General features: G+C 42.0%; 6 protein-coding genes and 1 long non-coding RNA gene across 17 annotated transcripts; 4 read left to right on the top strand and 3 right to left on the bottom strand.

The window, feature by feature from the left end:
* Positions 1–41,693: 41,693 nt before the first annotated feature.
* On the bottom strand, positions 41,694–45,271 carry LOC133343593 (uncharacterized). The gene is made up of 3 exons (XR_009755268.1): positions 45,065–45,271; positions 44,760–44,879; positions 41,694–44,066 (listed from the first exon to the last, which is right to left on the bottom strand). It is a non-coding gene; the product is annotated as an uncharacterized LOC133343593 (long non-coding RNA).
* Positions 45,272–68,098: 22,827 nt separating this feature from the next.
* On the top strand, positions 68,099–138,481 carry LOC133343833 (DNA mismatch repair protein Msh3-like). Its single transcript, XM_061553734.1, is given in 27 exon segments — positions 68,099–68,344; positions 70,541–70,673; positions 74,831–75,030; positions 75,032–75,064; positions 75,066–75,188; positions 75,190–75,252; positions 76,809–76,925; positions 77,507–77,626; positions 78,890–79,036; positions 83,922–84,088; positions 92,056–92,180; positions 95,516–95,630; positions 97,490–97,574; positions 98,164–98,273; positions 101,252–101,384; positions 102,119–102,306; positions 105,190–105,358; positions 108,015–108,079; positions 112,949–113,065; positions 116,662–116,769; positions 121,101–121,215; positions 121,657–121,814; positions 130,637–130,823; positions 132,581–132,661; positions 132,663–132,702; positions 134,073–134,250; positions 135,360–138,481. Coding segments are annotated over 27 exon segments (3,309 nt in total). The 5' UTR covers positions 68,099–68,194; the 3' UTR covers positions 135,442–138,481.
* Positions 138,482–152,318: 13,837 nt separating this feature from the next.
* Positions 152,319–227,021, top strand: LOC133343832 (ras-specific guanine nucleotide-releasing factor 2-like). Of its 3 annotated transcripts, none has more exons than XM_061553731.1 (27): positions 152,319–153,184; positions 168,294–168,400; positions 185,070–185,217; positions 186,747–186,839; positions 193,028–193,281; positions 194,035–194,114; positions 194,504–194,697; positions 195,244–195,353; positions 196,743–196,861; positions 200,499–200,659; positions 203,316–203,382; positions 206,538–206,677; positions 207,461–207,543; positions 208,247–208,495; positions 209,464–209,837; positions 210,971–211,087; positions 214,095–214,304; positions 215,741–215,835; positions 217,113–217,225; positions 217,363–217,423; positions 218,646–218,749; positions 220,066–220,150; positions 220,676–220,873; positions 221,104–221,183; positions 221,567–221,684; positions 224,244–224,312; positions 225,605–227,021. In XM_061553731.1, the coding sequence occupies exons 1-27, from the start codon at positions 152,912–152,914 to the stop codon at positions 225,695–225,697; spliced, it is 3,795 nt and encodes a 1,264-aa protein (XP_061409715.1). In that variant the 5' UTR covers positions 152,319–152,911; the 3' UTR covers positions 225,698–227,021. The 3 variants fall into 3 exon arrangements, with proteins under 3 accessions (XP_061409715.1, XP_061409714.1, XP_061409717.1); XM_061553730.1 differs by having other exon boundaries at positions 218,622–218,749; XM_061553733.1 differs by lacking the exon at positions 214,095–214,304 and having other exon boundaries at positions 218,622–218,749.
* A 9,899-nt stretch (positions 227,022–236,920) lies between these two features.
* On the top strand, positions 236,921–244,947 carry ARL14EPL (ADP ribosylation factor like GTPase 14 effector protein like). The gene is made up of 3 exons (XM_061553729.1): positions 236,921–237,034; positions 242,564–242,691; positions 243,479–244,947. The coding sequence occupies exons 1-3, from the start codon at positions 236,984–236,986 to the stop codon at positions 243,708–243,710; spliced, it is 411 nt and encodes a 136-aa protein (XP_061409713.1). The 5' UTR covers positions 236,921–236,983; the 3' UTR covers positions 243,711–244,947.
* A 1,292-nt stretch (positions 244,948–246,239) lies between these two features.
* On the bottom strand, positions 246,240–262,689 carry KIF27 (kinesin family member 27). Of its 2 annotated transcripts, none has more exons than XM_061553728.1 (20): positions 262,486–262,689; positions 261,118–261,422; positions 260,664–260,864; positions 259,662–260,386; positions 259,103–259,207; positions 258,793–258,945; positions 258,330–258,473; positions 257,790–258,014; positions 256,945–257,111; positions 256,543–256,670; positions 256,224–256,400; positions 255,650–255,855; positions 254,102–254,299; positions 253,645–253,758; positions 251,432–251,608; positions 249,944–250,159; positions 249,611–249,814; positions 248,875–249,073; positions 248,108–248,269; positions 246,240–247,770 (listed from the first exon to the last, which is right to left on the bottom strand). In XM_061553728.1, exons 2-20 carry the CDS (start codon positions 261,413–261,415, stop codon positions 247,295–247,297), a joined length of 4,275 nt encoding a protein of 1,424 aa, XP_061409712.1. In that variant the 5' UTR covers positions 261,416–261,422; positions 262,486–262,689; the 3' UTR covers positions 246,240–247,294. The 2 variants fall into 2 exon arrangements, with proteins under 2 accessions (XP_061409712.1, XP_061409711.1); XM_061553727.1 differs by having other exon boundaries at positions 262,548–262,689.
* Positions 262,690–268,625: 5,936 nt separating this feature from the next.
* On the top strand, positions 268,626–274,519 carry LOC133343829 (chymotrypsinogen A-like). Its single transcript, XM_061553726.1, has 7 exons — positions 268,626–268,752; positions 269,410–269,519; positions 270,076–270,155; positions 270,982–271,063; positions 271,486–271,666; positions 272,881–273,014; positions 274,301–274,519. The coding sequence occupies exons 1-7, from the start codon at positions 268,707–268,709 to the stop codon at positions 274,460–274,462; spliced, it is 795 nt and encodes a 264-aa protein (XP_061409710.1). The 5' UTR covers positions 268,626–268,706; the 3' UTR covers positions 274,463–274,519.
* Positions 274,520–274,557: 38 nt separating this feature from the next.
* QNG1 (Q-nucleotide N-glycosylase 1) lies at positions 274,558–288,149 on the bottom strand. 8 transcript variants are annotated; one of them, XM_061553724.1, is made up of 5 exons: positions 288,065–288,149; positions 283,076–283,420; positions 281,445–281,704; positions 280,145–280,340; positions 274,558–276,844 (listed from the first exon to the last, which is right to left on the bottom strand). In XM_061553724.1, the coding sequence occupies exons 2-5, from the start codon at positions 283,410–283,412 to the stop codon at positions 276,612–276,614; spliced, it is 1,026 nt and encodes a 341-aa protein (XP_061409708.1). In that variant the 5' UTR covers positions 283,413–283,420; positions 288,065–288,149; the 3' UTR covers positions 274,558–276,611. The 8 variants fall into 8 exon arrangements, with proteins under 8 accessions (XP_061409708.1, XP_061409705.1, XP_061409706.1 ...); XM_061553721.1 differs by having other exon boundaries at positions 288,048–288,073; XM_061553722.1 differs by lacking the exon at positions 288,065–288,149 and adding an exon at positions 288,019–288,056.
* Between the last annotated feature and the right edge of the window lie 209 nt (positions 288,150–288,358).

Below are 288,358 nucleotides of genomic sequence, written 5' to 3'. Positions count from 1 at the left end.
CTCTCCGATCTTACATTTACATGCAAATTCCATCTCTAGCCCCACCCACTTACCCTTGGGCTAAACCTATCTCAAACCTATATAACATCCTGCTTCAGCAGCTCTAGATTTGAAGCTTTCGTGACTGCAAGGATTCATATTCTTAGGTTTTTTCGGTAAAGTCACGTAGGTAAAACATTAAAATTAATAAAAGTAAAATAAAATAAAAATCACGACGTTTCGGAGGCAACACAAGCTTCCGTCTTCAGGTGGAACCGTCACAGCCCGTAAAAAACATTAAAATGTTATTAATTTTAATGTTTTACCTACGTGACTTTACCGAAAAAACCTAAGAATATTCAGCAGCTCTCCCACTATATATTTTTCACCTGATGACGATCGCTTGTGTTGCGATCGAAACGTCGTGATATTTTTATAATTTTTCTATCTACGTGGCTTTCCCGAAAGACCCCAAGAATATGAATTCTTGCAGTCACGGAAGCTTTTAGTCAAGAATTAGGTGTGTTGAGAACATGTGGACGAAGAATATAGGGATACATATATGTAATGCACCACCAAATATATAGCTATCTCCATATGGGAGAAACTAAAAAGAGAAGTTCCGTTAAAATATTGTTACATGGCCAAGGGAAAAAAAAGCTCCATTGTCTCTGCTGACAACAAATGGGCTGAATTCCAATGTCATACAACCTGCAGCAGGTTTCAGAAACCAAAGTAATTCCCAGGGGAATAGCCATCTCTACAAGCTTTTGTTCTTAAGATGAGTTAAATTACATTCAATTAGTGGCAGATTTCCCCCAGGATGTAACATTTAAATTGCAAACATAGAAGCTACCAGAGCACTGGCTTCTTATAGACTTCTTAATCACCTACACGAGGCTTAGAATACATTGTAAACAGTATAGTACTAATGACTAAAGTGGTACAATGTACAAGGCCAGAAAATGGTGTGAACACATCGTTTATAGCACCTCCAGTCATAGATTAAACAATTCGTTTTTGTTTCATTCACCGTCTGTGCTGTGTTTCCCAAATTTCCTACCCATGGTTGCCTCTATGTCACAAAATGTGTTTTGTATTAGATACTGTTAAATAAACGAATATATTGTGGCACCTATTACATTTTGGTACCATTGAACACTCGCAAGCAATAATTGTTATGCACATCGGGTTTTCTTTATCCCTTATCATTTTCAAATCTTCTTTATAGTTTCCAACATGGACAATTGTTTGTTCGTGTTCAGGGAACACTTAAAAGAACACAGAATGTTTGACATTTTATCATTGCAAGGTGCAAGCTTCAGTGGTTTTGTAACCAAAAATTACTCCTCGCCCACATCTGAGAGCAAGCCAATCACTGTGATACACGTGTACTACTGGCATAGCCGTGGCTGAGCGTAGGCACTTGCCGGTTTCTTTTGGCATTCATGCTTGACACTACTGCTTGCTGAATGTGTGATGGTCAGCACCTGTCATCACATGAGTGATGATGGCCGACGTCCAGCCAACTGCAAGAATTCTAAAGGATTTCACGTATATAAATATAACAAATGCATTAAAAAAATATCCACTGTGGCCTACGTCATGCGCTTGAGGTTTTGAAAAGAAGCATGACTAAAATCACATTTGAAGTGAGAATGGAAATGTTTGGACACATTATAATTTGTAGAGCTAAATTTCGATTTAAAGATTTCGTGACTGCAGGGATTCATCTGCTTGGTTCTTTCGGTAAAGTCACGTAGAATGGAAATAATAAAATAATAAAAATAAAACATAATAAAATAATTCTCACGACGTTTCGGCCACAACGCAAGCAGCCGTCCTCAGGTGAAGAATGAAACACGACCAAGCTTGGAGCGTATATTTAAGCTGGTTTGGAGGGGCGGAGGTGGGAAGAAGAAAAGCTTGGTCGTGTTTCATTCTTCACCTGAGGACGGCTGCTTGCGTTGTGGCCGAAACGTCGTGAGAATTATTTTATTATGTTTTATTATTTTATTACTTCCCTTTTACGTGACTTTACCGAAAGAACCAAGAAGATTTGTAGAGCTGTGAAATGATTGAACATGAAGTATGACACGCATCATTGAGAGTTCGTAATATTTCATTGTTTGTAAATTTTACAGTTTAACTCATCATTATTAACACCAGTGTAAATAAAAATCTAAATTTTTATCAATGTATTTTTTATATCTTCAGCTTAAACATCCAAAATGTATTGACTGAACATGCAACATCATACAAGTAAATATTCTTTGTTGCTGAATATCATAAATATAACAATGTAGATAGCTTGTGAGAATAATGTTCAGAATTATAACGCAGCCAATGAAGCAATAGTAAAACACTACACGCATACATATGTAAGCAAATCCTCAATTCTGCACTCTGTGCTGTGTGGTGATATCATTATGTTCTGGACTACACGGAGCACATTAAATATATTTGCATAATGTATTTTGCCTCACTGCCTCATTTTTATATTGGTTGCTTGTTAAAGCTCGGTGGTGTATAATGTTTTGTTGGAATTGTCACCCTTCTCTGGCAGTATGACATCTGTGCTCGTGTGACAAAGCTACTTTAGAATATTCACACTATCATACGTACTTGACACAATTACTTTGAAACAAACTTCAAACGCATTTACAAAAAACTGGGTTTACATATATTGCATATTGACAAAATGGTAAATACAAATATTGTATTCTAATTATAATCTACAGCCCTGCATGAAGGCGTTCCTACAGTGTGTCGGTCGTGAGTGTTGTTTGACCATGCAGGAAAATGCCGGCTGGTGAGCTGGGGTGAAGGAGGTGGAGTAGGAACAATCCAGATGTTAGTCTGCATCGATGTTAGCCATGGCCGGTAATCGAGCTCAGCTTGTGCGAACCACTGTGCCACCGTTTCCCCAAATGGTCTATTTAATTATTCGCATGAGATGCTATCGTCTTAGAAACAAGGGTTTGTCCACTATAAAAATGGGCTTGTAGGAGATGTCTCAATTTATACGTTGTCATTATCAATTTAGGACAAACCAGATATTCCTAAAAAATATATTAAGTAAACATTCGTAAAGATGTTATAATTGTCATACAGCGTTCTGAAGTCAAATAAAAATTTATTTTGTAGAATTAATCTTGTTCAGTGAATCTGAATTTTTTTTATTGAATCCTCTGAAATGTGTCTCTAGAAAATGTAGGTTGCAAATCGGAACTGTAATTACTGCAGATTATGAACTAATACATAAGTATGATTGCTCTCCCTCAAAAAAATACTGAATGTGTGGTTAGTTCAAACATGAATTCAGTATTTTGCATACATATTAAAATAATATACATGGAAATGTTGCTTTTCATCTTACATGCAAATATATTGGTCTTCCTTTAGCCTAATAAGCATAAAGAAGCATAATTCTTCACAAACCAAACTAAAATCCATTATACATGCAAAGGAGGGTATACTGTAATAAAACTGAAAAATATTTCAAGGTCAGAGCAGTGAAAAGATAAAGGCAAAAGTGAAATTCCAAGCATTGTACTATTATTTCTATTTCTACTTCAACACAAAAGTTTAAATTGAATTCAGAGTAATCTGAAAAAGTTTCAGAATAGCTGCGATGAAAGAGCTTATGTGTTTCTGTGTTTTAATGCACTGAATATCCTGCTGTTTCTGACAGAAATAAGCTTCTCCGTGGACATTTTTTAAACATTTTGTACTGGGGAAAAAGCATTATAATCTTTTTTAGAAGCTTCCATACATTCGTTATTTACCAACTGTGCTCTCCACGATATTGTAGATACCGTGAAATCGGAAAGACCTAGATATCTCCCAGGTGGGAAAAGGTGGAAAATGAGACTCCGTTTGTCGGTTTCAGTGGTAGTTAACTAAAATGAAATATATATTTGGTCCAAGCTCTTGGCACCCACCTATATCTGTATTCTAGACATTAAGGATGTTACTTTACTGCCAATTTTCCCTGCAAATTTTTACAGAAGCCTAGAAAACTTGCTGAATACAAATTGAGGGCTGAAATAAAAATGGTTTACATAATGTGACAACGGCTGTGAAAATGAATTTTTTAAGGATCCTTATGTATCTGCAGCATAAAAAATATTACACATTTCGTCAAGATCATTATACGTCTTTAACCATACCAATATTGGTGGGGGTCTGGGAGAAGTGGTGGGCAGTGGTTTGTAAACTACACTATGACCCCGGTGACCTAAGTTTGATTCCCAGCTACAGCTAACATCAGTGGTTGGTGAATGATTTAAGAACCGGTCCTGACAAAGGTTATATATTCTGATTACCGATGGTTCAAAGTTATGCAGGGATTATCTCTCTAGCTTGGAATCTGTAGAAATACGTAATACAAGTAATGCATATTCATTGGCTTTAATAATTGATATATCCCGGCAGAGTTCAAGAGACAAAATGCCATTTAATGGGTTAAAGGGTTATTCCTTCTCAGCGTGCCTTTGTTATTCCTGTCCTGATGCATAAAGCCGAAATACTGGGGAAGCCTCATGATAGCCATTCAAGACGGATGACCAACTCGCTAAGTTGTGATTTCGCAATGTGAATTACAGCCCCGAGTAAACTTGCATCGTATAAATGTTTTTGATTTCTTTTTTTTTACATTTAGTAAAGTATACCTCAAATAAAAAGTATTCAGTGATTATGTGGATGCAATTTGTCTATCCAACGAAGCCTCACTGGGTCTTAAGATGATTTCCAGTTGCACCATGGGTAAGCCAGGTCTGAGTATTGCCTGAATGCCATGCCAGACTCCACGTGAAATGGAGCCAATTCTGTGCATCAGCTATCGACCTCGTTTCAATGGTGATTTTGGTGAATACTGGCCGGCTGGCATCAGCATCGACAACTGGAACCACCACTTGGATCACCGGGACTACCATTCGGACCATCACAGCCACCAGGAATAAAACACTCGCATGGATATTTCAGATAATTGAATATGGATAATTAATATAATGTACCTGCTTAATGGTCATACATGAATGATGTAGACAAAAGAATACAGCTTTGGTGTGAGTTCCAGTGTGGGCCTTATTTTCTTCGGTTAACCTGATGCCTGCTCTAATATTTGTATTTGATTTGTAATTACCCTAAACTCAACGTGCAATGGCTTATGCACAAGGTTACACTTTCATGCTAAAATAATTGATCAGCAAGGATTATAGCTTGATCTAGTTCCTCAAGCATTATATGTAACTAAATTTTGTCATTCGATGATGATATAGATTGCATTCATCAAGCGTTTAAATTCGACAGAAGCTCAATGCACCTGACAAAACGAATATATAAAATGTCCAGGGCAAAACATTGGGAGAAGAGGAGAAAAACGGGAAAATAACAAATATTCGTAATGTAACAACGAGTGAATAGCACGAGTTAAGGCCATCACGGATGCAGAGATAAGCAATGAACTGCGCAGTGCACATTAGGGCAATAGATTGCCCACTGAGAATCCCAGAATCGGCAATGTTCAAGGAAAAGTCTGGCAACACGAAGGTTGGGTCAAAATAGTCATCCCATGCTACAATTCTGACACCACTGCCAATCACCACTGTCCACCCGCAGCAACATCCACCCCATGCTGCCACTTTAAAGTTGTGGCAAGGCTCCAAGACAGGCCCCATACCATGATGCAATCGTTATATATTAACGTTTCTTACAATGGCAATTGATATACATCAACAAAATAAATAATGCTACCTTCCAATATTGGTCTCTGCACGTACAAAAACAAGTATCTTTTCACACAACCCATTGGCCACATGGCCTTCAGGTAATGTATCTTATCAGCAGCGTTGGTTCAATACAAACAAACTCTGGATTGTTTATTTTACATACTTGTCTCATGAGCAGAGTCAGGCTTGCTTGAACAAATGCTGGTGAACTGCCGGATGTTCATCGGCAATGACCCATTCTGTAAGAAAATTATCATAAACTGACAAAGAGTGTTGATTTAAAGCTTTAGTGACTGCAGGGATTCATATTCTTGGTTCTTTCGGTAAAGTCACGTAGAAGGGAAATAAGGACGGCTGCTTGTGTTGTGGCCGAAACGTCGTGAGAATTATTTTATGTTTTATTTTTATTATTTTAGTATTTCCCTTCTTTTTATTATTATTTTATTATTTCCCTTCTACGTGACTTTACCGAAAGAACCAAGAAGATGACAAAGAGTGGTTGTGATTAGTTGGTAAGATAGAGCATTTTCCACATCATTTTTAATAACTCCAAGATAAACAACTATATCCCTCAACCCCTCCACTAACCCAACACTCACCGGACACTCGTAATGATTCAATATCGAATTGCGCATGATGGCGGACTGATTTTATAAAGACAGCACACTATACCCCTCCAGAGGCTGTTGTTTCTATCTGACTGCTGCCGAAGTTGGAATACAGCGGTCTTTGAAAATGTGTGCAATCGTGTGAAATATATATACTGCATTGTAGTCATAGCTCGAGCAAGATCAAGGGCACAGCTCGAAACACCGTGAGCACTAAAACAGTGGATGTCGTTCTCTCTCAACCTTGCACGGAGCATTCAGCACAGTATTTATAGCGAGAGACGTGCAGCGGCCATACATTTTAGACACAACCACTTCATGTTACTGAGTTGGAAGTACATGGAAAAAAACGTAGTTTCTGTACACGGAAAAATGCTTATTAGATATGTACGTGATAATTGTTTTTTTACCTTCTATCTGGCAACAAAACTGACACCTTTTTACAAGGAGTCATGTTTGCATAGACCGCAATACCTGCAGTCATAATACAAATAAAAGACATAACTCTGATAATGTGCACTGTCCTTGAAGTTGATTGGCTCTAAGGAAAGCTGTCTCGGGTGTGGACCAATCAACTTCAAGGACAGTGCACATTATCAGAGTTATGTCTTTTGATTGTATTATGACTGCAGGTGTTGCGTCTATGCAAACATGACTCCTTATAAAAAGGTGTCAGTTTTGTTGCCAGATAGAAGGGTAAAAAAACAATTATCATATTTTTACTGGAAAATGAGGTTCCCATAGTGTAGATATGTGCGTGTGTAGAACTTCTTTCGCAACGTACGTAGCCAACCGAGCGAGCAATTTGTAATTTTGTGCCACAAATACAAAGGCATTGTTTTTGGAGCGTGTGATAAGGCAATGCGCCCGCGCCTCGTGATGTGCTTCGTGCCAGTTGCTCACCCCACAACTCTCCTCGTGGGAGTCGCTGCCTCGCCAGCACGAGTCACGAGGCATGCTGCTTGTCAGTATGGAGAGACAAAAAACGCATCACGGTCGACACCGACGTATATCTGCAGAGAAACGCCTGGCAATTTGCGAGCAGAGATGTAGGGTCCTTTCTCCCTTAGGGTACCGGAGGAATAGGAGCGAGTGGGGTCGAAGGTCGATATGTACTGCTTTGAGCATCTGTCTAGATCGGTGGTTCTTAACCTTTACCGAAGCCTTGCACCCCCGTTGATTCTCAATCGTTAAAAAGGGCTGTATCATATTAATAAATACACAGGGTTTGATGAAACAAAGTAAAGTTGTACTTACGTGCCCGTGCTCAATGTGTGTTTCAATGATTATTTACCTTCTAATAACATCTGGCCATGTCTCGCACCCCCAGAAAGGGCATCTCGCACCCCCAGGGTGTGCGTGCACCCCCAGAAAGGGTATCTCGTACCCCCAGGGTATGCGTGCACCCCAGGTTAAGAATGACTGCTCTAGAGAGTTAGCATGGACACGTTTTAAAAGTTCGCTTTCTGAAACACAAATCCCAGGATTTTAAGGGCACTCTCTATTCTCTCCTGCGATTCTACCATCATCATGTTTTGATGTGATTCGTTACTTCATGCGAAAATGTGTACCTTTGTTTTATCTTATTGTAGTGGGTCCAACTAAGTCGCAGACGTTGTTCCTTTTAGAGGCAACATTTTATTTGTAACATCGTAACACAAAGGGGTAACTGCTCCTTTGCCAGACTACAGCGAGTTACTGCTACGAAGGGTCAATCCCTCACTCGGGTCTCCGACCACGTGGTTGCCTCGTAAGACGGAGAGCTTCAGCTTGAGACGTAGAGCTTCCTACTTGTAGATGTTGAGCTTCCAGCTTGTAGATGTTGAGCTTCCAGCTTGTAGAATTCAGCGATCCCGGTCCCTCTCAGGGACCCGCCTTATATCCCTCTCCGGTCGGGGCCGATCCGCCCTCGGCCCTGCCCGCCTTCTCGAGCATTCTTGTTCCCTCTCGATCCTTCTCAAGAGCTCTCTCCGGACACGCGGTCACCCCCGAGTCCCCCTACCCCCTGTATGGACATTCCGGATCACGTGTCTACGAGGTCAACCAGAGTGCCATGGCCCGGGGCAACCCTGCCTCTGGGCTGACGCTCACCCCCTCCCCCTCGGGGGAGCGCCCACCACACGCTGTGCGTGGTGCCCGCACTATCCCAGTGCTCGCCAAGCCCCGCTAGGGCTTCTACTACACACAGCCACCCACACGGTGCTGTCGACGATGGAGGGACATCGAATAGCACGGCCCTTCCGGGCTGGCACCATACAGTGTCATCCCCGATGTCACTGCATCTATAATATGCACCATTCATTGTCTAGGTTAATTCGCAAAATTCAGTGATGTTGGTCTGTAATATGAATTATTGTTGTTTTACTTCATAATTACCATTTACTCTAAAATGCCTATTAATACAATATTAAATGTAATTTGAGACTAATATCATTGGTGCTATATTATAAGGTGAATTAGTGAAATATACCCGGCGCACGTTATGTTTTATGAGTGTGCAGTTCCTTTAAAGGTATGACTTAAATAAGAACAATGGTATCATCGTATAGAAGAGGTTTTTTTTATTGTCAACGATGGAACTGTGTGCTTCACAGACGGAACATATTGTGCATTCCTTCTGATGGCTATTTATTTCGTCCTCCAAAAAGATACATCTACGAGCGATACACGTGTCTTGAGTATTAAGTTGTGAAAGTATGCACAGACGACTCGTTTCGGTAAAACATTTTAAGTAACACATTGACACTGACCTCATTCCTAGAAGTAACACATATCATCAATATCAACAGTTATTTTCTAAGCGTATTTATAAATTCCACTGCTCTATTTCAATTGCATTTTTCATTCTATGAACACGTTATAATTACTTGTAATAAATCTGAATATTTTGAATGGCATTAAGACTGTTAGTACTCGCTAGTATGTTGTCTCCGAGGTCGCTAAAGCACCAAAAGAAAAGAGAAATATCACAGAAAGCCCTTGACTTCTTACAGGTGTCATATTCTTAGGTGTTTTCGGTAAAGTCACGTAGGTAAAACATCAAAATTAATAAAAGTAATAAAATAAAAATAAAGATCACGACGTTTCGGAGGCAACACACGTCGTGATCTTTATTTTTATTTTATTACTTTTATTAATTTTGATGTTTTACCTACGTGACTTTACCGAAAACACCTAAGAATATGATTCCTTGCAGTCACGAAAGCTTCAAGTCTAGAATTCTTACAGGTGACGTATTTGATATGCAGCACACGCGCCATTACAATGTTCTGTACCCCACAACTGGTTACCTTCCATTGTGTCTGTGTGCCCTTTAAACATAGCTCATTGACCATGATCGTAATTTGCGATGCTTAATGTTTCATGATGGATGAAAGGGGGATGGATGATTGGCTGGTGCCCGGCGATGAACTCTGGAATATGTTTTAAGACTTTATAAACACGCACCATTGTGTTTTGACATTCAATATGCGTTGAATCATCTGCAGTGCTTAAAGGATATCCATTCCATATTTCCATAACGATGATAATGTGTGTGTGTAGGGTGGGGGGTGCTAAGATAGTATACGTGTTTATTTCAGGCTTTATTGGCATACTATAAAAAAAACTATTAATAAACGAAACAACAATCAGAATGTCTTGGCATAAAAGCACGTCTCACATCAGCCATTGCCACCTGCATTGCCAGGCTCCCCAGTGACTGTGACCGGCAGTGTGGAATGACAGACAGCCCCTTTCTCGTGAGTGAAACCCCTCATGACAATAAAGGTTCCAATTTAAAATTGCGATGAAATAAACCTCACTTAACTATGAAAACGTGGAACATTTTCATCTCAGAAGAAATAATTACAATGCTAATGATAATTGTAATAATAATGCTGTGAAATTCAATATATTGATCATGATTATTGTAGAAATTTTTGAATATTTTGTCACTACAATATGTATAATAATTAATCAATTGTAATTATATATTCTTGGAATTAAATTAAAAAGCTAAACAAAAACAACATACGATGTAACTGGTATTGCCCACACATCACGATACTGAAAAATTACCTGTAAATTACTAAATTGGGATGACTCACAGCAACATCGACCCCTAACTGAAACAAAAAACACTTGGCAAGACCCTGCTGAAAAATAGTCTTGAGGCTCAGTTAGACCTTCCTGGGTCAACATGCATAATAACTATAAATATGATAATGATGACGTCAATGTATTGTCATCATCGCGGTGACTATAAAACAATGCACGCTGAAACTATGTAATAAAAAATAACCTATCCAACTGTCGATACAAAGATCGTACTGACAAATATCGTCTTTCTTTTGTAGAAGTGAAAATTAAAAAATGATTGGTGTGAAATCTCTTTGCAAATTTAGCCAAAGCCTCACCCGCTAGTGTTAAAGTAATGTTCCCATTTCAAGTGTTTATTTTTACACACTCTCATGTTTGTTCGAGCACGGGGCAGCAAATGTAGAACAGTTGAGCGAACACTTTTCCGGCAGCTTATTGAGACAGCTACTCTTTCCACATTGAAGGATTTGAATTGTTTCCTCCAAGACGTGACCGTTTACAAACTCGAACGCTTTGGAGGCAAGGTTAGGACGCGTGTACGTTTCTGAAACTCCCAAAGCTCCTCTGGGCTGTGAGTTGGACAGGAGTCGGAAGTAAAATTTGATGACCCCCATCTGTGTGGATTTTATTCACGTACTCTGTTTTCTGTGCACGTGCAAAAAAACACTCCGTAAATGTTTCAATTAGTTACAAAATATCCCAACGCAGAACACTCTTGAAAAAAGGTCAGGCTTCAGTGCATAAATGAATTCGATTGGAATTGTATTATTATTATTATTGTGAATAACATTGCATGCACCCAGAGAGATGAGTCAAACGGCAGTATTTTTGAATAGTTTATGTCATAATTTGATTTAATAGCACAGGTTACCAAGAACAATTAAACTTATTACGCCCTGGGTTTGATCATTTTAAGTCTCCCAACATACAAATATAATTACCATATGTTTATTATTACATCGACGACTTGAATTTTATCATGGGACCTTTTTTGACAATATAAATGTATGAACAATAATAGGTTTTACATTTTCTGGCAATAAAACAGGTGTGTTAAAATGTACAAACACCAAATAGAAACGTTTTGCAAGGAATCATGTCTGCATTTACCACACGTTCTCTGGTCTGACACTGGTGAGACTGCAATAAAAAGGCCGTCTTTGGTGTGGGCCAATCAGCTTCAAAGACACTGCGTATATTATTAGAGCATGTCTGTTTGCGTGTTCACCACAAGGACGTGTGGTTCATGCAGACTTGAATCCTTGTGTAGTGTTGTAGGTCTCTTCTCCTTCTCTCTCCCTTCTCGAGGCGTGTGCGTGCGGGTGGCGTGCGGCGCACACACTCAGTCGGGGACGAGGTAGTCGCAGGAGGCACCGTCCTTCCTTTATTATGTTCACGCCACCAACTCCGGCCTCCTCTCTCACGGCCACGCTGCCGTACGACCCGGCCCAGACACGACCCTGTCCGCGTTGCACCGACGGCGTCAACCGAGACAAGCCAACCACTGTCAGGCCACGCAATGATCGGGCGAAGGAGGCGGCGACGACGGCGACGACGAGACGAGTCCACTCCCAGAACCGGCAGCCCAGAGCTCCCTGCTCTCCGCTGCTTTTATTCCCCTCGGCGGGGCTTGGCTCCGCCCTAGCCACGCCTCCCTTCTCAAACCCACCAGAGTGTTCCAGGGGCCTCCCAACGAGGTCTACCGTGACCCTTGCCTTTGTTCCTCCGCCCTGCCGGCACACCCGCACACCCGCGTATATACTCGACAGCGTGTGCGCTAAGTGTCCACCGCAGTTGCTGCTGCTGTACAGCAGTCGGTGCTATGTCACTACACTTGTAAAAGGTTTCCATTTTGTGCTTGGACTACAATTTTGCACAGTCTAGATAAGTAAATGTACGTCTTATATAATGAGTACTGTACATGTATTTCGTATGAATTTAGTTAAACATCAGGAAAGTGCAAAATTAATTCACTTGCCAGTTTAAAATTTTCATTTTATACGGAGCACCATATACATCTTTACACTTTTTTATCACGTAATAGAAGTTTTTTTGTTTATAAATTTGTACTTTTTGATTAATTGTGCTCTTGGATTAATTGCTAGTCATCAGATAAACATAAAACTACGGACTCATGGGGTATACCAGTGAGGAATATTTAATGACCGAACGCAATTTAAATTTAATTCCCTATTATCAAAATGCAGGGTCGAGCAGTAGCTCAGTGGTTACCGCACCATGAACCCAGCGATCCGAGTAAAACATTTTTGCCACGGCTCAGTGGTAAGTTATACCTGAACCGGTCCTTACAAACACCCTCCACCATCCTGCATTGACCAGCATGGTGAAGTATGGCCAAAAAAACCTCCACGACTGAGACAATATGGGTGAAGCTTTAATCCAGTATTGGATTGACAAAAAGCCGTAACATATTATTATAAAAATGTACCTTGAACGTGCATATGTAATGAAATTTTTTTTTATGTTTTATATTTGTATGAAGTCATGTAAAACACACCTGTTATTATCCAAAATCCATTTGAAATCAACGCTTTTATTTCATCACAATGCTGTGGTTATACACACAGGTCATTTCATTGTCGCAAAGATGTGCTACGAATGAATTCCTTTCGTATTTTTTGAGTCACGTTCATATCCTCATCCATTGCTATCAGTCATGAATGTGATTCGGCAGTTAAGGTCATGGATTGCAAGTCATTAAAGGTGTGAGTCAGATGCTCTGTGATGAAGAATAATTGGTTAATAAGGGTCAGTAGCCTGGATCATATGGAACTCTGCAGAGTAACTCCTGTGAGCTTGTACTTCACAATTAGCTGCTGCATGTTGAAACTGTGCTGCATGTCTATTGACATGCTCGCTGCGTTCTCATTTAGTAACAAAGAATGGATACAGAAGATACATTCGCACAATAAGATGAGTTAAATGAATAAAACTTCTCGCAAATGAATGAGCAAATGTTAGAGAAAATGTATGTGAAATGTGAACAATTTTGCATAGGAGAAAAAAAAAACCTATTTTGTTCTTTAAAAAAAATATATTTTTAAAGTCTTCATAGGCATTCTCCTCCCGGTGATTAACCACAACAGTGAGCCTGTTCATTGCTTCATTTGCCATGCCCTTTGCCGCGCTACCTAATCTGCAAGCTATTGGCATGAAGCACACATTTTCCAAATGCACGATTTCTACTTTCGTGTCTAACTTTCTAACGCCGCTCTTGTGGCGCGATGTCCCAAGACGCCAACTCTGCATTTGACACGAAGCAGGCGGCTGTCAAAATGGAAATGAACTGCAAGGCTTAAGCCGGCGTTGATGGCGAGCGGTGCTGAAAGCTGTTGCCATTTCGGTGAAATCATTGAGGATTATGCGGGCCGGCAAGCACCTAGAACACATTAGCTTGGAGCAGTGTGAGGTTTGCATTGTGCTCACACAGTCCCATAGGCAATATGCTTTTCGGGCACGTTTTCAACGGATTACACCAGTCACCGTCAACTCCATGTTAAATTCATTCTCCGCTGCTTCTCCCTAAGATGCTCAGATTACACAATCCGTGTTGTCTCCTCTAACAGTAAATACCTTCATTGTCTTCCGCTGAGCGCGTGCGATAAATGCACAATCTCCTGCGTGCCTGTCAGAGTGCGTGTGTGGTTAAACCTGTAACCTAAAAATACTGTCGGATGCCTATCAACTCCACCGGTGTTGCAAAATTAAATTGAAATCAACTGTAGACTCGAGGTATAACGTTGAAAAAGAAGAAAATTATTCCCAAAGCGTGCCTTTTAATACCATTAAAAGAAGGTAATTAACATAAGGTCATACGATTTTTTGTTCAATGCATTTTTTTATATTCTCCTAACAATAATTTTCAATCTGTACGTTGTGCTTGAAATCACTATCGTATGTTAATTAACATCACATTGCGAATATAATTCACATCACACACACAAGTAATATGATTAAAAAATAATACGTGTGTGCTAATTGTGACCTTCTCTGACTGGTGAAGGCACACTCTCGGTCTCTGTTATTCGGTACCAGATGGCCACATTTTTGGCAAAATTTCACTCGCTGTGCGTACGCGTGTTCCCTGGTGTATATCTCTGCTTGTCAGAATGAATCTCATAATTTGTCATGTTTGTTTAGCTCACGAGAAAACCCGTATAAATAAATATGTCCCTACATGCAATTTAATCGTTATTTATTTGTTGATGTTGAAATATGTTTTTTGAAGAAGGGCATTTCTGGACATGCCCCTTTTAAACGTGTCTTTAAGCTGACATTTAAACAGCAACTAGTGGTGAGTGATACCTTAACTTCAATTTAAATGAAGAAAAATAACCCAACAAGGTCTCCTTCATATATCCATAAGAAAAGGTTTTTCTTACGCAAGAAACGCGTAAACTAATTTTAAGTGATTTTATATTTTAACATGGAGAGACGGATACACGAAGGAGACATGCTGATTTGAACTTAAATGCATCGATTGCAAAAATCTATACATTAGCATTAACATTGCGATAAGTTAATTACCTCCCTCGCCTGATATTAACGAGGTCGTGGGGTCGCTCCAGACAATGACGCCTGTATATTTGCATCTTCTCCTCGTGGTCGTGTCACTTTGTTTTCTCTGGATCTTCCGCTTTTTCCCTCCACATTTATATTTTTAAAATATGCCTTTAGAGTATTTGGCTCATATTCTTGGTTCTTTCAGTAAAGTCACGTAGAAGGGACTTTACCGAAAGAACCAAGAATATTAGTCCCTGCAGTCACGAAAGCTTTAAATCAAAAGTATTTGGCTCCTATAATTTCCATGTGATAAGCTACTTAGTTGAGCGATCATTTGTGAGCTGGTCGCTTCTGAAAAGGAGCAACACAGCTCTGTGGGCTTTACCTGGTAAAATAAAAATAAATGTTTTTAATAGTTTGAATCAATATAAAGCAATGGTGACATCTAAATACATATGTGTAATGTCAATTGGACATTTCTGTCTTTGCAGTGTTATGGCAATGCAATCAATAAGTTAGCACGTTGGTGGTGGATAACACTCAATCAGCATGTCTAGGATTGACGCTTAATTACAAAGTGTAATTTGCTGCCACCATCCGGATGTAGCCAAGTCCAATCATGTGGTTGCCTAAACACTTAAGTGTTGGGAATTGAGGCGATGATACGGGCCCTGTGATGAAGTGATTGTGATATGCTCTTGGGGTTTGCGCATTGCCCTCATCCAAGCGTGCAAAACATAGGCAATTGAATTATGCTCACATATTCGTGTGAGAATTCCCCAATTACCTCGATTCATTCAGTTACTTCACGTTGAGCCCACTTGTGTCTAAAGAGCGTTAAAAGCAGTATTAATTTAATATTTGGCAAATATGTGAAAAAATATGTATAGCCTTATGTTACAAGCACTTACCACAATTCTCACATACTGGCACGGCATGGGGAGGCCTCGGTAAATGGCTGCATATTACTTCAGTATTATAATTTCAATATACAGATATTGTTTCCTGCATTATCATTTGATGTTATAATAAGTGAATCATGAGCGAATCTGAGATGGGTCATGTTTAGTCGTGAAAAATTACATGTTTACATTTAATATTCCTGTAGATAAATGATGTAAAAGAGTGCCACTTTGTCTGATTCCTCTTAAAAACGTTATTTTTTGTTCCTTTCTTCATGCCATTTCAGTCCGGGTTGTGGTCGACAAACATGGGGGGGACTCCGGGGGAAGAAAAGGCTGGTCGACAACCACCGAGTTCCTGCCCTACACCAGCGGTTCCCACCCTTTTTGACCCCTTGCCAACCTCCAAACATTTTGGCGGTCAACCACATGCCACTGCTTATTTGAAATTATCCATTTCCTAGGTGAGGATGTTATTGTGTTTCATCTTGATCTTCTCCTCCGCGGACCCCCTGTAAGTAGCCTCGCGGACCACAGGCTGTGAGCCGCTGCCCTTTGACACGTGTTGGTGGTGTTGTCGGTGTCGATCGCAACAATAAAGTTCCTTCGTGAGACCACTCGCGTTGACTGCCTTTCGCGTGCAAAACGATGCGCGCAGAATTCGACGAATGTATCACAAGCATAGTTACTTTTCAGGATAAATCAATAGTGTTATTACTACTACTACATATGACTCTTCCTCTGACCTTTGTGGAACCCATTCTTTTTATGATCGTCGACATTCCTGGGAGATTTCAAAACACACTGCGCGCAGTTGACATTGAAATGAAACGCGCGGTCAATGCGTTTGGTATGTTAAGAGTTTGGAAAACAAATTTGGATTTATTTTTAATTGGGGCAGGAGGAACTGGGGAGTACCATTGTACATAATTAGGACTATTGGATAATTCGGCAAGGCCAGAGCCCCATGTGTGTCGAATTAACAATGGTTTACTGTATAGTGCATACACGTGCTTTGTATGGTTTTATGGCATTTTCAATAGGAAGAATGCCTTTATGCTGAATTTCATGTTATCACAAGCACATTCGTTTTATTTGAGTGAAAGGAGGTGTTTGGCATACAACGAAGAGCGGTGGCGCAATGGTTAACACGCTGCGCTACAAACACCAGTTCGATTCCCACTCACGGCCAACACCATTGACGATTATCTGAACCGGTCCTGGGCCTCCCCGAGGTCAACTCAGCCTCAAATGAATACCTGGTGCAATGTGTAAACATCTCTACTCATGAGACAAAGGCTGCCGGGCGTCGTGAGCCGTTCTGGCCCTCGTAGGTGCTACTCGCTAATGGCACTTGCCCCAACAGTCTGTTTAGGCTATACGGGAGGGGAGGGGGTCTTTGTCTTTGTTTGCCATACAGTACAGTATGTGTAATGCTCTTTCATGATTCCCCAAAAGGTGAAACAAATGTCAAGGTGAATACAGAAGGAAAACGCAAACAATGCATTGCAAACATGTGAAGTGTGTTTTATGTCCATGTTAGAATTCGCCTGAACGTTACATTCATAGGTTTTATTTGTTGAAATTGCATTTGAATTCACAACATGCAATGATTTTGTGTATGTTAAAAATATATATTGTTCTAAACATTTTGTTATGCTTTCCAACTTAGGTCGTTTTCCCTTCTAACGTTGGGTCATGATAACTCACAAAAAGATGATCCAATGTAAATGAAAAGTTATTACAAAATTTTGCTGCTACTCTATTAGGCAATTCCCTTAACAAAAATTATTCCTGACGCCAACATGGGACATCACATTATGCGCCACGTGATGTAATCTCATGCTGCTTGGAAGGTAACGTTATATACATCATCATCATCATCAGGCATGACGAATCCACTGCTGGATGAAGGCCTCCACAGCCACTATCATCCCCCAAGGTCGTGCAATATAACAATCCACCTCGCACCTGTACATGAGGTTTAATCGCTCCGTCACCACGGTCGATGTCCTCTCATGCGCATTATCTCCGTGGCTTACACTCCATTATAATTCTCCTGCCCAAGCCCTGCTTGCTTTTCTCAGCAGTCAATACGATGTCTCTAACTTGCACATGTATCCCAAATCCAGGTGGCTCCTCATTCCGTTTATCGGTGTAATTATACAACCGTGCACCAAGGTCACAACCAGGGTGTGTTCTAAATAGCGTGTGCAATATATTTCGTTTGAATGCCTAAATAATGTAAGTACAATGTAATTGGCTTGCGGAGCCTACAGCCGAAACCATTTAAGACATTTCAGGTTAGTGGTTAATTGCCAGTATATGAATAAAAGAGGCAGCTGAATGATGCGTCTGTTTTGAAGTTGTACAGATTCAGTCGATCTTGTCGGGACAAATAGGCAAAGGAGGTGTATTGTTATTTAGTGACTTTATATCTCAACAACAGCACTAATGATTATTTATTTTGTATTATGTACAAACAATGGTGTAATATTACACAGTTGAGTCACAAACATAAATAATTTATCCCAGTCGATTGCCACACCAAGGAGCAATATCTGTTTTTTCTTCCTGTGATGGGATAAAGTACAGCACTGTAATTCTGCCAATGCAAAGTTCCAGAGGGATATTTGTGCCATTGACTATATATATATACATACACGTATAGCATGATAATAAAATTGCTGAGATAATCCTTTTTTTTCTGGCTGCTCCCATTTCTACATGAACCAAATATGAATCAAGGGTTTCAGAAATACAAGCTTAGTGTTCTGATGAAGGTTAAGCCCCCTGATCCACTCAGCCACTGAAATACGTGATATATATTTTAAGTGTGCACACTGCAGACAGAAGTTGTATTTTGGCAGTTGTGCATTGCGATTATTATAGACTCCATAATTACTATGTGAAAAAAGATGTCAGTATGTTAATAATTAAACCCCACTTAACAGTTTTCTAATGTGCTGCGGTTATAGCAGAGTAATTTTTGTGCAGTTTTGATATTATCATACTCAGCAGTAATGATCAATCCACTGCTTGATGAAGACCTCTCCAAGCCACTGCCATTTCTCAAGATGTTGCAATCCAACAACCCACTGAGACATATTCATTTAGATATTTTTCAGAAGCGACCTGGCCATAAATGATAGCTCAACGAATTCGCTTATCGTGTGGAGATTTATTGAGATTTATTGAACCCAAATACTCTTAATCTCTTAAAAATATCATGAATTATTTATTTGGGATTCCATTTTCAGTGCTCAGGTGCAATTAATTGTCTACAAGATAACACATCAGTGTCTACAAAATAATACTTTAAGCCTGCAGTTGGATGTACATGTGGATATTAAAAATCTGCACAACGTGAACTTAACAATGAGGCTATTGTGTGCAGTGCCATCTCAAACATTGATAAACCGCACCAAACACATGTGCCCATAGAGGCGTCTTTATAAGTTATCTATGGTGCTTAACACCTACCCTACACAACAGGATAAAAGCTATTGTGCCATTTCAGCTGAAAGTATATCTCGTATCTTTTCAATCACTGCGCAGGGTGGTAATATAAAAGTTTTTTGTGCTCTTTTGATTGTAAAAGTTATTTAATCCCGCACTTGATTTACCTCATGTTGAAATTATTTGCACGTCAACATGAAATAAATAATTATCAATTCCTGATTCATCATTTGCTCAAACCCGTGAGAAATATCTATAACAACATTACTCCATCGTATTACACTAAAACTCAGCACATATGTATTCAATGATAGCCAAAACACACGTGCTATGAAAAGGTTATCTTTGTTAGTGGTCATATTTATGGTCATTTCATTGTATATTCAATTGACTGTACGTTGTTTATTTATTTATAGCCGTAAAATAAATGTAATTTTATTATTTTGGAACATAGTTGTTGTTTCCATCGCACTACCATCAACGAATGACCGATGTACAAATGTAACTTTGAAGGGAACACATTGTAAACAGATATTCACCACTTTAAGAAGTTAACTGTAACAACGTTTGCCACATTCTATCTATCAGAAGTAATGCAATTTACCTGCCAAGCTTGTTTGTTCCCTGTTAGATTATTAGATGTTATTTTAAAATCAATGCACGTGTGCCCATGTAGCTTTCGGACGTACAGTAGTACACTCTTGAAATCCAGTGCTTGATTAGGTGGGTCGGTGGACCACCTCTAGATTGTGACAACTCACGTGCACACATGTTACCAGCAGATACAGCAAATAGGTTTTGGTGACTGATATGTTAAGATTCTTGACTATTCTCCCCTCCCAGTCTTTTAAGCAAGTTTTTGGTCAAAAATCTTAAGCAGGGCTTTCTCGACAAAGTCTCCACATTTGAGTCGAGATTAGGGCTGTCTGTGCACACAGTGTATGTGCACACTCTAAACCATGTCATTTATGAAGATCAGTGTGGTATGTTTTGCCACATTATATCTCAAGGAGCCAAACCCACTCCCTGGGCTATAATGCATAATGCATTAAGAAGGTCTGGATAACACCAAGTAGCTTACTCGTCTTCGTGAAGCAGCATTATGACTTTAAATGTCATTTTCTTCCCTCTGCTAAATGTCAGATGTGTATTTTTGTTGTGAAACGAAAAGTAAGTCGCGTGGTTACATAACACGAGCCGTGAATCTCGTGGTAGGAAGGTTTAGCGGTCGTGTAGCCCACAAAATACGTGAAATATTCATACAGCGCAACGTATGTGTCTTCTTCCACTTGAAGAATGTGGGGAAATGCGTAAATGAACGATGGATGAACGATGAGTGTCACTTAAATGTATTATGTGCAAGCATTGTAATTTATTAATTCCTTTTTCTACCGGACAAGAAACCAGTCGGGTATGTATTGCACGTGTGCTTTCACAATGTGTGAGTACAAATGAAAGTACAACCATGGAATTAAAAGCGCTATGAAGATACACACACAAGCATTTGCACGCCATGTAACTCTAACTGATGGGAATGTATTACACACTCTAAAAATACGGGATGTGTATGAGACTTGACCCTACCGTTATAGTGGCCTCAGATGAGTACTGCAAGCCACAAGCATCAATCTGTGTGATTTACAGTCGTACATTTTATTTTCAGAATGGGTATTATTATATTCTGAATCAGCACTATTATTGATTCCAACATCTTCGAGTGCATATGGCTAATACAGTATAATCTGTTCCAGTTTTAAGATCTCAAATGCATGTGTAGAGAATATATTGCTTACCCAGTGTTCAGACCGTGTGTTGTCATCTGCTTTATATTCAGTGGCCTTTGTCATGCAATAATTATCGTGCTGTCAGATGTGCTATCTCTACTCTGGAACCTCTTTTCGCTTAGAGGATATTAATTGCTTTGTTATTGGTTTGGTTGTTTGAAAGTTGATGGATGCCATTGCTGGATGTCGGATTACTGTATAAGCAGGCACAACAGAACTGGGTTGAAACGGGTCACGCCTTCAGTTTATTATGCTTCAAAAGGTAAGATAACACTTTTTTTTTTATTTTAAACCCGATTAACCATCTGATAAATGCAAATATGACACGTGTCAGCCTCACTGCCTGCTGCTGCCGCGCTGTTAAACTTGGTTTATGGGGCAATGAATGTCGTTTAATTGGTCACAAATTAAGCAATGGGTTCTAGCCTCACAGTGCTTGTGATTAAAAAAAAACCGGACAGAATTGATAAGCAGAGATATTTCCAAACATGGCACACCGTTTATAATCCATCAGATGGCTCAACAGGCAGCTTTGAGTGTCTTGCTTAATTCCCACTGGCCTCGGCTGTCCCTGGAAAACCAGGCTCATTTTGCAATGGGTCAATTTTCACACGGCAAGGTGCCTTGGGTGAGTCACTGATTGGGAAATCTGCCAACAGCAGATGGAGAGGGTGGCGATATTTAGGTATTCTCGGGAGATGTCCACCACACCACGTGTTTGTTTGTGGTGTGGAAGATGTGACTGTGTTGTTAAAAGGCACGTGTTAACATGCTTATGGAGGAAACCCAGAAGAATCCAATGATATGTCTGGATACTCTCGTATATGTAAGAAAATGCTTTTTTTAAAAGCAATAAATTTAATTTATACAAGTTGCAAAACAATGTGAACCTGGTTCTGTTACAGCAATCATGTCTCGTTTTGTATTCGCTATAATTTAAACAATATATATTTGCCACCTTTCGATGTGATTTTAATAGCCTTGCTGCAAAAGGCAGAACGACTCTGCGGCATTGCACGACGATGTACATGGTGTTCCCAATTGCACAATAGCAGCAAAAAAAAGACACCCAGATATGGACAATAAATAATCGATGTCCAACACTTACAACCAGTGTGTAGAGGCGATCGGCGATTAGTCATTCCTGGAACAAGTAAGTTTGTAGCTGGAGGGGGGGGGGGGGCTCTGAATACTACAAGGCCTTTGAGATGAGGGGGGCTAATGTATCGGGAACTGTGTGTGCTGCAGTGGAGGAGGTTGGAATGCGGTACGATGTATAACTGCGTGCGTGTGCATGCGGTTCGTGTGTTTGTGTGCTCGTATACGAACACCTCCCACGTGAACTGCTACGTGGGTGTTCGTGTCAGTGCATACATTAAAGTTTTTTTTTTTATATATATAATTCCTCACTTAAAGCTTTCGTGGCTGCAGGAATTCACACTTTTTGGGTCTTTCGGAAAAGTCACGTAGATATAATTTTTTTAAATCTACGTGACTTTACCCAAAGACCCAACGAGTATAATTCTTCAGTTTTGAGAGGGTTCCAAAAAAAACCACGCTCAATCTCCCAGTCTCTAACGAAGGCTGCGCTATAATTCAAAATTAATAAAAATGTAAATGACCTACACGCGCACAAAAAGACAAAGATGCCCCTCATATAGCCTCCACAGGCTGTTGGGACAAGTGCTGTTAGCGAGCACCCATGAAGGCCGGCACTACACAACGAGTGGGTGCTTTTGTCTGTACCATGGGGAGCCACATTTGTCTTTCCCGGTGCTGGTGCGTACGCAAACACACACACACACACTTCGTATGTGTGTGCTAATTTACCTGGAACCTGGGGTGGTTTTCCATGAACAAAATTATTGAATGTTACAGGTTTCAGAAAGCAGCAGGGATTCGTGTGTGATGGTGTCCATGGGTTCACACCCCCCACCCCCCTGCAGTTACTGAAAGTGTTACCGTTCACAGCGATGTCAAAGCAACGAATGTTGCTTTAATCGAATCATGACAGGGCTGGTGTGAATTGTTGTACCGCTAATTAAAACCGTAACCGATGATTCCAGTAATATTTATGACGAATCACTGTAGTCGTTAATCCGGATAAATGAAAAGAATAAAATATGTCCGGGCAATCTTCTTAAAAAATGTAATGTACCCCTCAAATGTAATTAACTTACATTTATAAATAATGTATCACCCTCAAAAGCTTTCATAAAGTGGCATTCAGAAGAGTTGCACATCACGGGCTGGTTATCTGACTCAAATTCCTCGTTCACCATGAGAAGGAATTCCAGTCGGAAAATTAATGCAGACATGATAGCAAAGTTTGTCACAGCTGTCAATGATTTTCACATTTTAAATAACACATTTCTGCGGAGGGAGCTGGTAGGAACGTTGGGTTGCTCGGTCAATGGCCAGGGTCAACGGCGGCGTCGTGTATTCGCAAATATGCCCGACTGTGAGGGCGGGCACAAGCCGGCGTGAGTAGGTTAAACGTTGAGTTGTATAAGGGCACCACGGGGTGACCAGCCCCTCCCCACCCTGCCCCACCCTCCCCACCCAGCCCCTCCCCACCCTCCCCTCCTCACCCAGCCCCTCCCTCCCCACCCAGCCCCTCCCTGCACGACGGACGGACGGACACAATAATCCCCTGTGGGCTGGTGTAACCAGGAGGTTCCTACCAGTAAAAGATGTGTTACATCCTATGTTTGATGTATTTTAATACTCACGTTGTATTTGTTTGATTTTTTTGATGAACAAAATGTTTCCAATATATTGGCACAATTTGCAGTATATGTAATGTGGTTCTTTTTAAACAGTTTAAAAGGCTTTAAATTTGTTCAAATTATCCATTATTACATCAATATCGTCTAGTAGCTTTCATATGCCGTGTACAGCAATGCAATTAGTGCTGCAGAATAAGTACTTTTTGAAACCTTTCAGATGTATGTTAGTGTATTTATTATTATCACATTTAGCAAAATATTCAGCTGTGATTGGTGTCAAATTCGACGTCCTGTAGTTGCATATCAGAAAGGTGCTGTACAAGAACTCGAAGATACATTTCGTTGACAGCCCGTGAGTATAAAATGGATTTAGCGAATGCCATTTCACGCGACTTCCCACAGTCAAAACACCAGACACATTTAGAACAAAAATATAGATAGATAAATAAATTGTATTTGAGTGAACGTCAGCCCACGTAGCCACAGAAGCCACTTTGCAGCCTCCTCCTCCAGCACTTGCAGGGAGCAACCGGTCCCCCCGGCGCGCCCTGACGCACTGCACCGCCGTAGAGAACGGTGCGCTACGGCCCCCTGGCTCCCCGCATTCACGCAGCGGTGGGTGCCGCCACGGAGGACCGCGCCCCGTCGATGTTCGAAAGCAGCGCCACGCTGCCTGGTCACAAACGGAAGCGTTTTACGCACATTTTGTTTGTGCGCGCCGGACTGGGAGATCGGCGCGACGTCTCCGGGGTTCATCTTCTTGATTCTTTCGGTAATGTCACGCAAGGACGGCTGCTTGCGTTGTGGCCGAAACGTCGTGAGAATTATTTTATTGTGTTTTATTTTTATTATTTTATTATTTCCATTCTACGTGACTTTACCGAAAGAACCATGAAGATGAATCCCTGCAGTCACGAAAGCTTTAAATCGAAAAGTGTCCGGGGTTGTTTCACCAAGAGGGGCGCACAACGGGTGGTCCGCTTCATTTGGAAAGGACACACAACCCTGTCAACCCACACGGCTCGACCCCGTATTTTTGTACAGGGAAATTGCGTTTTCAGGTCCGTACGGCGTACAGCCGTTTCAACACGGGCAACAACCAAAAAAGTTGTTGTCTATTTGTTCTCTCGTGATGAGACTTTGTAGGATGAACGTGGAGATTTGTAATGGCACGGGGTGACCAATAAGGTCTGAACTGGTCTGTAATAAGGTAGGCACTGATAAGGGGTTGACAGTTATCCTATACGCTACACTATACACTCCTATACACTACAATACGATACACTACACTACTACACTATATACTACACTATATACTACACTATATACTACACTACTATACACTACACCATACACTATCGCATACCATACCTGTCAATCCAAACGGTTTACCCGTATTCTTGTTCAGGGAAATTGACTTTTACAGCGTACAGCCGTTTCAATACGGACAACAAAGAAGTACTGTCGATGTATTTGTGTTTCTCTCCTTGTGCTGGGACTTTGCATGATGAACGTTGAGATGTATAAGGGGGCACGTGGTGACCAACAAGGTGTGAATGGGTCTGTAATAAGGTAGGGCACTGATAAGGGGTTGACAGGCATGAGGACACTATAATCAATTTTAGCAGTTGGGCTTCGTCATCGTCGTTGTGCACGCTTGCAAAGGGGGGAGGGATGCAAAAGGTGTTACGGGGGCGGAGGGGCACCTGCCCCAGTCAAATTGTGCACGTGGACGTGGCAGATGTAGCCCATTGTCACTAAACCATCGTCCCATCCATTCATTTTTTTCCAGTGGCACATGAATGAGCGTATAGAGCAGGCGATTCGCGGTGGATGGAAGGCACTGGTCGGTAAGACGAGGCAGAAAGGTCACTGGGATATTAGCGAGAGGGCATCCACAAATATATTTAAGAAATATAAAAGTGTTAAGGTATTATAAGTGTTTGAACTGAACGAATGCCATCAAAGATGGGCAAAAGTGAAACTTCGGTCAGATTGAATTCTGTTTGTTATAAGTCTTCTGTCTCAATGCAAAACGTTGTTTCATTACGATTTATTATTAATTAGGATAATGACAATTAAATAGTGTAGTCTTTTTGACAATGTGGTGTTTCCAGGATACACATAGTTAATGTTTACACCGAACACATCAGTTGTGTATAGCAGTGGTGCAGTGATCAGCACACTGATGTGTGAACCCGGCAACCTGAGTCCAATTCCCAGTCACAGCTAACGTCAATATCGTGTGTTATCTGAACCGGTCCTTACAAATTAGCTCCTCCAGCTTGCACTGGCCACCATGGTGATGTACGTTCAAACAACCGCTGTCACTAACATGGCTTTGAGAAACCTGTGTCTGGAACTGGATAGACTAAGGGCTATGAAGGATTATAATATATTTTTGTATTATGTTCTTTTGGCACTGATGTGTAAATCATTTTACAATGTGGGCTTTAAAGTATATTTAACAAATTATATTTTGCAAAAATGTTACAGTGAAAGTGTGTATGATAATTGATGTTTAATTCATGATTGCTCATTTACACTTAAATTAATTTTGCAAGAATGCAGGAGAACATTATCAAATGTTAATGTGCTTTTCTTGATGGTAGTGGTGCAAGCAAGTGTAAGGATTGTAGCTTATATAAAAATACAAGTATACATCTGAATGTATAAATGTTGTGCAAAAATATTAAATGCAAGGGAAACCTGAATCTTGCATGAAAAAAAAACATACATCGGACATAAAATGACTAACACGGCCACTCACACTGCCACATATTTCACTTTGCATATCCTGTGGGTCTCAGCAGCATATTGCACGTGAAAAGTCAAAATCATGAGTCACCAAATTGTATTGTTTTCCTGAATATTGCAAAAAATTAACTGATGTTTCCGTCATCAACAATGAGGAAAATTACCAAGGCTATATTTTAGTTCTCGGCTATTTTGTCGCGATGTGAATCTGGACCAAAATATAAGTATGCTTAGTTTGTCATTGAGTCCTCCTAACCTCCCCACCAAATTTATTTCGTTATTTTTGGATACCACTTACACGACATTCAGAAACGATGGTATACCCACACAGTGCTCGTGGTTGTTTTCACGTATATTGCTGAATTATGACCATGGATCCTGCGACGGTATAATGGTTCATATACTGGACTTGAAATCCAGAATTTTTTGCCAGTCCAATTCCGTCTTGCAGTGCAGTGGTTTAATAAGTATAACCCGTAAAAACAAAGTTTTTTACTCTAAATCCTTTATATGCGTGGCGGCTAGAGTCCTCTCATCCTCTGGCTTGAGATGGCTGCCACCTATGGGTCAGATGATTGTCTGCAGTATTAAACAATTGGTAATTAAATATTTAATTTGTTTTCCTTAAACAGTGTACAATTTTGGAATTTTTTTCACGAACATTAATTGTCTCGCACAACGAGTCTGTGTGCAAAATGCCAGCTCGATTGGATCACGGGAAGTGGGTAAAAAAACGACCGAAAGGTTTGCACAGTCGTAAGCAAGCAAGCAAGCACGCAAGCACGCAAGCAAGCGAACTTAATATAAAGGATTTTTAAAAAATGGCCATTTTTTTTCTCAAATCCCCCTGCCTCTGTCCAGCGAGCACTATAAATGGGTGCACCACAGTTAGTCGAGAGGGCTTGTATTGAGCTCACTGGTAGAGATCCTTCCACAAGCAGTGGCGTGATTTTAGGGCTGCATCTTTATCCTTTACCGGGGTTTATGTAGTGTAACTAATTTCACACTTGTGTCATTACGAATTGCTCTTGTGCAAAAAAAAACAATATTTCCCATTGCCTAGACTCCTGTTACAAAATATGAATACTGCACATGCTGACTGGATGCATGAATTGTTTTGTGAGCAGTCCGCAAGCACTATATCGGGGATCCGTGGTGGGGGGTATTTTCTCCATGCTCGCTGCTCACGCCATTACGTCTCACAGTGACCTTTATGAGGCCACGCAAATGTTGGCAATAAATTGAACACCATGTGGTGTTTTTCAGTGGTGGTGGTATTTTTGTATTGTACATTCCCTCGCCCATCTACCGAATTTGCATCTGCCAAATGTGCAATATGCTTTAATACAATTCTCAGTTAAACAAGGTATCCTTTTGCCAGGTTCCCTTATGTATCACTTCCACCATAGATCGGTAAACAGCAGATCACAAAAAGGCATCAGCTCATGTGCCGTTGTTCGGTAGTGTTAGGCGGATTGTTACATTGCAGGATGCCGAGAGATGATGGAGGCTTATGGAAGCCTTCATCCAGCAGTGGATTAACCAATGCCGTTGAAGATGATGACTGAATGACATGCCGCATATGATGGGTGAAAGTGTGAGCACACACACTTTTTCCATCCTATCTGGCTATTTTGGAAGGGTTGACTCTGAATAGACATCGATAGAATGAGGCCATCTGCATTGAAGTGACGTGAAGCAGTATTTGATGGGCATATGTTAAAAATGTATACTGTGCTGTAAGTATGGCATTTTTAAATCCTTTATATTAAGTTCGCTTGCTTGCGTGCTTGCTTGCTTGCTTGCGTGCTTGCTTGCTTACGACCGTGCAAACCTTTCGGTCGTTTTTTAACCCACTTCCCGTGATCCAATCGAGCTGACATTTTGCACACAGACTCGTTGTGCGAGACAATTAATGTTCGTGAAAACTTTTTTTCCAAAAGTGTACACTGTTTAGGGAAAACAAATTAAATATTTAATTACCAATTGTTTAATACTGCAGACAATCATCTGACCCATAGGTGGCAGCCATCTCAAGCCAGAGGACGAGAGGACTCTAGCCGCCACGCATATAAAGGATTTAGAGTGAAAAACTTTGTTTTTACGGGTTATACTTATTTAAATCCTTTATATTAAGTTCACTTGCTTGCTTGCTTGCTTACGACCGTGCAAATCTTTTGGTCGTTTTTTTAACCCACTTCCCGTGATCCAATCGAGCTGACATTTTGCACACAGACTCGTTGTGCGTGACAATGTATTTTCGTGAAAATTTTTTTCCAAAATGTTACACTTTTAGGAAAAAATAAATTATATATAATTACCAATTGCTTAATGGTGGCAGCCATTCATCTGACCCATAGGTGGCAGCCATCTCAAGCCAGAGGACGAGAGGACTCTAGCCGCCACGCATATAAAGGATTTAGAGTGAAAAACTTTGTTTTAACGGGTTAATTTTTTACACTCTCTCATGATAACTGGTTATGCAGCGCCATATCGGCGGTGGCTATGCGCGTGGGCAGTAATCGAGCTCTGTGGAAGCGAGGGTTGATGGATCACACACAAGCGTCCTGAAACTTCGTGGGCGTGAACGTTGCCATAGCCTCGCTTGCCGGGAGAATGCGGTAAAGCAAGTGCGGACTAATTCCCATCTGTCTCATCGAAAGGAGATCGAGTGATTGCCCTCTCGCTCGTGTTGTTTTCCTCACATATGTCTACACTCATATAATTAATTTAATTTTAAATTTTTTTTTATTTTCTTCTTCCCTCTTCTTCCCCCCTCCAACCCAGCTTAAATATACGCTCCAAGCTTGGTGGTCTTTCATTCTTCACCTGAGGACGGCTGCTTGCGTTGTGGCCGAAACGTCGTGATAATTATTTTATTATGTTTCATTTCTATTATTTTATTACTTCCCTTCTACGTGACTTTACCGAAAGAACTAAGAAGACTCATATAATTGGTTGATAAAACCGTGATATATACATGGCCACCGGCTCACCGTGTGGCTGCCTTTCCAGCTTGTCTGCGATTCTGAGTCAATCTCTCTTTTCGAGAGCGAGCGCATGTGTGCTGCATTACGAGTTCAAATTATTAGTAGATGGGTCATGATTCCCTCCGAGTAACTCTATTAATTGGCACGATTTGTGGTGATGGTTTGAATAACAAAAACATTTAATGACATTTTATGTTGTGGTGATTGCAGCGGCTAAAAGTGGTGGCAGGAGTCACGTGAATTCATTAAATACAATTCATATGAATTGACAAATATCGATTTTTACACACCCAATGTATTGTGTGTATAGTGGTCTGAAGAATTTATAACTATTCTATACATTTACTCCTCTCGAGTATATATAAATATACGAGGACAAATAACTGGTTTGGAACATTTCATTCCAACATCTCAATCAAAAGTGTTATTATTTTGTTCTTGTATAGCCTTTGGTGAATCAAGTTATTATTGTGTTTCTCAGAATGGAAATAATATAGAGTTAGAAATTACGTACTTTAATGTACCTACAAAAAATATAAATCTTTCCATTCATACTGAGGCACAAATACACGATTTACAACTAATTGAAGATATTAAATTCACTGACTCTTCAAGAGCTAGTTCAATAACTGTATTATTATTATTTAATGCGGGTGACCACTGTGGATTTCACACCTGATGATGATTGCTTGTGTTGCAGTCGAAACGTCGTGATAATTTTTTTAAATAGTTTTATATATTTTTTATTTTATTATTTCCATTTTACGTGACTTTACCGAAAGAACCAAGAATATATATGCGTACTACTCTAAGTTAGATGGCTGAAAAACTTTCAATTGATGCTTATTTTTTGTACATTTTACGATTTTTCTGCCTGCGATTGCCATATCTGGTGAGGAACACCCATGGCTTGCCTTTGAGTGAAATCACCGCATGTGATGGTGACACAAAAAAGTCAAAAGTGATTTTAGCTCAAATGAGCATCTGAAGCGTTGCTCCTCTCCTGTTTATCCCCTGGAGCCAGCCGTGTAAATTCCACATTCCTATGGCCATTAGTGGAGTGGGGGGCTGCTTGCTACCGGGCTTCTATGTGCCATTTCCCTCGTGTTCAATCACCGGCAGGCACATAGCAGGAGTCCAATTGGCCCAGCAATCAACTGAAACGCGGAAGAAGCTCTGACCAGACCTTTGTTTTGACGCTTCAAGCGTATGATTTCCCCACAGTTTGCTCTTGTTAACGAAATTCCTTATCACCTGGAGCCTGGCTGTCATGCCCAGTTTAGACAAGGGAGATTGGGGGGGGGGGAGAAGCTGTGGTTGGCCCATTGTTGTTGAGCTTAGCTCCAATTCTGTGGCTTGCTATTTAAGATTCCTTCTATGTTCTGATATTAATGCATTGTGGGAAATGCTGCGGAAAGGTGTGCCATCCTTCAGAGGGGAATTTACACCTGTAAATAAAGTGTGCAGTCAACAACCAACAATTTTACATCACCCACAACGATTTTATCGATTGTCACCTATCCAGCTAAAATATTTATGATTAAATGTAAAAGTTATATTTAGAAAAAAATAAGTCCAGTATTTACACAATTGGTGGGGTGGAAGGGGTTGGGGGTAATTAATTGCAGATGTTGAGGATATGCATGTATATAAATATGTTGAACTTCTTTCACACCGTGCATAGCCAACCGTGCTAATAGGAGGTGCAGGCATCTGCAAGCACTATGCTCCTTCATGTGTGGTCAGTATTACATTTTATGTTTTATTACTTTATCTTAAAATTATCATTTGTATATCTCACCTGAAAAAAGTTGTGGAAGATTTTGGGGCTGAAACATTGCTCAGCTTTTCACACGGGAGGGAGTCAATGGGAAGACGACGATCGTTTAACGAGCAATTTTCATGGAACGTTTCTCGCTCGTTAAGTGAGACCCACCCAGAGGACTGTTTTTTTGTTATATAACTAATATGAACAAAACATGGATGAATGACTGTACTTCTAACTTATTTCTTCCTAAGTGAGATTGAACGCAAAGGTAATTACCCTAAAAGCATTTGCATTACGGATGACATTTTTTTTTTACAATCAGTTTGACCTGATGTCTGCTGTTAAAAATGGATCGTATCCAAAAAGAGCACGATAAAGGACATTCGTCAAGGGGACTTGTAAAGCACTTTATATAATGAATTGGGTCATTTCTCAGTACAGAACTACAATCCTTTATTAAAAGCTCTTGTTGATCCTTTAAATCCTCTACTCGCAAGACTTGGCCAACTAAAAAAAAATCACACAATACAATAAAATAGTTTAAGAGCTACCCCTGAGACCGTTCTCAAAATGTACACAGTGATAACATCTCGTCCACAAATGTTAAAATAACAAAGGGTGTTTCACAAGTTGCATGCTGGGTCCAAATCTGTTCTCCGTATATTTAAACAATTTTGGACTAAACTTATATCACTCAGAATTAAATGTATTTGTTGATGACCCTGACATGCTAGTATTAGGTAAGTCTTCAAAGGAAGTGTGCCTTACCTGGTAAAATAAACATAGTTTAGTTTAAAATAAACATAGAATATCTTAAGTCAAACAGAATCTCCAAAACGATTACGACTCATGTCAATATAAATTATCATCACTAAAATTGCTCATAAATCCCCCCACAATTAAGATCATGCTCTTTTCTTCAAAATAAAAATCCAGTTTCATTCTCTTCACCTATTACGGATATCAAAAACAACATCATTTAGCAAACGGAGTGCATCAAAAACTTGGATTTGCTGATATATTAAAAACTTACATTCCAACGCCATATTGATAAAATCTCAAAGAAAATCAAACGTATATATGTTTTAACATACATACGAAGAAATATGGTTTTTCCATTCGATTGCACCTGCAAATTGGTGAAGCTATAATTATACCACTTTTTGATTACTGTGACTCTGCTTACAGATCAGCTACTAATGAATCCCTAAACAGAATATATCAATATTATTTTATTATTTCTCTTGTACGTGACTTTACCGAAAGAACCAAGAATATGAATCCTTGCAGTCACAAAAGCTTTAAATCAAGAATAAAGCCACTTTATCATTCTGCTCTTCGATTTGCACTGGATGTACCATACAGGACCCACCATTGTGATCTCTACTCAAAATCCAATCTCACATCACTTTATGCAACATGGAATCTACATTAGGCCCTGTTCATCCATAAATCTTTATTAGCAAATCTGCGTTATACTTAGCTAATTCTTTAACCCCTTTTTCAAAGCCAAGAAACCTATGACGTCCATCTAATTCCCTTTAACTATCCCTAGAATAAGAATTGGAATAGGTGACAACGCCTTTGCCGTTGCAGGACCAACATTTTGTAACAACAGCCTTGTTTCCTCCCTTAACATCATACATCTTCCTTCAAAAAATATTCAAAAGAAATATATAAGCTCTGGATACAACCACATTTGCAAATGTGATTTGTAACTTTGATCCTGACCGATCTATTGATAGTTCAACTGAATGTGCAATTTTATTGAGGGACTGGTTGTTGTCTTTGGTGTGGTCTGGGGCTGTCTTTGTTTTTGTTTTGCTGCCTTGCCAAATATTGCATCCGGTATTGAAAAATCGGCAGGAATTTATGTATGCAATTTGTACTTATATCTTTTATTTATTTATATTTAGTGACTTTCTTAGCTTTCCTGCACTTTGCACTCCTATCGCTTTCTGTATTGCTTGTTGTCGTAGCTTTCTGAGACTCCCCGACTGGACATCTGCGAAAAAGAGCTTTACAGCTCATCGGATTTTTCCAGTTTAAATAAAGATTCTGATTCTGAGAGTTGTAATATAGGAAATAAATAACTTCAGTGCAAAGCATAGTGGTGACAAGGGAGCTTTACGTCTCTCTCCAGTGGACTACTTTACCGAATACTGCACGTTTCCCTAATAAGTATCGATTATCGGCAGCTGTGTGTAGGTCGTGATCATCCTTTACAAATCACAATCGTTCTTAGCAAGAAGTGTAAGGTGGTGCATTCTGTGTGCAGAGGGACGTTGATTGTTGGGTCTCTTCCTTCTCACACCGATAGTGTCTGAGCACACTGAAATTAGAAACACAGTTCTTGGATTCAGCCATCCTCGATCTGAGGGTTGGCCGCGCCATGGGCAATCCTTCCCTACTGACTTCTGCCTTCTGCTATCCTCATTGTCTGTTCCAGCGTGAGCTCGTCCATGCTTTAATTGTATCTATCCATGTCATCCTTGGTCTTCCTTGCGCACGTGAACAGGGTATTGTGTCTTGCATAATTTGCAGTTGCCGGGATGGAAATATTTGTTTCTTGTACCCGATCATTGCAGCTTAGATGCTGGCAGTGACAGATACAATTCATTTGTGGGGCACCCCTGTTGTCCACACGTCTTGAACACTGCAAAAAAACCAGTACAATTTATAACATATCAGTTCTTGCTCAGACTCTAAAATTGTCGAATGGACTTTTAAAATAAACTCTAGTTTTGCAGTAGTGCATTATATAGCTACGTAACTCTATAGTGGAGCCTTGTCGTGAAGATATATATAGATAGAGCACCGCAGCTGCTACTGACGTCTTGTTCAGACACGGACACCATTAAAAATAATACGATGATTTATTTTTTACAGAAAATTACATAGATGTAATGTTTATGATGCGTGTATTCTGCCGTGGTGCTATGGTTACCACTCTGGACTTGTAATCCAGAGGTTGGCAGTTGAAACGATGGACACGGTTCTGTCCACCTCGCATTATTAAACTATTAACTAAACAATTATTTATTTAGCCCGGTAAGGCCCACTGAGCTGTATAGCTCTTTTTCAGAAGCGGCCTGGACACAAATGAAAGCTTAACGGAGTGGCTCATTGTGTGGACATTTAGAGCAGCCAATTACTTTCAACGCATGTTTCTCAATGTGGAGGGGAAAACCGGAGGACTCCGAGAAAAATCCACGCGACCACGGGGAAAAAGCCATGCAAACTCCAAATATACAGGCGTCAAGGTCGGGATGGAACCCACGACCTCCTACATACCAGGCGAGGTACTTAACATCTCGCCACCGTGGCACGCATTGTCAATGTGAGTCCTCCCACCTCTTCCGAGACATCTGACCATCATGTAGAGGTGCTCTCCGAGTAGAGGCGCTCTCCTCTGGTGGTCTTCACGAGCGGAGACCCGAGAAGAGACCATTCCACCATCAGTGGCTGAACCTGTGTATGATTGAATCAAGCTTAATGAAGATTCATATTCTATGCAAATCGCAGCTCACAGCCAATATAAGACTAATATATGAAACTAATTTACTGTATTGCATTTCATTTCAACGTGTATTATATAACATGGCATCTTAAGAGTAATTGAAACTGGTTGCAGGTACGCATTTTCAATAAACGTTAAATGAATGTGCAACAATTCCCTCCTGCTGCTAATGGAATGATTATGCAGTCAGGAGATGAACATGATTTAAATGACGTTATCTCCTTCAAATCAGACTTGTGCGCGGGATATAATAGCCTGCTGATGATTATGTTATTAGTATGCACAAAGTCACGCGTCGTTACGTTGTGTAAATGCATTAATTTCACTACACGTGTGTTGAACAATGGGACAAACATTATTGTGGATCAGTGAGGTTTTCCCTTGCTTGTAATGTTCCAAGCATAATTCGATGGTAACCATCTAAAAGCACGCTCTTTTTGGATCTAGACGACATTTTGGTTACAATGACGAGCATTAAAATTGTGATGATGTAGCGTCGGTAGTTTGCTCGCGTTTTAAACGCTTCGAACACGTCGTTTCAAACGTTACTGACACCAATGGCCTAAGTTACGACACAGCAGCGCGATCCGTCATCCTCTTTCCGACTCTGCAATCCTTGACACGTACGTTTTGCAGCCAATATTATGATTCAAAAATGATCCTACACACATATATATATGAACGAGGAGGGCAAGAGTGAACATTACGTGTTTATATGCAGAGCATTTAGCATAACTTGTAATGGTCGAATATGGCATAACAAATATGCTATACATCACCCCGATTACCACCTACATGGTATATGATAGCATTTATAAACAATTCTGTTAACATCGCTTGTATTGAGTGTGTGCGCAGCCTTCCTTTGTGACAGTCATGCACGTTAAACTGAATGGAATGGTTTATTTTCATTGTTTGTAAGATCGCTTATGGAAAGTGCCAATACAATATCCTCACGCAAAAAAAAACGTATGAGCATGCAACAGTGAAGCTTTCCTTCCAAAGGTCACGGATGATCCTAGGACTCGCCAACAGCGTACAAACCCAATCACGAGAATTTCCTTCGAAGCTATTATTTTACGAGGGTTCCACTTCAATACTGGACAATAGATTAACGTTTACAGTGCATTCCAAAGTCAACTGAAATGGAAATAATGGAATGCAATTGTGTACGGAACGTTAACAACTCGAACAATTCAAATCTCTAAATGACGAGACACCCCATCATAGTAGAACATTAGTGCAGGCTGGAAAGGGGGAAGTTTCAACAACACGCAAAAACGTGCACTGCATTATCGCAAAACCACCAGTTCCTGAAGAACTGCATTGTAGGTGTTGTCTTAAAATGTAATTGCAATTCACAATTTAAAAGCACTCAATTGACGTCGTGGTACAGGGTTGGTCTGATAATTAATAGGGTTGTGTTTGTGAGTACTCGGGAGTCGGGACGTGGTATGGACACTCCGTGAGAGACGCAGTGGCAGCCAAAGAAGGGAAACGTACACGGGAGGTCTTTCTCCGGTGGTGCCACGGTTTCCTGCCACGTGGATAAACGCGCATTAATTGCACTTTAAAATCTAGATTGAAAACGAATTTCTTCCGAACTGCTTTTTGGTGTTTAGTTTGTTGTACCTCCACGCCACCTCCGATCAGGACGGTTGGCTATGTACGGTGTGAAAAAAGTTTTAACATACATACACACATTCCTAATTTGCTGAAAACATCTTCGAATAAAAACCCAGGAACCTCCTGAAAAACAGTCGTACGACTCACTGTGGGTTTCCTCGATAAAAAAAATAGAAGCAAATTCTTTCTTCTGAAATTAAGTGTTCGTGCATATGTCCACCACATGGATGGAGAATGGAGAAATGAAGTCACCTGGTGAACAGGAGCTAGATGCAGTGTTGAATAGTGGGATGGTAAGAGATGGTGATGACTTGGAAAGGCTTTCATCTAGCAGTGGATAGATCACGGCTGCTGCTGATGATGAAAATATATTTGCAGCTGGGAATATAAATAAATACCGCAGATGGCATATCTGCTTGGCAATGTACATTTTGGCTAAAGTCTGCCATGAATTAACACACCTGCATAGAATGATCCAAGTATAAATATTCATCAGTAATAATTCAGTTGTGAACATCTATTGATTTTGATAGCATTTGACAACGTTGATAATAAATGACACACAGTCGTTACAAATAGTTGTGTCAATTACTAAACTTTAAACTGAGCTTGAATCACACACCATCTCATGAATGGTCGACGTGCATCTAAATGTATACTGCTGCAGTATCTGCACTTTGTATGTAAATGAGTGTGCACAATCAGCTGTTATCTGAGAATTCTTAATTGAGTCTTTTATTAGCATGCTGTAAGCATACAGCGTATTAAGAGCTTTCTAAATGCACAGGAATATAATTAGCATATTTAGGAATAAATGGTATGCCTCTCATATAAAATTGATTAACACATTTGTAGTTTCTAACTATATCCTACTCGATTAAGCTATTTTGTGGGAAGAAGTAGTGCAGTTGTTAGCACATTTCATTTTAAAACTGGAGACCTGAGTTGATTTCCCAACCATAGTTAACATCAGCAGCGAATAATATCTGAACAATAATGATGTGTTTTCATATAGCATCCTTTATGCAAATTGCATCTCAAAACGCTGAACATTTTCACCAACCACACGTACATCTGAAAAAAATATTTTAAAAAGTGAACATCACAAAAAGATACGGGAACACTAGAAATAAACACAACGCAACCAAGGGCACAGAAAGTGAAGAAAGCATGGACCAGGCGGGGCAACATCAATCATTCGAGCACTCAAGCTCCCAACATCCAAGGAAAGTCCAGGGGATGATGATAGCAATAATTGAATTTTGTACAGTCATGCACGCAAATAGGACGCCAACACACTGCAACATTGTAAAAACCCGAGCACGCGTCAGCCAAAGGCAACGGTAAACAAGAACGTGTTTAAGTGTGATTCGAATATTGAAAGGGAGCTGAGCTGACGTATCTGCAGTGAGGGTGGGGGTTCATTCCACACATATATGGAGCTGTAAACGAGAGACCGCGTCGGCCAGCAGTCGTGCACTTGATCTTTAGTGTGACTAGCAACTCTAGACTTGCAACTCTAGACTTGCAACTCTAGACTTGCAACTCTAGACTTGCAACTCTAGACTTGCAACTCTAGACTTGCAACTCTAGACTTGCAACTCGAGACTTGCAACTCGAGACTTGCAACTCTAGACTTGCAACTCTAGACTTGCAACTCGAGACTTGCAACTCTAGACTTGCAACTCTAGACTTGCAACTCCAGACTTGCAACTCCAGACTTGCAACTCCAGACTTGCAACTCCAGACTTGCAACTCCAGACTTGCAACTCTAGACTTGCAACTCGAGACTTGCAACTCGAGACTTGCAACTCTAGACTTGCAACTCTAGACTTGCAACTCCAGACTTGCAACTCCAGACTTGCAACTCCAGACTTGCAACTCCAGACTTGCAACTCGAGACTTGCAACTCGAGACTTGCAACCCAAGCGGAGATGAGCGATCCCGGGCCCCCCTCATTCACCAACCAACCTGTACTGATCAAGGTGGTTAAATGTTGAACGTATGAGCTCGCCCTTCATCAAGTAGTGGATTAAGAACAGGCTTTAAATTATCGTTATGTGTATGTTTGTGCATTATTGCATCTGATTGCAATCATTTAGTTGATTGCCTCGTAGGCTGTAAATAACAGTACGGTATGAAAGAAGTTATACGTACATACACTATAAAAATTACAACCCATTGCCTTTTGACCGTGATCAAAGGAAAGCATGGACAATGAATGCCTTATTCGTGCGTATTTTGTGAATGTACTTCATTGGGTTCGTTTTGCTTGAATGGTGCCACTGTTTGGGTACAATTGGGAACATTTCAAAAGTTACATTTATCGGTACCAGAAACTAAGTCTTATTTGTCCTCGTTATTTTGCAATTTAAAATTGACAGATTTTAGGAATATCTTGAAAGCAAATTACAATTCTATTGAGTCTCATTCCCATTGTTATGTTGTCGTCGCTTCAACGCGTTGCTGCGGGGTAGAATTGTGGCTGCACGCCGAGAGACGTTTTGATTACGGAAAGCCACTCGCATCATTTGCAGCTGTGTTGTGCATAATGCCATTGGCAATCGAGCCAAACACTTGATGATTTGCTTAAAATATTCAGAGAACCCCCGAGGCAACAAATAAAAAATCATAAATAATAGGGGTTTACGTCTCGTGTTTTTGGGTATCCAATCAGGAAAAAAAAACTGAAACATCTTGCCAAAAATGTCAGTTCAATTACAATGCATGAAAAATATGGGTTAAGTCAGGTGAATTTACCTCTAGATATAAACACGGACACACACACATACGCACTGACAAACTGCATGCATATAACGATGTTAAATGTAAGTGTTTATTTTTGAATTGGATTAGACCTGAGAATAAGGCAAGATATAAATAGCTGTTCAATATTATTCAGTGGTTTCACAGTGTGTTGTCAGGGTCATGGATTTTTCCTCATTGCATTCTGAAACACCACATTTGTTGTGTTCGTGTGATTTAGACACATTGAAAACCACGAGGCTTTGTCGTTATCCACATAATATGTTGAATTGCAAACACTGATGCATCTTTAAATAAAACCTTTCAGGGAATATTACACTATATATGTATACATTCTACATATCTTTTCGTCAGGCATATGGGCATTTGTTTATTCATGCTAAATAAATAAATGTTTTGCATGAAAAACTTTTGCTTCATGCTGAGCGGTAGATATTGAAGCAAGTAGGGCGGAAAGAAGGCCATATCTTACCTCGTTGGGAACGGAAAGTTGTGCAACTTCAAAACTCCTTGAGCTGAGAGGTGGGATGATATGACACGAGAGTAGGCATGTTAACGAACCCCAGAGGCGTAGCTAGGCGGGGGGGGGGGGGGGGTACATATGTCCCCGGGCGCCAAGGTAAAGGGGCGCCAAAATGAGGCTTACAACGTTACATTATAACTTGTTGCGGCGGGTGCGGCAGCATGAAACTACTGCACACATCTACACCTCAACCAAAAGTGTATATATCCCGCCACACGCAGCCTACATGTCATCTAATTACATTTTGGTATGTGATTAAACGGGGGGGGGGGGGGGGGGGGCGCCAATTTTATAGTTCGTCCCCGGGCGCAAAATATGTTCCTTCTGAAAAGAGGTTATGAGGATGGGTGAAGCTTTCTTGGATAAATACATACCTTTGGAACATCACTATATTGTCACTTGTGGAATGCCACCATGGTGTAATTATTAGCACATTAAATCTCTACAGAGCTACCCACCCAGCAGTATAAATTCGCACACAACAGTCGATTGGCAGGTGGCACGTGGTGCTCCCACCTCTTCCAAGATGTATGTTAAACTTCTTTCGCACCGTATGTTGCCAACAGTATGGCAAAGTAGACCAAAATACCCTATCAGATGCCCTCTTTAGTGGAGACCCTTCTGCCAGCAGTGGTGTTTACATGCAAGCACTCGTGTGGCCAAGGACATCTCTCACTTGGAGGTAATGCCCATCTCTTGGTGATATCTTGGGATGGTATCACTCCAAATTTGCGGGTGTGACCAACGGAATAAATGGAATATTGATTATGCGCAGCATATCTGTAGTAACTGTTTGCTTCACCTGGTGTGGGGAATAATGAATTGCAAATCAATGTCGGCTCTAAGAATAGACCATGACACTGACTATTTCCCGCTCTGAGAAATGTGGATTCACTGCAGAAGTTTTTTTCTTTCAGAAATTACCTTTGCGTGCAACACGAGGCAAATGAAAATTGCATGAAAATTAAATAGAAATGTCAAACTATGGATTTGTAATGTTCTGCAGAGTGCATCGTGGAAGATAAAGAAGTTACATTTGCGCAAAATAAAGAAACCCAAATCACCCAGCCTGACGTCGCAGGAAAACGCCTGCTGATAGAATTTACATTACTTTGCTCGTTGTGCACAAACTACCTCATGAATATTCTTCATTGAACGCGAGCTTGCTATTCTGGTATCATCCAAAATACAATACGGTGCTGAATACTGTAACAAGATAATAATGCAATGGCTGGCTGCTTGTTTACTCTCAAAGATGCACAACTTTATGCTAAAACAGGAAAGAAAATGATCAAACTCATCGCTGTGACTAACGTCTGCAATAAAATTGCAACATTTTCCTTTCGGAGATCAGTTAGTTCTACCAGCGTTTCAAATAGCCTGGTTCAACATTGAAAGTATTTCAGATAGTATAAGAATTATTGAAACGGTTTAAAAAAAATTGAAATGCTATTTCCATTCTTCTTAATCAATATTTGTTATTCATTTTAGTTATTGTGCATTCCTAAATATTCGTTATTGTGTATTGTTATAGCGATAAATCAAGAAATAAATAGTCTGTGCTCTCTAGTTGCCTGGGTGAAACGTGATGGAGCTATGTCCTTGCCCAATCCTTGCTCAGGCATAATTTTATTTTAAAACAAGTATAACCCGTAAAAACAAAGTTTTTCACTATAAATCCTTTATATGCGTGGCGGCGAGAGTCCTCTCGTCCTCTGGCTTGAGATGGCTGCCACCTATGGGTCAGATGATTGTCTGCCAGTATTAAGCAATTGGTAATTAAATATTTAATTTGTTTTCCCTAAACAATATAAAATTTTGGAGAAAAAAAAATTTCACAAACATTAATTGTCTTGCACAACGAGTCTGTGTGCAAAATGTCAGCTCGATTGGATCACGGGAAGTGGGTTAAAAAACGACTGAAAGATTTGCACGGTCGTAAGCAAGCAAGCAAGCACGCAAGCAAGCAAGCAAGCGAACTTAATATAAAGGATTTAAAAACGAGAATGCTTACTGCTAGGATATTCCTTAAAACGGCAGGGCCATATTAAGCTGTAATATACGTGTTCATACCTATATGCAAATCAAATACGTGTCTGCTGAGAAAATTATCTTTTGCTTCTTGTTTAAAAATGCAATTAACACTTATCAGAAATCTTGCTCTGTCCAGCGTTGAAGGATCACCTCCTCGTTCTGAGACCACAACTTCTGTTTCATGTTCTCTCTTTTCTCTATTCACCATACAAACTGAATATCAATTTTCTTGGGTGTTGAAGATGCACTACTTTGCTATGTTTTTCTAGGCAGTGTGTGCACATAGCATGGTAGGCTCTGGACATTTTGTTTAAATGTGCTGTCAAGAATCATTTATTAGCTTGGATGGCAAGCCCCAACTGATGGAGTATGGAGCCAGTTCAAATCCATTAACTGTACAGCGAGAATAAATCGGAATTGGAGCGCTCATATAGACACATGTGAGAGACATACATTGTGTAGAAGATATCCAAGCATTAGTGGTAAAGGACAGATATTTGTGGTACAGATAACATGGATAATACAGAATTACGCTTTCAAAATGGTCCAAATTGATTAAAATGAAAATCAAAATGTCGATATACGTAATCAAAATGCTCAAGAACATATTCCAAATGCACACAATACAACTTGATTATCCAGTCAATATTATTACATAAATATAAGAGAAAATATTAATGAGACTTAGGCTTCTTTGATATAATCATAATAATTACACTCTATACTACCCACCAATTACTGAACCAATGATATGCTTGTCATTGTATAAAGCACCTGCAAATAATAATTAGCCTCACATTCAGATTTTCCTTTTTTTAAATCACATTTTTGCATGCTTTTTAATTATACGTCGTATATTAAAAGAATATTGGCCATGAAAATTATTTGAGAGAATTACTCCTCTTAAAGCTTTCGTGACTGCAGGGATTCATCTTCTTGGTTCTTTCGGTAAAGTCACGTAGAAGGGAAGTAATTCCTTTGTCAATGCGCCCAGCTTATATATATGCTCCAAGCTCGTGTGCTGTTTCATTCAGACTCTGTCGCCTCGACGGACCTGGTTTTCACCTGAGGACGGCTGCTTGCGTTGTGGCCGAAACGTCGTGAGAATTGTTTTATTATGTTTTATTTTTATTATTTTATTACTTCCCTTCTACGTGACTTTACCGAAAGAACCAAGAAGAGAAAAATTACTCCTCTTGTCCCACAGTGATATGCAGGACACACATATCCTATTATTCGCAGGGTTATGGACGATTTTACTCTTCTTATCTGCACGTAAAAAAAACATTGCAGATAACACTGTGTAACACAATTTTGTTTCTGGGTAGTAAGTGTTATTTCGTAATTGCTTATGCTTAAAAAGTATAGAAAATGGCTATTATTCCCCACAAACTTTGCTTTTGTGACCAGGACAGTGATATTTTGAAATGTATCTATTTTCAATGAGAAAATGGCCGAATTTGTGTCTTTTCCTTCAAATAAAGTCAGAAAAAACAACATATCAATCAAAATTAACAAGTATTTATACTAAAGTAATGCAAAAATTACTACAAAATATTTAAAATTGAGTAGTTTTTCGAGATTCACGATTATACTGTAAATCACTTTCACGATTCAGCCCCCAAATGTAGTCTTCCATCATGGTCTCGTTAAACTGTCCTTGGTAGCGGTGTTCAAAGTCCAGTATATCCTGGTGGAAGCACTCGCCTTGTTCCTCCGAGTACGCTCACATGTTCTCCTTTATCAAGATGAGCATCAAGGATATGGACTTTGAGGGACATCCTACAGCCCATTGTGCCATAGTTCTTCACCAGAGTCTCAACCAACTCCACTTAGTTTTCGACCTTGTAATTGTCCAGGAATCCACGAACCACTGCGACAAAGCTGTCCCAAGCCGCTTTCTCCTTACTAGTGAACTTCTTGTGGAATTAATTGCACTCCAGGATCTTCTTTTTCTGTGGTCCGACGAAGACACCGGCTTTGACCTTTGCCTCAGACAGCTTAGGGAAGAAGTCATTTTTTTACCTACGTGACTTTACCGAAAAAACTAAGATTATGAATCCTTGCAGTCACGAAAGCTTCAAATCTACAAGTACTTGGAGGCTGCCGACTCCTTATTTACAGCTCTGACAAATTGTTTCATAAGGCCCAATTTGATGTTCAGTGGTGGCATCAGCACCTTCCGGGGGTCCACCAGCGGCTCCCACTTGACGTTGTTCCTCCCCACAGAGAACTCGGTCCGCTGTGGCCAGTCCCGCCTGTGGTAGTGCGCCCTGGTGTACCTGCTGTCCCAAAGACAAAGATAGCAAGGAAACTTAGTAAAGCCGCCTTGGAGACCCATCAGGAATGTCACCATTTTGAAGTCTCTGATGTCCTCCCAGTCGTACTCATACTTCAAGGCGTCCAGCAAGGTCTTGATGCTGTAGCAATCCTCTGAGGTGCACCGAGTGAGCCAGGGAAAGAGACGGGTACTTGTTAGCATTATGGAGCAGCACGGCTTTGAGGCTCCTGGATGAGCTGTCAATGAAGAGGCGCCATTCATTCTGGTTACAGGCGATTCCGATTGCCTCGAACAGACTAGTCAAATTGTGGTAGAAGCAAAGCCCATCTTGAGGGGCGGGGAAGCTGCAAAAAGGTTGGTGATGCTTCCTCTGATCTGCGACTTGCACACGTTCATCCAACAATTTCCACTGATTGAGTCTATACGTCAAAAGCTCGGCATTGGACTTGGTGAGACCAAGATCTCTGATCAAGTCGTTGAGGTCTTTTTGGTTGGGGTAGTATGGGTTTCTTTCCTCATCTACACCTCTGAAATTGTCATCTATTCTACAACGTCTTCCTCACTCTCTGACTTTTCGCTCTCTTATAAAGAAGGCTGCTATCTCTTCGAAGGAGTGGGTATGGAGAGCTCATGGCAGTATGACACCGAGGCGATGGATGAAGGAAAGTCTGGATACGTGATAGGAGTACATTCTTACCAGTCCGACGTTTATAAGGGTCCACCATGCAGAAGTAGCAGTTGCTTGAGTGGTCAGTGAGTTCCCACCAAATTCTTGGGATAGCGAACTTCATGGCTCTCTTTTCCCCTCTGTACCATCCTACAAAAAATACATTTATTTCACCCATGACTAATGTCTAAGAGATCCTCGCAACATTTTTCATATATGATATATTTTTTTCAATAACATTGAAAATTGTAAAACATTTTAAAATTAAAAACTTTTACAATTTTTTTTTACAAATTTTGTAACATAAAATTCCGAGCAACACTTGTCCATCTTACCTTCCAGAGTTTTTTTTCATTGCTCGCAGGTGTGTCTTGATCCCCGAACAGGCATGCCGAAATATGCCTTGTAGACCTCACACATCTTAGCAGATGCTTCCACAGAGTACTTTTTCGCTCTTGTCTTGATAAATTGGCCGCAGACACAGCAAACTGTGTCTGCCGGATGCTTGCAGCCTCTTGATGCCATCTCAGAAAAATGCAGATATAGATCCACTTAGGCAGCTGGAACTAAACTGAACTGGTGGGCTTAAGGCCCCTGTATTTATCCTACTATTTATATTACTGGAAAGTTATAGAATGTTCTATAAGTTACTCCAAGTTTACTCAGCACTGAATATATCTGGAATGTTCTGGAAAATAGGTACATTTAAAATATCACTGTCCTGATCACAATAGCAAAGTTTATGGGGAATAAGAGCCATTCTCTATTTGAAGCTTTCGTGACTGCAGGAATCCATACTCTTTGGTTATTTTGGTAAAGTCACGTAGGCAGAAAAATAACCCTTACTGGCAGCTGATCTATATTTACTAAAGCAGTGCGTGGCCTCATTTGCAGTTAAACTATGCTATGTGCAACTGGTGCATTGACAATTTGATTACGCATAACTTGAAATGCTATAATTTATGCACGTGAAAAAAAAAATGCCGTGAAAATTAGTATTTTTTTTATTGTTGGCTCTACCGCAATATATATATAATGTCTGTGTATGTGACATTTAATTATGCCACAGCAAAACATGATATAGATGTTTCTTATATGTCCATGCCAAATATGTGTTTATATAATATATATACATACATATGGTTGGTCATGTACATGAATGGCACGTGGAGTTTGAAGATGGTATTCGGTCTGTTTCCTCTACGTGAAGTCAGCCTTTATTGAGCACCAGTGCTTAAGTTCCATAACATATACGAAGTGATGCGTGAACAAAGGGGACACTTTTACTTCAGGAATTGTAATGCAATTGTCCACTGCTGTGATGTGTGAACATCACCACTGGGAAGAAAAAGGCAGCTGGGTGTGGCACTTCCCGCAAAACCGCCCTTAATGTGGAGTACAATTCTTCATATAAAATTACCAAACCACACGTGGCCTTACAGTGGCCACGTGTGCAAGGAAGCGATAATGAGTTTTGGATATGGTTTTTAAGGAAAGTCAAGAACTTTTTCCTGATTCTGTATTATCCACTAAATCCAACAAAAAACATGTTTTTACAAAACACCATAGTTATCAAGGTTTTCAATACATACAAAGTAAACATACTTGCAGCTCTCTCTCTCTCCTTATTCCTGACCTCAGTGATCAATTACTGGTGCATGCTGTGCTCATAGACACGGGCAAAATGCCATTGCTTCTAAGCCTCCACTGTGACCTGGCCTAATGAGCTCCTGTCGACCTTGACATAAAATACGATTAGCAGATGAGTATCATATAATTTGCCTGGGGAATAATCTCTCATAATCCATTTATATCAGGACACAGACAATGTGAACTGGTATTTTGAAAGTTGCCTTGGACAGAATGCTATTTGAATGCAATATGACGTCTGTAGATTTTTTTTGTACAGACTAGAGTTTTAGTGTGGTTGTAATGTGCACCATTAACGTTATTAAATGGCCTGTCGCCTCGCTTCATCGCTTATGTTCACCAATGTAATTGTTTTGTAAATATTGCCACAGCAATACCTATGAAAAACACAAGCTGGAAAATAAAGCTGCAATTCTGAAGACAAAAAAAGCATCAAGAGACAAATCGACAAATATAAAAAAATGCCCTCTTGTTCATGATACATGGAAATATATGTTTTTACGTGTGAAATAAATACTACATTCACACCTTGCCTTGGTATGCACATGCGATTTTATTTATTTGTAATTATTTCGCTTATTTACCCAGGAAAAACTCTGTGTTTCAAGTCTCGTTTTCAGGAGAGGCCTGCTAAGTTTTCGCAGTCGGGGTCGATGGTCGAACTTGTTAATCCTACTCTTTGGTTCTTTCGGTAAAGTTACGTAGAAATAAAAGAAAAAATATATAAAACTACGACGTTTCGATCACAACACAGCGATCGTCTTGTGTTGTGTTGTGATCGAAACATCGTGGTTTTTATTTTTATTACCGAAAAAAACAAGAATAAGTCTACATTATAGACTGCCAATACGCTCACTCAGGTTAAGAACCAGGCTACAGTCTACATTATAGACTGCCAGTACGTTCACCGAGGTTAAGAACTAGGCTACAGTCTACATTATAGACTGCCAGTACAGTACATTCACCCAGCTTAATAACCATTGCTACAGTCTACATTACAGACTGACAGTACACTCACCAAAATTAATTACCAGGCTACAATCCACATTAGTGTTTTTTTATTCACTTCTTTTTTATTATTATTTTATATCTACGTGACTTTACCGAAAGAGCCAAAGAATATGAATTCCTGCAGTCACGAAAGTTTTAAGTTAAAAAAATTAAGTTTGCCTCTTCATGCAATTACAATGATACACTGAATCAGCAATCCAACTTCATCAAATCAGAACTTGTCATCACAGTAACTAACCTTGATCTTATAGTATAATTTGGCTTAAGTGGAGTGGATGTAACATTACCATGCGCTCCCATACAATGCCAGGGTGCCAAAATAACGGTTAATCACACAACAGCTATTACATGCTCTGCAATGCATTCAACATGTTTTGCCATTCAAGTGTATCAGAATTCCAAAAACAGTTTCTCCTATCACATATCCTGCAAACACAGACCTTATTGTGTAATTTATCAATCCCATCAATAGGTCACCACAAATGAAATCGAGTGTACACAGAGAACGTGTTTTTTGCTCTGATGGTCACTATGCATGATTTATTTAACCTGGACAAATACATCCCCTCACTGTGAATTACTGACGTGCGTGCAAAGGTAGCTTGCACCCGGGATACACCAACGAATTGTGGGTCCCATTGATTTTCATTTGTGTGCTGAGTGGTTTGTTCGGGGTATTTTGGGGACACGGGGAGAGTGGGAGGTGTTAAAGGAATGAGGAGAATAGATCCTCTGTATTCTTCTAAGACGAGATCGTCTAAAGACACGATGGAACAATATTTGATCATTTAATGGCGTGGTTTTGAGTGTTTTGCCTGTGAATCCTAAGATGTACGATAGTTAATCCGCGAGTAATGTCGATGGCTGGTAATGTCAATTGGAGAGTGCAGAGCATTCACATGCTTTCAGCGGTTCGTCAAACCCGGGATTAATAAGTTGCGTCATTTCCACAGGGGCTCACCAAACCAATGGCCAAATTACGATTTTGTTAACATGTGAAAACTCATCTAATCCCCCTTCCGATGAATTTCACATGATACATTCCACAGTTTCCATGGACCATAAGTGATAACAGAACCTCCAGAGGAAAAGCAAATAATATTATTCTGCACAATATATGTTTCAGTCTATTTTTGTTCATTCTGTTCTTGTGTACAATGGCAATGTGTTCAGGAGCAACATGCCAATGTCGAGGTCTGCTAGCCACGAGAGGGCTGCAGGAGACAGTTCGTGTAGTTGTACTATTACACATTGCAACTCACATATCAGTGGCAATAAAGGAAACCCCAGTGTGTGTGCCGACAAAGACATTTAGTTCAGAGCAAGCATCAATAATGAAATATCTAACAGCTAATTACCACGTGACAAAACTCACGTCTCATTTAGGATATATCAGACAACTTGACGTACACACTATTTGGCGTTTTGCAATTTAAAAAAATTAAGGGAAACATTTAATGGCTTACACGTACGCCATTAAAATGTATTAATTATCCTGCAATAATTGATCCCCAGTGCCCCGCCACGGTGCTGGCTAAAGCTCACGAGCGGCCGTGCTGTGTGCAGACAGCCGCCTCCACAGAATCATGCTGGCCTCAAGGGGAATGAGAGATTGATGCCGGGACTATGCTGCAAAACTCACGATCTAAATGGGGATAGAGAAATACTGAACACATGCGTAGTGGGCCCAATTGAGTCGAAGACGTACTTCTTAGAGGCAACATGTGTTTCACCAACACGAATACACAAAGAGGTAGCTGCCCCTTTACCAGATAACAGCCTAGAGTGTTGGACCACCCGGCTAACTACACTAACACACTGCGAGTTAGCTACAACGGACCGGACCCCGGCTCGGGTTCCGGACCACGTGTTGGAGACTCTTGTGGACGTAGATCTTCAGATGACGGTAGCAACAACCAGCCACGGTCCCTGCAGGGACCCGGCTTATATGCTCCCGAGTCGGAGCCGGCTCCGCCCTTGGCCTCGCCCACCTACGAGAAAGCTCTGGCTCTCTCTCGACTCTTCTTGAGACAATTTTGCCGTAACACGTGACCACCCCTTAGCCCCCACCTGGGGGCCCCCTGTAGACTTTGCCGGTCACGTGCCTTCGGGGTCAACCAGAGTGCCATGGCCCAGCGTAACCCTGTCTCTGGGCTAACAGTCTCCCACTCCCTGCGGTGGGAGACGGCACTGCACGCCACGCGTGGTGCCACTGCGCTATTCCAGCGCTCACCAAGCCCTCACTAGGGCTGGTACTACACCCACCTACGGGGTGTCCGCGATGACGGTGCATCACACGCCGTGCCTTGCTAGAGCCGGCAATACTTGGTGACATGCACGATGCTGCTGCATCCGTGATGTCTGCGATGTGAGTACATCGCACGCCGTGCTCCTCTAGGGCCGGCACCATACAGTGACATCCGCGAAGTCACTACAAATGTAATTTCACGTGATTTGGAACGGTCACAATTCGTACGTTCACTCGATACACTAACCTTTAAACATTGCATGCCAAACGCGCGGTGCTATTTATGTGTATGGACAGTTGAAGAAATTAAATAGCATATTCAATTTTTTGAAAAGTTACTTTTGTGAGTTGAGTCACTGGTCGCGGTGGAGCATCGGTTAGCACACTGTGCTATGAGCCTGGCATTCAGCAGCGAGTGATTTTTCAGCGCATCCTTGAACCCCAGTACGCCTTCACCAACCTTCACTTACCAGCGAGGTGAAGTATGGGCAAGCATCCACTGTGACCGACACCAGTATAGGGAGTCCATACATTTCAAAGTACCCGGTGAAATAGGAATGCACTTCCTTAACAGTTCCAGATATGGCCTATGTATCGTTTTTGCCAATAGGTCTTTGGGCAATTACGATCAGTGTACACATGTATGTGTGTAATGAGCCTAGGGCCTGTCGAAGACCGGCAATACTAAGCCCATTCTTGAACCTGAATCTGTCTAACCCTGCTGATCATGTCTGGAATTGAATTAATGATGTCCATTTCACCTAGATTCCAGGAGTCGGCTATCAAAACAACAAGAGGAGCCATATTTTTTTATTTAAAGCTTTCGTGACTGCAGGGATTCATCTTCTTGGTTCTTTCGGTAAAGTCACGTAGAAGGGAAGTAATAAAATAATAAAAATAAAACAGACTCTGTCGCCTTGACGGACCTGGTTTTCACCTGAGGACGGCTGCTTGCGTTGTGGCCGAAACGTCGTGAGAATAATTTTATTATGTTTTATTTTTATTATTTTATTACTTCCCTTCTACGTGACTTAACCGAAAGAACCAAGAAGAGGAGCCATGTTTTTGTTAATTTGGTTTAAAAAAAATCAATATTTCAAGAGCCACAATGCACGTGATTACAAGACGGGCCTTAAAAAAACGTCACGAAGCAGTCCACAAAGAGCCGCATGCGGCTGCAGAGCCGCAGGTTGCCGACCCCTGACCTACATAATTGCATTCGTAGTGTTTAAGGTAACACGAAATCATGTAACACGTGAGCTGCGAGAATGCTACTGACTATATAACACATTCCTGCGGAGAGAACTGGTAGGAACGTTGGGTTGCTCGGGCAATGGCCATGGTCGATGGCGGCGTGGTGTATTCCGCAAATATGCCCGACTGTGAGGGCGGGCACAAGCCGGCGTGAGTAGGTTAAACGTTGAGTTTTATAAGGGCACCACGGGGTGACCAGCCCCTTCCCACCCAGCCCCGCCCCTCCCTCCCACCCCCCACCCAGCCCCACCCTTCTACCCAGCCCCTCCTCACCCTCCCCACCCAGCCCCTCCCCACCCTCCCCTCCCCACCCAGCCCTCCCCACCCAGCCCCTCCCCATCCTCACCTCCCCACCCAGCCCCTTCCTCCCTGCACGACGGACACAATAATCCCCTGTGGGCTGGTGTAACCAGGAGGTTCCTACCAGTAGTAAACAACTGTAGCCTGCACTCTGCCAATGGAGGAATAGCAAAACTGCACGCACTCTCTCCTGAAACCCTCTCGTGGCAAGCAGGCCTCGACATTGACATTTAGCTCCTAACACATTGCAAGACACAAGAATATAATCTGTCTACTGCAAGTACCATGTGAAAAATGGACAAGATTAAAGTGTGTTATAGATAATGAGGTGGATTCGGTATATTTGAAGAAAAGGTTCCATATGTTTGTTCCAGGTATCTAATATGTTGTCATAGAAGTTTGCTGATCTCTGAACGTGCATTGCCTACAGAAGTTCAGTTTAAGATAACTGTACGTGACATTATATACACGTAGCAGTACAGTACATAAGTGCGGCTATTCCCACCTCTTCCAAGACGTTGAGCCAGCATGGGACAGTACGCCAATATCATGCTATAAGGGCTCTTCAGAGCCCCATCGAGTTCGTACCCTCCACCAGCAGTGGTCTGAGCAAGGAATTGCAGGGCTGCACCTTAACATCTAAAGCAGCGTAGCTTCATGGATTAAAACTCCAGAAAATCTAGCAGGTGAACATGCTAAATATAAAAAAACCTCCAAAGTTAAAATACCTTGCAAGAGACTTTTTGGTCAACACTCTACAATAACTGAACGACAAAGGATATTTTTGAACCAGAAGACTTATTCTTCAAATGGTTTTCAATGTACATTTTCCATCCAACAGCATGTTGAAGTTTAGCAAATTAATCATATGATGCAGTTGACGATTTCAAGCATAGATGAAGCAAGCGGAGTTAAAATAAACATTTTTGTATCTTTCTTATGTTCAAGGCAGATTTAATGGATGGCTTAGGTGTTGCGCACCATACTGTGATTTCATAACGTGAACTTTTGAAGCAACATTTTAAGATATATTTTCGTCATCCTAACATTTTGATTGGAAATAGCTTCGTAATCTGGATAAGATGCTTGATGTGGCTTTGTTTATATTGCATAGCATATTTTTAACCAAGTTTATTGAGGGTTTTCAAGCAAGTGTTTGACATTATCCAAAGATGATCACTGTGTAACATGGTTTTAGTCCAAAGCATGACCGGCTAGACTTTTTGTTGTTGTTGTAAAAAATAGGTAAAGGTTCAGCCCTCGAATTGCTTGCTCATGCCGTGGTTGGCGGAAGGACCTCCACTCAAGGAAGCTCTACATCAGTGTTCTTCGTGGCAATGCCCGTGGGCCACTGGCGGCCCCTGGTGGCCTTTAGTGCGGCCCATGACTTGCGGCGCCCGACAATACCATACCCGTCAACCCCGTTATCAGTGCCCACCTTAAATTTTGACTTGCAACTTTCGTGACTGCAGGAATTCATCTTCTTTGGTTCTTTCGGTAAAGTCCAAAGAATAGTGCCTACCTTATTACAAACGAATTCAGACCTTATTGGTCACCCCGTGCCTTTATAAAGCTCAACGTTCATCCTACAAAGCCCGTATTGAGACGGCTGTATGTCGTATGGACCTGACAACTAAATTTCCCTGTATAAGAACACAGGTAAACCGTATGGGTTGACAGGTATGCAATACACAAATGTGAAAACACCCCATCATGCTGTCAAACCCAATGTTTTTACACGCTTTTATTTAATGTGTGGCGGCCCTAACACTGATGTCTTATCGACGAAAGTGCCCCCTCCCCTCTAAAAATTAGTGAAGACCACTGCTCCACATAGACCCTCTGGTGGGTATTTGGACCACTCTTCCACACTGGCCAGACGTCTTGATAGCGGTGGGAGTACACACTCTTGGAATTGTGTCCAGACTAATTGCATTTATGTGAGCAGCTATGATTTAATTATGATTGAAAATTCTCTCTTTGGGAATGCAAATTTGCTTGTTCTCATCAAAGTATATGGCACAGGAATAGAGTGATCAATCGGGCAGGATGGGGAGAGGTCATATTTTTTTTACAGTAGAATGAGCTGCCCCTTCCTTCAAGTACATCTCTGCATTTGGCTAAACATTAGCCACAAAGTCACATTGAGATGACACTTTGACATTGAAGCATGTTCATCGGGTAGTTTAGTGACAACAAATGAGAATCTGTAAAAAAAAAAGGTGTTATGCATCACTGAAAAATACAAGTTCAACAGGCATCTGGGCGCAACAGAAGCAGATGTAGCCAGCCTCAGACTCCAGCCCAATATGTCTCAACTTTGAGCTGCTCAACAAAGCAGCAATGCAGCACTCATCACGGGAGGATTCTTGGCTGCCTGCATTGTAAGCTGGCACAGCTCATTTGAAGGCATCAATTTTTAGCCACGTTGGTTTTGTATTTAATTACTGCAATTAGTTAGTTTCAACGCTTAAATGTTCATGTAATTTTTTTCCTGGACACCTCAACCGCCAACCACCCCTGGAACGTGCAGGAACGTTTTCCAAGAAGCTCACCCCCTAATATCTATTCCTGAAGTAGACCCCTGGTTAGTTTAATGAGTGTCACACACACACACATGATCGGAGAAAATATAGTCTTAAGCCAAGTACCTCCAATTAGCATGGTTAGCTATGTATGGTTCAAAATAAGTTGAATATACATACATACAAGTAAAACATGCAATATGTATCGACAACAAAAGTCTGTATTATAAAACAAGTAATGATAATCTTTACAATTTTAAATCAGGCCAAATATATGACCCACGAAATTGTGATTCTATTGCTCATGGTATAGCAGATTATTTCTATGCACATTCATCTGAATTACAGCATTCTTCATCGTGACTTGCAATTAACAAGAAATATAATTAAGCCAATAACGCATAATTATGCGCCGACATTATTGATGTTCATAAACTGATATTTTGCAAATGGAGAACTGGAGTGAGGGGTGTTTAAACTCGTATTGTACTGCACTATTATACATTCAGAAGGCCTATACGCTCCGTATGGTTCCAGGAAATATAAGGAGGACACTGAACAAATTCGATTTAGCCAGTTATTTTGTTATTTGTGAAGTGCCCCGGTTGCTGCGGGGAAAATATTGCCATTGAAATGTCTTTGTCTTTAAGTATAAACCAGTGATAGATGAAAATAATAACACCTTGCCTCCTGTACACTTGAAATTCACACTGGAGACTAGAAACGTTTCCAGGCATCCCACCACATGCAATCTTAAAGGAACTGCCTACCACATTGTTGCGGGGATGTTTGCAGGTTTCATCTCAGATGTGTTTAATGACTTTCTATTTTCAACACATTTTTGTTCGTGATGTTTGGCAAACATAAATGAGACGAAAGTATCTTATTTATACTGTTTTGCTCGTGAATACTGCAGAAATTTTACACAAACTGCACACTGCATTGCTGTATAATCTGATGCACCAGCTATATAAGTACGAACGGCGGTGGCATATTTGCTGATGTAAAGGGATGCGTGAGTGCAACAATGCTGTGAAATATGTTTAAGTGGAAATAAAATGTAATATGTAACTAATTTACTAATTTAACCAAGATGTGTACAGAGTAATTGAATACATTACGCGTTAATATACAGTTGAGTATTAAATGTTTTCCAATTGTTTACAAGTTTGTCATTAAGTGTTACATTAAGTAGAGGACAGCAGACATCCAATAATCCGCGATAAAATGATAGATTTCTAGATCTCTTCCGGGAGTGGCCACATTTCCGAATTAATCCGCGGTGATCTGTGGATTTAGCAACCAGTCGCGTCAACATCGTAATCCACACATTTTTAGCGAATCAATGCAGTAGCTTCCTCCGTGCTCCGCGATCTTTGACAGCTTAATGGAGGCACGCGGTGAATTCCTCCTGTCGTCCGTGGCACACCATGGTGGCGCGGCATGTTTTTCGCGGCTATAGGTCTCACCTTCACAATGCGCCACGAACTACAGGACTCATGATGTGGTCCTGCCCCACAACATCAACATGGATGGCTGGAGTTGCGCTGTAGTCACATGTTTGTTCGTGACAGTATTTGTTCAAGACTGGGAGGTGGTGACGCATGCCTGTAATCCAGCCCTGCGGAGGCCAGGGCTGGTGGATCGCAAGAATATTACAAAACTCCCTTCCTATGCAAGGATCAGGCAGTACAGAGAAATGTGGACTAACATCATCTGTCCCTTCTGCATGGGATAGAGTGTTGCCCCCTCGCACGCGTGGGTTTTTCCAGGTGCTTTAGTTTCCACCCACATGTATAGAAACATCTTAATATAGAGAGGACTGCAGAGCTTGGTCAATTGTTGTTGCCAGCTCACCGGCTGGCTGCTGTCTTGCAGCCTGTCTGTGGTTCCTCAGCGTTATGAAATGTAATTTACAAGAACGATGCTATATAAATTAAACATCACGACATTGTTTTGATATTCTAATTCTCTTTCATTTTGCCTCATTGTTTATTTGTTTTGATAAGCAAAATACAGATTTGTATACACCAAATAGAGAATTATAAATAGCTAAATATGAAAGATGAAAGTTTGTTTTCTTCATCAAATGGCTATTATGGTCATGCACTGCATTTCAGAATTGGTATACTGTGCACGTGCAAATAACTATAAAAAAATTCAAGACAATCACTTATCAACTCAAAAATTTCTTCGGTAAACCATTTCATATTGGTTTGTGTTGGTTGTTTACAAGAGCAAACATTAATTGGGCATTTAGTTACTATCTCATTAGTGTAAATCTTGTTAGAGAAAGGCTGCATGTGAGGGAGATTTTGCCCCGTGCATATTTGGCTTTTTGGGCCATGGTTGAGGGAGCATGCAAAGTCTAATAGCGCTTTCTCAATTTGTATATTCGGTATATTCTACAGACTATTGTACTTAATTAATGAAAGTGTACTAATATATGTATACTATTACACTGTTGTTGTTTTGCTCAACATTTACTTGTGTAAAAACGTATTTTAATGGACAGACCCAATTATATTATGTTGATTGCTTATTCAAAGAGTTCATGTAAATTTGAGACTTATGAAACTGCACCATTTTTTTTGCATTACAGTTCTTTATAAATCCAATGCTTGATGAAGGCCTCTCCAATCCTTGTCCATCATGGGAGCTATATACATACATATACGTATATAGTAGATGGCAATTACATGTGGACAAGACAAACAAGGTAAAGTCCACAAAACTAAAATACAGTCAAATTGTCTTGAAGCCATTCAGTGGGCCTCTGATACGGCAGTGTTCAAATTGAGAAGGCCTCATGGGGAGTCCAGCACAGAAAGATCAGTCCATCCAGCATGTGCGCAAGCAGCATCATCCTCCTCCACAGCACTGCAGTTGCACTGTAGCTGTCCTGGATGTCCTGAGAGTAATCGTGTTTGGCACAGCAGAGCACATTGCACCTCAATCTCTAAAGCTGGTATGCGGGCCCTTGGATGATACTTGACAACCTCATACTTGCGCCAACTCATATTGACTTTCAAAGCAAATTTGTTCAACATCATTTTTTTAAAGTGGTATTTTATCCACTTTGAAAATCGGTATCAGTAAGGGTTTCTAAAAAATCACCAACATACCACCTAAACCGTTAAGGTTGACAAGTATGCCACTGTATTTAATGTTATTTGATCCAAAATGTCCGAGGTAATGAAATATTTTATTTCTGGGACACTATTTTTTCCAGGGGTGTACTTAACTCCGCGACTGGGGTACCAATCAATTCGAAATCAGTGCTACTCCGCGATGTCGAAACGCAGCGAGGACGATTGTGCCGAAACCCTGAACGCTCGTACGTGGCACCGTAGTGGTGCATCGTGTACAGCTCGTCGAGATGAGTCGATTGCCGCATCGGCGACCATCAACAGACTAAAAATGACTGCATCACGGACATTGTGCAAGAGCCGAGGTACTACGGTACCCCGGGGTTCCGCCATAAGGTTCATTTGTCAGTTTGCCCAGGTGATCCACATTAACCTCTCCCACAAAGTACGACCTCCACTGGATCTCGCAGCAATCTCTGCTTGTCACTCAGACCCACAATAGACGCTGGAGGGATTGAATTTCACAACTGTATTACAATTTGAGTACAATCTTCAGCTGTGGCATAATGCCACTACTCATGGGATCTTTTAGCCCCTACAAGATTGGAATGCATTCCCATCGATTCTCCTTGGGACAGATTCGAGCGTCTGACCCCAGGGTTGTGGTGAAAATGTATCCTAATTAACCACCCAGCTTGTCTCATATTATATTAATTATTTTGGTTCGCAGTAATGCAATAATTGTATATGGCAGACAACGCCTAAAGAATGAATATGCTATGTTACAGAAATACTCTGTTAGAAGTTACTAGCCAAAAAATTCAATTTGGCACAACGTCATACATATTTACTTAGGTACACATATATTAATATTGCTATTATATGCGAGTGCTACAACTGTAACCTGGCGATCTGCTTTGAAGTTAATGTGTGAGTGTTGCTAATTTAATGTTTTTTTAATGTGATAAAAAGAGTATTCCTTTTTATGTTAATAACTATTTAATTGTGCAAATTATGCACAAGCATTCCCTTTATATGCTCACTTACTTGCTTCATAGCAATACAAATGAAATCGCGAATCGTTCATCAGTCGTGGTGAGCACTGCCAAAGCGGTGAAATAAAATGTAAAGGCGCAATTATGGTGTAATATTTTATGAAACCTGAAGATACACATTTACCTGCTAAGCCTTGGCAGTTAAATTAGGGTAGCTGGGGAATTATAAAAAACAGGTTGAGAATGTTGTCTTCATTCACCTGTCAGTTTGATCCATAGATGGCATGTTGGAAAATTATTAACTTTGACATTGTGTCCAAAATCCTCGCTATGTTATATTCAAAATGTTAATTGTTGAGCCAATCTCACACGTTTCATTATTTTAACAGGGAATTACACGCATTAACTCCTGTATATTATATGCCTCCTCTGTGAAGTATCATTATCAAGCATAAAAAAAACCATTTCCCTTTGAACATAAATTACATTGTTAAGAGGGTCTACCATGGCCACCGTCTTGTTTACTACAGCATTTTTCGATTTAAAGCTTTCGTGACTGCAGGGATTCATCTTCTTGGTTATTTCGGTAAAGTCACGTAGAATGGAAATAATAAAATAATAAAAATAAAACATAATAAAATTCTCACGACGTTTCGGCCACAAGCTTTCGTGACTGCAGGGATTCATCTTCTTGGTTCTTTTGGTAAAGTCACGTAGAATGGAAATAATAAAATAATAAAAATGAAACATACAGTGTAATTAAATTCTCACGACGTTTCGGCCACAACACAAGTAGCAGTCCTCAGGTGGAGAACAGGATTGCTACTTGCGTTGTGGCCGAAACGTCGTGAGAATTATTTTATTGTTTTATTTTTATTCTTTTATTATTTCCATTTTACTACAGCATTGTTATTCACTATGATGGATATGCGCACTGGGGGGGGGGGGCTGGATTCTGTACGGTTCGGATGAGTCACACTTTTCTCCGACACTGAGGGCGTCCAATTTAGTCCCCAAATTCAGGCCATCGGAAAAGTTATACTGGTAGGAACCTCCTGGTTACACCAGCCCACAGGGGATTATTGTGTCCGTCCGTCGTGCAGGGAGGGGCTGGGTGGGGAGGAGAGAATGGGAAGGGGCTGGGTGGGGAGGGGAGGGTGGGGAGGGGCTGGGTGGGGAGGGGAGAAGCTGGGTGGGGAGGGAGGGGCTGGGTGGGGAGGGTGGGGCTGGGTGGGGGGTGGGAGGGTGGGGCTGGGTGGGGAGAGGCTGGTCACCCCGTGGTGCTCTTTTAAAACTCAACGTTTAACCTACTCACGCCGGCTTGTGCCCATCCTCACAGTCGGGCATATTTGCGGAATACACCACGCCGCCGTTGACCCTGGCCATTGACTGAGCAACCCAACGTTCCTACCAGCTCCCTCCGCAGGAATGTGTTTGAGCAACATAATAAGTATGCTAGACGCAGAACGGGATGTCAGGGCCAGCCGTCTCCTTGGCTTCGTTGTGGGTTAAAAATAATGCATCACGCTCATTTCAACATGAACTATTCGCATGCTGGTGTCACAGCTATACTTGCCAAGACGTTATTCCCTTTGTGTCAAATTTCACACCAGAGGAGGGAGAGGTACTTGATAATAAATCATGAGTAGATCAGTGGAGCTAGTTTGTGCAAATATGCTGTATGCATTCATTCTTTTCTTCTTAATCCAACATTTAATACCAACCTCAATAGACAACAAATAATCTGCACATTTATCCTGCGTGGTTCAGAACCACCTTAGAAAGATTCAATAACACAAAGATGTGATGTTGCATGTGCAAAAAAGCTCCCAACTTAATCCAGATTTTCACCAGCTCAAAAAAAACAGTGCATTTCATTATGCGCTTTGATGTCTTGGATGAGATTTAATGGGCAGGCAACAGCTGTCAGGTGAAAATGGTTCTGAGAATTGGCTTTAGTCTCTCATATTAAGTGGTAGTGTAACAGCACAAGCCAATAGCACACAGGGTTTCCACAAGAAGAGCGCATGGTACATTGACCGAATATGTCAGTCCGTCACTCGAACATGAGCATTTATTGCCCAATGGGTTTTTTTTCCTGTGCAAAATAATAATTTAAAAAACCCGTGCTCTCATAGTGGCAGCCGTACACTCTGTTTTCAGACATTGACATAGATTTCCTTTACAAAACAATCATCCATGAATGTTGACATTTTAACAGCGACCTAACAAATAAGGATTTTGAAAAAGGATGAACGTTATAAACAAATACGATGTTGAAATTGATATGGAGAGAGTGGATTACGAGTGACTGAATGTGTTTCCTTATGAAAATGAGCAGTGTTCACGAGGCGATGAATTGCGCGTGTGGGTGTTTTGTGTTTGTTGAAAAGAACACGATTGGGAGGAGATTGAAAAAAGGTGGTGAGTTAGGTTGGATATCATCAGCTGTGTCCGGGAAGGCAGTTAATGATTGGGTCTGTGTTAAAGCAGAGGGGGAGTGGTGGAGCAATGGTTGTGGCACTGCTCTTTGAACCCAGCGTCCCGTGTTCAATTCCATGCCACAGCTAACATTAGTCGGGAGTGATATATGAAATGATACTCTCTCCACCAACCTACATTTAGAATCAGAATATTTATTTATACAGGAGTAATCTAATTAGCTATTAAGCTCTTTATCACAGATGATCCAGTAGGGGCGGGTCAGAACGTTACAACAACAAACAATACAAAATCACAATATGAGTGCAGAGTATAGGAAAGGTAAGCTAACATTGACGAGTGTGGTGAAGTATGTTCAAACAACTATGAAGGCTGACATCGTGTGGGGCGGTGTTCATCCCGCAATATATTAAAATCGGACTGTAGATTTAATCAAAGAAGGAAGATTAAACGTTGTTGGGCAGGGATCGTTCCATACTGTGTTGATAGAGGGGAATGGAATTACTGTCTGGTCGAAATTAATGTCTATCAAACAATGGACATGTAATGAAGGGGCAAGTTGAGGAAACAGCAGGGACCTCATTCTGTAAGGGGGGGTGGGGATGCAAACTTGTGGAAAAGGTGATCGAATGTGAGAGGAGCCCTTGATCATATTAATGGCAGCCAGGCTGGGCTCTGAGGGCTAGATCACTGCAGACGGGAAGAGTATGTTCCAGACCGAAAGAATAAATACTTTACTGCGTTGTGTTTAAAATCATTAATATGCGAATTTTTGATGATTATTTCAGCACAGTTATTTCACAGAGCAGTTGCAATTCTAAAAGTAGCCTACCAAGAATGAACCCTTTACATCTGTCACAACAGGTGAACTCCTATGTGACCTCAAGTGTCTATACTGTATATCTAAGGTGCTGCTATTTTTATATTTTAATTGGAAAAATGTGGCTGCGGCAGGAGGTAGCTGTATGATGTGTGCTGTCGCGCAGGGTCAGGAGGATGGTGGTGATGGTGGCTCATCTCTGCGAAATCATCAGAGGAGGTCCACGACATCTTCTTGGTTCTTTCGGTAAAGTCACGTAGAAGGGAAGTAATAAAATAATAAAAATAAAACATAATAAAACAATTCTCACGACGTTTCGGCCACAACGCAAGCAGCCGTCCTCAGGTGAAGAACAGGTCTGTCGGAAAGACAGTGTTCTGAATCATTCAGAGAAAGACAGTGTTCTGAATCATTCAGACACTGTCTTTCCGACAGACCTGTTCTTCACCTGATGACGGCTGCTTGCGTTGTGGCCAAAACGTCGTGAGAATTATTTTATTATGTTTTCTTTTTATTATTTTATTATTTTCCTTCTACGTGACTTTACCGAAAGAACCAAGAAGATGAATCCCTGCTGTCACGAAAGCTTTAAATCGAAAAAGTCCACGACAGTTTCCACTCTCACAGGCACCCCGAATTGTGTGGCGAGGGCCTTGAACACCATCTGCTGCGAACACTTGGCGAGAGAAAATGAGACTGGCAGATGCCTTGGCTATGCCACCCATGCCTGTGCCACATTAAAATAACAAAAAAGGAGAGAAAATTAAGAGCACCTTTGATGACTTTAAAACTGGAACATATTTAACATTCTTTTTTTACACTGAACGTTTGAAATTGCATTCAAGATCAAAGGATGCAGTGTGTATTAAATCGTATTAACATTTCAAAGGCACGATATTGTTATTGGTATTTTTATGAGAACAGTTTGTCCACACTGCGAAAAAAATGTGTCCCATTCTATTTAGAATGTGTTTATATTTTCATGAAACTCTTAAAAGGACATACGCAATTATTTGTGCACACATACACAATTAATGTCCTTTTCCCTGCACCTCCGATTCGTTCCTTCCCTCGCACCTCCGATTAGCACGGTTGGCTAAGTACGGTGCGAAAGAAGTCCAACGTGCATATACATGATTTAACCATAGTGAAATCATATCGGACTATGCCGTGCTCTTTATTGTACCAGACCTAAAACGTGCAGTGGGATTCACATTGCACGTGCACACTCGCCATGCGTCGGAGGCGATCTCACCAGCCGAACTGCAAATACAGTGTCTACGTAAATCAGCTCTCTAGTGTGCTCTGAAGGATGACATAAATAGGGTTCGCTCTATGAGGCCAATATAGCCTGGGGTAGATGGTGCAGTCCGCTGCCATTTTCACAAAGTTACACCCCCTCCTCTCCCTTCACTGACTGCCTGCCTTGCCTCCCTTCAATTTGGATTTTAAAGAGACCTTCTTGCCACCACCACATTGTTACCAGATTTGCACTCGGCGATGCTGGGCACAAGTACAAGTAGAATCCCTCGAAAACGACGGCAATTGGTTCCACGAAACCGGTTGGTAAGTGATTTAGTCGTTAAGCGAGTATAGGAAATACATGTTAAAGGCTTAATTCGTTCTGAGAGTTACCCTTTTTCACCCAAAAAAACTACTTTATCATATTTAAACAATGGATATGAATACATAAATATACTAACAACATTATAAACACATGTAAAAAGAAGCATGGTTAATCGATGCATGAATTAATATTCACTGCACCGACAACAGCCCGTTGTTAACAGGAGAATGGTCGGTAAGCGAACACATCTATGGAGGCCCGTCGTTAAGCGATTAGTCATTAACAGAGGTGGTCGTTCAGAGGAGTTCTCCTGTAGAGGGCAACCTGAAAAGTGTGTGTGGGGGGGGCTGGAGAGAGACTGATAGGCATATTCACAATAATCATCCTCTCCAAATTTAAATCCGTCCCAGTGGTTAGGCCACCATTTTCCCACAGTAGACCCGGCGCATATGCCTGCCATTGGCGCAGAGCACCCAATTGACATTTAAAAATCATGAATGTGGGAATTAAACAAAGAAAGTTGAGAATAATGAGTAAATTAATAGCTAGTTCATGATTTGTATTCAAGGACATTAATTCAAAACGATATATGTTTTAATTGGATGATTGAGCACGGTGGTTCAGCTTAGAGAATAGTACATTACCGTATGTTAATTATTTATATATATTTATATATATACAATAACACGGGGCTGCACTTACATTTAGTCATGCATATTGCCTGAGGATTGAGATACATTTTCTAAAATAATATCCTAATGCTATTACGCTGTTATCCTAAACATTTTTAACTTCTCGAATCTGGTGAATTTATTGTAACGTTTCTACACTTCTCCTTTCCATCCAGAACAATTGTGGGACCACAAAGTAACCATAATACTAATTACTTTCACATATTTAATCAAAAGCGTGTCAAGGACCAGAGGTTGGGAACAATTAGGCCGTTGTGTGACTTTGATCGATTCTACCTCTGGGGAAAATGTCACCGTCGTTGCCCTTTTGCGGAGAAACATGCTCAGAAAGGTGGGCGCCACAGAAGACCATAGAAAGGTTAGGACACTGCGTGAAATACCAAGCAGCATTTGCGGTCCCGTACACTGTGGTGTACACAATGCAAAGCGTAGTACTCGCAGTCATAATAACTTTATGCAGAATGTATGATGCAGAGAAGGCCGATGTGCCAAATGTTGTTTTTGTAAAGTCTATGAATATTTCACTGCAACATGAAGTTATTAAATGTGTATGCCAATTAAGCTTAATATTTGTCCCCAGACATGTGCAGCGTACTCGTAAACTAATTTTTTTTTTATTATAGTGGGTAAAATAAAAAAACCCTGAAAACAATATATCGGGCGACTGTGGCATGAACACACAAAGAGGCCACAAATGTGAATACTGATATTAGTACTGCAGTGTTGCAAACATACATACAATGAAGCAATGTATTTATGTGCATTATATATGATACATTTCAACAAGTAATTTACTCTTTAAAAGATAACATTAGTAATGGTAACATTGTAAGGCTGCTCAATGCATTCTTTCAAACCACAGTAAACCATAATTGTCAAGTTTCAAAATCCTTTAGGCTAGGGATGCAATTTGCTGAAGACAAAAATTTAGGACAATTCAATTTTGTGCCTCATTACACAACATCTTCTGAAGGCATTAGAAAGTCATGTTTACTCTCCATTGTGGCAATTATTTTCCCCAAATTTGCATGTAAGCTATTCAGGAGTGGGAATTGCATGCTGCTAAATAAAATAGCTTCCGACCTCGAAAACATGTGCCGTTATTCTACAGAGCAAATTAAATGAAACATGCGAAGTCTTTTATGCGTTGCTTTCCATATCCCTTCGCATTGCAGTGACAACTTTATTATAATTGGCTCCTTCAATAAGAGTTGCCTATTTTAGGAAAATGGTTCGATGTGAAATTTTCAGACCACCCTTGTGATTGCTGGTCTGGCAAATCGGATCAGGTTGTCATCCGTGCCACCTGGCCCTGCTGAGATGAAAGGTAAAGATGCTCAGTCATTCTCAATTTCAATACAAAACTTCTCATTGTCAGGAAATTTGATTTTTGTAAATGAAACTTTTTGGCACCGCACTGTTGATAGTAAAAAACAAAGTGGCACGGACGTTGAAGTTTACAAGGAAGGCTGTGTTATGACTTGTTGCAAAATACTGGATGTTGTTATCTTGAAATGCTACAGAAGCCCATCCCTTACTCTTGCCATCTCAAACATATACGGGACTACGTGAATGATAGCGATTCGCCTGCTGGTGCAAGTTAAAGCGACAAGGGCAAACCTTTTGCCGACAAGAGCTCTGCAACGCCACATTGTGGTATAATTTGTGTATAACGTTCGATGGAAGGGACTTCGTATATAACAGAAAGGGGATTTATACAAATGGTACATGGATTAAACTAATTTACATATTCTACCATTTAATATGGGATTTGATTCCTAGTAATGGTGTATATTTTAGTGGGAAAACAATGCAGTATTCCAAAAGTCTTCTTGGTTCATTCGGTAAAGAAACGTAGAAGGGAAATAATAAAATAAATAAAATTTAAACATAATAAAATAATATAAAATATAATAAAAAAATATTTTTTATTTCTATTACTTTTATTATTTTATTTCCCGTCTACGTGACTTTACCGAAAGAACCAAGAAGACGAATCCCTGCAGTCACGAAAGCTTTAAATCGATATTCCAAAAGTATTTGCAATAGAAACATTCCAAAGTATTGTAAGCCTTGATATGAACATGACCCATTTTAGAATTGAATTTACCGTGGTAGCCTTTAGAGAGGTATTTATGAGATATTCAGTACCACTCGCAATGTCCCTATCAGGCTTATAAACCACACATTTGTTTGGGACACAAATAATCAAGAATAGGTGCACGCTTTGATTAGAGACATGAAGAGGCACACAAGGATTGTAGAAAATACGCAGATTAGGGACATCGAATTGACGGTTAAGTGCAGGCGGCTAGAATAGGGCGCATATCGAGAAGGGATGACGGACGGAGCTCCGGGGGGGGGGCAGTGGTGGCCGAGACTGACAAGGGAAGAAAACGCCTGCTGAAAAGCACGTGGCGATGGATCAGCTAGATGTGGGCGGAGCAGAACGGCGAGTGGGCGGGGCATCATGATGAGTGGGCGGGGCATCACGATGAGTGGGCGGGGCATCATGACGAGTGGACGGGGCATCATGATGAGTGGGCGGGGCATCATGATGAGTGGGCGGGGCATCATGATGAGTGGGCGGGGCATCACGATGAGTGGGCGGAGCATCATGACGAGTGGGCGGGGCATCATGATGAGTGGGCGGGGCATCATGACGAGTGGGCGGGGCATCATGATGAGTGGGCGGGGCATCATGATGAGTGGGCGGGGCATCATGATGAGTGGGCGGAGCGTCATGACGAGTGGGCGGGGCATCGTGATTAGTGGGCGGGGCATCGTGATTAGTGGGCGGGGCATCATGATGAGTGGGCGGGGCATCATGACGAGTGGGCGGGGCATCATGATGAGTGGGCGGGGCATCACGACGAGTGGGCGGAGCATCATGATGAGTGGGCGGGGCATCATGACGAGTGGGCGGGGCATCATGATGAGTGGGCGGGGCATCATGATGAGTGGGCGGAGCAGCATGACGAGTGGGCGGGGCATCGTGATTAGTGGGCGGGGCATCATGATGAGTGGGCGGGGCATCATGACGAGTGGGCGGGGCATCGTGATTAGTGGGCGGGGCATCATGATGAGTGGGCGGGGCATCACGACGAGTGGGCGGAGCATCATGACGAGTGGGCGGGGCATCATGACGAGTGGGCGGGGCATCATGATGAGTGGGCGGGGCATCACGATGAGTGGGCGGGGCATCATGACGAGTGGGCGGGGCATCATGATGAGTGGGCGGGGCATCATGACGAGTGGGCGGGGCATCATGATGAGTGGGCGGGGCATCATGATGAGTGGGCGGGGGCGGGGCATCATGATGAGTGGGCGGGGCATCATGATGAGTGGGCGGGGCATCCTGATGAGTGGGCGGGGCATCATGACGAGTGGGCGGGGCATCGTGATGAGTGGGCGGGGCATCCTGATGAGTGGGCGGGGCATCATGATGAGTGGGCGGGGCATCGTGATGAGTGGGCGGGGCATCATGATGAGTGGGCGGGGCATCGTGACGAGTGGGCGGGGCATCATGATGAGTGGGCGGGGCATCATGATGAGTGGGCGGGGCATCATGACGAGTGGGCGGGGCATCATGATGAGTGGGCGGGGCATCACGATGAGTGGGCGGGGCATCATGACGAGTGAGCGGGGCATCATGATGAGTGGGCGGGGCATCATGACGAGTGGGCGGGGCATCATGATGAGTGGGCGGGGCATCCTGATGAGTGGGCGGGGCATCATGATGAGTGGGCGGGGCATCGTGATGAGTGGGCGGGGCATCACGACGAGTGGGCGGGGCATCGTGATGAGTGGGCGGGGCATCCTGATGAGTGGGCGGGGCATCATGATGAGTGGGCGGGGCATCATGATGAGTGGGCGGGGCATCATGATGAGTGGGCGGGGCATCATGGTGAGTGGGCGGGGCATCATGATGAGTGGGCGGGGCATCACGACGAGTGGGCGGGGCATCGTGATGAGTGGGCGGGGCATCCTGATGAGTGGGCGGGGCATCATGATGCGTGGGCGGAGCATCATGATGAGTGGGCGGGGCATCATGATGAGTGGGCGGGGCATCATGATGAGTGGGCGGGGCATCATGGTGAGTGGGCGGGGCATCATGATGAGTGGGCGTGGCATCCTGATGAGTGGGCGGGGCATCATGATGAGTGGGCGGGGCATCATGATGAGTGGGCGGGGCATCGTGATGAGTGGGCGGGGCATCGTGATGAGTGGGCGGGGCATCCTGATGAGTGGGCGGGGCATCGTGGTGAGTGGGCGGGGCATCGTGATGAGTGGGCGGGGCATCATGGTGAGTGGGCGGGGCATCATGACGAGTGGGCGGGGCATCATGACGAGTGGGCGGGGCATCATGACGAGTGGGCGGGGCATCATGATGAGTGGGCGGGGCATCATGATGAGTGGGCGGGGCATCATGAGTGGGCGGGGCATCGTGATGAGTGGGCGGGGCATCGTGATGAGTGGGCGGGGCATCATGACGAGTGGGCGGGGCATCATGATGAGTGGGCGGGGCATCATGACGAGTGGGCGGGGCATCATGATGAGTGGGCGGGGCATCATGACGAGTGGGCGGGGCGTCGTGATGAGTGGGCGGGGTATCATGATGAGTGGGCGGGGCATCATGATGAGTGGGCGGGGCATCCTGATGAGTGGGCGGGGCATCATGATGAGTGGGCGGGGCATCGTGATGAGTGGGCGGGGCATCATGATGAGTGGGCGGGGCATCGTGATGAGTGGGCGGGGCATCATGGTGAGTGGGCGGAGCATCGAAGATGAGGCCTCGCGCCTCTCGGCTCCCGTAGCTGAACGCTGTGGACGTCTTCACCTGCCACGGAGAGGCCTAATTACAAAACGCAAATGCCGCGCAACAGAAGCAAAATAGCCAAGGCGTCTGCCACGCCGCGGGCCAAGCAGCAGCAGCAGCAGGGGATCAGCCACTACTTCACGAGGGCCGCCAGCGGAGCGAGTGCTTCGCAGCGCCAAGCGGAGACGGCGGTGGTGATGGAGGTGCGCACGACACATTCGTTTTTTTAAAGCGTTCACATTTCCCACCACGCATTGGCCGGAGCCTCCGCGCCCGCGTCGCGCGATTGGTCGCTGCGAGTTTGTTTGAGCCAATGGAAATGCACGCGCTCCAACGGCGCGCTGCCATTGACCAATCGGTAGCCGAGCTGGGTCGGTTGGCGCTTATCCGGTCTGTGGATTTCGACTCGTGGCAATGTTTTATTTTTATGTTTTATACCGACGTGACTTTACCGAAAGAACCAAAGAGTTTAGTTTTAGGAGTGATGTTTTAAGATGTAAATGAAGATGTAACGCAGAAGGCTTTAAAATATATACGGATGCACGCGCAAATTGCGTGTCTCGGACCGTAAATTTGTCTTTAAATGACACAAAAGTTCGGACTGGTTATTTAAAAATAAATATAATTACAATGTTTTAATTGCACATCCTCCCTTGCATCATAACATTGCAAACATGTTGACGTTACTGGCGGTAGGTAGCAGGAGCGCATAATCGATGATAATGTGTTTGTTGAACTAGTTCTTGGTTCTTTCGGTAAAGTCACGTAGAAGGGAAATAATAAAAGAATAAAATTTAACTATCAAATTCTCACAGCAAGAAAATTTGAAAAAAGTTTTCTTGCTGTGGTTTTCACACCTGATAATGATTGCTTGTGTTGCAATCGAAACGTCGTGAGAATTTTATTGTTTTATTTTTATTATTTTATTATTTCCCTTCTACGTGACTTTACCGAAATAACCAAGAATATGAATCCCTGCAGTCACGAAAGCTTTAAATCGAAATTTAAGAATGTTTTATTTTTATTATTTTATTATTCCCCTTCTACGTGACTTTACCGAAATAACCAAGAATATGAATCCCTGCAGTCACGAAAGCTTTAAATCGAAATTTATGTTGAACTCCTTTCGGAAGGTAGTGGCCAACCGTGCTGATCGGAGGTTGCGGGGAAGGACAATAAACTATACACAAAAAGCATTTCTAAATGAGTTTCCTATCTGGATTTTTAAAGTGCATAGCTCCAGTGGCTTACTAATGTCGCACCTTCCAAGTCCTTTGGACGGCGTGTCCCATTAAGCGTGCAACTTTGGCACGTTGTTGCCGTGTAACTTTTTCGAACAAAATGGGATTGACGATGCATGTTTACCAGGATATCAGCATAACCGGTTATTTTGTAGTCATCAAAATTGGAATGAGCAATTTTTCGATTTAAAGCTTTCGTGACTGCAGGGATTCATCTTCTTGGTTCTTTCGGTAAAGTCACGGAGAAGGGAAGTAATAAAATAATAAAAATAAAACATAATAAAATAATATAATAAAATAATATAATAAAATAATGTATTAATGTAATAAAATAATATACTATAATAATATATTTTATTATGTTTTATTTTATTATTTTATTACTTCCTCTTCTACGTGATTTTATGGAATGAGCAAACTAAGTGAGCAAGCAGTTGCATTGATATGGTGGCTTTGTGTGTGCAGTTATAGTAACCAGGCTGATGTCATCAACTTGCCGCACTTGAGAACCGGGTTAATCACGCGTGACAGAAACCTCAATTGACGTGCTAATTACCCACTGAGCCGCCTATATCCCCACACGTATCACCTATGCCATCTGTGTTGAATGTAGTCATGTCCCAGAAGTTCAACCTCTGGGGTTGAACAGTGCTTATTTGTAGATGTACCTTCACACATTTACTTAATGATAGTTTTTTTTACAATTCTTATTTTTTTAGAAAGGGGGAATTGTCAACATTGCACGCTTGATTGTTTACAGAAAATACCGTGTTTGTAAGGGGTCTGCTTAGCTTTGTCTACCTTTCCACTAGCTATTTAAATCCTATACATTTTAATTGAGTTGTCAAATCAAATGTATTGTTGCACAAATTCATTGTCATTTAATTGCAGGTTTCATTTAACCATTTTAATCCTGTAGTTGCTTTTTGAATGGAGTACAAAAACTTTGGTCCATAGCTATCAGATGTTTTTATTACGATTTTGTATTATAATAACGTTGCTTTGTTGCATAAATGTTTTTTTTCTGACTGGGATTAGTATTTAACACCTGCCTCAATTTTATAATTTTAACATTAAGTGATTTTTTTCAGTTTATAACAAGCATAAAAATATCACAAATAGCCTTGGAGAAAGTCTAATTTATATATATATGTGCAGGTTACAGCAAAGAGAAAAACGAAAACAGAGAAAAATGGTGTAAAAGAGATTGTGCCACCGACCAAAAAGCCAAAACGAACCTGTCAAGCATTGGAGGACTCTGAAGCGTTTGCATCTTCCAGTGATGATCACGGTAAGTTCACTGTTTTGGCTATAACAACTGTCCGGCTCTGTTTTCCACAAATTACACTTTCAGCTCCTTCAACATCCAAATCCTTGGCCATCCTATACTCCTTTTTTGTTCTTCTATAATAGCCTTAGTTAAACCATCCTGTCATAGAATGTGGAAACGCTCACAGTGGACATGAGTTTCTGATGTCTTCCACGGTTGTGGGCAGTCACATTTTGGTGATTCTTTCCATTTGTGGATAAAGCTGCTGACACCTGCCGTAGCAAGTTTAGATATGATTTAAGTAGCCCACTGCTTGCTGGGAAAGTATGCTTCCTTATGGTTGGATGGTGGGACCCTATAATTGTAGGTGATGTTTACGTTTCCCCAAGTGTTTGTCCCATCAGTCTGCGATGCTGCCCAGTGTCCGGCGTAGTCTTCTACAGTATTCAAGAATGGCTTTTACAATTTCAGGGTGCATTATCGGGAGATAGTTGAGGTCTGTTTGAATGGGCAGGTGTGTATCTTGATAGTTTATAATTCATGGTGGGGGTGTGCAGGTTCGATATGGCAGAGTACCGGTAACCTAGGCTGTGGACTTGATTTTAGTCATGATTGCTAGCTACAATTGTCATCGCCGAATTCAGCTGGACAGCGACGTTCCGTGTGTGCGATGAGCCAAACTGGGAAGCAGCACTCAACCCGAGAGTACAGGCATCCCTCGATATATTGAACAGATATGTTCCTGAAAAGCTATCCTGAAATCAAAATTCCGTATTTCGAACTGTTTTCCCATTGAATTTCGTTATATAACACTGGTCAACAAAAAAAAAAAATCTGGCCTGGACTTTTGCAGCTGTTTTAGACTAATTTCAGGGTGCTGATTCCAAATCTGATCTCAGATTTGCTCTATCACATCTCATTTTTATGCTATCGGCATACCCCATTTTCATTGATTTTACCCGAAATTAACTCTGTCACATGATTGCAAGTTGTTGCGAGTCAGTGACTGCTTTAGTGTTAAAATATGGTGCTGTATTTTTAGGATAGTGTGTTTATAATATTTTACGTATATATCCACATTTATTTAATATTTTTCTTCTGCAGGGCGTGATCTAACAATGGCTACAACATCCGAAAGAAAGAAATGCAGTAATGACCCAGATATCTTCTGCTACATCTGTGGCAGCTTCACTTCTCAGGATCAAAGGCGCAACATCAATACCTTTGTCAAGAAGGTTTATCTTGCCTACTTTAAAGTACGACTTGGAGACCAAGACAAAAATTGGGCTCCTCACAAAGTGTGTAAAACCTGTGTTGAAACTTTGCGATCATGGTTTAAAGGAAAGAATGCTAAGCTGAAGTTTGGCGTGCCAATGGTTTGGAGAGAACCTACAAACCATTTGGATAACTGCTACTTCTGCCTTGTCAATGTGAAAGGTTTCAATAAGAAAAACAAACAACACTTACAATACCCAGATATCCCATCTGCCAGACGACCAGTTGAGCACTGTGAGGAAATACCTGTGCCTGTATTTACTGAGCTGCCAGAGATTGATGTTGAATCCCTCAGTTTACCTGCTTCTACAGATGATGATGATGCTCAGATCGAATATACGCCATCTGATGCAGATTGTGATAAAATTTCTCTGTTTAGTCAGCCTGAATTGAATGATCTTGTAAGAGATTTGTCTTTGCCAAAGCAGTCTGCTGAATTGTTGGCTTCCAGGCTGCAAGAGAAAGGACTACTCAGACCTGGCACAAGTGTCTCCTTTTAATTATCGTAACAGAGAAGCAGCACTGCGAAAGTACTTCCATTCAGATGGTCAACTTGTTATTGTAATGATGTTGAAGGGCTTCTTCTCAATATGGGACTGCCTGCATATGATTCAAGTGAATTGAGACTTTTTATTGACCGTAGTAAAAGGAGTTTGAAATGTGTTACTTCACAACAGAAATATATACGGTTCAATCCCAATTTGACACTGTAAAAATGAATGAAGAGTATGCCAACATCAAGATTGTTCTGGATAGATTGGAATACCATGTTAATGGATGGCTAATTTGTGTTGATTTGAAAATGGTGAATTTTCTGCTGGGTCAGCAAGGAGGTCACACCAAATACCCTTGTTTCCTGTGCTACTGGGACAGTAGGGCTACATTAGAACACTGGGTTAAAAAGAACTGGCCACCAAGAATCAGTTTGACACCTGGTGACAAGAACATCAAGAATGAGCCTCTGGTTGATAGGAATAAAATTGTATTTCCCCCACTGTACATACAACTTGGGTTAATGAAGCAATTCGTCAAAGCTCTTGATCACACTGGAGACTGCTTCAGCTGTATATGTTCAACCTTTTCAAGTCTCAGTGCCGAGAAGAAAAAGGCAGGAATATTTCATGGCCCTCAAATAAGAACACTCATCATGGATCCATACATTGTTACAACAATGGCTGCGGCAAATGCTAGAGCTTGGAATGCATTCTCTGATGTGGTGCGGAATTTCCTTCGGAACAGGAAAGCGGACAACTATCGAGAGATTGTGGAGAAGCTGCTCTTGAGTTTCCAAGCACTTGGATGTAGAATGAGCATCAAGGTTCACTACTTAGATAGTCACTTGGCCCAGTTTCCAGAGAACATGGGTCACGTGAACGAAGAGCAAGGTGAACGCTTTCATCAAGATGTAATAGTGTTCCAGGAGACTTGGATGCCGGGGTTGGAGGCACACGTATTTATTCCGTGTCGGTACAGCACAACACTAACATACAACACTGGAGGGGGTATCGGCCCCCTCACCCGTCTAACTGGGGATACACTCTCTAGCTACGCCTAGCCTACCTCTGGGTCCTCCACTAACGGGCTAGGGGAGGCTAGCTAACCCGACACTGGTAAGTCGGGCTCACGGTACCCGGAGTCCCAGACCAGCTCTTACAAGAGCACCGGCTCTGGCTCTCGGGACCACGCCGCTGGCTCGATCCTGTTCGGCCCTGATAAGGGCGGCGATCCAGGGGAGTCCAGGGCTCTATCTACGACGATCTTCAGTCTTCACTGGTTAGCTTCAACATCTCTTTCTGAGCCCTCCGGCTCATCCCCTTTTATACCAAAACCCCCGCTGAGGGGTGGGGCCCCGGGGGATCCCAGCTCTGAGTCAGCCCCCCAGGCTGCCCGATGCGGACGTCGCTGGGAGCACCTTCCCGTGCACCGACATAGCCACGCCCACTGTGTTTCTTTCCCATCTGATCCCATTGTATAACAGCCCCTCCGTAACACCCCTACAAAGACATTAAAGTTATGGAAGAACGTTACCAAGACCGATGGGACTCAAACATGATGACAGATTACTGCTGGTCCTTGATGAGAGACATTCCACAAGCTGTACATCGGAGATTGTCAAAGAAGAGGTCGTTTATGCAGATGTAACATCACTATTGTGAATGACCTTTTTGTATATATTTTTCTTATTTTCACAATTCAATTCTTACATGGTAATATGCATTCACTCACATTGATATGCAGTCACTCTCACAACTTTGTGCTACGGCTCATTAAATATTTGTTTCATTATTATTGTATTATCTTATTCTTGTATGGATGTCTGTTTAGCTTTTCTTATATGAGCATAAATTTGCAGTTTTTATTAAAAATGCAATATTTAATATCTCAAAAACCTGATGTGATAGACAAAAACTGATGCCAGACTTGGAATCAGCACCCCAAAATTACCTTACACCCGTTGGAATACCTTATTCCAGAAAAAGTGTGTTGACCAGTGTAATTGGAGATGTGTTGCTACTGAAAAAGGGTCCGGCTCCAAGGATGGATATGGAACTGTGGAGGGCAGAAGCATTCCCTACAAGTATCAGAATTTCAAGTTAATTCCATGATATTCTGAACTAAGCACACCCATTTATAAATGTGAGGTTGTAAAATAGCCCATGATATTGTGCCTTTGTTGTGGGGAAATATTAGGAATGGTTCTCAATTAAATTGAATACATGTCTCTGGACTAAATACATTGGAGTTTTGAATATAAATAAGCCAAGCAATTCATGAGGCTATGTTTTAAAATTGTTGGAAAATGGAACATTAAGCGTTATTGGTTGCTAAAGTAATACTTCTATTAAGTATAAAGCAACCAAATGAAACTGATGTGTTTTCATTAAAGCTTTTGGCATTTACAGAGGAGACGTGTGATACTCCAGCGGAGAAAAACTTGGCCCCTTCCACAGCAGAGAGGCTTCGGGGCTTCTCTTCAGAGGCTTTGGAAGAGGTTACGACACGAGCATCAAACAGAAAAGCTGGCTCCCACAAGAGTCGGGAAGCCTTGGATACAAGAAGGAGCTGCACCACGTCTGACATTAACCACAATGCAACTGCGGACTGAGAAGTCACGTAGCACATCGGCATTCCTGAGGAAGGTTTTTGTCGAACAGTGGACACTCGGAGAGACCGAAGGTGGCCGACTCCACACTAAATAAGCGAACAAAAACCATATACACGCCCTTGGAGCAACAATACCTGGATATTAAGGAACAACACAGGTGGTGCTTTGCTGTTGGTGGAGTGTGGCTACAAGCACCGTTTCTTCGGGGAAGATGCAGAGGTCAGGATGATATTAAAGATTTTAAGGGTGACTTAATTGTATCATTAGAAAGGTCATGTAACATGCAATTCATTAAACGTTTGGGTGGATGCTGCCACTGGACTTGCAATACAGAGGTTGCAGGCATGAAAGAGTAGGCCAAAATACCCTTTAAAAGATGTTTCTCGAGAACCTCTCGTGAAACCCCTTCTCCCAGCAGTGGCATGAGAGGGTAATTGCAGGGCAGCACCTTTAACCTTTAAAAAAATAATGCTTTTATATTTTAACTGTTAATTGTAGAAATTCTGATAGTGATATTTAACTTTTATTTATGGCATGCAGTTGTCGTGGGTGAATGTAAATTTGAGAAAAGCAAGATCATGTTCAAATTGATTGTACTAAATAAAATAATTGATACGGAGATAGAACTATAATATTCAGCAGAATATGTATACATACATCAATGATTGATGGCTGATGAATGATTATATGAAATGGTGAACCTAGAGCAGAATTAAGTGCTTTTGAAATCTGATCATGGAAAGCTACATACCAAAGTGGCTGAAGAAGAAAATATTAATCGTATATTATCCTTTATGACATGGGCACTAGAAAATAAAATGTAACAAAAGCTGAAAAAGTGCACGAAAGTTTAGAGATATGTTTGCTTGCCAGAGAGTAGCATGTTTCAAATAAATGCAAATTGGATAAATTTACTGTTCAGAAAAGTGGACTTGGGCAGGACACAGTGCTAAGATGGGATGCTAGCCATTCGACTAGATTCGTGACAGAAGGTTATCCAAAGAGAAATACCCAATAGGATGGTCAGTAAATGTCCAGCAGAGGTCGCAACCGGGTACCCAATACCCGTACCCTACCCGATACCCGGCTACCTGTACCCGGCCGGGTACGGGTACCCGTTTTCGACCCTGGTGCGGCCGGATATGGGTAGACCGTGAGTCACTGGTGAGGAACTGTCACTCATTTCCCAACGTCTTGTCTCTTCTCACAATTCAAGTTCCTAGAATCAACCCACCCGCACCTTCAACATGGCTTCATCCCAGAGGTCGCAATCAGGTACCCGATACGGGTACGGCCGGGTACGGGTACCCGTTTGTGACCCTGGTGCGGCCGGGTACGGGTAAGGAATCAAAACCCGTTTGCGACCTCTGATGTCCAGTTACTGAGAAAGATTGTGGCATCACAGGACCATGGGGATGACTGCACAATGGGGAGAGCCTTTTATCCAGCAGTGTATTAACAGTGGCTGCTGATTATGAGTTCGATTAATATCAATTGTGGTTTAACATTATCTTAACATATGACTATTATTAGCTACTTTAGACAATTATTATCTGTGTTAGATATATCGCTCTTTACACAGGAATATAAGAGCGCTATAAATCAGTTTACTCTTTCATATCTGTGTAAGGATATGATTACGTCAATATTTGTGAAAGTCCAGTAAAATGGTAAATGGAGAAACGGTAATGCTCAATGTGCAACTGTTACCATCCTGGCAACAGGGCATTTTTTTTATTGATGAACAAATTATTGGTTTAATCAATTAATTTCAGATTGCAGCAAAAGAACTGAACATCACCTGCCACCAAGACCACAACTTCATGACGGCCAGCATCCCGACACATCGTCTCTTCATCCACGTCCGACGCCTTGTGGCCAAAGGCTACAAGGTCGCGTAACTTTAGTATCTTCATTCTAGCACGTCTCTTTTCAGACCTTACAACACCAACGATGAGCTTCCATTTTCTCTGGTTTTGTACCACTCCTCCTCCTACATTCCTTTCCATATTTTACTTGAGGTTATCTTCACATCTTGTTGATGGTTTTACTCTAATCATTCCCATTGCACCATGTTCTTTTCTAGACTACTGCTGCCTTTTTCTCATATTACATGCTGCACAGTTTTATCAATAATTTGTTCGCACATTTTAAGAGCGCGATGCTCAAGGCATATTACAATTAAATATTATTATGCAAGTATCTACTTTAAACTGCATCACCATGGTTATCCAAGGTACGGAACTTTGGCAAATAGGGTTTTTCTGATATGTTAATTTCCTTAAGTGTGCAATTATCTAGTTTATGATTAAGTGCTCATTAAAGCTTGGGGGCAATTTGGCTTGAGTTTGATTAAGTGGTGAGGATTGTTTCATATGAAGAGACACGTGTATTTTTTTCGGGATAATTCTACAATTTTATGATAATTCTACTGTTGTACGTAAGTTATACTTGTACGTTATTATGTTTGCAGGTCGGTGTGGTGAAACAGACAGAAACGACTGCCCTCAAAGCTGCTGGCGAGAATAAAAGTGCTCTCTTCAGCCGCAAGCTAACAGCCCTCTATACCAAGTCCACACTTATCGGAGAGGATATCCTTGTGAATGTGCGGGTCAAGCACCTTGGTTATAAATTTGTGTATTATTTATTATGTGGCCAGATAACGGTATATTTATTATACAATTTAATTTAACATTAAGCATTAAACACACCAAAAATTATCTTGTCATAGGCCACTGTCCTAGCCTTACATTGAATGTCAGTCATTTACAAAATATATTGTATATATTTTAAAGCTGAAATGTTACTGTATATATCCTTCAGACGGATAGTACTACTACAGAATACTTTTTTTTAATTGCTGTACAATTAGGAAAAATATATTTTACATGTGGTATCTAACATAAATTAATTCTGTCACAGAGAAGCAGATGTTCCACTAGATGTCCCATTTGCTCACAGATGTTAACAAGATCCCTTGAGACGCAGCACAAATTTACCATCAATAACCAACTGCTGAAAATGTTTGAAGCTCTCTAACATGGGTTAACTGTAGCTATAGATCTCACAATTATACACATTTTACATTGGAGCAGGATTTCCCCAAGTCCAGTCTTCATGCCCTGCCACAGTGCATCCATTCCTATTTACGTCTTTGTTCACATACAAATGAAGCCATTACATACACACACGATCTCTGGGCTAATTTAAGTTGGCGCTGTATGTCATATGGGAATTGTTTACGAATCATCAGGTGTGTGCAGTGTGTATAAATGAGGGGTGTCCTGGAAAATACTTGATAACCCACTTTTTTTTAGAAAACATTGGTTTAATGGATAGCCTAACAATCTGTGTTTGATTCTTGTATCATCTCCTCTCAATTGGTCATGTAATTTAACTGAATAATTTAATTCACCGGCACTTAACAAAACCATACTTTCTGAACAGTGATCTTTTATAGGTAAACAAGTTATTCCAGGACATCCTTCACACGATTCTTGCACATCTATTCATTTGAATGTAGAAGATTGGAAAACATGAAAAGTTGCACCCGTGGTGTTGCTTGTGAACCATCGTTTTTGGAAACTGATATAAAAGGGTGGTCAAAAAGTCCTGAGGATGCCTTCATGGGAAAAAAAAATGTAACTTTGACCCTATAATATTATACTGCAGCTCCATATCAATGCAACTATTATATATTAATTTAATCTGCATGTAGGTTGCTGATTTGTAGGTTACTGATTTATACAACAAGAGTGTGTGTGGCAGATTCACATACTCTGCAGTTCTATAAACCTTTTCCGCCTACCGTGAATCCAAATGACCTGTCGACGGGACACTTAACGGCTGTGCACATGTTGACCCATTGGATCGGCTTGGAGAGGAGCCGGAAGAAGATGAGGATCAAACTGCTTCACCCAGCAGCTACCTGCTGTGTCTGAGTGAAGTGCCAAGCAGCTCCAGTCCCCGCCAGGGTGGTCAGAATGTCACCTTCGGCCTGGTGGTGAGTTTTGCAGCAATGGCATTGGCTTGCCAGGCACAATTGTTTTTGTTGCATGCGCTCTTATAAGCACTCTCATCATCATCATCATGTCATCGTGTGTTATCCCCAGACCTGGGATTGACAGTTTTTGAACTCCCCAAGCTGTTTTCTGCCCCTTATCTCGTGTTACATGCCACACTTCATATCAGCCTTGTGAACAAAAACTACTTCGATATGTTGTTGAGCTACACTTGACCTCCCTTTCAGTCTCTTCCCTTCAATATTGCCGTTAATGTACAAAGTTAGCCAATAATTAATGTTTTTGCCAGTAATGGACATTTTCGCCAGAAATGCATACTCGTCGGTGAAGCACATGTTGATGCTTCAATGGTTAATGTTAGATGAGTATGAACTGGCTATTGATTTGGAGGTACAAAGTGGGTCATACATTGGTAGTTGATTGTAAGACACTTCTATTTCACTACCAGGTGGTGGCAGCAAAACCTCTTTAAAAGGGAATGGGCATACATTGACTCTCATTTTTGGAGGTTGGGGATTGCAATCAATCGGTACGTCTGTATAAACCATAGGCCAGAAGTATAGAAGCTGTAAACATCCCTGGATGTACTGTTGTGCAGTGATGTCAAGGGTTTTGTATGGAGAAAGCCAATTTTTGTTCTCTACCATTAAAGGTGAAAATATTTTACTTAAGTATGAAAGGCTTTTCTTAAAGATGTCTGGGAGATTACCGCCCTTTGTGAGACAGGATTGACATTGCAGTTTATACATGGATTAAGAATCTACAGCGTATGAACATAGTATAGTGCTCAATATGTGCATCGAATCACCTGTTAAAATTAATGTATGATGTATCCAAACTATATGGTAATGTTACATTTAACAAGACCGAACAAACAATAATATTTTTCGATTTAAAGCTTTCGTAACGGCAGGGATTCATCTTCTTGGTTCTTTCGGTAAAGTCACGTAGAAGGGAAGTAATAAAATAATAAAAATAAAACATAATTTATTATGTAAAAAGGGAAGTAATAAAATAATAAAAATAAAACATAATTTATTATGTAATAATTTATTATGTTTTATTTTTATTATTTTATTACTTCCCTTCTACGTGACTTTACCGAAAGAACCAATAGAGAAAACAAGAATATATGAAACTTTTATTCTCAACAAACAGAATAAACAAGACGCATTGTAAACCTGAGTACGAATGAAACTAAATAAAAGCAGTCCCTGAATACAATTGTGACCAAGAATCGTGACAATTCATTGAGGATGAGTGGGGGGGGGGGGCATTCAGTTGTTACCTGCCAATGAATTCGATGCCACTTTCCAGATCATGTACCATACAAATGTACTGTACTGTAAAGTTGGTTGCCATCGTACAACACTATCCCATATACCCTTTATAAAGAAATTCTAGAACAATTAATACAATTGTTTAAGATGCAGGGGCACAGCCACCAATTTATGAAGACAATCAAGAATACCTTCATCTTTTATCAAAATAACGTTTACTCCAAAATATCCATTGTCAATAAAATTATTAAGTTGTAACCACCACATGATCATTGCCTCCTATATAAGCCCAGTGACAGTGTTCAATTACATCCGCAGATGAATTCAACTGAAGGTTTCATGCACACACAGCCGGTTGCTTTTCTCGTTTGGAGCGTGTCAATGCCGTGTTATTTTCTTCGGGGGTCCCATGGTATACCCTCCACCTTATTTAACCTGCAGGTTTCATCAATTCCGCAGTAAAACAAACTTGCCCAAAACCCCGCCTTCCAATCTAGAATGCTTGAATTAGAGCGTGAATGCTTGGGGCTTGGGCAACCTAGAGATTCGCAAAATAGGACAGCCTTTTTTTTAGCATATGCCATTACGACATTCCATTTGTCTACTCGGGGAAATAGCAGGAAACAGGATTGAGACTTAACAGCTCACATTGTTCCAGTTTCAAATTGTCGCACACGAGGCCAGCATGCTTCAGTGATTGTCAAATATGGGTATAGTGTGTGTAGGTGGCTGGCCGAACTGCCATTGCTGTACATTCTATTATGAGGTGAGTCCCTAGGGGAAGGAGTGGCTGTGGCTTTATATTTGCTAGAACAGGACGATGAATGGGTGCCGCTAATGAGTTTCGGATTATGAGCTTAATTTATTATCGTGTACAAATATCACAATTTATTTACTACACCTGCCCTCTTGCTAGCATGTAAGGAGTGAATGGAGGTTTTTATTCAATACTGCACCAAACTTAAGCGCGCCTCATTCACACAATGCTGACTATATCCCAAAATACCTTACAGTTATTACTTATTTTAATTATACCTCTGAGGTGCATTATTTCATATTGTGTGGTCTTGTTAACACATACATTGACGAGACAATATAGTTTATAATTTTATATAAAAGCCTTTCACATTGAAGTGACATCAGTAATATTTAGTGTCCCAAAAAACATGAAAGGTTACCATCGCAAGAACCAGATAGGTTGGAAAGAACAGTATGGCTAATTAGCTTAACCATATGCAGATCAAGCATGGGTAGAATGCGAGGGAAACACAATTGTGTATATAACTTCTTGGTTCTTTCGGTAAAGTCACGTAGAAGGGAAATAATAAAATAATAAAAATAAAACATAATAAAATCATTCTCACGACGTTTCGGCCACAACGCAAGCAGCCGTCCTCAGGTGAAGAACAGGTCTGTCGGAAAGACAGCGTCTGAATGAACACCACCATGCTTGGCAGCGTATATTTAAGCTGGGTTGGAGGGGGAAGAGCACCTTGTGTCTATATGTTCAACTTTGTTCACACTCTACGTAACCAACAGTGCTAATCGGAGGTGCACTGTTAAAGCTTTGCATTTTACTTGCAGGCTTAAAACACGGATTTTGGCATTGATGTAATTGTGATGATAACATCTAGATTGCAAAATTTATTCACATTAACTATGCATGCATGCATTTCACAAGAAGCACCATTTCTTCTAGCACGTTGCTGCTTTATTTGTTGTGCTGAGTGCATTTTCAAACCATAGACTTGAATGTCTTCTTTACATTTTTGTTTTATCATGTGTAGGTGCAGCATATAAGCAGTGCTATGTAAATTATGTTTCATAAGTAATTCGTTCCAAATACAGCTTGGGTTAATCACGAGACACCATGGTCACCCTCATTACAATGCACCCCCATCTCATTTTTGAAGTCGGATAAGTCTACTGAACACAAAAGGGCTGTTAATTAAGGTAGTGCATGCTTCTAATCTCTCCTCTGGTGGCATAACAACAGTACATCTTTGGAGCTCACAGCCTGATGATGAATATTGATTGGTAGAATATATTGTTTTTAATATTTTTAGCAGTCATCAAAATCACGGAAATAATTGATTCACAGTATGAGGCCATTCAGAATACTGAACCTGAAAAGGAGACATTTATAAGGCACAAAAAAATAACCGTAAAGCAGATTTAATATTTTAATGCCTCTTTACATAGCTGACATTAGTTTTCAAGAGTGGTAACATGGAGAGATATTCCTATTCATTTATTCAACGCAATTATTAGTGCTTACAGTACATACATAGAAGTGTGTGTGAGAATGGATTATTTTTCTTGTATGGTATTTGTAATACATTGCAGCCACTAGATTTACCACATTGTTCAAATATATATTCGTTCATAAAATGTTCACCTGTCATCTTGAAAGGGCATTGAATCACATTTTTATTTGTTTATCGTTTTGAGACATTTATTTTAGTATAAAAGTCATGGTTAATCACCTGTTAATACAATTATCTTTCTGAGTGATGCTGTGGTTATCAAACCGGGCTATACTACTTGACTGGCAAGACTCTTATGCACCAATTGTGACAATCTCTTCTTTACAACGGTTTTGATGTACCATTCTCAGCTGGAGGATGAATCAGCCCTTTAACTTATCCCTTTGAGTTTTATAATATGAGTAGTAAGTACTTTGTGGGATACCATGTTGACTTTAACCATGGGTTAACTCGCACCTGCCATCGCAATGTGCACTTTTCAGTTTCATTTATTAGGACTTACCCTGTGAGCCATTCGGCTCTTGATTTGGGTTCAACCGCAACAAACAATAAAATTACAAGATATACCTAAAATTCATTGTACACAAATCTAAACATCGTGTACAAAAAGTGCCAAAAATTCCATTTCGATGTTTGATCCCAATAACAATCATAATACAATACCACTGGCTCTTGACTGTCACAGGTCATGAGCGCTTTCACGTATAAATGAATGGGAAACTAATTTGATTTTTCCACACTATATTAGAAAAAATGTTGCTGGCTGGATTCCTGCCTGACTGGCATGCAAGCACGTGTGCGCAGTGGTGATATCACCACGCACATCTGCATGATGATGTGACCCACATCCCACCGCGTTGAACTGGGTTTGTGCCATTGGGCTGATGTCATACCTCCACCCCGGTCGTGTATTCCACACAAAAGTGATAGAAGAGATAGGAGAAGGGTGGGGAATAGAAATGGCATGAATCGGAGAGGAAAGATATAGAGCAAAACAGAAAGAGGAGAGCGAGGGAAAGCGACAAGCAGTGGGAGAGAGGATTAGGGAAAGGCAAGAGAGATTGAGACGTGAAAGGGAGAGGTGGGAATAAGGAGCGCGAGGGTGAGAGGTGAGAGAGATACAGGGAGAGAGATAGGGGAAAGGAAGTGAGTGAGATACAATGGAGAGAGGAGAAAATATACTGGTTTACTGAAAAGAATGGACAGACGTATAGTCACGTCCAAAAGGACTTGTGGGTCGCTAGTTTTATCGGTTGGCCTTTACCTAACTTTGGAAATTCCCTGCCGCATTTAAAATGCCTTTGCTTCTCACCACTCAGGCAGTGCAGCCCAGCACTGGAGAGCTGCTGTTCGATTGCTTCGAGGATGGAAAGTCACGCCTGGAGCTGGAGAGCAGAGTGCTCTCACTGCAGCCCGTGGAGTTGCTCATCCCAGCCGCTCTTTCCGACGAGACTGAGAGGGCGCTGTGCTCGCTCACAGCCAATAGGTAAGGCCAGAAAACTGGATCACGTCGCTGACGATACATTTGTCTGATTGCGAAAGCCTCGGCATGAAAGCGAGTGCCCTTTATAGTCCCACAGGTGTCACTGAACCATAGGCTCCTTAACCCTTTCCTGTTTCGAGACGACAGCAAGTTGGAGGGTGGGTCCCGTTCACCGCTGGATCTCGAAACGCGCAAGCGGTTCAGCGTTAATTCTATTTAGAGAGGCATTGTGCCGTTGTTTTTAAAAACATTGTACTCACCGCAGAGAACCTTAGCAACGCTACCGCACTCTCAAACTGTGCCACACGTTCTCCCGCATGGCCTTGTGGGAGCCTCGGTACTGATAAAGATATTTTATTGCAGTTTTTCTTCCGATTCATTTAAAATTTGGTGGAATCTTGGTGCACGAGTTTGAATGAATCGGGAGTGATACCTGAACTGGTCTTGGAACCCTCCCACCCTTCACAAATGTGCATTGAACAGCATGGTGACATATGGTCAAACAATCTTCATAACCAACAAGGTTGGAGAGGCCTTCAGTGGATTGACTAAGGGCAGTGAATTGTACGTTCATGCCGTGACTGAGTTGCCATTTTAAATATATTTCATCTTTGTCTTATTAATCAAAACACAATTGAGCAACCTTAAAAAAGTGGAAACTGTTATTTTATAGTTAAGAGGCTTTTGTATGCCAGTTGTGACAATTGACAAGGAAAAAAAAACATGGATTGTGAAAATATCTCATTTTAAAACTAGAATAAAACAAAGCTCTTGCCAAGATTCACATATATTTCAGAGCCTATTCTGGTAAGCATATTTAATCAATGAAAATAAAAATTGTAAACATTAATTATTTTGTTATTTGCTTAATACATGGGGAAACTGGCAGTACACTGGTGCACGTACCCAGCAAATGCAAATGTGGCTTTCCCTGTATCACAATCAAGTATGAGTGCTGAATCAACATATATTTCCCTTCATGTATTGCTTCAGTCAGTGCACTTCATTGCTCTTGAATGAACTCATTTAAAAGTAAATGAGCCTGTTCTGCACGGATATTTTCACAAGCAAAATCCATTTTGTACATATTTTAAAACAAAGTGGATGGGTGCAAATCTCTTTACTGCCTTCTCTCTGTTTAATTTGCGAATTTACATTTTCTTAAAGGTCCTGTTCATATGTTTGTCAAATGTGTACTTCGGTAATCTGTTATGCTTTTAAAGATGTGCTGAAATGTTCTGGAAACATTGTACATTGGACTATTTCAGACATTTTTGTACCTTAAGATATCAATCACAGAGGTTAACGTTTTTAAGTTGATTAATTTGTGAATTTTATAAGATTATTTTAAGTGCAATAGGGCAATGCATTCTTGTTAAGCACGTTTTAATGTACACTTGGACAATAATTTATGAAAAAGGTTTTAGGTTTACTTTTTTACTGGTAAAATTATCTGCCATGTAGTAGAAAAAATGATGTGAAACTGATTATAGCAACATCTATTTGCATTGCATTGTTGTTACCATGTGGAATAGATGTCTTTCGCAGTAAACATCACATTCACTGCTCTACAAATGTATCAAGTTAGCTGTGTAGTTTGACAAGAACAAGACGTTATTTTGCTGGAAACTTACCGAAATGCATCATTCGTTTGATCCCCTAATTGGGATGCCACTGGAGTTATGCATTTTTAAATATAGATTGAAAACAAATTTATTTAGAACTGCTTTTTGTGTATAGTTTGATGTCCTTCCCCCACACCTCCTATGCACAGTGGGAGAAGTTCAACATACATGCATATTCACATCAACTGAAGAATGTTTTAAACACGTCAAAACTATGCGATACTGGGTATTATGCCCAATATAACTAGATCAAGTATAATTTGCATTGGTGGCTAAGTCACTCAACACAGTGCACAGCCAAACTGTGCGTCCAAACACAAGAGTAAGGCCTCTTTGCAAAAGGCACTGTCCAATTTTGGCACTTGCTTGTTTGCCCGGCTGTCTCTACAAAGTATTGTGGACCCAGGTCAGTGCTCTCCCATCTCTCTCACTGTGGCGTTGCCAAACAATGAAGAGCGGCTGATTAAATTATCTCGTCACTGTCTCGATGCTGCCACTGCTTACAAACACCATGGGCAGGATGCCCCTAACTGACAAATTTGGAGCATGAACAATAGTGCCAGTGCTAAGGGTGAAGTCAAGAGGAAGCTGTGTTTGTTTGTATATTAAATTAGGACATACCTTTGCATGTGAATTAAAGTTTTATATCCACATTTATATCGGTGTGCTTTAATTGACAAATTTCATTTTTTTCATTTGAGAATGAATTCAGTAATTCAGCAAACACGGCAAAGTAAACGTGATCTGTGGACAATATAAGCGGCTTAAGCACTGGTCAATCCATTGCCCCTCCCCCTTTTCCAATGACGGGCTTTCACGATTCAACGAGAGTTAATTTAAAGTGGAAGGTTGGGCTATTTCATTACGCTTGTGTATTCATTACGCTTGTGTATTAAGGCAGCATTAGAATAAGTAATGAATACATATTTTATCTTATTCTGGGGAACGTCCACATGCAACTATTTGAAAGAGCATTACATTATATTTTGTAGTGTTCCACATTTTTCCGTTACCGTGTAATGAATGGGTTAATGAAGGCATCCAAGCTGACCTGTGTGATCTGCATTTCATCAGGGTCGTTGGTGGTGTCCTGGGCTAGCATAGTTGGCGTGCCTTGGACAGAAATCTGCAAGGCCGTATTGTAGAGCTCCCCTCCCAGATTCACAAAAGATTACAGGCTTGGTTTGCTCGGGGCTCAAGGTGGCCGATTCATGAAAGTGGTGCGGCGGTGACCCAGTCGGGGCATTCTGGCTAAGTGCTGTCATGGGTTATTTTGTGTAGTCAGAGTGTCTGTGGCCAATGTTATGACTAAACAGGGTTTTGATACTTGCGTTCAACCCGGTTTTCATAGTTGGCCACCGACACGCTCCGCACCCACCCACCTTCCTCGCAAAAGTTTTTCCTCACCTTCGCAAATTGGCCAGTGGTGTGTCGGTAAGAAAGTGAAGTGTACAGTTGTGCTTGCGTGGCTTGTTGTGTTGAGTTGCCATTGTTATCCAGGAAGTCAGACTTGGCTTTTCCTGCATCTGGTCAGGAGCAATTGTCATTGAAATTAGGTTTAATTCGACTGTCAGTGTGACTTTAGAAAGTGGGTGACAGAAGAGGGGCTCGACAGGGGGAGCTATGTGGGGGTGATGGCTGCCTGCAGTAGCGTGGGCTTCCTGCTAGTGTCGTATCTGCCTATTCTAAATGTTAGTAAATGTATAGTACAGGATTGTGTTGGGAACAACACTTGGCTTGCATAATACACATTCAGCAGGACCACACATGGCTGTCCATAATGCATATCCAGTGGGACCACACATGTTGTAATAGGTTTTTCACTAATGCGCAAATTCATTATTAGCTCATTGTCAAATGTTAAGTGCTGCATTTGCAAAAAAAGCCTAACATCTGGCATGACAATCTGGACTTCAGTAAAGAAATGTCAGCCACATGCTTAGTGTCATGTTTGAAGATAATTGTGCGAGATGCATAGGGATTTTAATTCCACATTCAGAGCCAAGTGGTGTAGATTTGAAAAGACTCTTTACCTGAGCACCAGCAGCTTTTTTTAGAGTACCCATCTTTCTATCCTAGAAATGGTTTTGCCATTGACTGTTACACAAAAATGATGGTCTGTAGCTAAGACATGATTTTTTTTAGTCCACTGCTGTATGAATTCCTCCTCCCCACTCTGTGTTGGTACTGAGGGGTTATTTGCCCATACTTCACCATGATGGATAGTGCTCGTTGGCAAAGGGGGATTGGTTATGAGATATCACTCACCACTGACAATAGCCATAGCCGGCATTTGGACTCCAATTACAGAATTCATAGTGCATAGCTTAATCGCTGTGCCACTGCTTCACCGATGAAATTATTCACACTATTTCCACATTTCGTTTTTTGTGACATTGATGGGTTTTTTGAATGCCAGTGTTTTCATTTACAAAATAGATATTAGTTTTTTGAATTATGATTAGGTGGCACTGTTGGATTGGTTCTGGTAGTTTAGCAGCAAACGAAACGTAAATTCACCGACTGCCCTCAGCCAGTATCTGACCAGCCCTTAATGGAATGTTTGATATTTTCTCTTCAGCCAGCAGAGGAGTGTCAGGAGAGTGTGAAAGGCTCCTTTGGTGACAGCTGCTGGCAGTGTCCTTTGAGACTCGATAATTAGGTGCCAGCCAAGCAAACTAAGGATAGCGAAATTGTGGCAGTTTGTTTTTGCGAATAAATTTAAGTGAAAGGCAACAATTATGTTTTTAAAAAGAAACAGGATTACCAGAAGGTTTGTCTTGATAACAAACGGTAGTTCAACATAAACTACAGTAGCTAATATTTTGCTGGCTTTTATGGTCATGTACTAAAGATATACGATACTATTTATTATCCATATACCAAATATAGGTCCTCTCTGAATACCAATTTGAAGCCATATGTTTTTTTGGTATTTTTATTGTATTTTTTTTACACTTGGAAACTTTGTATTCTTCTTTCTGTCTTTCTGTGTCTCGTTTGTCTCTTTCTCCTGATATGTATATGTCTGTCATGTCTCAATTTGTGTATCCCCGTCTTTTTCCCTATGGCTCTGCATCTTGTCTCTCTCTGCATTGCTGAGTGTCTCCCTCTGCCTGATCTCTGTCTCGCCATTGCCATGTGCTGGTGGTGGAGGTTGTTGCTGCCACAGCTCTGATCTCCTGTGCTCACCTTCTCCCTTCCTGCCTCATCCCCACGACTGCCCATGGTCATCACGTGAACTTACTGTTTGCGATATCTTCTCTTAAATTCTGTTGAGTGTGATAATATAACTAAAAAGCCCACCTGTATGCGGCCATGTGTAAAATCAGTGAATGTTAAGTGCACTTTTACTCGTAACGTTTTCTATTTACAATGATTCGTATCAGTTAAATATACAGTGGTGGTTCATTTGAGTTGTTACTAAGTGACTTATTTGCACTTTAATTCATTATAGACCTCCAGTAATTAGCTTGCCAGTGAGACTGCCTCTTCATACCAGGATAATTAGAGGGATGTGCTGGCGTTATTATGAGCTGTCCCAGGGGAGAGGAATATGGTTGTCACCTTCAGGGTTGGACCTGTCCTGCAAACACCCACTGGTGATCACATTTTGAGTGGGGAATCCCTTCCTGCTACAAGCTGTGGTGCTGTGTGCGTGTGTGTACGCGATGTGCTCATCTGGCAGGCTTGGCATATTTGCGCTTGTGTGTGGGAGCCAAGGATTATAATGATTGTGGAATGCCTGCTCTGACATTTGCTTTAAAATGCTATGCTGTTTATAATTTGCCTATGCATGTGATAGGATTACAATTTATATAGATTGATGGTATTTTATGTGGAGTATTCCAAAGGGTTTAAAGCTATTTTGTAATTGAAAAATGGCATAACATGCAGTGGTTTATATTTATCAGGACATGAATCAGTATTTATTGAAACACATAGTTTTTCCTTTTTTAACACTTTGTTTCAATTAGCTTTTTATTTAAGTGTTAAAGTAATATCCATTGTACAACTAGACATGTATGTTACAATTATATAATGATAAACTAATGTGATGCTTTTTTAACCTGAGTTTTTCACCAAAAAATCCATCCATTCGACTAAACATTAATTATTTTTGTTCATGAATCCCTTTGTGTCTACATTGGATGGAGCACTTCAATTGAAATATAGTGCTGAGTCAGTCAGGTGTTGCCACACCAATACAATTGGAAGAGGCATTTTACTGGTAGGAACCTCCTGGTTACACCAGCCCACGGGATTATTGTGTCCGTCCGTCGTGCAGGGAGGGGCTGGGTGTGGAGGGAGGGGCTGAGTGGGGAGGGTCTGGGTGGGGAGGGGCTGGTTGGGGGAGGGTGGGGCTGGGTGGGGACGGTGGGGCTGGGTGGGGAGGGTGGGGCTGGGTGGGGAGGGGCTGGTCACCCCGTGGTGCCCTTATAAAACTCAATGTTTAACCTACTCACACCGGCTTGTGCCCGCCCTCACAGTCGGGCATATTTGCGGAATACAGCACGCCTGCCGTTGACCCTGGCCATTGACCGAGCAACCCAACGTTCCTACCAGCTCCCTTCGCAGGAATGTGTTTCCACACATACTATAAGCAGAAACAAAGATTATCTAAATTGTAATGGGCTAAGAATATATGCGAGGCCATCTGCAGCAGATTAGCTGAAAGCAATATAGCCCTTATTAAAGCTGTATATCAGCTACGTGCTTTCGGACAACATCCCACTAATCCTCTGCCAGTGCAAAGGATTAGTGGGATTTCATGAAGCACTTGTTCACTCACTCTTAAAGTAAAATGGACTCACCAAGTTGATACTTTAGCATAAATAACTGAATGAATCACATGCTATTGGTAGGTTGTTGAATGTACTATATATATATACAATAGTGTTCAACTCCCATATCAATCCACTGCTGGATGAAAGCTTCCTTATCCTGTGTCGGTCATGAGGGGTCTTTAACCATACTTCGTCACCTTTGTTAATGTGGGTTGGTAAAGGGGTGGCCCAGAACCGGTTCAGAATTCACTCACCACTGGATTCATCTTCTTGGTTCTTTCGGTAAAGTCGCGTAGAAGGGAAATAATAAAATAATAAAAATAAAACATTATACAATAATTCTCACGACGTTTCGGCCACAACGCAAGCAGCCATCCTCAGGTGAAGAACAGGTCTGTCGGAAAGACAGCGTCTGAATGGTCTTTCCGGCAGACCTGTTCTTCACCTGAGGGTATGTACACTGGCAGTAGTGCTGAATGACAAGGGAGTAAATTGTGGAGGTTGTAATAAGCTATTTGTAAAATAGTTCATTGCAAACAGTGCTGAAATGTGCACACTGTTGCATTTTTTTATATTTTGGTTCAGATTGAGATGCCGTTGCAGACATTATGAGTTGCTGATACGATTATTTCCCATTTATGCATAAATATTACATGTTTAAGTCTCAAAGTCTCAAAGAAATCCAAAATTGTCGATTAGTTATTCTGCAAATTAATATTTTCCCACATCGAATATTCAATTTGGTTGGTTCTCTTAAAAACATGTAGAGGTTTCACTGTATTTGTTTTTGAGTATCAATATTTTTTGCTTGTGCTGTTTTTACCAAAAACAGAACCTTCTCAGAGTGCAGAAAATATGACAATAACATTAATTGATGATTGAACAGAGGAGGGTTTTTCTTCCTTTCCTAGATTAACTTGATAGTTAGAATCAATTGTCTATTTAATTGGATTTTTTGGTGCATAACTGAAAGTGATGCTGCTCTACATATTATTGGGCCGCACTAACACATGATAATTGTTACACTTGATCTGCTTGAATGGAACTTTAGCCCTGTTTATGTTTGTGCAAATTAGTCATGGGCTAAAATGTCATGTGTTTTTTTAGCTAAGTCTTAACAATACCAAACAGCCCCAAACAGAGCACCCCAGATGATCCACTTTAAATTTCTTCTGTTCATTTGTGGTGCTTGCATGAAGCTGTATTTAATCGTCACTGGGCAATTAGCACACATTTTTGAATTCGTGTAGAGATAATTTTGTTGTTAAATGGATAGTGGCAAGCAGTACAGTGTTTCCCAGTATGACAAGCACAACAGACCCAAAGAAAAACAACAAAAAAACAGTGATCCCTGGGGCTAGAATGTGCCTCCTCTCCACTGATCTCTGATTCGTTTTGACGCTGCATAACCATTGATGTGTCTTCAGGCTCAGCAGTGAAAGCAGTCTGTATCTAAACAAAAAAAATCCACCTATCATCTTTATGCTTGAGTTGTCATTGCAATGATTGTCGATGCCACCTTACAAGTGCAAACAGTCTCGTGTTGTTGTTGTTGCAGCTCGCAGGGTGACGATCGGGTACGTGTTGAACGTGTGGACGTTGATCTGTTTGAGCACAGCCGAGCCTTCCAAGCCGTCTCGCGTTTCTTCGGGGCCGAGAGTTTGCAGTCCAACTGCAATCATGGTAATATATTTGATTTGCTTCTGGGATCTCCCCAAACTGAGCTGCAGCACAGGCAGACTTGTATTTGCAGATTTGAATGATTTGACTGCTGCAAGTTTATTGCCAACAATGGGAGTTGCTCGAAGTTTGATTTCAATCTCCCACTTGGAAATGTAAAACTATTAGAATTGTGGTAGTTAAAGCGAATATTATGTCGTGGCTAGGACTCTGAATGAGGTGCTGTTTAGATGCCCTGCAGATGATAAAGAGTGGCCCAGATGGTAAAGAGTGGCCCAGCATGGTTCTGGTTTTATTAACATCTTGCCTTTAACTTTATATATTGACCAAAGTTAATATAAATATTCATGTTACAAAATATTTAGAGCCAATTAATGCGGTAATACTGATAATTTGTGGAAAATGGTCAAATAGATAGAGAAAAGTTACTTGCCCATTTTTACACGAATATATGAATTTGCCTCTAATTAATTTTATTCTACGTATAAATATAATAATTAGTGTATACATACTTTTAATTAATTAAGCATTAATTTTAATTATGGTAGAAAACAAAAAACCCATTAATTAACTTTTACCTAGTATTAGCTGTGTAATTATAGTGGCATGTAAATAACTAATTAATACGCCCTAGTAAAACCTCAAGACAGTTTTGATTGCCAGGAAGAATTACAGGCTTTCTTCCTCAGTAACTTAATTATTTAAAAAATCCCATTACGCTACAGTGACCTCTGTATAAGTTTGAAAATCAAATTCCAAAGTTTTAAAATTGGACATCACTGCATCTAATCTTGCCAGTTCAATAATATTTTGAGCTTGGGCACAAAGGAACGGGTTCTATTGGTTTTGCCTACCGCAAGATAACATTTCCTCCAAAGAATAGTCATGAAATGGTCTTATTTATCCTCCACAGGCTTCTGCTATAAGAAGCTGCAGATAAAAATAAAGTAATGAAACCAGGCTGACAATAAAAAACGTTCAAAACTAAAAATGTGTAAAAAACACAAAGGAATGCCTGTGGGGCAGTACTTTGGTAGAGAGAAATGAAAAGAAAATGCAATAACTTAGAATGTTTGGCGTTAGACAACTAAATTATACAGTACAAGTCAATCTTCAAAGAAATGCACTCCAAGTATTAACTTGGCTGTAATAGCCACGTGTGTAAATGTAAACCTTTGTGTGCATTTCATGCAGAGGAAACCCTTGCTCTTTGGGCATTTGCAAATTGAAAGATGTGCACATTTTAAAAGTACCATATTTACCTGGAATGGATAGAGCTGCATTTGTACTTTTGTGGGATTTAACAATTTAGGTTCAAGCACTTTGCCTCGTCCTGCTATTCCGAATGCCTTGAAAAAGGGAACCTTGGAGAGGGTTGTCAGTGGTCTCCTCTGGGCTGGCCTTTAATCTTAGCTCTTCCCTCTGCACCTCAGTTGACAGCGCTGAATTATGTGTCAGCGTCGTGAAGGTGAGAATAAAAATTGCCAAATTACTACATTAAAGCAGCACGGTGCACACATTAGACAATTTCACCATTTCACGCCCCACAGCAATCGTAGCACAACCACACGGAAAAACAAAACCACTTAGAGTGCGGGTCGTGGGGTCGCACTAACCACCAGGCAGAGCAAGGGTGCAATCATTCGCTTGGGGATGGAAACAGCATGCCACAGCATGCAAGAATACAGCTGGTGGGAATTGTCTGCTGTAATTATAAGTTAATGTGGGATTTTTTTTAAGAATGCATGCAGTCATGCGCGTTCGTAATCCGCCTATGTGGTACACTCCATTTTCATTACTGAATCCCTATCCAGTTATAAGATTTAAATGCAAGTTCTTAACATGCATTATTGACTCGACTTTACGTGCATGGGTTTGTCATAAACATGGTGCTTGAAAGGCTCTTAATGAAGAAAAAGTGAGTTTTCTGATGAAGTCAGTAGTGTCCCTGTTACTCATTAAATTAGCTATGACCTAGAAGTCAACTGCTGTACTTTGTGTTTTTATTGTGTAGCATAGACTCGTATAATTCCATGTCCGGATTCTATTTGCCTTGACCAATCACCCAGAATGCCACTGACCTCGTCGCATCTTTGAATCTAAATGAGTTGTGCCGGGATAGTGTTCGGATGGGTTATGGTCATGTTATTATAGGCTTGGGGGCTACGTTGTGGGCAGCAGAGGATAGTACGGCAAAATCCATCATTGTACTGTGCTTTGCTCCCACACCTATGCTCCCCACCTTCACCAACATTCACTAACCTGGGTATCGAAGTATGGCCAAATAACCCGCACGGTGAGGGGAGACCATCATCCAGCAGTGGATTAACAAAAGGACTCTGAATATACATCTTTGTGATCTCTATTCAAAGGTGATCTTAAGCCAATCACATACAAGGCATATTGATCAAATATCCAACAATAGGTTCAAATGAAATATTCTTTAAAAAGAAAAACTATTAATACAGGTACTTCATATTTGTAGCATGTTTTAAAGAAAACATTTGAAGAGGTGAGTGCTTCTCACATGCTGTCATATAGATCCCTTTGTCAATCCACTGATTTATGAAGGCCTCTGTTCACTGTGTTCAATGTGGATGATTGTTTGGCCATACTTCACCACGCTGTGTAGTGTGGTTGGTGAAGTGGAGGACCCAGGACCAGTTCAGATATATTATCAGTCACTACTGATGTTAACCATGGTTGGGAATTAAACCTGGGTCACCAGTGTCAAAGCACAGACGACCAACCACTCTGCCACCATTCCACCACCCTCAAATGTATGCATGCCTAGTTTAGGATTTACTGAGTCAGTTAATAGCATGCAATGAAGGACCTAATCACTGAAGTGTACAGACAAACCTTGTAAAATTTGATGTTTGTTCTGCCAGAACATAATTTTTTTCACTTTGGCTCCAGACAAACCAGCGCATTGAGATATTATTTTTTAGATTGGTGCTATAAATGTACAAATGATTGCCGACTTTGAGCTATAATTTGTGGCCCGGTCGCTTCTGAAAAATAAGTGAATACCTCGGTGGGCTTTTCCTGGCAAGATGGGGATGGTTTAGTTTTGTTTGTATGTGTTTGGGTGATTTGTTTACCTTTCTTGTATTTTGCACTACTATCATGTTGTTTTACTGTTTGCTGTTGTAACCTTCTTACCTGCCCCTACTGGACATCTGTGAAAAAGAGTTTCATAGCTCATCAGATTCCTCCAGTTTAAATACATATTCTGATATTCTGATTCATGGTGCCGTATTTCCAGTTTGTGTAACTTTATGATTTTTTATGTGCTGATTGGTGTAATTGTTTTTTTGTTTACAATGTGTAAACAGATGAACAGAAGCTGTCCCATGTGCTGGCTATGGAGAAGCCCATCATTGCTTGCCTAGCGGTCCTTATTCACTACCTAACGGAGTTTGGGCTGCAGAGGGTGCTTTACCTGTCAAGGTACGAACACGTCCTCACCTCTGTTTCACTCTTCTACAATGCATAGACGTTCTGCTCCAAGAGTCAAGGAATTTCGTCGAAGCCCCTGGTCAACCATCGCTCAGTTATGGAAGCTCAATTATGATGATGGATTTCGCAGTGGATGTACCAGAATGTAGATTAAACAATCAAATGTCCTTTCAATGAAAACACACTGCACAGTCTGAACATTTTGATTTCGAATGAGGGTGAAATAAGTGTGTGCTCAGCCAGGTGATTTCAAAGAGGGAAGCCAAGTGGTCCAGTAGCTTGCGCACTCTGCTATGAACCAGGTGACCTGAGTTTGATTCCCAGCTGTGGCTCACATCAGAGACAAGTGATATCCGATCCGGTTGTTTCCCCCCACTCTTCTTCAACCCACGCCGACCACGGATGTTGTTGGTCAAACAACATCCGTGATTGATATGCAGTGGAAAAGCCTTCATCCAGCAGTGGATTGACAAAGGGTTTAAAATTATTGTAATTAATATTCAGTTTAAAATATATATATATTTTGGCTGAATCCTGACAAATCCTATTGTTACCTATCACATCACATTATTTATGTTAAAGTTTTCCTGTCATTACATGTTATTAATACAAAAGCTCATGTTTCCTTATTTTATCTATACATTGAGTGTAATAAGAAAAAAATGTGTGTTTAGGCTATACAATATTATAAAAACGTGGTATTTACAGATCAGTATTGGCTCCGTATACAAGAGTAATAAACATAACCATGAAAATGAATAAAAATTAATACGCTCTTGTTTTTTAGATGTTCAATATTGTATGTTATGGCATGTTGTTGGATAATAATGCACGATCGAATACAACTATTTTGTAGAATGAAATATAATTAAAATATACATGTCGGATCAAGAAGTTGAACTGGCTACTGCTGTTCCGATTGCGTTCTTCACTGTGGTCACTTGGGCACTAGGTGGAGTCGATGAACATGGCTTCCACTGGCGCCACAGCAGCAGCTTTTTCACTCTTGATAAAATATCAGAATTTCAATTATTGTGTAAGGTGGTCTAATAATAAATCACTTAAACCGCAATTCAACGTCCTCGTTCAGTAAACCTAAATGTATTTTTTCGTTGCGTAATGACAGATTTATTTTAGAAAATTGGCCGATTTGAAATCAAATTGCAGACCTAACAAAATGTTCCAATTGTTTTGGCGTATGGGAATATTGGATGGGGATGATGCGTGCACATGCAGCACTGCTATTGCTGCACCCCTTGTGCGTCCATCCGTCAGGTGGCCAGATAGCCAGTGCTTTGGCAGGGTGGCCCTGTCGTTACAAGTCGGCTTTTGCCAAGTGATAAATGCAGTGCCTGTCGCTGAGCGGCCAGGCCGATTCTCAATAAATGTTAGCTGTCATTTGCACGACCGCACTGGTGCACGGATTGGGAACTCCGCTGGCCTGCTGTGACACGTGGCATTTAGGATGGATGCGTTTAAGCGGTCCGAGTGGAATGGGCTCTTTGAGATGTACCATCATGCTTTGGAAAGGGGGGGGGGGGGGTGAGCTGGCGCTATTTGATAATTGTGCTCACACGCGAAAAAAAAAACGTGTTTTTGGGATGTGCTGAAAAATATGCTGTTATCGGATAATTTGTGTTTTGAATTTACAAACGATGTTTGTATTCATAACATCGGGAATGATGCATGTTCTATTTGTTTACATGAGTCGGCAGTATGTGTAATTGTTTTCCAAAGCCCACAGAAAAACGTGTCGAAAAAATGTTTAAATATTTTATATATACATTGGATAAATTGCAATGGGAAATGTTCTATTTAAAAAAACTAATCTACTTGTATTTACTTCGCAGCAATTTTCAGAAATTTTCCATGGAAAGTGAGTGCTTGCACATCAATGGAATTACACAAAAAAATATGGAGCTTTTCCAAAATCAGGTAATATCAATAATATAACCATTTTCATAAATACTTACATACATTACATCTTGATATCATATAATTGTTTGAGTGAGCATTTCTTTATCTCTCTAGGTGATTGTTAGATCTATTACCTTGATGAGAGTATCTGATTAAAAAAAATTAGTCTCGTGTTTGCAAGGGCATTTGATGATCATTCAATTGGACACAAACAAATAAATAAGCCTTTATTCTCCGTGATTTTCACAACAGGATTGTACATTTCCAATTATTCTAAGCTCATTTTTAACTCCACTATTGGATGTAGGTCTCCCCACGCTTTGTCTGTCATGAGATATATTCCACCGTACTTCATGCTAGTGTGGGTTTGTGAAGGGGCGGTTCTGGACTGGTTCAGACATTCCTCACCATCTATGTTAGCCATGGCTGGGAATCGAACTTGGCTAGGTTCATGGCACAGTGCTTTATCTAACCACTTCTTGCCACCACTCTACCCCACAAGTAAACTTATCAGTTTTAAAATGTTTGCAGTTATTCAAAAGTAGTTTGAACTGTAGTACATCAAAATATATAACGTTTTCCTTGATGGTGAATATTTTTCTTGTAGACCAACGGCAAGGTGAAGGGGAGCTTGCTGTGGGCTATGGATCACACGTGCACTCCGTTTGGTCGCCGCATGTTCAGGAGCTGGCTTGGCCGCCCGCTCATCTCAGTAAGGTACTAAGATACGTGCCGACCTGTTAACCTGAACAAAAAACTATACGTTGAAGCATATCGCCACGGACAAGAACTCTTGACATTGCGATTTGCTTTACCAGAAAAGAGTGTCAGTCAGGTTTGTGTTTTAACGTACTTGTGATGTCTTGGTGATGATTAATACATCGGCTGTTATTCTCTGCACCTTGATATTTGAAGCAGTCGTTCTGATCTCTGTGCCAAAAGCACCGTTTCATTTTATGACATTTTTAACTCGGAAGAAATCCATTGTGTGTTTTAGCCAATTTGTCTACTCTAGTGGCTGACTTTGAGACATGTATGAATGGCAGTTATATATCCAGCAAAATGGCATACTTAAATTTTGACATTTCGAATATCTTCCTCCTTATCTGAAAAGTGACTAGTTTACTGGGGTATATGATGGACTTGATTTTGCTTGTGCTTCCAATTTAAGAAAAATAATGATCAACCTTTTTATCTATCTGTTGTCATTTGGATAAAATATGTACATGTTAATTCTCATCTATTGAGACTCTTGCAAATTATATATCTCTTATCAGGGGATTATGCAAATACGCTTTTAATTAATAACACCAGAATAGCTGTTTCACAATGCGATGATCATATTTAATGACTTTGGCTTCATGGTCGAGACATTCACTTTATTTAAGTCTTTTAAACATTGAAAATAGTATTTGCATTGGAATATAAGAATAGCAATGCAACATTATTTCTGATCGGTACATTTGTCATTTTATAACAACCCTTTGATGGACATGAAGGATTTTGAACGATAAATTTTATTCCCATGGAAACTTTTCCCAATCATGCCTACGGCTTCTGACAACCATTTATTTTGTTCTGCCTATGTCATCTGCAATTGGTACAGGGTTTAATTTAGATCTTTTGCGGGTGTACAGCAATATGGCGAAAAAATATGTATGACAATACTTATTTCCATGTCATCAACCAAACAGTATTATTTTTCAAACTCTTTCTGTGTATTTACCTTTTCCAATCCTTCACGGTGCTTTTTTCTTTTTGAATTTCATAAGAGCCATTGGATCTCCAACCCTAATTTATAATGTTCAGGAAACTGTTATCCACTTTCATGAAAGTTTTACTCATGCCTATGGTGTAGAAAGTAGTGGCCATAGCAAATTTGTGTATTTTGGGATAGTTGTATTATTTTACGTTCTGAAAAATAAATTAATATTTTTGAAGTGAAACTCGTATAACATGTTTGTTTTGTTTTATTCAGAGCTCTCGGATGAACATATAGCAAATGAAATAATAAAATTACAAGACCTTCTTTCTCACACTTTCCTTCTGTTGTTGTCACTCGGACTTTCTTTTTGGTTTTACTACCATGTAATTGATGAACGCACGACCCTATATTTAACATGTAATGTCCACAGCAATTAATAAAGCATGTCAAATAGATATCCATTTGTTATACATGCATACATGTTTTACTTTATGTTAGCACTTGCCTATTTTCAACAAATATTTGGAACTTGAGAGGTTCTTGTTTAAAAATAGATGCTTATTAATCGATCGGAAAAATAATGCATTGCTTGTTAGAATCTATCAAATTGATGCATCATTTCAGCTATTATTTAAGTGTTAATGGCTCTTCTGATGCTTTAAATGACAACATAACATTGTCATGACAAATTGTGAGAATTCCGTAATTTACCCTATTCTCCACGCAATGTTTAGTTTTGGTTTTAATAGCCGGTTGAGTAAATTATGCATTGACTAAAGTGTATTGAATTCGGCTTTCACATTTCGATTCGTGAAAAAAGTAGGATCTGCGTTTTTTTCTTCTGTCTCACTGTATACGTCCAGTATCTTCTAACCCTAAAAAACCTCTTATGGATGGTCTTTCTGATTGTTACTGGAGAGCAGCAGTCCTTAACCCGTGTGGCATGTCCCCCTGTGAGGATGCAAAAGCCTTTCAAATGTGGCTTAGGCAGTGGCATGGATACCTTGTAGGAAATATTCGAATGTGTGCAGGACACGTCAGAGCGAGGTTGTGGCGACAGAACACACTAATAGCACAACATAAAACAATCTTATTCCTCACTCCGCATTGACTAAATGTGTGGACATGTGATCTATCTGTGTATTGTAGATTGGCAACCTGGGGTTGGGGTATGCTAAAGGGACCATGGTTGGGGGGGAAGGGCCAGTGGTCTTAATTGGGGGGGCCACCAGACCAAAAAGGTTGAGAACCACTGCTGTAGAGAACCACTGCGTCATTCAGACGCTGTCTTTCCGACAGACCTGTTCTTCACCTGAGGACGGCTGTTTGCGTTGTGGCCGAAACGTTGTGAGAATTATTTAATGTTTTATTTTCATTATTTTATTATTTCCCTTCTACGTGACTTTACCGAAAGAACTAAGAAGATGAATCCCTGCAGTCACGAAAGCTTTAAATCGAAATTTCACTGCTGTAGAATTTACAACAAGAGGCAGTGCAATTCTACCATTTGATCTGTGGGCATTGCTTAATATATGCTACAATTGTACTTTTTTATGAACACATCATGAGAACTCTTTGACTGGTAAATTACTCAAATTGTAAATGTTGTGGATTTACTCTCCACACCGGTGGGCTGAAGTAGTAACTAATTGGCATTTTGTTTACGTGACAAATCCATTACTTATTGGCTGTGTCAGGTGGTGGAGGGTTGCGACACATTTATACTTACATGATCTAACCCAAAAACCTTTTTTTATTATTATTAAAAAACATGTCTGCTTATAGACTAAAAACACACTTTTCAGCATACAGACAAGCCTATCCATTTTCTCTATAGTAAGTCACATTTTTAATGTGTGCCCATTGCAGTATAATACCATCCTCTCAATACTGTAAATGACATTTTTTTAAATCGTTAAGTAAATGACTGTTGTATGCTTAGTAATTCTACTGCTGGCACAAGAAGTATTAATCATGTGTGCCCTCGCAGTGACATCAATGCACGTCTGGACTGTGTGAGTGAAATCCTGGCATCGGAACACATGGTGCTGAGCCGTGCTAAGGAATTGCTCTGGAAGCTACCAGACCTGGAACGTGGACTGACCAGCATCTATCACAGAAAGGTACCGAGTGTTTAACATCTAAAAAGGCTTGGTTTGCTTTGTCTATGCGTACGAAAGTTACTGTTGCCTAAACCTCAAAGGTCTCGGTCCTTATGCCAGGTCAGAATAGAACAGTTACCACGAATGACCCTGGTGGCTATGAAGGGTCCCAGTGGCTTCGCCAGCCCATGACTAATGATGAATACAAGTATATGTGTTTAAATCGGACAGCATGAGTAATGTCAAGGTGAGGTGGTGGATGAAAGGTGCAATATTCACGTAATTAGGGGTAAGTAATTCAGGCAAGCACTTGTTTTTTTGCCTGTGAGCACACCAGAGAGTAGGTTGTTCTGGGTCATATAGAGTCGACGGTTTTCAATTATGTAGAACCAGACACATTAACAAGTACTCATCTGGGATAAGTCAACTTGGTGGAGGCCTTAATCACGTCCAGAAATCTGTTACGCCCTGAGGATGTTGAAATCCTCTCTCAAATATGGAAAGAGACTGCAGAACCACACATTGCCTACTTCGGTATTACTACGTACAATTTAAATCTTAACTTTACAATGTGTAGTCGTTGGTTCTTTCGGTAAAGTTACTTAGGTATAAAATAAACGACGTTTCGATTGAAACACAAGCAATCATCATCAGGTGGGAAAACCACAGCAAGAAAATGTTTTGCTGAAGTGTGTTTTATTTGTTCATTTTATTCATATTGTATCAGCTTAAATACTGCCATGTTGTTTACCCAGTGTTCAACAAAGGAGTTCAGCCTCATTGCTAGCAGCCTGGAGAGACTATGTACAGAGACTCACGCACTGGCCGCATCCGCTCAGGACCAGCTCTCCTCTCCGCTCCTGCTCAGCATCCTCCTGGATGTGCCACGTCGGCTGCAGCATATACAGCACTACACCCGTGTGCTGGACAAACAGGCCGCCAAGTGAGACATCTGCACCGAGGCCTTTTGTCTTGTTCTCAATAATAACTTCTGTTTTTTCTGGCAGCTCTTGTTGCCATCTGTGTTGACCTGGGTGGTCTCCCAATGTTTTCCTGCCATTTAATTTTACTTGCAATTTTAGGCCCAACATGCAAAATCCAGCTCCCATCGGGGATTGGGTTATGTTTTATTGTTTTATTCATTCTGGAATGTTTGTAGTTTAGTGAAGGAGTTGGCATAGCAGTGCCACTCACAGGATCGTGTCGATTAATTTGCTCTCATTTGGGCATTCTGTAGAAACCATTGAAACACTTGTTTTAACCTGTGTAAATGTCTATGTTGAGCAGAAATACTGTAATTACAAAAGACAGACTTCTAACTCTTTTAGACCAACTTGTACAGCATAGGCAGGTAGTTATAATGTTTACTATATTGTATCTATGTATAATACAGGAAACCTTGAGATGACTTAAGCAGTAATGCAATTGTAACCCATTTAATTTTTTTTCCAGATAGGTAGTAGATTGTAGATATAAATTATTAAATGTAAATTTTGTACAAAACGAACACAATAACTAATATTGTTCCTTTTTAAAACTAATATTGTTTGGCCTGCACGGAGCTTGAGTATACAATTATCATAGTTTCCCTGATTCAATTGTAATTGGTTTGCAAAGGTTATAGCCTGCACGGAGCAGTATTACGCATTCAAAACCTATGGCTGTGTTTTTTACGTCTTAGATTGGGCCCTCTGTAGAATTGGCCTGAAATGGAGAGCTTCTCTTGTGGGATAGCTTTGCAGTCATTTCTCATTAACGCTTAATGCCATGAGGTGCTTCTTCCATCACACCTGGCATTTGGTGATGTAGAGGTACTTGATAAAAGACCGGCTCTGACATTCCAGATTTCCCATCCAATAATAAAGTCTCAGCATCAAAGTGCAAACCTAATTGCTGTTTTTAATTTGAAATATTAGGAATAACGGTTCTGTTGTTGTGACTTACATTTGTAGAGTCTTACAACTAAATGCTAAATTAAACTCGAGCACAAATCATTCCATAGAATCATTACTTTCTAACTCATGTGCTGTGCTTGAATGAAATTTGACTTTCTTATTCGCAAAAAACAATGAAAATAATCCTTACTTTTTTCTGCATACTTTTTGTTCATTGCATGTGTTTTGAGTTTAACAGAATTAACAATGTGAAAATCCAATTTTTTTAAATTAAATTCATCAATTTGTTACTGCCCAATAACCTTCTAACAATGTCGGTGCTTTTTTACCTCATGCTTGGCAGCCTTTGATTTAAGTAAAAGCATTGAGAGAGACAAATGTGCAAGCATTAACACATTTTGAATTATTAAGGAAGGGAAAAAAGAATTTTAAAAGCTGCTGCGTTTCAGATCAGATATATTAGTTGCTGATGACAAAACTCCTGCCCTTCATCTCATCTCTCAGGCGGTCAATGACAAGATAGAGGGTTAATTTTTAATTTCGTTGGCTATGGTTGAAAAGAAAGGACCAGATATTTATGGACTTTTTTTTTTCAATTGAATTTTCCCCACATGTTTAGAATGATTCTGACACATTTGTTGACCTTGATGGAAATTCAACGTGAATATAATGTGCCTCATGTCTGAAAAGACATTGTGAATGCAAAATTGCCAACAATTTAGAAACAAATGCCTTTATTGGCGGCTGACGTCATTAACGATACATTTGACTTGTTGATCTAAAATAATTTCAAGGTTATATTATGCACAATTCACAAGAATACAACTGTGCTTGTGGTACACGAATTCTTATATTTTGACGTAAAGCACGCCAATGAGATAACTTGTACTCTTTGGTTCTTTTGGTAAAGTCACGTAGGTATAAAATAACATAAATCACGAGGTTTCGATCGCAACACAAGCGACTGTCATGAGGTGGAACAGATACAGCAGGAGAAAGCTGACAGGAGAAAGAGCTGCTGCAACAAGAGTTTATATAGCATTTTGGTGGGCTCAACCCAAGGGTAAGTGGGCGGAGCTAGAGAAGGAACATGCATGTAAATGTAAATGTGAGAGATGAGCATGTCAATGTGAGATGGTTCCAGCCACCAGAAGTGGCGGGGATCCCTCCTGTGGCTGGGCCGCCTCACAGATATTTAACCTGGTGATGTACTCGGAGAGTCGGAAATAACAGTTGACATAGGCAGGTAGGATGGAAAACATCACAGTCAGTTAAGACTTTACCTGGTTAATAACGTCCTTCCAATGGTTGCTCAGTTTGTACCCATCTTCTCGGTTGAAGTTGTGTCTGTGTTTATATATCTGGATGGCTTCGTGAACAAATCTCTGAAGGTAGCCGGTAGGTTTGCAGAGTACCTCCATCTTGGAGAGATCAATTTCGTGTGAGCCCACAGCGTTAAAACAATGATCAGCAACGGCAGAGGTATTGGTCCTACCATGTCTCAGATCTGCCTTGTGTTCACGAACGAGACATGTCATTTCGATTCCCCAATGTAACTGCTGCCGCAACCACAACTCAGTTTGTAGACACCAGGGTATTGCATGTCAGGAATCACATCCTTTACAGATGGGATTAAATCACCGATGTTGTGTACTGTGTTGAAACGAACCTGGATATTGTGTTTGTTTAAGATTTTAGAAATCTTTTTGGTAACCCCTGCTATGTATGGTAAAGTGATGGTTTTGGTTTGCTCATCAGAAGGTTGTCTCCCCATGGCTGGGGAGACAAGCTTTGCGGATTGTACGGTCCGAGTATCCGTTCATCCTGAGGGCTTTGTGTACTTGCTCCAACTCACTGGCTAGGTGGTGTTTTTCAGAAATAAAATCTTGTTATGGTAAGTGTTGTTGTAACGTGGGTTTATGATTCGGCAGGGAAGGTGACAAGACGCGTCTATTCACGGACCTGACAGGCTTTCCCCGCATGCGGAGGCGTAGCGAGGAGATCCGGGCCGTCTTGGAAGAGCTCCGGAAGCACCGTACCGAGGTCCGGCGGACTCTGCGTAGCCCAGCCACCGACTACGCCACCGTCTCCGGCCAAGAGGTGCCTGCCCCCCCCTAGAAGTGGCTGCTGCCACCGTCCAACTGGCGCGTCTAACTTAGCAGGCTGAGAACTCAAGATTGTAAATGTTGTGGGTTTACTCTCCAACGCACCGGTGTGCTGCAGTAGTAACCAATTGGCACGTTTTGTTTACCTGACAAACCTTACTCATTGGCTGTGTTGGGTGTTGGTGGGTTAAAGATAACCCACAAAAAACCTTTATTGTGGATAATATTGGTTGCCAAAGTCTACGTGTCAAACAGGCCGAGAACCATAGTCAAGGCGTGCAGTCGCCGATCCGGGCATGGTAGTGCAAGCCTGTGATCCAATATACTTTGGTTCCCAACCTCCCCCCTGCCCCCCCCCCCCCACATGCTAAATACTCATTCGTGCAATCGATAATACTTCCCAATGTAGGACAGTCATATTTATTGAATAATTCCTGGATAAATAAGGGGTATGTTTAAAACATTCAAGTACATGCAAGTAGAATAGATGTAACAAGATGAGTTTTATCATGTTGGCATGGTCTGTTTCCGTGACAACCCTTACTAGTTGGCTGTGTCGGGTGGTGGTGGGTTTTAACGACACATTTATATATTTCATCTATATATATGTATGTTCAACTTATTTTGCACCATACATAGCCAACCATGATAATTATCTGGCCTCCCTTATTTATTGTGGGGTTATTAAAATCTTTAATTGGAATTCTAGATTTGAAGTTTTCGTGTCTGCAAGGATCCATACTCTTGGTTCTTTCGGTAAAGTCACTTAGGTAAAGAAAATAATAAATTAGTAATTGGAAAGTTTCAACATTCTTTGCATGCCTTCAAAATATTTTCTACCATTTCTGGGGACTCTAGTTCAATTTGGCTGATAAAAAAAAAATCTAATATTTTTATTGGTTAGAAAATCGTAGCAGAGTAACATCACAATGAAGACTTACCCTGCAGACGTTTTTTTATTGGGTGCATAATCTGGTCATGTTACGTTTGTTTAGGCATCATAGTGAGTTTCCCATGCATTTGGGGAATACAAGCATTCTGAAACAAGTTTCCACGGTCCATGTTTGATCATTAAATGATTAGTTACCATCATACTATCAATAATGTGACACAACTCCATATGTTGGGGTGAAAATTTGCCAAAGAAAGAAACAAATACATTTTAAGAAATGTATTTTGCTTTTTTTTTACTTTTTGTTGTTAAATACTAAGAATTTTTTCAATCTACATAAGCTTTTAAAAAGAGTTTAACTCTACTGTAAATAGTACTATGCATCATTTTTTATTATTTTAAAGAGCACTATTGCCGGGTAAAGCACAAAGTCCTGGCGTTAAACAAAATGATGAATGGTTTTCTATGTAGTCCACATTACATCTATTAATCGAACTGGACGTGAACACTGTGATTCCATTTTGCTTATCAGATTGATGTTTAATTAGTCTCCTGGGTGCCACCATCCCAGTCCTGACCGCCTTTAGCCTACTATTTTTGAGGATGGATCACCCCTGTACTAGATTGGATTTTCAGTAGTGCAGTTGTTGCTGATAGATGCAAGTTTTCTCAACATTGCAATAAAAAAAAGTCTAAATATTGAGCACATTTTTGTTCTTAGACGTAATTTTGTTGTTAGAAATTCCAATTCATTGTAATTTATGTTGTCTGTGTATAATATTGAGTGGTAGTTAGTGCACTTGCAATTTGGTTCGTATTTTACAGATTTGTATCTCACCTCGTTACCAAGAGAATATTGCAGTTGGGGACATAATACAACTTATGTTTAAAAGAGCCTAAGACATTGGACATGGGAATGTAATTTTACATTACGTGACAATTTTTTCAATAAACTACCATAGTTTGTATATTATCAAATTATATTTAAGAAGAAGCATCTTATCAAAGGTGGCACAAAATCACTGCATACGCACAATCATACCTGTATTACAAAATTGCTTTTATTTTAAGCGAGGACAATGCAGATTTAAATTTCTGCTTTAATTTGAAAAACTCGTTTTTTCAATAATTTTGGTTTCATTTAAAAAAATTTCACTTTTTAATATTTGTAACATTCACGTAAAACTATCTATTTATTTAATCTGCGTACAGGACCTAGTCATCCGCAAAGCCATTACAACTGAGAGATCGCTCCTCTGCAGATAATTACAACTCTGAAATTGTGGGTTAGGTATGGAGCTAATTGATTTGATGTAAAGAGCTTTGAAGTGTTTTTTTAATCAAAGACCAACATTGCTACAGGTGTTGCCTTATTGCCATGAATAGGAAGCCCTCATTAGCAGATAGCTCTGCTCTTGACCTGTTTACTCTGGCTGCCCTGTGCTTAATGACCACTAACCTACACTTGTATTGTCACATATACGCAAACATTTCTTTAATTTGTTTATAAGCATGAGAGCATTAAAGTGGAAAGGCTTTTCTGTCAGTATTTATTAAATTTTCATTCTGTCTCCTGTCTTTTGCAGCACTTTCAGATCCTTAATTAAATGCTCTGTACTAATATAATTATTATTCACTTCAGTTGTGACAATTTTAGACCTAAGCACTCTGTAGTATCATGCCATAACATATCTTGTGCTTTTTTTTCTGTTTGTTCAAATACTTTATTGCCTTTTTTACCCCCCCCCCTTCCTCCCAGTTTTTAATAGAAGTGAGGAATTCCATGCTACACACAGTTCCTTCCAACTGGGTAAAGATTGGCAGGTGAGATTTCCTTTAGATCAAGCACTCCTCTTACCGATTTACATCTGAGGATGAGCGGCTTGCTGAATGCATCCCGACCAACCGATAAAGGCACTGATTTGGAAATGCTGGTGATGGGGATTTAAAGCAATGAATAGTCTGAGACTGTTTTATGGTGAGTGATGCAGACAATTAATCGTTGAGGGGGCGATTGTAGAATGCATTTATTCACTTTGGGTCGGGAGACACTGCATGCCCCACCAAATTCATGGGCAAAAGGACGCGTCCGTGACTCGGCCACCGTTGTGGCATCATTACGTAAACCACAAGAGACACCGCCAGAGTTATAACTTTCATTATACGCGGCGTGCGATAGGTTTAACAGCTGGCATTGGAAATCACCACCACAACCCTTTCCCCCAGATTAACAGGCCTTTCCACTGTGCTGGGATTTGGATTTTGGGATTACAAGATGATTATCCTTTTTATATATTCATATACTGTATGTGTAAACTGCTCAACACATAAAAATCGAAACAATGCTTAAATGTTAAATAAATAAATGTTTACAAGCTAAGGTCAACGATTGATTCATCCTCTAGTAAGGTGTTATGAATTTAGAGGTGTAACTTTTACATTTATGTGCTTTGTCATATGTTTTTGTTTAATAGGATATCCACTGATATGTTTGCAGTATATTATTCATAAGTGTGACGTGGCCCATCATTAGCGCGTTCGCCGCTTGTTCAAATCCAACATTAGCGTGTTCACGGTTCGAATCCAGCGGCTGCCCTGATTATATATGTGGGTGTAATAACCACGATGACACTACGCGCCGTCTGTTTCACAGTGGACATTGACGATCCCCCTGATGTCATTGTGTGCAGGCGTCAAGAATACACATTTTCAAATTCAAAAAGTACCTACAAATGACTCAATTTGGGATTGGGCATAGCAATAATTGCCCACAGCTGACAGACAAAATGCCCATTTGCAGGCCAGGTTATTTAGATTATTTTGCTGCTATAAATTTCCACATGATTAGCCACTTTGTTGAGCAATCATTTGTGGGCAGGTCGCTTCTGAAAAAGAAGCGAAAAGCTCAGTGGGCTTTACCTGGTAAGATAAAAAAATAGTTTAGTTTAATTTGTCTGTATGTTTTAAGTGGTTTGTTTACCTTTCCTATACTTTTCACTCCTATCGTGTTTTTGTATTTTGTGTTGTTGTAACGTTCTGACCTTCCCTCTCTGAACACCTGTGAAAAAGAGCTTCATAGCTCATCGAATTCCTCCAGATTCTGAGTCACTTTGAGCCCACAGTGACAGCTGCCACTGGGGGTGCCCTTTCAAATGTTTGAATTGAGATGCAAAGCAGAGCCCTCTAAGACGCCTTTGCGTATAAGGCGCTGTCTCTAAATCAAATCATTATTCAGTGTAAATATATATTCTGTGCTGTATACATGCTGTATATTTAACATCTATACTCTAAACTTTTATATATCCCTTATGAACCTAGATTCATTTAATTATATAATATATATAAATGCACAAGTGTGTGCATGTATATAATGTGTACATATATGCGTAAACACAGGCTGCTAGTGTTTGGCTTGAATCATAAGCATTTATCTTTGCCACAGATGCATTCAGGTGCATGCACAAATGTACTTAATTTAAGAGAAAACGACAGCCTGGTAGAGGACTGATTCATGCCTAACTAGCTGGAAGGAAGCTGTCAACGCGTTCAGATATTTGTTGACATTGTCTCTAGCCATGCGTATTGCCAGAAAACATCTGCTAGAGCAGGAATATGCCTTGACAAATTAGAATGTATGTTATAAGAAAATGTGTTCAAATTGTTGGATAGGTTTCCCATTGAATTTTATTTCTTATATAATTTCCAACTTTACTCTTTGTTTTTTTCGGTAAAGTCACATAGGTGAAAACCAAAATAAAATAAAAATAAAACAACTAAATTAAATCACGACGTTTCGGAAGCAACACAAGCATCCGTCACCAGGTGTGGCTGCTCCAGCAAAATTACTGTAGCGTATGAAGAGAGCTATTTCATACAATAATTTTAAATCTAGAATTAATTTCCCACTTTATTTAGATTTTAGCATATTGGGAATTATTTAAACATATATATGTCTTATCTCCAATGACCCTGATTCGTCAGATTTTCATAATTTCCATCTCTATGTTGTTTGTTTTATTAGAATGTGTTCTAAAATATGCACACGCAAAGCTTATGGCAGGCATCAAGTGTATATGTGTATTTGCTGATCGTTATTGAGTAATTTTATTCCCAATTTCACAATAACATGCAGTGTAACTGTTTTTGCATATATCTGATTATAAATTATTAAGGAATTGTTTTGCGTGACGTTGCAATTCAAAGGCATCAAAGAAGTGATAACCTTTTGACACCAGGTGGCAATCGATGCATTACCTAGGTGATCTGAAGAGTGTCTCCTTCTGTACGTTTATATCTAAAAGGAAATGTACCACTGCTACCTGCAAGTAAACGATTCCCTTTGGTATTTTAAATTCGAATGTGTAGAAAATGTTCCTTGGCTCAAAAAATGTATCGTGTATCATTTCCATTTGCTTATTGCAGCCAGTAATACTACCCTCATGGTGTGTTCTGTTTGGGTTGTCCATAAGCGTCCATTGTTCTGTGCCGTGTGCTACGCTGTGCTGTAAATGTCAAGGTGGTTTTTTGTGCTCTTTCCCATTTCTTCTAAACCTATTTCCCAAGTCAGGCTCGTGCACGAATGCACGAAATGTGCAAAGTGGGGTGTGGTGGTGCAGTGCATAATATTTGACTTTGACAGCCCGCGTGCACAGCTTTTATAATTAGTTATTAGACGATATCCATACCATAGTGAGTATAGACATTTGCTGAGGATTTAATTCAAAAAAAACCCACAGAGGATTCCAGATCACCGCATTTCAAATACAGTCTTAACATTGGATTAATGCATTTGAAGTGTTTCTTTCCATAAAGGCCCTATCCCCAAGGTATAATGTAATTACGTTATTATTGCACAACCACTCGGAATTCAGAATTTCACAGCTGTGTCACTTAATTACCCTTTATTATCAAGAGTTAAAACTAATAAGTTTCGGGGATGTTTTATTCAAATGACACATCTTATAAACGTGAGAGTCACGGATTATGAGCACAGTTAGTGGGAAGCGATAGTGCAGTGGCTAGCACGCTGCGCTACGAACTCGGCGACCCGAGTGCCGGCCTTCATAGGCGCTCGCTAACAGCTCTTGCCTTAATAATCTGTTAAGGGCTATAATGGGGGTCTTTGTTTGAGCATCAGTTATATATTGGGTTTTATCAGTTGTAACAATGCAATGCACTCCTGAATACAGTCCACCACATGAGTATGTTATTTCTACAATGAAAGTGCACCTTACTCTGTCTACATGTTTCCTTATATAGTGAATTATATGAATTAAGAAATTCACCAAGGACTCTTATTTAGAGGGAGCCCCATTCTATTAAACCATATCCTCACTGAGGTTGAGGTCTTGGTTATTAAGATGTAAGCAATTATAATGATCCACAATGATACCTCCCTGCCATTGTTTTTTGGAGTACACTCCTTTCCAAAGTTGTTTACAATTCGTAACATTTTCAAAATACATGATACATTGTCTTCATAAGGCTATGCCTTAATGTTTCCAAATACCACATGGGCACCCAGGTTAAATTAAAACTAAAAATGCATGTCGACTTTAAAGAATCTAATTTCCACGATAAACAACTTCATGTAAACAAGCTACTGGACATATGTGGAAAAGAACTTTATAGCTCATCGGATTCATCCAGTATTCATAAGTATTCTGATTCCGAACTTACCTCTGAGTTCCTGCACAGCTCCAAATAAACTCTCATACCTTTGACCCTTTTACCTTGATAAGCATTATATAGGCAAAGTGTCTTGTGTTATGTTCATGGAAGATGCAATCTAAGCAATAACTAATATAGATAGATACACACCGTACGCTTATTTTCTGGACTGTCAAGACAAGTGTGAAGATTTGTAGTGAGACGGTAAGAATATGTTCTGTATAACCCTAGTTAAGAGCTACCATAGCAGACCAGTGACAATATCATATTCAAACACATCAGTCAGAAGTTACAATGACATCGGTAAGTCGGGAGTTGTAATGATGCCCTCAACGATAACTTTAGCATATTTTTTCATGAACGAATTTTCAGACGTGTAATGACAGGGTGACACCTGCGGGCCGGAAAGGGAATCACGGGTATGGGCACGGTTAAGTACCAACCAATCAGAGAAAGAGGTGTATCTGGGGCAAAGGTAACAGGTGGGGTTAGCCGAGGTACTCCGGGAACCTGCTCGAAGGTTCCACGAGAGGGCGTGACCGGAGGCGGGGCCTAGCCACGCCTGGGGGGATATAAGGGAGCGTGGACCCAGGGCTCGGGGCTCGTGTGTGGGGTCTTGGGTCCTGGCTGCGTCGCTGCTCGCCGACATATCTCTCCGTTGTCCGGCCACGTGGAAAATCTCCTGCGTGGTTTCCATCGCGGTCATCGTCACGCCGCCAGCCAGAGGCGTGGCCGACTGAGGGCAATGGGGCCACGCAGAGTGATTGGCTGTGTGTGTAGCCAGTAGAGGTGTTAATACCTAGAGTTATACTCAGTGTGAAGAAGACCAGGTGTTGGCCTGTGTTGTGCCCAGTGAGCGTAATAAAGAAGTACCCTCTACTCGACGTGTCACGGAAGTCGCTCATTACACATGCATTGGACAGTTCTGGACACAAAGCCTAGGTACGCACCTACAATATCAGAGCCGTACATATTTTGACTGATATTTTTTAGTAATATATATTTTTCTTTTTCTGAACACAGTACAAAGGCGGTGACTCGGTTCCATACGCCTTTCGTGGTGCAGAAGTTCAAGCAGCTTTGCCAGCTCCGGGAGAAACTGCGAATCGACAGCAACGCCGAGTGGCTGGGTTTCCTCACGTGAGTACTGCATCAGCAGCCACTGCAGCGCACCTGAGCCGTTGCGTAATGTGGAGAAAGCGGTACAGAAAAGTGTGGACTAATGTCATCTGTTGCTACTGTATGGATGGAGTTGCTCCCTCGCACACATTGATTTCCTCCGAGTGTTCCAGTTTACTCTCACATGTATAGACACCCATTAATTGACTGAAAACATCGTACCTACGTGTTTTCCACATTGTGCAGTGTTGTGAGATACAGTTTCGTTGAACGGCGTGATGTAAAAACGCTTTATTTTTTTATGCATGTGTAGTGACATCGGGGATGTCACTGTACGGTGCCGGCCCGGAAGGGTCGTGCCGTTAGATGTTCCTACATCGTCGACAGCGCCACGTGGGTGGCTGTGTGTAGTACCAGCCCTAGGAGGGACAGCACCACGTGGGTGGCTGTGTGTAGTACCAGCCCTAGCAGGGACAGCGCCGTGTGGGTGGCTGTGTGTAGTACCAGCCCTAGCAGGGACAGCACCGTGTGGGTGGCTGTGTGTAACACCAGCCCTAGCGGGGACAGCGCCGTGTGGGTGGCTGTGTGTAGTACCAGCCCTAGCAGGGACAGCACCGTGTGGGTGGCTGTGTGTAGTACCAGCCCTAGCAGGGACAACACCGTGTGGGTGGCTGTGTGTAACATCAGCCCTAGCAGGGACAGCACCGTGTGGGTGGCTGTGTGTGACACCAGCCCTAGCGGGGACAGCGCCGTGTGGGTGGCTGTGTGTAACACCAGCCCTAGCAGGGACAGCACCACGTGGGTGGCTGTGTGTAGTACCAGCCCTAGCAGGGACAGCACCGTGTGGGTGGCTGTGTGTAACACCAGCCCTAGCAGGGACAGCCCCGTGTGGGTGGCTGTGTGTAGTACCAGCCATAGCGGGGACAGCACCGTGTGGGTGGCTGTGTGTAGTACCAGCCCTAGCAGGGACAGCACCGTGTGGGTGGCTGTGTGTAACACCAGCCCTAGGGGGGACAGCACCGTGTGGGTGGCTGTGTGTAACACCAGCCCTAGGGGGGACAGCACCGTGTGGGTGGCTGTGTGTAGTACCAGCCCTAGCAGGGACAGCACCGTGTGGGTGGCTGTGTGTAACACCAGCCCTAGGGGGGACAGCACCGTGTGGGTGGCTGTGTGTAGTACCAGCCCTAGCAGGGACAGCGCCGTGTGGGTGGCTGTGTGTAGTACCAGCCCTAGCGTGGACAGCACCGTGTGGGTGGCTGTGTGTAACACCAGCCCTAGGGGGGACAGCACCGTGTGGGTGGCTGTGTGTAGTACCAGCCCTAGCAGGGACAGCGCCGTGTGGGTGGCTGTGTGTAGTACCAGCCCTAGCGTGGACAGCACCGTGTGGGTGGCTGTGTGTAACACCAGCCCTAGGGGGGACAGCACCGTGTGGGTGGCTGTGTGTAGTACCAGCCCTAGCAGGGACAGCACCGTGTGGGTGGCTGTGTGTAGTACCAGCCCTAGCGTGGACAGCACCGTGTGGGTGGCTGTGTGTAACACCAGCCCTAGGGGGGACAGCACCGTGTGGGTGGCTGTGTGTAGTACCAGCCCTAGCAGGGACAGCGCCGTGTGGGTGGCTGTGTGTAGTACCAGCCCTAGCAGGGACAGCGCCGTGTGGGTGGCTGTGTGTAGTACCAGCCCTAGCAGGGACAGCACCGTGTGGGTGGCTGTGTGTAGTACCAGCCATAGTGGGGCTTGGCGAGCACTGGGATAGTGAGGGCACCACGCACAGCGTGTGGTGGAGGCTCCCCCGAGGGGGAAGGGTGAGTGTCAGCCCAGGGGCAGGGTTGCACCGGGCCATGGCACTCTGGTTGACCCCGTAGAGCTCTTGAGAAGGATCGAGAGGGCGGAGCGGCCCCGACCAGAGAGGGATATAAGGCGGGTCCCGCCTTATGTCGGGTCGCTGCATTCCACAAGCTGGAAGCTCAACATCTACAAGCGGGAAGCTCTACGTCTCAAGCTGAAGCTCTTTGTCTTACGAGGCAACCACGTGGTCGGAGACCCGAGTGAGGGATCGACCCTTCGTAGCAGTAATTCGCTGTAATCTGGCAAAGAAGCAGTTACCCCTTTGTGTTACGGTGTTTCAAATAAAAGTGTTGCCTCTAAAAGGAACAACGTCTGCGACTCAGTTGGACCCACTGCACCTGTTTTATTATTCTTATAGCATAGTTTACAGCACAGCCTAGTGGCACGGGACAGGAAACCACGTAAGCGTTGATGCAGTGCATTGGTACCCTGCGGAAATTACGAAGAGCATCATTGTTGTTGAGATGCCCTCTCTCTCTTTCAATTCATGTTATTGTAACTGCTGTGCCATCCAGCCTGCATCAGTAATCTCAAGATTCCCACTATGCATTGAGAATGCGAGTCGTGTTTGTGATGGGGACAATATTAAGTGGACAAGGCTGCCTTGACAAGCACTTGGCTTCCCATCCATCAGTTAGAAGCAACTTGTGCGTGACGCAAAGTAGCCATGACCGAGCAGCACCACACTCCTGAGTTGGTTTAACCACCGTGTTTATCTTCAACTAGTCGTGCCTGTGTGCAGGTAACAGCATGGGTTTAATGAGATGGTGCCCAATTTGCGCTCTTGTATTTTGTGGAGCAGTGTTGCAGAAAATGTTTAAAATTTCATTTTCTTACATATGTTTTTTGGTTTTACCACTGGGGTTTCTTTTGTTCAATCAATAATGTTAAGTTGTCTTCTTATGACATTCATGTGTGTGTTCATTTTGACAAAGAATGGTTCTTAAAATGTTGAGAATGAAACACGTGTACCAAGTTAAAGGTAGGTTTATTTATGAGTGCTTGTACTATTTAATATACAGATATATAAAAAATGAATACAAGTAATCACGCATAGATGTATTATCCTCCTGGAAAAACATGCATTTGGCCTTAAATACTTTGTAAACTTCTATACAGAAAGGACAGTTTATATTCTTTAAGCGAGATATTAAAATGAAGCGTACACCTTGTTGAAACATCTAAACACGAGTGCAGAAGTTGTGCTAAGCGAGTTGAGATTTGCACTCGCAGACGTTACACAAAACTGTACACGCGTATAATCAGGGTGGCATAAACACGTTTTGACAGTAACCTTCCATCAGAGTTAGACAGAAACGTGTGCTCTATGAATGACATGAACTGGACTTTTAAATATTCTTAGGTTTTTTTCGGTAAAGTCTCAGTCCTTTGTTATGTTATGTAGACTAGTCTCAAGCCGCACCTCACCATAATAATAAAAAGTGGGCCGTTCCTGGCCCATCCCCCCCCTCAAGCAGTATATATACAGGGTAGTATCTCTTGGAATCTCTCATTTACTTGATACAGCAAGCGTGCTGTGACGGTTCCACCTGAAGACGGAAGCTTGTGTTGCCTCCGAAACGTCGTGATTTTTATTTTATTTTTATTTTACTTTTATTAATTTAAATTTTCTTTTTTTTACCTACGTGACTTTACCGAAAAAAATCTAAGAATATGAATACTTGCAGTCACGAAAGCTTCAAATCTAGAATGGACTTTTAAATGTTGTGGAGGAGAGGTCAGCGCTGCTCCCTTCCTGTTGCCACCCCCAGGCAGTTTGGAGAGCACTACCATAACTTCCGTGCGGCCGTGGCACAGCTGGCCACACTCGATTGCCTCTTCTCACTCGCCACCATCGCATCCAGAGACGGCTATTGCAGGTGAGCGAGTCTTCCATAGTCTCCACATTCTTCTATTCGAGATGGCTTGCTGAAATATGTGTGCGCATATTAGTGAGGAATTCGGTTCATGAATTGTACCGTGAGATCCTAGATTCGATTCACGGCCATGAATAACTGCAATAGCAAATTACATCTTAATTATATCCTGGGCCTCTATGAGTTTGGCCCTACTTTTACACAAATACCTCGTGTGGTGTGTAAACGTCACCACTGTGGAGGCAAAGGTGGTAAGGCATGGTTGTTGGGTACACCACATAGGTGCTCACTAACAGCACTTATTCAAGTGTCATATATGGCTATTCAGGGGTCTTTGTCTTTTTAGACCTATACTTATACACTATATGAGTTCACTATATGAATAATGCATATACACACAACAAACTCAAATATAACATTTAATTGGTATTCTTAAGCCTTTGAAAGAGATGCTGAAAGTAATTGTACATAATTCAATGTCAGTATTCAGAATAAAACCAAATTAACTTACATTCAAAATGGAGTCTAATCGTAGGTTGTATAAATGCTTATTTTATTTTTGTAGCATTTTAGGTTTTTGGTCTAATTTCTATCTTTTATTGCTCTCCTTTTTATTTGTTTTGATTTTGGTAACCCAAGTCACTTGCAAATTAGACTTTCCCAGTCTGATTAAACAAACAAAATAAACACATACACAAAATATCATTCTCATCCATTTAACATATATGAATAAGGGCTTGATAGAGCTAAACACACAGACACCACAATATGGTAAGTTCTAATTGCGCCAGCATGCGACCACAGAAAGCAGAAATGGTCGAGTAACAAAGCCACAAATGTTTTTTTACGTGCCTCCACAAGCAAATAACTGGTGCCCAGAAGAGAGAGGTTGGCCAGGTCACAGAAGAACTGTCCATGCCGTTGTCTCCACGGATTGTGCCCATGCATTCGATCAGCCACGGTGGGCACACCGCCATCACAGACTCGCGTTACTCAGCGACCTGGCACCACATGATGGCCTCCGTGATCAAAAGCACTTGACCCAGGCTCCTATGCATGTGCACTGCAGTGTGTTATGGGGAGCTGTGTGCGGCTCACATTTCAGCCTCGGGGTTTAGCCACACAGACCCAAGCCGTATCCCGCCCAAGGGCCAGTTCCCAGCCTTGTGTCTCAAACAGCATTGTTAGGCAGCAGGCCCTCGCAATTCTGGCTGCTCTCCCTTCCTCACCAAAAGGGGGCATGGTCTTACACGTACACAAGGAGGATGAGAATGTGGCCTATGATTCCTAGAACTTGGAGACACTGGCCTCGGAGCAGGACTCTGAAGAGTCTCCCCCCATCAGCAACCACCTCCCCCTCACTCAAAGGCCTCAATACGGTTCAGGCCCTGTACACAGCGGTGTTCGAAACTTAGTTGCCGGAGAAGGACCGGAGTAAGACGGAGATGAGTACTGTTCTCTTCAAGCTTTATTGCTACAGCTAGTTGAGAGGGAGGAGCCCAAGCAGCTAAACAAGGACCTGCCTGGCTTCAGCTACACCCATTCCTGTAATAGACATCACTTTCTGTGTACAAAGGAGGATGTTAGAGGCCCCAGCGAGGGCTTTCTGCAAACTGGCCAAGTGCCCCTGGTCAAGAATGGAATTCTCACACCACAGAATCATGGTTGGTAAGGAGATCCAAGTTTGATGTAACCTCCATGTGGGGGGCTACCACAGTACACAAAGTCCTGCGCAGTAAACCAGGCATGCCTCCACATGGACTGTGACACCTCCACGATGTGCTCGACAATGTTCTGGAGAGAGAATGAAAGTAGACTCATATGGTGTATCTGGGATGTTATTGCCAGAGCTGTTTAAACGTATTATTTGGTTAAGCTCTAAGAAGTCCTCCCTGAAGAGGTTTAAGCTGCCCAGGGACACACTAACTTTTATCCGCCAGTACTTCTTAGAACTGGTTTTGACAGCAGCAAGCCATGTGGACCTGGGTGTTGAACACGTGTCCTGAAAAGCAACTCCATGTCTGGGTTAGTCATCCGCTACAGAATTCTATGGCGGAGGAATTCCGCCACAGCTGCCGACACAAAAAAGTGCTCTGGTGGGCTTCCTTTTCAAGAGAGAAGGTGTGTTCAGAGTCGAAGCTGTGCCTGTGGCTCAGGTGATGTACACCAAAGCTGCTTAAGGAAAGGAGACCGCATTCTTTCTGAAGCAGAGTGAGAGCCAAGCATCAAAGAAGATACTTTCAAGAGTGCACATGGTTCTTCGTCCTCTATCCCATTTTCATCCCTCCCCTGGGTCCTAGGCAAGTTTCGACAGGACCAGCCAATGGTGCTTGTGGTGACTAGTACTGGAGTAGGAGGTACCGGTTCGCTGAACTGGCGATATCCCAAGACAAGCTACGGATGCGGGTCTCATGCTTCCGATCACGGGGATGATTACGTGGTTGCCAGTCACCAGTTGGTAATGGTGGCGTGGATGGTTTCCCCATGCCCGGGTTGGCCTCTCTCCTCTGGGTTGGCAGTTATTTGTGTTTGGAATTGAAAAAGCAATTGTAGCTTTGTTTCTAAAGTGTTGCCTGTTCTGTGTTGCACACCAGCACGAACTAGCAATTACTGTGTCCTTTTCAGCACAACAGTGTTTATGGAGGGATAGCCAACATGTTTTAATGCATACCTAACTATTATAAATGTATTTTAAAAAATCTAACAGTTTAAATGTCTGAATTGATTTGTTTCTCAACATCTGAAATAATCCAATCGTACCTATCTACATCTGCTGGAACAGCTTACTGCTGTCTCAACATGTTGGCTTATTCTGATATAAGTTTTCTGTCAGACCTGTGAATCATCAAATCAGTTTTGGAATAGATTTTTTGAGCACTATTTCTGTACAGCAAAGGGGCAGTTGTTATCCCTGGGGATGATATCTGGTCAGCTAAAGGTCTTAGTCTATTCCTTCACCATTGCACACTGTCATTTCCATACGTAACTTTTTTCTCCCCATTTTAACTCTTGCAACCTGTGATCGTTTGGCTATTCTGTGCTGGTTAGGGCTGCTGACAGAGGATCTTAATTTGCTTTCCATAGTGCACTGCCTGCATTGTCACAGCTGCAAGCCGTGTAATTGCTGAAGATAAAAAAAAATCCTAATGTAATGCTACCTTGAACGTTTACAAAACAGCTACAAAACACTGTGTCACTCTAGCACAAAATGGAATGTGACAAATTAAATGTTGTGTTGCAAAAGGTAAAATGGCTGCACAGCTTTGCAATATATTTATTTTGGAAGTGTTTCATTTTCTATGGCTATGATGCAATTATTTTATTGCCAACACCTTCATATTCTTTCTCTTTCCATTACATCGACTGCTGTTTTCGGTTTGTTCAGAATTGTCTCGTCATTCGGGAGATTATGAGTAGTTGCAATTGTGAACATATTATTTTACGCAAATGGTGTATTTTCTGCATGGAATATATGTGGAAGCCTAAACATTGCCACTGTATATGATACAGTGGCCTTGGACCATTTGGTTACCGAATGTGTTTTTGCGGGTATCAAATTTTTTGCCCACAATTTTATATATATTTGTGATTTTCGATGTTGTTTTAAATTGATGGGTGTTATTGCCGTTTGTTTTTGCCTAAACTGTAAATGTCACAACAATGTGTTTCGTTTGAACATATTGTTGTAATTTTAATCAATTCAGAATAGCCGAGTTTGAAACCCAATAATAGTATCAACCAAAATGCTCAAAGATTGAGATAATAGAAAATCATATCAGATAATATAATATATTTCCTTTGCACTAATCATAGTCTTGCAACAGAGCATTGATGTTCGGAGTGATAATATTACAAATAAGAAATATAAATCGTGAATATGCATTCCAGTAATGATTTAAAATGTGTAATGCAAGTCAGAATTGGAAACCTAATTATCTCCAAGCTTTAGGCAACCTGTTGATCAATTTGCCCAGTTTTCTTTACAGTCAGTCCCTAATTGACACACAAGTTTAATATTAAGTGCAATTCATTTAATATACAGATCTTCTTTACAAGAGTTATCATGCCCCCCCCCCCCCCCGTTGCAGACAGAGCTCATACATTAACACTCTTATAAAATCTTATAAAATGTTAAAAGGCTCATGAATGTACATTTTACCATGCTGTTACATTCTCAAACTGTATTTGTTGTCCTGCATTAAATTATCATAAACAGATTTGTAAATGGAAATGTATAAAATCACCGTGTCAGAAAGTTATACTAGAATTTCACTATCTTGATTGTGATGCATCATACATTTTTGTTGTTATTAATCTTGTTCTCTCGGCATCAGGCCCGAGTTTGTCGTGGAGAAGAGTCTGATTGTCATCGAAGATGGCCGTCACCCTGTAGTGGAGCTGCTCTTGGGTGACCAGAATCAATATGTGCCCAACAGCACACACCTCGATGTGAGTGACCGTGTATGTGAACAGATGGCTCTTTAGCATTGCGGTGTTGTTTAAAGGGAGAGTAAAAGAATAAGCCTTTGCTTTTGTCCATTCAAAGTGAGTTATTAGGAGCACATCTATATCAATTGTGCAACTGAGCAAAATAATACTTAAAAGTGTACTAAGTGTGAGCTTCATGCGGTTGCTACTTATGCCGAAAACGGTTTCTGCGAAATATAGTCTGTTGTTGTCCCTTGGCCAAATGGCTAATGCAGCATGACTTTCATGTGGCAACCGCTCATGGAGGAAGGAAAAGATTGATTGTCATCGGCAGCCACATGTGCGGGAGGAGTGTATTTTTACAAGGCGTGTGGATTTTGTGAGGATATCATTGAGTGCCCGTGGCAGCGATCGATTGCGTGCCCTGCTTGCTGAGTGCCACTTCCTCTGGTCCGTTGGCAGGCTGACGGAGAGCGAGCCATGATAATCACGGGCCCAAACATGGGTGGCAAAAGCTCGTACATCCGGCAGGTCGCCCTCATCGCTGTCATGGCCCAGATGGGCTCCTTTGTTCCAGCGAGCCATGCCAAGCTGAGCAGTCTCCATGCAATTCACACCAGGTGAGTGAGCCCAGAAGCAGCAACTACACAAACATGGTATACCCACACAAATAATACTAAATTCTCTGTTGGATTTAAAAAAACAGTTAAAATTCAGAGACGGTGTGTTTGCTACCTTTGAGTTCAGATTTTGATTTAAAGGAACAGTGCTGGTGTTGAGTGACGTGCATTGACATTATTAATGTCATGTTTGTCCCTGGCTTATCTCAGATTCATCACTTTACAACCTAAAAATCAGTGAAGGAATGCTTCACGGCCTATATATGTCATAAAAAGAATTGACCCATTGTATTTAAATTCATCAGAATAATCTGAATTTCAAGATAGGTGTACATGGCGCTGCAATTAATGGCAGCACCAAAGCCTTTAAGCATTAAGAGGGGAAACCACAGGCATGAATGCCAGACATGAAGTGAAACCTTGAGTTATCAGAGGGAAAGGATTCTTATAACAGGCTAAGGTCAACTGTCATGATGCATACACAGACATGCATGCTTGCATGTTTAAATCTCTGCTCAAGCTTGCATAGAGTGGTGACAGCGAGGCGCTGCCATGTATATCTGCATGAAAACAAAAAGCATTTAATGCTCTGCACATTTATTTTCAGAATAATAAGCGGTGTGCACGAACTAAGAATACTCATGTGCATACGTGCATGTGACGGTCCCAACTGAAGACGGAGACTTGTGTTGCCTCCGAAACGTCGTGATTTATTATTATTTTATTTTATTATTATTTTTTACCTACGTGACTTTACTGAAAAACCTAAGAGTATGAATCCTTGCAGTCACGAAAGCTTCAAATCTAGAATGTGAACACTCATGTAGCTGTGAGTGCTTGCTTGGGTGTGTACCAAGTGAAGGTTGCTAATAGCATATTTCAAGATGCTCGTCTTGTAATGTTGATGTGCTGGCTCTTTACTATTAACTAAGCCATTAAACTCGTGTGGCTAACGTATAAAATACATAGAACACAAACATTTCCAAGGTTATAAGTTCGCCAAGAAAGTTTACCATCAAGGATCGGAACCCTGATAATGCATGCTCTTTTTCACATGAAAAGCTTTGATGGTGAAATTATATAGCCCATAGGAAAATAGCAGCTTATTTCCCTTATTAGTATATTCTGTTCTGCAAGTTTATAAGAAAGGATTACCAAAAAATGCAAAATATGTTCGTATAAAGAACATGCTTTAAAACTTTGTTATATTTTTTCAGTTTTCATTCTTGGCCTACACAAACATTTGTGCAGTCTACTCTTGTACTAAGTCTTCTTTTAAGCTGCTTTTAATGCCTTGGTAGAGTTGTGATTGTGGTATTACTAGGTGTTTTATACATTTGTCCAATTTTTTTATTTTACTGTTTTTATAAAGTGAAAACTTGTTTTTAACAATGGCACCTGCCTACTAAAATAGATTGCCTCTTTGCATTCTTACTTAAGTTCAGAGTAAGGGCCGTGTGGGTTTTAAGTGAACCCCATCTGTTTTGACCTAAGGGTTCAACCACAAATCTCTATGTCTGTGCATTTCATTAATCACCTTATATTCCTATTTAAATTCCTCACCGATTAAACTCATTCATAATTTACGGCCAGCCTTATTAATAATGTACAAAGCGAGTCTTACCACATTTAGGTCATGACATCATTCAGCCTGGAGCTGTGCCGATATTTCGAATGAATACCTCTTGAGCGTGTGATGAAAATGGTGTGCACACGTGTCAGTATCCTAAAAATTCCCGGGGATTCGCATTACTAATTTTAGATATCTTGGAATTTGAAACGAATTTAAAGTCTCATGTGCCATGTGACTTGTTGTTAATTTAGAACCCTGCATACTGTACACGGTTGTTTATGATGACCATCGTATGCACATTTTACTCTGCATGTATTCCTTAACATGTGCATTCGCATATAAGCGGGCATACATAAAAGGAATACAGGCATCCCTCGATGTACGGAAGTTCGTAAAACGAAATTCCGTTTATCGTGCCCGATTTTCCCTTTGACTTACATCATATAATTGGAGATGCCTTTTATAGGAAAACATAAATCAAGTAAAAAAAATACTGTTCAGTACTTACGGTCTCGTTTTGCACTTCTGATTTCACATGGACTAAGTGGCCTCTTTCCAGGCATCTTGACTTACTTTTAGTGAAATTACAACATTAAAAAAAGTGAAAAATCCTGCACAGTGCAGTACCAGGCGTTATCAACACAAAGAACTGAACCAAAACGACCCAAGCTTGGGCACCACAAAGAGCACGGGAAATCAGTAAAGTGTTAAAAGTGCGCGACGCAAACCCTCATGCGAGAACAAATGACAGACCGTGCATTGTTTGAATGTTTCCCCCCAAAACGGTACATTTTTAGACAATCAGAATTCTTAAAATGCGAATTTAACGTAACGTATATCAAATTCGTTCCCTAATTAATTAGGTTATTTATAGCGACATTCCGTATATTTATTTGAGTAACAAGGGATGACTATAATGATCCCACCCCCTCGCGATTTCATGAATTGTCACGATTTGGGGTTACAATTAAATTCAAGAATCTAATATTTTTAAACGTGGTGGATGCAGCACCTGTAGCAGTATAATCATGAACATAAGAATCTATTTTTATATCAACGAATCAATATATTATATACCTAACTAGCGGGAAGCACCCGGCATTGCCCGGGGGAAAAATTTATTTAAAAACTTCTCAAAACTTAAAAACATAACATATACAAATGAAAAAAAAACTTTGATCATTACGCTCACGCGCCAAGATTCAATTCTTTAGATCGCGCAAAGGAATCGAAGGTTGTAAATTCTTTAGAATCGGCCTATTCCCGTGTAATCGATACCACAAATGATCACCAGATATCGATTCTCGCCACACACTTCATGGTCATCCCCCCCCCCAAAATGTAAAAGTCTATTTTTATACGTTTTACATTGTGTACAGTATGGGAGCTAGCCACATGGCAAATTAAAATTTGTTACCTATTTCCCCCCCCCCCCCGCGCATTTGTGCGGGATACATGGCCGACGCGGAGGGTTCGGGGGGGGGGGGGATGCGTGACGTCAGCAGGCACACTGTGTAGCGCTGCCGCATGCGGGTGGCATGACAGATGTGACGTCACCGCTCACTTGCGTGAAAAATATATGCATTATTGCACCCCCCCCCCCAAAAAACAAATACAAAAGTCTATTTGTATAATTATTGCATGGTGTACAGTCTGGAAAGTACCCACATGGCAAATTTCAAGTTTGTTGCATGTTGGGAAGTACACTAAACATTTTGAACAGACGCACATATTCACAAATTTCCCTTTTATATATAAATGTATAGCACGTATGCACACATTACAGGTACATTCATGCAAAGCTTAGACGTGCGGTAGACTTGTGGAAAATCCACTTGCGTGTAATGTGGCTTAATGGGATGCAAGAACAGCATATATTTGAGATCAGATTGAGTTCAATACCACCGCTATGTAATTGTTGAGGAAGTAATAGCTGTCTGCAGTGTATAAAAATAACACAGTTTTGGTTGTCATGTCTGTGTTAATCAAAGTTTGAAAACTGCCACTTTTGCAGATCATCAATGCTGTATGTGTGCAAGGCCCTGTGGGCAGCAATGTCCCACGTGGTGAGATTGAAAATAAAGCCTGTTCTCATCTTTCCACGTTCAGTGAAAATAATACACACCAATGAAATGTGTAGTTAATGTTAAAACCTTAATCATGTGGGCTGTTAAAATGATGCAACAACATAAAAAAAAACACATTCATCAATAAAATGTACTGTTAGCAAAATAAGTGTTTATTTTATTAAGTCTGGAAAATAAAGCCAGTGTAGATTAAAACTATTTTTCATGAGCATCCACAAGCCATGTATTCTTACCTGTTAATTTTTATTCATGCTTTGGGTTGTTAAGATATTTAATTTGCGTAGATTAATTTGTTTGAGAAATGTATTGTCACAAAGTAATTTTCATTCAGATGCATTTGGGACTTATAATGATTGAGATTATTTTGCATTTTAGAAGCCAGAAAAGTGTCCACAAGTTGTCAACACAGGATACAAATTTGCTGTGCAGCATATAAATTTGCCTTGCAGGATCGTAGTACATGCAACATGCTTCTCTAGGGATTTTGCAGTGCCGTCGTAATTGTTACGTAAATAAGTACAAAAAGCCTAACCATTCGTTTAGCAATAGTACATTAATACAGACATTCAAATGAAGTAGTTAAGCATGGCCAAATTGGTTGCTCACAATCAACGTCTTCCGTTTTATTACGCCTGTTTAGTATGGTAAGTGCCACGCGCAAGAAATATTTTCAGAATAATTTATCAAACGCTGCATCCCCTGGCTTTGAGAACCCTGAGCCCTGCCAGAAAAAGGAGAAAAGAAAAAATGTGTGCACAGCTTGCATGCGGTTTGAAAGCGAGCCTTCCTGATTTTTTTACATGGGAATTCAAGGGTGGTGTTATTTTAACACTTGCATTTCATAAGAAACACTGTGATCACTGTGAGCCACATGTACGTTGTATTGGCTAATTCATACATACGCAGCGTACAAGCATGCTGCTTTTAAGCAGTGTTTGCTTGTGAGACTTAGATACTGCAAATAGAAGTACTCGACTCAAAGGTGGGTCATGCATTGTCCAATATTTTTTCCAATGAAGATGCCTAAGTCACGCTTAATATAGTGTGCATAATTTTATTTGTATTATTATTGTTACATTATTAGGGGAAGACTGCAATGATGCTGCAGTAATGTTATAATCCACATATTTAATAGTTCGCTGTAATTTTATAATGCATCTAATTTTGCCGTTTGATATGGAGGATGGCATTATTGTTATAATGCAGGGGGCATCACTGCAAATTGTGTATTAAAGTATCTCATAGAAATTTGAATGTGAAAAAGACATGTTTTTCTATTATACGCGACACCTCGGAGATGAATAATATCTCCACATGATTACCAAAATAACGAACTTACATTTAACGGCATGCATGCAGAGAATGGCCACCACATCCAGTGCAATGATTGACATTTTTGTTATCCTTACATTCACACTACATTCATGCCCCACTAAATCAGGGATATCAATTATCAGGCTTATAAGAGGTAGCTTTTGGGGTTAATCTCTCATCGTGAAGTGCATGTAATGTATTGAAATCATTGCAACTGTCATGAGGCTTATGTTTCTTCCCTTGCAGTGGACTATCAATGTAAATGGTCTGATTTGATAATTGTCTGGGAGTTCCCTGAAGGGATATGTAACACTTGAAGCTGCTTGAAGATTTATGAAATCTGGCTCTCAAATCCAGCCCTGGGTTTGTTATTGCAGATGGCTTAAAAAATGTTTGGCCCAATCTGTTGTCTTCATATATTTTTCTTCCATTATTTTTGCTAAACATTTGGGACTGAGTTTAATTGGAACCACAGGAGTTTGTATACAAGAGTGTAATTGGAAATATATGCTCTGTTTAGTAGTCTTCATTAAATTTTGTTATATGCAGCCATAGGCACATTCCTTACCATCTTGTACACAATTCAGTGGCCAGCACACAATCAAAAATCTATAAATTAAACGTTTGCGATGTTCTTTCACATTCGTACAATATTAGGGCCCTAGGGGCATATCTGCACATGTGGTCCCTGCACCAGCTGATATCAGTACAATAGATTTCTAGGCCCAGCTCTTCTCTGTTTGTGTGGCTCTGGGATTTTAGTTTTGGCATGGCTGCACCATTTTAGCCACTGCCTTTTTAGCCATTATTCGGTGACATCCATAGCTCAAAACGGTTTTCCTGGTCACTGTAACATCTGCCTGATGTGTGGGGGGATTTCAAGCTTCGGTGCCCCGTGTGTTTAGGAAAGGATTAAATGGTATTGTGGACCTTCCCTGGGTTTCTGTCAAAGGTGGCCTCTATTCATGTAAATTGGGAGATTGCTCTCCCCTCTTTCTGTCCAAAGCCCTTTCTATCAAATCGAGAAGGCTGCATGTCTTGGATGTGGTGAAAGCTTCATCATTTTTCTTCTGATAGTTATGTGTTCTGCCTGGAGCCCATATGAAGGGGGGAGGCTGCATCCCAGCATGTGACTGGTGCATAGATGCATGCTTGTATTGGGCTATCTTAGTAAAAGGCAGGGAAGAAGCCTCTGAACTCTGTGAGGTCCATGGTGATCTTCTGGGTTAGTGAGGTGGGTATCACTTTGCAGGACAGCAAGCTGATCTTCACCACACACATTTGCCAGACACTACCATCTCAACATGCTAGCTTCGAGAGATGCTTGTTCATCATTAGCAGCCGAATCCTGGACTCAGGCCCAGGATTCCAACAGTGGCAACTAAGTGCTCTGGTTGCTGAGCCAGCTGACCTTCTCTGGAAAACATTAATTAAATGAAACCTATTGTCCAAACCTGACAAGGTCCCTTGTAAATATTTGTCTTGAATTTTTCGTGACATCAAGAGTTGTTAAAAGCATTGTACATGTTACACTATGTTCATCAAGTGATGATGCTTCATCCGTTCTATTTTTTTTAAGTAAGGTATGCTTTTTTTCATATTGCTACATACAGAAGATCTTAGTAGTTGTTTTGCACAATCGTGCAGTCGTCAATTATTCCAGCCACATTTAGCGATACACACTAATGTCTACCCATTTTGGAAGCCTAATCACACAGACTTTTAACGATCTCATTTGTTCCGTAATTAATGTCTTCGACAGCAGAAATACTTGCCCTTACAGCAAACTGGGATAACAGACCACTTTTATCATTTTTTCGCCATAAAACCCACTGCACAATAACTTTTGAATTTACTATATACATACCATGGTTATTTACATGGTAGATATACGCTAACTCTATTTCCAACTGTTGATACAAATATTTTACTTTGACACGAATCGACACGTTGATTTAAGGGGGAAAAAATGGATAATAATATGAAACACCCGACATTCTCTCTACCATTTGTTGGAAATGACATTATAATTACATGTATATACTTTACCTTCCTTGACAATGCGAACACTGGGAAATTTCAGTATGAACCTGTCATACATAGAAAAACTAGAATTTTTTTTACCAGGTTAGGCCAAATTTGTTATTAGCTTTTTTTCATAAGTGACCTGGCCACAAATGATATCTCAACGAAGTGGCTTATGTCGAAATATATAGCAGCCAAATACTCTAATTGCATGTTTCTAAATATGTGGAAGTAAAAACTGGAGGACAGGAGAAAAAAAAACACGACCACATGGAGAATATGCGAACTCCAATTATACAGGCATTCGGAGCAGAATTGAGCACCCGACCTCCATACCAGGCGAGGTAGTTAACATCTCGACACCATGGCGCCCTTATCAATGCAGTATAATACTGGAATGAAGACTGCATCTTGACTTGCTTTGTACACATGACAATTTGGCAGTTATTAAATGCCTCTTTAGACTGACAGGGCACCCATGGAGAGATTCCAGCCTGGCAGATGCAGTCCTTGCACAGATGTATTTTTAACTTTGTCAATAATGTTTATTTGTTCTGGGCACAACGTCTTGCAGTTCCCATGACCTACTGGACTCTGGTATATTGGGGTGTTTTTGTTTGACTTTCTCACAGATCTGCCTTTGTCTCTGGCTGCATTTTGAGTTATAAGTTATTCAATTTCATTATGAACTTGAAACAAAATAATGGCTGTAATACCAGAAAAAAAAACTTGTTTCACATACGAATTCAACAAAAAAACTAGCAACTTTTGTATTTAATTTGATTAACAAGGAAAATTAAATGCTTGGCTGATTACACTCTTTAGTCAATTGAGCATTTCTGGATATATGCCCTACCAGTGAAGAAAGACAATTTCAAGATACTTATGTAAAATAGCATTTGATGATGTAAAAAAAAAATCACATTCACTTTCTTTTATGAATAAATATACGGAAATCTTAGAATCCATTACATTCGTAATTAACCCCTAAGACTGTTGAGTGGGATTGTCTCTTAAAAGTTTCCATTCACCCATTCCCACTGATCTATGAGTATGAAGGACATGTTATCTGTATTGCTGCAACAGGATTGTGCCCGGTACATTGACGGAATCGAAATATTCACAGGAGGCCGCGCAGCTATCAAAACAGAGCTTGGGTTTCACTTGACAGAATTGTATCCTCAGGAAAGAGGGACCCCCTCCTCCTCCCATCATAGCAAGAATCGTGTCCTCGTGATGCCTCTTTAGCTTTCTGGGGCGACGTCTGTGGATATGTTTTCAACTACTGCATTTAAGACAAACAGTATCGTGCATTCCATATATCAGACATTCATTCAAATGACTCTTCATGCAAGTTGTGGTCAGGTTTTGTATTTGGCTATATTGGATTTTCTTACATCAAATATATTTCCAAAGAGAAATATACATATATGCTGTCTAGAGGCAGCTATTTTAATAAATTTTTGCATTCATTTGTATTCGGGAAACATGAATGGATTGTATGATGTATAGTTACAATTATTTTATGAGCATTTTATTAAGCTGCTGTAAACATCAAAGACAGCTCAATTTTAGAGTGAAAATTGCATATGGGCATTCAATTAAGTGCTTATGGAATCACCTGCATTTATAAAAAGGATTGTAATCATTTGGGGGAGCTAGCAGTGTTGAAGGAGCAAGGACAGTTTTTGTTTTTAATGTGATTGCCGTAAAAAGTGTGTGTTGATGAATGCAATTAACACTTTTTCAGGACATCTCACTGGTGCAGCCAGTGGATTCTAATTGGCTTGCACTGTGCCCCGCCACTAACCCGCTGCGTTCAGGATGGGCGCATCAGACAACATCTACAAGGGCCGCAGCACCTTCATGGAGGAGCTGAGCGAAGCTTCGGAGATTATCCGCAAAGCGACGCGCCACTCGCTCGTGATCCTGGATGAGCTGGGCCGCGGCACGAGCACTCACGACGGGATTGCCATCGCTTACGCCACTCTGGAGTACTTCGTCAAGGAGGTCGGCATTTCCTGCACACCTCCCGAGCTCCCCCCCCCCCCCCCCCCCCCCATAAATTGACGAGCAATGAAGTTAATGCCCTCTGGTTACAAGTGTAGCCCATTGTGGCTTTATTGGTGAATTGCATTTTTTATGTTTACATCCCTGTCGTACCATCTGGACGGTTCACTGTAACAAAAAAAAAACGTCTTGTGCCGTTCATTGGATTAAACATTTATTTTCATCTACACTATGGGAACCTCATTTGCCAGTAAAAATATGATAATTGGTTTTTTACCCTTCTATCTGGCAACAAAACTGACACCTTTTTACAAGGAGTCATGTTTGCATAGACCGCAATACCTGCAGTCATAATACAAACAAAAGAACATAACTCTGATAAGGACAGTGCACATTATCAGTGCACATTATCAGAGTTATGTTCTTTTGTTTGTATTATGACTGCAGGTATTGCGGTCTATTCAAACATGACTCCTTGTAAAAAGGTGTCAGTTTTGTTGCCAGATAGAAGGGTAAAAAACCAATTATCATTTATTTTCATGTAAAGTAGTATCTAGAGTAATGTGTGTAGATTGTTACTGGCGTAGGCTAGCGTTAAGAAGAGTTGTTTTACCTCCGTAATGATTACAGTGCCAACTGTATAGTTGCTCTTCATGTAGGGTGCATCTCAGTTGTGAATTTTAAGTGAAAGGATGAAAGTTATGCTAAAATAATATTTATTGTAAATAATTAACTCCATGCAGTTGCGTTTAATTGCAATAACTAAACACTGCAAGTGACAGTCCTTGTGCTTATCAATTATGATAACGTCAGCATTTGCATTGCCTAGAGTTATGAATATACAGCCTAAGTTGGTGTTCAATAGTAATCCATGACCATGTTTATACACATACCTAAATGCATATTGGATTAAACTGTATGATAAATTGGTAACATTTAAAATGATATCTTGATTGCCCTCTTATATTGTTATTTTATAAATATGTTTTGTCATAATTTAATGAGTTAATGTCAAGAGCTATGGAAATAGAGGAACACAGGTATTCATTAATTATTAATGGAGTGAATTATTAACTTTGCTTTTGTATCCTGGTCACAAAAGCAAAGTTTGTGGGGAATAATAGCCATGTGTTGTACTTTTGAGGCATAATCAATTTAGAAATAACACTTACTACCCAGGAACAATTTTTTTTTGCTACACAGTATAATCAATCATGAGTAAGAACTTAATTTTATCCCCAATGCTAAGTTTACAGTTGACACATCATCAGCTAATTTTCATCAGGGAGCACAGCCTGATAAAGGTGTCACTGCTCAAAATGTTATTTAAGTGTCGACTAAACGGTAACGGTAAGCATTCATCGATACACCCCATTTGCCTTGCCACAATTCTGGGTCCCGATTCAACCTAAGTATCAAATGTGTTTTGTCTGTTTACATGTATGCGTTGTGTCTAAATGTGCTTTGTCCCTTTGGATTAATTCTCTGTCTCGTTTTTGCCCTGTCGTGTAATGTTTGGCTCATGTTCCACATTGTTCCGTCTCATTTCTATTGTCTGTTTAAAATGGTATGTTATTTATATGTTGTGCTATATGCAACAACATGAGCATATCATTTCTGTATACTTTACTCAAATCAATACTGACATGCACAATCCAAGTATAGTGAGCATCAGAGTTAATTTTCATTGATTAATTGACGCATCTTTAAAAAACCTGCTTTGTGGCATGTCTGTTTTGTTGTCTTCCATCCGGCAGGTGCAATGCTTGACCCTCTTTGTTACACACTACCCACCTGTGTGTGAAATGGAGAGGCTAAACCCGGACGTTGTCAGCAACTTACCACATGTCTTTTCTTCTCAGTGAGCCCGAGGAGACGGGTAAGAAAATCGAGCAATGCATCCACTGAGCTCTCGTGTGCTACTCCTTGTGATCGTTGGCCAAGTCTTTTAGAAAGGAAGTTTTGGCATAATGGTTGCACCAAAACATGTGTTTTCATTCATTGTTGAATTTGGCTGATGAATTAATTAATTATCCACTTCAGCAATTGTTTCTTGCTGTGGTTGTCCCAACTGATGACGGACGCTTGTGTTGCGCCCGAAATGTGATTTCTTTTATTTTATACCTTCGTGACTATACATAAAGAACCAAAGAGTATTAATTATCCTTCTTCGAGAAAGCACTACCATTATCTTCTTGGTTGACATTGCAATATGTGCACAGGATTGTGTAGTGCATGAATGTCCGTGAGTACACAATCTCGTATGTATTTTATTTGGCGGTGATATCGCCTAGCAGAAGCGTGTTTGTCGCTTGTTGCAGAGGTTCACGGTTCTAATCCAGCGGCCGCCCTGGTTATTACTGTGGGTGTAATAACCACAATACGCACAGTCTGCTTCACAGCGCACGCCATCGATGCCCTGTAGTCATTCAAAATAATTTGTGCCAGCATTACCTGTAAATTACTCAATTGGCAAATTACACAGCAATCAGTGCTTCCTACTAGCTGACTCATGCCCCAGGTCACTCTTGCAAATGAGACTCTGTCCTGGTCTCTTGACTTATCACCTGGTTTTAAAATAGATAACTTGAGCTTATGTATGGATACAATTAAGAGCCTAATTTTAATAGATTGAAACCCTGTTTTAGGTAATTATACAATTACATCTCACATTCGGTAATTAAATCACGAAGCAGAGAAATTACCTGTGTGTCCAGTGCACTGTTCGTCATGATCCGACAGATTTGGCGCTGGCGTGAATACTCTCTAAACTATTCCTCTGAAAAGGTTGCTGTGCACTTATAATGGGCTAGGTGTAAACAAATAGAAAAAACACGTGGTGTTACCACAAAGTAACTATGTTGCTAATCAGTGACAGTGTCATAACAGCTTGCGATTTATCAGATGGACCTGAGGCGGCAGGAGCCGGATTATAAAGCTGGCACAGTTGAAAAAGCGTATTGTGCAAACATCGCTGATGCATTGTGCATTCTTGACATCATGCCCGCGCACCTGCTTGACGGTTGCCTCAAGCGTCGTGACATATTGGTCAAAGTGAAACGGCGGTCAGCCAGGCACCTCATTGCCGCTAATTGGGTAAATTACAGATTCATCTCGCTGGAAACCGAGCGCTGGCATTTTAGAGACCAGAGGGTGTTGACTAGTGCGTTGCATGAATGTATTTATTTATTTTTAAACTCGACCTTCCATTTCTGCTCGAGGCAAATTGTGCATTGTGTGATGTGCTAGTGCAAGGGGAAGACGGAGAGAGGCTGGAGTCGGTGACCTTCTTGTATCAGCTTACAGCAGGGCCAGCCGCTCGGAGTTACGGCCTCAACGTCGCGCGGTTGGCTGCCATCCCTGAGCAGGTGTTGCACACTGCCGCTCAGAAATCCAGGGAGCTGGAGGCTCACATCAACATGAAACGGTGGGATTTTCAAACGCATCGCCCAGTAACTCGGGAAAATTGTGGAACAGTGTTTCAGCACTGCGCTATGAACTTAGTGACCTGAGTTTGATTTGCGGCCTAGGCTAACGTTATTGCCTATTGATATTCAAACCGGGTCCTAGGTCTACTCTTCACGAACCTTCATCGACCAGTTTGGCGAAGTATGGGCAAACAACACGGCATCGAGAGGTTCTCATCCAGCAGTGAAAATATGTTAAAATAGCCATTTGGCATGACCTAACATGAATAAAAAGTGAATGTTACTAATGAAGATAATGAATTATTACGCTTTTGTAATTCCTTTTTGCATTTTGCTACCAAATAATTTATTTTAAAATAAATGTGAAAATATAGTGTGTGGCAACCAAGGGAATGGATTCCTAAATTCCACACAACAGGTAAGAACAGTATGCATGTGTAGTAAAATTGATAGTGCACATATGCACACCGTCTTCTACCACGTGCAGCTTCATTAGAGTGTATACAAACTACTTTAAATTAAATAAGTTTCTGGTCCAGTGTCCGTTAAAGGTGTGCAAATTGTTCAATATGCTCTTCGCATCGTTATACATCTACTTCTGTAACGTGACATTGATTTTGGCGAAAAAAATACTTTCTTAAATTCCATATCACTGACTTTGTTCTCTGCTGTTAAAATCAGGTTGTCAGCTGCGTGCAGCTGAGATGGAAACCTGCAGAGGGGCACACATATTTAAATCGACACGTTGGAATAATGCTGTTGATTGAATTTTATAGATGAAAAGCAGGCTGAACAGAGAGCACATCTTTGATGTTGTGGGCTTGTTGCCGTGGTCATCTCGTCATTCAGAAATATGAATATAATGACTATTAGGGGAAACGAAAGCGATGCTTTTTTTTAGCATATCACAATTTAAGAGTGCATATAAGTTCATTATAAGTGAATATCGAATACACACTGTCCCAAAATCTGGAGTCGGGGTCATTAATTATAATTTTGAGAATGTATATACAGTGCATTTGATCATAACGTTAGAAAATGCAAGTCAGCCTTTGTGTGCATATGAATGGATTTTATTGATGATCTAAAATGTAATATGTCTTTGCAGAAAGAACATCAGCCACTTCTTAAGAGTCTGGGATCTGGAAGAAAATGAAGCTTCCAACCAATTGCAGACTTTGTTTTCCTGATGCCAGCTTCTCACGATTGTCTTGCGCTCCTTTGCTAAAAATTCCCTGTGATGCATAGGGAATGATGTGGAATCATGATGCTATGCTGTACAGCTGTGTCCTGTTGAAATTGCAATGCCTGCATTTCTGACTGTTGCTGATGTTGTGCATGCATCAAAAGAACAAGGGTTATGCAAATAAGAAAGACACTGGATATACTTTGTAGGTTGTGATCTAGGTATTTTGTTATTCAGTAGCACAGCCTGGATTGATAATGGTTTTGCCAGTTTAATGGTTACAATGTCAGACGAACAATTCTTCCCCATTACAGGAATGAACCAATTCTAGATTTGAAGCTTTCGTGACTGCAATGATTCATATTCTTAGGTTTTTTTCGGTAAAGTCACGTAGGTAAAAAATTGAAATTCATAAAAGTAAAATAAAATAAAAATCACGATGTATCAAGTGATACAGCTATCGTGCTGTGACTGTTCCACCTGAAGACGGAAGCTTGTGTTGCTTCCGAAACGTCGTGATTTTTATTTTAATTTTAATTTTATTTTACTTTTATTAATTTTTATTTTTTACCTACGTGAGTTTACCGAAAAAAACCTAAGAATAGGAATGAACCACTGTGCTCCGTGCTGCTGCTGTTACTATATTTTTGCTGCTTTATTTCTGAGCCAGTGCTGATTTTTGTGATGGCATCATTCAAATTAGCCGTCTGAGAGATGGCAACATTTTTATGATGCAGACTATTTTCATCTTAAATTACTGATGAAGCAAACATTGGAAATGTTTATAGAAATGTAATTGTAACAAATTTGTTTTGATAATTGACCACATCTCAAAAATATAAAACCTGGAACATATTATCTACGATCAAAATAAATGTTTTCTTCAAATTCACCTTTCAAATCATTTGGAAGAAGCCAACATTAAACATTGTTTACATTTTCAATATGTAACATTGTAATTTAACTAGCCAGATGTGTCCTGCCATTACCTTTAAAGAAGGCAGATTGGCACTTCTACTTGGCACATAATGTTATGTAATAGATTTCTAATGTTTACGAGTGTGTGCTTCTAATGACCACGTGGCTCTGTGTTTGAGGCCATGCTTCCCCAGAGTTCAAATGTTCATATTTACTATGCAACCAATGTGAAAAGTGTACCCTTGACATTTTTACATTTGAATGGGGAATATTGATCGTGGAAGTATGGATGGATTATGGTATATGTGAGGGGAATACACATTTCTGGTATAGACTTTCCCAACCCTCGTATTAACATTGAATGTAGAAGAGGCTCAGGATATTCTAATGTTTACTTCTGAGGTGCCGGGTTCAAGACTTCTTTGGAGGAGCCAAATGGAAGTGATTCAGCTCTGTCGGCCATATTGGACATTCGCTACTTAAATAAAAGAAGCCTACAAAAATGCTTCATGACCAGCTCATGAAAGTCGTTGCCTAATTAATGCACGTGTATAGTGAAACAATCAGGCTTTCTTAATGTATTTTTTTTAAGCAGGCATCATTGTATACACCGGTGAATCCAATGCTTTGGAGACGACGGTTGATAGATCACTGATGTCCCAAACCCAATGGGCTGAATTGGCTAAAAGATGACACTCCAGTACATCGATTTGTGATTTTGTCTCTGTCTTTTAGCGTTATCCAAATTGGCTAATTAGAAAACTACCCTCAAAATTACTCAATTGGACTTACACATAGCAATCATCGCCCTCTATTGGAAGATGAATGTCCATTTATAGGCCAGGTGTTGAGTCTCCTTGTGCCCAGAGGGAGCAGCTGCCACATGGTGGTGCCCTTTCAAACGTGTGCGAAATGATGTTAAGCGCTCTAACGCCCCGCCATGAAGGGCGCGATGTCAAAAGAACATCATTATCCCCTCGTACGTTTAGGTTTTCTACACATGCCCTGGTTTCCTTCCATGTGCAAAACTTTCCACCACTAACATTTTTCAAACGTCATGAGGACCCTCGTGAAATGGTCTTAAGACCCAGTGAGGCTTTTCTACATGAATCATTTTCATTTGGGCATTTATTGATGATTAAAACGAAAAGGTTAAAATGATAGATACTATTTAGGAAACGAATTACGATCTATGATCATAATCATTGAATTGCCAAGGATGTAAATTTTGTAATGCATAATGTTGACTTGCCATGCATTGTGATGACTTGCCATGGTTTAAACGGAAGGTATGTGTAATAATTAGTGAAATATGTAACATTCCATAATAATGTACAGCCCTTTTATCAACCCACTACTGGATGAACGCCTCCCAGCAACGTTTTGGCAATGGTGGTTTACCACACCTCACCATGCTGGGCAGTGCAGGTTTGTGAAGGAGAGGGCTAAGACCAATTCCAATATCACTCCACTGATTTTAGCCGTGCCCTGGAATCAAACATCGATCGCCAGGCTCGTAACACAGTACTGCACACTAATCACTACGCCACAGCTCCGCCCCCTGTTTCTAATTTCCTGCCAAATGTCATTTCCATACAGGTTACAAAATTTTAACATCATTATTAATAACACTTCGGTATAAAACTTTCATGAAGCGGGTCAATTATTGTTGAAAGAAAAAAAAGGTTGCTCGTTGGAAATTGTTGCCTCGGGGTTAATAAACAAAGTCGGGTAAAAAAAATGTGCAAAGCACCAATCAAGGAAAGGAAATGCAAAAGTGATGAGCTGGAGAATTCCTTGGAAGTGTAGATGGTTGCATCCCATGTATGATTGATGCATTACCTGGGGAATTGGGGGAAGCAGCCCTCACCTCGGCCGTGGTGACATAAAACATCCATGATTAAAACGGGTAATTTCAATAAATTAATACATTTGAACTTTACGCAAGACCCTTGGTAATATGTTTGCACACGTGTACTGTACTGTATTTATAATACATGGTGGGGGTACTTTTTTTCATTAATGCTTTCAAAAGACCGCACACAGCACCTTTGAGCATTTGAATGAAAAGCTTTAGCAACCGCTGTATGCTTGTAACAATGCAAATTAATGCTCCACTCAATAAAAAAAACACTGCATATACCTTTTAATTGTTGGTTACCTTGTTATACTATTGCATGGATATATAATGATCCATCGATATCGATTCTCAAGGCTCATACGGTATGTGCATCGAAACGCACATGTACAAATATTTTTTCCCCGATGTGCATATTGTAACGAAGAAGAATCGCGAATTTTCAGTTATTTAGTGTTTGCATGAAACTTAATATCAAAGCGCTTTACAAAATACACAGGGACTGTGGTGAGAAAAGGGGTAGATTAATAACATTGTAAACTAAAACTACCATCAATCTTTATATTTTACGAGGTAAGGCCCGCTGAGCTATATATCTTCTTCACAAGTGACCTGGCCACAAATAATAGCTCAACGAAGTGGCTTATGTGAAAATGTTTAACAGCCAAATACTCTAAACGCATGTTTCTCAATGTGGAGGGAAAAACCGGAGGACCCGGAGAAAAAATCCACGTGACCACGGATAGAGACACGCAAACTCCAAACATACATGGGTCAAAGTCGGGATCGAACCCATGGCCTGTACACCAGGCGAAGTAGTTAACATCTCGCCACTGGATTTGCGCAGCGCCTAAATGGAACCACATCTCTCGAAACGCTGAAATAGAGACGGTTAAAAGCACACTCCATTGTCAAGAGAGACAAACGCGTCCTCGTGGACGCTGACAGAGCCACAGCAGGGCCTGGGAGAGCAAGCAGGCACCACACATGATGTGCTCGAGTTACATCGAGGCTAATACATCTTTCACCAAAAAAATTGTACAAATGAGACTGATTTATTTTAATAAGCAATACAAAAATACACTAATACGTATGCAAAATTATTTAGATCGCAGACAAGCATCGCAATCCTTTAGTTGGCTGGTGACTGGGCATGCTCCCGAGTGCGTTTTGAAGGGATACAGAGATTTTTTTTTTGTAAACGAGACACTTTTAGTTTATCTGCATAAATGTGATACACTCGGGCTTAAACGTTTTATGCACAAGCATAATCTGTGAATGCTATTTAATTTCATTGACCCCAAATACATTTGTATTTACATTTTGTGGTCATGGCATGTTTTACAACTAAATGGGTGTTGCAGTGTGAAGCCAATTGGTCACTGAAGCTTAAATATAACTCTTTAGGGCTGTGGGATTATTTTGCGTTGTAATCCATTAAGCTGCAAAACTAGTTGATGCTTTTAGTTTCAATGGTTGGTAGAATTTACGATTGTAAAATGCAACTATTGAATACATTCCGTCTTATAGTCCGTGTAAATGTTGCGAATATATGTTAGAATTTAGGAAAATTGTGGCTTTTGAAAATAAATCTGCAAATGCCAGCAAAGCAGTCATATTCATTTAATTGTGATGGATAACAAATCACCTCTACTGATGTTTAACTAGAACATTGTCAGATGTACCAAGCTTAAGATTCTGCAATCCTTTTCACCTACATACATGAAAAATGTTGCGAGAATCTCTTACACATGAGTCATGGGTGAAATAAATGTGGTTTTGTAGGATGGTACAGAAGGGAAAAGAGAGCCATGAAGTTCGCTATCCCAAGAATTTGGCGGGAACCCACTGACCACTCAAACAACTGTTACTTCTGCATGGTGGACCCTTCCAAACGTCGGACTGGCAAGAATACAACTGCTATCACGTATCCGGACCTTCCTTCATCCATTTCCCTGGTGCCACACTGCCATGAGTTCCCCGTACCCACTCCTACTAGCCTGTTATGAATATCGTTTAGAAGAGAACAGAAAATCAGAGAGCGAGGAAGACGTTGTAGATCCAGATGACAATTTTAGAGGTGGAGCTGAGGAGAGAAACCCATACTACCCCAACCAAAAAGACCTCAATGACTTGATCAGAGATCTTGGTCTCACCAAGTCCAATGCCGAGCTTTTGACGTCTAGGTTCAAGCAGTGGAACTTGTTGAATGAAAGTGTGCAAGTCGCAGATCAGAGGAAGCGTCACCAACCTTTTTGCAGGTTCTTCACCCATCAAGATGGGATCTACTTCTGCCACAATCTGACCAGTCTGTTCGAGGCAATCGGAATCGTCTGTAACAAGAATGAGTGGTGCCTCTTCATTGACAGCTCATCCAGGAGCCTCAAAGCCGTGCTGCTCCATAATGGTAACAAGTACCCGTCTCTTCCCCTGGCTCACTTGGTGCACCTCAAAGAGGATTAAACAGCATCAAGACCTTGTTGGACGCCTTGAAGTATGATAAGTATGGCTGAGAGGTCATCGGAGACTTCAAAATGGTGGCATTCCTGATGGGTCTCCAAAGCGGTTTCATCAAGTTTCCCTGCTATCTTTGCCTTTAGGGGCAGCAGGGACACCAAGGCACACTACCACAGGCGGGACTGGCCACAGCGGACCGAGTTCTCTGTGGGGAGGAACAATATCAAGTGGGAGCCACTGGTAGACCCCTGGAAGGTGCTGATGCCACCACTGCACATCAAATTGGGCCTTATGAAACAATTTGTCAGAGCTGTAGATAAGGAATTGTCAGCCTTCAAATACCTTCAAGACTTCTTCCCTAAGCTGTCTGAGGCAAAGGTCAAAGCCGGTGTCTTCATTGGACCACAGATAAAGAAGATCCTGGAGTGCAATGAATTTCCCAATAAACTCACTGGTAAAGAGAAAGCGGCTTGGAACAGCTTTGTCGCAGTGGTTCGTGGCTTCCTGGGCAATCACAAGGTCGAAAACTATGTGGAGCTGGTTGAGACTCTGGTGAATAACTATGGCACAATAGGCTGTAGGATGTCCTTCAAAGTCCATATCCTTGATGCTCATCTTGATAAATTCAAGGAGAACATGGGAGCGTACTTGGAGGATCAAGGCGAGAGCTTACACCAGGATATACTGGACTTTGAACGCTGCTACCAAGGACAGTATAACGAGAACATGATGGGAGACTACATTTGGGGGCTGATTCGTGAAAGTGATTTACAGTATAATCGTAAATCTCTAAAAACTACTCCCTTCTAAATCTTTTGTAGACATTCTTGTATCACTTTAGTATGAATACATATTAATTTAGATTCATATGTTGTTTGTTTCTGACTCTATATGAATAAAAATACACATTCGCCCGTTTTCTTATTGAAAATAGGTCAATTTAAAAATATCACTGTCCTGCTCACAAAAGCAAAGGTTGGAAATAACACTTACTACCCAGGAACAAAAATTGTGTTACATCGCGTAATCATGAGCTGGTGACGTCACTCCACATCGAACAGCCCCCTTCATTAATAATCATTATAAGGTGACCTCCTCCAAATGGACACCCCCCCCCCCATTCATAATAATTAGCGGCTGCCGTCACTCCACATGGGGGGTCGAGGCGCCTCCTCCTCCTCGGCGTCAACTTACAACCCTCACTACAAAGGCAGAACCCTCACGTCACGTGGTCTCCGTAACGCTGTTGAGACATCAAAGTAAAAAGGACGTCATGATGAACAAGGGATTATAACCTTAAAATTAAATAGGTCTGTTTCACCACACCCTTACAAATTGCCCACGCATTAATGCAATGAATATCACGTCGCAGTCTGCTTTTCGCTTGAAAGTTTCTGATTTATTACAATACACCTCTCCTTGGACGGGCAAAAGGCTAGTTGTAATATATTCATTTTCTTCATTTATTAGGTATAACCCTGTGAGCCATGCGGCTCTTGACTCGGATATAACCGCAACAAAACAAAAAGATTAACAAGAAACATCTTAAAGTGACTACATGCAACAGAAAAAATCCTGTAAAAAACAGCAAAGTCTTCCAGAAAAAAACACCGCATTTCAATGCTGTGTACAAAAATCTCAGTGGGGTGCAAGTCAAACAATAACAACCATAAGACAATGTAGATTAAAGTTATCAGGCCAACTCTGTACTACAACAAACAAACATGGCCAGACGAAACCGTCCTCAAAATCACCAAAATAAAGCCACAAAAACAATGTAACAGTGACCATAGGAACTGTGATTCAAATCCAACAACAAACGATATACATAACATGTACGACCAAACCCCGCAGCCATAGCTGGCTGCATGAGTCACTCCATAACAGCAGGAGCATCAGTAGCAGAATCAAAAATTCTCAATACACCTTTAAAGATCAGCACACCACAATCAAAACTCAAGATCATACTTTGCAGTGGTGTTCGATACGACTTATAATACCGTTACGAAGGTATTGGTATTAATCAAAAATTAAATAAAACAGGCAATACTCTGTATGCAAAAGCAATCGAAGTAAACCATTTCAATGTCGAAAGTAGTTCATGTATATGCACGACTCAAAATTAAGGACTTCATACCACAGGCCTCAAGTAGTTGTGATTCGTATTGACGAATTTACTTTATAGAGCACTAGCTTATATACCCAGCGTTGCCCGGGCTAAAAATTTTTTCAAAACTATTCTTAAAAATGTAACAGCAGTGCGTACTGACTGTGGTGGTACCTGCTATGATTATGGGGTATTTTTAAATCCTTTATATTAAGTTCGCTTGCTTGCTTGCTTGCGTGCGTGCTTGCTTGCTTGCTTGCGTGCTTGCTTGCTTGCTTACGACCGTGCAAATCTTTCGGTCGTTTTTTAACCCACTTCCCGTGATCCAATCGAGCTGACATTTTCCACACAGACTCGTTGTGCGAGACAATCAATGTTCGTGAAAAAAATCCCAAAATTTTACACTTTTTAGGCAAAAAATTTTATTTTACATATATTCAAATATAACTCATTCATGGCTTTGGCTGAACGTCACAGTGTAAGAGCCCAGAGCGTAACCCCTCCACAGGCCGTGGCGGAGTAGCGCAGTTGGTAGGGCCCTCTCTTCCCATGCCAAAGGTCGCGGGATCGATCCCCGCGTCCTCCACAGGCGAATATATTTTTAAATCCTTTATATTAAGTTAGCTTGCTTGCTTAGGACCGTGCAAATCTTTCGCTCGTTTTTTAACCCACTTCTCGTGATCCAATCGAGCTGACATTTTCCACACAGACTCGTTGTGCGAGACAATTAATGTTCGTGAAAAAAATCCCAAAATTTGACACTTTTTAGGCAAAAAAAATGTATTTTACATATATTCAAATAGAACTCATTCATGGATTTGGCTGAACGTCACAGTGTAAGAGCCCAGAGCTTAACCCCTCCACAGGCCGTGGCGAAGTAGCGCAGTTGGTAGCGCCCTCGCTTCTCATGCCACAGGTCGCGGGATCGATCCCCGCGTCCTCCACAGGCGAATATATTTTTAAATCCTTTATATTAAGTTTGCTTGCTTGCTTAGGACCGTGCAAATCTTTTGTTCGTTTTTTAACCCACTTCCCGTGATCCAATCGAGCTGACATTTTCCACACAGACTCGTTGTGTGTGACAATTAATTTTCGTGAAAAAAATCAAAAATTTTACACTGTTTAGGGAAAACAAATTAAATATTTAATTACCAATTGCTTAATGGTGGCAGACAATCATCTGACCCATAGGTGGCAGCCATCTCAAGCCAGAGGACGAGAGGACTCTAGCTGCCACGCATATAAAGGATTTATAGTGAAAAACTTTGTTTTTACGGGTTTACTTGTTAATGTTACAGCAGTGCATATTGTGGTGGTACCTGCTTTCATTGCAGCAGTGCATACTATGGTAGTACCTGCTATGATTACAGCAGTGCATACCGGCTGTGGTGGTACCTGCTATCACTACAGTAGCACACACTGACTCTGTAGCAGTATTTATCGACTCTATAGCACAAAGTACTCACCTGAGAGAGTGGCGAGGTGAGGCCTAGTCCCGTTCAGAGCCTCCGGCCTTTCCCAGATTGTCCAGCCGGCCGAGGTGGTACCTTGGCAGGCTGGGGCTGGGCAGCTACCCCTGACCCCCCCCCCCCCCAGCCACGATCTCCCCGGCCGCTCTGCAGTAATATCTACGGGGTGAACATCACACAGTGAAGAATTTACTTGAGCGTTTAGTGTATTTTTAATAGCATTTTTAACGCGAAAGAAAATGCCCCCCTCACTCCCACCGAAGGCGTGCGACTTGGCATGGGCCGTCCCCCCCCACCAAAGGCACGTGAGTTGGTATGGTCATGCACTCGTCATAAATAAATAAATAGAAAGTAAGCACACAAAAATTGCACTAAATCGCTAATGAAACTAATTAAAAGTTGAAGGATGTGAAAAAGGAATAGCGGTTGCTCACGACGGGGCTTACGTCGTGGTACCTGGGTATTTTTATTTTACGTAAACCCCACCGTTGGAGAGCCAAATCCTTCGCAAGCGCACGAACACACAAACAAACCCACAAACCCCGCCACAAACCCACACACAAACTATTTTTGACTTTTATATATATAAAAGAAAATATAAAAGAAGATAGAAGATAGATAGAAGACAGTCCGGTTATCCTTATTCGCAGTCGACGAGCAGGCGTCTTCTCTTGCCCGCAACGATGCCTCCTCCTGCTCAGGTGGATTGCCGATCGACGTTCACGACGCGGTGGCGCCAGCGACACGGCCAACACGACAGCGGTGCTGCCGCAGCTGCTGTCAGTGCTGAACTCTGATGACGAAGTGAGTGTGGACGGCACAACACTCTCTCTCCGTCAAGGTGACAGCTGGGCAGATATCATCACCTCCCGATGACGGTCCACCGACTTATAGTAATAAAGTCACTCTTTCACTCGTGTTCATTGCGACGTGTGAGTTGATTGGCACAGTTCAGTGCGGGAGGTGTTACCTCCTCGTTGTAGACCTTCACCTTGAGTCGTACTTACGGGGTCCATCTTATTGGCGTCCATCTAATTGCCTTTTAACTATCCCTAGAACAAGAATGGGAATTGGTGTCAACGCCTTTGCCGTTGCGGCACCAACGTTTTGGAACAACAACAACAACCTTAATTCCTCCCCGAACGTCGTAAATATTCCTTCAAAAAATATCCTAAAGCAGAAGATCAGTGCTGGATACAATCACATTTGCAAATGTGATTTGCAACTTTCATCATTATCTGTGTATCGATAACGCCACACAGCTACTGCTGTGTGGCGTTATCTTGGTGTGGTCTGGGACTGTTTTGTGTTTTTTTCTACCTTGCCCAATCTTGATAAATCGGACTTATATAATAAATGCATGTATTATTGATTTGTACGCAGTGCCTTGCTTACCATTTCTCTATTTTACACTCCGATCGTTTTTCTTGTATTGTTTCCTGTTGTAACTCGCTGACCTGCCCACACTGGACACATGTGAAAGAATTGCTTTAGAGCTCATCGGATTCCTCCTGCAGTCTAAATAAACATTATGACTCTGATCTCCACTTATTCACCAACTTACTCTTTACACGTTCGCTCTTCAACAAATGGCAAAACTTCAGATCTCCTTTACACAGCTCCACTGCCGCATTATTTCACCTTCTGAACTCCTAAAGCTCCCCGGCAGCTTATTGCTATTGACTTACTCTACCTGTGTCACAGCTTCTCTTTCCTCTTCTACTTTTTCCACCGCCTTCCCACTCTCCATGTTCAGTGGTGGCGCGTTTGTCTCGACGTCGTAACAGCTCGTGATGATGGAGCGGCTTTCCAAGAGCCGCGAGCGATCGCACCCGGGCCGACGTGAAGCACACACGGTGCCCTTGCCACTGGTCTGCCCGCAAGTTCAGTGGTGGCATGCGTTGGATATACTAACATCATGAATTGACCAATGTATACGAATTACTTGTTTCATTTGTAATCTGATCTTTCCTTTGAGAAAGACAAGTAGCCTTTCTCTCTCTCATGTGAGGCAGTGGAGACCCTTGCCACTGTATTTGGACCTCTACAAAGGTAGTTTACGTGTTGTATGGCCTCGTGTTCAACTCGGGGTGCGGCGCAGCTGATCAGTATAACAAGCAGCTGGAGTAGAGGGTGTCTTTGGAACAGTATGTCTATGTATTTTGAACTTCTTTCGCACTGTGTATAACCAACCGTGCTATTAATTAAGAGCCAATCTCGACAGGATTCTCATCGTCACATAGCGCTGGAGTCAAGTCAGACTCCTGTTTGTGGTTCCAATATTATTTCAATTTAAACACTTCTATAACAAACAAAACGTTATTCAAACACGGCAATTATTGCATTAATACACCTCACAAATTTTTTCAATAGCATACCCACGGCAAATGAATTCCATTTTCATGGCATAGCAATTTGAAAGCAACATTCTTTTGACACATTTGGGCAAGGGTGGTTTGTCCGTGTCCTATCATCCCAGCGATAACATCTGGGCAGTGCAAAAATCTTTTGAAGCAGGGAGAGTTGCTATAATGTAAAACATACAAAAGGGGAAAAATGTGCAAGTTGAGCAATTCTTACCAAACCCATTTAAACCACAGTGGAGTAGCGGTCCATAAAAATCATGTTAGCAATTATCTGTGGGATATTTTTTTTTATTCGTTGAAGTGATTTGGAAACTTTTCTACCGTCAATAAATCCACTAGTGCTGGGAATTCACCTTGGTCCGTCAAAAATGGCAGTGGTACACCCACCATTGGCCATTGGGGTATGTTTAATGTTACAAATACAATCATAGCACATTGATCTGGTCGGTTGTAAGGCTTTGAAATTAAAACTTACTGTGGAAGTTCACTGGTAAGCACCCACCCACCCACTCACCCACTCACCCACCCACCCACTCACCCACTCACCCACCCACTCACCCACTCACCCACCCACTAACCCACCCACTCACCCACCCAAACACCCACTCACTCACCCACTCACTCACCCACTCACTCACCCACCCACACACTCACCCACTCACCCACCCACCCACCCACTTACCCACCCACTCACCCACTCACCCACCCACTCACCCACCCACTCAATAAATCACTCACCCACTCACTCACCCACCCACTCAATCAATCACTCACCCACTCACTCACCCACTCACTCAATCACCCACTCAATCAATCACTCACCCACTCACTCACCCACTCACCCACTCACCCACTCACCCACCCACTCACCCACTCACTCACCCACCCACTCACTGCGATCTAGCCTAACCCAGCATTGCCATGATATTGAATAATTCTTTACATGGTGGCGTCTGCACATTCGTATAACAATGTTCAAGGTCCGACTAGCGCCCCAACAAATATTGTGTCTTGACAGTGACTTATACTTGGAATATATTTCGATTATCTATCCAGTAAATGATTTAGGAATTCTGTGTTGTGACCATTTGTTACATTGGTCATCAGTTTCAAACATAACAAGCCAGTGACACACACATACACACAATATTAGTAAACATTTGTATCCTGCACGAGTAGATGGACGCTATCTGCCCAAAACTGACCATGACACCTGCTCATACAAAACCACTCGTGTTGTGCTGCCATATAATTGCTATGGCAATCTTTGGTTCCTACAGAAAATCCATACGTGAGCTTGTGGTCACAAAGCCGTTGCCACATTTTAATCACTGGAGGACACACTTCAGCAAAATATTCACAAGGTGACCTCCATCAATAGCTAACAGGCAAGGCCACTCCATTGAATGTAGCTACCCTTTTGTATTCTACAGATATAGACGTAGAACATATACCTGGAAGATTGCTAAATAAATATATTCACCATAAATGTGAGGCATTTTTTATATACTGCAGATATATTATCAATATATACTGCCTTTGCTAACATGTGCGTAAATGTATTTATTCTCTGCAAGCACAGAGTGCCAGTTTAAGATTGACAACCACATTTTGCTTTGTTAGAGGACATGAGAACGTATGTATTGATGTTAAAGTCCCTGAAAATAAAGGGAATGTCGCTGATTCATCCCGTTAAATCATTAAAGCATACACCAACATGATGTCCACTGCTGTACAATACAAAGGAGGAGTTGCTGGTGTGTTACTCTGCATTTCCCTTCTGTGAATAATTAGGTATCTCGTTACATGAGCAGCACCGACCCTAGACATTCAAACTCCCTGAAATTCCTCTTGATAAACACAGCAGATGGATTAACACGTAGGCTTTCGCGACCAATATTATTCATAATCAACGTTTTTGGGTTTAGATCGCGTTATTTATAAATGTGTCGTAACCCTCCACCACCCGACACGGCCAGTCAGTAAAAAAGTGTCACGTTGACAAAAGACAAATTAGTTCACTGCTTTAGCCCACCGGTGTGTTGAAGCGCAAAACCACAACATTTACAATTTGAGTACGACGTTTCGCTGGTAATTGCAACCAGCATCAACACACCGGTGGGCTAAAGCAGTGAACTAATTTGTCTTTTGTCAACGTGACACTTTTTTACTGATTGGCCGTGTCGGGTGGTGGAGGGTTACGACACATTTATAAATAACGCGATCTAAACCCAAAAACGTTGATTATGAACAGCAGATGGAAAATGTAGCTTGAACATTTAGAATACAAAGTTTTTTTTTGACAAGTCAAATAAGTATATGGGCTTCTTCTGATAGACATATACAACAAACGTATATGGCGCTCTAGCTATGATTCAAAACTCATGAATAAAATATGTATAGGCACATTGGGTACATGTTCATGCAGTCTTTAGTTATGCTTTCAAAATTAGTTTGAACTTCGAAAATTCTACTCGCTCGACATTATTTCAGAAACACGTCAAAGGGTGTTTTTTTCTCACTCTAAATCTTTTCATAATGAGTTAGGAACATCTCACAGGCATAGAGTGGTGCGACTTTAAGTCTGTGCCACAATTGCGGGGAACGAGTATTGAAGGTAAAGCTCAGTGCATCTTCATGTGAAGGAATCCGTGGGATTACCTCATTTAAACATTTTAGCATGGGACGTTTGAAGTGAAATCCTCAACTTTCTAACACAATAACAACAAAGATTTATATCATTGGAACCTCCTTTGCCAGTAGCAAAACATGATAATTGTTTTTTTACCCTTTTATCTGGCAACAAAACTGACACTTCTTTTTTTTTACAAGGAGTCATGTTTGCATTGACCACAATACCTGCGGTCGGAATGCAAACAAAAAAACACAACTCTGATAATGTATGCACTGTCCTTGAAATTGATTGGTCCACACTCAAGACAGCTTTTCTTCGAGCCTAGTCTCACATGGTGTTGGACCAGACGACGCCAAAAGGCGCACAACTCAAAGACAATGCACCATCAGAGTATGAGAGCTCGGGGTAAGAATTTACACCATTGGACCCTCCTTTGCCAGTAGCAAAATATGATAATTGGCTTTTTACCCTCTTATCTGGCAACAAAACTGACACATTTTTTTCAAGGAGTCATGTTTGCATTGACAATGCATACATCATCATAGTTGTGTTTTTTGTTTGCATTCCGACCGCAGGTATTTTGGTCAATGCAAACACGACTCCTTATTAAAAAGGTGTCAGTTTTGTTGCCAGATTAAAGGGTAAAAAAACCAATAATCATATTTTGCTACTGGTAAAGGAGGTTCCAATGGTGTAAATGCTTACCCCGAGCTCTCATACTCTGATGGTGCATTGTCTTTGAGTTGTGCGCCGTTTGGCGTCATCTGGTCCAACACCATGTGAGACGAGGCTCTAAGAAAAGCTGTCTCGGGTGTGGACCAATCAATTTAAAGGACAGTGCATACATTATCAAAGTTGTGTTTTTTTGTTTGCATTCCGACCGCAGGTATTGTGGTCAATGCAAACTTGTAAAAAAAAAAGGTATCAGTTTTGTTGCCAGATAAAAGGGTAAAAAACCAATTATCAACAACAAAGATAGCAGGTAAATGAAAAAGTAGGCTGTTTTAATTAACCTCACACAAGGGATGGGCTGGCTGCATGTTGTGTTGCACTTTAGTGGTAACACGTCTGAGTGTAGCCGCGGGTATGCACGCTGGAATACGGTCCACCATTGGCATGTTTGCAGAGGCGTTGGCCTTCAAGCGATCTGCCCCCCCCCCCCCTTGTAGATGAGGCTGCATAACACAGCCGTTTGACAGCATGGGTTGTGGGGGCCTGAATTACTATTACACACTGGCTTCCAGTCCCCAGGACGAGTAACATTCATATATACATCATCAGAAGGGTCACTGGAAGCCCTGGGCAACCCCTGACTAATTCAACAAAGAACAGCAGCCATCTCTACGCTGCTCCACCGACCACACTTAATGTGCCGGTGTTTGGTAATGGCAAGGATGTTCAATATCGCTCAAAAACTGTTGCAACCGTGCAACTGACACTGCGGCTCGAGTACAAACACTGGCACAGAATCCCAAGCATGACCCTCCCGGTAAGGTGCTTGAATATTTGGTAAGATGTGTTTTTTTTTTTTGGAAATTGTATGAATTGAATGGGTGGCGTAAGAACATTGCAGCAAGTGTGGAATGTTGAGGCACGTGTAATGTTGCATATGACAGCCGTGAGTGCCTGTAAAATGTATCCCGTGTAAATCCTGCGTTATGATCTCTATGGTTATGTTGTCATGACGAATGGCCTGCAAGAACATCAACATTCAACTATTGACGTTGCTTTATATCGACTTGTATAACAGTACCATTCTGTTTTCGTGACGCACCTTACTAATTGGCTGTGTCGGGTGGTGGCGGGTTTAACGACACATGTATATATCTACGCCATCTAACCCCAAAAAAACTGTATTATGAGTACCATTCTTAGTTGATTAGTTTGCTTGTGATGCTATCATTTAATAAGCGCTCTTGCAACAACTTGTTGTGTCACATTATACAAAACTAACGACAATGTCACAAAATGTGTTCGTTAATTGAAACCAATAAAACGGAAAGTTAAACACGACATAGTCACACGCGCAAATAAAATCCCATTTTATTTTTTTGCATCATAAACACTCGGAAAATAAAAGTTGTTTTTATTCAGCAACGCCATCCTGGAGCGTAACACATTTAATCGGTATTCATATTTAATTGCTTTGACATAATTGCGTGTAGTCTGCGGCACCGCGCGCATCAAAATGTCCCCGCATATTCTTTAGTGTGCAACAGCACGAGCAAAATATTCAAGATAAGTTCGTGCGTTTTCCTGTCCTCACATCATCATCAGTATCATTGCCACCAGATGGTCGCGAACAGAGGGGGGAGGCTGGAAAGTAAACAAGCTTCCCAGCTTGCTGGGTCAGGCCGGATTACTGCCGCTGATCCTCGTGAAAATATATCAACCCTAATGTGCCCCCTTGGGAGGTGTGGGGGCAGGGAACTCAAAGGGTCTCCTGCACCTAAATGCGCTTTCAACTCCAGCGAACCATGGAGTTGCTGGCAAGAGTGAGCAGCATTACATACAGTGCCTGAGAAACGCTACCAGGGCTTGCTGCTTCGGCAACAAATAAAACAGCACAGCAAGCAGAACAAACTGCCAATCTTTAATAACTAAAATGATAATCTTTATTGGCAGGGATAAATGGATTTTGAACGCACGTTGGGATGTAAATGTGTAATCTTGTTATTGCAGAATATGCATTAATATTAAGGTCCGATTCCCTTCTTTGGAGCGCGTGTGCAGATATTGCTGTTAGTCATTCCCCACTATTTGCCCATGATTAGCCACTACCCTTTATACACTTCACTGCGTGCAGTTCCATGGTGTAGTAGCAGTTAGTGACATACCTATCAATATTTGCGGCCATGTGCGCATCTCTCTGTGAGTCTATGGAACTCAACGCAGCTAGGAGGGCACTGTTGTGGACTGCAGTCGCCACGTCGTCGTTGTTGTTGTATACTGGAGAACTAGACGCACGCGATTGGGAGGAGTGGGGAGGCGTATCATGGGGAGAGTTAGGGACGCGGGGTGGGGCGATGGAATTCGGCTTAATGGAGTAAATCCCAAATCCTTGGCGCGAGTGCGCGCGTGGCGCACGTGCGCGTCTGTGCGCAGGGTCACTCGCAGTTGCCATAGCGGAACACGACCTCATCCAACGGGAGCTTCACATTTATCGCAGCAACACTCTTTGTGTAGTGGCTTGAACGCGTGTACGCGCGCGCGCGCGCGTGTGCGTGCGCGTATAATAGAAACGTTCGCTTCGAGAGACAACGGAGTCTTCTATTCGGAAATGACGGCCACGAGGGGGAGGAGATCGGATTGATAGCTTCTTGCACTCTCACCAATTACACGGCACACGGTCCTTCGGCTCCCCACTGCAACAGGTCCTGGCTGCCTCATCTTCGATCGTCGTTGTGTCCAAAGCATCGTGCGTGAGCGCCACACGCGCGCGCGCGCACACACACACGCGCGCGGGGGGGAGTGGAAGAGGCGCTGGCGGTGGAAGTGAAGGAGAGAGGAGAAGGGAGGAGGTGTTGGCGGTAGTGGTGGCTGGTAGTGGTGGTGGTTGTTCGAGCCAACCGGGTCCCACCACCTTCGTTGGTCGGTGGGTGCCTCTCAATCTCAGCAGCCCAGACCGAGCAGGAATTGTAGGCAGAGTGAGACAGCAGCGAGAATGCAGAAGGGACTGCGCTTCAACGAGTCGCACTGCCTGCACTTGGCTCTGCGTGCCCGGCGGGACGCGTGCAAAGTGGGCTACGTGCGCAAGCGCAGCGCCGAGACGAGCAGGTGGCACCTGCGCTGGATGGCCCTGTACGAAAACCTCCTCTTCTCGTTCGAGAGCGAGGCGAACGCGCGTCCCTCGGCTGTCCATCTGCTCGAGGGCTGCGCGTGCGAGCGGGTGTCCTCCCCCAAGCCCGGCGGCTCCCGTGACCTCCCGGAGAAGCAGGTGAGTGAGGGCGAACATCATCGAATTGTATTATCTGTGTGTGTTTGTGTGTGTGTGTGTTGAACTTCGTTCTAACCGTACGTGGCCAACCGTGCTCATCGGAGGAGGTGCCCGGGGGTGGGGCGGGGACAACAAATACAGGACGAAAAATCAGTTCTGAAGAAATTTTCAATCGGTATCATCATCATCATCGCAATCGTCACCCAGTGTCGATTAATAAATAATAATGGTAATAAAAATGGAAAGCCCTAGAAATCCGTCCGGAAAAAAATAAGGCTATCAAGTATCGAACGTGATGCTTTTTGTGTAAAACAACGATAAACGATGCCGGTTTAGCAGTTAAGAAAGATGAACACCTGAGTTTGGTCGACTTGAAACCTGATGCACCGTTCTGGCCTTCTTGATTCAGGCTCGGAACACAGTCGAACGTCCCCTATACGATGTGTACACCTGTAATGTTCTGTAAACAAAGATTTTAAGTACCAGGGCATGATCCGTGCCTGTAGGCAAATTTTAATTGAGGTTCTGTCATCATCTTTAGAGTTACACAAAACACATAAACTACCAGGCCAGAGTTTGTTTGCTTTAACAAATACTGTTGGATAATGTTGGTCTGGAAAGCCCATAGGTCGATGGACTAAAACATAATTTTATTCATATGTGGAGACACGAAATGGAGTTCTGCTTATATTTTATTGTATTACTGCAAAGTCCTTTTCTCGATATGCATTTTGATTCGCTAGTTGGTCTCTGTGATTTAAGCAATTTTGCAATATACCCCATACACAGATTAAACACGCATCACATTTGAATGTAAGTGATTTAAACTTCATACGATGTACAGATACAATTTGCATTTTAACTGTTGGTAAATATTCAGTGGATTTGTTTTGAGTTGCGTGATGTTGTTTCCACTTGTTTGCATGTGAGTTTGTCTCCCAGGTATCACCTGAAAAAATTTACTTTTGTTCGCGTAAAATAGCTCTCACCTGATGTACATAAAGTTAATGTAAGTGATGATGAACGCGCTCAGGTGCAAAGGACCTGGGGATTGCAAGCACTTTTAAACAAGCCAGCAAATGATGTAGAGCTGAGAGAAATGCACAATGGGGGTTCTCTCTCTTTCTCTGTGTGGTGCCAAACTGAAGATTTACACTTTGGCAGTACTACTGAAACGTATTTAACTTGCAATAATTGTGCATCTATAATGTATAGTACTTGGGATATAGATCTCAGAATACCAAAAAAAAGTTATAAAGAGAAGATGTGCACATTAATGTCGATGTGCTCAATATCACAAATGTATTTATTATGCTTAATTACCTCACATCAAGGCGAATTATTAAAATACTGTAAATAGTGATGTAAGTTGACCATGTTTTTAAAATAGTGCATTGTTGACTCAATATGCACTTCTTGTTGACTCTAGACCGACCCAGCTTGGAGAGAGTGTTAGTCCATGGGCACACACTAGGTATTTCACTTGTCCGTACAATATTTCCCAACTATTAGTTGTGGTCTTTCAATAGATCTCTAGCACATAGATGGCATTTGAAAGTGCTGAGCAATGAAAATAAATGATGACCCTGCTGCCTCCCCATCCGCATGGGGTTATTTTAAAGGTCTTCCTTCTGCTGGTTAGTGATGGTGATTTCGTATGGCTTTAAGAGTAACTTGTAGATCATAATTTTCCTAGTGATTTAGCCATCCAATTGCTTTGAGAGTTAATTGCTGATTAACGCACCCACTGCATTCAAATGCATAATTGGGGCAGTGCAGACTTATATGATAGTGATTTGGTGTTGAAAGGGTTTTTTCTACTTTATCATTAGGCACCTGTATCTTCCATGATTTGGAAAGTGTGGTTTAATTAGGGACATATCCAGCACTGGTGTAAGATAACACTTGCCATTGACGTTAGCCATGGTTGAGAATTGAACTCAAGACGCTGGGAGTTCGTAGCACAGTGCAAGCCCCAATGTGGCACAACTCCAACCTATTGAAAAGGTGATTGCATTCATTCACGTGTATATGTTTGTTTTATTCTCTTTGTGTTGGCCTTGCAAAGAAATTGGTGCCACTGAACTTTTGCTAACCACGTGTGGTTTCGATTTCAATGGTTCATTGACGACACAAGAAGGGGGTCACACAGTCAATGGTGTGGTGGTTAGCGCAGTGTTGCTGTGTAGTGACCTGGTGACCTGAGTTTGATTCCCGGTCATGGGTAACATCTGTGGCAGTGATATTTGAAACAGTCTGCCCCTCCCCGAACACCCATGCACCACCCTCAGCCACCACCCACCGACAACCTATCTGCGCTGTCAGCACGGTGAAGTAAGGTCAAACAACCCCCTACGACTGATGTGGAATGAGTAGGCCTTCCTGCAGACCAGCAAATCATATTATACTCGAACAAACGTCGTATGGCTGGATTCTTGCCTGGATTCTTTAGATGTCCCACGCCCAAGTGGGGCGCCGCGGTGGCGAAATGTTAACTGTCTCCCCTGGTATTCAGGAGGTTGTGGGTTCGATCCCAAACCTGACGCCTCTATATTAGGAGTTTGCATGGTCTCTCTCTCTCTCCCCGTGGTCGTGTGGATTTTTCTCAGGGTCCTACGGGTTTTCCCTCCATGTTTAAAATCAACATCACGCGTTTAGAGTATCTGGCTGCTCTAAATGTCCATGTGATGAGCCAATTCGTCGAGCTATCATGTGTGGACAGGCCGCTTCTGAAAAAAAGAGCTACATAACTCAAAAGTGGGTCTTACCTGGTGAAATTAAAACCAAATAGTTTATAGTTTAAGTGCGTGTGCCACGTGCTGATGTCACCTCGCACATCTGCGTGATGACATTGCTCGCATCCCACAGCGTTGAGTCGGATTCGTGCGCGCTGACGTCACGCCTCTTAACCACCCTTCCTCCCTCCACCCCGACCGTGTATCCCAGGTAAACGCGACAGAGGAGAGAGACTTTGACTTTTATAATTTTATTACCTCCAGCGGCAATTGCGCTGGAGTATTTCCAATGTATCAGAATACCAGCCTTTATGGCAACAAAAGAACCAAGCACCGGCCCACATGCCGCACCGCGACTTGCAGCGTCGGCACCACAATCACTGCACGCCATCCGCACATCATCGCCACCGCCCCAAAGCCAGTGTCTGATGCGTTCGTCAGTCCGGGCTCTGACGCCCCTTTGCCTGGCAGGGCACCCCCTGCACATCCTCGCCCTCCTCCTCTGCTGGAGAGGGGGGGGGGGCAGCTTCAGAGGAGAGAGAAAGAAAGAGAGGATGGAGATTAGAATAGGGAGATAGATGAGCAGAGATAGAGAACAGAGGCAGAGGAGGGAGGTAGAGATAGATCGAGGAGCGAGGAAGAGATGGGAGAGGAACGGAGAGGAGAGGGGCAGGGAGAGTGAAAGGGTCGTGAAACGGAGAGGAAAGAGAGAGAAAGAGCAAAACGGAAAGAGGAGAGCGAGAGAATCCGACAAGCAGTGGCAGGGAGGATTTGGGAGAGGCAAGAGAGATTGAGACAATTCTAGATTTGAAGCTTTCGTGACTGCAAGGATGCATATTATTAGGTTTTTTAGGTAAAGTCACGTAGGTTAAAAATTTAAATTAATAAAATAAAAATAAAAATCACGACGTTTCGATTGCAACACAAGCAATCGTCATCAGGTAAATGAAATAGCAACAAAAAATTCAAACCAGAAAACTATAGACAGACATATAAGCAGACAGATATGACCAGGATACACGTGACTTTACCGAAAAAACCTAAGAAGATTGAGACAGTAAAGGGAGAGGCGGGAATAAGGAGATCGAGGGTAAGAGGTGAGAGAGAGAGAGAGAGAAACAGGGACAGAGATAGGGGGAGGGGGTAAGTGGGTGGGATGCAGTGGAGGGAGGAGAGGAATGTATAGAGGAGAGGTAGAAAGAGGGGGCAGAGGAAGAGAGAAACGGACAAAGCGAGAAAGCGACGTTAATTGGGACATACAGTACAGAGAAGGCAAGAGAGGTGAAAAGAGACAAGTTTTGCTGGCTGTCTGGCTTGGAGGGGACGTGTGGGCTGCTTGTTTTTTTGTATCTCCTGGATAAGCAGCAGCATCACACCTGGGCATGCACCTGTTGCTTGGAGCAGTGGGATGAAGAGGCAAGCTGTGCCTGCAGTATGTTCAGCATTTTGACGTAGCTTCCACCTACGCATAGACAGTGCTGAATTCATTTCCATTGCATTACATGTATGCACAGCAGTCCTAATTATTAAAATCAAAGAGAATGCAAGATTTGTTGATGCTATTATTACAGTGCTTAGTAATTATTTATGCTGTAGATATAAAAGCTGCAAGCACTTGTAGGCAGGTCGATGATATGTGAAATGTATTAAATCTCACGCAGCTCCACATATTAAAGGGTGAATTCGAGGTCAGCACAAGGAGACAATGCCGTTTGAGATCTCGAGGCAGCTGTAATACGGGCTCGGCAAGGCTTGCAGCTGCGTGCAGCATTTCCAAGTGCAACTTAAAGAATGCACATTTTTTTTTTATCCTACGGTTAGCTTTGAACATGAAAAATCAGTGACATGTTTCTACTGGATGCACAAAAAGTTGCGTGTGTGGGTGTTTTTTCCCAACATGAAAACCAATATTTTAGTGTTTTTAGAAACATGCAGTGTCCGTTGGGGGAGTGGAGATTCCAATCGTAGTTACAGCTTGTAACCAGTCAGTGACATTATGCGTGCGAAAATGTCTTTCGGTAGTATTGCGTGTAACGTTCGTCGATGTTTGACATTGAACATGTTTTACAAACCATTGTTACGGCCATGAATAAATAATGCCCTTGCCAGAAATGCGTAATGATATAGGCGCTGGCAGACATTTTCTGCACGAATTTAACAAGACCCCAGGCAAATATTGTTTCCAACGTTAGTCTAATAAATATTGCTCTGTGCACATAAAAGTACTGAACGATACCTTAAAGGCATTTCATACGAAGTGGGGGGGGGGGGGTCAGAGATAAACTGATTTTGAATGTGCAATCATGTCCCTCTAAGAGAGATTACGAACATCAATACATGATGTAGAACCTCAATGCAATGTACAACACTTTCGTTGCATACATCAGCGTGCGTATTCCATTAGGCTTACTTTGTTTCCATGAGCCAGTAACATTAATTTTCTTTCAATATTAATATTCCGAAGTCTTAATGAAAATTTAGAATGCACTATTCATATTCACGCATACGCGTATTCAAGCATGACTGGCTGATGAGACACTGTATGTCGAAACCTATGAAGAGTTTGCTTGTCTTCGACAATGCCGCCGCAATTATGCACTCCCAGAAGGCCGTGCAGCAGTTGTGTAAGAAATACGTTTGATTAAGTTGACAGAGATACATCCCTGCTTATTAATTTTATCAACAACTCATAGGCACACGAGAACACGCTCTCTAAAGCATCGTAAAATCCCAGTCTCTTTTCCTTATACCCTTGACTGGGTAGACGTGTCCACGCAACATAGAGCATCACTTTCTTGAGTTGCATGTGCCAAACATGACCTCATGCTGTGGGAATGCTCTTAAGAAATGGCCGGATTGAATAGTCTACTTGGAAAGTTTTGGATTGCTAGTTATAGCGCTCAGCTATTGTTGTTTTTTTTTAAAATAGGATAGGCTACTGCTGCTAGATGTAACTTTTGTACTTTGATATACAATATTTAATGAAGACAATTCTCAACCCACTGCTGTGGTGAACATTGGCAAAGTCACAGTTTGGCCAAATTGTAGAAGTAGGGTGCATAGACACGTGGATGGATCCAGGCGTATCTACTCAATAAATAGCCGGGCGGTATTCGAATTATATCTCTTGAGGAGTTGGCAAGGAATGAAGATGAAACACAAACGGCAAGGGTACACAGCTGCTGCGTCGGCTCTAGCGCTTGTGCCGTATATCTCGCAGATGTGTTGACAGGTTGCTCCGCGCGTTGCTCAGCACGATGTATGACATTCACCTCGGTTCCTGATGTGAAGCAACCACAGTGCAGCAGAGGCTGAGATTAAGGAATTGTGTCAAGCGCCAACGACTTGCTGTCCCATCTTGTATTTCACATCGTTAAAATGTAACCGCATGGTTTAATATTTACGTGGATTTTATTTTTATTTAGAGCCGCTTTATAGCATATGCTACAGGCCCCGCACTAGCTTAATCCGGCACTTGCGATGCCGTAGCTTTGATTGAAAACAACAACAACAATGTCAATGCACTGCTGTATGCGTGAAGGCCTCCCGGTGCTGTGTCGGTTTGGAGGATTATTTGACCATACTTCTCCATGCTTCTAGATTTGAAGCTTTCGTGACTGCAAGGATTCATATTTTTGGGTTTTTTCGGTAAAGTCACGTAGGTAAAAAATTAAAATTAATAAAAGAATATTTTTTAAATTATATTCTTTTTATTTTATTTTACTTTTATTAATTTAAATTTTCTACCTACGTAACTTTACCGAAAAAGCCCAAGAATATACTTCACCATGCTGCATGTTCAGGGCGGGTTGGTGATGTGGGAGTCCAGGACAGACTCAGAGATGACTTCGGAACTGGCGTTAGCCATGGCCCAAATTCTAAAGCAGGTCGTCAGATTCATAGCGGAGTGCGTGAACCACTGCCCCCCCCTCCCTTCCCAGCTGCAATGTAGGCGACACTTCTTTGCAATGTGGTATTTTTTTTCCTGTAACAACTAAGAGTGTACCATTGTAGCGCCACCCATATCGGCATGGACCAGTGTAACACTCGAGTGTTTGGGCAAGTCGAAACCTGCAGAGTGTATTTGCTGGAATGCTTGTGTGTTTCAATGCACTTTCCACACTTGTCCTTTATTTCATTTTTTTTTCTCCCAAAACCATGTTAGGGCTTTGAACTTTCCTTCAAACATTTTCCCTCCACTCTCCCAGCAAAGGACGCGATGACATGAGATTGCACAGCTGTCTTGGCGCACCCTGCACACATGTGAACCCGATAAAATAAACAGAGCAATGAGTGACCAAAGGCATAGAGAAAGTGAAGACGTTCACCAGTGTTCCAAAAGTCGCATGGGAAATATTGCCATGATCTGACGTGCAGCCGTATTGAACTAATTCGTATAGTATAGCCAATACGCTTGCAGTGCAACGTCTTACTTTGGCAGACCACTGATATTATTCCTCACGCAAGCTCATAATTGTTGTTGCTAGGCAGTGTTAATTATCACCCTCGCCCCCCTCCACCCCCACCCCTAATATTAAGAGGTCAATCAATCAGTGATCTCAGTAATTTTTTTAATATATTCACATATAGGCAATTATACATTTTAATCTCCCTCGTCGCTGTCTCTAACAACCTTTCTAAATTATATTTGTCTGCACCTTCATTCAGACGCGTTCATTTAATCACATCACATTCCGTGATACTTTTGGTCTTTAATCGGTCTTCATTGTGATCGTTATCACGATTGATGGGGTGGGTTCATCCACTCGTAGTCACTGTTGACAACAACAAAATCGCTTTTGTTCTTACAATTTTTCGCCACTTGTTTTGCAAACAAACTGAACGCTGCTGATAGGTGTATAATCAGTCCCACTCCCTCCGCACCCCCATTGAAAGTGAATAGATTGTCACAATTCAGGGCCTATTTTAAACGCAATATATAAACAAAAGTTTAACATGATATATTCGGCGGGCACTATTGGCTAGAGGAGGTCATGTGAACCTATTACATGTATCATACACAAATAAGTAATACAACCTGCACACGTGCTTTGATGCATGAATCGAGTCTTAGAATCGATATTAATCGATGTGTCGTTGCACACCCATTCGATGCCCCTCCTAATATTTCTTTCCTGCTGCCTGTTCATTTGGGGTGCTTTTTAAATTGTACGAGACTGGAGCTGCGTTCAGTGCTAATCCGCACATTTTTCACGTCTTAAATGCCAAGATAGTTTAATTATCATTGGGTGAGAGGCTGAAAATAATGGTAAATGTTATATATGCTGCCACTCCATTTATTTCTCCTGCTTTTGAATAATACATGACTTTGTGACAAAAAATGTGAGATATATTTACAAGCAGCACAATGCTTAACGTGAGGAAAAGGTTATAATGTTAAAGTAGTCGTCAATTGAGACGTGATATATCAGTAATTAAATGCAATTTATTGTGAAACATGTGATTATGCTTGCGTGTGTCTGAAATTATATTGCAAAATGCCTTACAGCGCATTTCATCTTTAGAGTGTAGTCAGCCTTTTTAGGCGACGTTCTATCATCAAGACGGGAGGGAGTGGGGGGGGGGTAGACGGTGGGGAAGGAAACGACAGTGATAAACTAAGACATCGGGAGGAAATATGTGGATTCATCTTCTAGCTGGCCATGAAATAACCATTACCTCTGATTCTCTCGAGTTGAGAGAAATGGGCAATGTGGGAGCGGGTTAGAATCGTCGCGATCGACTTTAATTACAGTAGATTGTCAAACAGAGAAAGGAAAACAATCTAAGTATTAGAATATATTCGTATCTTACAGCGCAACTTGTACTTACTGCGGCAGTACATATACTCAATTTTACGGCACAACTTGGTTAATAAATGTTTCAAATACAGTCGTATCTCGATAACCTTTTAATCAAGCAGAAACTACACTCCGCTTCATGATTTTTTTTAACTAATAGACTGAAAAACTATCTAAAAAGTAATTGTACAAAGTGACTTGCTGTTGACTAAATCGAGGTGGCTTGTATCTCAGTAAAACCCTTACATGCTCAATAAAAAAAAGCAAACAAAAGGAGATATGCTTGATTTCCGAAAGGCTTGGAAAAAATTTGGTAGAATATTCAAATAAATAATGCCACTCGTGCACGTCTGTATACACAACCCATTGGTTGGATGGCCTTCTGGGAGTGCATCTTATCAGCAGCATTGGTGCAATACAAGCAAATCCTGGACTGGTTGCAACACACAATATTAGATTGCAAATAACTGAGAAGGGAAACCTGTCTGCCCCTCATTGTACACTGCCAGTAAGCAAATGCGCCTCATAAGAGTTGCTGTGAACACTGCAGGGCAACATTACACTACACAATGTCCTGTCTCTCTTCTCAGTCGCATCTTTAATGAAGTGTTGGCACCCAACCCCGATGTCAGTCTTGCTAACCCACACAAGTCTTCTTATTCTATTGCATGCCGGGAAAAGCGTATAAAGGGACGTCCAGTTTGGCGATCCACACAATGACTCCCAAAGATGCAAAGCGGAGAAAATGAGGCGCCTCTCGCAAGCAGAGCGGGTCGGGTCGATGAGATCCGTTCCACGGTCTGGGGACTCGTGGCCACAATCGTGGGAAGTGGGGGGGGGGGGGGGTCATCGCTCATTTTCCACTCGTAAAGCTGGTGGCCGCATCAGCCGTGTTTCCCACTTGGATTCGGTTCAGTGCCGTCCACCGTCCCCAACGGGGTGAGACGAAGCCAGAGACCTCTGCCGTTGAGTCGGTGACGAAGCGCCAGTTATTTATGTTGCTTGCATCACCCGGCTCCGTCCATCTGGGTAATGGGTCCCGGTGCCAGCTGCGCGGATATTTGCCGCTGTTCCTCACAGTGGCCGGCGTTATTGTGAGCGGGTTCAGGTATTCGTGAATTGGAGGTCAGGGTTGCTGTTTGTTTATTTGTTCCATCTCACCGTAGCACAGCGGTGTCTCGGTGGTTGACGGGCAGCATAATGTGGCACAGCAAAGGGGGCCCACTCAGTTCGAGTGGACTTGAATAAACAAGATATTATGGTCCTGACGAATGTCGGTGTGCATGCTGGTTCAGCAATGAATGTGCACGGGGCAGTTTAAAGTAGAGAATGATGCTAGCAGTATGATGATGCTAGTTTGAAATTACTGGCGAAACGTCGTACTCAGATTGTAAATTATGTGGATTTGCTCTCCAACGCATCAGTGTGCTGTACTAGTAACGAATGGGTATGTTCTGTTTATGTGACATATCTTACTAATTGGCTGTGTCGGGTGGTGCCGGCTTTAACGACACATTCATATTTACGCAATCTAACCCAAAAAACCTGCATTATGGATGATATTGGTCGCAACATCCTACGAGTTAAACTAAAGTAGAGAATGACTGTTCACCAAATAGTTAAAAGTGGCACAGATTTTCACTTATATAAAGTTCCAATTTTATATGACTGTGCCTCACCTCAAACTCGTGGAGTTGATCTTAGATTGCCTAATGTTTTCCGAATGAGTAAAACAACCCACTGGTCTCACTATCTGCTGCCACCACAGGTTAGCAAATACTATGTTAAGACCACTAGTAATCAGGTTAAGCTGAATTGATGTTAAATTTTTGACGACAGCTAAGCCAAGCGTAGGCCCTTGGTCTAAAAATGTTCGGCTTGGAAATTACCCTTTTCACTAAGAGGTCCATAGCGTTCCCATGGGAGCTTTCTTGCCTTTTACTGCACCAATTCATAAACTCAAAAGTACTTCAAAACGAGAGCGAGGATCCTGAGCATTAATGTGTTATGCAATGCTATTGTATTCTAGTGCTTTTATATAAATGTAAAATAGAGCCCCTGGGACACATACACTGTATACCAGGGTCTCACAGAGAGATAAAATGGTGCAGCAGCGTAATAAAATAACGTGAGGGTGAGACTGCCCAAATTAAACATGATGTATGCAAAAGCGCAAATTTAAACCTACACGTTCTTATCATGACTGCTCTGTGCATTCGGGTTAGTGTTTAAGTATTCCCGATGACCGTTTGTGAGTATGAATTTGTCGTGTGAATTTCCACCAGCTGTTTATTCTACATTCGATAATATACATATATTTAATGTAAACAGTTTGAGCAAAGTGTTTGAAAATAAAGCTGACTCGAGGGTTGTAATTTTTTTTTAAGTTGAAATTAATTTTATTTGGTTTTACATAAATAAACAAGTGGAATTTGTTGAGAAATCTCGTTCAATTTCCTAGTGTACAAAGGTACACTAACAACACAATCCAGTAATAATCATTAAGAATAATATATGAAATGCATTTATGTTGCCGTACAGAATGGTCCATTTATAGATACCACATCGATGTCTAATTGCCCCACATGCTTTCGTCTCAATAGATGAACGAATATCGTGAAATTGATGGCTCCACGTGTTAGAGAGGAGTGTGTTAAAACCTTTAATAAGTGCATTAAGATCGGTGGGAGCCACGTAGAGGCATTTATATAAAATGCTGTTTTCTCTATCGTGTCTGCCCATCACTAAAAATGCTAGAGTGGGGCGTCTATAAATGGATCACCATTAATATCGTTTTGCCGAACATCACTGACATAATTTGATGGTATCAGTGTACGCTCATTAGACTTAAAGAGTATGGACACTTTAATGGAACGTTATTACGTATCTTGCTTTTTTTTGTCTATAATACTGAATCATAATTTAAAATAAAATAAAAAACCTCAGAAAAACTGCATCAATTTAAAACCACCGGCCAATGGAGCCGGAGGGAGTCTGCGCCGAGTGAAACGTGAAAAGAGACGATGACGTTTGCTGCGGCTCTTTTAGTGGGCAATCTCGCGCGCGTAATTTCTTTTACTCTCGGCCAAGTGTGAAGGCAGAAGACGTTATAACCACAACGCATGCGTGCATTACACTTATTTAATGGGGGGGGGGGGAGGGAGGGAGGTCTTCTCGAGGCTTTAGCGGTGTGGGGTGGTGGTGGTGTTGCTGTGAACGCTGCGAGCTGTGGTCGACTACCGTTCCCCACCCACCCAGCCTGGCCGTAGCTCACGTCACGTGGGTGAGAGGCACACACCGTGTCAACCCACACACAGTTCACCCGTATTCTCGTGCAGGGAAATTGAGTTTTCAGGTCTATACGGCGTTACAGCCGCTTCAATACGAGCGCAGGAACATGTTTTTGTCTATTTGTTTGTGTTTATCCCTTGTGATGGCACTTTGTAGGATGAACGTTGAGATAAGGGCACGGGGTGACCAATACGATCTGAATTAGTCTGTAATAAGTTAGGCACTGATAAGGGGTTGACAGGTATGGAGACATCTGAGGCGGTCTTCGTTTACCAACCCGCACTGACCCAGAAAGGTGACGTATGGTCATACAACTCCCATGATTGACATGGCATCTTATCTTATCTACACGAATTATAAATTGTACATTAGTTTTGGCTGATTGGGAAAAAGGGATGGGGTTTGAGTATCAGGGAGGGGTTGGGATGGCAAAGAAGGGTGATGATAGGGAGAGGGTGAGGTTAGGAAGAGGAAGAAGGAGGATTGTCAAGGTTTTAAGGATGCGGACAGGAAGTAGTAGGGATACGCTATTGAAAGAAACGTGATGGGGACCTCCCATCAACCAGCCAGTTAATTGACAAGAGGCTCTTATTATATTTCGATTTAAAGCTTTCGTGACTGTAGGGATTCATATTCTTGGTTCTTTCGGTAAAGTCACGTAGAAGGGAAGTAATAAAATATTAATAAAACAATAAAATTCTCACGACGTTTCGATTGCAACACAAGCAATCATCATCAGGTGTGAAAACCACAGCAAGAATTGTATTGTTTTATCTATATTATTTAATTATTTCCCTTCTACGTGCTCTTATTATAGTTTTAAATTGCATTCATACATTATTCTTTTATATACTTGAGACATTGCTCAGACCGCTCATTACGAACGTATTCTGCGACAAGACAGACAATGCTTAGGCAGGGTCCTCCGTTTCACCCACACAACAATCTCCCAATATTGTTTGGGTCTTTCGGTAAAGTCACGTAGATAGGTTCAAAGAATTCACACAAAAAACCACGACGTTTCGATCGCAACACAAGCGGTCGTCTTCAGGAAAAGGGGGTTAGAGCTTCTAAAGGCAAACTGTCTATAAACCTTTTTGACTGGGAGAGCCATAAAAGCCAAATATTTCTAAATATCTTTCATTGAGAGCCATATAGTATTTTTAACGTATAATAAATTAAATATGTCTTACTTTTAATGCGACTTCTGGTCACGGAACCCGTGACCCGTGAAATTTATCTTCAAAACTAATTTCTGTTTACTTTAAAATGACACAGTAGTATTAAGCAATATCACAAGTATTTTTAAATCAGTTCCAAACTGATTTTTTTTTTCCACTCAAAATTGTCTGGGATCCATATGCCGTCACCGGAAGAGCCATATATGGCTCGCGAGCCATAGGTTCCCGACCGCTGATGTAAGTGATGGGCAGCGAACGCGATGGTGGTGGGTTTCCACCAATTGAAGGGCTGCCAGCTAAAAAAATGTGCATATTAATGTGAGATCGGTGAGCGGCCTCCATGGCGAGCGCGCTGAGGTGGTTATGTTAATGTGCGAGATTAGTACGTTAATGAACCGAAAAACCCAAAGAATATGAATTCCTGCAGTCACGAAAGATTTAAGTCAACAATCTCTCTCTCCAGGCTACTTACACACACACATATACATATCATCTATCCAGTGCCGGATTAAGCTAGTGCGGGGCCTGTAGCATATGTTATTAAGGGGCCCCAAATAAAAAATAAAAATATTAAAACACTAATTTTTTACTTGCATAGTAAAGTAATTGCATTTTTAATTGGCTATACAGTCAGATAATACGACAAATCGTTAGCCTTAAACACCCAGTTGTTCATAAAAGTTAAAGGCGGTATAGTACTATAGTAACAGAGCAAGTGTAGAATCACTGAACCGGAATTGATAGCTTGAAAGCATTTAGCGCAGGGGCCCTTGAAAGTGCGGGGCCCGTAGCATATGTAGCTCTTTTGCTCCTAGAATAATCCGACACTGCTTCTATCCACACTTATACAGCCCTGATTGTCACGTGTGTTCTTCTTCTGCAGTGTGTGCCTTCATGTACAACAACAAATGCACTCTGTTATACGTATACATCGGGGTTCTGTTTAAAGGTGGAAGACTCCACCTGGGATCATCTCGCACCTCAGACTTCGTCACCAATTTAAAGGCGCTCTGCGTGCAAGGGCCTGGAGGTTGTACATCACTCGCAGCCGCCCATGGTTTATGAATGTCATTGCAAGCACCAATTATTGTCAGATTCCTCACCGTCTGCTTCTCCAATGCATTTGCCAAAACCACTCACTGGGTTTTTTAATGAGAAAAAAAGTTAAAATTACGTGCTGTTATGGTTCTGCACATTGGACTTGCAATGTATAAAGGTAGCTCAATCGATTCTATCTCCTATGATGACAGCTGAAATAATGTTGCAGGTTTATTAAACCCCCCTCCCTCTATCTACCCAGCAGTCTATGAGAACACCAATTCTACAGGATTTTTTTTATCATAACATCAAATATATTATAATAATTGGTTCTTTACCCTTCTATCTGGCAACAAAACTGACACCTTTTTGCAAGGAGTCATGTTTGCATAGACCGCAATACCTGCAGTCATAATACAAACAAAAGAACATAACTCTGATAATGTGCACTGTCCTTGAAGTTGATTGGTCCACACCCGAGACAGCTTTCCTTCGAGCCTAGTCTCATATGGGTTGGACCAGATGACGCCAAAAGGCGCACAACTCAAGGACAATGCACCATCAGAGTATGAGAGCTCGGGGCAAGCACAGTGCACATTATCAGAGTTATGTTCTTTTGTTTGTATTATGACTGCAGGTATTGCGGTCTATGCAAACATGACTCCTTGCAAAAAGGTGTCAGTTTTGTTGCCAGATAGAAGGGTAAAGAACCAATTATCATATTTCTACTGGCAAATGAGGTCCCCATAGTGTAGATCAAATATATTCTATATAAAGTGTAATCATTGCCCCCAATATACTGAAATGTTCCTTTGGCAGTAACCAGACAAATATATTTACTAATTTAGTTAACATTCATAACTTTGCCACCGGTGACAGAAAATTGTTGATAGCTTCGGCAGGTCTTCATTAAACAAGGACTTGATTATAGCCGATGATGATGATGATGACAGCGGTATGTTAAAAATCTATTGAATGACGGGTTTTTTTCTCTCGATATGCCTCGGGGCTCTAACGTTGATGTACGTTGTATTTCTCTCTCATGATGTTTGCCCGCTCGCAGTATTACTTGACAGTGCACTTCGGGCACGATGGGCAGAGGGCTCTGGAGCTGTCTACAGAGGACGAAGCAGACTGTGAAGCTTGGGTCTCTGCCATCTCTCAGTGCAAGTGAGTGCTCAAGCCACGCGAGTTTCTGGGGTGTGCAAAGTAGAGCAGCCTTATTTTATTCCAGAAGAATGTGTCCATCCATTGCCGAGTCCTTACACACACACACATTCAGTAATCACAAGAGAATAATATGTTTTTGTTTAGAGCTTATGTTTATTAATATGTAAAGGTGCAGCCCTGCAATTTCTTGCTCAAACCGCTGATGGTTGGGTGCTTCTAAATTGCCACACGCAAAAAACAATAACAATGAAGATTTAGTTAACTGGATTTCATATTGTCCGAGCAGCGTGTGTGTTATAAATTCGACAAGTCACTTTTACAACGAAATTAATTCTTCCTCGTTGAGCCTCGATCTGGTGAATTGATTTTGCTGTCGTTTTTGATTTTGAAGTGAAACAACTCAGGCAACAAATGATTTGCTGCTCAGAAGGGCAAGGTGTTAAATGTTTACTGTATTTATATGATGCCTTTGGCATTTGTTAAAATTATGAAATGACTAAAATTCGAAACATAACATTTCTGGCAAAATATTCAGGAGAGAGAATGATTGGTGTCTGGGGGCTCTTCCTGCATGGAAACTTAGAGCTGTCTGTGCCCTGCCCCCGCGAGGCATCAGTATGACATGTGGTTTGTGAGCAAGTGGATTAGACTTGAATTGTATTTAATTTTAAAGTAAGTAGCGAGATAAGCCAAGGATTTCAATGCGCTCCTTGACACGTCATGCCTCTCCACTTTCCACGAGAACAAATTCTGTGATGTAGATTAATTTCAGTATGACTGTTTGCATTCACACCGAGGGACCGGGGCATGAAAAGGTAAAATTACATTTTACAATATTACACTCACTACATTCATCATAAAACATTTTCAACAAGCCATCTGTTATGTAACCACACCAGAGACGATGGCACAGAAACTATACTATCCAAAACAATAGCACAGTATTAAACGTTAGACTTCACTCGGCACATCGCTTTAGTGTGCATTGAATTTGGTAGTTTTGTTGAGTAAAATAGCTCAAGCTTTCATGTAGAACTGAAAATGCAAGCCCCATGCGGCACGTATCTATCACCGCGCTGTACCTCCATGTGGCATGTTGACTACTCGGATTAATTTCACACGTGAGCACATAATGATAAAGAGGTCGTGGATAGACATTATCTCACCAGGGGATGAAGCTGTAAAATTTCGCTTTGTGATTTCTGACCTGTAATATACGAAGGACAATTTCTGCCAATTGTGGATTCTCTCTCTTCGTCTTCTATCTTCTGTTTTTAGAACCATATGAAGGCGTATTCATAACTTGTGTAAATATTTGTGAATTTGTTGAATAAAATAGTTTAACATTTATAACATTGTTTAATGTCAATGAAGGTTGTTAAAAATGTTTATTTGTCAGCTGGTCGGATTGCTCGGGGTCAAAGCACTGAGCTGAACTCCTGGGGATGGATCTGGGTTCAGTTGCTGCTCCTGGGGATGGATCTCGGTTCAGTCGCCGGTGGCTTCAACTGGAATTTCCACTGTACCAAGTTCACAGTCTCTGCTCTGCCACAAATGGCTACACCAAACAAAGTGCATCATATTGTATTTGCTTTTCACTTTATTTGGCTCATTACAGTTTTGACTGACGTGATAGGAGCAGGTCACACAAGAGGTTATAGCCGCGTGTAAAGGAGCCGACTGAAGGGACTTGAAAAGACGCAGGTCTCTGATATAATCTTTCGTGGATGTTCTCAGACACAGGATGGTGCAATACTAGCTGCCAGATGTTCAATTGGAGTTTGTCTTCATCTCATGCCACGAAACCGATAGGAGATACGAAATATAGCTGGTGGAGAAATGTGCCTTGATGGGGGGTGGGGGGGGGGGGCGAAGAAGTCTGGCTGCTAATAGAGGTCTGGAATAGTGATTTATATATATTTACTTTAGTGCTGTGTAATTCAGAGTGACTTGATTAGCGGTATGAGATGTCCCTACCCACCCACGTTACTGGTTAAATGCGTTCAACCGTCTCCATGTGTGTAGTATTGATCTCAAGACCAATGATTGCTAACCTCCTTGTTGGGTCAACGGTCAGTGCTGCAAATAATTGGAGCATGCATCGTTTGCTGTGTGGACGGGTGTAGAGTATCATTTAAGGCCATTAAATGTACGAGACGCGTCTGTGATGAGGACTTCTTGAGAAGGAATACATTGCACAGGCAATCCTTGCAATAGCTCCTGCGTACAAATGTTCCCCCTCTGTGCAGTGCAACAGCTCACGCCTTCAAGTGTTCAGGGAGCTCACACAAGAATAGTTGGGAGTAAAGTGCCATATTGTATTATAATCCTTCTGATGATTTACATCAGTATTCAATGAGGTGGTTGGTCCTATCATAGAAGCAAGGCAAGCACAATAGGTTATAGGTGCTACTCACTATGTGAGGTTCTTGTTAAAATACAGACATTATTATTGATCTGCTCAATGAGATGTGTTTCTCAACGGGGTGCCGGCTTTCATAAAATATCGTCATTTAATATTAAATGTACGAATACACACTCACCTTTCCATGTGTCCGTCGCAATTGTCATTGGCTATTATAAGCAGACACCACACATTAAAGAAGAACAATTGCGATAAACTTAAAAATTATTTGAAGGCCAGACTTTTCCCTGTGTTTTACAAAAAACGGCAAGAGAAAGTAAAACTAAATTCACCAGCATATGAAGGCTTTAAAAAAATGCAGAGATATTGGTCAAAATTCAGTTTAACACGTAGGCTTTTGCGACCAGTATTATTCATAATAAAGGTTTTTGGGTTAGATCGCGTTATTTATAAATGTGTCACAACCCTCCACCACCCGACATGGCCAATCAGTAAAAAATGTGTCACGTTGACAAAAGACAAATAGTTCACTACTTTAGCCCACCGGTGTGTTGAAGAGTGAATCCACAACATTTACAATTTGAGTAGTACGACGTTTCGCTGGATATTACATCCAGCATCTTCAGGCGATTTGCCAGAATTGTGAAGCCACCCACCTGCTTCCGGTCTTAAATAGTGCAGGATGACGTCATAATTTTTGAACCCCACCAGGTTTCGAGATCAAAGGCGGAGGTGGGGGTGGGGGTGTATGCAATTAATTATGTAATACATCAGTAATCAGCCACTTAGCACGTGACTCACCTGTAAGGAATTGCAATATGTGTTGTGTATACCTACTATAATCACCCAGGAATGTCCTTAATGCGCGTGACGTCATTCCACATTGACCAGTCCCCCTCATTAATATTCATGAGCAGGTGACGTTACTCAATTTGGAGTACTCCCTCTCACTAATAATCATGCGCAAGTGACGTCACTCCACATCGAACAGCCCCCTCATTGATAATCATGAGCAGGTGACGTCCTCCAAATGGACACTCCCCCCCCCCCCATTATTATTACCTACTATAATGAGCCAAGAATGTCTGTGTGCAACGCTCGTGACGTCACTCCACATCGAACAGCCCCCCTCATTAATAATCATGAACAGGTTACGTCCTCCACATGGACCCCCCCGCCATTAATATTAATTATCGGGTGACGTCACTCCACATGGGGGGCGAGGCGCCTCCTCTCCCTTCCTCGACGTCAACTTACAGCCCTCACTACAAAGGCAGAATCCTGACGTCACGCGATCTCAGTAACGCTATTGAGACATCAAAGTAAAAAAGACGTCATGATGAACACGGGATTATAACCTTTAAATGAAATAGGTCTATGTCACCGCGCCCTTACAAATTGCACACGAATTGATGCAATGAATATCACGCCGCGGTCTGCTTTTCGCTTGCAAGTTTCAGATTTACTGCAATACACCTGTCCTTGGACGGGAAAAAGGCACGTTACTTAATCATATACTTCCAGTCTGCGCTGAGTCTGTAACTATCACAGCCGTTGAAATTATTTGAATTCTTCTCAATGTCGATTGATTCTCTAACTAGACTTGGCCAGTAATAATTAGTTCTGCATAACACTTCAACGTTATAAAAAATAAATGCAATGTCCTTGTTGGCAAGCATACTCTGCCACTGCTGACAGCTGTGTTTGGGAGAATGTAGTGTTCCTATAGTGTTATTTTGTCTTACGCCAATGTTACCTCACGTCTGTCCAATATAACACTTACCGCATAAGCAATTGATCCGATATACAGCGTCTGTTGATAACATCTTTAGTACAAGACACTAGTTTTTGAATTGTGTGTACCGTACCAAATCTCACTTTAATGTTTTGCTTTTGCAAAACACGGGCTAATTTGTCAGTAACAACCAAGATATATGGTATTTTAATTGTTTTGATAATTATTTGATCGCTTACAGCAGTAATGTTGGTCGGTCTTGGTTTTGGCATTCAATGCTCTGTTAATTTGAGCACTATTGTAGCCATTCCTTAGACTTTCACTATCTGACACTGTCTTTGCCCGACGGATGAGCTTCTTGATGAGAGAGGATTTCTGTGCTGAGTGATGATGCGAATCTGCACACAGATAGGCATCTGTGTGCGTTCCATTTCGGTTGACGCTGCGTGTTATATTACCATTTTGACCGCGTCCAAGGTGAGTGTGTTGTTCACCTCCATTTCCATGGTGAACTGAATGGCTGGGTTTTTTTGCATATAAGGAAAGATATGAAATATGTTAAAGAAACACGAAGGCTGAATGGCTACAATAATGCTCAAATTAACAGATCATTGAATGCAAAACCAAGACCGAACAATAATACTGTTGAAAGTGATCAGATAATTATCAGAACAATTATACCATATATATCGGGAGTTACTGACAAATTAGCCCGTGTTCTGCAAAAGCAAAAGATTAAAGTGAGATTTGGTACGGTACACAAAATAAAACAAACTAGTGTCTTGTACTGAAGATGAATAACAAAAGTAATCAACAGAAGGTGTATATCGGATCAATTGCTTATGCGATAAGTGTTATATTGGACAGACGGGATGTAACATTAGCGTAAGACTAAAAGAACACCAAAGGAACATGACATTCTCCCAAACACAGCTGTCAGCAGTGGCAGAGTATGCTTGCCAACAAGGACATTCAATTGATTTTGATAACGTTTAAGTGTTATGCAGAACTAAATATTACTGGCCAAGACTAGTTAGAAAATCAATCAAAATTGAGAAGAATTCAAATAATTTCAACCGCTGTGATAGCTACAGACTCAGCGCATACTGGAAGCGTATTATTAAGTAATACACAACACATATTACAATTCCTTACAGGTGAGTCACATGCTAAGTGGCTGATTACTGATCTATTACATAATTGCATACACCCCCAACTCCGCCTCTGATCTCGAAACCTGGTGGGGTTCAACAATGATGATGTCATCCTGAACTATTTAAGATCGGAAGCAGGTGGATGGCTTCACTATTCAGGGAAATCGCCAGAAGATGCTGGATGTAATTTCCAGCGAAACATGCTACTACTCAAATTGTAAATGTTGTGGATCCACTCTTCAACACACCGGTGGGCTAAAGTAGTGAACTATTTGTCTTTTGTCAACGTGGCACATTTTTTACTGATTGGCCGTGTCGGGTGATGTAGGGTTGCAACACATTTATAAATAACGTGATCTAACCCAAAAAACCTTTATTATGAATTGGTGAAAATTATCTGTATTAACATTATTCCTCATACAGTACTCTGGACTGTATTCAAATAGTTTGTTACCATCTGACCAGTGAATAGAGAACTTGCTGTAGGGTAGGTGCAGAATGAAAGCTTTTAGTGTTCTGTACAGCCTTGACCAAACAATTGATTTGTACACTAATGGAAGGGCAATGGTTGCAGATCTTTAAAACAAATGAATGCACACTGGCCTGCCAGTTCCATTATATAAGTCCACATCCACAAATGGAAAAATGAACGTTGAAAGCATTTTTTTCCTTTTTCCAGTGGAAATTCATTCAATTGCGTGAGATTTGAGTGAATAAATTGACATGAAGTGTGTATAAATGTTAATTATATATTTGCCAATTTGTGTAGAAATGTCCCAGTTCAGTGCCGTGAGTGTATCAAACGTGTCACACTTTATCAAACATCTAATTACAGAAATATTACCGATTTTCATTTTCACATACACGTCCTTTGTAGCCTGCACATGCAGTCTAAATGAGGCTTGTCAGGGACATCTCATGCAATTTTTCTACATTTTTGGAAACAAAATTATCATATGTCTGCATGTGACTGAAAATGCTTGGTACTAAACATTATATAATATATTGCTGTCCAAATGTGGCCACGCATAAACATTGAAAAATCAATGTGTGTGATGTTATAAGTTGTAATAGTTTACACTTACTAACAAAATACATGTCTATATTTGTTTTTTAGGCTTTTGATAGGAATGTCTTTATAAAAAACTTTTTTTCAATGTCTCCAAATTGGATGCAGATTGCAGGGTATTTGTAAATATTCATTGTCCCTTAACATACATTTCAATGACCTCCTGTGTGCAATTACTAGACATTTAAAAGCCCCGAACAATTGCAGTAGATAATGTGTTCATCATGAAGTGAACTCCAAAATATCTCAATAACAATTGCAAAAAATGTATAAAGGAAATTGACTTCTGCTGGCATTTCGATTTTGATTGAATGGCGAAACAACAAGGAATTTAAATATATTATAAAATATCAAATTCGATTGCATCTGGCTTAACCACGTAAATTGCTTTTCATTTAATGAAAAATATATATAATGTATAACAATACTTTACCTGATTAATCCCTTGAGATGAGACATCTTGTTTGCAAAGGTGTCCAAGGGAATTGTTTTCTGGTAATGCACCACAATCACAGCTTTGGACATGTTTTTTCTATACATGCACGAGGAGATCAGTTCTGCCATGCGATGACATCAATAGCAATGCCACTCACGGTAGAAATGGACAAAATGGCACCACTCTCTCTATGATCCCAGTTTGTGACACACTCCACTTATCTTCTTGGTTCTTTCGGTAAAGTCACGTAGAATGGAAATAATAAAATAATAATAATAAAACATAATAAAATAATTCTCACGACGTTTCGGCCACAACGCAAGCAGCCGTCGCCTCGACAGACCTGGTCTTCACATGAAGACGGCTGCTTGCGTTGTGGCCGAAACGTCGTGAGAATTATTTTATTATGTTTTATTTGTATTATTTTATTATTTCCATTCAACGTGACTTTACCGATAGAACCAAGAAGATGAATCCCTGCAGTCACGAAAGCTTTAAATCGAAACACTCCACTTAGTATTGTTAAATGCCGTGGCTCACAGGCAGTGTGTGGCCAAATTATCGTAATTTTATTGTCATTGCCTTTAAATTACTCCTAAGCTTTAATCCATTGTCGTTTGTTGTGCCGCTTCTCCTTTGTGCAGTTCGAGGGGATGCAATGCCGAGGCATGACGTTTCTTTTTCTGCAGACCCATGACCCCTGAGACAATGTTATACGAGCCTCAATTCGGTAAAATAAGAACACGAGCCTTTCGGGAGGATATAGCACGTGCTTATTCGTGGATATGAAATGACACTTGATAAGAGACACTCAGGGCTTGAATGGCGGTGCACGAGATAGCACACTGCACAATGAACCTGGCGACCTGAGTTCAATTCCAGAATTCCAGTAATGATTGACATCAGTGACAAGTGCTATCTAACCTGGTCCTGTCACGTTCCTCTTCCTCCTTCACCAACCAATACTGAGCAGCATGGTGAGATATAAACAAACAATCCTCCTGACCAAAATTCATATGGAGGCATTCAGACAGCAGTGCATTGATAAAAGGCCATTCCATTCGGATTTGTATAAAGACATCTTGGCTTTTTGAGTCATGTTTTCACGAGAAATGCTCATATAGATGGTGTTCTGAAGATAACCCTTTCATAATATTGTTGAATTCAAAAGGTGTTTAATATAGGAGATAATGAGTTTTTATAAAAAGTATTGTTTTTCGTGTTGAAGAGGGTCCTATAGTTAATATGGATTGCAGTTGTCAATAACATCTGGTGATCCAGCAGCATTTGTTCAACAAGCCTGACTACTGATGAGACCCAAAAGGTCAAAACTGCTCCAGAATTTTCAGCGTAAACAAATGCTTGACAATATTGGGCTGCAAAACCAATAGCATGATGCATTTAAAACATATTGTTGTTCATATGTGGAGGCACAGAATGGAGATTTGCTTATGTATGCTATATACAATGCAGCTAATTAAGTAAAATGTTTTTTACTTGCACTTATGACACATTTCCAAAAATTATAACATGTTGAACAAAACATTTTATATATGTTTTATGTGTAACTTCTGTAACCAACATCACTAACCTCTACCAACCATAGTAGTATGTCATTTGTGCGTAAAGGGATAGTTCACATTAATCTTACTCTTAAGTTGTATCTCATTCTCAATGCTTTATTCTGCCTTGAATATAAAGAAATAACATTTGTGGATTTTTTAAACCTAACACTTGGTAGGTATTCACAACAGTAATGGAGATTGGAGCAGTTGACAGCTTCCTCAATGAATGTTGTGTGTATATATAACAAATCTCAATGTAATGGGGGGATTAAAATCTCGGAGGTAATACATTGTAATTTCACAGCACTTCAGGAAATCCCAAGGCTCGTGTATGGGCGTGAAAAACGCCATTCTGGGCAAGAGATGGATTTAGCGTTAGGCATGGGGCCCAGCACCAGCAGGCTTGATGGCTCTGCCATTGAATGACACATGATAGCTGTGAAATGTATGTAAGTATCACATATTTCTGATGTGGGGTACAAGAAATCTGCACATTGACATGTCCACCCAACTGATGGATGATGGGAATAATAATCATCGTCATCATGAACGTATCATTTTTTTTATACATACCCAGTATTAGGAAGCACACAAAGGCAGACGGTGAGGCTTTGGTGAATAAAGTTGCTTAAAAATGCAAACATAGCCTTCGCGACCAATATCATCCATAACACAGGTTTTTTTGGGTTAGATCGCGTAAATATATAAATGTGTTGTTAAACCCGCGACCACCCGACACAGCCAATTAGTAAAGTTTGTCACGTAAACAGAAAGTGCTAATTCGCTACTCGTACAGCATACCAGTGTGTCGAAGAGTAAATACACAACATTTACAATCTGAATACGACGTTTTACCAATAATTACAACTAGCATCATCAAGTTGCAAGTACTGGCTAACGTCATACTCAGATTGTAAATGTTGTGGCTTTGCTCTCCAACACACCGGTGTACTTACTGTACTAGTAACGAATTGGCAAGTGTGGTTACGTGACAAACGTTACTAGTTGGCTGTGTCGGGTGGTGGCGGGTTTAACAACACGCAATCTAACCCAAAAAACCTGTATTTATGACCTTCAGTTATATACAATTATCTATTATCACATGCTCATGGGAAAGGTGTGTCGTTATTGTTTGATATTTCAGGACTGCTTGGTGTACGTGCCCTTTAGGCGTATGTACAAAATCTTGTACCGCTAACTATGACTGTGTTGTGGGACTTCATCAAAGCAGATAGATTTTTAATGATGTTTACAAATTGATTCTTTTAATGTTTGAAATCAATTATGATTACTAATTTATTAACGTTTCTCAAGAATATCTGATTTAGAATCCCCAGGGGAAAAACCCGAACATATTTTTGCTGTAAAATATGTTTTATTAAAGATGAAGTTTAATATGCAGCACATACCCTTTGGTTCTTTCAGTAAAGTCACGTATGTATAAAAAATAAAATAAAATAAATCACGACGTTTCGGGTGCAACACAAGCATCCGTCATCAGGTGCTTGTGTTGCGCCCGAAACGTCGTGATTTGTTTTACTTTATTTTTCTACCTACGTGACTTTACCGAAAGAACCAAAGAGTATGGATTCCTGCAGTCACGAAAGCTTCAAATCAAGATACAGCACATAGAACAATTCTGGAGGAAACCTTACATCTTTTTTCTATACTGTTTGAGAACCTGCTGTTATGCACCAGAAAATAAAAGACAACTATAGTTTTGCTCTTCTATCAACTTTGTACTCGGAACACTAAAAGTAATATACTTTGTAACGTAATACAATGCCGAGATTTAAAGAATATTCTGATAAAAGAATGAGATTAAAAGCAGCACAAATTGAAAATTTTGAGCAATTTTAAGTGAACTGTGCCAGTCTTCTGTACTAATTACTCCCACCTTCTCAGTTTCCCGAACTGTTAAATGTCTTCCAAACTTCTTCTTCCGTTCAATTACAATCAATGTGTATTTGTTTCATTGAAAATCCCATTTATCCAATCATTTTTTTTCTATCTAGTTTCGGTGACAACAGCCAGTAGCAACTAAAAATATAATTATGTATATATGTATATTGAACTTTTTTCGTACCGTACGTAACCAACCGTACTAATCGGAGGTGTGACCATGCTAATTGGAGGTACTGTATTGGAGTAATGAGGAGCCCAGCCAGCAGCCAGCCAGGAAACCTGAGGCATCGATAATTTTTTATCGTAGTTTGATACATTATCTGCCTGTAAATGGGGGCATAATTATTGTAGGTAGTGGTGTGTTATGAGCCTGGTGAACTGAGTTAAATTCCTAGCCAAGGCTACTGTCAGTAGCGAGTGAAACCAGAACTGGTCCTGAGCCCCCACCCCAAAACCTTCACCGACCCACACTGACCAGCGGGGTGAAGTATGGTCAACACAGTGTGGGGAATGCCTTCCTCTGGGGTGTATTTTATATATATGACAGTTCAAATGTGTCAATAAATGGTGTTATGTTAATGCATTCCATTTTTATGGATTCTTTGCATTTGGAATGCTGCTTTTTTATATATTTGTTTTAAGCTACAAGACGGAAATAACTGCAGCTCGAATGAAAGAGAATATTTCCTGCTTCTCCAACATATGGAGAATCGTGATCATTTGAATGGGAGCATTCTCTTTCAGGAATTCACGTGATAAAAAAGTGAAGTCATTCAAAAAAATGTCAATCAATAGCCATACATGGACTTATCTATGTTGTTTCCACGTTGCAAGTATACACTGAATTACAGAATGCCTTACTTATGACTCTCCGATCTGTTTTTGGGTTGTACCGCGTGATGTTTCACATGATGTTCAACGTTTCCCTCCAAGTGCTGGGAGCTTCTTAACGCAAAACGTCAGACAGCATGACCAATAACATACGGTACGTGAAAGCGTACGTGTTAAACAAACATACGGTACGACTGAAAAACCCATGGGAGCGCTATACAGCACAGCTGTGAAGACAATACCTTACCGTATTTAAAGAGATTCATGAAACAGGATTTAAATTGAATCGGCATATTTTCGCGAGGCTTGTACGCACTAATATTGAAGTTCAATCATGTCTTCATAATTCTCACTTCTTCTTGCGGGGGCCACCGCTCATAAAACAGATTTATCCAGACTCGTGCAAGGGTACATTTACATTTTTGTACCTAGAATGAAGTCGAATGCTGTTGTGAAAAAAATGGTAATGTGTCCGTGTAATATCTGATGTTCAAAACATTTAACCATCCCTGTACTTTAGCAAATAGACCGGAAACATAGACATTGACAAAAACATTGGGACAAAAAAGCTAATAAGCATGGGGAGGTGTATGCTTGAAATTGTACTGAGATACAGAGAGCGAGAGAAACAGATGGATCAGAGAAAACCCAAAAATTGGAGACGTCAGAATCTTCATCAGAATCTATATTTTATGCTGGAGGAATCCGATGGGCTATGAAGCTCTATTTTTTTCACAGGTGTTCACTAATGATCACTTTATAAAAGTAAGTGGGCCTTGGGGAGCACTAGTCCGCTCGAAGAGATGACGAACAGGTGTCGAGGAGAGTGGCAGGGCACGGCCGAAAGGAAGTCCACTGCGAAGATGGAGCGATGAGATCAGTTCGTGCGCAAGAGCCACATGGATCTCTGTTTCACGGGACCGCAAGGGAGGATGACGACTTTGAGAAGGCTTCATGCAGCAGTAGAAAGATCGTGGCTGATGATGAAGATATATACTAATTTATTATCCTCGAATAAACTGGCCTAAACCTACAGATTGTTTAAAAAAAATTATATATATTATTACTGGATACGCATCGTTAATTTTAACAGCCAAAATGGCCCCTGCTAGTGCACAGAATGGCCTTTGCAATGAAGAGCGGTGGTTTTGTAGTTAGGCTTCAACACCTTGCATTCAGAACACAATTTGAGGATTTGAGGTCCGTCTGTTTGCATGCGCATTTGAAGACACGTATATGTGGCAGGCGAGACTAAATGGGAATGCAGCCATGTTCACCACCATCTGTTTACAGTATTCCCAGCTAGAGCCATAAATCTCGCGCTTTGTGGTCATGGAAACGAATTTTGCTCTTCACCTATGATTTATTTTGCTCCTCTGTAAGATGTTAAATTGTTGGGTCATCTTCGAAATTATGGATATTTCTTAAGGAAATTAGTGGGCTTCACTTTTTACAACATAATTCGTGATATTTTTCATATGCATAAAACTTATATTCTTGGATCTTTCGGTAAAGTCATGTAGATAGAAAACAAAAAATATATATAGTGCAATTTTAATTAAAAATTCAAATAATAAATAATGTAAATAATACATTGTATGAGAACTCAAAAATTTATATAAAAAAAACATCAATTATTTTTATTCTTTGGGTCTTTCGGTAAAGTCACGTCAATAGGTTCAAAGAAAATAACAAAAAAAATAACAACAAAAAACTACGACATTTCGATCACAACACAAGCGATCGTCATCCTGATGACTATGAACTCCTGCAGTCATGAAAGCTTGAAGTCAAAACATCAATTCTTAACTTTGACCCTCTTTGTTAACGTTCGATAAAACCACACAGCATACCAAACACAAGTCCTGTAAAAATAATTCTGTAGTCATAGCCAACAGTGTTTTGCGCGAGTCTCCAGTCAAGACAACAATAGCCCCACGTCATTTAAATATACAATTCATACTTTAAATATACAATTCGTACTTTATGTTTATTTATTTATTAAAATTCTAAAAAGGAAATCGCAGGATAATACAATGGAGCCATGGGCCCCTGAGTCACATTTTTAAACTGGGGTTATTTTTGTTTACACGAAGTATACGATAAAGTAGTTGTAATTTTCAAACACAATTCTAAAGAAACAAGCGCTTGTTATTTAAATGTATTTCATAGAAAATATTTTTTTTTCACTTCAGATGTAATTATACACAACATCGAAAGACAATGTGCATTCAAAAATAACATATGCTTTAGTTTTGTTGGAATGCAAGTCTTGTGGTCATAATGTTGTACATTATATTTAGACACTGGTAATGCCACACCCCTCTTAGACTTGTATTAAAGTTCAGGGGCTTTGAAATTGTATTTTTTTAGGATGGAGTTGGATAAAACCTATTGGGGAAACTCCCAGTGCCATATGGGGAATCAGGGACAGTGGCAATGAAGATGGATTTTCAGCTGCGAGAGTGGTGGTTGTGATTCCTGCAGTTTGCTAAATGGACTTGATGGATTACCCTTATGTTCACACGTGTAATTAGCGACTTCCGTTGACGCGTCGTGTAGAGGGCTTCTTCTAATTTATTCTCACACTGGGCACAACACAGGCCAATACATAGAGATATGTCTCCTCTCACTGGGCACAACACTGGGTAGTATCTATATATCCGTCTCTACTTTAGCTACGCACAGCCGACCTCTCTACATAGTCCCATCGCCTTCATCCAACCACACAGCTGGCTGACTGGTGTGACGATGACGGCGATGGGAGCCGTGCAGAGGATCTTCCATGCGGCCAGACCACGGAGAGAGATTACGGCGAGCAGTGACGCAGCCAGGACCCGGGACCCTGCAACAACCCTGAACCTTTGGTTCCATCCCCCTTATATACCTCTCGGCGTGGCCCGGCCCCGCCTCTGGCCACGCCTCCTTCCAGAACCTTCGAGCAGGTTCCTGGAGCTTCCCGACTAACTCCACCTTTTACCTTTAACCCAGATATGCCCCCCCCCCCCTTCTGATTAGTTGTTACATAACCTTGCCCATACCCGTGATTACCCTTCCAGGCTGCCAGGTGGCACCCTGCCATTACACATGTTACGTGGTGAAATGACGTTGCATAAGAACAGCTGTTGGCTCAGGTGTTTTCCTGTACTCTTATTCACATATGCCTTTTTCAATATTCGTCGGTGAGATTTAAATGACTAAATGACTTGCTTGGTTTGTTGGTAGCGAAGTAGTTCCGTCATGGTCTATGCCATCGGAGGCACAATGCAAATGTAGAGAAGTGGTGGCGCAGAGGTTAGTGATCTACGCAATGAACTCATTGACCTGCGTTTGGTTACCATCATCCATGGCGAATCGTGTCTGAACCAGTTTTGGGCTCTCCTTCACTGATCTATATTGGTGAAGTATGGTCAAACAACCCCCACGAGCGACACTGTGTGGAAAGGCCATTATCCAGCAGCGGATTGTATGCATGCATGTATGTATGTTGAATTTCTTTCATACCGTACGTAGCTAACTGTGCTAATTGGTGGTGCGGGTTGACAAAGGGCTGTAAAAGATATTTTTCTGATACAAAAATTATAAACATATAGTGAATGATATTGAATACGGTGATGTTACTGAATTGCCCCAATAAGCTGTCAGTTTTTTTGTTTGTCCTATTACTATCGATGTTACACCTCCGATTGGCACGGTTGGCTACGTACGGTGTGAAAGAAGTTCAACATGTTCATGTATTCATCATCTTTAAAAGCAGGTGGTGGAAAACATAACTTTTTCATTTTAGATTTAATTGTTGATTTCAATATTGTGTTGGTAAAAAGTGAGTAAAATCCCGAACAATGTGTCTTAATCATATTACAATTACATAAGTTCCATTAATAGCATATTCCTTCCTAGGGCATTGATTTTTTGTTAAGTGGTGGCAGATTTCTACAGCTCAATTTTATAGCTGACCCAGACCAACTTTGAGTCGTATTAAACTTGAGAGATGATTTGTATCATCAAGGGATATGTATTAAAGGCAAATCAAAGACAAACCTGCAATCTCACATGTCTCTCACAATATCTTCCCATCTGCACTGTAGTCTCCACCTAATGCTTTTGTACATATACAAATGTGCCCTTAGGGACTCTGCTATCTGACATCTTGGAAACATGAGAAGCTCAGCACTGCTGCTCTGTCGGTATTATTGCACTAAGTGGTGTCTGCTGTGATATATTATAGAGCTCATCGTTTGATGTGTTGTTCTGTCATTTGACTATGAGGCTCCAATGAATACAAAGCCCATGAAATCTTGTAGACTGAGTAATTTTTATGCTTTGCCTATTCGAATTGTGTTACTTCCCACTTCATCATCAAACATTCACACGGCCTCTCAATTAATGTACCCTTAGTCTGTAATACTGATTTAGCTTTTATTTATTTACTACAAAAGGCAACTTAAAAGTTATTTGTGGCAAACCATCATAAACATTACACGGTATTGCATGCATTTGTGCATGACTTTAATCACGTGCATTTGAAGATTGGTAATATTTTTTGGTTATTTTGTAAATTGCTATTGTATAAATTGTAGGTTTATTCCACAAAGTGTCAATTAAATGTTACAGCCAATTAGCCGTGGCAGTTAGTTTTGGTGGATTTTGTTTGCATGATCGTTGCAGGGCTTCCAGGTTGCCACTCAGTATTTATACGGTGAATACGTTATCCTGACCTATTTATATCGATTGTTTTGTTTATTTTTGGCTTCATCCCATAATAAACATGAAATTTTGATTTGAAGCTTTCGTGACTGCAGGAATCCATACTCTTTGGTTCTTTCGGTAAAATCACGTAGGTATAAAATAATATAAATCAATATGTTTCGGGCGCAACACAAGCGTCCGTCATCAAGTGGGAAAGCATGGTTTGCTGCTGAGGAAGACTGTTTTAAAATGATTTAAATGGGTGTAGCCTAAGGGTCATAAAGAAGTGGACGGGGCTAGTGATGTTAATGTGAGAAATTAGCATGTAACTGTAGAAAAGAAGGAAAGCGGCCTCCTCGACGAGGGAGTGCAACCCAACGGGTGTAATCCACAGGGCCTGTGAGAATGAGAGTGCAATCCACAGACAAGAGAGTGCAATGCAGCGGACATGTGAGCATGAGAGATCTCAGAGAGAGGCATAGAGAGAGAGACACAGAGTCGAAATAACAGCTGACATAGGCAGGTAGGATGGAAACATCACAGTCAGTTAAGACTTTACCTGGTTGATAACGTCCTTCCAATGATTGCTCAGTTTGTACCCATCCTCTCGGTTGAAGTTGTGTCTGTGTTTATATATCTGGATGGCTTCATGAACAAATCTCTGAAGGTAGCCAGTAGGTTTGCAGAGTACCTCCGTCTTGGAAAATATATATATTTGTAAACTTTCTCCTCCACAAGCAAAACATGAATCAGCCGTATATATCCCATACATGGCCATCGCGAAAAATTGTCTTTTGCCTCCATGAGACCCCCTTGGTGGAGTACATTCCTGGTGTTAGTAGGGGCCTCGTTACGGTCAACTCTGAACAGCCCCCTCTCCTTGTGTGTCCGTTGTTCCGGGCAACGCTCTTGTCTGTTAGCTACAGCGACATGATGATCGAGAGAGAGGTGCTGGCCCAGAAGTACATTCACATCATGCAGATCGTGGAGGCAGAGAAGACGGCCGCCAATCAACTCCGGCAGCAGCTGGAGGACCAGGACACGGAGATCACGCGCCTCAAGGCAGAGGTACCACCCTCGCACATCCACTAACACCACGTTTTTCGCGTGTATTCTCATAGACTCCAGTTGTAGTAAGATGTGTGTATGCATGTGTAGTGGTTAGCACGCTGCGCTACGAACCCGGCGCCCAAGTTCGATTCACGCTCACGGTCAGTGACGATTATCTGAACCGGTCCTTGGCCTCCCCTAGATCGACTCAGCCTCGAATAAGTGCCTGGTGTGTAAACGTCACCACGTGGGAGACAACGGTGGCAAGAAGTGGTGTTGGCAACAAACCCCCTCGTGTGCCGTGCTGGCCTTCATAGGTGCTTGCTAACAGCACTTGCCCCAACAGTCTGTGCAGGCTATACGGGGAATCTTTATCTTTGTATGTATGTTGAACTTATTTCGGACCGTACGTCGGCAACCGTGCTAATTGGAGGTGCGGGGGGGGACAATAACAATGTCTGTGCATACACACAGGGCCCACATTAACGCAAGGGGCTGGGCCTCGTATTTTAAGGATCCTCTCCAATAAACACATATATGCACACTCTTTATCATTGTTAAAACACAATACTGCAGTATTATGATGAAGCCTATGGTGTAAATTGATCATTAAAGCAATAGCATCACAACTGTGTGTATACTGCTACAGTTATGCGCTGAAATTCAGATCGATTTGATCTTTTTTTAACTTTGATTTCGGTTTATGGACTCGTCTAACACGTTTAAAAACCAAACTCAAATAACCAAGGCGAATAACAATGGTGGGTCTGCCATCATTGGGTTGAGGTGGTGGTCAAACATCAAAGTGAACGAATTGAATGTACAAATAATTGTGTACTTGTTGACGAATGTGTTGAATTTTTATTGAATATGTAGTGACATCGCGTGATGTCACTGTGTAATGCCGGCTCAAGAGAGGCACGGGGCGTGCGGTGTATTCACATCGCGGACACCACGAGGATGTGGGTGCAGTAGCGGCCCTAGAGGGGCTCGGTGAGCGCTGATCGATAGCGCTGGATGGCACCACGCTGGGGTGTGGGAGTGCCGGCCATGGAAATGGGGTTACTAAGGACCGTGGCATTCTGGTAGACCCCAGAGGACACGTGACCGTTTAAGTCTACACAGGGCCCCAAGTGGGGGCTAGGGGTGGTCACGTGTCAGGGTCGAGATCCTGCTCGAGGATTCTGGAAGGTGGTCGTGGCTGAGGGCGGAGCCAGCCACGCCGCCTTGTCTTTTGTCGGTAAAGTCATGTAGATACATATTCTTTGTTTTTTTCCGTAAAGTCACGTATCTCCGTATCTACGTGACTTTATTGTTGATGGAGAGCTTTTGCCTATATAATTTGGAAACCCAGAAAAATTTGTTTCACAGATCGAACTGCCGATGAGGTTCAGAAAGTCAATTTTACCTGCTTCTACAAGCATTGCCAAACATGTTTGGTGCAGAAAACTGATGAACTAAAATGTTAATTTATTTCGACATGACAAAACACTTGCCTGCTTATCGTACTACTTTGCCACCTCACAATTATTCTTTTTTTGCGGTAGATTGTGGCGCTCAACAAAACTAAGGAGCGCATGCAGCCAAGGCAACTGGTGGGTCAGGAGGAGGAAGATCCAGACATCAAGAAGATCAAGAAGGTCAGTCCTGAGCGCTACTGAGCGCAGTTGTGTTTGGAATGTGAATCTGTTTATTTTTGCTGTAATATTTGAGCATAGAAACCATGGGAAAGCTACAATTTGTTCCGATATAATCTCTTGGACTTTTCGGCTGGCATGGCCCACCAAAAAGGTATGCCGAGTGATGATGGTAATTTATGATGCAAAGTGCTCATTTCTCGGCTGAGTAAGCTCAGGAAAGACTCAGGCCAATATCAGATGCAAGTACAGCTCTTAATTATGGGATCGAACAGCGTCATGAAACAAACAATGAGCACGAACTTATTATTCCTCACCTATGGCGTGTTCAATTTGCTGCATCTTCACAATCACAGCAGCATCGCTATTACCCGAGACAATCTAGAGTACGAGCGTTCATTGAGACAATGGAAATGCCTCAAATGCATATCTGTACAATGCAATGCTTGTCAAAATCATCGTTTTGGATAGAAAGTGAAAAATGCATAATGTTGCACTTGTGAGTTATGACTCGCATGGTTGCAATGGCTTAATCTTGGTGAGAGAATGATGAATACAAGATAGGCAACAGAGGTCAGATACGGCTTTCTTTTTGAACGCAGCTTCCACAGTTATACATTATTTTAGTGTGCATTCAAAGGCTGCTATTATTACATATTCTAGCAGTTGCTTCATTCGTGTCTAAAACACATGTATAAAGCAATGGCATTATCGGTCCGTTTCATCGATCCACGGTATAAAAAACAGAATATGTGAAGAAGCAGCTTCTAACGGCCATTTGCGGTGACCTCACTTTGATGAATTTAAACGGTGACATCGCGAGGCATTTCATCTTTTTTTTTTTATGGAAGAATAAGCCTGAGGGGCCAATTAAAATTGTAAGTACAGCATCGTGTGGAGCAGTAATGAGACAAATGTGATTAATGACAACAATAAATTTCCTTCATCCCGCCCCCCGTCAACATGAGGAGGTGACTCGGGCATAATGGAGCTGCTCGTTTCCGCAAATGTCCCGCATGGATTTATTTCAGCCGCTGTCTAAAGAATTATTTGTTCGCAAAGCACGATCACTCAATCCCAGATCTGGCTCAACACAAAACCGACTGCCATTGTTTGGACATCTCGTTCTTCTATGTGTTTGTACCGATAGACATGATTAATTCATATATAAACTCATATAAACATACGTATATTTTCCCTATACAATTGGACCACACAGAACATACCTCAACAATGACAGCTGACACAGACGAAGAGCGTATGTCTTAGCCTACCAAGTTTCCTCCAGCCTACTCTGAGGTAATTCAATATTTTTTTGAGACATTTAAGTAAACCCTATTTGATTTTTAACTATGACCATTAGTAATGTAATTTAAAGAAACGTATTATTACTGATGCACATAGGTTTCATTCCAGTCTTTTTAAGCAATGCATATGTATTTCTACAAGGAAATTCATTTCAATTATATGTAAATTATTCAAAGTATATATTATCTTTGGGCATATTGATTGCCTGTTTGGTCAGATGATGATATAGCCAACTATCTTTGGTTAGCCATATCATCGTAAACTAAATTATACATCCATTACAGCCATGATCAATATAAATTTGATTGATCGTATCATATCTCAGGAGCTAAGGGTGGGTGATCCTGGTTAGTACGTGGCATCGTAGACTGCGTAGCATTTACGCTTGGCCTGCAAGGATGTCCAGGAAATGGCAGAGAGTACAAAAATAGTTTCTTGAATTCATCTGTGTGGAGCTTTAAGTGTTGACACCCTCGTATGTAGGAGTGGGTGTTTCTCTGGGTGCAGTATTCACCCACATGTAAAGCACTCCTTAAAATGGAATTGGCCGTGACATCCCCAATCATTCTCATGCATCGCTGAGATTTCCAAGATAAATGAAGAGTAATATTATTGTTTTATATGTGCGAAGCTATTCGTGCAAACATCCTTCATCATGTGCAGCGGACCATTGTTGGTGGGAACTAACACACATGTACGTGTTTTCTGACTGTGAGCTAGTACCGATCGCCGCTCTGGATTTAATACAGAGCCTTCTCGTGAGACACATTTCAGTACAGAAGACAGGAGGAGATTTAATTTTTTTAAAATCCACTGACATGAACCCCATCTCATTCACCGATGCCTGCAAGCACAGCAGCAGCGCTCTTCTTTTAAGAAACTACACGTGCAGGGATTTTTTTTTTTGTAAATGAGGTTTGCACTACATTTACCATCCATTATATATATATTCGTGTGTGCGTGTGATTCCTGATATATTCAGTGCAGTCCATCATGTCGGCTTAAATTGCTCGGCTGATTTGCGCCGTATTTCACACGGTTCCCACGTGCTCAATGCTGTCATTAAGCTACGCTAACAGCCTTCCCCGATGGAACGTACAGCACCATCGTGAACCAAATCCCCAGCGTTAGTAGACTGGAACAGGTCAATAGGCAGCGGTATTTGAACTGCCGACATCAGATGGACACGCATTGAGTGCACATCAGTATCTGCAGATGCCGCTTTCAACATTTCCATTTGAGTCACCATGACAGCGACGGTTTGAATGCTGCAGTCAATAGCCAAACTGGCTTCCTGTTTACATATAGGCTTATCGTGTAAGCCATTGTCATACATTTTTGCATGTTAATGCTGGAGGGTTTCTCTTTTATCTTGGATACGACTCAAACCTGCTGCCTTGATTTCTGCTGGAAATTCGTCTGTGCTTGGAAGCAGTGATTTATGGTGGATTTACTAATATCTGTCAGGGAATTTGTGCTCATGATTCCCTCGTAGCAACATATACTACTTGTCCCCTTTCCCGGTCGCAACATGCCTTCGCGTTGTGAAATATTACCTTTAATTCTCGATAGACTACTGCCCGTAGGTTTCTGCGGCCGTCTTGTTCGATCTCTTCGACGCAGTGTCGGGGGTTGTCACCGCGCGTTGTTCGACACGGTGTCCGACGTTTCGCTCCGCCTCCTGGAACCTGCAAATTGAGCGTCTCACTTTCCTCTGGCGTGCATGACGGAGGGAGCAAAAAAATGAGCGGCTCAAAACGCGTAGCTGGAGAGGCTCTCGACCGCGTGGAGCAAAATGTCTGACATCATCCCGAACAACGAGCCGTAACACCTACCCCAACACGCATCGGAGGGCTTTGATCCTTGTTATTACCCCACTGTTGGTGCCGGGGGGGATTCAGTCAATCAATCTTTATTTCACGTGCCAATATTGCCCTCAATGAAACAGGCATCAGTGCACATTGCAACGGAAACGAGAACGGTACAGGGGACATAAAGCAGCGAGAGGAATGGGAAAAAGAAACCCGTCACGACCTCGGCGGATAACAACGACTGAGCAAAGTAAATTGCGACCGTGCGCAACGAATCGCATACGAAAGTGAATTGGTAAATGAAAAAAAACGGAACGTGAAGAGGCAGCATTTTAAAACTGTTGATTTTATGGGAAGATCCGTCTGAAAAGGTGTGACTTGCACACCTTGGATGAAGCTGTGGCAATGACGAAGCTAACTTCATTTATTTTAGTTCTATTATATATGGCTCCGTAATCAACATTTGCGATGTCTATAGCCATTTAACCGTGATAGAAATAGTGTATGTAGAAATAATCAAAAACTTTGAATTGAAGATTACACATCCACACCGAGAATGCTTGAAGAAAAGTCTAAAACCCAAACATCAGAAGAGCAGTCAGGCAACAATATACGCTCTCAGTTGGTGACATTTGAAATGACATCCGAAGACATTTTCCAAGATCTAGGTTGTATAAATATAAATGGACTAACATGATAGACTATTGATATCTGAACCAGTACCGGCCTCCCAACCTGCACTGACCAGTGTGGTGAAGTATAGCCAAACGAACCCCATCACCAGGTCTTCACCCATCAGTAGAATGTCAATTATTGTTTGCTTATTTGTTTTACGCTCATTATCCAATCACAACAAGTACTGTAATTGTTCATAGGTCAATAAGCCAATGGGGTGATTGGTGTGACATTATTTTTTTGTTAATCCCTGTGAAAGGTTCGCAAGAGCAGTGTAAACACACAGTCTTGTGGTCTCTTGTCTTGAGCTGGCATATTATCTACCCTGCTGGTACCATTGCCTGCCCACTGCCAGTCAGAGCAAACATCTGTGTTCCACAGCGAAGATTACGTTAAAGCTCCGACTGTTGCGTTTACTTCAGTTTCAAGTTTCATTTATTAGGTATAGCCCTGTGAGCCATTCGGCTCTTGAATCTGGTGCAACCGCAACAAACAAAAAAACAAAAACATGAACAAGAAAACATCTTAAGGTGACTATGTGCAAACAGAAAATCCAAGAAAAGACAGCAAAATATTGCAGAAAAAGCACCGTACACCAACACTGTGTGCAAAAATCCCAGTGGGATGCAAGTCAAACAACAACAACCACAAGACAACTTAGATTAAGGCCATCAGTCTAACTCTGTACTACAACAAACAAACGTGGCCAAACCGAAAAACTTTTCAAAAATCACCAAAATAAAGCCATAAAAGCAATGAAACAGTGATCATAGGAACTGTGACCGAATTTTCACAATAAACGACGTGAACAACATGTATTACCAAACTCTGCAGCCATAGCTGGCTACAGAGGAGCGGTGAGCATCCCTAATGGGAAGGAGTTGTGCTAATTGACAGCGGCTGCGTCGGCGTCGGCAGCGTTCGCTCCGGAGCGCGTGGCGCCCACACATCCCGGGCCAACCGCTGCGATTTGAGAACCCAAATCTCAACGTGCCCCCCCCCCTCCCCCCCACAGCTTCTGCTATTCACGGCATGACTGACTTCACGCGCGCCACTGTCTCGTGCATTGTGAACGCTACAACTGCCAGCCCTCGTCTGTTTCTGGATGTTGGCCTTCAAAAAAAACACCAACATATGGCGCGTGGCGTGGTAATCACGCCAAATTAGCCACCTGACATAATCAGACTACAATCTGGCATCATAGGCGTCGCCTGCATACTATAATGCACTATTTACATACATACAAAGAAATGCATTTTAGTCTCATATTTAGCCTCACTACATCACCTATAAGTGGATACTCACATATGCTGTCACCGAATAGAACACATGCATGTTGATATACTCCAATGGGCTATCTAATACAACTATCAGGGTAGGTTCTCTCACATTTGGCAAATGAGCGGTTGGTGCTCTCTACTCCTATTTGCCAATGCGGCTTTTGAATGGTAAATGGTGCTGAACCCATTAAACTCATAGCAGGTGGGAGGGCAGATCCTGTCAGGTGTGGCAGCCAGGAACTTGAGCCGAGGGCCCCGGTAATGCATGCCCAGCCCACCAATGTGGGCATAGCGTCAGTCCGGACCGTGACCTTTGTCGATGCGGTTCTCTCGCCATGACTTCCGAGCGTCCTAGACTTAGAGCGGTTGGACCGATGAGAGCAAACCGCTGTCACTTCGGACGCAGCGTTGGCTTCTGGGAAGAGTGCCCGAGTGTGAGTTGGAATATATTGAACATGTAAAGAGAGGGAAGCTGCCCTTAAAATGTGTGGAAGGGGAAACTGCAGAAGAACGATCAAGGGGCTGTGCCAGAAAGATTCCAGGTGCTGGACTTGGCGTGCCTCAGTTGGCGCAGAAGAGACGATCACAATGCCACTATGCCATGGTGTCAGCTGCTGAAGAATATCTGTCGGGGTGGATGGACCAGTTTCAAAGGTCTCTTGTGAGGAGAACGATGTCACGATGATGAAGATGATGGTGGTGGTGGTCTATGAGGATAAATTGCTGTGAGCATTGTTTATTCACGTTCGGAGTCTGAGTATAGTTGATGCAAACCTGTGACACTTCAGTCAGGTCTTAGTTTGTGGATATTGTTTCTTTACTTCTTTAGCCGAGGCGACTAAAAGCAGTCCAATATTTTATCCACTCTGAGTTAATTAATTCCCACCCCCGCCTAATTGATCTCAATCTACAGCTTCATTCAGAATACACGTCGTTAATTTAGTCTCATCATGGTCAGTTGCGCTCAGGCCTTTTGTGGCTGGTCATAGTGATTGTCACGCTTGATGATTTCCATCCACTCACAGTCGTCGTTCGTTAAACGACAAACGACGCTTCGCAATCGACGAACATTTCCGTCTGCAAACCTATCCGCCGCGCGCTGTCCTCCCTCCCACAGGTGCAGAGCTTCTTGCGAGGCTGGCTGTGCCGGCGCAAGTGGAAGACCATCGTGCAGGACTACATCCGCTCGCCGCACGCCGAGAGCATGCGCAAGCGCAACCGCATCGTGTTCAGCATGCTGGAGGCGGAGACCGAGTACGTGACGCAGCTGCACACGCTCGTCAACATCTTCCTGCGCCCGCTGCGCATGGCGGCCAGCTCCAAGAAGCCAACCATCTTGCACGACGATGTCAGCAGCATCTTCCTCAACAGGTGCTGCCTCTCTAAAAGCCTCACCTATTTATTCTCAAATGGCCATTCCCTTCCTCTTCCATCCCTTCACCCCTCCACTCCTTCCCGTCCCTCCCCTGCCCTTTTGTGACCCCCGCGTCTCAGCGCTTGCACGCCCCTGAAATCACTCTATTTGTGTTAGCGCTTTTTAAACGATGTAGAGTGCCTTGAGAAAAGGCACTCTATAAATATAAAATAAGCTCTTCACCAAGTGCTACCGCGAGCCTTTTCTGCGTGTCGTGTCCAGCCACTGGGACCGGTATTAGTTCACCTGTCTCACTCTGCCATAGTCCAATATGTTGCCGTGTGTGCTGGGAGCTTCCTCTGAAGGAGCCTCTTCTGAAGAAGAATCTTCTCCTAAAGCTCCCAGCACGTGCAGCAAAACATTCAACGTCACCTCATCCTTGCAGAAGCTTTTGGCTAGCCATCAAACAAAGGGCGGTCACTACATTTCGCGTTTTCAGATACGCTTCTGCGGCTGTCTGGAACGCTCTTCCTTCCGACATTAAGAAGCCATTGGAGCTATGCACTTTTAAATGATCTAGATTGATAGCTAATTTATTTAGAACTGCTTTTTGTGTTTAGTTTGTTTTCCTCACCCCGCACCTCCGATTAGCACGTTTGGCTACGTCCAGTGCCTAGGAAGTTCAAGTCTATGTAGTTTACGTGTTCGTTCCTAACCTACCTTGCGCAAGCATGCGAGCGAAATTCAAATCCTCCTTCCTTCTCTTGCAGCGAGACCATAATGTTCCTGCACCAGATCTTCCTTCAGGGACTAAAGGCACGCCTTGCCAGTTGGCCAACACTGGTTCTGGGTGAGTTTTTCGTGTTCATTTTTCCCATGATGCAAGATAAAAACATGGCATCGTTTTTTTGGTTGCAACAATCCAATCCTCCCACCCTCAACCCAGCATTTAATTGCACGAATTTTCATCCAGATATCCATTCTATTATTCAACAATCGGTTATATATTTTTTCAACATTGCTACAGGGTGACGTGAACTCATCTCATGCGATGCATGCACACCAAAAGAAAACGCCGATTACTGTATTTCACACGCGAGTTGATGCGTACATTGCGATATTCAACAAAACAAGTACATTGATAAATTCATTGAGCGCCGAGCTATGCCCCTACTTATCCTATTCGTTTAAGTTGCCCGTTCACACCTGGACATTGCCTGCAAACGTGCATTTTCACAGCGGACCTGTTCGACATCCTCCTGCCCATGCTCAACATCTACCAGGAGTTTGTGCGCAACCACCACTACAGCCTGCAGGTGCTCGCCAACTGCAAACAGAACCGGGATTTCGACAAACTGCTCAAGCAGTACGAGAGCAAGGCAGACTGCGAGGGACGCACCTTGGAGACCTTTCTAACATACCCCATGTTTCAGGTTCGTGGGTAGGAAAGATGAGAACGATTCTAGGTCTAACCAGCAGACGAGCTTCCAGCCTGCTGCGTAGGTTGTCGTTTTCTGGCTGTAATGCTCTCCGGTCCATGTTCCTTGGCTGTGCCACGTGCAGTTCGGCATTTGTGCCTCTGTGGAGCAGCACCAGGCTCTGAAACATATCTGGTATGCACAGTTGTATTTACGGTAGCCTCAGCTGTCGAGTGTCTCCACATGATGCTAAATATTGGCCATGAACAGCTTTGCAGACGTAGTTATGTCTGACTTTCTGAATGCTGTGAGTCCAGATCTCAGGTGGGGAGTTCAATTTTAGCTCATCATATCTCCTTTGTGGGAAGTCAACAATGAACAGGCTGGCCCTCGTCACAGGAATGTGGAACTTCCACCTCCAACTGTTCAAGGGCCTCAAAATCAATAATCCGTCAACCAGTGATGGTTTGAGTAGTGGCCACTTTTGCTATGACCTTATGTAGTATATTAAAACAAAATTATGATTGTGATTGTCTTGTGCTTGCCGGGCACTTGCTACAGATCCCCCGCTACATCATCACCCTGCACGAGCTGCTGGCTCACACGCCACACGAGCATGTGGAGCGCAAAAGCTTGGAGTTTGCCAAGTCGAAGCTGGAGGAGCTGTCAAGGTAACGTGGAGTCGTCGAGTGGAAACAGCCAGACCAACGCATTACCCACAGAAACCCCACACGAAGAGCTGCGAGGGGGTGTAACGATGCATCTTTGAATTAAAATACATTTTACACTTGTGATACGTGCATCGAATCACGCATGTGACAATCGATAATTAATCTCGGTGTAACGGTTACCCCACCGTGTTCGATTAGACCTCTCAGCGCGGCCGTTAAAAGAGTGGTGCAAGTTTCTTAAATCCCCCGCCTGTCAGCCCAGAAGCGTACACGACTGTAAGTGGGGAGCCCCATGGCCAAGTCTTTCGGCGGGGTGAAGTGTGGATGCTCCCACCACTTCAAAGATGTCTGACCCGTGTGGAAGAGTCGGCCAAATGTCATCCATAGTGCCCCTGCAGAGCTCCTTCTAGTGGAGGCCCTTCTGCAGCAGTGGCGGCACGGGCAAGAAATTGCAGGGCTGCACCTTTACCGTGTATACATTGCAGGAACTATCGTTCAGCGCAACGTAAACATAAAGACTCAAGTCTCGGATCAAATGACAACCGCTGCATTGTGACAATTCATCGAATTGCGAGGAGGGCAGAAATGCTATCGTTCCAAGCGAGCGTGGCAGTATCGAATGCGGAATGTTTTCAATAAAATATTTATGCAGACAAATACAACTTGCCACAATATAAAACGATGCATGTATAGCTGCTTTAGCTCAGCTGTAGAATGCACACGTGTGGACAAATAACCCGCGGCGTATTACGTGCATGTAGGCGTTCTATGTTGAAGGTGATGATTGTTGCATAGCAGCATGACGCGACTGCTCACCATCACGCCGGCTCTGGTGGAGTGCACCTATAAGCCAATGCTTTTGATGTGGGATTAGTGGCTCGCACATGTAGATAACATATATCATGTGTACGAGCAACCTACCTGCAGGACCGGTAGGTGACAAGACCATGACAATACAAGGAGGTTGGAAAGGATATTTAATTCCTCTGGCATCTCAGCTTCCTCCCACTCAGTGCTATTCATTTATATTTATATGTGTGAAAAACTCAATCAGAGAGCAGCCAAACATGTCAATGCAAATTTCACTTTAAAAAGTGCCTCGAGTCTGAGTGAGGCTTTTTCTACATAATGAAATGGAACTATTTTGTGTCTAGCCTGGTGGTTGAGATGAATGAAAGTGGCAGCCAAATGAGTGATTGCATCTATGAGGACCACCTCCTTGGAGACGAAGCATTAATATCGGTTCGCGTGCAGATGCTATAGATGGAAAGTTGCATCGCAAGACCGTGCGAGGTGATTACAGGTTTTGGACGGCTTCTTCCAGCGACAGTGGACAGATGGCGGCTAATGATCACGATGATAATGACGATGTTGTGTGTTGCTCCTCAGGGTGATGCATGATGAGGTGAGTGAAACAGAGAACATCAGAAAAAGCTTGGCCATCGAGAGGATGATTGTGGAAGGCTGCGACATCCTGTTGGACTCCAGCCAAACCTTTGTGCGACAAGGTGCCTCCTACACACTTCGACACGACGCTTGCATCTACACACGCGCACAGTGGTTGCCTTAGTGACAATCAATGACCGAGAAGCATTTCTCTGATAATTGCAGCAAAAGCAGATTTAAATACCGCAATTGTCAGCTTGCAATGCATTAAGGTCACCAAGGCAATACTACTTAGCATTGTCCTCCAAAATCCATGCTTTTTATAACACGGGCTTCTTTTAACTACCAGAGGTGCACGTGACGAGAATGTTTAATCTTGATTTGAAGCTTTCGCGACTGCAGGAATCCATACTCTTTGGTTCTTTCGGTAAAGTCACGTAGGTATAAAATAAAATAAATCACGACGTTTCGGGCGCAACACAAGCGTCCGTCATCAGGTGGGAGAGAATGTTTAAGTGCATCGTTGCTGTGCAAGTAAAGAAGAATTCAGAACGTGTTACTTTTTTTTATCTTTCCTAAATGAGCACGAACGTTCTTATTTCACAGTGGCGCACAGGTGGTGTTTTTGAGATGCTGTTTTAGGGGCCTCGACTTCAATAGGTTCTGCTGCGGAGTCACAATGCCGGGCCAGGCATCCGTGCGCCCCGGTGGGCAATATCACGCGGCGCTCTCGCACGGGTTTCTCGCATGCACACACGTGTGATGCTTGACCTCGCGCATCCGTCGCACTCTTAAAATTCAGGGAGCATACCGAGCGCTCGTAAACACCACGCCGCCGCAATGGAACGCGACAAACGCAGCGGAATGAATGGGGGAAAATTTGAAGTAATGAACATGATGCAACGCGGTGATAAATTTGATCCCAAGAAGGGGAAAAATCCCGTGGTTTTAACAGATCAAAATCCAACGCTTCCACAAACGGTGCCTTGTAGCGAGATAAGATAAGAGAAGCTTCCAAATGTTTGTCACGTTCCAAATGTTAATGTCAAATTTGAAAAAAAAACATTCCGTGATATTTGATGCTTTTTACACGTGGAATGACACTGCATGCAGTATGTATTATATTTAATGGCATCCTTTTCATTAAAAAAAAAAGTGTGTACATGCCGTCAGAGTTAATATATGGCAATCATTTACGCAAATTACATTCGCAGGCATCATTCTGTGAAAGATTTCAAATTATTCTGTGTTGTTTTGTTGACAGCTTGGAGTCCACCGTTCTTACGTAAACAGTGTTTCATAATTTTACATTTCATCACTTATTTTTTGTTTTTTATGTCAAAAAATTTTCAAATCGTACTGTTCATAATTAAATAACAACAAAAATGTTGATACCGCTTTGGCAGTGGTGCACAAGCACAAATGATACAATTGCAACACATTGTTAGTGACAAATGTGTTGAGATGTTTGTCTGTTCTTCACCATTTAGATGTATACGTCGAAATTTGACGTTATTTTAGTTTTATTCAACCCAAAACAAAAGACCACTGGTATCGTCACATGCAACAGGCAGTTATAAAAAATATATCTACCTCCTTAGTAGGCTAACGTTTCAGGCAACATCCTTCCTTCAGAGCAAAGAAAGCTTCAAATATAACTATTTGACTGTGTGACAGTTCAGGAATACAATCTGGTACCTTGATATTCCAGAAGTTAAAGTGGCTTCCTGCTCAAATGAGCTTTGAGGCAGTGCTCAACCTCCTGTTTACAGCCCCCAAGCAAATGGTGACAATTCAACATTCCCACGATGGTGGCAAATCTCTCCATAGCACAACCACTTGGTGACTTTGGTGACTTCCCCACAAATCGGTGCTCGTTTCATTGACGCCCCCCCGAGAGGGATTATGGGCTTAGTCAATCACCACAACCAGGATTTGAAACTCACGATCTTCCAATGGCGAGGTTATTTCTCTACTGCTGGTGGCAAGAGCGAACGGCAAGATACGTTGATATTTGAGTAAGCAAACAAACTCTTAAGTGGTCAGAAATACACGTGTAAAATTATTTATGTTCAAGTAGTACTGCACATCAATTAGAAATATCAAAACCGTGTGATGAAAGACACGTGTGTGTGTGAAGCTGTTGTTGTTGACGCTGTTCAATTGCCGTTTTAATGTTATTAAGTCAGCTGGTCCAATTTGTTCATTGGAAAGTTAATTGACAATTGCAACAAAAAAACTGAGTGCATCTGTATAAATGCCCGTGTACATTTGTGTACACACGCTTACACATGTGTGTGTACTTGGACGTGTGTGTGTGTGTATGTCCAGATACCATATCTGCTATAGCAGAGGTGTAGGGAATCAGAACAGGACGTACGTCTCTTGCTTTATTGACCTGATCAATGGCGATGAGACCATCAAGAGGCCAGGGCTTAGGGTCGTTCTGCATGATTTCACATTCTCTCACCCTCACCCTACTCACGATAATTAAGGACTTCCATGATGCTGTGTGGGCCCTGGTAAAGCTGCGTGGCCAGCAGTCAGGGTCACTCCCTGCTACCCTAGACTGCGGCAGAGGGATGAAGTTGACTACATCCCTTTCTCGCATGTCACGCTGACCTTAATTGGTGTGTGGGAGGTTGTGGGTTTGTTCCCGACTGTATATTTGGAGTTTGCATTTTCTCACCCGTGGCCTGCGTAGATTCTTCTCCGGGTCCTCCGGTTTTTCCCTCCACACTTAGAAACATGCGTTTAGAGTATTTGGCCGCTATAAATGTCCACGTGATAAGCTCTTCATTGGGCTATCATTTGTGGCCAGGTCGCTTCAGAATAATATCTATATAGCTCAGTGGGCCTTACCTGGTAAAATAAAAATAAAATAGTTGAGTTTTAGTTTCATTGGTCTTCACTTACAGTCATTTCCCCAAGTCTAAAGTAGGATATTTGGCTTGGCGATTCAGCATATCTGTTCCCGTGTATGCAAATAAATGAACAATTACAAAACAAATTGAGACGTTGCAAATCGGTTAATGTGTACGTGTGCAAGCGTGTGCATTTACATGCATGGGTACCTGCATGTGCACGCATGTGAATATCTGCATGTATTATGTATGTATGAGTGTATGTGTAATAGTCTTTCTGTAGCAGTTTAGGGGAGCGGTAATGTAGTGGTTAGCACACTGCGCGACAAACCTGGTGACCCGAGTTCGTATTCCCAATCACAGCCAACATCGGTGACGAATATCTGAACCGGTCCCGAGTCTCCACCGTGGGTTGTCTCAGTCTTAAATGAGTGCCTGGTGTGCTCTTTAAACAACATCGGCATTAAATTTCGATTTAAAGCTTTCGTGACTGCAGGGATTCATCTTATTGGTTCTTTCGGTAAATTCACGTAGAAGGGAAATAATAAAATAATAAAAATAAAACATAATAAAATAATTCTCACGACGTTTCGGCCACAACGCAAGCAGCCGTCCTCACGTGAAGAACAGACGTTTCGGCCACAATGCAAGCAGCCGTCCTCAGGTGAAGAACAGGTGAAGAACAGATCTGTCTGTTCTTCACCTGAGGACGGCTGCTTGCGTTGTGGCCGAAACGTCGAGAGAATTATTTTATTAGGTTTTATTTTTATAACATCAGCATTGTGGAACATTGGGCCGTGCCGGGTATCCCATACGTGCTCGCTCAGGGCACGTGCCCCAAAAGTCTGTTCAAGGCTAATCGCCGGGGGACCTTTGTCTTTGCGGCCGCTTGCAGGCTCCCTTATCCAGGTGCCGTCGGTGGAGCGGGGAAGAATCTCCCGTGGGCGGCTCGTGTCCTTGACGCTGAAGAAGGAGTGCGAGCGTCAGTGCTTCCTCTTCACCAAGCACCTCCTCACTTGCACGCGCAGCTCGGGCGGGAAGCTGCACCTGGTCAAGGTACGGCCATGCGCAGGCACGCACGTGCATACAATGACAAAGAATCCCCCGCACAGCCTTAACATACTTCCGGGGCAAGTGCTGTGAGCGAGCACCTATGAAAGCCCGGCCGCCTTTGTCTCCCTAGCGGCGATGTTTGCACACCTCACCGGGTGCTCGTTTGAGGCTGAGTGGACTTAGGTGAGGCCCAGCACCGAATGAGATAATCGTCACTGTGAGCGGGAATCGAACTCAGGTCATCGGATTCAGAGCGCAGCGCGTTAACCGCCACATGTACGCCCACACAAATCCACGTGCAAACACACACACTCACTCAAATACACAAACACACACGCCCACACAAATGCACACACACACTCGCACGCACAAACACATATATATACACACACACAAGAACATCAGTGCTTGTGCCAGGCTAGATTCCCTTTGAGGCCACGTGAAGTGTCCGAAGCCTCACTGACAGTAGGTCACGGGATAGACCCGAGTGCCATGGGATGACTGACGAAGATGACTGGCAGATGCGCCACTTGTGCTCCCTACTGTGCCAACTTGCTGTATTTTATCCATCCGTCACTCTGCTCGTTGTTGTGTGCCTCCTCTGAATTGTGAGTGTTACTCCCATTGTTGTTCGAGGGCGACTGCCTCCAAGTGTGAAGGCGAGTCTTTCATGAGTCTCCTCCACAGAGGCCGATCTTGACACCGCTGGTACCATTCATCGCCAAGTCCACTCAGCTCCACATTCTCATTTAACCACATCAACCCGTCTCTTCTGTAGTCCGTGCCGTGCCCATTTAGCTCCTTCTATCAGGCCAAAGATAACTGCTTGGGCATGTGGTGGCTGGGCATACAGGCAACGTGACCCAGCCAATGCAGCCTTGCCTGCCGGAGGAACTCATCAATGGGACGATGTCCAGATCTTTCAAGAATTTGTGCACTCCTCACACAATCGAACCTGGTTAAACCCAGAATGGATCATAGTTTCACCAGCCTGAATGTTTCAAACTGTCACAGATGTTCCTTCAGAAAGATCAAGGTTTTGTTCGCACAAAAACAAAGTCAAACACACACGCACGCATACATACATACAATTACACATACACACCCATGCACGTCCACTCACACACAAACAAACGCCCACACTAATGCACTGACATGCACCCACGCATGTGTAATTTAACTTTTATATGTTCACTGTTCCCACGAAGCAGAAACGAGCAATAACATCAAGAGCTTCCCAGTAGGCATTCAACGTGAACCGAATGTGAAAAGAATATAGAAGAATTATCATTTATATTCTTAGTTGTTTTGTTCGGTAAAGTCACGTAGGTAAAAAAAAATGCCTCCGAAACGTCATGATTTAAAAAAAAAAAATTATTTTACTTTTATTTTAAAAAAATTTTACCTACGTGACTTTACCGAAAAAACCTAAGAATATGAATCATTGCAGTCACGAAAGCTTCAAATCTAGAATAATCATTTATAGCAATTTCCAAATCCACTGCTGGATGAACGCCTCCCCACAAACTCATGGGGGTTGTCCAACCGTACTTGGCGATGATAGTCAGTGCTGGTTGGTGTGAGGTGTGGACCCAGGACCAGTGCAGATAGCACTCGCCACTGATGTTGTTGGCAGTGCCTGGGAATCGAACAGGTTCACAGTGCAGTGAAGTAACCGCTGTGCCACCACCACTCCTCCGCATCGCCCCATTGGCATGATTGTATTCCTCGGTACGCCTACAAGCGCATTAGCGTGTGCCTGATTGACGCGGGGGTGCGTACACGCTGAATGCACATGTCAAATCACCCCCGTTTTTCTTGCTGGGTCTAAATTTTTCAGCTGGAGCAGAAAAAAGAAGGCTTGCGTTTCAGTCTGCGAGTGCCACAGGGAGAGAAGGGGGGAAAAAACGAGTGAGGTCAATTATTTCTGTGAGCCCTCATCAGGCGTGTCGAATAGATTCCAAGCGATCAGAATGGAAGACGATCAATCACTCAGTTAATTGTGGCGGCCTCACCTGATGATGTGGTCCCTTTGGAGACAACTGTGGTGGCTCGTTTTTTGCTCCAACTTTGATCCCTGTCAACGAGTGATTTTCATCTTTTATGATGCGAAGGTTATGTTGTTCCTGTGAGACAAAGTCCATAGCACCTTTATTATTTTATTATGCTTGTAATTAACGTTTGCAGCCCTTTGTCAATCCGCCACTGTGTGTGCCGTTCAATCTATGAGAGGTCTGTTTGACCATACTTCCCCATGCTCGTCGGTGCTCGCTGGTTAAGAGGGAGCTCACGAATGAATGGATCTCAGGTCACGTAAGTGCATAGAGTGGTGCCTTCACCACTATGCCACCACTCCTCCCAATTCAATTCGTATGAATGCTTACTTCCTGAAAATGTATCTTGTTGTTATGTAACGTGAATATTGCACAGTTTATCAACATTGTTTGACCTGGGATTGGAGTTTATAATCAAGATAGTTGTAATATTATTACCATCAATAGCAAGAGAGAGACAATTATGGAAGGTGAATTAAACTCGTATAGTTTCTGAACTAACGCAGCCAAATATAGTGGATGAAATGTCTACGCACAATCCCGATGGCATGCCCGATGCAAAGTGTTTCTTGACGAATTAGTAAAAGTAGATTTGTCTCTTCCAGACTGGAGGTGTCTTGTCTCTCATTGAATGCACCCTAATAGAAGACAATGAGACTTCAGAAGATGAATGTAAGTGCCGTTCGTCGGGTGTTGTTTGTTGTTGTCAAAAACAAACGTGCTCAATTTCCAAACCGTTATTAATGTGGTAATAATACATTGTGAGCAATCTCTTTGTTCAAACCATGTTGTTATAGTCTTCATCTTTACTTAAGCGGAGTGAAAGTCCATTGCAATTCATGTCCTCATTTCTAAATAGGGTGCTCGGAAAAACGTGGCACTCGCAAGCACAACCGAATCATTATTACACAGCACGTAGAAAACTTATTGAAATACCAAAACAAAATAAATATAATGACAGAGAGTTCACACGTATTTTATTTCATCGCAGGCATCGAGTAAGATGTTTCGGTCATTTCCTCTGACTGCGGCATGTGCAGGGCCACATGTTTTGTGTGTGCGTGTGTCATGTGTATGTATGTGTCTCGTGTGTGTGTGTCATGTGCATGTATGTATGTCTAGTGTGTGTGTCATGTGCATGTATGTGTGTCGTGTGTGTGTATGTCATGTGTATGTATGTGTGTCGTCTGTGTGTGTCATGTGTATGTATATGTGTCGTGTGTGTGTGTCATGTGTATGTATGTGTCTCGTGTGTGTGTGTCATGTGCATGTGTGTCTAGTGTGTGTGCCATGTGTATGTATGTGTGTCTAGTGTGTGTGCCATGTGTATGTATGTGTGTCGTGTGTGTGTGTCATGTGTATGTATGTGTCTCGTGTGTGTGTGTCATGTGCATGTGTGTCTAGTGTGTGTGCCATGTGTATGTATGTGTGTCTAGTGTGTGTGCCATGTGCATGTATGTGTGTCGTGTGTGTGTGTCATCTGTATGTATGTGTGTCGTGTGTGTGTGCCATGTGCATGTATGTGTGTCGTGTGTGTGTGTCACGTGCATGTATGTGTATTGTGGATGTGTCATGTGTATGTATGTGTATTGTGTGTGTGTGTCATGTGTATGTATGTGTGTCGTGTGTGTGTGTCATGTGTATGTATGTGTATCGTGTGTGTGTGTCATGTGTATGTATGTGTATGATTCCCAATGCGGTTTCAAAAAAGGGCGGTCCTGCACAGATGCCATATTTTCTGTCCGTCTGCTACAGCAGAGGTGTAGGGAATTCCAACAAGACCTACATCTCTGCTTTATTGACCTGGTCAAGGCCTATGATACCATCAGTAGGCCTGAGCTCTGGGTAGTTCTTCGTGCTTTCGGAGTCCCTGACCCTCTGCTAACGACCATTAAGGACCTTCATGATGGTGAGCGGGCCTGGGTAAAACTACGTGGGCGGGAGTCGGAGCCATTCCCTGTACACTTTGGGGTGCGACAGGGATGTCCTCTGGCTCCCAGATTATTTAACATCTATTTCGACCACGTAGTTCGTGAAGCCTTCAATAGCTGTACTGGAGGAATTTCCATCTGATACAGATACAATGGGAGGCTGATCGATGACTGGGTGCGGTCAATGGATGGCTCCCTATTGCTCAACCATGTCATGTATGCCGATGATCTGGTAATTGCTGCTCACTCAGAGGAGGAGTTGGAGGCGCTGCTGCTGAACCTGGAGCTTGCCACTAAGAGCTGGGGCCTAACCATCAGCCCCACAAAAACTAAGCACCTGCCTGGGTATATTGTACCATTGGACACACCACCCCCACAACTCCTAATTGGTGATAAGGCAGTTGTGGAGAGAGTGGAGAGTTTCCCATACCTGGGCAGTGTGCTTATGACCGGCTCCGGTTTAACAGCAGAGGTCTCACTCCGAATCAGTCGAGCAACATCTTTTCATCATTTGCATAACGCTGTGTGGAAGCTACCTGGTCTGTTGCTCCGCACGAAGCTTCAGGTCTTCTCGGCCACTGTCATTCCCTCCCTTCTCTATGCTTGCGAAACGTGGACCCCTCTAATGGAACATCTTCACTGGTTAGAAATATTTAGGCTGGCCTGCCTACAATCCATCCTGGGTTTAATCAGACTGGATTGTGTGAGGAGCTCACAAATCCTTGAAAAATCTGGACAAAGTCCCAACGGTGAGCTCCTCTGGCAGGCAAGGCTGCATTGGCTGGGCCACGTAGCCCACATGCCCAGCCACCGCATGCCTAAACAGCTTTTGTTCGGCCGGGTCAAGGGGGAGAAACAGGCGTGGCACAGGCTAGAGAAGAGATGGAGTGATGTGGTACAGAAGGATGTGGAGTTGAGTGGACTTGCCAATGACTGGTACCAGCGGTGTCAAGATCGGCCTCTGTGGAGGAGGCTCGTGAAGGACGCTACTGGGCAGTTGGAGGCAGTCGCCCTCCAACAACAAGGGAAGGCGGAGGAGCAACACTCACAACAACGAGCGGAGCACCGGGTGGCTAAAGCACAGCAAGGTGGCACAGTAGGGGGCACAGGTGGTGCATCAGCCAGTCGTCTCAGTCAGTTGACCTGTGGCATCTGGGTCTGCCCCGTGACCCCTGCCAGCGGGCGTTCGACACTTCACGTGGCCTCAAGGTGCACATAGCCTGGCACAAGGGTCGTGGTGATGGCACCGCCACTTAGTAGCGAATTGCGGTTGTTGTTGTTGTATGTGGATCGTGTGTGTGTCATGTGTATGTATGCTGTTCTCCCCGTTGCATTCATCAATATTTGTCAGTGCTTGTTCATGTCAAATGGCAGACTCGTTCGCAGCAACACGCAATGCTCTATTCAAAATATTGTTTCGCGAACCCTTTTGTTGAGGGTGTTGTGTTGTTGTCTTTCACCCACACCTGTGATTAGCATGGTTGGCTACGTATGATGCGAAAGAAGTTCAACATAATACGTACATTAAAACACTTCATGTGATCGCTGATCCAAGGGGGAAAGAAAGAAGAGTGATGTTGGGTACATTTGTACAGCTGTGAAAGCATAAAACACAATTTTGGTGGAGTATTATTATTTAGTGTTGCCTTACGACAGTTTGTTTAAGTTGCATCCCTGTAGTTACCTGCCGATGCCTCCCATAGAGCGTATTTGGCCTCCTCTTCCAATCTTGTTGCCTCATATGTCCATTTCCGCACCTCTGCTTCGCACGGTTGGCCACGCACGGCGCGAAGGAAGTTCACCAAATCTACGTCCGTCCATTCGCATTAACGAGGGCTTGTCGATGAAATCGCGAGGGAACATTAAATGCGGAACTTCTGAATTCTGTTGCTGCAGCAAAGAGCACAATCAGCTCAGACATCGAACACCTGGATTTCAAGGTGGCCGTCGAGCCCAAGGATGCGGCGGCCTTCACGGTGGTGCTCCTGGCCTCCTCTCGCCAAGAGAAAGCGGCCTGGACCAGCGACATTAGCCAGGTGAAGAAGGTCACTCTTGCCTCGCCCGCGGTGCTCATGACCTCTTGCCCCCCGGGACTATGCCGCGTTGGTGCGGTGCTGTAAGATGCAATTACGGTTGCCACCGCTGATCGAGGAGGAATCTCTCACAATGCCGTAAGATGGGGAGACATGCATGCAGAGGTATTGCCTTGAGTGATGTGTCATTATTATTATGACGCAACTGACAATAAAATTAGGTTTAAATGTCATGGAAAGACTTACGGGTTTCCCAGGACAGCAACCTCAGGATGTTTTGGGAAAACCGGGACAGGTCGCAACCCTGGCAGTGATGGAGGACCACAAATGATTCACTGGAAATTATCAATCGGGATTGAGGGTTTGGATAAGGCTTCGGGTTTAGTCTTGGGGTTAGAGATATGGCGATGGTTTTTGCAGAGATATGTTAGAGCCACGCTTAGAAATGTTGTGAAATAATGACATATCTGTCAAGTGTTGTTGGTTAATGTAACTGGCAGCAACACTATCTCTGGGGATAATGTCAAACATCATACCCCTAGGTCTAATAGTAAGCCGAACACTCTCCGTTATAAACGTTATGCCAAATTAGACAGGAACGCTATCAAATTAATGAGTTCGAAGTAAATATGTGTTGTGTTTTTGTTCAGTCACGCACATTGAAACTTATTATAAAAATTCGAAATGACTGGCGACTGCGGCAAATGAGGCTTCTCTGGATGTGGATTTCGTTTCTATATTTTGTGAATGGAATACCGTCCGTTGATTAAACGTGTCTTCTTTCAGTGCATCGACAACATCCGTTGCAACGGGCTGATGATGAACGTATTTGAAGACAGCTCCAAAGTGACGGTTCCACCGGTCATAAAGTAAGGCATTATTTATGTATTAATAAATATTCATTCATAAATAATCAAGTTTACATTAAATAGATTTTTTTTTCATTGTAAAACCCACACAAGCCTGCGATCATTCTATTTTTATTACTTCATACAAATTCCAGGAATAGTATTTGTAAGTAAAAAAAGATATCAACATTTTCTCGATGTTAGGTGTATGATATATGTGTAAATATACAAACAAACACACCTTAAAAGGATAGCCTCTATGTCAGCAAAAAAGTGAAAATTAACTACGTATATTTATTCTTGTTATATATGAAACTAAAACGAGCCAACTTTGTTGGGGCGATATCCTAATATTACTGCCTAGGATTTCGCGTTTGTGCCATACCGCTCTATAATTATTTTCTGGTTGTACCGTGCGTTAAAGCTAACAATTGACATCGGCTGGCCCATATCAAACACCAGCAGCAGCCGGCAACTCTCGAATTGAGTAGGTGAGCTGCTCCATTCAGTTCCAGAGGATGCTCCCAGCACGTGGAGCCAAACGTCAGACATCGTGCCGAAAAGCACACGATTTATTTAGCGAACGCTATTTCACGCGACTTCCCACAGACAGTCAAACACGATGCAACTGGAGCACGCATCAGAGAGCTTCTCCTCGTCCGAACGTCGTAATACATGACGCGTGTGACGTTTGTCCCTGTCTTCGCCGTTCCTCATCATGAAGGTCAGACACCACGCTGTATTTGGACGATGTCGACATCCGATTCAGCAAGACGCTGAATTCCTGCAAGGTGCCTCACATCCGCTATTCGAGCGTGGAAAAACTGCTGGAGCGGCTCACGGATCTACGCTTCCTCAGCATCGACTTCCTCAACACCTTCCTGCACACGTACCGCGTGTTCACCACAGCCCAGGCCGTGCTGGAGAAGCTCATGGACATCTACCGCTGGCCTCTCAAGGCCATCTCCCCACGGTGGGCCCTGCGCAAACAAATCTCGCGTTCATCTTCTTGGTTCTTTCGGTAAAGTCATCACGTAGAAGGGAAATAATAAAATAATAAAAATAAAACATAGTTAAATAATTCTCACGACGTTTTGGCCACAACGCAAGCAGCCGTCCTCACGACGTTTCGGCCACAACGCAAGCAGCCGTCCTCAGGTGAGGAACAGGTCTGTCAGACGCTGTCTCCCCGACAGACCTGTTCTTCACCTGAGGACGGCTGCTTGCGTTGTGGCCGAAACGTCGTGAGAATTTAATTTTATTATGTTAAATTTTTATTATTTTATTATTTCCCTTTTACGTGACTTTACCGAAAGAACCAAGAAGATGAATCCCTGCAGTCACGAAAGCTTTAAATCGAATTCTCGCATTCCCAACTGTTGAGCAACATGCGTGCGGTGAAATCTCAGATTATAAAGTGAATCTCTCTCTGAGCTGCGGTTTTCTGGAGGTAAAAAAAATGAGTGGTCTGCCTGGCTTTGATAGTTCACGTGGTTGTCAAATTTTGCAATGCTGTGTTTATAAAGTCCGCTAAAATGCATTTATGTATGAATCCTCAATTTTTCACATTACTTATTTAGATATGTTCGTAGCTTAAGGGTCAGTGGTGGTGCTATCCCATTGAGAGCCCAGAGCAGAAAAAATGTTTCTGCCCGCCTACTCTTTTCAATTTACAAACTCCTAAATGAGATGACAAACGGGATGTAAATGTCGTGAAATGAATGAGGCGTAGATAAGAGACAAATGTCGTGAAATCAGAGAATATAGCCGCCGACAAGATACAGAGGTGAACTTGTTGTGCTCATCTTTCCCGAATACAGGGCCCCTCTCGCTGCGTGGGGCCATACGTTTGTTCTCATATCGCTGGCGTTGCCGCTGTCCGCAGCCAACATACACCCTCAGGGTATATCTGCTCTCATTCCCCCTTCGCAACGTCCTCAGCTCTCTGGAATTGTTCTTTGCCAACTCGTCGGGAGGCCGGCTGTGCTGCAACGACACGGCGCGCTCGCCCAAGCCTCTGCGCAGCCTCCCCTCCACTCCGCTCGTGGCCTCCTCGCCGGTGCGGAGCCGCCACTCGCCGCTGGGCACCGTGCCGACCATCGGCAGCGGCGGCGGCGGCTTCCAGGCGCTCGACTTGTCCCTGGCTGGCGCAGCCGACTCTCACGGCGCAGTCGCGGTGCCTCCAGCCTCCGTGCCCTCGCCGGCACATGCACCGTCGCCTTTGGATCTCACCACGGTGGGCATCTTGGAGGAGGGAAGCGGGGACAAAGGCCCAGTGGAGGCAGAGAGCCTCCTCAAGAAGAGCTTCAGACACGGTTAGTGGATGAGATGGTGAGGAGGTTGGGGGTGGGGTGGGGTGGGTTGGGTTGGGGGCGGTGTTACGATGGACGTCCCAGTACCTGGCTCTCCCTGGAATCTAAACAAGAGTTTTGGGAGTCAGCGTGTCTGTCTTACAGCCTTGCCCAATTCAAGAAATATGGTACCGGAACTCTGCAAATTATTAAATGCACTTTTCCCCACGGAATTTTTAAGCAAAAGTTGGGGCTGTGTCTAATAATTCAGTCGGTGTGTGTGTGTGAGCTGATTTGTGTAATGGCTTGCCATGTTACGGAGCTATAGAAGTTGTCGTCATTATTTGTTGACTTCGGGCGCAATGTTGGTGTGCGTCGTTCTTTCCACTGTTTGGTGATTAGAGGATACATGAACTCTCATTAAAACATCTTCAATCGTGCTGTATGTTGCTGACCGCTTTGAATTTTGGGTCTTTAGTGACTGAGCTCACTAACTGTGATGCTTTGAAATTTAATGAACCAGTGGTGTACATTCTACACTGCTATGGCAGGGACCGATTTATCCGTGGGGCATCTGCTGTTTTGTGTGTGTGTGGATAGTTAAGGGCCTATAGTTGTAATGTGGTAATGATGGGGCTGACATACCAAGAAACACATCACTGGGTTCTGAAATGTCTTTCTTGGACTGCATAATGGCTCAATGTTGGCAGGGAGAGTGATGCCAACTGTCCGATAAAAAATATATTAATAATAATGATTAATTATGGTATGTACATTCTTGATTTGTATGTACAATATACTTTTGCACAAGTTAGCTTAGGCAAATCATCTCAACGCCGATGACACTTTTAGCTTTAAAAATTATCGCATTCTCTTTCTGTGGTGAATTTTTATTTTGTGAATGGAAATTATTATACGTGTGGGAAATTTAAACACATTAATGTGTGGCTGTTTAATTCTGTCTGAATACACATTTAAGTAAAACAAACGTCTACATTACAGCATACATATATCAACATCTTAATCCTTCCCATGTGGTTACGTCTCATTTTAATTCGTGCCTTGTGTGCGTTTATGTCATGTGAGTGTCAGTGCGTGCTTATGGGTACGTATGTGTGATCTCGTGTGTGTGTGTGTGCACTGCGTGGGGTGTGAAGCGATGAGTGCGGGGCTGTTGGGACGACCTGGAGTAGAATTAAGCGACACTGCCAAAGCTGCAGAGTCTCCCACGAGATCCCCAGTGAGCCCACGACACCTGTACTGCCTCTCAGCAGGTGAGACACCACGGCATCTCTACTGCCTCTCGGCAGGTGAGACACCACGGCACCTGCACTGCCTCTCAGCAGGTGAAACACCACGGCATCTCTACTGCCTCTCGGCAGGTGAGACACCACGGCACCTGCACTGCCTCTCAGCAGGTGAGACACCACGGCATCTCTACTGCCTCTGGGCAGGTGAGACACCACGACACCTGTACTGCCTCTCAGCAGGTGAGACACCACGGCATCTCTACTGTCTCTCGGCAGGTGAGACACCACGGCACCTGCACTGCCTCTCGGCAGGTGAGACACCACGGCACCTGTACTGCCTCTCGGCAGGTGAGATACCACGACACCTGTACTGCCTCTCGGCAGGTAAGATACCACGACACCTGTACTGTCTCTGGGCAGGTGAGACACCACGGCACCTGTACTGCCTCTCGGCAGGTGAGACACCACGGCACCTGTACTGCCTCTCGGCAGGTGAGACACCACGGCACCTGTACTGCCTCTCGGCAGGTGAGACACCACGGCACCTGCACTGCCTCTCAGCAGGTGAGACACCACGGCATCTCTACTGCCTCTGGGCAGGTGAGACACCACGACACCTGTACTGCCTCTCAGCAGGTGAGACACCACGGCATCTCTACTGTCTCTCGGCAGGTGAGACACCACGGCACCTGCACTGCCTCTCGGCAGGTGAGACACCACGGCACCTGTACTGCCTCTCGGCAGGTGAGATACCACGACACCTGTACTGCCTCTCGGCAGGTAAGATACCACGACACCTGTACTGTCTCTGGGCAGGTGAGACACCACGGCACCTGTACTGCCTCTCGGCAGGTGAGACACCACGGCACCTGTACTGCCTCTCGGCAGGTGAGACACCACGGCACCTGTACTGCCTCTCGGCAGGTGAGATACCACGACACCTGTACTGCCTCTCAGCAGGTGAGACACCGCGGCACCTGTACTGTCTCTGGGCATGTGAGACACCACGGCACCTGTACTGCCTCTCGGCAGGTGAGACACCACGACACCTGTACTGTCTCTGGGCAGGTGAGATACCACGACACCTGTACTGCCTCTCAGCAGGTGAGACACCGCGGCACCTGTACTGTCTCTGGGCAGGTGAGACACCACGGCACCTGTACTGCCTCTCGGCAGGTGAGACACCACGGCACCTGTACTGCCTCTCGGCAGGTGAGATACAACGACACCTGTACTGTCTCTGGGCAGGTGAGATACCACAGCACCTGTACTGTCTCTGGGCAGGTGAGACACCACGGCACTCCCATGCACCTGCTGGATATTCATTCATGGCAAATGTACCAGTGACACACTAGATGTGAGACACACCGTAGAGATACACTTAAGGTGCAGCCCTGCAATGTCTGTGCTCTCACCACTGCTGTCAGAAGGGCCTCGGCTAGAGGGAGCTTGAGAGAGCCCCTGCAGTGGGTATTTGGCCTTCTCTTCCACACTGGCCAGACGTGTTGGAGGAAGAGTTGGGCAGTACACACACATTACCCTCCTGCACGTGTCGGCTGCGTTGTTCAGATATGTAAAAAAATAAACGTTAATATTAAATAGAGTGACGTGAGAGGATGAACTATTTTTCATTCCTAGTAGTGTCCGAATCATCTTATAAATCCTTAATTTGTTAGTGCATAATTTAATGGAATTAACTTGTTCGATAACAAGCTGTTCGATCACAGTAAAGCGCACAATCTACACCTGTAAGGAAATCAATCATTGCTCAGTAATCCATGTATCAATATGGTCTGGGCATGAATTCCTATACATTATTAGAGGTGGTGCTGATTTACATTGTCTTACTCGTTCCCTCTGCACTGCATAAACATGCAGGCACATCCAATATCTCAGTAGGTCACTTTTACCACTGATGCCGCTGTGGGGGATTCAAATAAATTGAACCAAACAGTCTGCATGCAATAAAGATGCAACAGCATATATATTACTGACACATCAAGCTTCATGCATTTTGATATCAAGTTCTAAAGTGCAATAAATCAAACACCCTGAGCCCACCAAATATGTCATTGATATGCGTTTTGTGTGAACTGTTAGCATATAGGAATTGGCCATAATAATACAAATACAGTAGAATTATGATCAAGTTCTACTTATACAGCCTACATACTTATCCAGGAGGATCCTGTTTGAGGTTGTGTGGTCAATTCCTTGTTGAGTGTGGAAGGAACATGAATGATGCCTGCATGTGGGTATTTCCCGCATGTGCAGATCTCTTTGAGATCCATCAACCAAATATTCAAAGCATTGCAATTGCTTATGCACCAGCACATCCAGCAGAGAGCAGAAACCGTCAACAAATATTGTTTCTATTTTTTCATGCTCCCTCTATTGTCAGTGTGTGTTAATGAAGGCTACATTTAAAGTAAACACTATTTAATTCGCAAACAGATAATGCCTCTCTGTCAAAGCCTGTTGGCTCGCCTTAATCTATTTAGTCAACAGCCAACCCTGTCTTAAAAGCACTGCATTTCTAGCCACATCCAGGAAATAGCGACAAACATGAAACAAATTGTCTCTTTTATTCATACTTCCTGTTAGAAGCTAAAAGGTAACGGTGCAGCCCTGAAATGTCTTGCTCATGCCACTGCTGGCAAAATACCCTCTAGAGTCCCCTCTCGAGGGCATTTGCCCTCCTCGTCCACACCGGCCAGTCGTCATGCGCGATGACCTATTCAAAGTGAGCAGAAAAACTCTCCGATCCATGCTTTACTGAAGAGCACAGCATTGCAACGACGTCACGAGCAGGGCAGTCACGTGAGCCAACTGTGTCAGTGGCGGGGAAGACGATGGGGGCCCGGCGGACGGTCTCCGAAGAGGCCCGGCGCGTTGACAGGAAGGAGCTTGTGGCCCCTCTCGTTCAGCGGCGGCCACGTTCCTCGCCCGCGGGGTGCCGGGCCTCGGCGTTCCGTAACGGACGGCCCCTTCCCCTCCCACCTGCCCCGCTCCCACATGCCCCACGCCGCAGACATCTCGCTGCTGCACCTGAACAGCGGCGTGGCGGGCTCGGGCGTGGTGGCGGCCAGCTCGCGCGAGGTCGACAACCACCTGCGCTCCGTGACGGCCGTGTCCGCTTTCGCCATCGCCACGGCCGGCGCCAACCACGGCAGCCCGGCCCACGACGGCCTCGCGGGACCCCCCACGCACGAGGAGCGCCTGCGCAGGCACTCGCTCAACGGTGCTCGACAACAGCAGCAAAAATAAATCAAATGAATCACCCACCCACCCACCGTCTCTCACTCTCGCCCCCGTTGGTAAAAGTCACGGGCTCGGTGTTAGCGGCGGCGGCGGTGGCTTCGTAGCGATGGACAGCTTCAGGTTAACCGGGAGCCAGCTCAGTTCACCATTCATCGTCGTCATCATCATCCACGATCAATCTGTTGCCGGATGAAGGCGTCCACGAGCAAATGCCATCATCGCTCATAATCGCGCAATGTAAATAATCCACCTTGCACCTGCACGCGAGCTGATTTCATCGCTCCATCTCTATTCGGTGGTCGTTCTCGCGAGCACATTCTATTCCTTCTATTCCTTCCCCGCCAGTCCGTCAATCTTCTTCACCACGGGCCATCATCCCTTCGAGTGACATCTACTGCCCAAGCGCCCTTACTTTTCTCAACAGTTTTAATTAAGCCCTTCAAGTAATGCTTTTAAAATTGCATGAGCCGTGACCAATAACTCTAATGTTATGAGTGGTGATAAAAAAAAAGTGTAAATGTGGAATATTGCTGATCAAAATGTCAAGATAATGAGATATGAAATTGCCCAAACTAATGAGATTTTCGATTATCATCTTTTGTGTGCACTACTCATCATGTATAATTGTTTACATGGTGTTCATGAAGACCATTTAAACTTGGAAGTGATACTTTTAATTGACAAAAGGATAATGTCCATCTCTAAAAACCAGTTCACCCATTGGCTAGCCTTTCTATAGTTTATACCAAGAGAAAATACATACCTGCAGAGCTTCATTACTCACAGAATTTGTTCCGAGTCATTGTTAAGACTGGAGTGGTCACGTGACGAGTAGCCACAGCCATAAGCCCCAGGCATACTGGATGTGCTGTGCCGTGTACAAATATATTTTGTATGGATCACTGACATAGACAGGTCCAGCTGACATTAATCGCCATATACCTGGCAAATAATACTACTCATTAGCAATGCCAAGCATCCAAGGCTTCAACCCTCACTTTCTGTTTGGTGGAAGAAAAGAAAAAAACCCTATTTTTAATGTATTCAGTCAATGTCGGTATAGTCACTGAAGGATCATCACATTTCATATGCACGCCACGTAACAGCAGCACTGGGGGTCACCATCAGTCATTGTGGGTTTTTTAAATTCCTGAGAGACCCAATAATCCTCACAAAAAAACTTGAATACCTTTGTCAGTAAACACTGCCTTAAAAAGAAAATATATATATAATAGTCAACATTTGGGGCAATGGTCCTTCATAGCACAATTATGCTTAAAATCACCATCTTAATTATCCAATTGCCACATTTATAAGGACTCACACCAACACGGTATGACTACTAAGTGGTGTGCCATCGTGTAAAATGTGCAACAGCCCATTGCATGGACGGACATGCGGGTGTTTATTTAACAGACCAGCAAACCTTGGACAAGGAGTTTGCGATCCGACGGGCTGCCAAGAATCGTGTCTTGAATGTGATGCGTCACTGGGTTTTCAAGCATTCGCAGGTTTGTGAAGCACTGCTCGAAATGATGAAAGTCACGAAACAGAGATGTTCCATATCCTCCAGATTATAAGATGCACCCCCCCCCCGCTCCCATCTTTTAAAGTGAAATTGGGGGAGGGGGGTCGAATCGTTTAATCCGGTTGGTGAATGTGTATGAACAGATTTGTTTAACTTCCCGGATACCAGGTACAAGTTTGGAGTTTGGGATCTGTCTTTTCGGAGCGTATTATGACAATCACAATAGCATGGCCAGTTGTTCATGATTATGTTATATACTCTTAATGAATATTTCCAATATTAATATTGCATAAATATTTGCTGTTTTTGTTAGGTCATAGTTTGAACAACATCAACATCATTACTGGTTTTTTTTAAGTGTTATTTATTCAGACCAGACACCATATGGATGACTGGCCCACATGGTTTATTTTTTCCTCACAGGTATCGAACTATATGCCTCACGTGTTTTGCCACATTTTGCCATGGTCATTAACAGATAAGCTAGTCACACAATGTAAAAAATGGATATGGCTGCTCTAAAAAATATTTTTACAATTTTTATTTCAAGTATGTAATTTTTCATTTTTATTGAAAGCTGTAATACAAATTATATGCAATGAGATTAATGTCGACCGAGGCTTTTTAAATGTGCTGCATTGGATCTAATGGATTTATTAACCACTGCTAGCCATCAATAAGGCAGACACACTCCATTTGTTTACTTTGCAAAAAATAGCGTTCAACTGTTTCAATTAAACCCTCCAATCCGTCGCCAAGAAGGCATTCCATGCTGCACGATCTTGCAGTGGCTAAATATGACCACCACTTACCGCATTCATCTCAAAATCTTCACATTTAAAAAATAAATAAATGCTTCACTGTGCCACATATCATACTTGGAGCAGTGCGCGGAGTTTATAAATTACTTTACAACATCATTCCCCTTTTACAGCAACTAAGGTAATGTATTACCCCCCTCCCCGTCGCAGTGTACGGTACAAATGAAACACCGAACAAATCGCCATCATTTACCACCTCAATAATGTCCCTTCCCTCGAGCAATAAAACACTGGCATTGCGCTCGAGACATCATTTCTATTTAACGTCAATTGAAAGAGGCAGAGACCATTGCTAGTTATATTCCAATATACGACCGAATGTGTATAGATAAATATCCTGCCGCTGCTGCTGCTGCATTGGTAGAAGAATGGTGCCTCGCACAATGTAGTTTATTTTTAGATTCAAGGCAAGCCATTGCATTTTTCCTCTCTCTTTTAGGATTTTGAATTGGATAGTAAACTGAAAGCCACGGTGATTGGATTTCTAGAGGACATAATGCGTGATCCAGAGCTGTTGCTTCAGGAGAGAAAAGCCGCAAACAACATTCTAAGGTCAGAACCGAGGGCGGTATTGTTCTCAGCTGCGACGCAACGCATTCTTGACATTCAAAAGAGCGTTTGCTTGTATTTGCTGCTTCATGTTTAATTCGCGGTTTTCATTTTAAAGCTGCCACTGCTGTCGTGTGCAGGGCCCTAATGACAGAAGAGGCAGACGACGGTCAGCTGACTCTGGAGAAAGTCTCACTCACGGTTAGTGTGCATGTGCATTCCCTCTATTAACTGCCATTCCATCAGTCATACACAGACTGGCACCACTCTGCTCTCATCTCCACTTAATATGGCACCGGCAATAAAAGGACTTTTTCTGCTTGTTTGAAAGCCAGGGCAGTATTTCCTCACCGTTAATGTTTAAGGTGCAGCCCGTCAATTGCTTACTTACACCACTGCTGGTGGAAGTACCTTCGCTATGAGAACTCTCTATCAAGCCCTTCGAGTAAATATTTGGCATTCTCTACCACACTGGCCATATTGTCTTCGAAGAGGTCAGAATACCCATATTTTAACCCACAGTATAATCTGTATTTTACTTACATTTGTGGGTTTTGTTCTACAAAACACAAATCAAAATGAGTTTAAATGTAATATAATGGCTTGTTATAGCGATGAAATTAACCATTAGGTGTAACTGAATGTGATTAAATTGTACCTTCATTAGAGAACACATTTACAAGCCACTGCGTATGATCTCACACAATTAGGAAAGTCAGCACACCGTAATAACAGTCTGAAATGACCTGCATCTGTAATATGTCCCATGCAGCAGCAAGTTAATTGGCTTATTGTGTCATTCGTATAGAATACACCATGCATATAATCGTAAATATGGAATTGATCATTATCTTTGAAAAGTCAGCATGTATTAAGATATGAATATTCTCAAACAAGATATAAGACTCAAGACTGAGACAATGATTGATCACCAGTGTCTTGTTTTTCTCTCTTGCTCTATCGTTATGCTATTGTGGCCCAGCTGATGGAGTAAGAAAACTGTGTCTTGTGTGTACTCGCTGTTCGATCTGCATTGATAAAAATCATTCTGTTACCATCAGTACTGTACCCTTTAAATACGGTGTTGTTTCTTGTTTGTGCAACCGGGTAAAACAAGTGCAAATGCATAATAACATATATTCTTAGAAATGAGTTTCCCGATCAACTTTGAAATGAGCGGAAGGCTAATACAGATTCATGTAGGTCTGTCGGCACATTTAGTTAATCAAAGACGCTAATACCCACCAAGTGTCGGAAGAAGAAAAAATATTTGAAAGGAATTAAAAAATAATGTTTAAGAATGCACACTAATCCAATGAAATAAAACCATAACACTCGGGGCTTTATGACATGTGTTCAAGGTATACGCCTCAACAAGTAGCGTGTCTGCTATTCACAGGGGAGTACGTTTTGCAATTTTCAGAATGAGGAGATGAAGCCAGAACAGTTTGAATATCTGTCCGTGCTGGAGCTGGCCGAACAGCTGACTCTTCTGGACTTTCTCGTATTCAGAAGCATCCCGTACCAGTGAGTGCAATTGTTGTTGTTGTGCAGCACACCAGGGTTTCAGTCTGATGCTCAAAGCTGAAGAGCAATCAAAGTGAAGGGATCAGGCAAGGGCTGCGTTGTTATGGAATGTGAATTTCTGTTTCAACATTTACCGCACAGGCATTATTTATATGAGTGTTTACCACGTGCCTCTGTTGAGAGACAGTTAGATTCACACCTTTGAATACCACCGAGACTGATTTAACAGTTGCCTTTCCAATCGACTCCCTTGGGTTCCCAGAGATCATCGCAGCTGTGTGCGCGCGCACTGGATGTGTATTTATGAATTAATTATCCCTCCCATCGCACGGGTCACAGGGGGTTCATGTGAGGTGGTTCAAAAGTGGTGCCTAATTTTATATTTTAGTTACGTTTGCATCGTGTGCCTTGCGGTGTTTATCGAGTCAAGATGATCGTAACTATTAAGCAAACACATTGTTTGATGACACTGCGTTGGCAGTGAACGAACTCAAATAATAGCGCCTTTTTCATTCACGCTGCCGTAAAAGGATTGTGGCTATGCCAGTTAAAGTTTCGAGGCAATAACCATCCACAGCACATTGAGAAGCCAGAGAGGGTACATTAGAAGTAGCTGTGTGATGCAAACATGCCTTTTGTTCGTGTGCCCACCTAAATGTGTCGCTCTTGTGCTTGCAAAATGGAAATGGGCTGCGTGCCCAGTGGCTGCTTCCGATGTTAATTGCATTAACTGTAATGAAGGCGGTGACAGGGCCTGTCAGATGGAGGCATTCTGAGTTCGTGCCCTGCATCTGATGTGTCCAGAGATAAAACACACTATTAATGTAATCTATTAATGTTGTGCCCTACGATCAATATACGTACAGTGTTGCAATCACTAAAACAAAGCTGGCGGTCTGACGTGGTTTCCTGCTGGGTTAGTGAGGCTTAAACTTCAAAATCAATAAGTAATAATAATTCATTTGTTACAGACTCCCGCATTTTTTTACAATTGATTTTTGCCTACTACTTAAAGGTGCGCAAATACCGCCCTAACTCCTTGGCACACATCCTTTTTGCACCATTGCATCCTTGCTCTGTGACACATGGCCCTGGCGACAGGGCCAGCGCAGGCCCCCATTTACATCATCGGTTGACCCCTTGCCTGTCGAAAAGCGGCAATGAATCAAGGGATGAAACACTGCCCTTTCAATTCCCCCACCCTACCGACACAGCGTCGGATGTTTTGACATTTTGTCAATGTGCAAACCCATGTTATTTGAGGAGGAGGAAATGTCACATGTGGAAAATTACATGCGAAATGCGTGTCGTCTCAGGGAGTTTTTAGACCGTGGATGGATGAAATCTGACAAAAACGAACGTGCGCCTAAAATCATGAGGACAAGCAAGCACTTTAATGAGGTAATGGCACGAGGGAGCGGCACGTGATCACCTTAAGCTTGGGGCATGCAGCTTAATGGAGACAAAGATATTTTAAAAATATTTTCAAAAAGTAAGCAGAAAAATCCTACTCGCGTATAAAGAATAAAGAAACTACGGGTACTTGCGTGTGTGTTTGCTAACGTGTTGTCATTGCACGTGGATATTGTATGCATTGCACTCTGTTGTTTATAACGGTTTCATTTGACACGCAAAACGTGGAAATAAAAGGGTTTTTTTAATATCCAATTTGCAGAACGAGACAGGCCTCGGTCAAAAAAGCTGCTCTGAATCACATTTCAACGTGAATGCACCACCTTGTACAAATCCCAAGATTAATAAATACATTAATTTAAATAATACATTTAAAAGTAAAGGCATCCACGTTGGTAATTTTCAGGGCAAGGGAAACAAATAATAAAAAACAATCTGGAGGCGATTGAATCTTTGATGGTGGTCTCAGTCTGGTGCACCCCAAGTCTAACAAAGACTCAATTTTCCGCACAGATGAGCAACTTGGTGGCCTGGGAGATTGCAAGCCGAATGGATGTGGGGGCCCGAGCCGCTGCCATCGACAAGTGGGTGGCAGTGGCCGACATCTGTCGCTGTTTGCACAGCTATAACACGGTGCTGCAGATCACATCCGCACTCAACCGCAGTGCCGTCTACCGGCTCAAGAAAACCTGGGCCCGTGTATCCAAGCAGGTAATATCCACGGGAGACCTCCCGATAAGACTTCTACGACTAGCTGACATTTGATTTCGTTAATCGTTTGCATCACATGGTTTCTCTGTAAATATTTGTAATGAGTCAAAGGGTTGCTTGATCAGAGTAGGCATCGGAGCGTTGAATCACTTGGGTTCAGGTATTGTGAACCACCGTCCTTTTTATGCCGTTCCAAATGAATTTGGAACAATATTAATGTTTAATTTCAGACAAAGGCGCTTATCGACAAGCTCCAGAAAATAGTTTCATCTGAAGGGCGATTTAAGAATCTCCGAGAGACACTGAAAAGGTCAGTGGAGTGAAGGTCACAGCACAACAAAATTTACCTCCCACAGCTTATTGCCCAGTCTGTCTAAAAATGTTTTGTCTTTTGTTCTGCCATTATAAGCAGCTATTATTCTCAATTATAAATCAGACTTTATTACCTGTCATCATTTTATACAGTATCCAGAGACACCTACGCTTCTGAAGCAATATAAAACTGCCGTACCGTTGATCAGACGCAGTCACAATTAATTACTACACAATCTCGAAATAACGAAGCATCTAAACGCCACCGTATCCCAAGATTGCGCTAAAACACTGCGACATGCGCATTATTCATGGGGGGGGGGGGGGGGGGGAAGAAGACGAACGCATACACTTTCCTAATACGTGGCGTGCCCTGTGCAGCTGTGACCCACCTTGCGTGCCCTACGTGGGTATGTACCTGACGGACCTGGCCTTCATTGAGGAGGGAACACCAAACTTCACGGAGGAAGGACTCGTCAATTTCTCAAAAATGAGAATGGTTGGTGCTCACCGTGCATGTCGCCTGTTTTTGCTCGCGGTCACTGCTCACCAACAGCTGACGTGTGGGCTGAGGGTGCCCATGCTGTTACACTCTCATACCAGTGAGGGGCAATGTAGTCTAGTAATTTTTTTATATTTCTCTGTATCATGGAAAACAATTACAATACTGCAGGCAACTGCACCTTACCAAATGTTTCACTCGCTAGAGGATTAAATCCACGTGTTTTACATTCTAAGTTCGTTATATATACATATTTCCGAGCTAGTTTTCAAATACATTAATATGTACATTTCAATGTGTGTTTGTGAGTGTATTAAAAACCAGTGGTGGCCAAACCACAGCTCACAAGCCACATGAGTCCATGAGCCCAGACCAGATATTTTTTACGTGTCAGCGAGTTCTAATTTATTTAAATGACCAAAAAGAGTGAATTGTGTGAAATTAGTGGGTTGTCAAATAATTTACTCGTATAAGTTGTATAAATGCATCGATATGACTAACGTTTTGTGACTTAACGCAGTGCCAATTTTCTGCTGTCGCCCATGGAATACGTGTGATTCCTGAGCAGTTCTAGTTTGCTCGATAGAGACAGAGATAGTTAACATGTTTTCAATTAATCTCTATTTGAAACAGGACACATCTGTGGAAGCGAGAGCAGCACGTAGCACTCATGTAGGGCAGCTGAGCCAGGCATGAGTACTCGTGGAACACTCCCATAGATTTCTAAGTTCAAACCTACAGAGCCAACCAGCACGAGAAAACCAGCTAAGTGACCACCATACAGTGAGGGAAAAAAGTATTTGATCCCCTGCTGATTTTGTACGTTTGCCCACTGACAAAGAAATGATCAGTCTATAATTTTAATGGTAGGTTTATTTGAACAGTGAGAGGCAGAATAACAACAACAAAATCCAGAAAAATGCATGTTAAAAATGTTATAAATTGATTTGCATTTTAATTAGGGAAATAAGTATTTGACCCCCTCTCAATCAGACAGATTTCTGGCACCCAGGTGTCTTTTATACAGGTAACGAGCTGAGATTAGGAGCACACTCTTTAAGGGAGTGCTCCTAATCTCAGCTTGTTACCTGTATAAAAGACACCTGTTCACAGAAGCAATCACTAAATCAGATTCCAAACTCTCCACCATGGCCAAGACCAAAGAGCTCTCCAAGGATGTCAGGGACAAGATTTTAGACCTACACAAGGCTGGAATGAGCTCCAAGACCATCGCCAAGCAGCTTGGTGAGAAGGTGACAACAGTTGGTGAGATTATTCGCAAATGGAAGAAACACAAAATAACTGTCAATCTCCCTTGGCCTGGGGCTCTATGCAAGATCTCACCTCGTGGAGTTGCAATGATCATGAGAACGGTGAGGAATCAGCCAAGAACTACACGGGAGGATCTTGTCAATGATCTCAAGGCAGCTGGGACCATAGTCACCAAGAAAACAGTTGGTAACACACTACGCTGTGAAGGACTGAAATCTTGCAGCGCCCGCAAGGTCCCCCTGCTCAAGAAAGCACATATACATGCCCGTCTGAAGTTTGCCAATGAACATCTGAATGATTCAGAGGACAACTGGGTGAAAGTGTTGTGGTCAGATGAGACCAAAATGGAGCTCTTTGGCATCAACTCAACTCGCCGTCTTTGGAGGAGGAGGAATGCTGCCTATGACCTCAAGAACACCATCCCCACCGTCAAACATGGAGGTGGAAACATTATGCTTTGGGGGTGTTTTTCTGCTAAGGGGACAGGACAACTTCACCGCATCAAAGGGACGATGGACAGGGCCATGTACCTGTCAAATCTTGGGTGAGAACCTCCTTCCCGCAGCCAGGGCATTAAAAATGGGTCGTGGATGGGTATTCCAGCATGACAATGACCCAAAACACACGGCCAAGGCAAGAAAGAAGTGGCTCAAGAAGAAGCACATTAAGGTCTTGGAGTGGCCTAGCCAGTCTCCAGACCTTAATCCCATAGAAAATCTGTGGAGGGAGTTGAAGGTTCGAGTTGCCAAACGTCAGCCTCGAAACCTTAATTACTTGGAGAAGATCTGCAAAGAGGAGGTAGACAAAATCCCTCCTGAGATGTGTGCAAACCTGGTGGCCAACTACAAGAAACGTCTGACCTCTGTGATTGCCAACAAGGGTTTTGCCACTAAGTACTAAGTCATGTTTTGCAGAGGGGTCAATACTTATTTCCCTCATTAAAATGCAAATCAATTTATAACATTTTTGACATGCATTTTTCTGGATTTTGTTGTTGTTATTCTGTCTCTCACTGTTCAAATAAACCTACCATTAAAATGATAGACTGATCATTTCTTTGTCAGTGGGCAAACGTACAAAATCAGCAGGGGATCAAATACTTTTTTTCCCTCACTGTACGTGACCACCCCGTATAACTCATTCAGCATCTTGTGGCCCTTTACCCTATGCAGGAGTTGGCATGTGGCTCGTAGGGTCAGGAAGTTTGGCTACTCCTGATAGATGCTATATCTTCATTTGTTTATGCTTCCTCGTTATAAAAAAATGTCACCTTTCACATTGCAGATTTCGCATATAATTAGAGAGATACGGCAGTTCCAGACAAGTTGCTACAACATCGAACCCCAAACAAGAGTAAGAATGAACTTTACCCGTTGCATTACCAAACACCGCAGTCACAAACAGCACACACATGTCATAGAGCAGTTGGCACAGTTGTTTGTGCACTGCACGAGGAACCCAGCAACCCAAGTTCAATTCCCAGCCACAGATAATGTCAGTGGCAAGCGATATCTGAACCGGTTCAGGGTGTCCGCTTTATCAATTTGCACTGACCGGTGTGGTGAAATATGATAAAAACAAATAATAATGACCAAAAGAGTGCAGGGGAAGCCTTCATCCAGCCTTGAGATAGAAATGGCATCACTGGTGATGATGATTATTATATATATTATATTAGGATCTTCCACAGTGTCATGGTTAGCACATTGGGCTTGCAATCCAGAGGTTGCTGATTTGATCTCCTGGCGTGGCAGTTGAAATAATGGGCACGTTTTTGTTTAATCCCCCCGCTTCTGTCGATAAATCGGTTCACCGCAGTCGATCGGCAGATCGCGTGTGGTTGCGTTAAATGTGGGCACTCTTAACTCTTCCAAAATATCTGGCAGCGTAGAAGAGTAGGCCAATGTACCCTCTGAAGCAGCTCTCCCGAGCTCATTCTGCGAGCAGTGGCGTCAGCGAGAAATTGCAGGGCTGCACCTTAAGCTATATTGCATATAAGATATATGTGAATGTAATTTCTTGTAGTTTAGAATTTAAAGCGTTTTAAATGTATAAAAATCCCTTCATTTAAATTACGTTTTGGAGGTTGATGTTGGTGCATTGCAGCAGTGGTGGTGCTAGGCTCAAGCAAAGAATGCAGAAGCTTCGGGCTCCAAACACCTCAAGGGGCCCCAGATTTATAACAAGAAAAATTATGGGTGCATCAAATATCAGCTCAAATTCAAATGCTCACAAATATAACAAGCTAATTACCATAAAAACCTAATTAATCTCTCTGAACTCTATCTTGCCGACATCTCTCTTCCCTGATCTCTCAGTGGATCTCGAATGTTGTCTCCGTTCCTCTTATCTCGCTACATTCGTATCTCGTGTCTTTATCTCGATTGTCATCTCACTGGAATTTTATAAATTGAAAGATGGGGGGGCCACCCTCTGAAATTATTCCGGCTCCCCCCCCCCCCCCCCACTGAGACTACACCACCACTGCATTGCAAGTACTGCTGTACATTATATTGGTTCTTTCGGTAAACTCACGTAGAAGGGAAATAATAAAATAATAAAAACAAAACATAAAAAAATGAAATCCTCACGACGTACGTGTTCCAACGCGAGTGCACTGCGTGCGTGTGTGCGGCTTGCTGTAGGTGACACGCTTCCTGCTGGACCGGGCGCACGTGTGCGACGACGACAGTTTGTACGCGCTGTCCCTGCAAATCGAACCCAGGCTGCCCACATGACTATACCGGTGCATGATGAGCCAAGTCAGTTGAACGCTCTTCTGACACAGAGCACACGGACGAGGCCAGTTGGGTTGGGGGGGGGGGCTTGGGAGGGAAGGCGGGGCCTCGCCTCCGCTCGATTACCCTGCATGATTTGAGGGAATCGGATGTTTGCACGGACCAGCGAGGTGTCTAAGAGAGTCTTCGACGGAGGTGACTGCTCGGAGTGGCAGAGGTTGCAAGCGAACGCGGAATAAAAATGTGTCTGGCGGCAGTCATGTCTCTTGTGCCAGAAATTTAAACTGGAGCTTGCCACAAGTGGGACTTTTTTTGTAACTGAGGCTTTAATATGCAGCAAAACAAGTTTTTGCTAATGCATAGTGTTTAAGCATGCCTGCCTCACATCAACCATTAAGTCCAGAATGGAGATTAATTTTTGTACAGAGGTGGCATTATCAGTACCTTGAGGCATAGGAAGCGCATGTGAATGGCATTTTATTCAAAAATGCATGAATATGCCTTTTTTTCTCAATCCTTCTGATTTAACAACAAAAATGCATTACAATATTCATACACCATTTAATTTAATGGAATGTGAATATAAATGTACATATAATTTAGTTAGCATGTGCAAAAATTACAGGAATTGTATCGTTGCTTATTCGGCTACAGAGGATAATATAAATGTGGCCTTAATTTAAAACGCACGCAAATTCTAAAATAGCTACACAACATGGAAATGAACGTTATTGTTGGGAAATGCAGATGCTTGGGCTTGCATGCCCTGGGGCGAGTGGGGGGGGGGTGGTGGCCGCGGCGTATTTCCCAGTATTCATGCATGGGCTCGCACCGCCAGTTGTTTCTGCGGCTCAGCACGGCACGAGCGCTGTTGACCCGTGGTCTCTCTCAGCGCTCGCACCAGGGATGACCACACACCCGAGTCGCGACGCGGAAACGATGCTCGCACTCACTCGCACGCAGGCTCGGACGCGCGCGCACCAAAGGCGTGCTTGCTTTGTTCGTCAACCCTTGGCCTGATTGACGTTGCACTATGATGTCCTGTTTATTTATTGGTTGTGTTAAACGGCACAAACCTGCATGATGTTTCTTTTTTAAAAACAAAAATCTTTTTAACACTATTCTTAATTACTAAACATACTGATTGTTATTGAGACTTGTGTACGATTTACGATTTTAGGTGATGCATCGACGACACATTGAGAACATACCTTTGGCTTTGATGGTTTCTGTTCTGGATTCTGTGAGATTGGTAACTCATATGCATATGTACAATGTTGAAATGTAATAATGGTTATTACATAAAGTGCAAGAAAGCACGTTACACCTTGGTGTTTGTTTTTCATAAAAGGCAGCTTATGTGCAGCCAATAATTTGTATTTTTCTCACTCATGACAAACTCCTTCCACTAAATCCTCTCTGAGAACATGCAATCAATCCCTATGGCCTGGCTAAGGTGTCGTTCGTGATAGCTGCCCTTTGTTCTTCAAACGATTAAAAATAGCAGCCTCCTTTCGTCCAAGCAGAACATAGCACTCTTCCATGATGTCTGACCAGTGTGGAAGAGTAGGCAACACTACATTCGAGAGCGTGTGCTTTCTAGCGCCTTATAGTGGAGGCCATTCTGCCCGCAGCGGTATGAACAAATCATTGCCAGACTTCAACTTTTGCATCTTATATTTTATTGTAGGTTCCATTTAGCCTACATATTTTATGCATGATATACAATGAAAGGATTTAATTCCTGAACGAAGCACTGACCGCAACTTTGATTAATTGTGTTCAGTGAAATCAGTCGTGAGATTTAACCGGGAAATGTTGCGCCCAATGAGTGTGAGCCACATTTGAACGAACGTACGTTGTGCAACACGATCAGTACTCATATTTACCTCTTCTGGCTTCAAAGCTGTAGAGAACATGTGAGTATAAACGACGTATTATTATGTTGTATGTACATTAACATAGGTTTCCTAGGCGTTGGAATGGTGTACGTTATTTTACATGAGGTACCAAAAACATTTATTCAAATGAAAATGGATTTCATGGGTTTGAGGGGGGGAAAAACTCCGTGGGTTATTAATGAGATACCGCTCATTTGGCTGCATATTCTTAACTGCAAAGGAAGATGATAAAACTGCTACATTATAAGATGTCAAAAACCAGTAGATCATACTTTTATTACTTCCTCTGTAACTGTTAACAAGAAAAAAAATCATCTAACTTTTTCCAAACATCAAATTCCTTTAGAATTCGGAGATATTCAGGTTGAACATTTTGGCATGACTTTAGCATGAATTGAAAAAAATACTTTTATTAAATGTAAGGAAGGCAAAGTGGTATTAAAATATATATTTTTTACAAATGATCATTTCTTACACTAAGGATCTCCACACTGCGAGGGATACTGTGCACTGCTTCAAGTCAGTCTAATAATTCAGATATTTTTTCTTAAAACCTTTACTTCGTTGTGGTGATGGAAGAAGACATTCTCTCTGGTGGTGCGGAGCAAGCAATCAGCTGGTCAAGTGTGAGAATGTGTCTTTGCATACCATTTTATATACGTAAAAAGTAAAATGTACAGTACTTTCATAGAAGGAATAGAGTATGCACATGTACAGCCAATCCACTGCTAGATTTGAAATCCACTGCTAGATTTGAGCCTCCGTGCTGTGGAGAGAATAGGTGAGGTTTCAGCCCATGGCCTTTTTCATTACAGAGATCTGCCTGAAACATAATATATATTTAACAGTGTTATGAATAAACGTGTTGATTTATTTAGTCATGTGTTGCTCGTATACACAACTGCCAAAGCAGTATCAAAATAGATGTTTTGTGTCACATATGGCTTTGTGGTGGGCACATGGGTTGCACGTACGAATACCAGCCCATGACAGAAACCATTCGATACAGCTGCCTGTAAACAGAGTATTTCTCTGCAGGTTCACAGTTGTCCCATGCTTGGCACGTGTGGAGATAGGCTGATTTCGTTGAGCATAATTGAAGCACAGTTGAAAAGCAGCGTTGGTCTTACTCATCAGCAATGCACAAGCGTACTCAGATATTGTACGTACTACAGTCTAGTGGGCTCACAATTGGCTTGTTTTGGGGGATTCGAAGACCATAAAAATGGTCCCCTATGAGGAGGCAACTTTACCCGAAGTCATTTTGATCACTGGGGTTCTAAGCGCCTCTTTATTTTACCTTACTGTAAGTTATTTAAGTATAAACATGACATTATGGCTGTTAACGACACGCATTAATCTACGTGTTAATATATAATGTTCTTTATTAGTATATAGTCATGAGAAATTATCTGAGCAGTGTTTTCCATTAATATTGGAAAAAAATGGAAATTAAGATAAACTCCGATTTATTAAAGTCAAGTTCACATTTATTTAAACCTTAAATAAATAAACAACTACAGCACATAATGCATCTCATAATAGTGTAATAACCAGCAACGTTCACAATGTAGAATGACTTGTATGTTATATTTTCCTTATGATTGTGTGCAGTTGGTAAGGGAAACCATATCTGCAGCGAAAAATACGGATGATGTTGAAGGCTTTACACGGCTCTCCCAATGTGCATAGTTGGTGTACAATCGGCAGTACACACTATCTTTAAACGGTTCGTCAATCATGTGCATGGCAATTAACAGTTAAGCATGGGTAATGCAAAATCATACACAGCCATCTCTAGATTACCTGATATAATGGAGACAACGGGTGGCCCGAATAAAACAAAAACCTGAGCGATGAAAAACATGTAGAAAACGAATATTGATTGTTTACTTACTTAAAATTAGAGTTTACTTTCCGACACGTCTGCGGTTGTACTCATTAAACACAAAGCGCTTGCCACAAATGAATCACAATACATTGTTGATCTCGTCAAGGAGCAAAAACCATTACACAAACTCCGATCATCCTCGCAGTGGCTTGTGGGTGATCGCCATGGAACAAAGACTGTCACCGCATCTCGCGCTGTCAGATGCGCTACTGCGGCCGTCTGGAACGCTCTTCCTTCCGACATTAGGAAGCCACTGGAGCTGTGCCCTTGTACATCTACACTGAAAACTCATTTAGTTGTTGTCAATCCCCCTGCACATCCGATGAGCACGGTTGGCTACGTATGGTGCGAAAGAAATTCAACATACATACATGCGAGCAGTCACTGACCCATAACGAGTCAGGAGTAACTAATTATGAAACCGGCGTATGCCCAAATCTTCCCACAGATAATCCAAAATTAACTGTACCCACAACAAGCAGGTGTTGGGTGCACTCATACACAATATAATTGCAACCCAAATTGGATGTATCATTAAAAAAAATGAATAGGTTTTCATCCAAGTTCGGTGAATATTTCATGTATATTTAAGTGTTTAGTGTTAATCCATGCATTGCAACAATTCCATAAAAAGCATTATCTGATTAATGCCTAATCACCCCTCTTGGAAGCAGCGCTCGACTGAATAAAATTTGCACGTCTATGATTTTTTATGTGCTTAGTTAGCAAGGCGTTATTAAACCCGGGGTTTAATTATTCAAGGAGGCATGATCATGTATAATGCTGTGCATAAAACATCTTCATTCTTAGGCTTAACGAAATACGCAGTTTGGTCCGAAGGCACATTGATGTAATATCCATCTCATGGCAGTTTAGGAGTTGTTTCTTCCTTGCTGATTACATATTCATCTGATCATGTCTGTTCCACATGATTACTGCACTTGAGCTTGAAGTGTGGAGACTGTGGAGGAGCACATCGATGCTGAAATCGGCACGTGCCTTTTCTCGCCTCGATGTAGCACGAGTCGGCAACTGGGCTGCGATTCACGAAGCATTCACTCAAAAATGCAAGCCTCATTTTAGCATTGTACGCTTCACTGATTTTGCCGATTGTTATTAATTATTAAGAGTTTTTTTTTAAACGATTGGCTTAGATTTTGCACGACTCCCTCCTTGTTCTCCCCTATATACAATCGTGTATCGTGTTCTCTCCGCAGTATGTTAACGGAGTGGTCCACTCAACGAAAATTGGATACCACCTGGCCAGAAAATTCGCTGCTGCCTGGCTTTGAGGCAGTCACCCAGGAAACCTCTTAGCGGGATGCGAGAGTGGGTTACGCGTGGCTACAGGGGAGGTATTCGCCTAGCATTGCCCAAGGCAATGTTTTTGCTGTTGGTGAAATGTGAGGTTGTGAGTCCGCCCTGTGCTATAGCGAGCGACCCCCCCCCCCCTATTCCATTGTTCTCAATATACCGTCGACGGCTGTTGGTTGAGTGCCTAGAACTGGAAAAATGGGATATATATACACACGGGGCTGGCTGGGTATAGCAGCCAGATAGTGTGGTACAAAGGGGAATGGGCGCATGGCGTGCTGGATATTAAAGGAATGAGAGGTAGCATTCAGGGAAGTGTCTAATTGTGGGACACGTGAAAACGATGAGGGCGCGGGGGTTAAACCGAAGAGTAAAGTAGGGGAACGTCATTCCGCTATTTAAGGCCGGTGGCAATATTATCCAGCTCCAATGACTGGAATTTATGCATGCTGGCTTAGCACCGTGCATGCTCAGCACTGTTAGGGGCACATACGCATCAATGCAAACACAACTATTCACGCACATTCAGCTTAGCCCACGTGCGGGCACATATAAATCAACGAATATGCTTGAGCAATAGTTGGCACACGTGTGGCAAATGATATACGAATTTTGCATGGCTTTAGACACGTGCTCGTCCAATTGAATCGCAATCGAACGGCACCTGCTTTTTTTGTTGAGGACGTTTCAGGTTAGAGGTCATCAGAACTAATAAACTGTTCACAATTACCACTGAATTGTATGTAATCAACCCGCATCTTACAGCGCAAACACAGCGCTGCTCTTAGAAGTGGCCTTGTGTAATTTATTTGGTTTTAATTATAAATTATGCCACCCGTGTGGTCATGTCAGCTGCGAGATTTGTACATTAAACAAGGTAATTATTATTTGATATAAGACCTTGCAGACTGAGAAGTTGCATTTAATTAACTTGCAGATTTGCATGTCTACTTCATATACGAACGAGTACACGGAGTGATGATCGTTCCATATTTTAGGAGCTGTGGCATTCTTCGGTGTTACAAAACTAAAATCCTGCTTCCTCTTCTACCAACATGCCATATGAACAGCGAGAGGAGGAGAAATTCATTTAATTTTAACAGCAAAAAGGCATGTATCTCGTGAACAAATACGTGTTACTATTAACAAAACATTTAACGCATAAACATGTCATGTATTCATCTTCTTGGTTCTTTCATGTATTATATTTTGCTAAAGTTCAAAACTACGTCACTCAATAGAGAGCCACTGCATCTGAGCGGGCGGTTTGTCATTTTGGTGACCCAAATGACTTCTTGCAAATAAGACAATCCTGGTCTCTTGATTTTTCACCTGCTTGAATAATTAAACTTCACTTGATGCTTTAAACTAAGCCACCTCATGCCCTACCTACCCCATCGGCTACTTGCTCCTCCACACCGGTGCTACTTTTTTTTCATATTCAACATCGATGTACTGATCCAAAATTATTGATTATATATGATTATATATAATCATGGCATTTTCTCAGCACCACCATCCCACAAATGAGTCGGCCCCCTGGCCCACCCACCGCCCCCTAATTTTGCAATTGTGGCACCACCCATGGTCAGAAGGGGGATGCACCACTGAAAAGGATGTGACTTGGTAATCTGCTTCGCTAGGGTAAAATACGTGTAAGTCTTCGTTGTGCCTTACATGCATGGACTTGCCCGTTTTGGTGCCAGACTGACCCCTGCTGCCAGATTAAAAACCATATGGACCTCAACTCATGCACACACTGCGCCCTTTTGTATACACGACATGTAAACACAAAACGCAGGCTCATATAATCGTAAGTGTCGTTGTGGAAAGTGTAAATAACAGAATAGATAAGGGGACAATATGTCCCATTCATATATCTGTCTCGGACACTATGTCGAAACCGGTTAATAGTTTGCTTGTACTGAATCAATGCTGCTGCATGTAATTCACGAACCAAAAGGCCTTGTTGGTGTCAATGGTTTATAGAAATAATAGTTTACTATTTCTGTAGAAAGACAGATATGTGAAGCAAACATATTGTCTACGTATCTATTAAAAGCACGCTCACACACTCACACGTGTGAATACATGCGTACACGGGAATGCATGCGCAGATGTTGTTGTATATGTGAGAGCATGTCTTATCGGCGTCTATAGATAACTCATTCAGCCTAGCACTTGCGCATGCTGTGATGAACTTGTGATGCCAAAATCAGTCGTTTTCCACTCAAACGTCAAATAAATCACTCAAATTATTCGACTCCAAATCAGCCTGCTTTATTAAAATTAGCTGAGTATCTTACAGCTTTCCAAAATGGAATTCTCTGTAAAGGCCCCTATTGGCGCAGTGTGTTGTAATGAATGCATTGTGCACATTACGCCCCTCATTATACCTGCCTGTAATTGCATGGAATCTGCCATATTTTTTTTGATATTCATGCTTTGTTTTTTTTTGCATTCAAAATGCATTGATTCGACGCAAATATATATCAAGGCCGTTTACATAATTATTATGTTCAAAGGTAGTCTGAAGTACACGTCTTTTTTAGAAGGACATATGCAATGATATTCGTCCTTCTCAAAAACACAAACCCTTTTGTGCCAATCAATGTCAGTTATCGGAATAGAAAAAGTGAATAGCAAATCCAGTATAAGTCTGTGCCAAATCTGGTGGACAATGGAGGTAAATGAAGTGCATTGTTATTAACAAACATGCCCCATAGCCTTAACATACTGTTGGGGGAAGTGTTATTCGTAAGCACCTATGAAGGTTGGAACGGCATACGAAAGGGGTGGTCGGCCAGCACCACGCCCGGCCGCCTTTATCTCCCTAGTGGTGATGGCTACACATCCCACCAGGTACTCATTTGAGTCTCAGTCGACCTAGGGGAGGCACAGGACCGGCTCAGACAATCGTCGCCAGGTTCGTAGCACAGTGCGCTAACCGTGACACTCACCCTCTCCATACGCATAAACACAAACACGCACTATTTTTTTAATTAAAAAATTAACTATTCCAGCATGATCTGAATACGCTTGCCAAGATCAATTTGTAAATAAATATTTGGCTTTGACCTCCTCCTCCTTTGCTTTCACTACCACCTCACATTTTGCCCACATCTGCCTCTGATGTTCTTCCGCCTGCCTTGTTGTGATTGACTGCGTTTGTACAAAATATCCTCGACCACAGAGAGGCTACTGTGTACATATGCTGTATATGCGAGCTCATTTTCTATGTACATTGAGAATGACTGTGACCCCCCCCCTCTCACCTAGCTGTAGTAAAACATCTAAATATTAATCAATGAAGGCGAGTGCCACCCTACAATGTTGCAAGTAATGCTTTCATTCCAGGAGCTCTAAAGTTATTGCCAAGCGGCAGACAGTTAAATTCCTATTACATGAATAAACATCCACTGGATTTTCTGTCAAGTAATGCATTGAGAATGACATATTATACATAAACATATGTAATGTAGCACTCAGAGACACTGTCTTGTTCAAGTATTTATATATATTTATTGTCTATTACGGTCCGCCCGACTCGATGGCATGTTAACGGGTAGACGCGAGTTGACAATGTACAGTGGGTGACTTTATGTAGCTGCAACACGACGTTCACCTATACAGCTGGCTGACTATATAGGAGCCGATGGAGGAGCAGCTACGGCGACAATATATAATCTCCCCCTAGTCTTCCAAGACGATAAGGCGACCAACTCCCAGGCGGTGAGGACGATCCACTCCAAGAAGACGACAGCGACGACGGTCCAACTTCGAATCCTCACAGCAGCCCTGAGCCCCGCTCCCCGCTTGCTTTTATCTCCGGCTCAGCCACGCCCCTCGACTCAGCCACGCCCTTTTTTCCCGAACTCTCTCTCTCTCTCACCTCATTTGATCCTGCTTGTCCCTGTCGCTTCTATTATCATTTATGACCACTAGACTATATTTTTAGGTTTTTTCGGTAAAGTCACGTAGGTAAAAAATTAAAATTAATAAAAGTCAAATAAAAATAAAAATCACGACGTTTCGGAGGCAACACAAGCTTCCGTCTTCAGGTGGAACCGTCACAGCACACTTGCTGTATCAAGTAATTTACTTGATACATCTTCCGCAATTTTTTATTAAATTACTTGATACAGCAAGCGTGCTGTGACGGAAGCTTGTGTTGCCTCCGAAACGTCGTTATTTTTATTTTACTTTGATTAATTTTAATTTTTTACCTACGTGATTTTACCGAAAGAACATAAGAATATGAATACTTGCAGTCACGAAAGCTTCAAATCTAGAACCACTAGACTCCTTACATGACCCTGCCTGTCCCTGTCCGCTTCAATTACTATTTACGGCCACTAGACCCCTTACTGTCCTTACACGTGTGTATATACTCAGAGCAATATACAGTGAAGGAAAATCACATGCTAAATGCAGGGAAATACACACGATGCATTAATGAATAACTTTGTTCCACGTAGCTGTCGTTTTTTTATATAATATAACTACAACAAATGTATGTATATATTCTATGTCTAAAGTTCCATTGCTGGCTACTGGCAGGGCTCCTCGACACTCTAACAATAACTTTGTTAGTGGCTGCGGGCTGCTGTCACCGAAACAACTCTCTGGGTAACTGGCGAAACGGGATTTCCCGTGTAACAAATAAACGTTGAATTTAATAAAAAATTGCGGAAGTTGTTTGGAAGACGTATCAACAAGATAGCGACACCGACGAGGTGGGAGTTATGAATACAGAAGACTGACACGGTTCACTTACAGTTTCTCCAACTTTTCAACGTATGTCATTCTTTCACCGGAATATTCTTTAAATCGATTTTTTTAAACCTCGCAATCCATATTATCGTGGCGTTTTATTAAGTAAAAACCAGATTACTTTTAGTGCTCCGAGTATAGGATTGTGAGAAGAGTCTAAAAATGACAGCCGTCTTTTATTTTGCATTGCAGAGCAATGGCTTCTCTATGAGTATATATATTTTAAAAAAAGCGGCTTAACGCATTCAGCAACCTCTATTCATCGTGGGCATTGTCAGCAAAAAAAAATTACACATACACACCGGTAAAAATATGCTCATATCGTATTGCATAAAAAAATAAGTATGCATCGAGAAGTGCAGACTCTCTATTCAATATTACATTCAATATGTGAGTGCGCACATCATAACAGAGATCATGAAACATTGCACAAGACCCACAGATATATACACACTCGTTGTACGCATGTATAATTGTACATCTCTTGTAACTGCAGGGTAAATTTATATGTACACCTAGACTAACTTACAAATAATGCTTGTACGTGCACATTCATAATCCAGCATTTTGGAGGCAATGGGGGTCCGTGGATCGCACAGAGATTTGTGAAACTTCAAACCTACACTGGGCTGTGAGATGTCCAGAAGACGCCAGGTAGGTTCATGAACCTGATTAACCTGTGTGTGGACCTTTGAATGTTCTCTACGCGTGTGCACGGTGGAATGACGACTGTATAAGGGTTGCGTTACATTATAGAGTGCAAGAGGTGTTACATTATATAGAGCAGGTGTGTTACATTATACAGAGCAAGTGTGTTACATTATACAGTGCATGTGTGTTGCATTATAGACATCTGGTGTTATATGGTGACAACAGGTCCTCTCAGAAGGGGGCAGTAGAGTTGCTGTGTGGGTGGCCACGATAGCACAAAGGTGAACTTGAATGGGCCATAACGAAATTTGGTGTTGATGGTGGTGGCGAGGAGGGCCCAACGCCAGAACCAGCTCAGAAACGCATCACTGTTACATTGCTTTTATGGCTTTATTTTGGTTATTTCGAAAACGTGTTTTGGTTTGGCCATGTTTGTTGTAGTACTGAGTTAGACCGATGGCCTTAATCTAAGTTGTCTTGTGGTTGTTGTTGTTGTTTGACTTGCATCCCACTGGGATTTTTGCACACAGCGTTGGTGTACGGTGCTTTTCCTGCAGGCTCGCGTTCACCTTGACGTGCAAGTGCCACCCAAGTCAAATCAGAAACGACGAACATGAGAACTTAATGGGCTCAGTACGTGTACAGTAACCGAGGGGGTGTACGTGTGGCCCAACACAGCCCTGTTCCGCCCATTCTACCCGCCCACCCAATGTCAATTCTGCTGTTCGCTTGCTGTCATCTTGCTGCTGCGCGGATATGGATCAGAATCTTCGCACGGCCGAGGGAGGGAATTCGGCCACCACGCAGGTCTCTGTTGCTCCTGTGGGCCACCACCCCCCTTCCTCCCCCCGTGTTGTTGTAGTATCGACACCTTGCCCAGACGTGGACATCTTTAACGTGGGCTGCTGATAAGCTGAGCAAAAAACTCGAATGCGGATGCCAGGACGGAGGCCTTGGCAATAGTTTTTGTATTGTACGACGGGAACTGTTGGCGCAGCCGGAGTAGAGAGAGTGTATGTGTGTGTGTGGGAGCCTAGTAGTGTGTTGATATCAAGACGATATTAAATACTGCAGTGGTACGGTGTGTGAGACGATACGCTGCTGCAAGTTGCGGTTAACAGTAAAGAGACCCCCCCCCCCCCCCAACAATCTGGAAGCGACTCTCGTGTTTATTTTTGTTTCTCTCTCATCAGGAAGTTACTTTCGAGTTGCGTCTCGGTTTTATTTTAATTAAAAACAGAGGGACGTTACCACGCAGTGATAAAGGGCACCCAGGGGGGGGGGGGGGTGGGTAACTCGTGTGCAGTGTAAAACGTGAACATTTCGCGTGTGTTAATGTGGCCACGAGGATGGATCGGAGGCCTCCCCACGTGTGTCGCTTCGGTGGGTGTGCACGGCTCACTCCGTCTAATCGCGTAGGTCAGGGTCCATCCACTGCTAGATTACGCCCCCACTTGTTTTTAAATCCTTTATATTAAGTTTGCTTGCGTGCTTGCTTGCTTACGACCGTGCAAATCTTTCGGTCGTTTTTTAACCCACTTCCCGTGATCCAATCGAGGTGACATTTTGCACACAGACTCGTTGTGCGTGACAATTAATGTTCGTGAAATTTTTTTCTCCAAAATTTTACACTGTTTAGGGAAAACAAATTAAATATTTAATTACCAATTGCTTAATACTGGCAGACAATCATCTGACCCATAGGTGGCAGCCATCTCAAGCCAGAGGACGAGAGGACTCTAGCCGCCACGCATATAAAGGATTTATAGTGAAAAACTTTGTTTTTACGGGTTATACTTATTTGTGTTCCACGACCCCCACGACCCCCAGCACCTCGCACAACCAACTCGATTTTAACGGCTCCATCTCCCCGGTGGACGTACTCGGGGTAACGCGATTGATTCCGTTCCTTGACGGTTGCAAATTTCTCTTCTTCCCCCGTTCTTGTTCGAGTGATTGTTTCGTTGAATCAAGTGCACAGCAGCACGGGGTCGTTGCGTTTTTAAAGATCGGCAGCCAACGTACGGTGCGAGAGAAGTTCCACCATACGTAACGTGTTCTCCCACATTTCATGGGTACACGCGTACAGCGGCGCGTACTGACCAGGGGACGTGAGGTCAGGGGAGGCAGGGGAGGCATATCCTCACCTGGCATACTCCAATGAAAATAGTTGTTACTAAAAAAAATATTAAGATTTTTTTTTTCCACTGATCTGTTATAAATGTCATTTCTGTACGATTCTAATCATTTTTATAGTCAAAATCGCCAAATTTGCGGAGCTCCGCTGCAAATACAGGAAGAGACGAGAGGTGAGGCAGTGACAAGCTCAGCCTTCCCTCTGATTGCGCAACCCCTCAGTAACTGGATGGAGCGCGGGCGATAAGCGCGTGCCTGTTACTATCTCAGTATGTCACCAATGTAATGTTTGTAGACCCCTTCATTTCATGTCATCGCCTTCCATACTGCAGGTAACTTATTTCACGTATGTGTATGAAGATTATTAGGCTCGCTGGTCTCGTCATGAAACTGCAATGAAAAAGCACCAGGGGAGGCAGCTATCACATCTGCCTCACTGAGAGGGGCGTGTCTAACACGCCCCCCTCGGTGAGGCCACGCCCCCCTCGGTGTGTGAATCTGATGCTATCATATTCTTAGGTTTTTTCGGGAAAAGTCACGTAGGTACAAATTTTAAAATTAATAAAAGGAAAATAAAATAAAAATCACGACGTTTCGGAGGCAACACAAGCTTCCGTCTTCAGGTGTAACGTCACAGCACGATAGCTGTATCACTTTATACAGCTGTCACTTGATACAGCTATCGTGCTGTGACGGTTCCACCTGAAGACGGAAGCTTGTGTTGCCTCCGAAACGTCGTGATTTTTATTTTACTTTTATTAATTTTAATTTTTTACCTACGTGATTTTACCGAAAAAACCTAAGAATATGAATCCTTGCAGTCACGAAAGCTTCAAAATCTAGAATCTGACGCTAGCCAGTGCCTCCCCAGCCATTGACCTCACCGCAGGGTCACTGGTACTGACCGTCAATGTAGATTTCGGGCACCTTTTGTATGTTTAACACGTGTGAGGCTTTCGCGACCAATATTATTCATAATCAACGTTTTTGGGTTTAGATCGCGTTATTTATAAATGTGTCGTAACCCTCCACCACCCGACACGGCCAATCAGTAAAAAAAGTGTCACGTTGACAAAAGACAAATAGTTCACTGCTTTAGCCCCACACCGGTGTGTTGAAGCGTGAAACCACAACAATTTACAATTTGAGTAGTACGACGTTTCGCTGGTAATTGCATCCAGCATCATCGGGCAATTCGCCAGAATTGTATGCAGTGCTGATAGCTTCGTGCGTATTGCTGTGCGTTAAAGTGTATGTACACGGTGCTTGTGTGTAAATTTGCACCGCGGGATACGCAACGTTCTGGCTACGTTACTTCTGAGCTGTGTCTACCACGCGTGCTGGCGCTCTTGAGTTGCGTGTTGTTGTTGTGTGCTTTGTAGCAACGTGTTGTTTCTACCGTCTGCTCTTGCCAGTTATGTTCACGTGCTTTTCCATTAAATGCGTGTTTTCTTTCCATAATACACGTGCTGTCAAATTATACACACACACATTTCCCCATTATACACGTGCGCTTTGGATGTTTAACACGTGGACTTTCGATACCAATATTTCCATAATACTGGAGAGGTTTTTTTTGGGGGGTTAGATCGCGTAAATATAAATAAAGACGAGCTTTTTTGCCCGTCCGAGGACGGGTGTATATTGCAGTAAATCTGAAATATTCAATATAAAAAAATTGTTCAGCTCATGATTATTAATGAGGGGGGTTGCCCCATGTGGAGTGACGTCACCCGCTAATGGTGATTGGGGAGGGGTGCAGCATGTGAAGTGACGTCATCCGCTCATGATTATTCATGAGCGGAGGGGTGCGGCATGTGGAGTGCGTTCGTGTAAAAATCCACCCACTCATGAATATTAATTATGGGGGGGGGGCTCATGTGGAGTGACGTCACGCGTCGGGCCTTATGTGGAGTGACGTCACAAGGGGGGGTGGGCCTCATCTGGAGTGACGTCACACGGGGGGGTTGGCCTCATGTGGAGTGACGTCACACGGGGGGGTGGCCTTATGTGGAGTGACGTCACAAGGGGGGCTTGGCCTCATGTGGAGTGACGTCACACGGGGGGGTGGGCCTCACGTGGAGTGACGTCACGCGCGTGACACGTTCTTGGCTTATAGTAGTATGTCGTGAAACCCACCACCACCCGACACGGCCAACGTAACGAAGCCAGTGTGACAAATTGGCATGTTTTGTTTGCGTGGCAAACCTTATTAATATGCTGTGTTAGGTGGTGGCGGGTTTAACGACACATTTGTGGTTTAGAAGTCAAGATTTCCCTGGCTACTGCCGGATTCAGTCCTCCACCGTAACACGTCTTGTTGGTTGATTTCTCATACTTGACACTGATCAGTGCAGGCTTGATGGATGGGGGAGTGGAGGCTGTTCAGCCTTAGTCGGGAATCTCGAACTCAAGGCAGAAATGCGTTAATCACTGCGCAACGCCTTCACTCGGTATCACACGATCTATATTGTATAGTACAAACGTGCAATAAGAGGCAATGGATAACAATTGTAATTTATACATATTCATCAATCCCCCCCCCCCCCTCCACTTTGCACGTGAAGGGCTCACAAGTGACCCCCATCACATGTACGCCTCTATTTAAGGGACGTAACGAGAGGATTTCTCCACAATTCTGCCGGTTGAAATTACTCATTAAACGTGGTACTCGGATTGTAAATGTTGTGGATTTGCTCTCCAACACAACCGGTGTGCTGTACTCGTAACAAATTGGCACGTTCTCTTTACGTGACAAACCTCACTAATTGATTGTGTCTGATGGTCGCGGGTTTAACGACACATTTATATTTACGCCATCTAACTCAAAAAACTATATTATGGATGTAATATGAACATAACTTACTAAGTCCTTTGTCAAAACGTGAACTTCATCCCATTCATCACACTTCGTAGTGGGACTGGGATACACTTTTAATGGAATATTTTACGAACACGAAGTGAGCCCGACAGCTGTTGCCCGTAAATACATTGACACAGTACCCCTCCTGTCGACAACCCACTGTTGGTAACAACATACAAGGACTTTGCAGAATCGTTACATTAATTGCACAATCCCTCGTGGGTTGCAGTGTTCATCATCGCAGCAGCTGATGGCATGCCCAAGCTATACACATACCATATTATCCGGATTATAAGATGCCCAACCCCAACCTTCCCTGTATTTTTTAAAGTTGGAGGTGCGTATTATGATGATGTGCGAACAGCCCTTTTGGACCCTCTTTCACCACGCTGGTGGAGTTGAAGGCAGGGAGCATGCAAGTCCAGTGCAACAATGTTATGTTGCACAGAGCACCCCCCCCCTGCACCCTATAAAAGCAACCTGCTGTTAACGATGCACAGTGGCCATCTACCAAAGCAATATACAGGCTCAACCCTGGTTTTCCTTCAAAGATGTGGCACATTGATATGATCACTGTTACATTGCTTTCATGGCTTTATTTTGGTGATTTCGAAAAGGTTTTTTGGTTTGGCCATGTTTGTTGTAGTACTGAGTTAGACTAATGGCCTTAATCTAAGTTGTCTTGTGGTTGTTGTTTGACTTGCATCCCACTGGGATTTGTGCACAGCGTTGGTGTACTGTTTTTTTTCTGCAATATTTTGCTGTCTTTTCTTAGATTTTCTGTTTGCACATAGTCACATAGTCACTTTAAGATGTTTTCTTGTTCATGTTTTTTGTTTGTTGCGGTTGCACCTGATTCAAGAGCCGAATGGTTCACAGGGCTATACCAAATAAGTGAAACTGAAACATTCCAGGTTCAATCTAGATTTGAAGTTTTCGTGACTGCAGGGATCCATACTCTTTGGTTCTTTAGCAATTGTTTCTTGCTGTGGTTGTCCCACCTGATGACGGACGCTTGTGTTGCGCCTCAAACGTCGTGATTTAATTTATTTTATTTTTTATACCTACGTGACTTTACCGAAAGAACCAAAGAGTACATTCCAGGTTATTTGGCAAACTACTCTCCTCTGAAATCAATGAAGAGCAACAACACATTTGAACAAGGACAATTGAGACAATACAAAGAATATAAACAACACAAATGTGTAACCCAATGGTATCGTAAATGGCCACCCATTGTGACAACTGAATCGTGGAAGATGAACACTCGTCTGACAAAATGTTTCGTACGACCACTTTGAAGCCGTACACAACACTGACAAAGCTTTCCCTTACAGCCGCAGACGCCCAAGGCCATACGCACCCTGCGCTTTCTCAACCCTGGTCCCAACATCTCGGACTTCAACCCTGAGAACAGCAAGCGGGAACGGAGGAAGCTGCAGAGTAAAGTCAAAACTGCAGAGAGGTGGGACCCCACACATCACCAGCGTGTTTGCAAACGGGCCACATTGTGTCAAGCAGACAAGGAGGGCAAGATCAGCGTGTCATTGCTAAGAGGACAGTGTGTGTAATATGTTCTGCCCTGTCTGGCAATGTCAATCACTGTGGTTTGTGGTTTGTGGCTCACGACTAGCTGCCAAGGCAAAATTACCTGAGTTGCAGCATTTAATTTAAGGATGGTTTGTAATGCACACCATAGCATAGCCATCATTTACTTGGGCACGAAATTGTCCTTGAAAAGTACAATACGTGATTTAGAAATACTGCATGAATGTATAATTATTTAGAGTATTCCCCAAAGAATGCAGTAAACGGACAGTTTTGCAAATTATTTGCCTTATATCTGATGCATGATCTGCACTATAAAGATGCATTGATTCATAAATAAGTTTATATGCTCATGCATGCATCATATATCTAAGGCTTGATTAATTTCTATTTAAGCAAGTTATATACGAATGTGCCGTACATGGAAGTTAATCAAATGGATGACAGAACAATTTGGGACAAGACAATAAAAACGAAATGCTATAAACCAAACAAAAAACTTCTACATTGGAGCATGCACCTAAATCCTGACAATTTGCTGTCCAGCTGAATAACTTCACATTTAGTATGCAGATGCTCCGTACGAAAAGGTGCAATGACGTCAAATATGTTGGATTCGTGCATTTGTGAATGTGAACATGTTTTCAGAATCGCTGCCTCATTTTGCTTATTGGAGCTCAATCCATCGGTTGTGGCACCGCCAGGCAATGTCAGCAAGCGAATCAGCACGTGTACGATGAGGCGGGGCGACTCATCTCCGTGGGGATTGACCTATGCGACTGCCTGGACGAGGACTGTCCAGGCTGCTTTTACAGCTGCTCCCAGTGCAGCTCCTCCAAGTGTGGCCTCCAGTGCCGCGTGCACCGCAAGTGGCTCTACGATCGCATCGATGTGGAGGGGGGGAATACCTTGCACAACTGTGCTGCCAACGGCTAGGCCACACGCCGGTCGCTGTGGTGCCACGCGTGTGTGTGTGGCATGTTGTTTACCTTCCAATTCACACTCGGTGAGATCCCATTATCAAAAACATTGACACGCTCCTGCGTATATGTCAGTGTATCCTGTGGAAATTTTTCCAAAATAGAATATTTATTTTATTCTGGAGTTATTGCACTTTAAGTCATCTTAGTGAAATTACATTTTTTTAAGTCAATGCAGTGTACTTATGCATGATTTGCAGAATATAAATGTGTATTTGTATTATTGGGCTCATCACATACTAGCAGAGCCCGCGCATCTGTGCGGGATGTAGCTTCACCCCACTCTTGCCCATGGCGTGAAGCGTGATGACATCATAAAGTCAATCAGCCCTATATTGTGATGTCACCATGCCGAAGCCAAGTGCGTTAAGGAACCATGGCTTTATGCAGAACATTTTAATATAATCAATGGGCAACGACGACTCTACGAATAAAATTAAAGTCGATCTTCCGAACATTTTTTGGCTTCCCATTGGTTTGTATTGGACGTAATTTTTTGGAATTTCAGGGGCAAAATGTGAATTCGAAAAGGCAAATATTTCGCGGGTATGTTTTCCCCAAGAAAATGTTTAATGTTCGGGTTGTTTTTGTACGACATACCCTTTGCGACAAAAGAGCTAGATGGACACTTGCACGTTTTTTATATATATATATTTGCTAATCAAGTGGCTCTGTGTATAAGATATTACATATATTAACACCTGTCATTCTGGTTTTAATAAATATACAAATATTCTAATTTTCTATTTAAGTTTTCTATTTTTACCAATAACTTATCAATCATGTTTAGTATATGGATAAATCCTCTCTCAACATGTGGTTTGCAATATATTTTTGGCCTTCCATTTACAAAAAGTATTGGATTCTCCTGAATATTGTCACACCAACAGCGTTGCTATACAAATGGTTCTTGCCAGCATATAGAGAAAATTTTAAGTAGTAAATAAAAGAGAGAAACTAACACGGGCCAGCAGGCCACACAATCAACCATGTTCCATTAGTGGTCCTACGGGCTAATCCCATTAAGACCATTGCCCGTATCTTGAGGAAGAGGGGTCCATGCTGCTGTACAAGCGACGAGACATCTTGACTGGTTTCCCGCATGTGCCTTCATTTAGGCAATCCAAAAGTATTGGTGAAAATTAAACGCGTGTCGCCACGAATATACAACCTGGACGCTACGGAACCCATAATGCAGATTGATGTAATGAAACTACATCCAAAACAGTTGGAAAACTAATTCAGGAGATATTCCATGAAAAACTCCCGATGCAATGCTTCGTCTGATGACATATATATGGTATTCTTTATTGAAGTACAATAAAAATACTATTTGGATAAATTCTAGTTCATTGTAAACCGTTAAAAATGTAAATGACTCAGGATGATAAGCAACATTAAAACTGAAAAGTAAAATTACATAATGTACCTTGATAGGTATATTGTGAGTGGCTTATTAACACGTTTTTCAATTACAAACTACTTTTAGCAGAACATTACTATATTTTAGGTGGAAAACATTGTTTCAAATGCATTGTGTACATGGAAGAGAATTCTAAAAATCCACAAAGTCCGAAACTTCACAGATTTACCCATGGTGCGCGACTCCTCCTGTAATACAAGGGACCATTTATCCTGAAATCAATACAAAGAATGAGAGTTTTAGCTCTCTCCTGGGAGCGGCCAATTCCTCTCACAATCCGTGGCACACCTCGTCGGCGGCTTATTATAATTATCATAACTTAATATAAAAATAATGGAAAGCACTTCGCATTGCAAATAGGCTACTGGCTTCTTTGCATTATGAACTATATTCCCCTTTTTTAGTGCTTCACATTGCAGATGTCGCTGGGTTTGCACTCCTTGCCCTTTTTTAAGTGCCAGCATAGCTACAGGTAGAATCGTCGAACTGAATTTATAAATAGAGGTGAAATACATTTTTTTTGGCAAAATTGTGTTTTGCATAAACACATACTTTTCCCCACCTCCGATTAGTATGGTTGGCTACGTACGGTAAGAAATAAGTTGAACATACATACATACAGAGCTCTCCTAATTTGATCTGTTGAGTAATAAAGGTGTTTTGAATTTCTTGTCGAATTGGATATCAGGTGTAAGAAAATGCAAAACATATTTGAAAAGACTGCCAGATTTGCATTTCAAGTCTGAGGAAATGTAACCTCATCCGCAAATTGATCGCAGATTAATGGAGGCACTAGTCACGTGACGCGCTTCCCCTGTAACCTGTGAATCTTTTTCATATTAATGTTGTCGCATGGCTAATTACTCCTGTACCCGGTGGCACACTGCATCGATTGGCTCGAATATTTTTTCATGGATTATGGCACAAACCTGCGCGGTGCATCATGTATTACAGGATCCGTGATAGGCTCCTCCCATATCAGTGCATATTATTGGAGTTCTGATGTATATTAAAAGCTGTATACTTGTACATATGTTCCATTGCAAAACAAAGCAATACTCAGACAACAATTCAAATCTGGATGCTACATTTATTGTATAAAAGGCCATGTTTAATATAATTGGCTCCTAATCACTGAAATTTTCAAAATAAAGTTATATTGCACACTCAAAATCCCTTCAACAAAAATCCTCCACCCTAGCTAATTTCAAAACAAATGTATAAAGAACACGCAATTGCTGAGTCAATTAGAAAACATAGCATACAAAAAGAAAATAAGTTTTAAAAAAAAATTTGACAATGAAATGTGTACTTGCAATATTTCAAAAGGCATATTTTTTTTATTCAAGGTACAAAAATTAGGTGTAATCACATCTATAAAATTAAACAAAACATTGGCTTATATAAAATATATGTACACTTTTTTAGTACTATAAATGAAACATACTATAAATTAGCATCTAAATAGTAAAAACTATACATTAATTTATTCCGATATTATTTAACTTAAATATCAGATTTTTTTCTTTATATATACAAGAGGAAGACAATATATCTGGGAAAGTTAATTGAAGGTGGACTGGGATGAAAGTAAATGCTTTGGACAGATGGACAAGAGAGCAGGTTGGAGTGCTTTTGAAAGGCTAAACTTGATCATGAAAAGCAATTTACCAATGAAACCCTTTAATATAATGATATGCATGAAAAACATGGACAATGGAACAAAATTTGATAAGTGCACAAAGTATGGAGGGATGGATGCATGCAAGTACTCCATTGAGAGAAAGAAAGAGGAACACATAGATTAGAGAAAATATGCATGTTAAAGACATTTTTTACATTAAAAGAAGTGGTCCTGCACAGGACACTGCGAGAATGGATACTGGCTGGTAGTCAAGAATAACAATGCAATGCGCCTGAGAGGATGTCCACCATGAAGATGAAGTGACGATATTAGCTCATGTGCAGGTGGTAGGGAAATTGCTACAAGACAGGACCATGAAAGATGATGATATCTTGGGGAGACCTTCATCCAGCCATAGATTTATTGATGACTTTTGTGGACGTTTAAGGTGCTAAACAATGGGAGCAAAGTGCATAGCATCAAGGGTGTACATTTATGACCAGGGATTTTTTCCAGCATCAATGGAGTCTACAGGCATCGAGCTCACGCTTGAAGTGAGACTCGCACGCCGTGCCGTCACCTCCGAAACTGGGATCTGCCGTAGCTCTTTACGAGGCTTCCTAACCGTCATAACGCGTCCTGTGTTCTCGGAGACATGTGGTAGACGCAATGGGTGCTCATGTAGCTCGGTGGTACCAGGTGGATCCTCGGAGCTTTCAGAATGTCTGCGTGTTGTGGGCGGTGTTGGGTGCCGCACAAGCTCTGCAATTTCTTCTCTCAGCCGACTCACCCGCTCTGCCCGGCTAAAACTAGAATTCTCGCTGTCTGCACTGACCTTTCCTCGTTCAAATACCTTTCCATGGTCTGACCACTCGTCAGGTTGTGCGTTGCCGTGCTCCACACCAGGATTAGAGGTTTTGTTCTCACTCCCTGTAGCCTTTACAGATTCCATGGAATTGTAGCCATTGCCTAACAAAGTAAAATGTCATTTACTGACAGTTAACAAAACAATGGACAACAGCTAGAATTTCCACTAACATAGAAACATGGTGTTCTTAATTACATTTCTTTATGATATGTAAGTAGCTTAAGTAGCATAGATGTGGTGTGAAGCTTAACTTGAATGTATAACATTCTAATGTTAAAGATATCAGACCAGGAAGTAGAATTTACAATTAATTCTAAAAGCAGAATCTAATTTGCATTATTTTTTATTAAATGCTCACGTAACATTGAGAAATATCTAATTTATTATTATAATGCATTCCAACAGACAATACCAAACACTGTGGAGAGATTTACATACCTTGTTGAGTGCTTTGTGAGTGCTTATGCTGGATGCTTTCTCCATTGCTTTCCTTTAACTTTTTCTTTAACTCACGGCTCGTCATCTTGTAGAAAAATAAGTCCTTTTCCAGTTGTTGCATTTTCTCATCATGAGTCTTTATATCATTAACACCATCCCCACCTAAAGAACAAAACAATAATACAGCATGCAATGAGATAATTGCATTATTGGAAAAAAATATTCGTCCATCTTATTCAGTTTTTCATATTCCGTAATGATAAGCATTCAATCACCTCATGCACACGTACAATACATTTTGCAGTTGGTGGGATTTACAAAATATGACATTTAAAAGTGATGAGCAATTCAAAACTGGCAACCAACAGTTCTAAAATATATATATGATGCTAGATTATATACAATTTGTCACTCAGCATGGGGTTTAAAAATGTAGCCAAACAAATCATGTTTCTACAATTCCAAAAACCATACAAATATGAGTACTTTAATTCCATTAATGGTTTCATGCAATTCGAGCTATGCTGGAATACTAATTGGAAAACATACATTATATACATGTAAAATAAACTGCGTGCTTATATGAGCAATTGCTTAGAATTTTACCACGTAAAAAACGATGACGGTATTTCACATACACCAATTTGCAACAAATAGCAATTGTCATTGTATATCATATTCCTGCTAACTAATGTGATCCGGTTCAAGATGAACAGTGATAAAATATAGTGCCGATTAATGTTGACTTTTAATTAGCTGTGACCAACCGGCATGCTGTTGAAGCAGCAGCTGAACTTTTTGTTCATACTCTTGTTGAAGGACTGTAAGTTTCCTGTCCATATCCATGGCCACCCTGTCCAAGGCCAGCTCCAACTCCCGAACAATACGTTCCTGTTCGTCTGCACGCATTTCTGCCTCGGCACACTGCACATTCAGCCTGCGCTCTGCCTCGCGCAGAGACACGACCTATGCAAACACATGCACGCACGCGCACACACACACACAAAAGTATCGTACTTTGCCAATCACATTCACTTTAACAGCGTGGTTTTTGATGTGGAATACTACAATCCAAAATATTTTCTCTGTAACAGTTTCTCAATGCAGTCCACAATGGAAACAGTACAACAACAAAATCTCAAGCTATAAAAAAAAATGGTGGTGGATACTGCCACAGTAAGTATTGTCACCATGCTCATAACATTGGTTGTTTACAAGCAATCAAGGAATATTTTTTGATATTTGTTTTGTTTCTTTGTAGTTTGCCAAAAGCATGGCAAATAGTAAATGCATATTTTTTTCTAGAGAAACTGCTGACTTATCTGTACTTTTGCAGTGGAAACTTTGTGATCAAATTTGAAAATATATGGTGAAAACTCACTCTTCAATTTTTTATTTGCAAAATGAAAGGAAAACAATGTTCCCTCCATAAATAAAACCCCTTGAAAATATATAAATCATGCCGACTTTTAGTTTTACCAATATTCCAAACGCAGTACCTACTTTGTCAAAATATCTACAGAGAAGGGTCCTGATTTCTGAATTCGACAAGCAGCTCAGCCTGCCCATCATGTTGGCTTGGCTCTGGGTCAGGGCACTGGTAGATGCTCGCAGGGCCCGCTGCTGGTTACTAATGAATTCATCCTTGTAGGCAATAGCTGCTTCTAAAGCATCTATCTCTTCATCCAGTCGAAACAGAGTCCTCTCCTGCAACGCACACCAACAAGACTCTTATCACATGCATAAAATGGCTTTTCCGAAGTAACAAAACATGTATAAAATTCCAAACTAAACGAGTGTTGGCAGGTTTTATTTAATCAATTAAACTGTGTTTACCTCAGTACCCAGGACATTGCCTGCCTTAAGTTTGTTTTCAAGCTCTATCCTGCGCTCGTGCAACTGCTGCTTTTCCTGCTGCAGAACAGCCAACTCCTCAGCTGCCCTGCGCTGCTCTGCATCACTTGTAGTCCCAAGTTTCTTGCTCCGATCGGAAATCTCTCGGTCCACTATGTCCAGGCGGCTTGACAAACGAGTCAAGTCATTATTGAGCACCTGGAAACATAAAATATTCATAAACTACACGGTATATAACATTTACGAATGCAGCCCAGCACCTCTTACTTGCATTGATAAGGAGGGTGGCTACTGATAGATCCTGAAATCCAAGACAATCCACAAAAATACATCTCCCAACTTCTAGATTTGAAGCTTTCGTGACTGCAAGGATTCATATTCTTAGGTTTTTTCCGGTAAAGTCACATAGGTAAAAAAATTAAATTAATAAAAGTAAAATAAAACTAAAATAAAAATCACGACGTTTCGGAGGCAACACAAGCTTCCGTCTTCAGGTGGAACCGTCACAGCACGCTTGCTGTATCAAGTACTTGAATTAAGTACTTGATACAGCAAGCGTACTTGAATTAATTAAGTACTTGATACAGCAAGCGTACTTGAATTAAGTACTTGATACAGCAAGCGTGCTGTGACGGTTCCACCTGAAGACGGAAGCTTGTGTTGCCTCCGAAACGTCGTGATTTGTATTTTATTTTTATTTTATTAATTTTAATTTTTTACCTCCGTGACTTTATCGAAAAAACCTAAAAATACATCTCCCAACCTTTCCCTAAAAGCACGAATATGATTTCCCACGCGAATGAAAACATCTCGGATAATAGGATTAGTGGTGTACTTCCAAGAAGCAATGTCCAGGTGGCTTTTTTGTGTGAATAAATGCAGAGGATAAATTTGCAGCATGACTCCTCTTATCCATGAAACATGTGTAAATAGGAAGATGCAAAAGAGGTGTCGTGTAGTGTGCTGTGATTCACAACTGTGACAAGTATCAAGAGTAGCGAGACATAGGCAGTGGTAAAATGATCATCACTGCAGGTACATTAACCGTAAATATGCACCGTGTACTTCAAAGTGGACATTAAGCATCATGTCACGTTATGCAAAAAAGAATTGGTCATGTATGCTAGCATCAGAGCCAAAATTTGCCAAGTTGAAAACCGATTTGCAAATCACTTAATTGAGTCAACCCACGTAACATTTCTCCTGAATTGAAGACTATACACATCTGTGACACATAGTGCATTCGTGAAAGCCTTGCACTATAATGGCACACATCTCATAAATTATCATTACTTTGGATAATGCAGAAAATGGAACCTGAAATTGGTTTCCGATGCAGCAAGTTTATTGTGTTATATCAATCATGGCTGCATAAAAAGTTAGATATCCAGTTATAATCTGGGCTTTGCAAAACATGTCTTTGTTATTTTATCACTGTGCCTGAAAGCTCGGTGGAGAATTTGTTTGTACCTGACTTGATCGTAGACGCTTAATCTCTAGCTGGCTTCTCTCCTGAAACAGGGCTTCTTTCTTGGCTAATATGTCTTCACGCCTGCTAAGTTCCTGCTGTAGCTCCAACAGGGCATGCCGCTGCTCAAGAACCCGCTCCATCTCCTCATCCAGACAGGTCTTCTGCTCCTCAAGCTTCTGCACGAACAGCCACATGACACAGCTGTTTGTATTTGTTGAACTTCTTTCTCACCGTATGTTGCCAACCATGCTTATTGGAGGTGCGAGAGAAGGACAACTAAACACAAAAAGCACTTCTCAAGAAATTATTGTTCAATCTAGATTTAAAAGTGCATATAAGGAAGAGCGTTCCACACAGCCGCAGAAGCGCATCCGAAAGCGCGTGATGCGCCGACCATCTTTATTCGATGGTTAGTCTTTATCCCACCAGTGAAATAAAGCTGTCGATGAATGCCTCATGAAGTCTATCACACACAAGTAATCTTGCTCAATACTATTTTGTGTAGATGTAATGAGAGCCTATGTCCGGCTCACGTGGTGATCGGCTCTGCCGGTCCTGCTCTACAGCCAATGGGGGGAGAGCCTGGGAGCATGGCCCTGGCGTGATCGAGGGATGTCAGCTAGGATGATTGGTTCTGCTGGTCTTGGCCTCAGCCAATGGGAAGACAAGTCAGGGGCGTGGTCCCGGGAGTTGATGGGGAATCTGGACCATTCGGCGCAGGCTATTAAGGATTGGCTGGAACGTACCACGTGACCCAGGCATTAAATAAGGGAAGAGCCGAGGGACACGTGGTCAGACGAGGAACGAAGAGAGAGAGAGGGGCCACGCGCGAGCGGTGCTCCGAGTGCCACGTGGCGGTGCGTCTCTTGCGATCTGTTTGCCCACTTCCCGTTGCCTGCCAGCAACGGGGAGTGCTTGTGAAATGAAATAAGTAAATAAAAGGACCGATTCCACAAGCCGTCTCCAAGAGTATTATTACATAAATATAAAGGCATTAAACTGGATTATACGGGAATAACAATAAAAAAGTCCATGATACAGTGGGCGTAAAACTGTTTTGCATTGTATATTTCAGCCCAATTCCCAAACATACATTTAATCTATATGATGGAGGGGTGGCAGGATGGTTGGTGCACTACGTTGTACCACAATCCTGGTTTAATTGCCAGCAATGGCTGACATCGGTGATGGAAGTCTGAACTTTCCCTGGAATTCCCCAAACCACCCCCCCTCCTCTGACCCCCACCGTTATCTCCCTGCACTGACCAGCATGTAAAAGTATGTTCAAACAACACCTACAGCTACAGCAAACGTGTATATAGTATAACATGATCACCTATCCCGAGCATTTGTGCAGGATCCACGGCCATGGTGGAGGCGTAAATTCTGTATCGTTTTGCTGCCTTTTGCAAGCTTGATATATATATTACTTATATAATTATTTTAGCATTATTTATTTACATTTAGTAACTTGCTATTTTCTCAATTTTTCACTCCTATCGTCTTTTTTATTGTTTGCTGTTGTAACCTGCTAACCTGCCCATACTGGACACCTGTGAAAAAGAGCTTCATAGCTCATCGGATTCCTCCAGTCGAGATAAAGATTCTGAAAAGTCTACACGCACGAACCTGGCTCAGTGCTATGGGATGTGGATGATGTCATCGCACAGATGTATGAGGTGACATCACTAACATGCACAAGCACCTGTGTGTCAGCCAGCCAACCCAGCCAGGAATCCAGACAGGAAGCCAGCCAGAATATCTTTTTTACTGGTAGGAACCTCCTGGTTACACCAACCCACAGGGGATTATTGTGTCCGTCGTGCAGGGAGGGGCTGGGTGGAGATGGTGCATAGGGGCTGAGAGGGGACGGTGGGGCTGGGTGCGGAGTGGATGGTGGGGAGGGGAGGGGCTGGGTGGGGAGGGTGGGGCTGGATGGGGAGGGGCCCTTATGAAAACTTAACGTTTAACCTACTCACGCCGGCTTGTGCCCGCCCTCACAGTCGGGCATATTTGCGGAATACACCACGCCGCCGTTGACCCTGGCCATTGACCGAGCAACCCAACGTTCCTACCAGCTCCCTTCCGCAGGAATGTGTTTGTAATATAGTATGATTTACATGTGCATTTTCAGTATTTGCATTGAAGAATTGTATGAAGTGTAGTAAAACGATCCAATGTGAAATAAAAAACAATCATGGAATATTTAGACCTTGTCTTCAATGGACATGAAGGTTCCACTTTGCTTTTGTTTTTGAAGAGCCGCCATCTCTAGAGACTTTACTTCCAGGACCTTCTGCTGTTGTTCATTCTTCTTCTCAAGATCCTGAAGGCAGAGTATTCGAAATGTGAAAATAACTTTTATTTACCTTAAAATTACTACTTGAGGAAAAACTTTAATATGATACTTAATGAACAGTACATGTCATATGAAAAACAACTTCAAAGGCTACTGGCCCATGGATGTTGTAATTAGACAGCATACAATACATAAGCATGCCATACAATGTGGCAACATTTGTTACTAAAACCCAACCATTCCCTCCAATATTGTAATAATTCATATTATTCACTTTACCAGCTTCAGAAAGTGTATTTTTTTAATATATAAAGGTAATATACCTTTTACACCAAGAATATCAAAAGTGCTTTAATAAAAAATGTGAAACCTTAATGCGCTGCAGTTCCCGTTCCATCTCATTCTCCAACCGCCTCTTTTGCTCGGTCTCAGCTTGCAGTTTCTTCTGGAAAGAGGCTTGCTGCTGCTTCATAACCTCCACCTGCCGCTCCAAATCCTTCTGACGCTTATCACCTTGTGTTGCTATTGAAGCCAGCTTCTCTGTGTCCTGATGCTTCTTATGCAGCTTCTGTTCAAATAGATACACACATTGGGATTTTAAACAAAACTAAACTGAAAGCATTTTTATTTTAACAGGTAAGGCCCACCTGAGCTATTTCGCTCTTTTTCAGAAGCGACCTGGCCATAAATGAGAGCTCAACGAAGTGACTTATGCAGAAATTTAAAGCAGCCAAATACTCTAAAAGCATGTTTTTAAATGTGGAGGGAAAAACCGGAGGACGTGGAGAAAAATCCACACAACCACGGGGAGAACATGCAAACTCCAAATATATAGTCGTCAAGGTCGGGATCGATCCCATAACCTCCTGCATACCAGGCGAGGAAGTTAACATCTCGCCACCATAGCACCCAAACTGTTAAAGTATTAACAAATCTATTCCATAATTAGCAAACTTTTTGTATATATACCCCATAGCCAATGTATGAAAGGGTTAACCAAAACTTAAATTTAAAAACCACTGTTAAATTAAAAGCCTTTTTTTGGTAATTACTTCACACCATACACACATTTCGATTTCATAACATGCGATGTTATCCCACCGTCACGTGTCGTGCAATGTCATCTTGTTACCCAACTTAACTACTCACCATGAGCGATCTACTGCTCGATCGTGAAATACTCAATCGTGAATTGAACGAAGGTCACCAGAATTGTTTATTCAACACATATGATTGTCTCCCTGTGCTTCACGCAAAAATGTAGGAATGTAACCACTCCACTGGTAATGCAATTAATCACCACATTTGGAAATTATGGTACTTTAAAAAAAATAGTTTTTATCTGATTCGTAATTGTTTCTGTGATATTGTCCGATTTAATTGGTCGATGAATTGGTTTTAATTGATGTATCAATTGTTATGTGCCTGGTGGTACATATATCATACTGAAAATAAATGTTCGTCAGATATTGTAAATACCTACCAGATTCTTATGTGTTTCAGATAAAAACATACTGTAGATGTTCTTTACAATATAAAAACCACGGGTGATCAATTTCGGCAAACTCAGACCTGCATATTTGTCCTCAAATTCGATGTAATTTTGAAAACAAAGACGCCACATCTCGCACACTACAATTGGTCACACCTGGCAAAAAGTGAATGTACACCACAGGGAATATATAAATGTCCGCATTAAAGGACACATGCTTACAGAAAAATACATTTTTCATTCTTATCAACAAGGAAAATACATTTCACATCTCTTTAGCTTAAATATTTAACTAGATGTAATTCATAGCACACAAACATTATTGCAGATTTTTTTATGCAAAGGAATTCTTTAACTGCTTACATTTTACTTTACAAACATAGAAAGAGCAATTCACTGGACCACAACCTCAATCCAGCTTCTGACCTGAATGTTAACCTTGGCGGCTTCCATCCTTTTGCGAAACTCCTTCTGCAAGCGTGCTTTCTCAGCCACATCCCTCATTTCCTTTTGCTCGACCTCTTGCAGCTGCCGCTGGGACTCCTGAAGTTCTGCTCGTGCCGCAGTGGTCTCACGCTCTGCCTCCCGCATTTTCTCAGAGTACTCTCGGTTCATCGCCTGCGCCATTTTGCCTGGCAATGCCCACCAATGCCCATTAAATCGATCATTTATTTGCAGATCTCAAATTACTTCCTATCATATGCAAAACGTTTAAAAAACTTCACCACAGTGTATACCTATGTATCAAATAGGTAGAGGTTGTTTGAAACTCATGCCAGTTTATTTATCACCCATGAAATATAAAAGAGCATTCATTAATGACATTGTATGGGGTGAACATGTTTTGACAGGATGATGGATGAGCTACTCAATTTCATCTTAAACAAGGGTTCATTTATGCAATATGTATTTGCAACATTTTTTATTCCACTTTACATCTTTATTTGAAGTATGCAAGAGTGAGCTAACGATACTCAAACCAGAGTTAAGCAGTCCGTACCTGTTTTAACAAGTTCGCGGATCAGCTCTTCCTTCATACGGATGTTTATTGCAAGCTCGCGGTTCTTCTGCTGCGCCTGCATGAAGCGTATCTCCGAATCCTTCAGCCGCCTTTTGTTCACCATTTGGCTCTTTTGTAAAACGGCCTCCTCATCATCATTTCCAGCCACACTAACACCTGCTCAGCCCAGATAGAACGTTATCTTTCATTAATATAATTAAGGCTTTATAACTTTTTTTTTTATACTTTTCTTGGTATTACAAACTTTTATATAAAAAAAACTCTTTTGTATTAGTGGCAATTTTAAATTATGCATCACCTGATGAAGTGATAATTTCAGGGATCTCCCCACTTTGCTCTGCCATCTTAGACACAAAGCCTCTGCTTTGTTTGTTGATGCTCACGAATGAAGTTGGTTTACGGCTCCACGTCCGATTAACAGAGCGCCTAGAAACACAATGCATGGATTCAGAATTCAACAAATGCAAAATTGTACTATTTGATCAAGCACCTTCTTACTCTGTGCAACCACAAATAATATGGGTATATTCACATAATAAACAGCATAACCATATAAAACAGTCTGCCAACATGTATGCTTAAACTTGCAATCCAGTCCTATAGTACATTTACAATATTTTAATTCATTACTCACGTGTAAAAAAGGTAGGCGATTTGGGGAGACTACAAATAACCTGTTCAATTACTTGGACGAATTTACCTGACGTTGCTGTGTAGCTCAGGCTTATCCATCTCATCACCATCATCAGAGAAACTCTCCCGCAGCACCTCGTCCTGTTCCTCCAGCTGTTTTAGCAGAAGCTGACTGCGGGCATGGAATCTGGCCACCACACGCTCCAGAGAGTACGTCGGAGGGCTCGTGTGCACCTGCAACACCGGAATTTACTTAAGGGCACACACTTTCATGTCTGAGAGCTTACCAAGAATGTTATTAGCATGCACAATTATATATATACACACACTTGTGGACTGTAGCATACATGTGCAATATCGTATGTCAATAAAGGGTCAATATAGTGGCTTCAGTACATGGTTTAGTATAGTAGCATGGTTTTACCACCTGGAAACCAACAGATGTTCATATATTGGTAGATAATATGGAGTCCTTATATGTTTAATAATTAAAACAACTAAATTTGCATATCCAATTATAGAAGTTTGTACAGGAATATTTAATGCAAGATCATGTTTTCTAAACTGGCTTTCTGTGTTCGGATGTATGCATAATAAAATACTTTTTGCTGCAGTGCTGAATACAAAATCTGTCTGCCCAATCTCAGGACTACTTATATGAAGATATGCAAAGTGTAAAAACCATCCTAGCTGAATCTTGAGCATGCATTCTGTGCTAAAGAGAAACATCACATAGCCTTGGAAGCATTTTGGCTGTCAATTGAACATACCTCATCAATCGTAGCAGCAATGTCATCACTTTTTTTTACTGCCAACTACATCATTACAATCAAGCATTTCATATAAAACTATCATACATAACTGAACATTTGTGAATTCAAATTGCATTTAAAAAAAAAGTATTTTCCACACCTTTCGAGCCTTCTGTGTAAATAGGCTTTGGCTGGCTTGCTCAGCACTTAAGTGGATAGGTCGGACAGCCTTGAGAGGAACTGTGTGTGGGCGTCTAAAAAGCTCCGATAAGACAGGACTGACGGGGACAATATCTGGATTTATGCCAGCATGCTGTGATTTCAGCATATGCAACTTGTTCTCAAAATCTGCAATCACCATCTGTTGCTCAACCACCTTGTCACTCTGTGCAAACACAAATATGGGTGAATGTAATTTTTTTTTCAATCATAACCAATGCTTATATACAGCAGCCTGTGCATGTTTTTGCTTCAATATGCAATATTATACACAAATACACGAACAGTTTAAATGTTTTACTGTTGTAACAATGAGGTTGATTATTCCGGATTTCTTTTCAATTGTGGACTGTTAGCACTTCATTTTGAAATCAGTGTAAGCAGGACATAAAAAAAAAATGTAATAAAAATAAAAATTACAATTTAAACACTATCAGCATGGCCAAATATCCTAAGCAACTGAATGTCAACACAAACACACCTGTTGTTTGTAGCGCTCCATGGCGTCCTCCAGAGCAGCCAGGCACTCCTTGTTCTCTGCTTCAAGTGCCATTACCTTCTCATGCAGCTCTTGCAGCTCCTTTTCTTTTAGTCCAAATACATTCTCGTCTGCTGCCAGACCATCCTTAAAATGTTTGCAAATGTACAATAAAAAAAAACTCTGACCATCCTTAAAATTTTTAGCAAATCTACAATTTCAAAAAATAAATTCGAACCACCTTTTTTAATATTACATGCCAAATAAATGCAATTACAGTATATATACGTTTTCACGTTATGTATGTAAACAATTGCTATAATTGCCTTGTCACGCTACATGCATACTGTTGCAAATTATGAACAAAAATAATCCCTACCAGCTCCAACACAACGACAAAAATAGGAGACCGATGCATAAACCCAGAGCATACAAAAGGCATGTTTGCACGAGGTTATTTGCCAACCTGGCATTTCTTGAGTTCTCGTTTGAGCTGCAGGATAGTAACATGGTGTGGATCCTCGCCTGTGCTCTGCACCCCACTATCCTTTTCAGATGCAGTTGCAATGTCATCTCTATACTCTTCTGCAAGGTCAAGCCATTCCTTTGCACGTTGAGCCTGTCGTGAGTAGAGCAATGTAGACTGGTATTCTCATGGCATGCTATTGCAGACTTGTTTATTAAGGCACAGACAGTTTACATTTAAAAGTGTGAGGAATCCACTTTCGATATATCAAACAATGTTTCCGTAAAATTACTTTTCAAAATATACATACCTGGTTCCGTGTAATGTTGGAGGCTCTACGTAATTCCATGAGAAAGCGGTAAGCTTCATCTGTACAATTTCGGTAGTGGTTGCACTCCGTCTGTAAACTTCCCACCTTATTCATAAACAGAAAGCACTTAGGCAAGGATGGCATGGCTTCTAAAATGTAACGGTAGTTCCGTTATCTAAATTTATTGAGTCCACGCCTTTAATGAATGCGCATTCTTTTCGTTTTGTTAATCCAATATAAATTAATGAAGTGTAATTAGCATCTAATTGTGGGTAATTAACACAAAAAATGCGTGCAGGTGTTGCATGTATCAATGTGCTGTGATATTGTGACTGCTGATATATTTATTGGGAAAAATATTAAAACCTAAGATTAAGAATATTTTCATTTTAGAATCTTTAGACTGAAAATGCATCTACTGTATATAATTAGTTAAATCCCGTATCAATATACCACTTTTACAACCACCAGGTACAGTTAAAATATAGGGGGGGAATGTAAAAAAAGATATTTTTAAAGTAACCATTTTATTGTTATATTTTATTTTCAAAGATCTCACCTGATCCTCCAAGGATTTTATACGCAACCTGTCTTGAGCTTGGAAATCTTGTGATACATGACTGGCTCGTGTTGCTAAAGTAGATCGCTGATTGTGAAGGGCTTCCCGCAACGTCTTGATTTCCTGCTCCATTTCATCTATTCTGTCCCAGTCTGGGTTGTAGTTTACAACTGGTTTGTTACGGATGTTTTTGGCCCTGTTTGCATACTTCAACGAATTAATAGTCTCGTCAAAGTTTCCTGATGAGGGACTGATGCAGGCTATCATTAGTGTCTTTGCATTACCTCCAAGCGAGTCCTTTAGAATTCTAGTGATTTTGGCATCACGATAGGGAATGTGAGAGCTCTTTCGTTTTGGGTCCCCTAAGGCACTTATGACATTACCAAGGGCAAGAAGACCACTGTTGATCTGTATGGACTCCTTGAACCTCTCTCCTGTGTTGCCAGTTTTTGATACCCTTTCAGAACCAGCCAGGTCAACAAAGTGAAACTTTGATGATAGTGACTCGAAAGCATTCACTTCAGATTCATCGTGTAGGTTGTCTCCAGAGTTGGATGACCCATAGGGACGCCTCTGAGTAACAGTCAGGGTGAATATGGTGTGTGACCGACTTGAGTGCTCATTCATCTGGGTAGTGCCAGTATGCCGAGCAGCATTACCAGCCTCCAATAAACTTAACACCTCATCCTCCGTCTCCACCACACTCTCTTTTGTCCCAATAATAACTGTAAAAATGCAAGTATGCAGAAAGGAACCAAAGTCAAGGAATTAGTACGCTTAATATATACAGTATATACGTATTACAAATATAGTTGCTACATCATACAATATAAAAGTTTATAGATTGAATACATAATTGTAAAGCATAAAATCTGTAAGCGTTTTATAAACCGGAATTTTTCTTAAACAATAAATTCCCAGATTAAATAAGATCGTCATTAATAATAAGTTGTAGAGTTGACTTGCACAAAGGTCCAAATAACAATAATTGACAGTATCTACCTGTATTTCCTTTGTCATCCTCTCTGATGTGCATATCTTTACTCAACGTCTCAATATCCAAAAGGTCTCTCAGCTCCTCCTTGTAAACTTCAATGTAAGACACACCAACGGAAAAGTCCGTATTGTGGCTTTCCTTCATTGCAAAAAACAAATCTGCAATTGCTCGTGGGATGATTCCCCTCTCATCCTCAATACTCGAGGCTGAAAAACACATTAGGTATCAGGTGCAAATATTGTGCAATCTCATAAAAACATTACAGAATTATATACCAATCATAAGCAGTACATTTAAAACTGTTGTCCATATTTTACATGCCTTTGGGTTTGCACTAAGGAAATTACTATACATTTTACCCCACAATATAATGTAATTGCAAGATGAATTATTACTTTGCATCGTTAAATTAATCCGGGTTTTTTATTTCAGGAACATGGAAATTCTGTGTTTCCTCACCAATGTTTGCTCCTCCTATTGTAAACGTCTTTCCAGAGCCCGTCTGGCCATATGCAAAAACTGTCACATTGTAGCCATCAACAAATGATTTCACGAGTGGCTGTATACACGTCTTGTACACCTCTTCCTGTGCCACTTTTGACCCAAACACGTGGTCAAAAGTAAACGCTCGGTCTTTTCCCAGCAGAATTTGTTGGCTCCCTGGTACTACTCGTACACATGTCTGCTGGCTGTAAAGAATTTCATTGCGTAACAGTGGACGAATCCTCACTGCTACTCTCACCAGCGTGTCATCCATTCCAATGCTGGAAAATTCAGAAAACACATGCGGGAATGATAAAGTTTTTTTAAAAAAAGCACTTTCAAATATTCCACTGTAAGAATTACCGTATTAAGTCCAAGTACAATACTGCAATTACTTAAATGCTCAAGTCAAATATAAATTCACCATTTCCGTAACTTTTTGAAAGAGCGAATGTGTCACTCAGCAAGACAAATTTACCTTGTCGAATTCTGCAACATCACATCATTACCAATTATCATTTAGTTTCACAATTGTCTTCAAATAGCCACCGTTGAAGTCTTTGTGGGCAACAGTTGAAGAATGCGTTCACGAGCGACGTTACGACCATGTGTGATTAAACAAATCATGTCAATGTGCTGTGAAGGATCATTGGCCGAAACGTCGCCTATTACATAGTTATTCTTTTTCGTACGTGTTGCAAACGAACAGTGCTAGCATAATCAAGGTGTTTGGGTTAGATCGCGTACGTATGTGTCGTCACCCTCCACCACCCGACACATTCAGTGAGGTTTGTCACGTAAACAACACGCCAATGAATTATTATTGTCGCCCACCCAAAGGGTAAAAAACCAATTATCATATTTTGCTACTGGCAAATGAGGTTCCAATGGTGTAAATGCTTACCCCGAGCTCTAATACTCTGATGGTGCATTGTCCTCGAGTTGTGCGCCTTTTGGCGTCATCTGGTCCAACTCCATGTGAGACTAGGCTCTAAGGAAAGCTGTCTCGGGTGTGGACCAATCAACTTCACGGACAGTGCACATACATTATCAGAGTTGTGTTTTTTGTTTGCAAACATGACTCCTTGTAAAAACAAGGTGTCAGTTTTGTTGCCAGATAAAAGGGTAAAAAACAATTATCATATATAGCTAGCATATTTACAACGACAGAGTGGTACCGCGTTGTGCGATACAGTTATCATCGCAAGTGGAGGATGTTTTTATCGCCTCGATATGAACGTTGTACTCTGAATAGTTAACCGTAGTCGCGAAACACACGAAAGGCCCAGTAGGTGCCTCGCCCTGCGGCCTTGCTTTTAAACTTGCACATCTATTGTTACACACCGTGCCGCCGCCGCAGCCGCCGTATCGCTCGCCAAAAAAAAAGCAAGACGCAAAATCCGTACCCGCTGTTGCTCCTCTGCAGCCGAACGCACGCTAAAAAAACAACAAAAAAGTTGTGTATTTAAATAAAATCGTAATTTAATCGCGACCCAACATCGTTCTTTCAAAGTCGGCGTTGGTTTACGGGACGCGGCGCGGGCGTTGGTGGGGGGACAAGTGCGTCGCTTAGCAACGGCTACCCGGCATGCAGCGCGACGGGAGCAGGCGGGGAGCAGCTGCACCCAGACCTGTGTAGCTGCACCCAGACCGGTGTAGCTGCACTAACACCGGTGTAGCTGCACAAACACCGGTGTAGCTGCACCCAGACCTGTGTAGCTGCACTAACACCGGTGTAGCTGCACCCAGACCGGTGTAGCTGCACCCAGACCGGTGTAGCTGCACTAACACCGGTGTAGCTGCACTCAGACCGGTGTAGCTGCACCCAGACCGGTGTAGCTGCACTAACACCGGTGTAGCTGCACCCAGACCTGTGTAGCTGCACTAACACCGGTGTAGCTGCACCCAGACCGGTGTAGCTGCACCCAGACCGGTGTAGCTGCACCCAGACCGGTGTAGCTGCACTAACACCGGTGTAGCTGCACTCAGACCGGTGTAGCTGCACCCAGACCGGTGTAGCTGCACTAACACCGGTGTAGCTGCACAAACACCGGTGTAGCTGCACCCAGACCTGTGTAGCTGCACTAACACCGGTGTAGCTGCACCCAGACCGGTGTAGCTGCACCCAGACCGGTGTAGCTGCACTAACACCGGTGTAGCTGCACTCAGACCGGTGTAGCTGCACCCAGACCGGTGTAGCTGCACTAACACCGGTGTAGCTGCACCCAGACCTGTGTAGCTGCACTAACACCGGTGTAGCTGCACCCAGACCGGTGTAGCTGCACCCAGACCGGTGTAGCTGCACCCAGACCGGTGTAGCTGCACTAACACCGGTGTAGCTGCACTCAGACCGGTGTAGCTGCACTATAACCGGTGTAGCTGCATTCAGACCGGTGTAGCTGCACTATAACCGGTGTAGCTGCACTAACACCGGTGTAGCTGCACTAACACCGGTGTAGCTGCACTAACACCGGTGTAGCTGCACCCAGACCGGTGTAGCTGCACTAACACCGGTGTAGCTGCACTAAAACCGGTGTAGCTGCACTCAGACCGGTGTAGCTGCACCCAGACCGGTGTAGCTGCACACAGACCGGTGTAGCTGCACACAGACCGGTGTAGCTGCACTAACATCGGTGTAGCTGCACACAGACCGGTGTAGTTGCACTAAAACCGGTGTAGCTGCACCCAGACCGGTGTAGCTGCACCAGACCGGTGTAGCTGCACCCAGACCGGTGTAGCTTCACTAAAACCGGTGTAGCTGCACCCAGACCAGTGTAGCTGCACTAGAACCGGTGTAGCTGCACTCAGACCGGTGTAGCTGCACACAGACCTGTGTAGCTGCACTCAGACCGGTGTAGCTGCACACAGACCGGTGTAGCTGCACCCAGACCGGTGTAGCTGCACACAGACCGGTGTAGTTGCACTAAAACCGGTGTAGCTGCACACAGACCGGTGTAGTTGCACTAAAACCGGTGTAGCTGCACCCAGACCAGTGTATCTGCACTAGAACCGGTGTAGCTGCACTCAGACCGGTGTAGCTGCACACAGACCTGTGTAGCTGCACTAAAACCTGTGTAGCTGCACTCAGACCGGTGTAGCTGCACCCAGACCGGTGTAGCGGCACAAAGACCGGTGTAGCTGCACTCAGACTGGTGTAGCTGCACTGTGTCACGGCATACCGGTGTAGCTGCACTCAGACCTGTGTAGCTGCACTGTGTCACGGCATACCGGTGTAGCTGCACTCAGACCGGTGTAGCTGCACTGTGTCACGGCATACCGGTGTAGCTGCACTCAGACCGGTGTAGCTGCACCCAGACCGGTGTAGCTGCACTAAAACCGGTGTAGCTGCACCCAGACCGGTGTAGCAGCACTAGAACCGGTGTAGCTGCACTCAGACCGGTGTAGCTGCACACAGACCTGTGTAGCTGCACTCAGACCGGTGTAGCTGCACTAGAACCGGTGTAGCTGCACAGAGACCGGTGGAGCTGTCCAGTGTACCCACAGCAATGAAGCAAATATAAATTAGCGCAAAAAAGACAACTGCATCGCAAGAGAAATAGAAAATATTTCATGAAGCAATGCACTTGTTGTGGACTGCCAGAGCAATAATATTTACAACTGCAGTTGCAGCACGGTGTACTGATATTTACTCTTAGTGACAGGATAAAACGTTTTTTAAAATTATCATTATAACCTTTAGCTTTATGTATTAGCATGCTTTGTGTTAGTGAAACGGATTTGTATCCCGTACGTGAAGCATTGAGCTAACACCTATCCAATCATTGCCACATCTTTGTTAAACAAATTGTCTTTATCTTACTGGGCACCTTATTAATTAAGCCGTGTAAGCATATGAAATCGGCCTCGCTTGTGCCAAAGAAACTTGTGACACGCTGTGTAACAAACACACCATAGTGGCGAGATGTTAACTCCCTCGCGAGGTATGCAGGAGGTCTTGGGTTCGATCCCGACCCTGAAACCTGTATATTTACACGTTCTCCCCGTGGTCGCGTGGATTTTTCTCTAGGTCCTCCAATTTTTCCTTCACATTTATAATCAACATGCATTTAGAGTATTTAACTGCTATACATTTCCATATAAGCCACTTTGTTGAGCTATCATTTGTGGCCAGGTCGCTTATGACTAAAATATATATAGCTTCGTGGGTCTTACCTGGTAAAATAAAAAATAGTTGAGTTTCTAGTTTTATACGTGGTAGCCACTGTGGTACAATATAAACGTAGCGTGGGAAGGAGGTGAAAATAAATGTTTAAAGCAATGAATAAAACAACACAATAGATACAAAATATATGTACCGTACTAATTATAACTTACCAATACCGTGAGTTAATTGTTAGTGGTTTAATGATTTACATTCCAAATGGAACCCAACCACCTTAATCGGAAATAGAAAAGGTACATAATAGGTTAAGGTTTTGGGAAATGACACGGACTGGCTCGCATGCATACTATTGCAGCATTTAAACATCGTTCATTTAACAATGATTAAACAAATACAACCAATAATGGAAAGGTCATACGTCTGACAAAATACAAAAGCACGTGGGATAGCCATTTATATAAATAGTTTTAATAAATGTACACTATAAGTAATACATTTGACCAAGGGTTCATTTGTGAGTTATGTCATATCACAAACATGGAATCGCAAATGCGATGTACATAAAGTTCCACTGTAGGTTTTAAATAATGCCACGTTTCTGCTCGCAATTTGTGATGAGACCGATAGGATACTGGTGGGCACAAAACGGAACACCGAAGCCATATTTGCCACGTGTGCACACATTTGGCGACCTTCGGGAGGCAATGAGAGAGAATAGGACGATGTTTTCACAAATGAGGGAAGAGAAGCATTGACAGGTACAATTCTCCACGTTTTAACACAAAAAAAGTTACTTCACATCTAACCAGAAAAAAAAATACTTGGCACACAAAACATGCCGTGAGTCATGCATGCACAGACAGACAACCAAATATATTTCTCCAGCAGCGTTTGTAAATGCTTGGCTATAGAAGCAATAGTAAATAGACTTTAATGTATTGAGAAATAATAGGAACTGTAGGCAGCAATGTTTGGTACATGATGGGTTTTGAAGTTTCTTGCTGATTTTCCAAGGAAATGAAAAACAAATTGATATCGGTTTTTTTGTGTGCTAGAAATATATTATCAGACCAATCCCCTTAAAAGTGTTCCATTTATGAAGCATTAATATGGAAATGCATTGCAATTTTATTTATATATCTGAATTTTGATCACTTGAACAAATTACAACACAGCACTACTAATGTATTGCATTGAAGGTTATTGTTAAATCCCATTAACACCTACGTGGGTGCATTGGACATAACAGTTTCATTAAGTGAGCAATTTGTTCCGTACAGCACTGCCGCTATCACAACGTATGTGGGAAAATAAACTGCTGCAGACAAATCAATCCAATGCCACGCTAAACTACCGAATGACCTGGCCAAATGTATTTGTTTTTGTAAAACATTACAATTGTTTTTGTGCTGGGTGTGTGCAGCGGCACAAATAAATCTGCATATGCTGTATTTCATACATACACTCTTATTACTCATCAGAACATGCACTATAATGGTAATAACGCTGAGACTGACTTGTTATTTTGATGCTTCTTTAGAAACACCATCACAGCCATGGTAAATCTGATGTTGGATCAAGGCTTCTCCAGGCCATCACTATCTCCCAAGATCCTGTGATGTTAAGTCGACCTAGTACTTGCACACAAGCTGATTTAATCGCTCCATTCTCCTCTGCCGACATCTTCTTGGCTGCGTTTTATTCCTTGGCTCCCACTCCACTCTGTCATTATTCTTCACCACAATCATCTGTTCTAGCAGCGTGGCCTGTCCAAGCCCACATACTTACATTAACCCGTGTAGGTTCTCTAATCCATGTGTTCATCTGGATGTCTCGCAGCATAATGTCAAGTATGCATCTCTCCATGCTTCTCTGCGGACCTTTCTGATCGTGAAATGTTTCTTCACTTACCGACAGACATAAACATGTTTCGTCTTACCAGTCTGTGATTCCTTCCTGTGTTGACGATTTGGGGTTTATCCTTAATCCACCGTTTGGGCTTCTTCACGTCTATTTTATCGTTTCCTTCTTGTTAAAAAAAAAGACAGGTCTGTCGTTATTTTTACGTATTTTCCAGCTGCAAATTTTAGTAGATGCTGACCACTCATCCCTCACTCCAAAACCCAAATTTACCAATCATCTTTTCGTCTCTGTGTCTTTTACATACGTTTGCATTAAGGCAGTCATCCATTATGATGTTGTAAATGTGCTGTACCATAACTTAGTAGTTTGGTAATTTATGTGTATAGTTGTTCTACTTCTTCATCAGCATGACTTGTTGGAGCATATACTTGAATTATATCATATTTTACTTGTAGTGTTTCGAGAGTCTTAGACTAAGGCCTGAGGCTAAGGCTTCAAGGCTCTCAAAACACTGAACAGAATATTGTGCTGTAAAATTTCAATCTGCACACAAAATAATAAATTTCAGAGCTAATAGTTGTTATTTGGCATAGATTGGTCTCTACCCCTATCACCTCAACCTAACACAACTACACACACACTCATAATCAACGTTTTTGGGTTTAGATCGCGTTATTTATAAATGTGTCGTAACCCTCCACCACCCGACACGGCCAATCAGTAAAAAAGTGTCACGTTGACAAAAGACAAATAGTTCACTGCTTTAGCCCACCGGTGTGTTGAAGCCACAACATTTACAATTTGAGTACGACGTTTCGCTGGTAATTGCATCCAGCATCATCGGGTGGTGGAGGGTTACGACACATTTATAAATAACGCGATCTAAACCCAAAAACGTTTATTATGAATAACATTGGTCGCGAAAACCTACGTGTTACACACACACTGCACAGTGATTAGTCAGTTTATTGGGTGCCGATCAGCGGTAGAGTGAGCGATTGGGGGTTGACTCAGAATCAAAATCTTTATTTCGACTGGAGGAACCCGATGAGGTATTAAGTTATTTTTCAGCTCATGATCTCTCTGGAGTCTATGAAAATGGGTAAAACTTTGTGGGGGAAATCAACAGTGGTATTCCTCTGGAGTCACCCCCATCATAGCAATGCATAATATCCACCACTAAACTCAGGGCTGTAAACAGGAGATCAGTTACTGCCTCAATACTCACGTGAGCAAAACATCACTCACTACCGTCTTCGTTTCTCGAGAGTAGGGCACATGTGTAAATGCTGACTCGGACTGTGTTCGTGAATTCTTATCCATACACATGAATTCACTTAAAACATGTGTGATACGAACGTTAAGACCTACATCAGTATTTTCAACAAGGGTAAACTGACTTTTACTCCTGATCCACCTATGTTTGTTTTGCCTAAAAACAGCAGGACTTTGTAAAGAAAGATACGCTGTACAAATACCAACGGAGAAACACTCCACCTGCACAGAAGTTGGTGGATATATAAATGGAAGCAGCATAATCCACTGGTTACATTTGGTGTACGTTGAAGAACATAAAAACATGATGTTGATCGTAGTGTTATTTTCATTATTGGCGTATTCATATGGTACTTTAAAAACATCAACATTTTTGTACTTGTATTTTTTTGTCACTAAACTAAATATACATGTAAAGTGGTAAATACTGCACATAACGTATTATATTTGCGCAGATCAATACTGCTACAGGTGGAGAGGTGGTAGAGATGTTCGTGCACTGTGCCATCAATCTAGTGACCTGAGTTTGATTTCCGCCATGGCTAACATCGGTGGCGAGTGATATATAAACTAGTCCTGGGCTGCCCATTCACCAACCTGTATGGTGAAGTATGGTCCAACAACCCACACGTTTAGGGGTGGCCTTATCCAGCAGTGAATAGGCAAGGGCTGTAATTATTATAATCAGGTCACCCCTGAAAAAGAGACTTCATTTCTGTCTCAGTGGGTTCTCACCTAGCAGAAGCCATAAATCATTAATGTCCTAATTGACGTTACAAACATAGCTCTGTCAGAACAATGAGGAAAACAAAACTCATACATATAGTGTCCATATTGATATTGGATCGTGTCCAAAATATCTACAAAATCAGATTGTGCATATGGCACATCGTTTTGACGGTTGCTCGGTGTGAATTTGTTCCAGAACTTGCAGTATAAAAATATATCCAGTAAAATGGATTCATGTTGTGTTGCTGCTGCTGTTGCTGATTCCTCTATGGGTGCAGGCCAGAAGTGTGGGAGCCCATCCATCCAGCCTGTTATCTCAGGCCTCTCCAGGGTCATCAATGGAGAGGAGGCTGTACCTGGGTCCTGGCCCTGGCAAGTCTCCTTGCAGGTCTGCTCCTCCATTCACAAGGAGCTCATTGGTTACCAAATGTTAATTTAAACTCTTTAAAATAGCACGCGCCATATTACACAACACTGGATAAATGGTCCAACTTATACAATCCATTCAAACTCGTATTTATGTCACAGTGGAAAGTTGCGATTGACTATGACTACCACAACAATGTGTATAGAATTATATAGTTTTGACTTAAAACTTTCGTGACTGCAGGAATTCATATTCTATGGTTCTTTCGATAAAGTCATGTAGATAGAAAAAATAATATTTGATATTATTTTTCTATCTACGTGACCTTACCGAAAGAACCAAAGAATAATTATATAGTTGTACTGTAGATACTGCAACTCCCTATTGGGATATACCATATTTCATTGTAAAGTTGATTTATTACGTTTAACCATATCCTTCATGGATAATCAACTTCATATATGCATATTTTCCATCTTCATCTTTGTATAAATAACCAATTTTCATTCATCATTTTTACACTGAAGATATAACGGTGTGTGCTGTATTTTTAATTTTGTCAATTTTCTACTCCCAGTATGAGGACGGATTCCATTTCTGTGGAGGCTCCATCATTGATCCTTACTGGGTCATCACGGCCGCGCACTGCGACTTCAAGTAAATGTGGCAGTTCGACAAAAATGTTTGAAAGGCCGCAAAAAAAAGCACGGATGTTTGTGACACGAACATTCAACATCATGAAAAAATTAACCCGTAAAAACAAAGTTTTTCACTATAAATCCTTTATATGCGTGGCGGCTAGAGTCCTCTCGTCCTCTGGCTTGAGATGGCTGCCACCTATGGGTCAGATGATTGTCTGCCAGCATTAAGCAATTGGTAATTAAATATTATTAAAAATTTCCCTAAACAGTGTAAAATTTTGGATTTTTTTTATGAAAATAAATTGTCACGCACAACGAGTCTGTGTGGAAAATATCAGCTCGATTGGATCACGGGAAGTGGGTTAAAAAACGACCGAAAGATTTGCACGGTCGTAAGCAAGCAAGCACGCAAGCAAGCAAGCGAACTTAATATAAAAGATTTAAAAAATTAACCCGTAAAAACAAAGTTTTTCACTATAAATCCTTTATATGCGTGGCGGCTAGAGTCCTCTCGTCCTCTGGCTTGAGATGGCTGCCACCTATGGGTCAGATGATTGCTTGCCACCATTAAGCAATTGGTAATTAAATATAAAAAAATTTCCCTAAAAAGTGTAAAGTTATGGAAAAAAATTTTCACGAAAATTGTCACGCACAACGAGTCTGTGTGGAAAATGTCAGCTCGATTGGATCACGGGAAGTGGGTTAAAAAACGACCGAAAGATTTGCACGGTCGTAAGCAAGCAAGCACGCAAGCAAGCAAGCGAACTTAAAATAAAGGATTTAAAAATGGAAAAGAACAAACAGTCTCACTGAGTTTATTTTTGTGCAATGTCTCTTTCCAGACCAGCCAATCATCGCGTAATTGTTGGCGAGCACGACAAGAGCAGCAATGTGGAAAACATCCAAATTCTCAACGTGGAGAAGGTAAGTGATAGAACATTCTGTACAACTCTCATCCATTTGAGCACCAATTTTTTTTGACAATGTTTCCAGAAGGTAGTGCTTTTTTTGTGAAAGCTTTATAATAAAATGAATTATTCTACATTAGAGTATTTGGAAATGCGATAAACGCTGTATTACCATTATTTGAATCACCACTTCATTTACACTCTACGCGTCATGTGACAACCAGCAACAGCAATGCGTTGCTTTATCTTTTTTTGCGGCATGTCATACAAAATGGACATTCTCATTACAACACTTCCAATGTTGAGCACTCACCAGCTTAATTTGTATTTGTGAAAAAAAACACACATATTTGAATCACACACAGAGAGGCGTTGAAATCCAATAGCATACATTAATTAAAACACACATGCTTCAATGTGGATCCTCCGTTGATGCAGGCGATCACTCATCCCTTGTACGACCCAAACACCATAAACAACGACATCCTGCTTCTCAAGCTGAAGGAGCCAGCCTTCTTCGGAGATACAGTGTCGCCTATCTGCCTGCCCCGAGCTACAGACGTGTTCTCCCCTGGGACCAACGCTGCCGTGACTGGCTGGGGTGTCACCCGGTGGAACGGTACGCGCTGTCGGTCACCCCGCTGCTCACGAACGAGTGTTCTCACTCGCGAGGAGTGCTTGCAGCTGGCTACGAGTTAGTGTCGTCAGTGAAGCAAGCGTACGCGCGCAACACATCGTGGGAGGCTGGCTGCGTGGAAGCTAACTACCGCGTTGCAACGAAATTGGCGGTGTCGCATCGGAAGCCACGTGAATGCATGTCTCTCATACTTCCCCGCTGCGAGCACAAATTTTAGACATCTGGCCGTGTCGGTTGTGTTGCGTACTGCACAGTGGCGGCACCACGCACGTGTGTTTTAATTTGCTTAATTAATATGCATGGGTAATAGCAATTACAGAACCTCACCGTGATGGCAATCTTTTTTTATATGATATAGAAATTATTGCAGATAAATGCTTAGCAGGTGAGTTTAATTTAATGCAAAACCATCTCCGAGCCTGTATAACCCAGCTACACTAAAACAATACCACTGCTACAAATCAATTGCTGCATGCATAGTCAATTAACAATTTTAATGTTTTCGCTCATCGTAACGTGGCATGCTGCCTGTTTAATTATTGTTTTAATGCATCACTGTGGGCGCAGCTGAAATATATACTAATGAAAGCATCGTAAATGTTGGTTACTTTTGTAACGTGTTTAAATTTATGGAATGGGAACCGAAGAACAATTTTAGCGTGGACTTCCTGCACCTTACAAGCAGTGGCAGCGCGAAGCAAAAACAAGCCAAGTAAATGGATAGGGCCCCAAGGGGTTCACGGGGTCGTGGATTCATGAAAAAATTGGCACGCATCAAATATCCGCTCAAAAAATCATTGTAGACATAACAAGCTAATTGATATTTTAAAAAAACTAGGAGGTAAATATGCAGTGAAATAAGATAAATAAACTAACATGAGAGATGTGTTTCTCTTCTTGTATCTCACTTCATCTCTATTTGTATATATCTATTTGTGTCTATATTACTCTTGTCTCGCTACATATCTCTCCTTTGTATTCTTTCTGTCATATCGCAATAAATTATCTCAATTTAAAGGAGGGGGGTGGAGGCAGTGGGAGGTGGTGGGGGGGAATAATTTCTGTTTTGGACCCCCAATGGACTAACATGACCACTACTTAAAAATATAAACACTTGAGCTTAAAAGATGCCGTTCAAACATGCACATTCAGCCAATTGTCCGTATGATAAATGCATGCAATGTATACACCCACAGCTAATTATGGTTCCAGCACGCTGCAGCAGACAGTGCTGCCCCTAATCTCAACTGAAGACTGCAAGAAATGGTGGGGCTCCTACATCATGGATCCCATGATCTGCGCTGGAGCAAATGGTCACTCCACTTGTATGGTGAGCTATACACTACTGACTTATCATAAAAGTCCATTCATATCAATACATTACTATAATTTCAAAGCCATGTTTTGTGTCCTTGTATATGCAGGAATTGCATTAAAATGTCCAAGATACATTCACCGTCCATAGACAGACGTTATATTCGTATGTCATACGTAAGTTTTGTGTGGTATTTAAATAATATTCACCCCGTCACTCAAAAGTGAATGAAATACGGGTTGTAACGTTCCAACACATAGCAGACATTAAACGTATTGCAAGTTACATTTTAAATTGTCATTCACATTGTATATATAAGTAAATACAGATACTCATAGCAGCAGTGTTATAAATATACAAAGTGACGCTATAGTGCAAAAAGACAGAAAATATCGTAATGCCATTTATCTAGGAGAGCCTCTTTCATTCTCAAGCTCCTCTTTCAGGAGGGTCCTGCTTTGCCATGTTCGTCCAATTGTTTTAAAGGACTGTTTAATGCCCAAGGCTCAGATAACAAGACTAAGGCTTCTTTAGTGTTCCTAAAGTTAAGCGTTTCTACCAGAGGCTCAAATAGCCAGACTAAGAAACCTTTAGGATTATTACTGTTCAATGTTAATAGCAGAGGGCTCACATGAGACAGTTTCAAGAGTGGCATAGCCATAGTATTTTAAGTATAAATCGACTCATTCTTCTTCTTGGTTCTTTCGGTAAAGTCACGTCGAAGGGAAATAATAAAATAAAAATTTCCCTTCTACGTGACTTTACCGAAAGAACCAAGAAGATGAATCCCTGCAGTCACGAAAGCTTTAAATCGACTCATTCTGTTAAATGATCGGGCCGTTGTACTGAATAGGTGGCGTCATGTGGGTGGGGTAAGGAGGAGGTTGTATGCAGTTTTAGTTTAAATATTCATGAGCAGGTATAATTTAAAATCGTTTTTCTTTTCCCCACCGGCCCCAAATGACGAGCCGTGCTGAATGCTGTTGGGTATTCCCCATAATTGCGGTGTGGCAGGGCGACTCTGGGAGGGCCCATAATTGCGTATGTTCACATACTCTTAGGTTTTTTCGGTAAAGTCACGTAGGTAAAAAATTTAAATTAATAAAAAAAAACTAATTTTACTTTTATTAATTAAAATGTTTTACCTACGCCGAGACCATGGCAATTTAAATTAATAAAAGTAAAAAAACTAATTTTACTTTTATCTACGTGACTTTACCGAAAAAACCTAAGAGTATGAATCCTTGCAGTCACGAAAGCTTCAAATCTAGAATTATGTTCACATAATTGTGGTGTGGCAGGGCGACTCTGGAGGGCCTCTGACAGTGCAGAAGGAGGGTATGTGGGTGCTGGCCGGACTCACCTCGTGGGGAAACAGTCGCTGCGACACCTCGGTGCCCGTGGTTTACACTCGGGTCACCACGTTTGTTGACTGGATCGCCGAGACCATGGCCAACAACTGATTCCTCGTAAAAATGTTCGCAAGGATTTAAATAAATTCAATTTCCTGCAAGACGTGATTTCTCTATGTGATGCAATGTGGAATGGTTATACATCTTTAGATGTTTGGTTAAATTGAATGACTCTTTTGTTGTCATTATGGAAGACTGAAATATACTGTATCACCTATTTAGACATGCATACAGTGTGGCATATGATAAACATGTATTTTACAAAATCTGATCAATGGTAGTAAAACATCTCCTCCAAGCCAAATTTTTCCTCTATATTTCCCATTATTTTGTCCCCAGTGATCTTCATGAACCACGGGTTGTAATAGGAAGGAGTTATTTTAAATGTATAAATGCATACTTCTGGAAATATGGACATATTGAACAAAAACTGAAACAGGCACAAAGCATGGGAATATGTGGAGCCATATTGAGACAGTAGAGGAATAAATGGATTAGAGAATATACATATGTGAATAAATCATCCGCTTAAGTGGGTTTGGGTAGGATACATAACTGAAGATGATGGCATATGGTCATGAATAATAACCAAGTGCCAAAAAAGGAATACGTCTGCTAGATGTAGTGGTAAAATCACCTTGTTGGCAGCTCCTAGGTGGATTGTTAGGTCGCGGGACCGCGAGATGGTGACGGCTTGGGGAGACATCCAGTCATGGATTGGCCATGGCTGATGATTACTCAGTGTAGTAAAGTGTATTCACATTAAAGATATCGTTCTATTATACAACTCTCGTATATTTCACAGGAATTACTAACATTTAAAACGTAGGAGAGATTTTTTGGCCTATTTTTTTTTACTTTACGTCATAAATGTAGGCACAAGAAAAACACCCATAAAACCAACACTCATTTAGCTCTTCTGCGTGTCTTGTTCAAGTGCCATTTCTCTTAAGACATTACAAATGGCGAGTTGGTTCTCTGGACAGATGGTCCCCACGTATTTGGTGATTCGTGTATTTTAGCACACGGGATGTTATATTTAGCGCCTGAAATGTACATCAGATTCCACCGCCCACCAAAGCCATTCCTCACGATAGCAAATTACAATCAGAATTCTTTGTATTTATCCCGGATACATCTGATAAGCTTTGAAGCTTTTTTCACAGATGTCCAGTCGGAGCAGGTCATAACGTTACAAGACCAATGGGAAACGTGTGATAAACAATCATAAGACTTGGACATGCCGAATATATATTTTAAATTGAATAAACAGTCACTTGTACAATTAGGTATATGACTCGTTCACTGTAACTTCATGAACACAGTTCCAGTAACTAAAATAGTACTAACGTATGAAAATGTATACTTAGAATTATGCACAGTTGGCAACGTACGCTGCCGAAGAAATTCGACATACATACATTTAATTTGTATTGCTTCATGACAATCGAAAAAAACTAAAATTGAAGAGCTACTACAACTGTGTTTAAACAATTACATTTCTTCACCTTTCCAATAAACATTCCGCTTTGCACTACAACCAGTAATGAAAACATTTGCCGACTCGTTTTTAAATAAAGTCGAGGACCCTGCATTAAACATGTTGTATAGTTAAGCGTCTTAATTGGACGAAATGTGAAAATCAGACAAGTGAAATTGTATAAATACACAGCCACATGCTGTGCAACCTTTAGTTACATTCTGGCGTTTGTTCCCTTAATTAAATCATGACAGCTCCCCGTTATTTACAACAATAAAGGTACAATTTGCAGTACTGTATTACTAATCTATTTCGAAAGTTATTAAATGAATACGTTTACAAAGCTTTTTTAATTTAAACCAATGTCCTTTAATTTTTTCCTGAAGTTGCTTATACGAGATTGCAAAAGTACAGTGTTAGTTATGTTAACTGCAAAAAACATGTGCCTCATAATTGAGCACGAAGAAATATAACACAATAATTGTACATTCAGCAAATACGACTAAGTAAACATTTATTGTCCACAACTAATTTTTGTATGCCATAATTTCGCCTATGCCGCAACTACTGATCGTTATCATTAAAGGGAAAATTAGAAAAACAATTCCGAATGAAAATATCACCTCCATGGTGGTAATGTGTCAGGTTAACCTTCGAGCCAGTGCCACTGAAAACATGGGTCTTGAAGCAATGCTTTCAGCCATGCTGGCACAGTGTCCCTCAGTAGTATATGCAACGGATGTGGTGGATGGGGATGTGTGCCATCTCGTCGCGGTGGGCACGTGCATAATCCCACAGGTAATAGTCTAGCAGGACGGCGTTAATATCTTGAGCTTTTACAACACCGCGCTCGGCCAGCAAACGAGCCAACTCCTCTTGGATGAGCTCCACGCACCAGATGGAGCATCCCCGGATCTCGACTTCCTGCTCCTCGCCAGACTCAAACATCACACCTGCGGAATATGAATGGCGGGCAGGCTAACGGGGGAAGGCGTCCATAATGCTGCAGCCCAAGACTTTTGCCGCTCTGATGAAATGTTTTTTACACGTTTCATGTCCACTCTTTGAAGTCAAATACTTTCCGGCAAGAAAGGTAACCATGTCGGGTTTTAAAAGTCAGCTCAACAAAGGTGCATTTCATCCGTAGATCCCAATGCGGCATGTATGGAAAGCAGGAAATAAAACAGAACCAGGGTAAACGGCCAAAACTACAGGGTAAATTTAAGAGGTATTTTCAAGAGACTTAAATAGCTCTAGCGAATCTCTGATTGATTTATTACCAAAGCATCCCATAGTCTGGGAGCTACACTGGCAGAAGCCCAATCATCCCGGGAACAGAGCCTTGACTTCGCAGTACTTAGAATGATGCGATCAGAAGATCTCACGGACATTGTTAAGAGAATACAAAATGATTATTTCCTGCAAATATTTTGGGGCAAACCCATTGAGAGCCTTGCAAATCAGCAGCAGCATTTTATAATTCACGAAATACTTGACTGGTAGCCAAATACAAATACAATAGAGCAGGTGAGATGTGCTCACGAAACGGTTTGCATGTCAGGACTCTAGCAGTTGCATTCTTAACAAGCTGGCGTCTTCTTCTTGGTTCTTTCGGTAAAGTCACATAGAAAGGAAGTAATAAAAAAATAAAAATAAAACATAATAAAATAATTCTCACGACGTTGCGACTCTAAGACCTGGTTTTGACCTGAGGACGGCTGCTTGCGTTGTGGCAGAAACGTCGTGAGAATTATTTTATTATGTTTTATTTTTATTATTTTATTACTTCCTTTCTACGTGACTTTACCGAAAGAACCAAGAAGATGAATCCCTGCAGTCACGAAAGCTTTAAATCGAAAGCTGGAGTCTGCCCAGCACCTTAATCGGAATCCCTAACAGCAATGCCTTGCAGTAACCAAGTCAGGGGAACACAAAAGCACGGACCAGAATTTCTCGGTAATTAGGTGACAGGAATTGACGCAGCCAGGCAATATTTCTAAGTGGAAGAACGAGATTCTAACCACCCTGGATACATGTGCCTCAAGGGACAGGGACTGGTCATTTTGAACACCGAGATTTTTGACCTCCTGTGATGGGCAGACATCGTGACCATCTATTGACAAATGTGGTTAACCAATTTTAGACAACTGCAGATGGGAGCCAATGAAAATGGCCTCGGTTTTGTCAGTATTGAGAAAAATAAAATGTTTATGCAACCAAGATTTCACTAATACTAATGACATAGACAGTGCAGAAGCAGCCGTCAGAGCCTAACCGGATGTAAATTTGCGTTTCATCAGCATAGCAGTCATAAGATAAGCCCAAATATTGCAGCAGTGCCCAAAGGAGCCATATAAGCATTAACAAGTGGGGGAACAAGTACATATCCTTGCTGGACACAGTATTGAACCAGTCTGATTAGAGATTTAAAGCCATCCATTGTGACAATGCACGAGTTTCTCTAAATAACAGCGTGACCATTCTTCTTTGGTTTTTTCGGTAAAGTCACGTATAAAAATAAAATAATAAATTAAATAATAGCATACGACGTTTCGATTGCAACACAAGCAATCATCATCAGGTATAATGAAATAGCGACATAGAATATAACCAGAAAACTATAGACAGACATATAAGCAGACAGATATAACCAAGATACATAGAGAGAGCAACCCAGGTACAGAGAGAGGTGATCGTCTCTCTGTACCTGGGTTGCTCTCTCTATGTATCTTGGTGATATCTGTCTGCTTATATGTCTGTCTATAGTTTTCTGGTTATATTCTATGTCGCTATTTCATTATACCTGATGATGATTGCTTGTGTTGCAATCGAAACGTCGTATGCTATTATTTAATTTATTATTTTATTTTTATACGTGACTTTACCGAAAAAACCAAAGAATAATTCCTGCAGTCACGAAAGCTCTGAAATTAACAGCGTGACCACTGCAAGGTAGGACCAGAAATTCCCATCGAGTATTCTAATTGCTCAGGAAGGACCCCATTAGCAATGGGGTCAAACGCGACACTAAGATCAAGCAAGACGAGAAGAGTGGCTTGGCCCCGTAGTCGCTAACAGCAACGACTCGTTGATCGCCCTCTCAAGAACTGCCTCGGTGCTGTGCATGGCCTGGAATCCCGATTGAAATGAGTCAGACTTGTTATTGAGATGCGAGGCGCTGGTGGAAACGAGAGGCCACAGCACATTCCGAGAACTTGGATAAGGATGGAGATTAGACGCGATTTGTCGAAAGTCAGGGTGACTGCAGCGGTCTTAATAAATGGTGAGAACTTTACCAGCCTCAAGAGGCTTGTTGCAGATGCCAGGGACAAAGGGCCCCAATGCAGAAACATTCTCCTGTAATCGTCTACAGGGAAAGGGATCCAATGAGCAACATGTAGGTTGGGAATCCACGATAAAAGAGGCGAGTCCTGCAGTTGCAGTAACAACAAAGTGCCCCCGAACCGGGAGAGGAGCAGATCAAATGGAAGGGGAATCGGAGAGACAGATATTAATTGGGAACGGATAGTGGAAATGTAACCAAAAAATATACTGAATAGTGGTGCAGTGATCAGCAGAAGAGGAAGAATTTTAACTTGTATCCTTAATCACAAGAATGATGGTAGATTATAAGGTGTGGGGGATTACGCTTGCTTATCGTAATGCAACCATCAATATAGGGTGATTTAACTCGTGAGATGTTCTTGGAATGGGCATGATGCTGTTCTTTAAAAACCTGGTGATGAATGGGAAAACCAGACTTTCTCCATGCATGTTCAATTCCGCGGCCAGTGAATTTCGGTGCCCTCAGATCAGTAGTGTACCATGGGGAGGGGTGAAAGGTCTTATTTTGTCATATTTTAATTGGTTCCTTATCCCTTTTAAAAAAATTATTATAAAGATGATTAAAAGAATGGTATTAAACACCAGTTACCATATCCTACTCTACGAAATTGAGCCTCCACTCTATCTGGTAAGTATTTAAATAAATAAATGGCATAAACATATTAGCTCCATTTCATGCAACATCTTGATATTGATCCTTCCTCACTGGAAGCTTACACTTGCCAACAGCAAGGATAAACAAAGAGTGGAAACGTCAGTGTGTGCATATTTTCTTGCTTTGAATTATATTTAAAACATAGGGACATGCTCAACTAAAACTCACTTTTCCACTTACTGTACGCAATCAGAATGAAAGCCACACATTTTGAAATATTGGTCAGTGTTTTTGCAGCAAGTGAAATACAAACCGTCTTTGAGTTTCTGCATGAGTCGGCTGGAGTACTTTAGAGCACCCAGGTAAACCAGTGCCTGGGGCACCCGATAATCGGCAAACATGGTCAGGGTGCCAATGTCATTGAAGAAGCCATCGCCCTTGCCCTCCAGGAGGCCCCAGATGTCAGCCACCAGGATCTGGGCTCGCTTGTACAGAGCCACCCTTTTGCTCTGCAGGCACACACACACACATTCAAACACAGCACAGAGATAACAATGCACATCCAAATGAGTCTAGAAAAGTATCCGTGTTGGGCACAATTTCACGTTGGCACTCTGCATGATTAAGATACGATCACTTGCTCTGCTTGTGGATAATTGTGAAGTATATGTTTAATAAAGGCAAGAGCATATATTTACGTGGTATTTTAAAACAGTGGTAACACATTTACATCATAGACATGAACTTAAAAAGGAATTCCAATAACCATACAATATTTATTTACTTATAAAGGCAGTCTCGCATTGTATATAACTTATCAAGCTTTGAGGAAAAACAGGTTGTTATGATACTGCAGGCTATATAGTAAGCAGCAGAGGGCAGTACGGCAAAATCAATTGGCTGTACTTTACTTCTATGCTCCCTGCCTTCACCAACCTGCACTGACTGGCGTGAAATATGGCCAACTCCCACAACATGGGGAGGCCCTCATCCAGCAGTGTACTGACAAAAAAGGCTGTGTACAATTGTCCACATTTAAACAGGAAGGACAACTCTCTCCATGGGACAATCGCTGTTGACCTCTGACATATGGTTGAACAGGAGTCATATTGGCCATGTCATGTCACAGAACAATCGCCTCCAAGGCCCAGACTTTGTGTAGGCGCAGCCACCACCTTTTGTCAATCCACCCACAAATTGGCAAAATGGCTGTGCGTGTAGTGTCACATAAGCAGGCTACATTACAGTATGTTCTCCTATAACCCAGTAGTTAATTCCCAGAGGAAATCACGTTATGGAAAAATTGCGTAAAGCACAGTCTGCGATAACATGTGAGATGCGTATGCAGGCGCAACAAAGACTGAGGTGCGTGGGTAGCATCTAGAAGCATCCTGCAGCATCCCGCAGCCTTGTGATGCTACGCCAAAGCAGCTGTACAACCACTTATTCCTACTCGCACGACAGAGTTCTGGTCACTCAATCGCGTTATATCCAATTTGCATCCGCGTTATAAGAAAGTGTTCCCTAATACATTGATCGCGTTGCATACAATTCACTTTATGAAAACACACGTTATAGGACAACAGCCCGTACGTACATCGTGCGCAATGTACCTTGAAGGTTGCTTCATCCCGGTAACATGGGAAGTTCTCCACCACCAACCGGAGCAGAGCCTGCGCACTGTGTCCGCAGCGACGCAAGCACTCCAGGAAGGAGCCGCCAAAGCTCTGGACGAGGATACGTCCCGTCTCCGTGAGCACGCGGTGCCGCTCCGCCAACATGGGCATTGGTGAGCCAGAGTCAGAGCGGAGAACGTGGCTCAGCTCCTCGAAGGTTATGTTGCTGTAGTACGACGCACTGGTCATATGAAACCCTGAACAAGATTATACATATTTATTGTTGATCATATACAAACTGCATTCTGCCTCCACATACATAGATGTTTTAATCCAACAGCCTATTGTCTTTCCAGACCAATACTATTCAGCTGTATTAGTTAATCAATCAAACCCTGGTCTGATTTCGACCCTGTAGGTCTCATAATACTGGTAGGAACCTCCTGGTTACACCAGCCCACAGGGGATTATTGTGTCCGTCCGTCGTGCATCCAAAAATGGGAGGGGTGGGGCTGGGTGGAAAGGGGAGGGTGGGGAGGGGCTGGGTGGGGAGGGGCTGGGTGGGGAGGGTGGGGCTGGGTGGGGGGTGGGGCTGGGTGGGGAGGGGCTGGTCACACCGTGGTGCCCTTATAAAACTCAACGTTTAACCTACTCACGCCGGCTTGTGCCCGCCCTCAGTCGGCCATATTTGCGGAATACACCACGCAGCCGTTGACCCTGGCCATTGACCGAGCAACCCAATGTTCCTACCAGCTCCCTCCGCAGGAATGTGTTTAAAATTACGTACTCCAGTGGCACGATGGTATCTGCCTTCGCCTGGTATACAGGTCGCAAGTTCGATCCCAACCCTGACACCTGTATATTTTAAGTTTGCATGTTCTCCCAAATGTTCGCGTGGATTTTTCTCCAGGTCCTCTGGGTTTTCCCTCCACATTTAGAATCGACATGCATGAATAGTATTTGGTTGCTATAATTTTCCACGTGATAAGCCACTTCGTTGAGCTATCATTTGTGGCCAGATCGCTTCCGAAAAATAGCTATATAGCTCAGTGGGCCTTACCTGGTCAAACAAAAATAGCATAGCATAAATGTATTTGTTTTTATACAACAGCCTATTGTCTTTCCAGAATATCAAGCAGCATTTGTTTAAGCAAACCCTGGTCTGATTTCGACCCAGTAGGTCTCATCATTCAAATAAGACGAACTGTTCATTATGGGAGAAATTATTCCAAATGAACGATTAGTGAGGCTTTATGTAGCTTGCAAACCTTTTTTTGGCCATGCTCGATTCTATAGAAACAGATTTGGCCAAGGTATCCCAAAGCCTGACACACTGCATGAATGCCAGGTTCATACTCCAATTGTATTCATCATGAAATGCAAACAAAACTCCTGAGAGAAAACTTTTTTTAAAATTCAGCTACAACTATGACAAAGGCTGCAGGGAATTGTAAAGAAAAGACCATACTTTAAATTGTAATAAAATAGCACAAATAAGCAGGTGTATAAAATACATTTTATAAATATTGAACTGAAACTCTCATACATGCCTACGTGCACCCGCACATAAAACCCCCAGCTTGTACGATAAACATTAAATACAAGTACAAAAGAAAAGAAAAAACAACCTTCATCAAGGGCACGGTTCATAGCGGCACAGAGGGTCCAGTACCCGCTGTACATCTCTTCCTTGTATTTCACCAAGCACTTTGTGTCATCGCTCTCAGCCCAGAAAGAGAAATTAAGTGTGTCCACCACGAACACCCAGTTAATGGCATCCTCGTTGCTCATCTGAGGATGAAGCTTGTGCATGCTTTTCCAACACTCCACCCCGAAAGTCTTCTCCTGATACTTTTCACACAGCACACTTGCCACCGACCGCACGCCCTCCTCTGCAATAGAAACGTCCTTGCTGTTCTTGGCAATGAATCGCCCGGCATCACGTGGACACAGAACCTCCTCCATTCCGTCTTCTGTTAAAACAAACATATGCATGCATGGCCATTCAAGCAGGGGACATTGTAGTAAATCCGTTTGACGTCTTCCTGTGCATACCACCCAGCAATATAAATGGGAACACCAGTTCGTCGATCGACAGATGGTGGGGTAAAGGGTGGGTACTGCCACCTCTTCCAAGACACCTGGCCAGAATGAAAAGCCAAATGCGAAGGGGCTCTAGTGGAGGCCCTTCTGCCAGCAGTGGTTTGAGCAAGCAATTTCAGGGCTGCACCTACACCGTTTTGAATATGCTCCTTCTACGTGACTTTACCGAAAGAACCAGGATGAATCCCTGCAGTCACGAAAGCTTTAAATCGAAATTTATGCTCCGATAATATATGGTAATTATTTAAAGCAGGTTTTTGTTTTACTAAATTTTTTTCAAGCTGAGATGAAGTTTTCATGATGAGCACTGCAACGCATCGTGTTAAGAGTGCAGCCCACGGAAGCAGATATCACAGAACATGAGATTTATTCAGGTAGTGTTGCATTGAAATGTTTGCGTATATTAAACAAAAATAACAGCCACCTTTCAATGAAGGCTACAAAAAGTACTGCAATTTAAATCAATTTAAAAAATCTGACAGTATAATATTGAGCCTGTTAGGTGTTAAAAGCTAGGGTCACGAGAAATGTTTTAGTCCATGCGTGGTTATGTTCAGCTCCAGTGAAGGCTTTTTTTTATTTAGTGGTTGAAATCCCAAATTTCTTTTACAGGGCCTAATCCATCCGTAAAACTACCGACGACATTCCATAAAACTGGTGCAGCCACTCCAGGTGATGTTCCAACTCAAGTCGGCCCTTGGCCAGCACATTCATTAGACGTGCGAACATCTGCTGAACATTTATTGTCTGCCTCTCAAGAGTCAACAATCTGATATTGCAAGCGACTACCCTAGCTTGCGTTAGGTATCTCACAATGTGCACGCATTACAAACATTGCAATGCAATCTATGCTGCAATTGTCCGCAAACACGAGAACGTCTTTAGGGAATCACAACCATCCACACAAAACAACTCTTGTTCTGGAAATGTCCAGGTAATGAAAATCATGAGTCATGCAAAGATTCATTCAATCAATACTATTGAAAACGTGCTTACTCTTATCTAGTGCAACCTTAATGGTGCTGTTTATTGCTGGCTGCTTAGCATTTTGGGGTGCTCAACAACATCGTTAACAGCAATGCAATCGGTCCCATTATCCGAATCAAACATCTGTTCTTTCACGCCATATTCATGAGCCGATTGAATCGAATCGAGTTTAACATACGAATCGCTGTTTCGTCGCGTCATATGCCGATTCCGTAGGTAAAGTTAGCAGAGGCACAAAAGCCCAAAGTCTGCGATATTGCAATGCAACAGTTACGGTGGCGATTCGTGAGAGTCGCAGTCAACGCGGTACGTTCGGCCTACGTTGGGCCAAAGTTGTTCCCACAACGCGGCAAACGTTGAGCGTTTACTCTGGTACAGACCTGGGCTAGGGCTAAGTTACAATTGTAGCCTCTTGCTAGCCGACTACAACGTTCGCGCTACAGATGCCGCTTGCACAGAGTTCGCACTGTACCGTACACGCAGGCTGCACGTGTTCGGGCAGCGAAGTTACTGTAAACTCCCCCCCCCACCGCCACGTGACCGCGCGATGACGTCACAACGTAATCGCGCGGTGACGTCGCCACGTAATCGCGCGGTGACGTCACCACGTAATTGCGCGGTGACGTCACAACGTAATCGCGCGGTGACGTCACCGCGTAATCTCGTACGGGTCGAAGGGGGGGGGGGACGTGCCTGGGAAACACCATTCATGGGGGTTGCAGAAGGGCCGTTGCCCGAAACGTCGCCGATTATATATTGTTTAATTGAAGGCTACAAATGTCTTTGAGTCGTTTTTTTTAGCCTGTCGCTTCTTGCCAAAGCAACAGCGGCGATCACAGTCACAGGGTTGGGTCGCGTGCGGTGTTGATGTGTCGTGACACCCACCCACCCACCACCACCCGACGCGGCCATTTGGTACGGATTTTTTGCTTTGACAGTTTCACCTGAAGACGGAAGCTTGTGTTGCCTCCGAAACGTCGTGATTTTATTGGTTATATTTTTTTATTAATTTTAATTTATTTTTTACCTACGTGACTTTACCGAAAGAACTAAGAGTATGAATCCTTGCAGTCACGAAAGCTTACAAATCTACATTTGGTGAAGGTTTGTCGCGCCGCGTGCCCAGACACAGCGACTGCTTCAGCACGCCCCCAGGTGTCTTGTTGAGAGAGGGGGGGGGGACCCCCCCACGACTTTTAGCAATCTTAGGGGCCGTCCATAAATGACGTAACGGGACGGGGGTCAGATTTTTGTGACGATGTGTGACGCGGTTTGAGAAATGTGACGTCACATCAAAATGCGCAACTTTAAATAAATATAGAATTCTTCTTGGTTCTTTCGGTAAAGTCACGTAGAAGGGAAGTAATAAAATAATAAAAAATAAAACATAATAAAATAAAATTATTCTCACGACGTTTCGGCTACAACGCAAGCAGCCGTCTTCAGGTGAAGAATGAGACACTGCCAATCTAGGAGCTTATATATATAGTTTAAAGCGATTTGAACCATGTTTTATTTTGGAGCGGGGGGGGGCAGAGCTTTGTGACGTCATATTTGAGGGGGGGGGGTCTGACTTTTTGTGACGCCGTGTGACGAGGGGGGTGGGGGGGGTCAAAACTCGTCAAAAATCGCGTGACGTCATTTATGGACGGCCCCTGTTTAAAAATAATCAAACGGTCTCCGATTGGGGGAAAGAGGCATTCGGGGTGATTGTTCGGGAGGGCAGACTTTTAAAGGGGTTGTAGAATAAGGGGGTTGAACGCAGGGACGAGAATGTTCGAGAAAGGGGTGTGTGGGATATATAAGTGTAGAGACCACGAGGAGTGGGGGACGCTCGGAGGAAGATACAAGCATGAGGACAAGAACGAAGCCTAGGGTCCCTCATCGTGGACGTCTTTAGTAGGGTTCCTGATTGTGGAAATCTCTAATAAAAGTGGCGCTTCTTATTACTTTGTCGTCGGGGTCATTATAAATACACGCCAGTGACGTGCGGTGAGGTCAATGGCTGGGGAGGCACTGGCTCGTGTCAGAGCCACATTCACACACTGAGGGGGGCGTGGTCTCAGTGAGGGGGCGTGACCTCACCTAACACGCCCCCTCAGTGAGGCAGACGTGATAGCTGCCTCCCCTGGTGCTTTTTCATTGCAGTTTCATGACGAGACCAGCGAGCCTAAATATCTTTATACAGTAAAACCTTGGATTGCGAGCATAGTTTCGTTCCGGAATCGTGCTTGTAATCCAAAGCAATCGTATATCAGTTGTGATCACGTGACGCTCGGCAGACAAAGCGTATACACGTACTACTCGTATTGCAAGACCTCGCTCGTTTATCAAATCAATATTTATTTATTTTGCTCGCCTTGCAAAACACTCGCAGACCAAATTACTCGCAATCCAAGGTTTTACTGTACATATCTTTATACCTAAATATCTTTATACACATTTACGTGACATAAGTTACCTGGAGTATGGAAGGCGAGGACATGAAATGAAGGGGTCTACAAACATTACATTGGTGACATACTGAGATAGTAACAGGCACGCGCTTATTGCCCGCGCTCCATTCAGTTTCTGAGAGGTTGCGCAGAGGGGAGGCTGAGCTCGTCGCTGCCTCACCTTTCATCTCTTCCTGTATTTGCAGCGGAGCTCCCCAAATTTGGCTATTTTGACTATAAAAATTATTGCAATCGTACAGAAATGACATTTATAACAGATCAGTGGAAAAATCTTAATATATATTTTTTACTTTTCGTAACAGCTATTTTCATTGGAGTATGACAGGTGAGGCTCTGCCTCCCCTGCCTCCCCTGACCGCACGTCCCTGGTACACGCCGTTGTGCCGAAGTGGTAAATCTGATCGGCGCGTTTCGGTTCGCGTGGCAAAACTTCCAACGAATTGGCCGTGTCGTGGTGGAGGTGGATTGACGACACATTTACATTGCATTAACTCGATCTAACACCCCCCCCCCCCCCCCAGAAAAACATGAATATTTCGTCGCGAAAGCCTACGTGTTAAATACCTCACTTCCGATTAGAACGTTTTGGCTACGTACGGTGCGAAAGAAGTTCAACATACAAACAGCAGCAGCCTTACCAAATAATTGGTTTAACTTTCAAATACCGGGCTACTTAGGTGGGCGAGGTGCCAAAGTATATCCGACTTTTTAACGATCCACCGTTAATTACGTAAATACAAAGTTACGCCCATGTACCGTTTGTAATGTATTTTATATATTTAGACTTGTAAGTGATATAAAAGGGAACAAAAACTGAAACCATCGAAAATCAAAAGCCAATTCCCGAATGCATAACCAGTAAACAACTTGGGGCCAACACGGGCATGATGCTACAAATAATGGGACTGCCTGGCACGTGTGACCGGTGTGACGTAGCTAACAAGTCACAACACTGCTTTTGGGAAGTGACTCAAGAAACGAAACACAACTCCACCAAAAGTAAAGTTGATACCAGCAAGGCTTACTTGTGCTTTGAAATCTGTGCTTCTCTTACCTGTACGACAAACTCACCTGGCCTCGTGGAGTAGTAGAAGAGCAAAGGGTACACCGACACGCCCACATCACGTGGTACCCAATACTAAAATTAACCTGTGAGCGAGTTAATAGTTGATGGCCAGTAGTGTTGCAAGAACTCACCCTGGAATTATACACTTGTACGTACAATATAAATGTAGTGACGCCCGACACAGCAGTCTTGAACAGTACGAGTCTTTATTTCTTCCAGCACGAGACACGTGCGGGTCTTCAAGGATCCCCTTGACTCCAAGCGTTCCAAACTCTCTCTCTCTATCTCGCTTCCTCTTT

The sequence above is a fragment of the Lethenteron reissneri genome, chromosome 18 (genome assembly GCF_015708825.2).
Source record: "Lethenteron reissneri isolate LAM-NWPU_2019-01 chromosome 18, ASM1570882v1, whole genome shotgun sequence".
NCBI lineage: Eukaryota > Metazoa > Chordata > Hyperoartia > Petromyzontiformes > Petromyzontidae > Lethenteron > Lethenteron reissneri.
The sequence above is the reverse complement of the archived record's forward strand: the minus strand, read 5'-3'. Positions and strand labels throughout refer to the sequence as shown.

What these genes read in the sequence shown, in the direction of transcription:
- ARL14EPL (XM_061553729.1), top strand. Translation starts at nt 236,984, where the DNA reads ATGGATCAGAATCTTCGCACGGCCGAGGGAGGGAATTCGGCCACCACG. An exon ending in GGAATTCGGCCACCACGCAG is followed by an intron (nt 237,035 to 242,563) that starts GTCTCTGTTGCT and finishes TTTCCCTTACAG; the next exon opens with CCGCAGACGCCCAAGGCCAT. An exon ending in AAAGTCAAAACTGCAGAGAG is followed by an intron (nt 242,692 to 243,478) that starts GTGGGACCCCAC and finishes TGGCACCGCCAG; the next exon opens with GCAATGTCAGCAAGCGAATC.
- QNG1 (XM_061553724.1), bottom strand. Translation starts at nt 283,412, where the DNA reads ATGGAGGAGGTTCTGTGTCCACGTGATGCCGGGCGATTCATTGCCAAG. An exon ending in GAACCGTGCCCTTGATGAAG is followed by an intron (nt 281,705 to 283,075) that starts GTTGTTTTTTCT and finishes AATCTTGTTCAG; the next exon opens with GGTTTCATATGACCAGTGCG. An exon ending in GGGATGAAGCAACCTTCAAG is followed by an intron (nt 280,341 to 281,444) that starts GTACATTGCGCA and finishes GTGTGCCTGCAG; the next exon opens with AGCAAAAGGGTGGCTCTGTA.
- LOC133343829 (XM_061553726.1), top strand. Translation starts at nt 268,707, where the DNA reads ATGATGTTGATCGTAGTGTTATTTTCATTATTGGCGTATTCATATG. An exon ending in CCTGGCAAGTCTCCTTGCAG is followed by an intron (nt 269,520 to 270,075) that starts GTCTGCTCCTCC and finishes TTCTACTCCCAG; the next exon opens with TATGAGGACGGATTCCATTT. An exon ending in AAATTCTCAACGTGGAGAAG is followed by an intron (nt 271,064 to 271,485) that starts GTAAGTGATAGA and finishes CCGTTGATGCAG; the next exon opens with GCGATCACTCATCCCTTGTA.
- KIF27 (XM_061553728.1), bottom strand. Translation starts at nt 261,415, where the DNA reads ATGGATGACACGCTGGTGAGAGTAGCAGTGAGGATTCGTCCACTGTTA. An exon ending in CCAACATTACACGGAACCAG is followed by an intron (nt 258,946 to 259,102) that starts GTATGTATATTT and finishes TACTCACGACAG; the next exon opens with GCTCAACGTGCAAAGGAATG. An exon ending in GCTGCTTCAACAGCATGCCG is followed by an intron (nt 248,270 to 248,874) that starts GTTGGTCACAGC and finishes TTTGTTCTTTAG; the next exon opens with GTGGGGATGGTGTTAATGAT.
- LOC133343832 (XM_061553730.1), top strand. Translation starts at nt 152,912, where the DNA reads ATGCAGAAGGGACTGCGCTTCAACGAGTCGCACTGCCTGCACTTGGCT. An exon ending in ACATCAAGAAGATCAAGAAG is followed by an intron (nt 186,840 to 193,027) that starts GTCAGTCCTGAG and finishes TCCCTCCCACAG; the next exon opens with GTGCAGAGCTTCTTGCGAGG. An exon ending in GCCGCAAACAACATTCTAAG is followed by an intron (nt 217,226 to 217,362) that starts GTCAGAACCGAG and finishes TGTCGTGTGCAG; the next exon opens with GGCCCTAATGACAGAAGAGG.